This window comes from Lutra lutra, chromosome 1 (assembly GCF_902655055.1).
Source record: "Lutra lutra chromosome 1, mLutLut1.2, whole genome shotgun sequence".
Classification (NCBI taxonomy): domain Eukaryota; kingdom Metazoa; phylum Chordata; class Mammalia; order Carnivora; family Mustelidae; genus Lutra; species Lutra lutra.
Genome location: NC_062278.1, coordinates 27,938,608 through 28,226,965, shown reverse-complemented (window position 1 = coordinate 28,226,965; position 288,358 = coordinate 27,938,608). Strand labels below are relative to the sequence as shown.

The 288,358-nt window shown below is 36.3% G+C and overlaps 1 protein-coding gene and 1 long non-coding RNA gene across 8 annotated transcripts; both read left to right on the top strand.

Annotated features, from left to right (window-relative positions):
• The first annotated feature begins 49,811 nt into the window (after positions 1-49,811).
• On the top strand, positions 49,812-74,006 carry LOC125103907 (uncharacterized). Of its 2 annotated transcripts, XR_007128536.1 has the most exons (5): positions 49,812-49,881; positions 51,558-51,621; positions 54,769-54,873; positions 59,445-59,473; positions 73,741-74,006. It is a non-coding gene; the product is annotated as an uncharacterized LOC125103907 (long non-coding RNA). The 2 variants fall into 2 exon arrangements; XR_007128537.1 differs by lacking the exon at positions 59,445-59,473.
• Positions 74,007-81,190: 7,184 nt separating this feature from the next.
• On the top strand, positions 81,191-212,264 carry USP25 (ubiquitin specific peptidase 25). Of its 6 annotated transcripts, none has more exons than XM_047721870.1 (26): positions 81,191-81,655; positions 107,036-107,113; positions 110,267-110,412; positions 122,227-122,350; positions 130,171-130,333; positions 138,197-138,283; positions 142,800-142,937; positions 145,039-145,115; positions 151,859-151,932; positions 156,363-156,511; positions 161,980-162,107; positions 162,535-162,630; positions 164,389-164,547; positions 165,290-165,516; positions 168,809-168,879; positions 169,519-169,747; positions 171,159-171,359; positions 181,036-181,175; positions 186,566-186,679; positions 188,574-188,669; positions 199,503-199,681; positions 201,794-201,872; positions 204,898-204,977; positions 208,955-209,078; positions 210,328-210,523; positions 210,844-212,264. In XM_047721870.1, exons 3-26 carry the CDS (start codon positions 110,316-110,318, stop codon positions 211,014-211,016), a joined length of 3,201 nt encoding a protein of 1,066 aa, XP_047577826.1. In that variant the 5' UTR covers positions 81,191-81,655; positions 107,036-107,113; positions 110,267-110,315; the 3' UTR covers positions 211,017-212,264. The 6 variants fall into 6 exon arrangements, with proteins under 6 accessions (XP_047577826.1, XP_047577856.1, XP_047577851.1 ...); XM_047721877.1 differs by lacking the exon at positions 81,191-81,655 and adding an exon at positions 114,738-114,821 and having other exon boundaries at positions 107,030-107,113; XM_047721900.1 differs by lacking the exon at positions 122,227-122,350.
• The last annotated feature ends 76,094 nt before the right edge of the window (positions 212,265-288,358 follow it).

Sequence of the window (288,358 nt, the reverse complement as noted above, 5' to 3'; positions counted from 1 at the left end):
AGGAGTCAAGATGGCGGAGAAGTAGCAGGCTGAGACTACTTCGGGTAGCGGGAGATCAGCTAAATAGCTTATCTAAAGATTGCAAACACCTACAAATCCAATGGGAGATTGAAGAGAAGAAGAACAGCAATTCGAGAAACAGAAAATCAACCACTTTCTGCAAGGTAGGACTGGTGGAGAAGTGAATCCAAAGCGATGGGAAGATAGACCGCGGGGGGAGGGGCCGGCTCCCGGCGAGCAGCGGAGCAATGGAGCAAAATCAGGACTTTTAAAAGTCTGTTCCGCTGAGGGACATCGCTCCAGAGGCTTAACTGGGGTGAAGCCCAGGCGGGGTCAGCGCGGCCTCAGGTCCCGCAGGGTCGCAGAAGGATCGGGGGTGTCTGAGTGTCGCAGAGCTTACCGGTATTAGAACAGGGAAGCCAGCTGCAGAGACAGAGCCGAGGAGTGACTCTCAGCTCGGGGTTGCCTTGAACCGGTCGCAGGCTCGGTCAGCTCGGAGCGCGGCCGGAGGCCAGGGTGACAGGAGTCATTGGGCGCTGTTCTCTGAGGGCGCACTGAGGAGTGGGGCCCCGGGCTCTCAGCTCCTCCAGACCGGAGACCGGGAGGCCGCCATCTTTATTCCCGTCCTCCGGACTCTACGGAAAGCACTCAGGGAACAAAAGCTCCCGAAAGCGAACCCGAGCGGATGACTCAGCCCGGCCCCGGGTAAGGGCGGTGCAACTCCGCCTGGGGCAAAGACGCTTGAGAATCACTACAACAGGCCCCTCCCCCAGAAGATCAAGGGGAAACCCAGCCAGGACCAAGTTCACCTACCAAGGAGAGCGGCGGAATTCCAGAGGAGAAGAAAGCAAAGCACGGAACTCATGGCTTTCTCCCCATGATTTTTTAGCCTTGCAGTTAATTTATTTATTTTTTCTTTTTCAATTTTTTTTCTCTTCTTCTGCTAAATTTTTTTAACTTTTACCGTTTTCTTTTTTTAATGTTTTTTAAATAGTTTATCTAATATATATTTTTTCCTCTTTTTATGTTTTTTCTTTATCGGCTTTCTTTTTTTTAATAGTTTTTATTTTTCTTTCTTTCTGAACCCCTTTTTATCCCCTTTCTCCCCCCTCACAATTCGGGATTTCTTCTGATTTGGCTAAAGCGTATTTTTCTGGGGTTGTTGCCACCCTTTTAGTATTTTACTTGCTCCTTCATAAACTCTTATCTGGACAAAATGACAAGGTGGAAAAATTCACAACAAAAACAAGAACAAGAGGCAGTACCAAAGGCTAGGGACCTAATCAATACAGACATTGGTAATATGTCAGATATAGAGTTCAGAATGATGATTCTCAAGGTTCTAGCCGGGCTTGAAAAAGGCATGGAAGATATTAAAGCAACCCTCTCAGGAGATATAAAAGCCCTTTCTGGAGAAATAAAAGAACTAAAATCTAACCAAGTTGAAATCAAAAAAGCTATTAATGAGGTGCAATCAAAAATGGAGGCTCTCACTGCTAGGATAAATGAGGCAGAAGAAAGAATTAGCGATATAGAAGACCAAATGACAGAGAATAAAGAAGCTGAGCAAAAGAGGGACAAACAGCTACTGGACCACGAGGGGAGAATTCGAGAGATAAGTGACACCATAAGACAAAACAACATTAGAATAATTGGGATTCCAGAAGAAGAGGAAACAGAGAGGGGAGCAGAAGGTATATTGGAGAGAATTATTGGAGAGAATTTCCCCAATATGGCAAAGGGAACAAGCATCAAAATCCAGGAGGTTCAGAGAACCCCCCTCAAAATCAATAAGAATAGGTCCACACCCCGTCACCTAATAGTAAAATTTACAAGTCTTAGTGACAAAGAAAAGATCCTGAAAGCAGCCCGGGAAAAGAAGTCTGTAACGTACAATGGTAAAAATATTAGATTGGCAGCAGACTTATCCACAGAGACCTGGCAGGCCAGAAAGAGCTGGCATGATATATTCAGAGTACTAAATGAGAAAAACATGCAGCCAAGAATACTATATCCCGCTAGGCTATCATTGAAAATAGAAGGAGAGATTAAAAGCTTCCAGGACAAACAAAAACTGAAAGAATTTGCAAATACCAAACCAGCTCTACAGGAAATATTGAAAGGGGTCCTCTAAGCAAAGAGAGACCCTCAAAGTAGTAGATCAGAAAGAAACAGAGACAATATACAATAACAGTCACCTTACAGGCAATACGATGGCACTAAATTCATATCTCTCAATACTTACCCTGAATGTGAATGGGCTAAATGCCCCAATCAAAAGACACAGGGTATCAGAATGGATAAAAAAACAAAACCCATCTATATGTTGCCTACAAGAAACTCATCTTAAACCCGAAGACACCTCCAGGTTTAAAGTGAGGGGATGGAAAAGAATTTACCATGCTAATGGACATCAGAAGAAAGCAGGAGTGGCAATCCTTATATCAGATCAATTAGATTTTAAGCCAAAGACTATAATAAGAGATGAGGAAGGACACTATATCATACTCAAAGGAACTGTCCAACAAGAAGATCTAACAATTTTAAATATCTATGCCCCTAACGTGGGAGCAGCCAACTATATAAACCAATTAATAACAAAATCAAAGAAACACATTGACAAGAATACAATAATAGTAGGGGATTTTAACACTCCCCTCACTGAAATGGACAGATCATCCAAGCAAAAGATCAACAAGGAAATCAAGGCCTTAAATGACACACTGGACCAGATGGACATCACAGATCTATTCAGAACATTTCATCCCAAAGCAACAGAATACACATTCTTCTCTAGTGCACATGGAACATTCTCCAGAATAGATCACATTCTTGGTCCTAAATCAAGTCTCAACCGGTATCAAAAGATTGGGATCATTCCCTGCATATTTTCAGACCACAATGCTCTAAAGCTAGAACTCAATCACAAGAGGAAATTTGGAAAGAACCCAAATACATGGAGACTAAACAGCATCCTTCTAAAGAATGAATGGGTCAACCAGGAAATTAAAGAAGAATTGAAAAAATTTATGGAAACAAATGATAATGAAAACACAACGGTTCAGAATCTGTGGGACACAACAAAGGCAGTCCTGAGAGGAAAATATATAGCGGTACAAGCCTTTCTCAAGAAACAAGAAAGGTCTCAGGTACACAACCTAACCCTACACCTAAAGGAGCTGGAGAAAAAACAAGAAAGAAACCCTAAACCCAGCAGGAGAAGAGAAATCATAAAGATCAGAGCAGAAATCAATGAAATAGAAACCAAAAAAACAATAGAACAAATCAACGAAACTAGGAGCTGGTTCTTTGAAAGAATTAATAAGATTGATAAACCCCTGGCCAGACTTATCAAAAAGAAAAGAGAAAGGACCCAAATCAATGAAATCATGAATGAAAGAGGAGAGATCACAACGAACACCAAACAAACACAGACAATTATAAGAACCTACTATGAGCAACTCTACGCCAACAAATTTGACAATCTGGAAGAAATGGATGCATTCCTAGAGACATATAAACTACCACAACTGAACCAGGAAGAAATGGAAAGCCTGAACAGACCCATAACCAGTAAGGAGATTGAAACAGTCATCAAAAATCTCCAAACAAAAGCCCAGGGCCAGACGGCTTCCCGGGGGAATTCTACCAAACATTTAAAGAAGAACTAATTCCTATTCTCCTGAAACTGTTCCAAAAAATAGAAATAGAAGGAAAACTTCCAAACTCATTTTATGAGGCCAGCCTCACCTTGATCCCAAAACCAGACAAGGATCCCAACAAAAAAGAGAACTACAGACCAATATCCTTGATGAACACAGATGCAAAAATTCTCGCCAAAATACTAGCCAATAGGATTCAACAGTACATTAAAAGGATTATTCACCACGACCAAGTGGGATTTATTCCAGGGCTGCAAGGTTGGTTCAACATCCGCAAATCAATCAATGTGATACAACACATTAATAAAAGAAAGAACAAGAACCATATGATACTCTCCATAGATGCTGAAAAAGCATTTGACAAAGTACAGCATCCCTTCCTGATCAAAACTCTTCAAAGTGTAGGGATAGACGGCACATACCTCAATATTATCAAAGCCATCTATGAAAAACCCACCGCAAATATCATTCTCAATGGAGAAAAACTGAAAGCTTTTCCGCTAAGGTCAGGAACACGGCAGGGATGTCCGTTATCACCACTGCTATTCAACATAGTACTAGAAGTCCTAGCCTCAGCAATCAGACAACAAAAGGAAATTAAAGGCATCCAAATCGGCAAAGAAGAAGTCAAACTATCATTCTTCGCAGATGATATGATACTCTATGTGGAAAACCCAAAAGACTCCACTCCAAAACTGCTAGAACTTGTACAGGAATTCAGTAAAGTGTCAGGATATAAAATCAATGCACAGAAATCAGTTGCATTTCTCTACACCAACAAGACAGAAGAAAGAGAAATTAAGGAGTCCATCTCATTTACAATTGCACCCAAAACTATAAGATACCTAGGAATAAACCTAACCAAAGAGACTAAGAATCTATACTCAGAAAACTATAAAGTACTCATGAAAGAAATTGAGGAAGACACAAAGAAATGGAAAAATGTTCCATGCTCCTGGATTGGAAGAATAAATATTGTGAAAATGTCTATGCTACCTAAAGCAATCTACACATTTAATGCAATTCCTATCAAAGTAACATCCATTTTTTTCAAAGAAATGGAACAAAGAATCCTAAAATTTATATGGAACCAGAAAAGACCTCGAATAGCCAAAGGAATATTGAAAAAGAAAGCCAAAGTTGGTGGCATCACAATTCCGGACTTCAAGCTCTATTACAAAGCTGTCATCATCAAGACAGCATGGTACTGGCACAAAAACAGACACATAGATCAATGGAACAGAATAGAGAGCCCAGAAATAGACCCTCAACTCTATGGTCAACTCATCTTCGACAAAGCAGGAAAGAATGTCCAATGGAACAAAGACAGCCTCTTCAATAAATGGTGTTGGGAAAATTGGACAGCCACATGCAGAAAAATGAAATTGGATCATTTCCTTACACCACACACGAAAATAGACTCAAAATGGATGAAGGATCTCAATGTGAGAAAGGAATCCATCAAAATCCTCGAGGAGAACACAGGCAGCAACCTCTTCGACGTCAGCCGCAGCAACATCTTCCTAGGAACATCACCAAAGGCAAGGGAAGCAAGGGCAAAAATGAACTTTTGGGATTTTATCAAGATCAAAAGCTTTTGCACAGCAAAGGAAACAGTTAACAAAACCAAAAGACAACTGACAGAATGGGAGAAGATATTTGCAAATGACATATCAGATAAAGGGCTAGTGTCCAAAATCTATAAAGAACTTAGCAAACTCAACACCCAAAGGACAAATAATCCAATCAAGAAATGGGCAGAGGACATGAACAGACATTTCTGCAAAGAAGACATCCAGATGGCCAACAGACACATGAAAAAGTGCTCCATATCACTCGGCATCAGGGAAATACAAATCAAAACCACCATGAGATATCACCTCACACCAGTCAGAATGGCTAAAATTAACAAGTCAGGAAATGACAGATGCTGGCGAGGATGCGGAGAAAGGGGAACCCTCCTACACTGTTGGTGGGAATGCAAGCTGGTGCAACCACTCTGGAAAACAGCATGGAGGTTCCTCAAAATGTTGAAAATAGAATTACCCTATGACCCTGCAATTGCACTGCTGGGTATTTACCCTAAAGATACAAACATAGTGATCCGAAGGGGCACATGCACCTGAATGTTTATAGCAGCAATGTCTACAATAGCCAAACTATGGAAAGAACCTAGATGTCCATCAACAGACGAATGGATAAAGAAGATGTGGTATATATACACAATGGAATACTATGCAGCCATCAAAAGAAATGAAATCTTGCCATTTGCGACGACGTGGATGGAACTAGAGGGTATCATGCTTAGCGAAATAAGTCAATCGGAGAAAGACAACTATCATATGATCTCCCTGATATGAGGGAGAGGAGATGCAACATGGGGGGTTGAGGGGGTAGGAGAAGAGTAAATGAAACAAGATGGGATTGGGAGGGAGACAAACCATAAGTGACTCTTAATCTCACAAAACAAACTGAGGGTTGATGGGGGGAGGGGGTTGGGAGAGGGGGTGGGGTTATGGATATTGGGGAGGGTATGTGCTATGGTGAGTGTTGTGAAGTGTGTAAACCTGGCGATTCGCAGACCTGTACCCCTGGGGATAAAAATATATGTTTATAAAGCTGTAAAAAAAAAAAAAAAAAAAAAAAAAAGAAAGGATGAATACCCAAGTTTTGTAGCAACATGGACGGGACTGGAAGAGATTATGCTGAGTGAAATAAGTCAAGCAGAGAGAGTCAATTATCATATGGTTTCACTTATTTGTGGAGCATAACAAATAGCATGGAGGACAAGGGGAGATGGAGAGGAGAAGGGAGTTGAGGGAAATTGGAAGGGGAGGTGAACCATGAGAGACTATGGACTCTGAAAAACGATCTGAGAATTTTGAAGGGGTGGGGGGTGGGAGGTTGGGGGCACCAGGTGGTGGGTATTGTAGAGGGCACGGATTGCATGGAGCACTGGGTGTGGTGCAAAAATAATGAATACTGTTATGCTGAAAAAATAAAAAAAATTAAAAAAAAAAAAGAATCTGGACATTAAGCCAGACATTAAAGAGTTTTACAAATTTATAAAAAAAAAAAAAAAAAAGAAGAGTTCAGCCACATTGTTCTCATCAAAGAGACCAAGGAAGTATTTAAACCAGAGAAGAAAGAAATCAGTTAAGTTTACTTTTTGACTCTGAGTTTATGGTAAAAAATAGCCCCTCGATTTCAGATATATATTTTCTTTTCCCGTGTCATAAGCATATTTTGTAACATGATTTGGCACATTTTATGGCAAAGGTAAAACATGCAAGAGTATATACTATTATATCAATGTTAACCCTACAAGAAAGCTAAAAAGGGGGAAAAAAAAAGTCCCCAAATATCTATTAAGTAAAATTGGAGGTAAGTGTGGAGTTTTTTTTCCCCTTCATACACGTAAATGTGTATGCGTTGCATCTTTTCAGGGTAAATTAACCCAAAATGTGTATTTCCTCAGCAAAAGTTATTTCTTTGAAGCCTATTTATCTTTTGTGTTCTCACTGTAATTGATACCACATCCCAATATGCATCTTTTATTATTGCCCTCATTACATGGCATGATTTTTTTTTAGTCTGTTTTATCCTTTAGAATATGAATGCATTGAATAATGGAAATTGCCATTGTTATCTGGATGACTTTTTGCACAGTGCCTGGATCTCAGTAGTTTCTCATTAAATACATAATGAATTGATTTACACACATGTATATTGTCTTTTTCCAGGATATCTTAATTTTCATAAAAATTGTTAGGTCTAAGTATAAAGTTTGTAAGTAACACAGACATTCTCTACAAATGCTTGCTTCAGATCTATGATCATATATTAGTTCTGCAGTGAAAACTTTTGTACAAATTCTAGCATGAAAACTTTGATTCACCCCTCCAAAATATCATGTAAATTCTATAAACCAAAGAAAACCTCTAAGTACCTTTTCTTCATGAAATATAATACAATTAAATGGCTTTCTTAAACTTTGGAGAAGGACTATCTCGTCCAGAAATATAATAGAGAGTCATGAATTTTAACATTTTCATAAAGTGTAGCAGATAAGAGTGTGAATCTTCTCTTTTCTCAGGCAGGCATATTCTGCTCTGTGGGTTGCTAAGATACATAAACTTAAAAGTACAGAAATGTGATTTAGCTCTTTAAAAATAGGCTAGGCAGCTTTCTTATTTCTGGCAAAATTAGTCTCTAGGGATTATACACAATCTCAGTACAATCATTTATTTTAGTTACTTTCTGGATTGCTGAATTAAGTTGTGGTTTGTAAAGACTTTAATCTTAAGTTTTAATGTTGAGATCAGCAAAATTATTTGTAAGCATTAACCAAATGCCTCCCACCCTTTATTCTGGCAATCGGTAGAGTGCAAGCCAGACCCATTTCGGTGAAAAGACACTGATTTCTATTTCCACAAGGAGCTAGATCATGTGCTCTTCCATTTCTTCTCCTTTTCACAGAGAAAGGAAGGTTCCACCCCGGGAACAAACGTCTTTATTCTGAGGTACAGTGGTAGTGATAGTGGGTGGGGATGCCACGCTGAATTCTTAGATGATGATGAATCTTTGGCAAATAGATCTCTCCCGGTTGACCCAGATAACAGCACTATGGATATCTTTAAAAGGTCCAGATTATTTCTGCTGTGGAGGCTGACCTCAGAACCCATGACGTGTTTTCAATTGTCAGTATTTTTAAGCTGAATGACACACTGGTCATGACCCTGGCCATAAGCCTCACAATCTGTTCATGATAAGAAACACACACACAGTGAACTTTTTATAGGACCCTAGCCTTAAGGAAAAGGTATGCAAGGAATATGTAAAACTTGCATCTATGAAAGTTTGAAAGCAAAACATAAAGAATAAATTTAAGTAGGGGGGGGCGCCTGGGTAGCTTAGTCAGTTAAGCATCTGCCTTCAGCTCAGGTCATGATCCCAGAATCCTGAGATTGAGTCCCGCATCGGAGAGTCTGTTTCTCCCTCTCCCTCTGCCCCTTCCTCCCACTCGTGCTCTCTCTCTCTCAAATAAATAAATAAAATCTCTTGAAAAATAAAAATAAATTTAAATAAATATATGTAAAATGTAAGATGTGTGAACCTACAGAGGATAGCTGCAGATCAAATACCTCTACCGTGTACTGTCCCTTATCCTTAAATTGGTTTCTATTTTTAGTCCCCGCACTATGTCACCTTCCCTTTGTTTCATCTAACCTCACTGCCTCTCTTAATTCTTTGTAGAATTTGATTTCTTTTTCATTTCTCTTTCATATAGCACTTCTCCTTTTACTTGCCACATAATTCCATCTTTTTGCCCCTTACCTCCCTACTGCAGACTTTGTTGAGGTGAACTCATTCACTGTCACGTTTCAGCCAATGCCTATACATCAGTGGTTTTGCATATTCATCTCAAACCCATACCTTTCTCTTTTATGCTCTCAATTCTCATCTCTAAAGCTATGTTTTCAAATGTAATGTTCATAAAACCAAACTCATTCTTCAGTAGTCCCTATCTGTTCCTTTTCCTCTGTTCCTTACTTAAGATTCTTATGATTCGGATACTGATGTGGTCGAGCATCTCATGGTAGAGACTTCTAATAATGTTTCCTTATCCAGTACAAATCCTCCCAGTGTAGACCCTCTCTTTCTATCTCCGTGTATTTATTTGTAGATTTGCTTGTTTTACTAGATAATGCATAAATGAGGTATAAAATGCAAGTTCCCTAATCCTTCTCCTTGCACTTAACTGTTAGATCTCTGTCCAAGACAACCTTTTCCTCTATAAACATAAATGTACACTTATCTATTTGTGGAATCACACACACATACACACACACGAGGACAACATGTTGTTCTTCACCTTTCTTTTTTTATCTAACAGTATATTTTGGAAAATATTCCATATAATTTATAAAGGGATTCCTCATCAAAAAACAATAACAACAACAACAACAACAAAAAACTGTTGCAAGTTAGTCCATTAAATGTAGTGTGTATGGCATTCCATTAAGTGGAAAAAGCAAAATGTATGATCAGAGTAGTGCAAAGGGTAGGAGAGGAGAGATGAAAATATCCCATTATAAAGTTTTCCTACTACACATAAAGTGGTAGAATACCACTTTAAACTAGATTGATATGTTAAAGTTATACTATAAACACTAAAGCAACCACAAAAGTAGTATCTTTTCTTTTTTTTAATTTTTAAAAGATTTTTAAAATTTATTTATTTGAGAGAGTGTGTGAGCAGGAAGGAGGGGAGAAAGAATCTGAAGCAGACTCCGTGCTGAGCGCAGAGCCCAACGTGGGGCTCCATGTCATGACCCTGAGATCACGACCTGAGACCAAACCAAGAGTCTAATGCTTTAACCAACTGAGCCACCAGGTGACCCAAAGATGGTATCTTCTCAAATGGGCTTCACAGAGGTCTACCAACAACAGCCTCCTGTATACACCAAATCAGTTGATACAAACAAAAGAAGGTCTGTGTTCATCTGTGTTCACAGAAGAAAAGCAATTACCTATCACAGGAATAAATGTAAATATTAACAGCAGAGACCACTGAACTTCTCATGGATAGGAGCTCAAGACAAATGGAGACTTTCAATTTTAAAAAAGCAAACTCTGCCTTGGTTCCTTTTTCTTTCTTCTAAAACCAGCTAATAATTTTACAGAATGTCATCTTTATTTCTTGCTGCCCTCTTTTACACTGATGAAAATTTCCCTTCTCCTAGTTGCCCAACTTCACACACTTATACTAAGTTTTAGGACAAACTGCTTTCTTCATTTCACTGACGTTGACATTTCCCTTTCTGTGTTTTTATTTTCATTCAGTTAAGACCGGTTTAAGAAAGGAAGAACAAGAAAGAAACAATGTCTGATATTTTAAAACTTCAATGGCCTATTTCTCCTTCAGGAATTTCTTCACACAAAAAAATGCAAAGCTCTCTACCAGAGATGTTTGTATTTACTCACAGCTACTGTGCTTAATGTTTTGGTTTTCCTGTCTTTTGGGTACTATGTTTGCAAATCTTTATTATCCTTTAAGATACAGGACAGTCCAATTATGCCGGTAAAAGAAAGGAAAGAAATCATTGGTTCCGTGAGTTATAAAATTAAAATAGTTCTTCCTTCTTCTCATGTCATCAATACATCTTTTCCATATTCCACTAGGCAACATAATTATTGCCAAAGTCAGTTCCAGAAATCCAAATATAAAACTTCAAAAATGTTAGAGAAATAAAATATGCTCTGCTTCTGGAGTGAGAATCTCAGGACACATTGGGAAGGACCTATGGGGATTTGTGCCATCTTACCTTTTCCCGGTGTTTCAGAAATCGAAGCAAAGGATTTTGACATGTTTTTCACATAATGTATTTAACAACTGCTTTGTTCCACCAAGTTAGATTTCTCAAATATCTGGTCCGTGTGGATTATAGAAAGATTCCTGAATATATCACTTACTCTCCTCTTCCAAGTTCCTCTGGGCTTTCTCACCAAAGGTGACTTTGTCGGTCACCTCCAAGTGATGACTTCTTATGCTTCCAAGACCTGATGCTGCCCTGGGATGCCCAAAACACAGCTGTCACCACCATCTGCAGATTTTCATTATCTCTGGAAAATATTTTTCTCTTATCCATGTGATATTATGACCTTTCCTATATACCCCAGTAGGGTAAAATATTCTTTCCCCATCAGCATTATAACCTGAGATAATGGCAACATTGACTCACCCCCATAGAGTCCTGAAAAAGAGAGGCGATCCAACTTTTGGTTTACTCTTTATTTCAGCTTTCATCTCCAAAGGACCTGGGCAACCGTCCAAAGGGGAATAGCTCGCAAGTCTAATAGAATATCCCCACATTATCACGCATCTGTTATGAAAATAAATACCTGAGTTCCTTGTTTTTCCTTCTAGCAAGTGTCGTTGGGTAAAGTGAACCTTCCCATAATCTACATGTAAATAAGTGACCTACATTATAGGATCATTCCTTGCTCAGGATACATTCCTTGCTCTCCTTGCTGTGTTCTCTATGACAGCATCAACGGATGGTGGGTCGTGATTTCTTTGGGTCTGTTGGCAACCAATGTTTTCAGCAAGGTAGCAGATCGACTGAGGTTTGTTAAGTACTTCTCCTCGCTGCTGACACTGTGCTCAATATTGCACATACTTAGCTCTCACTGTGCTCATTAATAGAGGTATGCACTATGATGGTCCCACTTTAGAGAGGCGGAAATGGAAGGACATTGAGGCTCCATAATTTGTCCACGTAGTAGTAAGTGGTGGAGCCCAGATGAAAACCCTAACAGTGCAGCTCCAGGCTTTCCACTGTTTCTCACTGCAAAACACACACAAGCCACTGATTTCTTAACCAAAGCCAAATTAATGGATGATTAGGTTGATTCTGATCTTTTGTTTTTATGAAAAATGTGGTAATGAATACCTTGGTACATAATAGCATTTTACATGAGAGAGTTTATCTATACAATAAATGTCTTCTTTTTTTTTTTTTTTTTCCAGAGAGAGAAAGGACGCACGAGAATGGGGTAGGGGAGGTAGGGCAGAGGGAGAGGGAGAGAGAGAACCCCTGAGCAGGCTCCACGCTCATCAGGGAGTCCAATGCAGGGCTCCATCTCATGATCTTATGACCCTGAGATCATGACCTAAACCAAAATCAAGAGTCAGAAGCTCCACTGATTGAGCCACCCAGACACCCCCTAGAATAAATGTCTTGAAGTAGAATCTTTTAAATCAAAGAGTATTTTCATTTTACATTTTGGAACATATCACTAAAATGTTCCCCATAAGCAGTAGTAAGAATTGATATTCCCTAGACCCGTGGATTAGAGTAAAGCAATGTATTTTACAAGTTTTAAGTTATTTTTGGAGTGTATCTGCATGTTCTTTGCTTTTCTTCTCCCTCAGGTTTCCTCCTACACTAAATTGATGCAATTATCCAAGGACTTGGACCACAAAGCGTTTTGTTCAAAATATTCAAAACCTAGGCAAAAGTATGTTTTTGATAATTCTGAAGGATAGGGAAGGAGTTATATAAAGTTATCTGGGTAATAGGATCTGTCTCCCTATTTCAACTGATACCTCTAAATTTATAGATGTCAAATAGGTGACGACTTTATCATTAGGTTTTCTGGAAATCAGATATTAACTAGATGTGAGACAACCTCACTTTTTCCACATAACATATAAATTGTGAACACCTGAAATATATTCAAAGCCAACTAACCACAAAATGATTTATGAAAATAAACCTTAAGCACAGGGGAAAATTAAAATGGAAAATTTGTCCCAGTAAAGAAAAAATTAACAATTAAGGACTTTGAAGATTTTGTAAGGCAAAATTTTCATATCACAAATTCAAATCTAAGTAAAAAAAAATTTTCATACCATGATTTTTTCCAAATATTAAATGAAAATGTACTTGACCTTAGTGCTGACATGGGAACAAAAACAAATTATGTAAAGTTATAATAATGTTTAAAGAGATATTATCTCATTTAAATCAAATCATACAAATGCAAGTTTTAAATCAACTTTGGCTTTCAAAATGAGTCAGCTGAATTTTAAAATAATTTAGTTTGCATGATAATGACATGTTTAGCATGCTCTCAAATTGAGTGACTAATAATAACCCATCATCTGCTCCTGTTGGCTCAATTAAGTCCCACAACAGCCAGGTGAGATAGGAATTTTCATCTCCCTGTTATAGATAAAGCTAGAATTCAAGAAGGTGAAGTGACCTACAGACATGCCTAGGCAGAGATAGCTGTGATATATCTCAAATTCCACAGGTTCCGGACAGCAGATCTAGTCATGATTAACCAGAAGATATTGTCTGATTATTGAATGTCAGTTGATCTATCAGTGATACTTTGACCCCAGATTTTGGAATTTTGGTTGTTTTAAATTCTTGCTATTTTAGTTTTACTTGTTCAAAATGAACTGGAGGGAGCACATTAGTTTTTAGGAGCCAATAATTTAACCCTTTGCACTGTCAAGACCTCCAGGTAAACCTAGATATTGGGGCATAATCAGTAGCTTTACCATGACTCCTTTAATATACTTTCATTATTCATGTTAGAAAGAGGAACAACTTACTATTAAAAACTAATATTGTAACTTTCAGAAGTCACAAGTTCAAGTGCCCCCAAGAGTCTCACAATTTGAGGAGTAGGCTGGAATAGGACTACGGGGAGTAAGAGGGCCAGAGGCATACGGAAGGAACATGTTTTGCTAGAACTGCCCAACTTCAGAAACACAGGCTGGGCTTATGGTTTTGGTGTCAGCACCTTGGCTATTTTTTTAGAATTGAAGCTGAATAGTCATATCCAGAACTATAACAACAACAACAATAGGAAAATAATTTAAATTGGATTCCAAAAAAATAAACCAGTTGTTCATCATAACACCTAGCAGAATAAAGTATATTTTAAACATATATTTCTTTTCAGCCTTGCTTGGAAAGAAAAAACTAATTAAAAAAAATAAAAACAACTATATGCATATTTAGGCAGAATAGGCTAAAAGCCTTCCCTACACAAATTTTTAAATTTAAATACACTGTTACTCAGATCTAACAACACAAGCCCAGTTCTAGATCTCAAAAGAGATGTAAGCTAAAAATAAGAGAAGAATGTGCTGTTGCCCACATTCTTCAGTGTGTTACCACCTCTTCTCCCTGGGAGACTTCACAGGGCTGTAGAGTTTGCAGTGACCATGGCTCTGCAGGAGGCTTCTCTCCTCCAAATCTCTGGTCTCTTTTTTATAGTACCTTCCCAAAGGGAGAATGAAGTTCTGCATATTTTATATAGGGGATGATAGAATAAACTAAGCCCACTTTGAAAACAAAAAACTTCCCAAAACCCTATGCTGTATTGTCATGCATTTGATCTTAAGTTCTTTAATATTCTATACTTTCTTAGTGAAGGAATGCTGACTACATTTTTCATTATGTTAGATGAGTCCAAAAACTTTTTTCAGCGTCTAGCTAAAAATCCAATTCGCTAGCACTTAAAATACCTTGCAGAAGAAATCCATAGGACGCCCCCCAAATCCCCATTCATAACCAAGACTAAAGAATCTGTCATTTAACATATCCACACCCAAGGTCATTATCTTTCCCCATGATAGCCTTTCCTTCATCTTAAGTTTTTAATGAGTTCTTCAAGGTGCAGCTTTAGTAATCATCCATGACATGGGTTGTGATTATCCTGATAATGAGAGCTCTCTCTATCTCTCCTGAAACTTTCTAGCATCTGTCTCCAATATTCAGATACTTTGTTTAGTCCTACTTATTTGTACATAGTTACCATCTCCAGTGACACTGTAGGCTCCAAAAAGACAAGGGCAATGTTGTATTCCTTAATTGTATTTTACTAAGGAGATGAACAGTAAGTAAAGTTAATGTAAGTTTCTGACTGTCAAGGAATGAGTAGCCTTGTCACAAGGCATCTTGTGGATAATAAGTACTCAATACAATTTTTGATTTTTTTTTTAATGGGTTCCCAAGCCCATAAAGATAGCCAGGAGAGAAATGCAAACAACAAAGTTGTTCTGTTTTTCTGGGACATCATACGAACATGCCAATTTTTAAGAATAGCATAAAAATTATAGTATAAAAAAGGAGAAAAGACAAAGCTTTAAGTTGCATTTTTGTATTTTGTGGTGAGGAAAGGAACAACAAAAAATAAGAACACTGAAGTTTCTATTTTCTTGATCTGTCCTTGAGCTTTAAAATGTTTAAATAATTAGCAAAGTGGCGCCTGGGTGTCTCAGTGGGTTAAAGCCTCTGCCTTTAGCTCAGGTCATGATCCCAGCATCCTGGGATCGAGCCCCGCATTGGGCTCTCTGCCCAGCGGGGAGCCTGCTTCCTCCACTCTCTTCCTGCCTCTCTGCCTACTTGTGATCTCTGTCTGTCAAATAAATAAAATCTTTAAAAAAATAATAATTAGCAAGAATAAGTGTTAATATTATTTACATTTAGTAAAATATTTCATGTAAACTGAAATAAATACTTTCCAGATAAATCTATTATACTTTGATTATCATAACTTCTTCACCGTTTAAAGAAAAATGCATAAATGGTCACATGGAAAGTTAGAACTGCGATAAGTCAGATTCTATTTCTTCATATTTACAATGCACTGTATCATTTCTTTTGATCCACTGTTTAAATACAGGAATTGTGCTGTTACAGAAGTTAAAGAGAGGCACTGCACCCAGAGAAAATTCCAGTGAGACTGAACTGTTGAAGACAGACAACTAGAACAATGCTTTGTCCCTGAGTCCATACCTGTGCGGACCTGTATAGGGGAGACAAAGAATTTCCCAAAGGTACTTCCATATAGAATTCATCAAGGGGTAAGTAATTTTTAAAAATGTGCCAATTTGAAACTTGGCACTTGAGTAGTTGCCCCAGCAATTGTTTAGAATATAGACCAACAAGAGATCTCTTTTTGGCAGGAAGATTTTATTATTGACATTGTTTTGAGATGCTGATTCCTGGTGATAATAAGAAGCAGACTGAACTTTAGTCAGCATTCTTTTCTTTCTTTCTTTTTTTTTTTTTTAATTTCTCCATACAGTACAATCCTGGACTTCAGTCCTGAGCTTGTGATTCCACTGCCTGAAAGCTGCTTTCCTTAACTGAGATGATGAATGTGAAAATACCCAGCACCAGGCCCCCACAGGTTACTTGATGGGGGGTAATTGCTGGAGGGAGTGCTCGTCATTGGCAGACTCCAACCTTTGCAAAATATGTAGAAGCTTCTTTTTAAACCACGTTCAAGTTTAGCATGTCAGAATAAGACTTTTGTTTGAAATATTAGTGCAAATAAATCTTGACCATTCTCCCAATGTTACTATGGATTTTTTTTTTCTTTTAAGATCACATGCATAAAAGTTTTTAGCTCTCAAAATTAATTACATTAAAAAAATAAGCATAATATCCTCTAGTTCCATTCCCGTTGTCGCAAATGGCAAAATTTCATTTCTTTTGATGGCTGCGTAGTATTCCATTGTGTATATATACCACATCTTCTTTATCCATTCATCTGTTGATGGACATCTAGGTTCTTTCCATAGTTTGCCTATTGTGGAGCAAAATAAGTCAATCAGAGAAAGATAACTATCATATGATCTCCCTGATATGAGGACGTGGAGATGCAACATGGGGAGTTTGGGGGGTAGGAAAAGAATAAATGAAACAAGATGGGATCGGGAGGGAGACAAACCATAAGAGACTTTTAACGTCACAAAACAAACTGAGGGTGGCGGTGGGGAGGGGAGGTAGGGAGAGGGTGGTGGGGTTATGGACATTGGGGAGGGTATATGATATGGTGAGTGCTGTGAAGTGTATAAACCTGGCGATTCACAGACCTGTACCCCTGGGGCTAATAATACATTATATGTTTATAAAAAAGTTAAAAAATTAAAAAAAAATAAGACCTCCCTTCTCACTTTTCACTTATGATATCAATACAATGAAATAGCAGTGTGGTTCCCAAATAGGTTCATAACTGAGCTCCTCAATCAAAGCTGTTGTTTCTTTTCCCCAATTTCATGAGTTTTGAGCAGTGTGACCTTGGGCAAATTTCTTAACATCTTACAGCCTCCATAAAATGGTTACTAGCAACAGTACTTGCTTTCACGAGATTGTCTTAAGGATTAAATTAACTAATCTGCATAGAGTATGTTGTACCATTTCTGGAATAGCGAGTGACAAAGCATTCAAAATTATTAGCTACTGCTATTAATTTCATAATAATTAGATATTCAAACCAAAAGAGTCCCTTGTTTCTCCCCATCCTCCTTCTGTGTCTCTCTAAACTCTATACTGCTGCCACCAAAAAGAGGGTCATCAAGGTTTATCATTGTTGTTATTCTTGCTTTCTTTGCTCTCTCTAGTTTTTAAAATCCTTTTAATTTAATCTCTCTGACAATTCTTTATCACTGGTGTTGCTTGTACACAGTGTTTGCAATTCTGGATTGTAGTTTCTTGATAGATAGCACTACTTTAAATATTAAAACACCAACCATTTTGTCAGTGGAATATTGTCACTTCTAGATTTTAAAAATTTATATTTTGGAGAATCATTTTAAGTCAAGGACTTAATGTATTAAGAAGAAGAGGAAGGAGGAGATGGAAGAGGGGGAGAAAGGGAAGAAGGAGGAGGAGAAGGAGTAAAAGGGGAAGAAGGAGAAGAAAGAGAAAAAGGGGAAGATGGAGAAGGGGATAAAGGAGAAGAAGGAGAAGAAGAAGGGGTCGGAGAGAGGGAGAGGTCGGGGAGGAGGAGGAGGGTGTAATCTGCATACCTGGGCAGATCAATACCAGAGTAAATCTCAATTAGCAACAATATCCTGATGTTATCCAGAGTCAGGTACAACAAAAATCCTTTCCTAGGCCAAGACTTTCAGAACAAGTGGAACATATATGTTAACACGCAAGTGCAAAAAAAAAAAAAAAAATCCATCAATGAATAATGAAACTAAAGGAAATAGCAAGACCAACTGCTTTGCTGGAGAAACAAAAAAAAACAAAAAACAAAAAACAAAAAAAACAGCTCAGCTTGACACTAATAGAATGTTACACCATTTTCAAAAACAAAAATTCATTCAAAAAGCAATTCATAAAGTTACCAAATGAAATACTGGAAGTGTTGAAGATAGTAACGGAAGAAAACATTTTGATTAGCTAAAAACAAACTCAATCTACCACCCCACTCCCAACTAGTTAAAATCAGAAAAAGTTTTTTATTAGCACCTGGAATTTTTTCACAAAAACACACTTATTATTTGACTATGGCCCAATTGATTCATGTTGATTTGAAAAGTCAATGACATTCCATTTTTAATATATCATTTTCCTCATTTTATGTGGTGTTGACTTTATTTTAAATCAAATTAAGGTTTATTAATTCTACCCGCTAATAATTTATATTAAAATTATAAGCTTCTTTTGATTGTTTGCTCTTCAATTTAACCTACGTTACATAGTACCTCTAAAAATGTTTTATCAAAAGCAAATATCTCTCTGCAAATACCTTATAAGCTTGTACATAAAATGTATTACAGTTGTAGCATGGTAATTTTATTTTATTAATTTAATACCTTAACATCACAGTTCGGAATTAGAAACTAGTAGGAATACCAGTATTTCAACATTTCTCAAATTCAACCTCAGAATACAAGTGCTGTAGTCATTCTGCTGTGTTAGCTTGCTCTAGAGAAAAGAGAGTACTCACAATCTTTCTTCAGCTTATCTTCAACTCAGCTGATCTTTATGATTTCTGGGTTAAAGAACATGTTAGAAACATGCCAGGTGACAGCATGACACTCAGCAAGTTTTTCTTCTACATTAATCTTTTTTTCCGGTTTGAGAAATCTGGTCTATGATTTTTCAGTACATTTCACACAAAATCATGCAGGCAAATTTAGATGCGTCCCGAACATTCACTTGTTTCTGCACATGAAAGCTGATCAAATACCTGGTTTTCCTTTAAATTTGTAAATGAAACCTTGTTCTAATATATTAGTGTTGAAGGAAACAAGGAGGGATTCCATGGGATGTTTTCTATGTCACCTTGAAGAAATTTTCATACACCATCTGCTGGTTTATTGAGCATACAGAATGGCAATGTTGATGAATTCTTCCTTAGGAAATGATACATATTGACATAACCACCAGGCATAGCCTAATGACCAGTAGCATGCCAAGGTGCTTTGAAATACATCCAGCTTAAATTATCCATAGGTCTTTTGTATTTGTGGAGTGACTAATACTCTAAATAATCTATTTTGGTTAGTGCTGTGCTTCATTTATCCATGCTGGTAAATGTGTCTTTCAAACCAATTCAGAAATGAAATGCTCCCCCGTCTTCCTTGTCCTTGTGGGTTGTCATCTGAGAATTCTTACCCTGTTAAGGAGGTACAGGCTGAAAAAGGTCAGTCTCGTTGAATGTCAAAAATAATTTAGAAACTGTTCTATTTTATTCCTTGGATTTACTAACATGGGTGTAGGAAGGAAATTACAATGATAGCTTGGGAATGAGAATTATTCTATACGTCATTAAGAGTGAAGTCTTGACTCCCAAACAAGGAGGAAATTCAATTCAACTTTTTAAAAAATTATTGTTATTAATATATAATGTATTATTTGTCCCAGCGGTACAGGTCTGTGAATCATTAGCCTTGCACATTTCACAGCACTCACCATAGCACATAACCTCCCTGGTGCCCATAACCCAACCACCCTCTCCCTACCCCTTTACACCCCAGGAGCCTCCAGTTTGTTTTGTGAGATTAAGAGTCCTTTGTGGTTTGTCTCCCTCCCGATCCCATTTTATTTCATTTTTTTCTTCCCCAGCCCCCACGACCCCCCTCTCAAATTCCTCATATCAGAGAGATCATATGATAATTGTCTTTCTCTGATTGACTTATTTCGCTCAGCATAATACCCTCCAGTTCCATCCACATCATTGCAAATGGCAAGATTTCATTTCTTTTGATGGCTGCATAGTATTCCATTGTATATATATACCACTTCTTCTATATCCATTCATCTGTTGATGGACATCTAGGTTCCTTCCATATTTTGGCTCTTGTGGACATTGCTGCTATAAACATTTGCCCTTTTGGATCACTACATTTGTATCTTTAGGGTAAATACCCAGTAGTTCAATTGCTGGGTCATAGGGTAGCTCTATTTTCAACTTTTTGAGGAACCTCCATGCTGTTTTCCAGAGTGGCTGAACCAGCTTGCATTCCCACCAGCAGTGTAGGAGGGTGCCCCTTTCTCCACATCTTTGCCAATATCTATCATTTCCAGACTTGTTAATTTTAGCCATTCTGATTGGTGTGAGGTGGTATCTCATTGTGGTTTTGATTTGCATTATTATTTCTCTTCTCTTGCTGGGTTTAGGCTTTCTTTTCTGTTCTTTCTCCAGCTCCTTTAGGTGTAGGATTAGGTTGTGTACTTGAGACCTTTCTTGTTTCTTGAGAAAGGCTTGTATCACTATATACTTTCCTCTCAGGACCATTTTTGCTGTGTCCCAAAGATTTTGAACAGTTGTGTTTTAATTTTCATTTGTTTCCATCAGTTTTTTTCAATTCTTTAATTTCCTGGTTGACTCATTCATTCTTTAGTAGGATGCTCTTTAGCCTCCATGTAGTTGAGTGCTTTCCAACTTTCCTCTTGTGATTGAGTTCTAGCTTCAGAGCATTATGGTCTGAAAATATGCAGGGAATGATCTCAATCCTTTGGTACTAGTTGAGACCTGATTCGTGACCCAGGATGTGATCTATTCTGGAGAATGTTCCATGTGCATTAGAGAAAAATGTGTATTCTGTTGCCTTGGGATGGAATGTTCTGAATATATCTGTGATGTCCATCTGGTCCAGTGTGTCATTTAAGGCCTTTATTTCCTTATTGATCTTTTGCTTAGATGATCTATCCATTTCAGTGAGGGGGATGTTAAAGTCTCCTACTATTATTTTATTATTTTCAATGTGTTTCTTTGATTTTGTTATTAATTGGTTTATATAGTTGACTGCTCCCATGTTAGGGGCATAGATATTTGAAATTATTAGATCTTCTTGTTGGACAGACCCTTTAAGTATGATATAGTGTCCTTCCTCATCTCTTATTACAGTCTTTGGCTTAAAATTTAATTGATCTAAGATTGCCACCCCAGCTTTCTTCTGATGTCCATTAGCATGGTAAATTGCTTTCCACCCTCTCACTTTAAATCTGGAGGTGTCTTTGGGTCTAAAATGAGTTTCTTGTAGACAGCATATTGATGGGTTTTGTTTTTTTACCCATTCTAATACCCTGTGTCTTTTGATTGGAGCATTTAGCCCATTTACATTCAGGGTAACTATTGAAAAATATGAATTTAGTGCCATTGTATTGCCTGTAAGGTGACTGTTACTGTATATTGTCTCTGTTTCTTTCTGGTCTGTTACTTTTAGGCTCTCTCTTTGTTTAGAGGACCCCTTTCAATATTTCCTGTAGGAAATATGTTTGCAAATTCTTTTAATTTTTGTTTGTCCTGGAAGCTTTTTATCTCTCCTTCTATTTTCAATGATAGCCTAGCTGGATATAGTATTCTTAGCTGCATATTTTTCTCATTTAGTGCTCTGAATATATCATGCCAGTCCTTTTGGCCTGCAAGGTCTCTGTGGATAACTCTGCTGCCAACCTAATATTTCTACCATTGTACGCTACAGACTTCTTGTCCCGAGCTGCTTTCAGGATTTACTCTTTGTCATTAAAACTTATAAGTTTTACTATTAGATGACAGGGTGTTGACCTACTTTTATTGATTTTGAGGGGGTTCTCTATGCCTCCTGGATTTTGATGCTTGTTCCCTTTGCCATATTAGGGAAATTCTCTACTATAATTTGCTCCAATATACCTTCTGCTCCTCTATCTCTTTCTTCTTCTTCTGGGATCCCAATTATTCTAATGTTGTTTTGTCTTCTGGTATCACTTATCTCTAGAATTCTCCCCTCATGGTCCAGTAGTTGTTTTTCTCTCTTTTCTCAGCTTCTCTATTTGTCATTTGGTCTTCTATATCACTAATTCTCTCTTCTGCCTCAATTATCCTAGCAGAAAGACCCTCCATTTTTTATAGCACCTCATTAATAACTTTTTAAATATCAATTTGGTTAGATTTTAGTTCTTTTATTTCTCCAGAAAAGGATTTCATTTCTCCAGAAAGGGAATCTCTAATATCTTCCATGCCTTTTTCAAGCCCAGTTAGCACCTCAATAATCGTTATTCTGAACTCTAGTTCTGATATATATATTACCACTGTCCATATTGATTAGGTCCCTAGCCATCAGTACTGCCTCTTGTTCTTTTTTCTTGTGGTGAGTTTTTCCACCTTGTCATTTTATCCAGATAAAAATATATGAATGAGTAAATAAAATACTAAAAGGGTGGCAAAGACCCCAGAAAAACAAATATATATATATATATATACATACATACATACTGCTGAATAGAACAGGGCCACCCACTTGAGTGTATTCTGGTCTCTTAGAAGAAATTACCTCCCAAAATGTTAAAGAAAGAAAAACTTATTTATATACAACAATAAGGATAAACACGATGAAGGGATGGCATATGACTGTAAAGATGAAAATTTAAAAAGATTCTTAAAAAGGAATTGATAAGATAAATTGGTTAGAAAAAGAAAAAAAAAAGAGGAGAGAATGTGATCAGTCTGGAGACTAGAACAAAGCCATGCACTAGATTTAGGGAATAATTTGATCTGTTAGAAGAAATTGTATCCTAAAATTTTAAAGGAAAAAAAACCTATATGTATACAACAAATAAGGTTAAATACAGTGAAGAGATAAAATATGACTATAACAATGAAAATTTAAAAAGATTTTTTTAAGTTATTGCTAAGATAAAATAGTTCAAAAATGTTATAAGAGTAAAGAGGAGGGGCACCTGGGTGGCTCAGTGGGTTAAAGCCTCTGCCTTCGGCTCAGGTCATGATCCCAGGTCCTGGGATCGAGCCCCGCATCAGACTCTCTGTTCAGCAGGGAGCCTGCTTCCTCCTCTCTCTCTCTGCCTGCCTCTCTGCCTACTTGTAATCTCTATCTGTCAAATAAAATAAATAAAATCTTAAAAAAAAAAAAAGAGTAAAGAAGAAAAGTTTAAAAATAGGATAAAAAATTAAATTAAAAAAAAATTAACTTTGCAAGACTAAAGGATCATGGGGGTGAAAGCCATGAATTCTATGTGTTGCTTTCCCCAAGCTCTGGAGTTCCAGAGTTCTCCTTGATCAGTGAACTTGGTCTTGGCTGGACCGCCCTTGCCAGGAGCCCGGCTAAGTAATCTGCTCAGGTTCACTCTCAGGAGCTTTTGTTCCCTGAACATTTTCCATAGAGCTCTGGAGGATGGGAGTGAAAATGGCAGCCTCCCAATTTCCGGTGCCATAGGAACTGAGGGCTCAGGGCTGCACTCCTCAGTGCGCCCTCAGAGGGAAGCAGTCAGTCCCTCCTGTCTCCCTGGTCTCCAGCCACACTCTGTGCTCAACCAGGCTGTGACAGGGCATTTCTATCTCTGACACACAGCCCCATTTGGAATCTCCAAACCCAGCAGATTCCTGCCACGTGCTCCTGCACCATTCCTCCCAGAGTAGGAAGGAGGGGGTCTCTCTGGATCTGCCACTTGTGGGGTCCCTGCTGGAAGAGCAGTAGTCCAACTGTGTCTTGGATCACAGTTTAAGGTGACCCCAAGCTGAGAGCTCACTCCTCAGCTCCATCTCTGCAGCCAGCTTCCCCTCTCTGATACCTAGGAGCTCTGCCACACTCAGACACCCCCGGTCTTTCTGTGACCCCACAGGACCTGAGACCACACTGTCCCCATGAGGGCTCCACCCTGGCTTAGCCTCTGGAGCAATGTCTCTCAGTGGATCAGGCTTTTAAATGTTCTGTTTTTGTGCTCTGCTACTCCACCGCTTGCCTGGAGCCAGTCCCTCCCCCTGCTGTCTATCTTCCTGTTGCTTCAGATTCTCTTCTCCGCAGGTCCTACCTCCCAGAAAGTGGTCACCTTTCTGTTCCTAGAATACTGCTCTTCTTCTCTTCTATCTCCTGTTGAGTTTGTGGGTGTTTGGGATGATTTGATAACTACCTAGCTGACCTCCTGGGACCTAATGATATTTCAATCTCCTATTCCTCCACCATCTTGCTTCCTCCCTCTTTTTTTTTTTTAATTAACATATAATGTATTATTTGTCCCAGGGGTACAGGTCTGTGATTCATCTATCTTACACAATTTGCAGCACTCATAATAGCACATACCCTCCCCAATGTCCGTCACCCTCCCTCCCTATCCCTCCCATCCTCTTCTACTCCAGTAACCCTCAGTTTGTTTCCTGAGATTAAGAGTCTCTTATGGTTTGTTTCTCTCTCTGGTTTTGTCTTGTTTCATTTTTTCCTCTCTTCCCCTATGATTCTCTGTCTTGTTTCTCAAATTTCTCATATCAGTGAGATCATATGATAATTGTCTTTCTCTGGTTCACTTATTTTGCTTAGCATAATACCCTCTAGTTCTATTCATGTTGTTACAAATGGCAAGATTTCAGGATTCTTCGATGGCTGCATAGTATTCCATTATGTATATATACCACATCTTTATCCATTCATCTGTCAATGGACATCAATGCTCTTTCCATAGTTTGGCTATTGTGGATCAATACAACTTCTTCTTTTTTTTTTTTTTTAAGATTTCATTTATTTATTTGACACAGGGAGAGAGATCACAAGTAGGCAGAGAGGCAGGCAGAGAGAGGAAGGGAAGCAGGCTCCCTGCTGAGCAGAGAGCCCGACGTGGGGCTTGATCCCAGAACCCTGGGATTATGACCTGAACTGAAAGCAGAGGCCCTAACCCACTGAGCCACCCAGGTGCCCCAGATCAATACAACTTCTTAAGCAGAAAAAGTTGGGAGTCCAAATATGGTTAATGAGGAGAGAGAAATTGTTGATATAATTAATAAATAATTTTAAAAATTGAGCAAGGAGGTTTTTATGAATCATAGCATCAATTATGGAATATGGAATCATAGGAAAAATCATGGAGTATGTCAGAATCTCAATTTTACAACTTAATTTATAGATACATAGGCTGAAAGCCTCAAAGGAAAATCGAAACATTCAGTCTATCATTGGATGCCCAGCATTTTGGTATCCCTTCATAACTGAAGGTATGAGACAGGGTTCCATTCAAGAACTAGAATCACTCTAAGTACTATGCAAAACAGAATCAAATCAAAGAATTCTATAAAATCCTTCAGAGAACCGGGCATGTGGATTGATCCAGGCCTCTAGATCTGACCTCTGTCAGAATCAGCAAGTCAGGGAATTAGGAATCACTGATGAAACTACTGAATTAAAAAAAAAAAAAAAAAGTGTACCACTACTATGTTCCAAGGACAAAAATGTCATTGCTGGAGCAATGCCCACGGTTCTCTCAAAACTGCTGCTTGGAACATTGGCCCTTGGGGACCAGCTGTCTCCTTCAGGGCAATTTCTTCCTGACACAATTAATTCTGCTTCTCAAGAGTACCTTTCAGCAGAACATAGCATAAATCAAGCAGGAGATGTCTCCAACTCACTTCCATCTTCCTGGGGTCTGGCAACTATGTTGGGGAAGCTTATTTTAAATGTGGAACTGTAGATGCCAGAGAGCCTGGGTGGTCTTCCAGTCTCTGCAATGCAGAAAGACCCACTAGAAAAAAGTGAAAATGTATATCAATTCTACACCAATTAGCCATATTCAATATATTTACAAAGTGTTTTCAATATATTTTCAAAGTGTTGTCAGAATGACATGCACTCCTCATAAAAACCCATCAAAATAGAAAGTGCTCTAACATTTAACAGAGGAGAAAATGTACCATGTGAAATTGTTCCAAGTCTAGATTACAGGTGGAATAAGGTGCCGGGAGAAGTAACTTTGTACCCCAGATTTGCTTTTGAGCTCCTCCGCATTGATGCTACACTGCCTCTACTGGGCTTTGCTGAGTAAAACCAGTATCTGTATCTTGATTATCAAACATCTACAAAAATAAAGATGTATTTGGTTAAAATTTAAAGGACAAAGGCCATTGGGTGAAAAATAATATACACCTCTATAATAAATATGAAGAAATAACATTCTGGAATTGAATAAGAGTACCTTTATTGAATCAAAGAAATGGATTGCCCCAAATTGCCCAAAAAAGTAGTTGTATAGGTCCTGGTATAAGGGAAATAGACACTTTATAGTAGTTTTAAATGACAGATGTGGTTACAAAACACTGTAAAATACTTAGAAAAACAAAGTATATGAAAACTATATCAAAATTAAATGGCTATTTCCAGACAATGGTAATTTGAGTGTCTTTATTTCTTTGAGATTCTTCTGCCTTTTCATTATGAAATGAAAGCAAAATTCTATACATTTGAAACTCTGAAATTTATCTTATAAACTTAGACATGGATAACTTTATTTTTTGTGCCAATAAACTGGAGCTAGAATAATACATTTTTCTTTCTGAGACCTTAAAAAAACCACACACACACTCACACTCATACACACCCACTCACTCATATAAACAGCTCTAGTACAGATATGTGATGTTTAAAAGTATGTTTAAAAGCATGTGATGTTTAAAAACTTGGTTGTGAATTATTATCCCAATAAGATATAATTAGCCAGGGACACCTGGGTGGCTCAGTCATTTAAGCGGCTGCCTTAGGCTCGGGTCATGACCGCAGAGTCCTGGGATCAAGTCCCGCATGGGGCTTCTTGCTCGGCAGGGAGCCCGCTTCTCTCTCTGCCTCTGCCTGCCACTCTGCCTGTTTGTGTGCTCTCTCACTCTTTCTCTCTCTGACAAATAAATAAATAAATAAACAAAATACTTTTAAAAGAAGATATAATTAGCCAATCATTTATTTCCTCCATGGATATACTGAATGCTAATAATGCTATTCTTCAAATGATTTTTCAGATCTCCCCTCCAGACCATAGTACCCTACACTCTGCATCAAGTAATAATACCTGGTACTGAATTGAACTCCAGTTTAAGGAGGTAAAACATGTTGAAGAAATAAGCAAATACTGTGCATAAGTACAGACCTAATATCCATGGGTAATTTATAGCTTCCTACGTCAAATGCTGATGGAAAGCAATTGAGAATGGAGTGAGGATTAAGCCGAGATGAAATTTCAAGGGGATCCAGTAGGGATTAGCTGCTACTGTTTTGGAATCTCAGGCCTATGGAATGCTAGATGGCTCTGCTCAAAATTCTAGCTCAACAGATTTCATCGTTATTTGTTCCCCTCCCCCCAGTAGTTGGGTCGTCTCCAGAGCATCTCCACGTCTGTTCCCTAATTGCTCCCTTTCTCTCCCCGAAATATATTGTGATCCCTTTCAGGAATAACTCTGGTGTTCTCCCTAGCTCGGCAGTCTCCTCTCTGACTTTTCTGTTCAGAAATGGACGTTAGCCAAGATATTCTTGGTGGATGATTTATCGTCTCCACTCTTGCTATTACTGACATCGCTGAAAACCTAGATGGGCGCAGAAGGCTCTCCTACGGGTGATGACACTGTTGAGGACAGGGCGTCACTATCGTCGCTCATTCGCTTTGCTTAACTCTCAGACCTCACTTCTTGCTGACCACCCCCCCCCCACTCAAGTTATGAACTGCCTGTATTTTTTTAGTCGTCCTTGTGTATTTGAAGAATGCAAACAAAATTTGAATATTTGCCCAAGCAGAATATTGCGACATAATCTATAAATTCATGCATGACCCTCCCAGAGAGTACCCATAAGATTCGTTTATTCATTATTTTTTTAGGAAAAGGTAGGCTTGCTCAAAATCATGACATTTTCAAATAGGGGAAATGTGGCTCCTTTATGCGGTAAATAGGAGATCTCAACCAGTAAGACACTGCATCTGAATCAGATGAGGAGAGCTGGCAGATGGACCCTGAAGAATTCAATTTCAGTAAAATGTGAAGCCTGAGGAATACGCTTCTATAGATCTCACTGGGCTCCTCTTCCTTACTTTTCCCATTTTTCTCCCCATTCATTTAACCATAGAAGCCGTTAGTGCCTAGGAGGGTCTGGGAAGAGAATGGAGAGGTGGGGGGCAGATAAGGGAGAAGAGAGTGGAATGGGACAGAATTGGGGGAAGTTTGAGGAGAAGTAAAGAACGGAAACTTCTACTGTCACTGGACAGTCAGATGGAAGGAACAGCAGGAGCTCCCGCTGTGAGCAGCGTAGCTGGTGATTTCATCCCCAAGGCAGCTGTAACAGAGCTCGTTCCAAAGAAGGAATCAGTAACTGTTTATAAAAAGGGCAGAATTGCTCAACTGCAATCCCAAGCCTGTGACTTTACCTGTTTGTGCGATGAGTGTCAGAATGTTTTGGGACACCTCTCAGTAACTTCCAGTTACTGGAAACAGGTTAGCATTGTTGAGGGAGTGTTTGGGGAGAAGGGTTCGGCACATACCTCCCCGCACCTTTCAGAGAGGGACAAAACGATTTTTATATCAGTAATGTGGAGGAACTGCCAAAAGTGCAAGAAAAATCAGCTAAGTGAAATGTGAACATGTCGTTGAAAAAAATCACTAGGATATTAACCTAAAAATGCTGTTGGCACTTTTGATCCAGGTTATCAAAATACTGAACAATTGATACAAATGGGCAATGACCAGGACAAACAGATACAAGGTAGTGTGTTGGGAAAGGGCCCTAGAGGGTCCCGGGGTCTAGTGGAAGGACTGGAGTGACCCAGGCATTAATATGTATTTTATTACTATAATGATCTGTACAGACAAAACAATGTGTTACCCTGAAATTTCAGCTCTGCCCTGATATCACCCTGATGTAATCCAAGTGTTGATGGCACACGGTTCATTGTCTCTAGCAGCCTGATGTTCTGCCTAACAACCAGTAGGAACTTGTTTATTCATAGGGCGCATAACTTTGCACAATTTACAATACGCCTCTTTTACTGTACTTCAGTCATTCCACATTTTCAAAATGGCTAGTTATGGTTTCTTTTAAAAATTTTTTTTAATTTTTTTTTAAGATTTTATTTATTCATTTGACAGACAGAGATCACAAGTAGGCAGAGAGGCAGGCAGAGAGAGAGAGGAGGAAGCAGGCTCCCTGCTGAGCAGAGAGCCCGATGCGGGGCTCGATCCCAGGACCCCGGGATCACGACCTGAGCCGAAGGCAGAGGCTTAACCCACTGAGCCACCCAGGCGCCCCTCGTTATGGTTTCTTTACCAGATATTTTGATTTATATGAAAATAATGTCAAAACAAATTCTGTTGTTTTTCACAGACATTCTAAGAGTTTGGCTACCGTCTTAATCAAGGGTACTAATGTGTGAAATAATGGAATATTTCATCAAATGTTTAGTCAGTCAGTGTACAACTAATACCAATCTAAATAAGATTTTCAATCAGGAGTCTGCATCAAAATTTACCAGGAAAGACAAAAGATCAAAATAAGCTTGAACTTTTAAAGAATATTTGTATTAAAGCTTCAATTTTTTTATTGAGATATAATTGACATACAATATGACATTAGTTTCAGGTATACAATATAATGATTTGATACTTGTTTCTATTGCAAAATGATCAGCTCAGTAAGTCTAGTTAACATCACGGTAGATCGTTATAAAAGTTTTTTCTTGTGATGAGGAGTTTAAGATCTACTCTCTCAGCGACTTTCAAATATGCGATACAGTTTTGTTAACTATAGTCACCATGATATATATCTATGAAATTGAAGATTTGAAATTGAAACTGAAGATTTTTGTACCCTTGGACTCTCCTCACCCATTTTGTCTACCTTTCAACCCCAGCCTCTGGGCAACCACCAATCACCTATATCTATGAACTTGGGTTTGGTTTTTTTTTTTTGACCTTTTTTAAAAAAATTTACATGTACATGAGATCATATGGTGTCTGTTTTTCTCTGACTTTTTAAACTTTGCATAATGCCTTCAAGGTGCATCCATGCTGTTGCAAATGGCAAGATTTCCTTCATTTTTATTTCTATGGCTGAATAATATTCCACTGTGAGATATATATATATATAAACATTTTTATTATCCAATCATCTATTAGTGGACAGGTGTTATTTCCACATCTTGGCTATTATAAAAAATGCTGCAATGAACATGGGGGTGCATAGATCTTTTCAAGATAGTGTTTTTGTTTTCTTTGGTAGGATTGGTGGATCATATGGTAGTTCTGTTCTATTTTTAGTTTTTTGAGGAAACTTTATACTGTTTCCATAGTGACTGTACCAGTTTACATTCCCAACAACAGCGTACAAGTGTTCCTTTTTCCCACATCCTTGCCAACACTTATTATTTCTTGAAAACTTCCATTTCTTAGATTACTTTTTATTATCGTATTCTACACACATAAACTGTTTAGAGATGCTTGCTCAAGTTCAGTTAGGTGTGGTTTTCATGTTTTCACCCAGCTTACTGTGAAACATAGTGTTTGTGATAGACATACCTACTAACTTATGAAATTAATAGTGTCAAGTAACAAGTAGGTAACTATAAGAATTATGTGTATTTTTTTGACACTGCATTTGTTTTGAAATTAAGTTCAGAATTTCACACACTGCTGTATTAAAACACATCCAACTATTTTAAATTTAAGGAAGTACATAAAAATTGTTCACCAGAGTTTTCTGCCTTCCAGAGCATTTTTACATGATTTAAGATTTTAAAAAGTCAATGTATAAATAACACCAAATCCTTTTTGAGAACTTTAAGAAGAAATATATGTGAAATAGTAAAAGAGAAACCAAATAGACTAAACTTCAGGGAAAAATTCTTTCCCATATAAGATGAAATAATACTCTAAAGGAAGCAAAGGGGGCCCCTGGCTCAGTGGGTTAAGCCTCTGCCTTCGGCTCGGGCCATGGTCCCAGGGTCCTGGGATCGAGCCCCGCATCAGGCTCTCTGCTTAGCAGGGAGCCTGCTTCCCCCTCTCTCTCTCTGCCTGCCTTCTCTCTGCCTACTTGTGATGTCTCTCTCTGTCAAATAAATAAATAAAATCTTAAAAAAAAAAAAAAAAGGAAGCAGAGAACCAACTGGAACAAAAGCCCCGGAGGCCACAGGACAAGCTGATATGAAAGAATATAACATAGGATGTCCCTACCATGGGTGTTCCTATCAGTTAAAACACCCTGCTTTTAAATAATAGAAAACCCAACATAACATGACTTAACGATTGAAGAGGACGTATTGGCTCGTGAAACCCTAAACCCAAGGATAGGCCTGTTTGGGACAGACTTGAGATACAGGTGCAAGTGCTTCACTAAGGATCCAATGTCTTTGTCTTACCAGCCTGCCTCTGCCAAGCTGGTTTCATTTTAAATATGACTCTTCTTATAACACCGTGATGGAACCACATGGATCCACCTCTCCACCCTTCAATTCCACCAAAAACAAAACAAAACAAAAAACACAAAATAGGGGCGCCTGGGTGGCTCAGTGGGTTAAGCCGCTGCCTTCGGCTCAGGTCATGATCTCAGGGTCTTGGGATCGAGCCCCGCGTCGGGCTCTCTGCTCGAAGCAGGGAGTCTGCTTCCTCCTCTCTCTCTGCCTGCCTCTCTGCCTGCTTGTGATCTCTCTCTGTCAAATAAATAAATAAAATCTTTAAAAAAAAAAAAAACACAAAATAAAAACAAAAACCATGAGACCATGGGGAATGGGTGCTGGGAGGGCATCCTATAAATGCCCACCAAAATAAACACATTAAATAAACACAATAATTGGTGTCATGTAAAATGTTTGCCAGTCATAGACATGTTACAAGATTTTGATCATTGGATATTAAATATTAAATCTGAATATGATGAGGATGTTAATTATGCCTATATTGAAATATGAGGTTGATAGAAAAAGCAAAATAATATTTAATTAATAAATACTCTGCCAGAACAGCATGTTTTTCACTGGTTATAGCTACTGATATAAATAAGTAGCACTTCCCTGTACTCAGTGTTCTGCCAATAAAAATTCAATTATGAGGAAAAATGGCAGTTAAGGATTTCTATTTGGATAAAGGTTCTAGGAAAACGTAAAGGCTTCTAAGTGAAATGCATTTGAAATTAGAATTTTGGAAGAAATACAAATTTGTGGTAAAACTATCAATAAAAAATTGTTAGGATGTTTTAAACAGATTGAAGAACACAGAGCACATCTGAAATCTATATGTAAAAATGACAGTTGGCAGAAAATAGTTCTTACTTGAGGAGGATAGTTGAGGAGATTAATCTGAGGACAAAAACAAAATTTTTACAGGTAGAATTTAGAGTAAAAGATGAGGACAAAATATTTTCACCCTTCTTTCGTATACAAACTTAAAATAATAGGAACAATGAAAACCAATCTTGCAAATCAGAACCATATCCTCTCAGGTTTTTTTTTTAATCTTTTTAATCTTTTGTCAAAGATTTATTTATTTTAAAGAGTGAAGAGCACAAGCAGGGGAAGGGGCAGATGGAGAGAGAGAGAGAGAGAGAGCGAATCCTCAAGCCGACTCCCCACTGAGCATGGAGCCCTATGTAGGGCTTGATCCCAGGAACCTGAGGTCATGACCTGAGCCAAGAGCAACCGACAGAGCCACCCAGGTGCCCCACCTTCAGTTTATTTAACAGGTAAGTAAACAACTTGTAGGACAAAAGAATAGGTGTGAATTAGGTAAGCTCTGAGTAGAAAACCTCAAAATTATCTTCAGTGAAGAAAGTCTTGGGGCACCTGTGTGGCTGTCATTAAGCATCTGCCTTCAGCTGGAATCATGATCCCAGGGATCTGGGATCAAGCCCTGCACTGGGCTCCCTGCTTAGTGGGAAGCCTGCTTCTCCCTCTCCCACTCCCCCTGCATATGTTTTCCCTCTCTCGCTGTGTCTCTCTGTCAAATAAATAAATAAAATCTTTAAAAAAAAAAATAAGAATTGGAAGTCTCTTGGGTTTTAGCTATGTTGACAAAATGACTGAGACCAAATTTTATAAGATTAATAGTAAACTTACCTGAAGCAAATTTAAATCATGACCTTCTTTATAATGGGCCATTTAACCGTAATGGAAAATGGGAAGTTTGCCACTACATTTGAGGAATACACCAATGTTCCATAGAAACATATAATAGCTTTGAGATTCAGCAGTAGTGATGGCTCATGAGTAAAAACTATTAAATGCTTTCAATGATATCAGTTCTTTACTGGGTTATTACAAGCATTTGCATAAAGACCAATAATTTTCCAAAACATTTTTAAGTGAAATTAAGTTAAAAAATACAGACCCTTCTGGTTAAATAAGATGCTATTCAACAATGAATGTGTCAACAAAGAAATAAAAGAAGAAATAAAAATGAAAATCTGACAGTCTAAAAATCTCTGGGATGCAGCCAAAGTGGTTCTAACAGGGAAGTTTATTGCAGTACAGGCGTACCCCAAGAAGCGAGAAGAATCTCGAGTGAACAACCTCGCCTCCACCCGAAGGTGCTAGAAAAAGAGCAAACCAAACCCAAACCCCAACGAGCAAAAGGTAAAAAAAGGAAGAGAGAGAAACCAAGAAATAGACTCTTAACTATAGAGAACAAACTGATGGTTACCAGAGGGGAGGTTGGTGGGGAGAGGAGGATTAAAGAGTATACTTATCGTAATGAAAAAACAAATAAAATAAAATTATTTTTAAAACTATAGGCACTTCTGTCATTGAAAATGTATCATCTTTTTTTATCATTGTGCTTTATTAATCATGATTAGGAAGATGTTTGAAAGATCATTGAAATATATATAGTATTAAATGGCTTTTAAATAATACATGTTCAGGGCACCTGGGTGGTGCAGTCTGTTAAGCCTCTGACTCTTGGTTTTGGCTCAGATCATGATCTCAGGGTGGCAGAAGCGGGCCCGGAGTCAGCCTCCAAGCTCAGCTCAGAACGTCCTTGAGATTCTCTCTCCCTGTGCCCCTCCGGCTCATACTCTCTCGCTCTCTCTCTCGCTCTCTCTCTCTCTAAAATAAATAAATTAATCTTTTAAAAATAAAAGTAAGTAAATAAAACATGTTCGTTTTTAAAAATTCAAATAGGGGGCGCCTAGGTGGCTCAGCGGGTTAAAGCCTCTGCCTTCAGCTCAGGTCATGATCCCAGGGTCCTGGGATCAAGCTCCGCATCGGGCTCTCTGCTCAGCTGGGAGCCTGCTTACCCCCCCTCTCTCTCTGCCTGCCTCTCTGCATACTTGGATCTCTGTCTGTCAAATAAATAAAATCTTTTTTAAAAATTTAAAAAATAAATAAAATAAAAATAAAAATTCAAATAGTACCAAAGTGTATGCGCTGAGAAGCGAGTGTCCTTCATAGGTGCTTACGAGGTCTTGCGCAGTTCAAACTTAGCTTAGCAACGGCCACCTCTCCCCATCTCCGCCCAAATCCTTGGGAGAACTCATTACCCTGAATCCAACACTCCATTTCAATGAGCACTGGATCTTTCAATCCTTTCCTTTCTATCAGTGGTAATGAGGGAGTGGTAGGGAGGTGGAAGTAAGGGCAGCCGCAGTTATGTCTGCCAGATTTTCTATCTTGCCTCCTCACCCTCACCCAGCACCATTTCCAGCTTGCCACCAGATGAGGAGATACAAACTGAGGCCTTTATAAGAGAACCATGGAAAACTTTTACTTATAGTGGCTGGTAGCTATATCTAACTTTCCACATCTCTGAAACTGCATGACCTACCTCATGAGGAAATTTACAGAAGGTTGATTTGTATGTCTGTCTACTTGTGCAAGCAGTGAGGAGTGCTGAATAGACTTCTTTTTAATCTTTTTTTTTTTTAAAGATTTTATATGTTTATTTGACAGAGAGAGCACATAAGCAGGGGAAGTGGCAGGGAGAGGCAGAGGGAGAAGCAGGCTTTCCATTGAGCAGGGAAAGCCTGATGTGGGACTCGATCCAGGGACCCTGGGATCATGACATCCTCAAGTTAAATTATGGATCCTGGGGCTCAACATAGAGTCTGCTTAAGATTCTCTCCCTCTCCTTTTGCTCCTCCCCTGCTTAAACTCTCAGAAGACAGACATAAAGAGAAAGGAAGAAAGAAAGAAAATCTTAAAAGAAAAAGAAAAAATATGGGTCTCAATGTTCACTGTCATGATTGGAGGTGGCTATGATGTAGCCATTCTTGCTTTATCATAATAGTCATAGAGCAGTTATGCTTTTTTTTTTTTACATTTCTATTACAAATATAATATCCTGACTATGCCATGTATTAAATAGGCTCTGTAGGTTATCCTGGGGACTAAAATGTTTATAGTAAAGTAACAGGTCCTTTGTTCCAAATAATCAACTTAAAAGTTTACTTTTAAAACAGAGCTAATTGATATGCTAACTCACCTATATCAATACACAGTTGTAAAAGGGCTATGTTTATTATGGTATTATAGTGCTTAGCAACATTGAGCACTCTAAATCAAATTAAAGTCAGGCCTTGTTTCCTCATTACAGATATTTTTAGCTGCTGAACTCTCTCCCACTAGTACTACTTTGTTTCTTCCAGATTAAATTAAATCAAAGGCATGACAAAATATTTTGGCAAATATAATGTGGTTTTTTTTTTTTTTTTTCTGAAGAAAAAGATATCTTTCCCCTCTGGAATATCCACTGATGCCTTCCCCTGTCATCTAGCTTGTTCCCTTATCTCAAAAGCATTGACACATTCACAGAGGAGAGATTCTGTATCAACCATGTTACAGATCCCCCTGGAGGTACCCACACAAGGAAGTAAAGACGGAGTCCACGTCTGTTTTTAGTAAATTAAACTGAGTCATGTTTCCCTTGTGATCCTTTTGGTTCTCTGTTCCAAAATGATAACCCAGTCAACTGAAGATTCTTCCGTCTAATACATACATGGATATGCTTTATCTTCTATGGGAAGCATTTTTTCTTCCTTTTACATCTCTATTAGATTTAGCCACCGATAAGAGGCTGTCATGAATGTATTGAATGGAGTCCTTTCAAAAATCAAGTCCTTTAGGGCTTATTTGTTTTTCACTCTAATAAGAAGAGAGATGAGGCGCCTGGGTGGCTCAGTGTCTGGGTGGCTCAGTGCCTTCGGCTCAGGTCATGATCCCAGGGTCCTGGGATCCAGCCGGGCATCAGGCTCTCTGCTCAGCCGGGAGCCTGCTTCCCTTCCTCTCTCTCTCTCTGCCTGCCTCTCTGCCTACCTGTGATCTCTGTCTGTCAAATAAATAAAATCTTTAAAAAAATTTTTCACCAAGATGCATTTAACAACACCAAGTTGCGCATTAAGATACAAACTATGGACTGAGTATCTTAATGTGCAGAAATAGCACATTGTAATGAAAAGAAAACCTTCTGAGAAATGCGACTTACGTGCAGAGATCCGTAATACATGATGTACAATACATTACATTCGCAAAAAGGAAAAAGCATTTGATCACGAAAATATTCACTACTGAGCTCAAATCTTTTCTTTAGAGTTAGTTATAGTTAATGTTTGTCCTTAATGAATTAAACAAGGTCTTCATGGATCTCTTTTGGGCTGTGTCTATATTAGAACAAAAAGTTAATTTAATGTTAAACTGGTTTCATCAACACCAATAGTGAATTGAAAACTTTATTTTTTTTAAAAGATTTTTATTTATTCATTTGCGAAAGAGAGAAGAGCAAGAAAGAGAGAGCACAAGTGGTGGGGAGGGTCACAGGGAGAGGGAGAAGCAGACTCACCATTGAGCAGAGATCTCGACATGGGGCTCGATCCAAGGACCCCCATGATCATGACCTGAGCCATGTAGGCACCCTGTGAATGAAAACTTTCAATGATTTTTTTTCCATCTTGATATGAGGAGGAGAAAGTAAAATTCAAGATTATTCATTCTGGTTTTATGTTTGTAACTATTTTAAGGAGGGTGTCTTACTTTCCTAAGGCTGCCATAGCAAAGTACAACAGATTGGGTACTTTAAAACAATAGAAATTTGTTCTCTCACAGCCTTGAGGCTCTGAAATCAAGGTGTTTGCAGAACCTTGCTCCCTCTGAAGCCTCTAAAGGAAGACTCTTCTTTGCCTTTTCCAGAATCTGGTAGCCCTGGATATTCTTTGGTGTGTGGCAGCACACCTGAATTGGCCCCCATTTTCCCGTGGCCATCTTCCCTGAGTAGCTCTTCTCTTCATCTTACATTGGATTAAGGTATGATTTCATTTTAATTTAAACCTAAGTAAATCTGCAATGACCCACCAGCTGAATATGGTCACATTCTGAGGGATTGGGAGTTAGGACTTCAACATGTCTTTTCGGGGGACACGATTCAACCCATAACAGGGAGCTAGCAACATAAAGTATTTGTTTTCCACATGAGTTCTGAACCAATGGAAGAAGAAATCTAAAGAGACGATAAATGATAAGCAAAATATCACTTTTATTGACGTTAAAAAGCTTATTTTGGAGCCTCTGATTTATCTGAAGGCAGATGAGCTTGGTCACCTGAAACGCTGAAATCACACTGACCTCACATTTACTTAACCTATCCAGTAGCAGATAACACAGGACTGTCCCGGATCTCTTCCGGTGATGGCTTGCCCCTAGAAGAACGAATAGCATGGAGGAACTCAGGCTGGTGGTTCCAGAACCCAACTAAGATTAAAGCGAGAGAAAGAGAAAAGAAAAAACTCAAGCATCACATTGATACTGCTCCCTCCACAGGAAAGAAACATCAGGAATACGGAGTAAGCTTCCTTATGATAGTAAACGCATATGCATATTAAGACAGTTTCATTGTTGTGAATAGCCATCAGTAAGGCTCAGAGCATTTTTCCTGGGGCTTGATTTTAAAGATTTTTTAAAAATATTTGTATTATAAATGTATATATATTCTGTTCTATCTGTTCTGCAGAATTTTATGTCCTGTTTTGCAGAATTTTAGCCTAAGTTTAAAATAAGGCTGTCTAAAGTATTTCGTATAATAGAAAAAGGTTTAGAATTCCACATCACTTAACCCATTCTAAATTGAATAACACTGAGCTTGTCACAAGAAAGTTTACCAGAAGGATCATTTGGCTAAAACTGCACATTCATTAAACGCCTCAAGCATTGACTTTTATGTGTTTTCCAAGAGGAGGAACATAAAATCTTACAGGATTCAGAGAAAGCGTGCATCTCATAACTTTCAGTTTGTATCCTAGTACTAGACTGTGCCATGTATAGTAGCCTACTAATAGTTTCTTGTAAATTCTGAAATTAGCTTGTTAAATAGAAAAAAATAGATATTTGCATCCTGAAGGGGTCAGGTTGTATAGTGTAAACAAGAAAGGTAAGTTACAATTTTATTAACTTTTTTTTAGATACCTTTATTTTTAATATGTTAGAAGTGCTAAAAATAAAAAGAAGGGGGCTTTCCTCCCCAAAACCCCAAAAATTATACAAACTTTTAGAAGGCTTTTATTTCTGAGTAGGGAAATTTCTATTAAGGGGTGGATGCAGTAGGAAGCCTATAAGATGACCACATGTGAACCCTGCTTCCTGCCCTTTACCCACCTGTATGTAATCCTCTCCCCTGTATTAAAGGCTGGACTTAATGACTTGCTTCTAATGACTAGCATGTAGTCAATCTGATGGGTATCGCTCCCAAAATTAAGGGTTTTTTTTTTTTCCCTAATTTATACACACTTTGGTTTATTCCAATACCACATCATTGTACCATGAGAATGTTTATTTCAAGGTGATTTTTAATCGAGTAGCCACAATCCCCTATATTTTTACATTATTTTTCCTCTACTTTTTAAATACGAGATACAGAATTTGTCAGAGTTTACAAGGGACAGACACATTCTTTCTGCTGAATTAGGTATCATATTTAACTTAAAAACTCTTATTAACCTTTTGGATAGCAAGAATTTGAAACTGCTGGGCGTCCCATGTGTTTGTAGGTCCCAAAGTAGCCCTGAAGTCTATGTAGACTTCAGGAAAATATCTTTGATAAACTGTAACAAAACTCACCTCAAAATAAAAACCTATGAAATGCCCATAGTTCTATCCAGAGTCAACATTTTTACAATATCCATTTTCAGAAACAACAGTGAAAGATAGATTTATGTTCAGAAAACAGAGCCTCTATACTAAGATGCCCTAACTTGCAATCTAGCACCCATGCTGAATTCTGTTCAGTCCTCTTACTACTGAAAACACCCATCCTCAGATGCCCCAAATAATGTCAGGTGGGACAATGATTTGAACAAAGAGAATTCCAAGGAGAGCTACGTTTTAAGCAGTGGCTTCTAAGACGGAGGATATGGGGAGATGGAGAGAAGGGAGTTGGGGGAAATTGGAGGCAGAGACGAACCATGAGAGACTGTGGACTCTGAGAAATAAACTGAGGGTTTTGGAGCAGAGTGGGGTGGGAGCTTGGGTGAGCCTGGTGGTGGGTATTATGGACGGCACGTATTACGTGGAGCACTGGGTGTGGTGCCTAAACAATGAATTCTAGAACACTGAAAAGAAATTTAAAAAAAAAAAAAAAAGACAGTGGCTTCCATTCTGTTTGTTCTAACATAGTATCTCCTGGATCACTTGCTCTCAGGGTAACCCTGGGGAAAGAGTCATGTCAAGAGGGGGCTTAGAAGATTTCCCCTTAGTTGAAACTTCCCAGGAGACTGCAAGCCCAGTCAACAATTTGCCTACAACGTTGTGAGAAGCCTTGATCCTAAGGTACCCTGTTGAGCTATGCCCAATGTTCTGATCCACAGAAACTGTGAGACAATAAATGTTTGATTCAGGCCTTTAAGCCACTTAGTTGTGGAGGAATTCGTTATGCAACTGTCGATAACTAAAAGGGGAAAGGCCGAAGATTCTGATGTAATTTAGTGTTAAGATTATGGGTTTAGAAGTCAATTTGTCCAATAACTTAGGAACATTTTGTTTAAGTAATACATCATATTTTCTTGTCAAAAAATTTTTGGATATTAAAGAGATAGAAACACTCAAATTCAATCTCCAATTCCCTAAATTCACATCCTTCTTCTGAATTAATCATTAAGTTATTTTTCCAGACCTTTTTCTCAGCATTAACATTTTCACATATGGAGTTTTACTTCATAGAAATAAAAAAGAACATTCTGCAACATGCTTTTTTCTTGTTTAGTTTAACTTGTCCTAAACATCTTCCCACAGCTGCACATTGACATCTAACTTACTCTCTTACCTTCTATGGTAATCTATAACAGAACCATAACACAATTTTATTTAATCTACCCGCTGATGATGCACATTTGAGTTTCTAGTATTTCACCCTGACCAACACTGTTGCAATTAATTAATAGACTTGTACTTATCTCTTTGTGCTCATGAACTGATATATCCTTATTTTAGACTTGTTTGCAAAGGAGATGGGCATTTTTTCTTGATAGATTTCCCAACTTCTCTTTAACACAATAACCATTTACACTGTCAGACAGTGTATTAGAATTCTGGTTTTCCCCAGATATTTTCCATCTTTTGAACACATTCTACCCTCTTCTTCCACCTTACTAATTAATCACATGTTTTATATTTCTTCTCATTGCTATAGTTTTGTTTGTAAAAGGTTTGGATCTTTTTTTTTTTTTTTTTTTTTTTTTGACAGAGAGAGATCACAAGCAGGCAGAGAGGCAGGCAGAGAGAGAGGAAGGGAAGCAGGCTCCCTGCTGAGCAGAGAGCCCGATGTGGGACTCGATCCCAGGACCCCGAGATCATGACCTGAGCCAAAGGCAGCGGCTTAACCCACTGAGCCACCCAGGCGCCCCAAAGGTTTGGATCTTTAAGCCACCTATAAGCTTTCTATTAATATTTGATTAACTTACAGATCAAATTTGGAGAAGACAATAACAACAAGAAGATAACTCTTCCAAATATGAAAACAGGTAATGTTTCCAACTGACTTTAAATTCAACCATAGAGCATAAACCCTGTTGAATTCCTCACTTCCTTCTTATTTGAATATCCTACAGTTCTTCTACATAGTTGGTAATCAATACATGATGACTTAATTTAATTGATTAATTTGCCCATGACATCTCATGTCAACTACCATTGAAATATATAGTGACCACCTAGAGCCAAAATCTTGGTTGTAAAAAAATATGACATTCCTTAGAGATATGATGGAATCCACAGCTGGTACAGGGGAAGTATGAGATGGACATGGAAGATCATGGGACAGAAAGTATGGAGGCACTCAGAGAAGGATGGAGACATGCCAAACAACACAGGAGCTGGCTTGATTTTTCTGATTTTAATAATTGTATATCCTTCTTCTTAGGAAATACACTCTGGTACTTAGAAGTCAAGGAGCAAGATTTCTGAAACTTGTACTCAAATGGTTCAGAAAAATTGACTGATGATAGCTACACAGCTAGCTAGCTAGATGATAGAGAGAATGATAAAATAAATGGGACAAAATATAAATAGTTCATCGATCTGGGTCAATAATATATAAGAATTATTCATATGATTCTTGCAACTTCTCACTAAGTTTGAAATTATATCAAAATATAGTTTACCCCAAAACCAAGGCTTAGAATTTGTTTTTCATAATATTAGTAGTTAGTGTTCTTTGAAAATGGAAATTTTTTTTTTCTCCAAGCATTTTGGCTATAGTTCTGTTGCTTAGATACCTAATTCAGCACAAATCTCACCATTTAATTCTCTAAAAAACTTGGGAGCTCTTTCCCAGAGTAAAATTTTCATTTCATACTATGATTGCTACGAAATCTGTGATTTTAGGTTTCTATTTGCTACAAATCACAAGCAAAATTAATTGAGAGTGTTCAAGATGAGGAGACTAGGGTAATATTCTAAAGCCCTGAATTCTGTTCTTATATTGAAACACCAGGCAACATAAATTAACCCTGCTTTATTCATATGAATACTGTAACTCTTACTGTTCTTGAACTCTTTTATACTACTATTAACTATTTTTAATTAAAATTATAATTGCATATGTTGCCTTTTAATGTAGAAAAGACAGTAACTCCTCCAAAAAATAATGGTAATGGAGATACACATGTAAGCATATTTTTAGTCATAAGAGCAACAGAAAAAGAACAGCCGTTATTATTCCACCCACTGACCAGCCTTCCTTGAAAACTCTGTTTTCTTATGCATAATAAAATTCAGAAAATAATTGGGAGAAATAGCTTATTCTGTAAAATATTAGCTTCCGTTTTCATTCAGGTTCAAATGTGAAAAATGCAAACCAGAAATATTATTTGTTCAATAATATTAATTAAAACATTCTGTGTCTATGAGCTACAGTTTTCTGTGTGTTACAATTTCAGAGATCCAAAATAACAATGGATAAACAGAGTATCTTTTCAAGAATGTAGAGCTTGTCATTTAAAAAGAGGAGAAATTTTGACATAGACATTTTTGAAAATGGATAGATCATACCGTTTGAAACTGCATGGTTATGGTTCTGAATATGGATGCAACTCATTACCTGTGAAAATAGTTATTTCATGAAGAATTACACTTCAGTGGAATCTATGATTTGGAAATTACTGTTCCTTAAACATCATTTACGATAACCGAAGTTAACCTGTGATTTTCTTTAATAGTCTTATAAATTCTATCTCATCTATAATGGCTGTGTAAAATTTCATCTATTACATAAATTCTAATTTAAGAAGATGTTGACAGAGTATGGATGTGTTATACTCTGGTGATTAACAACCTTAGTATCTTTGGCCATTAAAGCACAATCGTCTCTAAGCAAAGCCTAGCATGAACGGGTTAACCATATTATACAGGTGATTCTTGTAAAACTGAAGCATTAGCTGCTCTAATGTGAGAAAAATAGACACACTTGTCCACTTGTACTTCGAACAATTATTTGGATAATAGGGTGAAATAAGAACTAGAAAACCATTCTGTTTTCTAAATACTGTTTGGTAAGTACTTGGATTTAGAAAATACATTCCATACTTAAAAATCTCTAGCCAAAACCATAATATGATTTCATAAAATGGCCTGTGGAGAATGGCAGTTACCCAACAGAATAACTTCATGTGTCAGAATTCTGACTCATTTGCAATATTCATGTGTAGAGTTGCGTTTTGTTCCAAGAACTCCAGCCCAATCCCAGGCTCATGCTGGGATTCAAGCTACTAGCCCCTCTTCCTAATGCAATATTCTCGCTGATTTCTCTCCATCTTCTCTCACTCAGTTTTAACCTATTTTCAATGTAGCACCAGAATAATTTTTTACTTTTATTATTTTTTTAAAAGTATTTATTTATTTATTTATTTGACAGAGAGAGATCACAAGTAGCAGAGAGGCAGGCAGAGAGAGAGAGAGAGGGAAGCAGGCAGAGAGCCTGATGTGGGACTCGATCCCAGGATCCTGAGATCATGACCTGAGCCAAAGGCAGCGGCTTAACCCACTGAGCCACCCAGGCACCCCAGAATAATTTTTTAAACATTACATCACTGCTGATCAAAATTCACCTATGATTTTTCAATTGCACTTAAAATTCCAACCTCTTTGATCTGGCCACAACCTCCTTCTGTAGCTTTGGGCCTGGCTGTCTTTCTGTTTCTCTGATATGCCCACATGGTTTCTGCCTTCAGTCTTCGGCATTCCTTGTGCCCTCTGCTCTTCCTCCAGCTCTTTGCAAGGCATTCCTCTCAACGGTTGGATCCCAGCCCAAGTGTCTCCTTTCTAGAACAGCCTTGCCTGTAACTATTTCAATACACCCTCACGCTGTCATAATAATATTTATCACTAGCATTCATTACCTTGTTAGTTCCCCTTCCTAAAAAGCAACTTCATGAGTATAAGCACATTTGTTCCTGGGAGAATGGGCAAGGATGTGTAGTATAAAAGAGGAACTCAATAAATATTTGTTTTATGAATGAATCTTCAAAGTAGGTATCATTTTTCTTCTGATGAGAAGCCGTTCATTTTGGTGAAATTCTGAAGTTCTCATGAAGTGCCTCTTGACCATACACAGAAAAAGAGTTTTTTTAAAACTAAAATAGAAGTCTTCAGTTTTGTTTAATGTTTATATTTCCATTCCTTTTAAAATTTAAAAAAAATATATAATTAAAATCTGTTTTGTGAGTTTAGGGGAAACATCAAAATGTCTGCTTTGTGTTCAGATCCAACTGCAATGGAAATGTTAGAGCTCTGATGTTATGAAGTGTGTAGGTATTAGTTTTTAAGCATTTACATAACACAGATTCCAATCATGGTTGAATTTGCAAACATCACTGAGTTGAGAGGAAGAGGTGGTGAAGTCTACGTCATGTTTCACCAAAATGGAATACTATTTATCCATCCTATTGTTTAAAATACGGAGAAGGCAGTCTGCACAGATGTTTGTCCTAGAAATGACATGAGTCATATTCTAACCCTGCCCTGGCTGCATAGTCTCCATTGTAATCATAGTTCAGACACAAATGAAAACTGTGCCTAAACCCCTCTCAAGTCACTGGAATGGTCAACAGGGGTGTGTACTGGGCTCAGCTGCCCAAGGAAAGGAGCCCAGCTAGATCTGTATCCATATTCCCAACACCTGGCATAGTACATAGTGACAAATGAAAAATGAATAAACATATCAAAAGGGTAGGAATGGATCAGCCTCACATATGATCAGTTACCAATGAATTGAAAAAAGCATTGTTCTAGAATTTAATGTCCAAGCCAGCCATTTTTGTTTTGGGGAAAATGTCCCTGGTTTTAATGCTAGCTCTCTGGGCCCATTAAGAAAGCACTTTTGGGGACGCTTGGGTGGCTCAGTTGGTTAAGCAACTGCCTTCAGCTCAGGTCATGATCCCGGTGCCCTGGGATCGAGTCCCGCATCATCCCAGCGGGGAGCCTGCTTCTCCCTCAGCCTCTGCCTGCCATTCTGTCTGCCTGTGCTCATTCTCTCTCTCTCTCTGACAAATAAATAAAATCTTAAAAAAAAAAAAAAGCACTTTTGCCTTTGTTCCTTCATCAATATTGATCAAATGCTTTTTCCTATGCTAGGCAATATGGGTCCAGTGGAGGGGGGGAATAGACATAAACCTGTCCTCATGAAACATATGGTCATCTAGGGAGAAAATGTGTGATCAGACAATCAACCAAGTATACAGTTATGCCCTGTGATAAGTGCATTTAAAGCAGCTCTGAGGGGCGCCTGGGTGGCTCAGTCAGTTAAGTGTCTGCATTCAGCTCCGGTCATGATCCCAGGGTCCTGGGATCGAGCCCTGCATCAGACTCCTTGCTCAGTGGGGAGTCTGCTTCTCCCTTTGCCCCTCACCCCACCTCTCCTGGTCTCTTTTACTCCCTCCATCAAAAAAACAAATAAGATCTCAGGACACCTGGGTGGCTCAGTGGGTTAAAGCCTCTGCCTCCGGCTCAGGTCATGATCCCAGGGTCTTGGGATCCAGCCCTGGGATGGGGCTCTCTGCTCATCAGGGAGCCTGCTTCCTCCTCCTCTCTCTCTCTCTCTCTGCCTGCCTCTCTGCCTACTTGTGATGTGTCTGTCAAATAAATAAATAATAATAAAAAAATCTTTAAAAAAAGAAAAAAATAAATAAGATCTTTAAAAAAAGAAAGAAGCTCTGAACTTGCATGGCAAGGATGTATGTATGATTTGGTCTAAGGAGTTGAAGAAGGCTCTTATGAGAACGGGACTTTGGAGTTGAGATTGGGAAAATGATTAAGAATTAAAGTTAGGAGTTTGGGAGAGTTGTATTAACAGAAAGAGAAGAACACAAACACAGACCTGTGGTGGGAAGGAGAATGGACTGTTGGAAGAACTGAAAAGCATAGCAGCACGGCTGGAGATGAAACAAAGGAGAGAAACTGCCACAACGTAAGACAGGAGGGTAAGGCAAGAGCCAGACCATGGAGGGAAGGGGTCCTTGTAGGCATTGTCAAGGGGACTTTGACGTGCTTTACACCTAGATAATAGGAACAGATTTGTTGCACTGTTTTTCCAGCAACATGTTGGAAGCAGAACCCTGCCAAATGCAAGGCTTCTACTGAAGACTCAGAACCTCACAGGCAATGACAGCAGTAGGAAAGGGAGCAAGCTAATGGCATCCGACCTCTTGATCCTATCTATTCCTGATACATGGATCAACAAGTCCTTACAATAAGATAGTGGAAGCTGAACTGGAAACATATGCTTGATGTACACACTTGGAAAGTACACAAACTTTGTCATGACTATGGAGTCATTGAGACAGAATTGTTTAACAATGTCATTGGCAATGGCAAATAAAATTCATAATCTTAAGGTCTTGTCATAAAATGATTTTCAATTCCAAATAATAATTTTAAAGAATTTTTTCTTTGATACATAAACCGAGATTGAATATATACTTTTGTTATGTTTAATTTATAAGAGCATAGAATTCAATCATTAGAGTCTATCATGACTCTTAAGGTCCCCTATGACTTTGCTGCTTGAAATGTAATCCCAGGATCAAGTTCATCATCATCATCACATAGAAGTGTGTTAGCAAGTTATAATCTTAGAATCAGTCCTACCCAAACCTCCTGAGTTAGAGTCTGCATTTTAATAAGATCCCTATATTATTTGTTTGCACATTAAAATCTGAGAAGGATTGCCTTAGAACTTTACTCACATCCAGTGTAGAAATCTCTATTTGAATACTAGAAAGGATTTAGTCATGTGATGTTTAATTTCATTAAATGAAATGCTCTGCCCTTTGAACATGTAGGCATTTAATGCTGAGTTGTAAGAGTCAAACTGGAAGAGTCTAGGGGATCCACACTTTAAAAAAATTCTTATTCATCAAACTTTACTCCCTTCCTGGATGATAGGTATATCATTTATATATTCCTAATTAAAACACACAGTGTAGTATACACAAACATATTTTAACATCTTCCTGGGAAAAAAAGTTATTATTTCTAGACTCATCCGTTGGACAGGGTATTTGTGACAGAAATGAAAAATGTTATCATAAATATGGTAAGAGAACTTGGGCACAAAAGGACTCTTCCATTCCTCATAAGAATAGGTAGTTATTTTGTAAAGGAAAGTTGGGTAATGTTCTTTTTAATTTGGCAAAAGAAGGTCCCAGAGCTCAGGCTGGAGCATATTTTGAGTGAAAAGATTTAAGATCTTTCACATCAAAGTGAATTTGGATTTGTTGTCTTGGTTTTTGTATTAGGGTTCTATTTGCTACCGTAATGAATTATGACAAACTTAATGTTAATTTAAACAACACAAAGTTATTATCTTACAGTTCTGTAAATTGGAAGCATAGGTCTCAGGGGATTAAAGTCAAGATGTTAGGAGCACTGAGCCCCTTTCTGGAGACTACAGGAGAAAAATACAATTTCTTGCCTTTTCTAGTTTCTAGAGGCCACCAGGATTCCTTGTGGCCCCTTCCATTTTCAAAGCCAGCAGTAACCAGAGAAGTCTTTCCTAACATTGCATTACTCTGACACAGACATTGTTACCATTTCTTCACTTTCAAAGATCCTTGTGATCCCATTGGATGTTCAGATAATCTGAGATACTCCCCCTATTTTAAGGTCACCTGATTTGCAGCCTCAGTTTCCCTTTGCCACATAACGTAACGTATTCACAGATTCTGAGGATTAGAACATAGACATATTGGAGAACCATTATTCTACCTACCACTGTCCTTGGAGGGAGGAGTAAGCTTCATGGCCTGGAGAGAAGGGACAGAGAAGACGAAGGCAGTCCCTGCAAAGTGTGGCACATTGTGTCATTATGAGAAAGATATCCAGTGAGAATTTCCTATTATAGGGATTGATTGGCAATGAGACTTTAAACAGGTTTTTATCCTGGGTTTTATTATCCCACTTTGTTTTTTTTTCCTGTTCTACACATTTCTGCATTTCTCCATTAAGTCCTAATGAGAAAAAAAAAAAAAATCTGTTGCTTAAGGCGACTTTTGGAATGAAGAAAAGGGATAGGTGAAGCCATGTTCACAAAACCTGGATGGAGTAAAGCCAAGTTCAGGGAAAACAATAGCTACAGGGCAGAGATGATTAGAAGGGTTACTGACCCAAGCAAACCAAGGGCAGAAATTCACAGCAAGAGAGGACAGGGAGATCACCTGCTATCTCTTATGTCCTGCCACACAACAGTGCCCACAGGACGTATGCATCTGACAATTGATTTCAAATAAGCAGAAGTGACTATTGGTTTGACAAATACAAAGGTGTGGATGAGGCTGTGAGATACAAAGGGGAACTAAGATAAGCTTCTACCTTCAAAGTGCTTACGATCTAAAGGAAGAGACTGACAAGTAAATGCCTGTTATTGGACAAAATAGGCACAGAGCACTGCATAGGGAGCATCTGGGAGCACGGGGGAAATTTCTAAAGCAGACAACACATGCCAAGGAAGGCTTTCCAGAAATGGTATTTGAGTTATGTATGGAAGTATGGCTGGGAGATAGGTGTACATGGAAGGTGGAAGCTGGGTATTTCAGAAACAGCAAATAGCCGTGTACAGAAATACAGAAATACAAAAAAATATATATTTATAAATGTGTATTTTTATATATTTACATATATAGAAAAATAAAAAGATTATTTATTTATTTATTTATTTATTTATTTATTTATTTATTTGACAGAGAGAGAGAGACAGCAAGAGAGGGAACACAAGCAAGCGGAGTGGGAGAGGGAGAAGCAGGCTTCCCAGTGAGCTGGGAGCCCGATGCGGGGCTCCATCCCAGGACCCTGGAATAATGACCTGAGCCCAAGGCAGACGCTTAACCAACTGAGCCACCCAGGCGCCCCTGGAAATATACAGTCTTAATATAGATCCTAGAGATCTACTCCAATTTTAACTTTGTTGCCCATTAATCCTTCCTCATTCTGTCACAATGATGCAGTTTCTTTTCTTATAAACGTGAATCACAGGATGCCTGGGTGGCTCAGTCAGTTAAGCGTTTGCCTTCAGCTCAGGTCGTGATCCCAGGATCCTGAGATTGAGTCCCACATTGGGCTCTTTGCTCAGCTCTGAGTCTGCTTCTCTCTCTGTCCTTCCTCCCGCTCATGCTCTCTCTCTCTCTCTCTCTCCCTGACAGATAAATAAATAAAATCTTAAAAAAAAAAAAAAAAAAAGAATCCCATCTGACCCCATCTGCTCCTTCCACCCAGGGGTTTTTCTGTTATATTGGTCATACTTTTTCCGATTTGCGTCTTTACTCTTTTGCTCTCTTCTTTATCCTTTTCTGTACTCTAGCAAGCTCTCTAATGTCTCCCACATTAGTAACTTTGTAGTCTTTGTTCTCCCACCATATCTCTGTTCAGCTACTGCCTCCTCTCTCTTTCCCCCACCAAACTTCTTGAAAGGGCTCCCACCACTAGATTTTTCTGCTTTCTAATATCCTGTTTATCTCCAACCCCCAGCTGTCTGAGTGTCAAAGGCTCCCTGCAAACCTGCCTAAAACTACTTTCACTGAAGTTACCAAGTTTTTTGTTGAAATCAAATGGCATTTTTCACTCCTAAATTTTCTGAACTCTCTGACACATCTGATACTTGCATAACTACCTTCTGGGAATGTTCTCTGCCTCTTCAGGGATGACAAGATTCTGATTTCCCACTTCAGTGGCCAAGCCTGTATCTCTTTAAGAACCAATGCTCTAAGGTACATACATAAACTTTTTTTTTTTAAGGATATTTAATGAAATGGGTTTCTTGTTGGAAAAAATATTTGAAGGGTGTCTTAGCATTTACTCTAATAGGATTCAACCAATACGAGTTTGCTTCAAACATACAAATACTGATTCATAGGGCTGATACTGCAATTAGAAAAACAAGCAAAGTCTACAGAGATTACAAATAGTTTTGTTATAAGAAATTAGGTATGAGGGGCACCTAGGTGGCTCAGAGGGTTAAGTCTCTGCCTTCTGCTCAGGTCATGATCCCAGGGTCCTGGGATCGAGCCCCACATCGGGCTCTCTGCTGAGCAGGGAGCCTGCTTTCCCCTCTCTCTGTGCCTGCCTCTCTGCCTACTTGGGATCTCTCTCTCTCTCTGTCAAATAAATAAATAAAATCTTAAAAAAATAAATAAAATATGAGAAATATGATGGTTTATGCTTGTCCCCAGCCATATTTTCTCTCAGACATTTCTGTTAACCCGATTTTATGAAAGCACATAGGCCAACTTGATTTGGAAAATTCTATTCAAGAGTGTGGGCACAGGACAAAGCAATGGAGAGAAGAGGGTAGAAAGTAATCGTGGTTATGAACTTTAATTTGAAGTACTCAATGAGTGGCCTAAGAATAATCAAAAATAACTAGCTAGCAATATTTAAATATAATTGCCATTTAATTAATTTATTTATTTAGTTTTAGTGAGGGGAAGCTTTTCAGAGAAAATATTAAGTCACTGACATAAAAACAATACACACAAAATCTTGCCATCTCTACTTCCACTCAAATGATTGAGGTTGATTTTTTAAAAATAGAATACATCCTTTTAAAAAGTCCAGAGTATATTTTCTGGCATTGAGAAACATTTTACTGCTTATAAGACTCACCACAATTCTCTGCTCATACAAAACATGGTTTTGAAATAAGAGTTCATTTTTTTAAAGATTTTATTTATGAGAGAGAGAAAGAGAGAGAGAGCACGCACCCATATATGCGCACACATGAGTAGGGGAGAGGCACAAGGAGAGGAAGAAGAAAGCTCTCGCTGGGAGCTTGATATGGAGCTCCATCCCAGGACCCTGAGATTGTGACCTGAGCCAAAGTCAGATGCTTAGCCGACTGAGCCACCCAGGCTCCCCAAGAGTTTATTTTCTTGAGAAAAATAAAGTGCTTATACAGAGCTAGCCAAAACAAGTCTCTACAGATTGGCTAGATTAAGTGGCTGGGAGTATTGTAACTCCAGAGTGCCTTGCAGGGGAATCCAGTAGAAAGGAATGGAGACCTTGGGCTTAGGTAATGCAGCATTACTCTTACAGTTATGGAGTTATTCCACATGTGCTATAGAAACTGATTTTGTAGCTACATCCTTGTAGGTGGAGATACTATAGTCAAATGGTGTTTCCTTTTTGACTTAAATGCTATAGAAACGTAGAAATTATACTAAAGATAAATGGCATTGGCTAATTGCTTTATTCCCCAAGTTGTGTTGGTAAGTTGAAATTATTTTTTTTAAGATTTTATATATTTATTTGAGAGAGAAAGAGAGTGAGAGTGAAAGAGAGCATGAGGAGTAGAGGGAGAGGAGGAGGGAAGAGGAGTAGAGGGAGAGGGTGTAGGAGAAGCAGACTCCCTGCTGAGCAGGGAGCCTGACTCAGGACTTGATCCCAGAAACCTAGGATCGTGAACTAAGCCGAAGGCAGATGCATAACCTACTGACCCACCCAAGCTCCAGGTAAGTTGAAATTATCTTGTAAAGATAATCATTTTTTAAATATTTCAGATAAACTCAATATTTTATGAAAACATTGATTCTTTTGAAATTTGAATTTGTTATATCCTAACATATCTTGTAAGTATGAATTCTTTTTATGTCTGGCTGAAACTAAGATTTCTTTTTTGTAATTTATAGTGGAGTTTTTGGTGTGAGCTTGGTTCTGGAGTCAACTTAAGATGTGAAAAATCACATGTAGTCAACATTGTCTTTGAAAATCCCTTAAATTGCTAATAAAATAGACTCCATGGTAAACCATATTAGCATATAATCTCCCATATGTAGGGGCCAGTGCAGTCAGTTTTCCCTTAACTTTGGACCAGATTTTGTTCTTCAAATAACATAGTTTGCTTAAGTTTAAGACCACATTGTTATAAAAATGTATATATTTAAATATTAGAATTACATTGCAATGAGGGAGATGTTCACAACACTGGGAGCTCCTGAGAACAAAATAATAGAGGAAACAATAGATAAAATCAACCAAACTATTTTTTTGTTTGTTTGTTTATCTTATATAGTACCTCTTAGTTTGCTAGGACTGCCATAACAATCACATAGGCTGGGTGGCATGCACAACAGAAATTTATATTCTCCTAATTCTAGAGGCTAGAAGTTTGTGATCAGGATATCATGGGGTTGGTTTCTTCTGAGACTTTTCTCTTTTCTTATAGATGACCCTCCTTTTTGTGTGTCTTACATGTCTTCTATCTGTGTATATATGTGTCTTAATTTCCTCTTCTTACTGGATCAGAGCCCACCCTAATGATCTCATTTAACCTTAATTACCTTTGTAAAGACCATCTCTCCAAATATAGTTGCATTCTGAGTTACGGGGAGTTAGGACTTTAATCTATGAGTCTGGGGAGGATACAATTCACCCAATAATACAATAGAATGTAATTATATTGTGTCTGATTATATTGGGCACATTTCTGATGTACTAGAAGATCAGGAAGCCTAGCAATCAAACAGGTTATTTCTGTGACCTGCGGGAAAAGGCCACCAAAGCTACTATTATCTATCTCTACCTCCATCCCCTCTACGACAAACAAACTTCCATCACCACCATCATCTCTTTCATCAAAACAACATGGCCACCATTCTACTACCATCACCATTACCACTGCCATCACCTCATCCCCACCCTATAATAACTACTCTGGATAATTCAGCCTTAAATTCTAGAAGACCTCGGATATGGGTTTGAACTGTCAGCCAAGTCAAAAAGTTTCCATGGAATAGATCAGATACATCAGAGCTTCAAATTGAATTCTAAAATAATACAGATAATAGCTCCTGGTTAGTGACAGCTTTTCTAATATGACACTAATGTCATAAATTATAAGGGAATGTACTGACAGATTTAATGACATAAAATCCAGCATCTTTGGCATGTCAGAAATACCACAAATAAAATTCAAACAATAACAAGTCTAGAGATTTTGTTTATTACAAACTTGTGAAAAAGGGTTAATTAAGTACATTTATAGGTTAGAGTAAAGCTGCCTAGTGCTACAACTTACTGATATGGAAAATCTTGGAGACAATTAGGTTTGGGAGAGAGACCAAGAATTTTATTCAGGGAGTACTAAATTTGAGTGCTTGTACAACATACGAGAGATTCTACGTAGATAATTGTATATCATATTTATGTAAAACAAAAGACATTCAGATTATTATATTTTGCTATTAAGATTTTACTTTTAATATGCCATGAAAATCTTGATTTTATATTTTTAAGATATGTTCCCAGGTGCATCTCTCAATGCTCCAAGTTTTACCATTTTGCTCCCATTTTCTTTGGGAAATGGGATTGCTCCCATTTTCTTGATCCAATGAAAGATGCTGGATATAGTTCTGTCCTCCTCTTCTTATATTATAATATTAAATATAACCTTAGTTACCATATTTCTCTATCTGATTAGAAAAAACCCTTTGCAAATATTAGAAACCTGGTTTTGAAACGTTTCTATTAGTTTTTAACCCAATCAGCATTTTGCAGGTTAAAAAAAAAAAAAGACAGCAGTTTGAACTTATACCTTACTACTTAATACATTTCTGCTGAAGGAAGGGTAAGATTGAAGAAAAGTAACTGTTCCATTTTTTCATTGGCCTCAAAAGTGTACACTGCCCAAAAGGATACATCAAAATGAAACCCAAAATGACTATTTTGAAACTTAGACAACTATCAATTTTTACCTCAAGCAGACAACGTGAACAAGAAACTGACTGTATTTGCATACAGTAACTATAATTGTATGGCTTCTTAAATCATCTAAGAAGGGTCTTACATTCAATAATCAAGAAATCATTTTTAATTAGTAGTTATTTTCACTTAAAAAGATGGTATCCCTTTTTCCACAAGTATTTCTCATGAAAGAATGTGTTTTCTTGAACAAATGTAATACATATTTGAAGCAATAACAATAGTTAGCAAAAATGTGACATTTCTGTTTACAGTTGCTCCAAAATATTTTTCAATTTCACAAAGCCATTATCCAGTGTGGCCATAAAATAGAGACTGGAGATTCTAGGTAGCAAATGTTATTTTTAAAACCAATGTTAAGTCAGAAAAATGTAAAATAGGCATGACCCTAAATTTCTGGATCTAGTAAACTAAGAATAAACACCTAAGAAAAGTTTCCTACTATTTTCTGAAAGAAATAAAGAGGTTTTTGGTTGTACAATATTCTGGTTTTTGATTGTACAATATTCTATGTGCTGTATGGATATGCAATTTAAATAGGTATATGCTGTGTTCATCTCTGCCCTATTTCCTATAGCTCTCCCTTTCCACCCCCAACAATATACTACCTTTTACCAAGTTATAGACATTAACCTAAATCATCCCACATGGTCCAAGGGAAGAGTTAACGTAATACATGGATGTAAAACATGACGGGAAAAAAGTCCTTTTCAGTCTTCTCAAAAGCAAAATATGTTTGTATTACAAGTTCCTCAGGAAACACTAATGTCTTTAACTTTTTGATAGTGTCTTTTTCCTGATACTATACTTGAATGTGGTTGTCCTAGTCAGCTAGGGCTGCTACAACAAATTACCATAGAATGCATGGGGTAGAAACAACAGAAATTTATTTCTCATAGTTCTGGAGGCTGGAAGTCCAAGATCAGGATGCCAGCATGGTTCTGGTGACAACCCTCTTCCAGATAACAGACTGATGACTTGTATCTTCACGTAGTAGAGAGAAGGTAAGAAAGTTCTCTGGGGATCCTTTTATAGAGGCACTAATCTAATTCATGAGGGCTGTACTCTCATGATCTAATCACCTCCCAAAGTCTTCACCTCCTAATACCATCCCTCTGGAGGTTAGGATTTCAACCTATGAATCCTGGGGGGACACAAACATGCAGTCCCTAGTAGTGGTTCCAGTTTCTGCAGGACTCTTCCCCCACCACTTCCACCACTTCTCCTTGAGTACCAGCTTCTGGAACTCGTCCACTTAACATCTGAATCAATATTCCTAATTTGGCTAATTTTCTGAAGTCTTTGAAGATTTTCTTGACCTGTTGGTAGCAATCCTGGAAGCAGTGAAAAATTCTGCTGACTGATATATCTCTTGTCAGCCAATGTTGGTTTCATAAAAGTTCAAGGGCAAATCCTACAGTCGTTGCAGCTGTAGCCACTGCTCAGAACTGAGGAAACCAGTTCTCACTGCCTGAGGAAGTCAACCATAACCTGACTTTCTCTTTCTAGCGCTTCCCAACAAAAAATACTTGTATAGTTGCAAACAAGCCACAAACTGGGAGAAGACATTTACAAAACATATATATGATAAAATACATCTAATGCATGCAAAATACACAAAGAACTCTTTTTTAAAGAAGATTTTATTTATTTTGAGAGAGTGTGTGCACATGAGCAGTGGGAGGGGCAGAGGCAGAGGGAGAGACAGAATCTCAAGCGGACTGGACACTGAACATGGAGCCTGACACAGGGCTCGATCTCATGACCCTGAGATCTTGGCCTGACCCAAAATCAAGAGTTAGACACTTAACTGATTGAGCCACCCTGGCACCCCTTATAGGACCCTTAAAACTCAACAATAGGAAAGCAAATAATTAAAAAGTGGGCTAAAGAGACACCTGGTAGCTCAGCCAGTTAAGAGTTTACCTTTGGTTCAGGTCATGATCCCAGGGTCTTGGGATCAAACTCCGCATCAGGGTCACTGCTCAGTGGGAAGCCTGTCTCTCCCTCTCCCTCTGCCACTTTCCCTGCTTGCACTCACTCTTTCTCTCTCTCTCTTTCTGTGTCAAATAAATAAATAAAATCTTTGGGAAAAAATAGTGGGCTAAAGATCTGAACAGACACCTCACCAAAAAGATATACAGATGGCAAATAAGCATTTGAAATGATGTTCTACACCATATGTCATTGGGGAATTACAAATTAAAGTAATGATGAGATACTACCACACATCTATCAGAACAGCAAAAGTCCAAAACACAGATAGGACCAATGTTGGTTAAGATGTGGAGAAAAAGAGACTCTCATTCATTGTTGGTAGGAATACAAAATGGTACAGCCCCTTTGGAAGACAATTTGATGGTTTCTTATAAAACTAAACATGCTCTTATTGTATGATCCAGCAATTGTACTTCTTGGTATTTACCCAATGGAGTTGAAAATTTATGTTCCCATAAAAACTTGCACAATGAATGTTTATGGCAGCTTTATTCATAATTGCCAAAAACTGAAAATAACAAAGAGGTCCTTTAGTAGGTGAGTGGATAAATAAATGGTGTTACGCTCAGAAAATAGAATATTATTCAGTACTAAGAAGAAATGAGCTTTCAACCCACAAAAAGACATAGAAAACTATGAAAACGTATTATTAAGTGAAAGATGTCAGTTTGAAAATGTTTCATGCTGTATGATTCCAACGGTATGACATTCTAGAAAAGGCAAATCTATAGAGAGAGTGAAAAGATCAGTGGTTGCCAGAGGGAAGGAGAGGGAGGAGAGATGAATAGGTAGAAAACAGAGAATTTTTCAGGCAGGGAAACTAATCTGTGTGACACTGAATGTGTGACCTCATACATTTGTCAAAACTTATAGAACAGTATAACATGGAGAAGGAACCCTAATGTAAATAAAAGAGTTTAATTAATAATAAAGACTGTATCAATATCGATTCATAAATTGTAACAAATGTACCATACCAATGCAAGAAGTTGATGGAAACCATGAATGGGGGGAGGAGAAATATAGGAACTCTCTCAATGTCTGCTCAATTTCTCTGTACACCTGAAACTAAAGCCTATTAGTAACTTTTTTAAATATTTGACAAAGTAAAAAAGTACTTTACGGCTCTCTCTCTGGGTTGTGTAAATCAGCTCATTGACATGATTTCATTGGCCTATATTCATAAGGCTAACCTGTTGCAAATGCTCTTATTGCATCTTCAAAAGGTTTTTACTGAGAGTTTCCTAATGTACCATTTGGTTTTGTTGGGCTAGTGGTGGTCACTGGCATCTCCACTGGCTTCCATGCAGGTTTCTCTTGTTCAGTTGCTCAAGGAGGTGCAGGTTCAGAATATCCTGTCCATGATGCTAGAGCAGTGGGTACAGATCAGAAGTGGGAATCCGAGCAGAAACAGCAGTTGGACTTGAGCCAGAGTCACTGGTGTGGATCAACCAACTGGAACAGTGGTCATAGGATTTGGTCGCTGGGTTGTAGCTGAAGCAGGTATTATATCAGTGTTTTGGGATTTGTCCTCAGAACCATCATGAACTTTCCCTCATTTTGATTATATTCTTTGAGGAGAGTTAACATCATTAAGAGTATCATCATCATTAAGGGCTTTGTCTACAGAAATTGGTTTTTTCCCACTGCTCTAAATGCATCATTCACCTTCAGTGTTGTTACTACAAAGCTGCAGTTAACTCCACTGGATCTAGTTGCTTGCACTACACTGAATTCTAGAACCAAAGTCCTGACTGAGGCTGGAGCCCCCAGTCCATATCACATTCCTGGAGGCAACCCTCCCAACTCCCCACGTCACAGTACATTATTCAGATCTCTAGAAAGCTCTCCTCTCAGACCCCCTGCTGCACACAGCCCAAACTGTCTCTTAAATGGCAATAGAATCAGTATTTCTTGGTTTGAAAAGAAAAAAAGGAAGAAAAAAATTCCCCATTAGTATGTTAGTTTTCATCCCCTTAAAATAAGAGAGATTTTCAATTAGAGAGGCATAATTCACACTGGAGAAATTATATCATACCATATTTTATTACTTTTTTAAGATTTTATTTATTTATTTGACAGAGATCACAAGTAGGCAGAGAGGCAGGCAGAAAGAGAGAGAGAGAGGAGGAAGCAGGCTCCCTACTGAGCAGAGAGTCTGATGTAGGGCTCGATCCCAGGACCCTGAGATCATGACCTGAGCCAAAGGCAGAGGCTTAACCCAATGAGCCACCCAGGCACCCCAATCATACCATATTTTAAAAACAAATTTTAACTATTAAAAGTGGTTTTAAAATCACCTTTCTGTTTTTTGGCATTTAGCAGCTGGGAAATAATAATACCCAAATGCATACACAATGGAGGCTTAGGGAAGAACAGATCCAATCAGTTTAGTTTTAGCCAACCTATGTGTAAGTTACTTGTAGATATCCACATGGGGTTGTTGAGTAGGTAGACATTAATTTTAAAATGGTTTCCCAGATGGCATGAAAGTCATGGAACTAAATGGCATTACCTAGAAGTGAATGTATAGAGACAGAAAAAAAAAATTATTTGGGAAAGACCAACTTAGAGATTTTCAAGACAAAACCAGATCTTATGAAGTTGCCTGGTAAGAAGTGGCCAATGAGAGAGATGTCAATCTATCTCCAAGAAGAGTCCTTGGCAAGGAGTAAAGGAAGTGTTTCAAGTAAGAAAGGATAATCATTTGTGTCAAAAGCTACAAAATCATTTGTGTAAGCCAAAAGGTGCTTTTAGGTAAGGCAACAACAGGACTGAGAATTGACTTGGATTTGGCTACATGGAAGTCACTGGTGACTTTGAACAAACAGTTCTTGTGGAGGGAAAGAGAAGCAGATTTGGAGTAGATTCAAGGAAGTGTGGGAAAACAGGAAGCATAGAGAACGTGTACAGGCAATTGTATTTAAATGGTTACACAGCAAAGGGAAGCAGGGAAATGGAAAATGGACCTGAAGGAGATGTGAAATCAAGGGGAGTTTACTGTCCTTTTGTTATTGTTGATGGAGGAGGGAGGGGACATTTGCAGGCATGAAGTCTTTGAGCAGGGGAGCGGTGATGAGAGTCAGTACACCAGAGGAGTTGACTTCAGGGCAAAGTACTACCCATCATATTCAACCACAGGAGGAATAAAAGATATATGATTACAGATGCAGGCTAGCAGATGGATAAGAAACAAGACCATCAGTTAAGAATGAGAAAGCGGGATGAGGTGTTGAAGGCTTTTATAGAGAAGAGACTATGCATAATAGCTATGGGAGAGAGAGAGACTGAACTGACTCACAGATATCCCACAAACTCTCCTCTTAGGCAAGTCACATACCTGTCTAGAGGATTCTCAGACAGAGAAAATAATTTGGGGACTTTTTGTAGAATTTACTTTCATTAGAAAAATGTGAGAAGTCCCAATTCATTTTCATTCTTCACGAGTTCTATCCAAAAGTTCTAAGCTCCAAAATTTTCTTTCTTCCTTGTCCTACAGAATTTCGGGGTGGTTGTTTACTTCAACTAAGAATACAGCACCATTTAAATTTATTTCTCTTTAAATCTGTCCTTATAGAGCAACTCAAAAAACCAGAAACCTTGAAGGTGAGTCATAGAAGGACACTGTTTCCCAGGACTAACTGATTAAAACCACAGTCTTAATCAAAGTATCCCATCTCTGATCTACAACTGTCCTGGCATATGACACAAGGTATCATCTTATCAGAGGACCATTCCAATGAGGAAATGTTTCCTATAATATGCCAAAATAATGATTATTTAAACTTGGAGAATATTGCTGATTTGCTAAAATATCTGTCAGTGACCACCTAACACGAAAAAAAAAAGACAAAAATAAAACTTTGTTTGTAATGTCAGGAAGAAAAAATACCTTTTTCCTTCTATCTTTCTAGGTTCTTGGCTGAATCTCATAACAAAAGTCAGGTTAACAAGAGAAAATCATATAAATTTGTTTACTATAAGTTTTATATGACACAGGAGCCTTCAAAAGAAAGTGAAGATCTGGGGCACTTGGGTGGCTCATTTGGTTAAGTGTCAGACTCTTGATTTCAAGTCAGGTCATGATCTCAGGGTGGTGGGATTGAATCCCATGTCAGGCTCTGCGCTCAGCAGGGAGCCTGCTTGAGATTCTCTCTCTCCCTCTCCTTCTGACCCTCCCCACTCTGCATTCTCTGTCTCTCTCTTTCTCTCTCTCTCAAAATAAATAAATAAACCTTAAAGAAGAAGAAGAGGAAGAAGAAAAGGAAGAAGGAAAAGGAGAAGGAGAGGGAAATGGAGGGAGAGAGAGAGGGAAAAGACTTCTTCAGAGCCTTATCCCAGCTGGCAGAAGGGAATTCCCTCCCCTCCACCCACCTCCAGCCTTCCTGTTTCACCTCAAAAGGCAAAAACAAAACCAGAACTCCCCCGCCAAACATAGTTAACAGGAGTCAGGACATCAAGGAAGTAGATACATATATCTTTAGCCATGGAAGGGAGTCCAGGGTGGTAGGTAGGAGAAGATCTACCACTAGAGAAAAACTTGTGGAGGTCACAGTCCAAGGACAAAGGCCAACTAAAATGCTGAAATTTAAATCTGAATTCCCCTCATCCTCATCACACCACCACACCAGCAGGGTTCCATTCTAACAGTGCAAGACAGCTGTAAGTTCTGCAAGGAACAGGCTTTTTCTGAGGTGGCATACTTAGGGAAGCCCAGTGCCAAGTGGGAAAATAAAACACAGACCCTAGAGGAATTTGAAGCTTCTGGCATCTATAGCGATGGCAAAAATTAACATAAAGCCTCACACTAATGTCTTATTTACCTCAGTTTTAATTATTCATGCATATCATTTTCACCTTTCAACAAAAAATTACAAGGCCTACCATAGGCAAGAAAAAACACAGTCTAAAATGACGGGTACCTGGGTGCCTCCATCAGGTAAGCATCTGACTCTTGATTTCACCTCAGGTCGTGATCTCAGGGTCCTGAGTTGGACACTGAATCCTGAGTTGGGCTTTGCACTCAGCGAGGAGTCTGATTCTCTCCTTCTCCCTCTTCCTCTGCCCTTCCTCCCCAGTCACACCCTCCAATCAATCAATTCATCTTCAAAATGACAAAGCAAATGTTAGAACCAGCTTCAGATGTGACACAGCCATAGGGATTATCATTCAGAGAATTAGCTTTTCTGCTGTCCAGAGAGGTCCACAGAGCATTGTCTGGTTCCCATTGTAACTTAAAGGGAAACTTTCATAGTGTCTGGAGCCTTGATGTCCTGCAAATGAAGGGGGGAGGATGTCCTCAAATTCCTTACAGCAGGAACCCATTCAGTTGGCACTGATTTTGAGTTCCAAATGAAACAGTACATCCACAAAAGGAAAGCTGATGGCATCTGTATCATCTGAAGAGAACCTGAGAGAAACTTCTGCTGACGGTTCATGCCACTGTTGCCATTGAAAACCCAGCTGACGGCAATGTCCTATTGCCTGAGAATATGGGCCAGAAGGCTGTACTGCCATTGGAGCCAATCCTATCACTGGTCACTTCCTTCTGGAACCTGGAACCAGATCAGGCAGTCTTCTGGGAACTAAAACTTCTGGTAATAACTGACCCCAGGGCTGATGACCAGCCTCTCACAGAAAGGTCTTATGTTAACCTGCCGACCACCGCTCAGTGTATCACAGACTCTCCTCTGCGCAGTGACACTGCCTTCCTGTGCAACAAGGGAGCTCACTCAGTGGGTCTGACACGGTGGCAACTGGCCAAAGAAGTTCTGCACATGCGCAGCACCATCTGTGAACCTCCATAGAGGGTCAGGTCTAATTTCTCCTTTTACAATCCTGAAAAGAGATTGTAAAGGAAAAGCAAAAGGGCACCTGGGTGGCTGTTGGTCAAATGTCAGACTCCTGGTTTTGGCTCAGGTCATGATCTCATGGGTCGTGAGATTGAGCCCCTGTGAGGGCCTCTGCTCAGCAGGGTGTCAACTTGAATATTTCTCCCTCTGCCCCTCCCCCCACTCATGTGCTCACTTTCTCTCTCTCTCTCAAATAAATAAATAAATAAATAAATAAATCTTATTTAAAAAAAAAAAAGGAAGAGCAGATCACTGCTGAGAAGGCTATGTGACTAAGAAGGAATTTCAGGGTGAATGGACTGCTCCAGCTCCTAAGTTCATTGCTCCTCAGCCCAAGGTCACAGGCTGGTCTGACAGCCTGCAGGTGTCCTCTGTGCCTACACAGCAGTTATCCACTGAAGACTGAAGCTCTCAGCCTGCCACTGAATTAGTCTGCAGCTCCCACTGCTCTGGCCACTCAATGGGTAAGAACAACCACTGAGGGGTCTTAAGTTGTTCATCCACAGACTCTCAAGTGGAAAATGGAAATAAGGTTGACAGAAAATAAAGTTTCTTTAAAAAATTCTTTAATAAAATAAAATAACTAATTAATATTGTAGCAGGCCTAATGGAAAAAGTGGACCATATGCAAGAAGGTAGAGGTCATATAAGCAGAGAGAGGGCAAATCTAAGAATGAATAAAAAAAGAAATTCAAGATATCAAAAACACCATAAAATAATTGAAGAATGTCTGCTATGGGCTCATCGGTAGACATGACATGACCAAGGAAAGAATGAGTGAGCTTGAAGATAGATCAATAGAAATAACTGAAAGAATCTAAGGGTTAAAAGAGACATTAAAAACTGTCTAGTGTATTTACTCACTTTTCCTTCTGAAAAATTGGATTAAAAATACATTCTCTTTTCTGATGGGATGTCAATGATGTCAACAATCATTTAACTCTTGCCACCAAGACTTTTGCAAATAGAAGCATATAATTTAACAGAACTAGCTTAGGTGAAACAACTTTAGGCATTTAAATAACACTTGCCTCTAAAATGCAGTGCAATATACAAATTATAGGCAGTTATGGTTTAATTAAGAGAATTCAAACAGGATCCTACATTTTTTCCACTATTGTACAGCATCCTGACCACATTTCTTTAACATATTTGCGTTGTCATTCTTTGACTAAATGCCCTACATTCTTTATGCTATAGCTTTTACACTTGTCTACTGCTACTTTGATCTTTTCTAGAATTAAGTATCGGTTGTCAAACACTGAAATTAAAAGCTCTTATTAATGGCCTTGTCTCTTTGGATTTTAGTATTTAACATCCCTTTGGTCAGTGTTCAATTTCAGTTCGGCTGTTGCTGTTTGCACATTTTCATAATTTGTTTCCAGAGATTCATTATGTTGAAACATTGAAGGTCAAGTTGCTGCTAAATGGATTTTTTAATATACATTGTAATGTCACAAGAAGAATAGTGTAACAGTTTGAGATTATTAGCTTTACCTACTTTCATTGACTGAAATTGGAATTTGAGCTCATATTTACATATTTCACATGCTCGTATTTCATTTCTCATATGTGTAAAATTCTGTGCTGGTGTTGAGGTGGCTAAGAGACTGCCTGTCTTCAAGGCATGATTAGGCTATAACTGTATATTAGAATTACTTTGGAAGCTTTTAAAACATTCTGTCATTTAGGCCTGTTTGATGTGGGGCCTCTTTGCGTTGGGGTTTAAGTACTGATATTTTCAAGAGTTCCCCTAAATAATTTTAGTGTGTAATCAAGTTTAAAATTATTGAACAATATAGTAAGAGAAATATCATGCAGATAGATTTGAAAGTGATAGATAAGAAAGTTGCATGCACACACATACACACACTTGTGAGATTTCAGAGGACAAGGAGTTCATTTCCAATGGAGAAATCAGCAATAAGTGTTTCTGAGCATAAAGGACTGTAAAGATTTTGGAGAGTACTACCTAAGTAGAGATGCATGTCTGGCAGGAGGGCACTATGACTGAAAGAAGGCAAAGAAATGTACTTGACAATGACCTTTTTGGATGATGTAGAATAAAGGTGGTTTCAGAAGAGAATACTGCAATGAATTGTTGAGACAGAGATCTCAAACTGAGGAGGCATTAAAAATTTCAGGGTGAATTTCGGATTGCTATCATTATAAGTTATTTCTTAAATGGATTTTTTTTTTGGTATTATTTAAGTGTGCAGAAACATAAATCCATGATCCTGTTACCTAGCTCAAGAATTAAACATTATCAATGCATTTAAAATCTGGGTGCTTCCTTCCCTGATAATAACCCTTCACAGAGATAATTATCATCCTGAATTTGGTGTTTATGATTGTCATGCCTTTCTTAACACTTTAGAACACAAATGCTTATGTTCCTAAACAAAATATATTTTCCAGTTAAAAAATACATTATAAAGTATGGAAGAGAATAAATATGGCATAATGAAAAAGGTGTTTCAGGATATTGGGTCCAGTAGCAATATAGAGGAATCATGAAGGGAGGACTGGTTTCTGGGAGTGTAGCTGTTGTTTCATGGAATTAGTGATTCGGTCCCTGTGGACCATTCTCTCATTGCGAGAGCACTCTCCTCCCTAGCCTTCTCCTGTACCTCCTTTTTGACTTTTTTCCTACCTCTCCCTTCTTTCTCGGTCTCTTCCATGGCCTCCATTTTTTGTCTACTTCCTTTAGCTCTTTGTTGGGTAGACTTTCAGGTCCATAGTACCAAAATTCCGATGACTTCCAAGTTTGTTTGGTCAACATGTGTGCCTCCTCAGCTCCAGGCCTGGATTGCTAATTGCCTGTGGTTACCAAGCTCCACAGCCATTTCCATCATGTCCAAAATCAATCTTAGTGACATCTTACTCTCCTCTTGTTTTATCCATCCCCTTTTTAATGTATTTCCTTTCCCTTTACTTTCATCTCTGCAAATGATCCCCAAGATTTGTCTTCTTACTCAAGCTAGAAAACTGGGAACCTTTCCCACACTACTCCCTAAACATCAGTTGTGCCTACTAATTAATGCCACATCTTGCTAGGTCAAACTCCTTAATCATGCTTGTATTGTCTCCCTCCCCAATTCTCTCCACTGCCCTAATCTCAGGGTCTTTTGTCACTTTTCTACTCTGTTATGTATGGGTCTGTAAACTTATCTCCCCAGCCCTCATTTTGTCCAAGTCCTACTATCTATCTCTCATTTGCTCTCAGCATGATTTTCTTAAACACAAATCTGCTTACTTTCCACTCCAGGTGAGAAAAACAAAACCAAAACAAAACAAAAGAACAACTCCTCTAGCTTCTACAGAGGCTTCCCATTTTGTTCTTTTGAGCCCTAATTAAGGTTCTACAGAGTTGACTCAAAGACAACCAGTAGTACCAAGTTAGGGCAGATGAATCTTTTGGGGGAGACATAGAAGAGTGGGGTTCAAAAGCAAATGTCCTTTTACTCCTCCTATCCCCCTATTCTGCTGCTAAGTAATTCATTCACCAAATATTTGTATTTGATCAATTTCATTTGTAAAACTTTGCAAGTTTAAGGTGTACACTGTACTACTTTGACATACTTATATATTGTAATTTGATTGTCATTTAAGCAGTATTTATCACATTATATCATTATGTACAGAATTATTGACTAATTCACTAGACTGTCTATTAGATTTCTATGGCTTATTTACTACTCACTACAACACTGTACCCTTAAATACCATCAATTTTACCCCCCCACACACAACTCTCTTCCTGGTAACCAATATTTTATTCTTCTACTGTGTATGTATATCACATCTTCTTTTATCCATTCTTCTGTTAATGGCCATCTGAGTTGTTTCCATAGCTTGGTTACCATTCACCAAATATTTATTGACACCTACCATGTGCCAGATACTCTTCTCTGTGCTATTTGTATTAACTCTTTTAACTTTTGCAACAACTGATGGATGCAGGTAATAGTATTATCCCCATTTTGCAGATAAGAAAACAGTTAGTATCAAGTTACCCAAGATATAGTTTGGTGCAACCCAGAATGAGGACTTGAACATAGGAAAATTGACTCTAGAATTTTCTCATCCAAAGTGAGATTCTTGGACTACCAGAATCGTATCACTGGTATTATTCTTAGAAATGCAGATCCTGTGCCCCCATTCTAGTCTTACTCATAGGAATTTGACTTCTTATAAGGTTCCCAGGTGATGTGCAGGTTCATTTGTGATTGAAAAGCACTGTTTTGAGTCTGGGTTTTTAACCCTTACATTGCCCCTCTGTATCAAAAGTTCACTCCTGCCTTCTTCTTCAAATATATCAGTTAGTTCTTTTCAGGGTCCTCACAAAAACAAAAATAACAATCCCAAAACCTTGCCTTTTTCACTGAAGGGTTGAGAGCAAGATGAATGTTATGTATGTAGGCTCCGAAGACGAGCCCCCTGGAGCTGAGCCAAGCCTCCTCCTTCAATGGCCTCTTCTTCATGTGTCCTCAATCTGACATCGGATACTCTCAACAAAGTTAAGATGGGAAATTAAGAAGCTGGAACTTTTCTGGCCAGGGGAAATATGAGCCCATACTATTATTAGTTATTATTCCAATCAGTTCTTGGTGTAGGTGAATTTTGTAGCTCCTGAAGAGGATCTGAATAACTGATGTTCAAAACAACCTCTGGTTGTCCGCAGTTGGTATGAATTCAGTACCACGTGCTTAACCAAGCAGGATGAAGAAGTAAAAGCAGCTACAACTTGGAATCCAAGTAGCAAGTAAAGCTTAGGATCAGATGGTCTTATAACCTTAATTGACAACACAACCTTAACAGTTCATCAAAGTGACATGGATCTTCTAAGTTAATGTGGCAGGAAGGGTAAGCTTCAGAATAAACTCTGTATCACTCAGTCTTCCAAAACTCACTAATGGAGGCTTCTTGGCCAGTCTCACCCTTGGCTCCTTATCTACCTGGAAACTGTTTTCAGCATGTTGTTGGATCTCTTACAAAACACTCAAAACCCCGTCAAGCCGTAATAATAAATGGATGGTTTGCTAAGGTTGTGCAGAGAGAGGGAGAATGTGTCATATTACACAACACCCTGCAGAAACTTTTTTTTTTTTTAAGATTTTATTTATTTATCTGACAGAGAGACACACAGTGAGAGAGGGAACACAAGCAGGGGGAGTGAGAAAGGGAGAAGCAGGCTCTGCGCAGAGCAGAGGGCCCGATGCAGCACTCCATCCCAGGACCCCGGGATCATGAGCCCAGCTGAAGGCCCATGCTTAACACATGAGCCACACTGGTGCCCCCACCGTGCAGAAACTTAAGCAAAATCTTCATTAGACATAAGGCTCTTTATGTTTTTCTTTCTCAAAGGCTTCCTTCCCAATCTAATTAGGTTTTCCCCCCTTTTCTTTCATTCCTCCTTCTTCTTTCACACAGTATCTAGTAAGCTTCTGTTTTTTTGCTCACATCAACTGCAATCCCAAGTTTAAATAACTCAAGCAAAACATAAACTGGAGCATTCAAAAAAGTAATGCATTTCCTACCTGACCTCACTAGCCACTGCATCCACCCTTGTTCTGGGGACCCTTTCAAACAAAAGCAAGTTTCCTCCCAGGTGGGGGTAGAGGTGTCTAAAATAACAATAGACACCTTCTCCATATGGCTACACTCTCTTCTCTCACAGCACTTCTTCATGTTTTTTATAGAACTAAGAATAAAAGCCTTTATCCTGTTGGCAAAGGGCTGGGTGGACATGCCATCTTCAATGTTCAAAAGACAAGGTGTCTGCTCTTTGAATGTATGTATTTATATGGCAAGCATTTGAAACAGACCTTTGTTTCCCTACAGTAACTCTGGGCATCTCACACTCAATCAGAGAGTCCTCACTTACGTATAACTTTATACATTGGCTTTCCACATGATATTTCCTAGGAAAAGGAGCTCCAATTCTAGAAGTAATTCTTAAAGTATTGAAAACAAGTAATAGACAATGTAGTGTCTTACAAGCTCAACCTTCTTTGCACGGTGAAGGACTCTGCATTACCTGGCCTCTACCAGCCTTCCCAGCCTTCTCCCACCATGCTTCATGCTGTCAACCAGCACTCTTGGGGTTCCAAGAAGTACCAGATGCATCAAGTTTCTATGCTTTTGCTTTTGCTGTTCTGTCCTTTCACGCAGGAATGCTTACCTCCATTTGGAGTACAATTTGTGTCAGTGCTGTTATGAAGACCTTATTATCTTCTTCTGTTTTGGCTTCTGTAACAAAGTCATGGACTGGGTGGCCTAAACAACAGAGGTTTATTTAATATTCTTCTCAAGGCTGGAAGCTCAAGATCAGAGTGACAGCATGATCAAGTTCTGAGGAGAGCCTTCTTCTGGGTTCAAACTGCTGACTTCTCATTGTATCCTATGGTTGAAAGAGGGTGACAGAGCTCTCTGAGCTCTCTTATACAGGAGTGTGTAAGAGCACTAATCCTGGGTGCCTGGGTGGCTCAGTGGGTTAAGCCTCTGCCTCTGGCTCAGGTCATGATCTCAGGGTCCTGGAATCAAGCCCTGCATAGGGCTCTTTGCTCAGTGGGGAGCCTTCTTCCCTCTCTCTCTTTGCCTGCCTCTCTGCTTACTTGCGATCATTCTCTCTGTCAAATAAGTAAAATCTAAAAAAAAAAAAAAAAAAAAAAGCACTAATCCATGCATGAGGTGTAATTCCTTCATGAGGGTTCTGCCCTCACAACCTAATCACTTCCCAAAGGTCCCTACTTCCTAAGAGGAGGAGGATTAGGATATTAACATAAGAATTTTGTTGGGGGACACCAGTCCACTACATTGGTTTTCCCCATTTGAAGGGATCACACCTGCTTTATTGCCCAGAACGTACTCATTTCATTGCACCTATCCTCACTTTGTGTTTACCTGTGTTTTGTCTCTAGTAGAAGAGGTTTTTGAGGGCAAGGACTGTTGTCCTTATTTGTTCTTGAATCCCAACCACTGCCTGGCTGATGTAAATATCCTTTGACTCTTTGGATGAATATTCATTTGAATGTTTATTTCCAAACTTAAATAACAGCTGGCTTTGATGAAAGAAAAGTAGCCTAGGTGTATAGTCTGCATTAAGGAAGGCATAATTCTGCTTGAGAAAAGTTGGTATGTCATGGGCTCTTTTTTCCCCACTCCTGTATTCTATCTTTAAAGTGTCCTCGGTAAGTAGAGAACCTTAATAGTTTAGTCAGAACTAGCACCAATAGTGTATTACAGGATAAATGTGTGATTTTCAACTACTTCATAAAGACTGAGATAGCTCTCTAAAGTCTTGGAAAACAAACAAACAAACAAATGAATCCCAATCTGAAAAAATTTTCCTGAAAGTCTCCACTCTGTTGACAGATAGACTCGTTCTTAATTAGGAATGATTCCATCTATCTCCAGCTATAGTATCGACTTATTAAAAAAATAAACTTAACTTCCCCACTATCAGAGTGCTTATAAAATTGGCCTATATATGTATAACCATAATTAGCTGGTAGCTGTCTTCTAGAAGTGTCATTCATATTCTAATATAGTATCAAAAAGGGCAATATTTCCCCTGTATTACAAAAATCAATTAGAACTTTAAAAATATGGTTAAGATGCCAGGAAAAACTGATAACAAGAAAAACTTCTAAAGTAATTCCCATCCTAAAGAATTGGACATACATTTGTGTTTGAACACATATCACTAAAAAGAAATGCCTCCTAGCACAAGAATATTGTGAAAAATTATCACTATCTTTTAAAAGTGAGAGTAGCCTAAATTAAGGTGATAAATTAATGCAGAACAGCGACTTATACCCTGGAATTAGCATAGACCTGAATTAAAACTTTGAGATTGTTAGAATTCTTTTTCAATTGTGGTGAAATGGGAAAAATCTATTTCTAGGCCTGTGATTTATTCATATTCGTTGTATGACTCACATTTATGATTAAATTTGAGGAACTGGCTGGTTAATCATCAAGGTACAAAAAGAAGGAAAAAAATCTGTTGATCACCTTAAGAATAAAATTAGTAAAAAAAAAAAACAAAATTAGATTATGATGTGGAAAATGAGCAACTACCAATATGCTATTTTTTTCCAGAACATGAAAGGAAGTGATTTAACTTTATAAATCCAAAAATGTTGCTTGTGTCACACAATATAGGCAGAATATACTTGCTTAAATGTCAACTTTATGTTCAGGAAGAACCAAAATATCAAAAAATAAAAATAAGATATCTGAAAAATCTTTATACCTCCAGGGAGAAGACAACAATTCCCAACCATGTACATTTTACTTGCATTCCCCAACCACCTAGTTTAAGAAGGAGAAAGTATACTAAGTTTTTATTTAGCTGAGTTCAGGACTAAGAATATGTAAAATTCCCTGAATTTTTAGTTATCACTCTACATTTAGTTTATATAGTTTATTTTTGGCTTTGAGAACATCCCCAAGTGCAACTTCTTGTCATTGTTTTCTTTTTGTCAGTTGTCCCCAAAGAGAATATCAATATTGAAACTCAGAAACCAATTTCAATTTGTTTTAGTGCAAGTCTAGTATCAGAGAGGTTTTCTTTTTAATATTTAAACACATCAATAAATATTTAAACAGCAAAGTACTTGTGCTGTGTAAATTCTAACTAAAGTAAGATGGAAGCTATTTTGCTGTTCCAATGTTACTAATCATAAATTGGGGATTCTCAACTTTTGAGTGTGTGTGTGTGTGTGTGTGTGTGTGTGTGATTTTTGCAGTCTATTCAATGTAAAATATTTTCCATATTAACTTTCGTCCAAGTTGAGCAAACAATATAACTAGCTGGAAAATTAAAGTGACTTTTCTTAAAACTTTTGTTTAGCTCTATGTTCTTGAACAGAACACAAATTTCAAAAGGAAAGTAAAATCCTTTTCATGTCCAAATTTGTAGTCATTCTTATTTAGTCTGCTTGTATTTTTCTTTTGCTTATTTTTAATAAATTAATATTTCACCATCAAGCATATAACTTAGAGTCTTTAGAGAATAAAAATTTGCAAACAAAATCCTTTGCAATTCTGTAAACTGTTCAGATAAATATCAAAAGTAATAAGAAGGCTAAAATTTTATGAAGGATAGTTATTATCTAGGTCTTTAGGACCAAAGTCCCAGTGTACCAGCCAGTCCTGTAAGAATTCCTTACTTTAAACGACTCATAAAACAAATTACAAACTTAGATTGGTAGGTAACAATAAAAAGAATGTGGATTAGATGGGTTTAATGAAATCAGTGTGATTCTATTATAGAAATGCCCCCATTGAATGTTGGAAGAGCCTAGTGCCCACTGAAGATTTTTGCCAGCATCTTCGGTCTATTGAAATGCTTTGAAAGTATGTGTGTTGTTTTTTTTTTTTTTTTCCTCATTATCTATATCACCCATCCCCCACCCACATCCCCTCTGGCAACCACCAGACCTAATCACATGGGCCCTGTTCTAGAGGGTTAGAGCCTCTCTCTTCCCTTCCGGTCTTGAAGAAGAAAACCCTCAGCACAGCTAAAGTTTCATGAAAACAAATTCTGCTAACAGCCGTGGGAACTTGGTTGAGGACGTCAAACCCAGTGGAGACCCCAGCCCTGGTCATTCCTTGCTTGCAGCTGTGTGAGACCCTGAGCAGGGGGTCCAAGGAAGCCGGCCTAGACTCCTCACTCACAGGAAATGTGAGATAATACAATGAGTTATTTTAAGCCTCTGAGTTTGTGGTAATTTATGATGCAGGGTAGGAAATTAATGTGCAAGCCTCTGGAATAGCATAGGTAACTGTGAAAGCTTTGTATCATTATATTTTTATATGTCTATATTTTCATACACTTCTTGAGAGCTGCACTCCTTTTTGGTTCTCTTTGTGTTTTAGTTCACTTAGACACAAGCATTCCTTGAATATTCTTTGAATGGACTAATTAGTGGATGAATTCCTTCATGTAGTATCCTGGTTCTTTTTATGTCCAACCCTGCTAGGAAACTGCTCTTTACTTCTACTTTTATTCCTTCCTCTGACTGTTCCAACAGCGGAATGAGTTGTATCCATTAACCAGCTATGTTTTGGTTATAATTAGCAAGCATCGGAATTGCAAAGTCTAGTGAAAGTGTACCCCCTTGGGTTTAGGGCTCCATATGAGCTACTCAAATTAATGTATCTTTCTGCATATTCAACCATAAAGACATCCTTCCTTTGGGATGCCATCACCTGTCATTTATCAATTGTTAGGAAATTCTTAAAATGTGTTTCTCATAGAAATTTTCCAATTAGAAGTACTATAAAATGCAATTACATTATACATTGTTACTTAGGAAAAACCGGGCCAGTCAGGGCTCCTTGTTATAAGTGACAGAAATCAATTCTGCCGTTAAGAAAAAAGTGTGTTGGAAACCTACTTGGCAGCTGACGGAATAAAATGTAGCAGAGAGAATTCAGCTTGGAAAATGCATGAGAACAAAGGTGTGAGGAAGGTTAGAACTCCGGTTAAAGAGATGACATTCAAGCAAGTGCAGTGTGTTGCTATGTCCTTAGATTGATATGAGACACCACTCATGAACCCCTCATGAATGGGGCTTTACCCCACTCCCATTAGAAAGGGTTCTAAATTATCTCTTTTTTTGTCTCACTACCTAGAGATTCAGTGAGCTTGGGGGACCATCTAATTGGCAGAGTTCATTCTGTGGCTTTCAGAGAGCAAGTGTCTGGCATTTTTGGTTTCTGTGGCAGTATGGAGAACCCTACGTCTCATCAAGACACAATAGTCATTTGCCCAAACATGGGGTTCAGAGAGTGGGCTGCATTTATCCCAAAACATAACCTTATATGCAATACAAAGTGTTGGCATTTTCAAGAAGTAGGCTTAGTTTGATTGTGTTGTTGATAAAAATGTGAAGCAGATATGAGTTGCAAGAAAGGCTTGAAATAAAGCCAGAGAATTTTATTTTACTTTACTTTATTTACTTAAGTAGGCTTCACACCCAACATGGAGCCCAACGTGGGACTTGAACTCACGACTCTGAGATCAAGATGTGACCCAAGATCAAGAGTTGCATGCTTAACCAACTGAGTGCCCCCCCAACCCCGTGCCCCTAAACTCAGAGAATTTTAAAACATAACAGTAAGATTATTTACTCAATATATATACTCAACTCTATGGCCACTTTTTGCAGTAGTTACATAAAGAAAGAGATAACCAAAATGGTTTGGGAGACTTCCTGTCTTCCCAGAAGTTGTAATTCATATACACAGTTGTGGATGATTCCATTTAATTGAAACAATGGTTCTGTAATGTTCGAGAAGTATGATTGCCATTCTTGAGGGTATCCCCACCCTCTGTCCATGTCCCTTACTCAGCAGCCTGTTGTAGAGTCTCTGTCAACAAGATTTTCTGCTCATCATATGCAAGTAATTGGATCAAAAAACAAAATACAACAGGTTTTCAATGATCTTTTACTTCAAATTTCTGTGAGGGAAAGGTTAGTTTTTTAGTAGCTAGGACCTTAGGATCCTGCTGTCAATTACTTCTACTTCATTCTTTTTCACAACATCTATATCAAATGTCACCCGGGTAAAACCATTTCTCCTTCGTCTGACTTCCAGTAATTTGTAAATAAATTTGCTTATTAACATCTAGTATTCTGTTATCTATATTCCTGATTTTCTCATCAGATTGTGAACTGTGTCAGAGTTAAGACAATTTAGCAAGAGTTAGTTTAATCCTATTCCTAGTTTCCACATTACTTTATACACTGTGTCTCTGTGTTTGTAGCTTAGCTGACTCCCCATCAGGCTACACGCTTTTTGGGGGTAGAGATTGTTTTCTTTTTGTCTTTGTCCATGGTACTGAAATTCTAAAGAGCCAATAGGGTGGGATCATTCGTTTGTCTTAAGGGTACTTGTCATAAACAATATGTGTATACTAAACTCCTATTTATTTGGCAAAATTATCATACTTTTGAAAGTCCAGTGAAACTTTTGTGTGTATGTATGTGTGTTTCTGGTTTTTAGAAGTTAATCCTAACATGTCATGTGAAAGACAGCATTACATCACCTACTCTTTGAAGATGGAAAAAGAAAATAAATTTGAGGATTGAGAACAAGCCCTTAGTAAAAGAGAGCATATCATCTTCACCTGTTATTGCTCTCCTGACAAAGATCTGCATAACTGAGTGCTAAATGAGTACCCACAATGTGCCTTTTTAAATTCATTTTGAATAGTGTTGGCAAATGAGGCAATGTTGCAAAATATATTACCCTGAGCTAAGACCCTGGGACAGGAATTAAAAGGCCTGATGTCTTAATTTTTTAATTCAATAAATATTTGCTGACATATTATGCTAGGTAGGAGTTTTAACACAACCGTATACTTGCTGTGTACTGTTGGTAAGTCACCTAACCACGCTGAGACTAAGTTTTCACGTTCATAAAATGAATATAATGTGGGTCCTGCAGTGTCTCATTGCATAATTAGTGAGAGACATACTGTATATTCAAGTGCCTTATATGTGATAGAATATTTAAATGCAAACTTATATTTGTTGTATTTGTTATAACACATAAATAGTATAGTAACATATTATATTAATGCAATGAAATCATATTTATTAAATAGTACTATGGTGGGGCTCCTGGGTGGCTCAGTGGGTTAAAGCCTCTGCCTTCGGCTCAGGTCATGATCCCAGGGTCTGGGATTGAGCCCCGCATTGGGCTCTCTGCTCAGCAGGGACTCTGCTTCCTCCTCTCTCTCTGCCTGCTTCTCTGCCTACTTGTGATCGCTGTCTGTCAAATAAACAAATAAAATCTTAAATAAATAAATAAATAAATAGCACTATGGTTATCTCCTAAAACCAATTCCCAAGTACCATCATTTCTTTACTACCAAAATATTATAATAACTTATAACAATATGCATTTGAATTGTCTTTTACCATCTTCAGGCCACTTTCAAATAATTCATTTCTGATCCTTTCAACAACAGATCCTTCATTTTTTCATCCACACATTTCTAAGGCTCTACTTTCCTCCATGGTAATTTCTAAACCAAGAAATAAACTAGTTTTTGAATGGTACTTGGTAAGGAAGAAATTTGGATCCAATTTACTTCTATCTCAATTTCTTGAAGGGCCACAAAAGTGATGCATGATATCTGAGAGGCATAAAGAGCTGTCAGATGAGTTTTATTGCTAGTTCTTGCAAAATGACCGATGATGATGGAAATCTAAAGCACTGAGTCTCAACATTTTTGAACCTAGGACTGTTTAACACACTTAAAAATTATTGAGGACCTCAATGACATTTTATGTCTGTAAGTTATATCTATCACTCTTTATGGTATGAGAAGCTAAAACTAATAATTTTCAAATATATTATTTATTATTTCATGTAAAACCAAGAAGCCCATTACATTCTAATGTAAATATTACTTTTATGACAATACCAAATTTTTCAAAATAAAAAAGATTGTGAGAAGAATGAGACTGCTTTCCTTTTCTTCAAATCTCTAATGTCTGGTTTAACAGATGACAACATAATTCTCTAGTCTGCTTTATTCTGTCACCATATATTGTTTGGTTTGAAGTATAAAAGGAAAATCTGTATACACACAAACACACACACACACACACACACACACACACAAATATATAGTTGGGAAAGGGAGAATCTTGCCGGACCCTGGAAGGGTTTTGAGTACCTCCAGGAATCTATCAACCATACTTAGAAAGTGCTGGTCCACGGTGTAAGGGGTTTAAATGCAGAAGAAGCTTTGAAGTCAGGCAGACCTCCTACCTGGGTTCAAACCAGTTTAATATTTTTGGTTGTGTGTCCTTGGGCAATTTACTTAATAAGCCACAGCTTCTTCCTCTGTGAAAAGAGTGTAATAATTCCAGTTTCATGGGGGTTGTTATAAAGAATAGGTTGTTTGAAGTGTCAAGTGCTTAGCATGGGTCTTGGCACATAGTAAGTATGCAAAGAGTAGTAGTTGACTCTAGTGTATCACAGACTGTCTCCTGTATTCCCCTCAGAAGAGAAGGCCTAGAACAGCCATTTCACCTCCCCCAACAATATGGTCAGTCTTGGAACAAAGATTCTGAATTTGAAACCAATAAAATCTAATTTTAAAATATGCTACCCTGTTTTTATCTATACAGCATTTATTCCCAGTCAGTATTCTTATATAATTATGGATATTTATAATATGATAATCCAAATTGAAAGCTATGGTATATTTGAACAGTACCATTTAACTAACTGTAACATAAAAAAAAAACCACATGTTGTTGTTGATGAAACACACACCAAACTAGTATGTTGAGACAACAGATTATTGTTTACAAATCTCATTTTATAAAATGATATCAGATATACTAAATATACTAAAAACATTTCCTGAAAGCCTTAAAAGGGTAAAAGGAGATTTTAAAATTTTGTTTTCATTTTTGTTTATAAATTCTTTTCAATTATACTCATTGAGAACCCATTCAGGATGTCATTATGCAGGACCCATTTCTGCTTAATATTTAAGGTTTTCCCTTTGTTCTGTTTCTACTTGCCAATAACATTGCTCATCCAAAAATAAATTTTGATTTGCCATATCTCTAGTATGTATTTTTTAAAAACTAAAGGGATTTACATCTGACTTTTGTGTCTTTTCTACTATCCAAGAAAGTACACAAATAATCACCAATGGTCTGAAACTCACGGTAAAGTAGCTGCCTAGGAATAATTAAGCAAGTTCTTTTGTACATGATTGGATATGAAGTTATTACAGGAATGTCAGTGACACAGTCTCTTACACTGTAAGATTTTGTAAATCGACCTCACTTAACTCTGCTTCATGTCTTGTTTTTCTAGGCTAAGAATATTCAACCCTGGTTAACTAATTCTTTTTGGTGCTCACCAAATGGTTTAACTTCTCAATGTACAGATCACAAGGAAAACCTAATAACAATAACAATAACAATAACAATAATAATAGTAATTTAATAATAATAAAAGCAAGATCTTGCTTACTTTTACTATGTACTCACTTTGTGCCTTATGGTTATATGTACTTAATCATTTAATCATCAAAATAGCCCTATATTTTTTCTCATTTTGTAGTTGACAGAACTGACCCAGAGAACATATGTCAGTAAAGGTCATGTCAGAAAAACAGAAAACTCCTTCAATATTTAAATCAAGGCCTATTTAATCTAAAGAATTGGTTATATAGGGAATGAAAGAACTAAGAAGCCAAATAGACAGGGAGTTAAACCAGTTTGGCAAGAGCAAGAAATCATTATGACTCTTAATTTGGAAGAGGGATGGAAGAAGACAAGAGTTCCAGAGCTCAGGGACCTGCCTCACCAGGAGGACCTTGAACCAGGGTAGGCCAGTTTGGTGAGAGCCAGATCCACCCAAGATCAAGGAGAAGCCACCCAAGATCAAGGAGAAGCCACCCAAGGGGAGAAGGAGAAGGTGAAATAGCCTGGCTTCTCTTTTTCTCTCACCTTCCAATTCCCTACCTATGCTAACTCCATTCTGAAGCCAGTTGACCTGAGAGCATGGGCCATGCAAGGATAGTCCTTTCAGTGATTCAGAGCAAAGCAATGAAGTATAAGAAATGTACTGAAAACAAATAGGCAAGGATTGCGCAGAAGGTTTAAGCAATTTGCCCAGGATTACAGAGCTATCTGTCTCTGGGTTGTTCTTTGGGATTTGTATATATGTAGCAGTCATATGCTCTGAGTCATGTACTCTATTCCCTGTGGGATAGAGAGGTCTTAGGAAGTGATGTTAATCACTCTGACTACATACTTTTCTCTGTCCATATACATGGACAGAGTGCTGACTCTCAGTTGATAAAGTATTGTTTTTTTCTCCATAAAGACCTTACTTTCAAATTACATCTTGCAAAGAAATAGTTCACATTAGATTGGATTCCTTTTTCAATTCACAGAACTTTTGCCCCAGAACTACTCCAACTAGGAGAGTGAATATTGACTGAAAATGTGGAGGTACTATTCTTTAATGTTTTAATGCATCTCTTACTAACCTAAGGGGTCAGAGGAGGGGCAGGAAAAGGGTATTTGACAGTACATAGGTATTAAGTGTAGGATTAAGTGAAGTAGATTGAGTATGACTCAATGGGTCTAATTGTGTTCTTCCAAAATTCATATGTTGAAGTCCCAACCCCTAGTACCTTAGAATATAACTGTATTTGGAGATAAGTTCTTTAAGAGGTGGTTAAGGTGAGGCTGTTATATGATCTTATAAGAAGAAGAACATACACCAGGTAAGTGTGCACAGAGGATCGATACTATATAGAGGCAGCAAGAGGGTGGCATCTGCAAACCCAGGAGACAGGGTGCAGGGGAAATGAGCCCTTCTGGCACCTCCATCTTTGGCTTCCAGCCTCCTCAACTGTGAGAGAATACGTTTCTCTTATTTAAGCCACCTGGTCTGTGGTATTTTGTTATGGCTGCCCTAGAAAATGAATACACTGACCAAAGAAGCAACATCTGGAGACTCTCAGTGTACGAGGTACCACTGGGCAGCTGGAGGTGCCAATATTGATATGCTTTGTCAGATAAACAATATGGCTGCCAGAAGCACAGAACTGTCCAGTTGGAATGAGAAGTTAGAGTTAACCATTACAAAAGCATAAACAAACTAGTTTTCTCTCCTTCATGATTGTCCATTTAATTCAATAGCATTTTATTGTACATGTATTAGGCAGATGGTACTCTTACAGGTTCTAATAAGAACCTGTAAAAGTTCTTATCAGTGAATGGTACCATTGTGACATCATCGAAACCTCCTCTTTCTACGATTGTTTATGGTTCCCTTATTGGTGGAAATAAAATTATCCTAGAATGCCAATACACCCAAAGAAGGAAAATAATTCTGATGCTCCTCAAGAGGAGAGTTGGAAGCTATTCCCTTGTCATGGAAATTGCTCAAATCTACACTGTGATTGAATGTTTCTTTCTTGCTCATGGCTTACAAATGTGTTTTGGCAACATATTAGACTTTTGGTGTTCAGAAATAGATATTCAAATTCCTTCTAAATGGAGAGAAATAAATAGTCAAGATAGAACAAGAGTTTCCTTGGTTTACACAAGGTATCATACGGAATATTGTTAGAAACATCATTTTGATGCCACATAGAAAAACGGATTTGGTGTTAAAAACTAAATTTTTAATATAATTTTATTTTTATAACAATTTTATTTATTTATTTCAGAGAGAGAGAGAGAGAAACACAAGCAGCAGGAGGGACAGAGTGAGAAGCAGACTCCCCTATGAGCAGGGAGCCCTACTTGGGCCTCGATTTAAGTACCCTGGGATCATGACCAGACCCGAAGGCAGATGCTTAACCAACTGAGTCACGCAGGGGTCCCTAAATTTTTTATTTTAATGAAATCTGTCACTTTAAGTGCTTACCTGCATGTCAAAAATCCAGAGTAATACAACTTAGGAATTATTAAATAATATCCTATGGTTATATACTTCTAACAGCCATACATATTTAGGCTGACTCATGAACAGAAAAACTGACATTGGGACATACTGTTAAAATGAATTAGGATATCTGACTATGTGTCATATGTGCAAATTTATCTCAAATTTTCAAATTTCCATCCTCTATTCATTCTAATTGTACATTTTCTAAAAAAGAATACCTATTAGGACACTTGACATTTTCTTCTCATGGAAAATAATTAAGACTTTAAAATTTTCTGGGAAACCATCAGAAGTAAACTGGAAATAAATGATCAAAGCTGGCAAGTGTGACTACCCTATAAAGAGATTTATTTAATGATTATCTAGTAACCATCGGTAAAATAATATTTTTGAGGAACTAACAATTTAAATCAGAGGAACACTGATTGCCAAATTCTTGAAACTAAACCTTACTGTACGGAAATATCTTTTTTTAAATCACAGTATTGGATTCTTAGGTTACATTTAACTTTCTTATATTCAAATGTCATGAACTGGATAGAGTTCTTTTTTTTTTTTTTTTAATCCACAATACAGAGAAACAGAAGATGTTATGATGGAAAGAAATTTGGTCTATAAATGAGGTAAAACTGGCTCTAGTTTGCTTTCTTTGGCAAGTAGCCTTCTTTGGGTGTCAGTGTTCTCATAACAAAACTGTGCCTTTTATCAGGGCTGTAGCATTATTCCTAAAATTCTGTAGTGCCAGTCACTTCACAACTTTTCAAATTCCTCTGGTAGAATGTAGGATATCAATAAAATAAAATTTGTAATAAGTCAAAATCAAATGAGCAAATACATACTAAGACTCAAGGGAAAAGATCTCAAAAGGTGGTTGAATATATCTGAGGTGCAAAGACTTGTAAAGTGCACAGATTTGTTACAAAGCCTTAAGAATCACCATGATCCATGATTATTATATAAAACCAGATAATATTTCAATGATCACTTACTAAGCTTGCTTTTCTTGCCATCAGATTCAAAATTATACCTGATTTGCAAACGTGTGTACTGCATTTGTGACAATATGCATTAATTATTCTGCCCCCCACTGCCACACCTTCACCTCCTATGCCCAGATTAGCTGGTGAAGCTCAAGATTTTTTTGAGGGCAGGGATCGCTTTCTCGGTGTTAAGTTTTTCTTACAATTCCATATACGGTCAAGTATTCCATGCCGGAAGGTTAATGGCTAATTATTTGGCAACTGGTACATTAGAATTACGTACCATCTGGGCAGTGATACTTTTGTTGTCTGTTGTATTCACCATATTTCATTTTTATCAAATCTTCGGGAAATAAACCTTATTTCTCCAGAGCCTCGCAGCGACAGGCACATGTTTGCATGAATGAAGTAGACGGAGAATGTCAATATCCATTTATGTAATGATTAGTTAAGGAGAAAAGTACATTCCAGCATAAGGACTTCTGACAGCCCTTTGCTTAAATCCTACTTGACTTCTCCCTTCGAGCAAGTTAACTCCTTGTGAAATTCCTAGAAAGGCGAGGGGAGAGGACCGGAGACATAGAAAGGAGCCGGGGTTCGGGACCCAGGACGGTTTTGGGACGTTACCAGGCCCAAGGGGAAAGGTTATGTCTTGGAGGAGTTCGGAAAGCTGGCGATCGGCAAGTCCTGGGCAGAGAGAGAACGCTGCCCTTCGGCCTCAGCTTGGAGCTTCGTAGAACCAAGGGCAGGCTACGCGCAACCTGCCGCAGGGGCGGCTCCTAGGCGAGGCTCGCGGGGCGCGCCCTCGCCCCACCCCGGGAACGCCGGGCCCGCGCAGGGAGGGGCGGGGCAGGGGATTGGGGGAGGGGCTCCAAGGCGGCCCGGCCCCGCCCCGCCCCGCCCCGCCGCCCCGCGGGTCACAATATAGGGTTAGGGCAGCCGGCGGGCGGGGCTCAGCGGGGGAGGAGCTGCGGGGCGGGGGAGGTGACGGCGGTTGGGGGAGGGGAGGGGAGGAGGAGTCGGGGAGGGAGGAGAAGAGCGCCATTCCGGCCCGCCGCTCCCTCCGTTCCCTCTCCCTTCCCCGCAGTGGCCCGCGAGCTGCCTGCGAAGGAGCGCGCGCGCGTGACGCGGCCCGGCTTGCTCGCGCCCTCCCGCGCCCCAGCGTCCGCCGCCCGCTCATGGCCCCGGCCGCGGCGGACAAGCCGCTCTGAGGCGGGCCGTGTGAAGTCGTGGGGCCGCCGCCGTGGCCCTCGCTGTCCGCGCCTCGCCGCCAGCCAGCGGTGCCCGCGCACGCCGGCCGCCATCGCCTTCGCGCCTGGCTGGCGGGGGCGCTGTACTCCCCGGCGGTCCGCGCCGCTCCCTGGAGCTTGGCGGAGCGCGGCTGCCAGGGCCGGCGGAGGCGCGAGGAGCCGCACACAGCCGCCTGTCTCGCCGCCGGCGCCGCGGGGGCCATGACCGTGGAGCAGAACGTGCTGCAGCAGAGCGCGGCGCAGAAGGTGAGGCGAGCCCGGGAACCGGCGCGGCCGGGCCCCGCTCCTCCTTCCGACGTGCTGTTCTGATCCTCCCCGGCCGGGTGCTCCCGGGCCTTTCCCCCACCGCCACTCGGGCCTCGGCTGCCCCGGGCTTGCTCCCCCGCCGTCCGCCGCCCCTGCGCGCCGCCTTTGGGGGCGTCGCGCCCACTGCCAGGCTGCGTGTGGGGAGTGGGGTCTAGTTAGTGGGTTTCAGTCCACTTCCTTCTTGTCCACTTCCGATTGTTTACCTGTAGCAGAAGGTGCGGGCTCTGTATTGGGAGCGACCCTCGCATTCCTACACTCCTCTATGGGGCTTCGGAATTAAACTTTATTCACTTGCTCCCCCACCCCAAACCCCCCCTTTTTAAAGAGTAGCCAGTTGTCATCCTTTCTGCACACAATTTGTGTTTCGAAGATGGGAGCATGGCAGGCCTGCTATTTTGCAAGAGGGGGTCTCCATGAGAATCCTGCCTGGTGGGGCAGGTTCATTTACCAGGTGGACTCTGTGTAGAAGTAGAGAATTTGGTTTGTTCTTTTCCCTTTCTCGGTTTCCTTTTCCTTCTCTCTGAGTATAGAAACTGATCCTAAGAAAGAAAACCTTTCTGGCCGTGTTTATTCCAGGAATCTTTTGTCCCCTAAGTTTGACCTTATTCACATTCTTCACCCTTTACTCTTGCCTCAGTCACGTATTCAAATGGTCACTCAGTTAAGTAAAAAATAATAATGATAATAATAATAATAATAATAAGTAAAATCTATGTGAAGCTTCAGGTCTTTTATATTGAATCGTGAGAGTGTTTCTTTTATTTGAGATTTTGTTTTCAGAATCTCAAGTGCACTATCATGGCTTGCACCATATCCTGAGGAGTTGTTGGCTCTGACTTTTTTTTTTTTTTTTTGGTCATTTTGTGAAAAGCATTTTGGGCAAAAGGAAAACATTGTTTTAGTCGCGTCGGAATTTGGGGGGGGGTAACTAGGGTTCACTGTAAGCGGCTATCAAAGCTGTGTTTGGCTTATCTGGCTGAGTAATGAATGCCCCACCCTGTTGTAGTTTTGGCGTAGTTTGTATCCTCCTACCTGTGCTTGATTTTAGTATAAGGCCTCCTGTCCTAAAGTGGACTATCTATATACACTCACTGTCCGCTAAGTTTTTGCTTTGAGATTATTTTTAGAATTCTGATAGTGCTTGAGGTAATTGAAGATGCTCAAGAATTTTGGAACGCAAGGATAGTGTATTGTTATTTTAGGCACTTTGGGAAAGTTGTCTTTGGAACTCTTGTGTAAGTTAACTGTTACTGGTAAAATTCATTAGATTGGTGCAGACTGCAATTTATTTACGGTGCAATAATTCTCGATTTAATAGTGGGCGTTTAGAACAGTTTATCTCCTAATCCTCCTATTCTGTTTTGAATACCTTAAACTTTAGTTTTTGATGTTAAGTATGTGATAAAGTGTTAATAATACCTGGAGCAGGATCTTGTGTTCATATGTATGCTAAGCAGTACTTAATAGATTTGGTATCATTTTTGTTTATAGTTCTCTTGAGTGTTGAATATTAAAGCCTGATTGAAAGTGAGAAATGCGGCTCCTGTTTTTCACATCTTTTAACTTTGAACAATGGCAAGAAGTTTGTACGTTGTTACTGTTTTTTTTTTTTTAAGTTGATTTTGACCAAAGTAACTTCTTTAGCATTGAATCAGATAATGAGGATCTGCCTGGTTCAGAGGTTTGTGCATAAAATTGTAGGGTCTAGAATCAAATTACTGAAAATGATCTTGGCCATTAAATCCAGTTTCCTAGTTTTATGAGCCCCCTCCTTACACAAAGGGAATAGTTGTTAATCCAGAGTAATACCATTATGATTCTGTTGTTAGTGTGTGTGTCAGATCATTTTAGAGGTATTGGGAAATTTTTTTAGAGCAATATTATGCATTTATTTTTATACTTCCGTAATGGTATTTATGGGTTTTTTTGAAAAGAAACAATGTGTGTGTTTGCTTTTTGCATTAATATACTATTACTTTGTTACTCATACTTGAACTATTTAAAAATACTTAATGGGTATATGTACTTTAAACCATCCACTACAAATAAATTGATAGATTTAAATTCACCAGATTAGTAACTAAGTAGGGGACTACAAGCTAGTAACTAGGAAGTGACCTTCATACTTTAGAAGAAACAAAAGTGAAACTCTTTGTTTTCCCTTAGAAACTTTATGAATTATCAGGAAACAAAAAGTGTCTGGTGCATATTGCATAACCAAAATTTTAGCCTATTTTCTGCTCTCCTTAAATTACGTATGTGAATGCACATGCATATTCGTTTTATGTATGTAGTTCTATTCCGGTGGTTGGAACAGTTTTTAATATTTTCAAGATTTTTTTTTCTTCCAGAAGGATGATTAGTTTCATTCATATATATACATATATGCATATATATGTGTGTGTGTGTGTGTGTATATATATATATATATATATATATTAAAGTAGCACAGCACAAAGCTTTCATAAGTCTTTTGTTCACCTGCAAAGGAGCTTGTCACAGTACAAGGCAAGAGGCTGGCTGTCTTTTCCTCTGATGTGTTCTTCGCTTGATTGCTGGAGTTTGGCCATGGTAGGAAGTGAAAAGATGTAGTAAAACTGCAGAAAGCTGCTCTTCTGAGGTTTAAGTGTTATAGATTAGGTAGAGTTGGTTAAATCCTATTCATAATTTTGGTCTTGAACAGGTATCTTCAACTTGATATTTTACCTAAGTGCTTGATATTTTACCTAAGTGTACCATCCTTAGATCTCAAAACTTTGATACATACATAGCTTCAGGTCCCAAATGAGGATTCCTTAGGGCTGTGGTGGAGGCTTCCTCCCAGGGACCAAACTGATTTATAGAGGGAAGTGAGTTGGGTGCTGTGTGCATTAAATGCATCCTTTTGATTTGAATAAAATATAAGATTCATAAAGGCACCTATTTTGCCTATTTTGTTTCACCCTTGAGCTTGGAATGGTTTCTTTCTTTCTTTTTTAAGAATGGTTTCTTGCACATAGTAGGTTTCAGTAAATACTTGGTGAGTGAAATAATGAGTGAATGTTTTCTAAAAGGAATGTAAGTGCAGTAATTGTTTTAGTTTCCAAACTGAATCTCAAGATTAAATTATTGAGAAACTTTGGACTACTGTTGGAATATAGGCTGTGTAGTGAAAAGACTGTAGGGTGTGGGTTGGGTCTAAATCACCTTTCTATGACCTTGGACAAATCATTAATTGCCTCTGAATCTTCCCTAAAGCCTTAAAGTTAGTATGATTAGGCATGAGCAATTCTTTTAGATCTGAGTGTTTAGTGGAGCTAACCATGCATTCATTTCTGGACAGGGAGGGCAAAAAAGAAATACTAGAGGATGAGGCAGAAGGAATTTTATCAATCAGTGGTCAACTTTCACTTAATTATGGTGGGGCAGGGTATAGTGGCAAGGATGTCACAGCTCAGCCAATTTAAGAGTTAAAGCAAAACTTGGAAAACAATGCAAGCTGGATACAAGGTAAATTTTTTAGTTAAATTATATAGTATTTTCTAATTTAGGTATCATTTAAAGTTGTAAAAATACAGTATAGCATTTCAAAGGACAGTGAAAGTTATGTAAATCACTGTAAACATTACTTAAAAGGGATATTCTTTGGTACTAAATAGTGATTATGTTGTTATTAGCATAAGACTTGGTATGGGCAAGAGACAGGGATCCAGCTGCTCATTCCCTGGTTCCTTCTCTTGCTCACCTAATTTTGGTTTGTAAACTAACATTGTATCCAGCTGCCTTAATGAAGTCTCATCAGTTTTAATAAATATTCTGTTGACTTTCTTTAATATTCTATATCTATAGCTCATGTCATTTGCGAGTACTTATCACTCTGACTTATTCCTTGTTAATAGTCATACTTCTTTTTTCATTTTTTTATTGCTTTCGCTAAGATTACAGAATACTGCTAGGATTAGTGTTAGTTTCTGTTATGTATTCTTTCATTTTGATTTGGAGATTTCCTTATAATGTTAATGTTTTGAAGTCAGATTTAGATGTGAATTCATTATCATGATCAAATGCCTTTTTCTTCTTCCTTTTTTCAGTGACCAGTGTGATAATTTGTGTGTCAAAAATAGACACAAAAATTGTTATAGATAACATATATGGAATATGTTATATATACCTATGTTAAAGAATTGTGCTTAGATTCTTTGAAACTTTTTATTCATTTAATCTTCCCAAACACATTATTATTAGGTGAACACTGTTTTTTTTTCCCCCTTCCCCCTACACGTTGTGGTTGAGGAAACGGTATTAGAGAAGAACTAAAGGAACATTTCATTGATGGTATGTGTTGGGGGTGGAATTTAAACTCAGGGTTATGAGACTCACGGGCTCTTAACCATTACGCTATGCTATATTGCTTTCTGGTAAAATCTCATGTAGTCATGATGCCTCCAAAATCAGTATACTAAATTTTAATCTGGAATTTAGTATCTGTATTCTTAAATGAGATTGGTTATGGAGTTTGCTTTTGTACATATGGGCTATCAAGGTAATGTTAGCTCATAAAATCAATAGAAAACTCTTTAGGTTTTCCTTTGTTTTTGGAATTGTTTAGTTTAGGATTAGGTTAAATCATTCAAAATTGGTGGTATTTAGACATGTTTTATCATCTAACCTCAGTACTTAACTACTGTGAAGATTTGGTGAAGATGACTATAGTAGGCTGACCATGTATCTAGAGCAAGTTTTTTTTTTTTTTTTAATTTTTTTATTTTTTCAGCATAACAGTATTCATTATTTTTGCACCACACCCAGTGCTCCATGCAATCCGTGCCCTCTACAATACCCACCACCTGGTGCCCCCAACCTCCCACCCCCCACCCCTTCAAAATTCTCAGATCGTTTTTCAGAGTCCATAGTCTCTCATGGTTCACCTCCCCTTCCAATTTCCCTCAACTCCCTTCTCCTCTCCATCTCCCCTTGTCCTCCATGCTATTTGTTATGCTCCACAAATAAGTGAAACCATATGATAATTGACTCTCTAGAGCAAGTTTTAGACAAGCTTTCCACATTTTGACAATTAACCTTTTAGGTTTTCTACCTCTTCCAGAGTCAATTTTAAAAATGCTTATAGATTTAGATTTGATTTCATTTAGATGTATATGTATGTAAGTGTGCATATATCTATATATCTATATCTATCTTCCTATCTGATGTTTTCTCTTAAATCTATGTAGATAGATTCTGTTATTATTCCTGATTGCTTTGTTTTGTTCTCAGTAATGTTTGCCAGGTTGTTGATCTATTTTACTGGTATTTCCCTAATCCAATTCTTTGTTTCCTTTATAATTTCTGTGTATCTTTGAATTTATTAATTTTTACTTTTGTATATAGTATTTCTACCTTTCTGCTTTTTTGGGGGGTAGTTATTGTTGCTCTTTTTATATGTGAATTCAACATTGAGTTTCTAGTCGTATATTAATAATAAGTATTTTGGGCTGTGGGTTTTCATCTGATTTTGTTTGGGATTTGACTTCATTTTTCTTTAAACATTTAAGAGATTTTTTCTTTTCTGGTATACTTCCTAAGATGTTCCTTTTTTTAAATTCTTGATTTATAGTTTCAGTGTACTGTTTAGAAAACATGATTTCTGACAGTTTTAGAAATTAGGATTTTCTTATGACTATGTGAGGTTTCAATGAGCATATGAAAAGGATGTGTATTTGAAAGTTAGAGTTCTGTATTTATATATTAAATAAACTGTGATTTGAATATTTCATGGTTTTTTTCTTGTGTCAAATTCTGAGAGATTTTGGTGAAATTTTAACGAAGTCTCATCAAATTCTTCTTATTTCTAATGGATCTAATCTAAACTTGCGTGCTTTTGTTAGTCTTTTAGTAGAATTTCATCATTTTTGTATATGGTGGTGACTGATAAAAATACTCTTTTGTCATCTGAGTTTCCATTTATTAGTTTTGTTTTTGCCCACTCAGTTTTGATGGATTGATGAAGTTTCATGTATCACCTCCCCCACCCTTGCCTCTTTGTATCTTCTATGATTAACACATCTTTCTCCTTTCTACTCTTACTTATAAACAAATATATATCTAAACATTTTTCTGATTGTGTCAGAACGAACAGTTTTCTCGCTTTCTATCTGTCCCCAATAAGAAAGACTTTTTAGCATATTTTTAATTTACAACATTCCTGATTTTATTGGGTTAATATGGAATTATATTCTAAATGATGGCATTTTAAATTTCTTAAGATGCACCTTACGTCAAAAATATTACTTGTAGCAGAGAGAGTCAATTATCATATGGTTTCACTTATTTGTGGAGCATAACAAATAGCATGGAGGACAAGGGGAGATGGAGAGGAGAAGGGAGTTGAGGGAAATTGGTAGGGGAGGTGAACCATGAGAGACTATGGACTCTGAAAAACGATCTGAGAATTTTGAAGGGGTCGGGGGTGGGAGGTTGGGGGCACCGGGTGGTGGGTATTGTAGAGGGCACGGATTGCATGGAGCACTGGGTGTGGTGCAAAAATAATGAATACTGTTATGCTGAAAAAATAAAAAAATTAAAAAAAATATTACTTGTGTTATAAACACATTAGTAGCCAATTATTTTTTTTAATTAGGTATTTAATTTTAACTATGTTTTTCTGGCAGACTTAATGCTGTTTGATGTTATTCTACTTCTTTTTTGTAGATAAGTTAACTCTTTGTGTAAGCTTGTAAGATTTCCTCTTTGGTTTTAGAATCCAGAAACTGTGTGGTTGTGTGTGTGTGTGTGTGTGTGTGTGTGTGTGTATGTTCTTAACAGTTCTTCCTAGGATTTTTGGTCTGAAAACTTTCATGTTCTTCTCAGGAAAAAGCTGTATATTTTAAAATTATTGTTTCTACTCTATTCCTTATCCCATGCCCTCCTTCCATAATGACATTATTTGAATATTAGATACCATTCATCTCTCTTACTTCCTACAAATTTTATTTTGTAATTTCTTTTTCTCCTTTTTTTGTCCTGTATGTTGAGGTAAATTTTTAGTTTGATTGTACAAATTATTATTCTTGTACTGCCAGTTGTGAATGTACTACTTCCATAGGTGGTCATTTGCTTTTTTATTTTTATTTTTTTTAAGATTTTACTTATTTATTTGACAGAGAGAGATCACAAGTAGGCAGAGAGGCAGGCAGAGAGAGGAAGAGAAGCAGGCTTTCCTGCTGAGCAGAGAGCCTGATGCAGGGCTAGATCCCAGGACCCTGAGACCATGACCTGAGCCTAAGGCAGAGGCTTAACCCACTGAGCCTCCCAGGTGCCCGGTCATATACTTTTTTGAGGGCTTGTTTTAATAATCTGCATTTTAGTTGTGAAATAAGCAGAGTTGAATTAATTATAAATATTGACTTATGATTAGTTGTCTATGCAAATGTTTCATTTATTTATGAAGTTACTTGTTAACTTTTAAAAAAAAAAAGATTTTATTTATTTATTTGACAGAGAGAGAGAGAGGTCACAATAGGCAGAGAGGCAGGCAGAGAGAGAGAGGGGGAAGCAGGCTCTCCACTGAGCAGAGAGCCCGATGCGGGGCTCCATCCCAGGACCCTGAGATCATGACCTGAGCCGAAGGCAGAGGCTTAACCCACTGAGCCACCCAGGCACCCACTTATTAACTTTTAGTAATACTCATGAATTTTACTTTTTAATAACAAACACATGAATCCTACTTAAAACAAAAGCTGTAACTTTGAAAGTAACCTATATCTAACCAAATAGTCTCATTTTCATTTCCATCCCTCTATTTTGATTTGCGATTGTAATCATCTTGAATCCTATGTTTGTCTTCCCTTTAATTTCCTTTTTATTGCAGCTCTATGAATTCTTGAAGATACATATTTTTAATTTTCATTGTTTTGACTTTCGAAACTTTTTTCTACCTTGATAGCTAAAAGATATTCATGTTTCTCTTCTACTGAGAGTTTTAAAGTTATGTTTAGAACATTTAAACCTTATTCCATCTTCATTTGCTTTTTATAACAGGTATGAGGTGAGGATCCAATTTAATTTTCATTATATATGATTTTTTGTTTTGTTGTTATTAATTTTACCTCATTGAAAAGTTAATGCTCTCCCCTACTGAACTGACAAGCCATTTTTATCATATACAAAAGCTCTACATGGTGCTTTTTTTTTTTTCCTTGAGTTGTCTTTTGTTTCATCCTTCATTTGTGAATACCATCCTGTCTTTATTGCTATAGCTTCATATAATAATCTGTAGTACTGGAAAAGTAGGTTTGCTTTTCTTCAAAGTGTCATTACACTTTATTTTCCTTAGAAATGAATAGAATAATCTTACCAATCTTAGAATAATCTTATCAAGTCCTCTGAAAAATGCTTGTTTGGGTTTTTATTAATTCAAGTGATTGCATAGACCAGTTTGGGATCATTAACATATTTATGGTATTGGGTCTTTCTATCCATGAACAGAGTATACTTCTTTTATTTATGTCTTCTTTAATATTTCTTCATTTTATAATGTTAACTTAACATCATTTATTCTAGATAGTAATTTTTGATAATAATTATATGGTGCTTTAAAATATTTGTTATTTGTTACTGGTGTATACACATGCAACTGGCTTTTGTATATTGATCTTGTATCTAGCCATCTTGCTGAACTTTTCTATTTTAATACTTTTCCAGAGGTGATTTTGGATTTTCTTTGTAAAAGATTATATCATGAATAAATTATGACAGTTTTATTTCTAATTTTTATGTATGTAACTTTATTTTTTTCTTATTGTACTAGGTAAGATCCCTAATAAAAGTTGATTAGAAGTGATGGTAATGGATATTATCTTATTACTGATTTTAAAGGACAGTTCCCTACTTTGGTACCTAATGGATTTTTAAAGTATTTACATGTGTTAGTTGTATGAGCTTACATGTTATAAAAAGGGTTCTGTTTCTAAAGAACTGAAGAATATTGTAAAATTTTAAGTTTTGACGTGCATGTACGTTTTCCTCATGACTCATGAAAGTTACACTCCAGGCACCCGGAGTGGGTGGGGAGATGGTTTGTCAGTTACTTTTCTGTCATCCTACCTCCTATAAAATCAGACATGGTGAGTATGGTATCACAACTTAAAATAATCATTAATGTATATAATATATGAAAGACCAAATTTGGCTTGTAAAAACCATTTTGGAATGTCACTATGCAATGTGGCTAAGTAGATGAAGTGAAAGTTGAACTTATAAAATGACCACTTGGGTTTGTTTTGGCAAACTTGTCCTAATTTTCAAGAATATTCTCCTTGTCGGGATATCTTATTTTATACACATGACGGGTAATTTTTGAAAGTTTTCTCCTTTTCTTCCTTCAGTTAACTGTTTAGCACAATCTGTGCTTTTTAAAAATTACCTGGTCTTAATATTTAAAAGTGTCCAGCAATATTTTCCTTATCTTTTTAGCCTTTTGGTATAGGTTTAGATCAGAGTTTCTTACAGTGTGGTTTGTAGACTATTTAATTCCTGTGGAGCTTGCTAAAACTGTAGAATTCTGTGCCTCACCCCGACTTACTATTTCAAGCCCAAGGTTGGACTAGGGCATTCTTAATGGGAATCCCAAATGGTTCTTCTGTACTTAAAGTTTGAGGACCACTAGTTGAAATTAATTAATATTCTTAGTGATGAGAATGCTTCAGCACTTGCGTAAATTGGCTGTGGGGTACCTCCAGGGGTTGAATTATTACAGTATGCCCAATTTAACGGTGGAGCAGACTCCGAACATACAGACTTTCTTCTATTTCAGGTGTTTCTCCCCGTCAGTTCACTGATGCTTTCCTTTTGTAAGGGAAATGCCTTCTGCCTTGGCTTTCAGGGCAACATCTGGATGGAAATCCAAAGCTTCAGGTACATAGGTGGGACACTTGCCCCCCACCCCCAAACTCAGTAGGGCAGATTTAGTCTTTCTGTTAATTGACTGATACATTAAGGAGTTGGGAAACAATTGTACATACTAGGATTGTAGTCTTCCTCTTTCCCTTCTTTTTGGAGTGTGTGTGTGTATGTGTGTGTATGTGTGTATTAATTGTTTCTGAAAGGTTTGTGTGTGTGTGTGTGTTTGTGCGTGCACCAAAGCATATGCAAGTTTCTGTATACCTAAAATAAATATAATAACTTATTACCCTTTGTATCACCCTAGACATAAAACAGAACATCTTTTTATTCTATCCATTTCCTTTGTGCCTCACTCAACCTGTCCCTTCCTTCCACATCCTGCTAGTTGCTATCTTGACCTTTCCAAGTTAATATGGTTTACAAAAACCAAAATAAAACCGTCCCCCCCCTTTTTTTTTTCAAGATTTTATTTATTTATTTGAGAGAGAGAGAGACAAAAGTGGTGACAGAGAGCATGTTTGGGGAGGAGAGGAAGAGACAGGCTCCTCGCTTAGCAGGGAGACTGGCATGGGGCTTGAATCCAGAACTCTTGAGATCTTGACCTAAGCCAAGGGCAGACGCTTAATGACTGAGCCACCCAGGTGCCCCAGACACCCATTTAAAGTATATAATTAGACAAATTTTGGCAACTCCAAAAGATATACGTGTGTCACCCTTTCTATTTAGTATCTCCACACTCCTATTCCAGGTGAGCATTGATCTGATTTCTATTACTACAGGCCAGTGTTGGTTTTCTTAGGTCTTCACATAAATGGAATCTTAAAATTCCTTTTTTTTTTTTTTTTGCATTTGGCATTTTTTTTCTCAGCAAAATGCTTTTGAGATTGAGCCACATTATTCATATGTTAGTAGTTCCTTTTTAGTGCTGAATGATAATTCATTATATGAATATTACAAACCATGTAAACATGTTTCTTTTGGTGGGCTTTTAGATTGTTTCCAGTTCTTGGCCCTTATAAGTGATTTGTTACATGTACATTTTTAAGTACCTCTTTGAGGAGACATATTTGCATTTCTCTTGTTCAAATACAGAGGAGTAAAATTGTTATAAAAGATTGCTACATGGTTATTCTAAGTGGTTGTAGTGTTGTACATTATCATCAGCAATGTATGAGAGTTAAAGTTGGTCTACTTCTTTGTCAGCACTTGGTATAGTTAACTTTTATGTTTTAGCCATTTTAGTATGTATGTAGTGGTACCTCATTGTGGTATTAATTTATATTTCTTTAATGACTTGTGGTTTTAAACATTTTTTCATGTGCTTATTGGCCATTTTTGGAGGATTTTTAAATATTGCTTCTCATATACAATTGATCCTTGAACAATATGAGGGGTGGGGCACTAACTCCCCCCACCCCCTGCCATGTAGTCAGAAATCTGTGTATACCTTTTGACTCTCCCACTCTTTAACTACTAATGGTCTACAATGACTGGAAGCCTTACTGATATAGTCAATTAATATGTGTTTTGTATTTTATATGTATTACATACTGTATTCTTTTTTTTTTTTTGAAGATTTTATTAAGAGAGAACAGAGGGGGAGTGAGAGGGAGACTGATGCAGGACTCAATCCCAAGACCCTAAAATCATGACCTGAGCCAAAGGCAGATGCTTAACCTCTGACATACCCAGGCACCACTATATACTGGGTTCTTACAATAAAGTAACCTAGAGAAAAGAAAATGTCAGGATGTCTGGGTGGCTCAGTCAGTTAAGTGTCTGCCTTTGGCTCAGGTTATGCTCCAGGGTCGTGGGATCAAGCCTTGCCTTGGGCTTCCTGCTCAGTGGTAAGTCTGCTTCTCCCTTTCCTCCCAACTCATGCTCTCTGTAGCTATGTCTGTGTCTCTCTCCCTCAAATTAATAAGTAAAATATTGAAAAAAAAAAGAAAAATGTTATTAAAATCAAAAGGAAGAGGAAATACATTTGCAGTGCTGTAGTATATTTAATAAAAAAAAGTCACCTGTAAATGGACTTGCACAGTTCAAACCTGTACTGTTCGAAGGTCAGCTGTTTTATCCAGTTTTACATTCTTACAGGATCAGCAATAATAGTAGCTAGTTAATTATTCCACACCTGAAAATAGCTAAAAAAGCTAAAGATGTTGCTAGAGGTACAACATTTTAGGAGCAAGTACTGATAGGCTCATAAAACAAAATGAAACTCCACAATCTGTCCTTCATTTTATTATTTTTAAAAACAGCTGTTAAAAAGGCTCACTGCTGAAGAATGATAACCCTTTTCAGGGGTGCCTGGGTGGCTCAGTTGGCTAAGTGTGTGACTTTTGGTTTTGCCTCAGGTCATGATCTCAGGATCAACCACCCTGTCAGGCTACCATTCAGTGGGGGGTCTTCTTCCCCTCTCTCTCTCTCCCTCCACTACCCACTTTGTGCTCTCTCGCTCTCTTTCAAATAACTCTCTTTTCAAATAACTCTAAGAAAAATAGAAAATCCTTTTCTTCATGCCTCAAGCTAACATTGAATTAATGTCTTTGATAATTGATAACACACACAAGAGAAATCTTTATGATGTATTTTTTGTTCTACAGGGTATAAAATATTTTAACATTGTAGTTGGTTTGGAAATTTAGAAAGAACTTGGAGGACCAGTGATGGGTGGGCTGAACTGTGGAGAGGTAAACACTTGGGTCAGAAAGACTTTTCTTACTGTTTTTGGTCCATGAGAGAACAAGAAAGAAGAGCCTGTTTTGAGCTGGAAAAGGAAACAGCTCCTGCTTGCTGGGTTTTTGTTGGTGCTGTTCAGCCTGTAAGTGGGTGAGGTAGAGGTGACTGTACTTGGCCTGAGGGCAGGATTGGCTGAGAGCTGAGAGCTACGTTCTCAGTGAAGCTGGGTGTGGGGGAGTAGTGTGGAGAGAGGGACTGGAATGAAGAAGCATTAGCTGCAAAGGTCCATTACTGTGGTAACACTAATGTGAGAACCAGTGGTACACTCCCATATACACAGGTGTGTATGTTATGGTTCATGCCAAAATACATGCAAAATCAAATATCTGCTTTCTTTGGGGGTAGAGCTACAGAAACAACTTTCAGTTGGGGTGCGGGGTTTGCTGTATCCTCCACTGAGGCCTCTGAGCTGGTCTGGGTTTCTCATCAAGAATGCCCTTGAAGTCTTTGCATGAGGCCTTAGACTGTGGGGCAGAGCAGGGCTAAGGAAGATTTAAAGGAAACTAGCAGCAGTCCAGTGTCTCGGGTTTAAGATGCTCAATTTTTAGAAGCAGCAGCTCTCTGCACAGGCCTCCTGGGGTCAGTGGATACTCCTTTTGCCTATTTTGGTCACACCATATGGATTCTCAGAACTAACTTCTGGGTTTCTTCCCTAGTGGGACCAGGTCCTCAGTTCAGTGATAAGACTGCAGAACTAACAGAAGATGGATGGTATGTGTTTCCATTCTTGCTGGTGACTTTTTAGGAGAAGGGCACCTTGCACTGGAGCCTGTTGCAGCTCTGGCTGGATAGATGAAGGCAGCGTAGGAGATGGCTGGGTTCAACTCTTGGTAGGAAGCCTAGATTTCTGGGGCTGTGGGAACCAGGGTAACCCCCTCAGGGCATGGGTCCTGTGTGAGGAGGTATGGTCCTAGGTCTCTGTGCATATTGATTTTATTTGGTGTTGCCATTGGCTTACTCTTGGCCATCTTGAAGTTGGAGGTTGGCTCAGGCAAACTCTAGCCTCAGGGTTTATAGTTTTCTGATGGAAGTGAATGCCTTCTGTGCATTCTAGACTGTGCTTGCGGTGATCAGGGACCTTCTACCCTGGGAACTGCCAGAATTGCTGTAGAGCTCAAAGCTCTCTGGGTTTAATGTACAAAGGGAGGGGGCTGACCTACAGAACCTTTGTTCTTCCTCTTACTGCTGCATTAGGATTTCAAGGGGCTCTCCATAGAGAAGAGGGAGTGGGGCTGTGGGAGGGTAGGGAGTCAGGCCTGGGGGTGTGGTGGGGAAGTACTGGGAACCCGCTGCCTCCATGTTTTCCTTACTGATCATGTTTATATCATGTACAAATAATTTGTATGTTGCTGTTGAATTGTAGGAATTTATATATTCTGAAAGTTTCTTTCATTATATGTATATATTTTTTCTTTATGTGTATGTAGCTTGTCTTTTTATTTTCTTACCAGTTTTTTGAAGTCTAAATATTTTAACATTGATGTTCATTGTCCTATTTTTTTTCTTCCATAGGTAGTGCTTTGACCTAATTTTCTTTTTTTTTTTTTTTTAAAGATTTTATTTATTTATTTGACAGAGAGATCACAAGCAGGCAGAGAGGCAGGCAGAGAGAGAGGAGGAAGCAGGCTCCCTGCTGAGCAGAGAGCCCGATGCAGGGCTCGATCCCAGGACTCTTGAGATCATGACCTGAGCCGAAGGCAGCAGCTTAACCCACTGAGCCACCCAGGCGCCCCTGACCTAATTTTCTTAAACTTTAGTTTATAAATTTTTTTTCCTGTGTTTTCTTTTAAAATGTTTTATTAGCATTTACATTGAGGTGTCTGATCTATGTAGAGTTTACTTTTTTGTGTGTTCTGAGATGTAAGAGTCAAGGTTCATATGAAATAAATAAACCTTTGTCTTGTAGTTTGCTTATACTTCTGGATACACCAGAAGTGTTCTATTGCTGGTAAGTTATTCATTTTTATGGACCATTGAGAATTTTTTTTTTTTTTCTGTGAAATTCACATTTGTTTCTTTGGGTTGGTTTTACTTTTTTAATTTGAAGGAGTCTGTTATAGTCTAAATACTTTTTTAATGTGTCTTGTATCTTTTCCCATTTCAGGAGGTCTTTTTACTCTCTTTATGGATCCCTTTCATGAACAGAAGTTTATTTTAATTTAGTCTCATTTGTAATTAGTTGCCTTGAACTTCCATACCCTGGTTTTTTTTGTTGTTTTTTTTTTTTATGATTTTATTCATTGAGAGTGAGAGAGAGTGAGAGATCACAGAAGAAGAGGAAGAGGGAGAAGCAGACTTGTTGCTGAGCAGGGAGCTGGAGTCCAATGCAGGACTTGATAACCAGACCCTGAGATGACCTGAGCCAAAGGAAGACCCTTAAGGGACTAAGCCACCCAGGCGTGCCCCCGGACCCCCAATTTACTACTTTATAAAGATAATCTCTTTTATTGCCCTCTACTGTTTTTCTTGTTTTACCCTAGTATTTAAGTCTTATTCCACTAGGATTTGATTTTACACCTTGAGTAGGTGGCCAAATTAACTTTTTCCTTCCGGAAAACCAGCTTTATTTATATCTTTCTCCCCATTGATACTTCACCTGATGACAAAATTTTTTTTCTTGACTTTGGGCCTTTTTAAAGGAAAACAGGTCTCTGGGACTCTCGAAGTATTTTTTTTTTTTTTTATCACTTTACTGAAGTTTGCATAAATATAACTAGGCATAAATTTATTATGTTCTATTGTATGGCTCTTATGCACTAAAACCAAAAATCAACTAATAACTTAGATGTAAGCAAAGCTAGAAAATTAGTTAAATTTAGATTAACAAAGTTAACTTGACAGATGGGAGTGTTTTACAGAAGCTAACTTAAGCACTTGCAGTTTCAACCAAGGACATTAATATATGTGTATCAGGACATTCTTGTAAGATATTATTATTAAGCTTTGTAAGTAGATTTTACTGCTGCTGTCATCTACATTACTTTTGTGACCCTGTTAGTCAGTTGATAGCCATTGACTTAGAGTGGTGTTCTCAGCCTTTTTGTTGTAAAATCTTCACAGATGTACCTCCATGTTTGGTCACACTTTATTTTTGTCTTTTTATTTTTTGCTAAAGCTCTGTAAATGTAATTATTACAGAGTCTTTGAAGCAGAATGTTGAACTTAAAAACAGGTTGTATGGTTTAGTGCAAAGTGGAATATACTTCCTGCAAATAAGAGGTAACAATTACAGCTTACTTTTAAGTTAGTGCCCGATAAATATTATTTATTAAAACCCGTGAGTACTTTGCCTTGTGAACATATCTTGGGGCCTGGACAATCAAGAGGGTGAGATACTACTATGTGTTGTGATAACTGCTTTTGCAGACACTTTGAGATAGTATTATGTATTGGAGTAATAATGTGTTGTAATTATTGCTAACTGCCTTAGGAGTTGTAGTTTCTTATGGTGAAGGTTTTAAACCTTCTCAAGTGTGTTGCCAAAAATATTTAGTATTTGAATGCATATTACAAACACAAAAATGTTGAGAATTATTGGGTAGAAAGATAGCATATAGGCCCAGCTATTGGGCAAGATTTCTGTGAGTATGTCCGTTTTTGCTCTGTGAACTGTCAGTACATGTATTTAAATTCTTCACATTTGGGCTGTGTTGTACAGTAAAATTTGGCTGCTAATATGATACTTTGTGTTTGTACTTCCTAACTGGGGGGATTTTCTAAGGTTTAGTCTTTGATTTTCTGCCTTCTTCCTTTGTAAGCTGTCTTTGAGAGATCATGTATTTTCTCACTTCTATATGTTCATTAGTACTAAGTTTGTATATTCAAAATTAATTAAATGTTATACCGTTAGATATACTCTTGTTTCAGGTTTTCAGTTGCCTGTTGTACATTTATGCTTACTACTCATTCATCTTGTTATCATGTCTGTGCATTTAATTATTATTTCTTTGAAGCAGATTGAGAAGTAAGTAGTACACAGAAAGCTTATAGTTTGGTGGTGGTGGGACACGTCAGAAATGCATATATGATATTCCAAGTTAAATGAAGTATTTATAAGATGTATTGGTAGGACGAAGAAGAGGATCTAAGAATAGGAAAGGCTTTGTCGAGGAGGGAGTGGTTGAAATGAAAGGAAAGACTACTAGGTAGATTGACAGTATCGTTCTAGGTAGGGAAGTCCATGAACAAGGGAAAACAAACAGAAGAATTTGGTGCCATCTGTTATCTACCAGTAGCTTCATGTGGCTAGATATGATATAATAAAAAAGAAATATTTAGTCTTTTTCCCAGGTTCCTGTCACAGGACCTGTAGAATCCTTGGAATTTACTGTCTTTTGTATGCTGATGAGTTAACTCCTTCTAAAACCAACCTCAGAAAACCAACCACTGTGATTAGAGGGTTGGAATTTTCAGCCCACTCCCTAGGCCAGTGGCCAGGAGAGGGGCTGTAGATTGAGTTCAGTCACTGATGGCCAAAGATTTAGTCAATCATACCTATGTATTGAAATCTCTAGTGCCTTCCATACTTTTAATAAGTGCTCAGTTAAAAAAACAAGTGCTCTGTTAATGGCAGTTCTAGGCAAGAACTTAGCATATATGGTTAGTTTTTCCCTTCCTAATTATTTTTGAGACTTATTTCCTTAAAAATACAGAATTACATCATTAATGTATTGTTAGAATATAAAAATTGCTTTTAAGGAAGCTCTATTAATAAGGGTCCAATTTGGATATAGAAATCACACAGTAATTTGAATAGGTAAAGTTTAGTATAGGGAAGTATTCACCAGTAACATATGATTGGCTACAAAAATGTAAAGAAAACTAAAGAATAATGGAAGGAGTAAATTTGGGAGAGGTTTGCCCTCAGACTGAGTTTCAGTTCTTGCTGTAGATGTGATAGTAGTCCATTGGGTGGTGGACATGTTTGCTGAGGTGCTGAAGACTGGGACATTGATGCAAATAGCTTTATAGGACTGAAAAAGAAAGTTGTTTAGAGTATATGCTTTATTAAACTTAGCACTATGTCTCGATGATTGGACTTCCTAATAGTCAGTAGGGTGCATTATGTCTGTAATGAGTATGACCACAAATTGTATTTGCTTTAACAAAGGAGTTAACTGTGACACGTATAGTTGTGAGGAATTATATAGTATTCTAGTTTGAGAGTTCTATGTAGAGTATATTTATTTTGTTATATTAGTATAAGGGATTTTATTTTTGGACTCCCAAGTTCATTAGGAAAATTTAAGTGTAGAAACTAGAGATAATATGACGATATATTTTATTTAAACTTCAGATCATATAGTTCAAAGATACGATTTGATTCACAAAACTTTTGTTTACCCAGATGTTTTACAGAATAAGGCACTCTAATTTAAAAACATTGTCTATCCCAAAAGAATGGGATAGTTGGGGTTTTGGAATGCATATCCTCACAGAAACTATGTTTCATGGTGTTGGGTTCTTATTTGGCCTGGAAATGTATTTAACTCTATATGAACTTACAGTGCTTTGTAACAGTTTTTTTGGGGAAAGTGCATTTAGAATATCTGTTTATGATGCATTTCTGTTATCTGCTAGCTAATAAGGATGGGGGCTGCTATTAGGGACCTGGATATCATGCAGCTGTTAGATTGATTGAAGAGTTGGGGTGGCAGGTAAGAAAATGGACTGAGGTGAGGAAAGGTGGGAAAAACCAACTATATCGATTGCTCTTAGCTACCTATCTCTTTACTTTTCTTCTTCCTCTTTTTTTTTAAATTTTATTACACGAATGCTCAAGATCATTTGTGGCTCTGGGATTCTATAAAATGATAGGGAAAATTTTTCTAAAATCAGAAGTTCTGGAATATTTAAGCCTAAGTGTGAAATAGTAAATAATGAATAGTGAAAAATAGTAAATAGCGAAATAGTAAATAGTGAAAAATAAAAATGCATGCCTTCAGAATTATACACCCATAGAGGTATATAAGTAATTTTTTGTAATGCTATTTCCAAAAAGATTGTGATAAGCCTTGACTCTATGATGCTAGAAGATACAGGATTACCCCAGCCATTATAGAGTTACTGTCTAGATTATTTGCAATTGAAAATTTCAACAAATTTTACTGTACACTCACATTCAAGTAGGGTTGATAAGACCAGAACTAGAAAATGAAGCTTTCTATGGGATTCTAGATAGATTGTAAGAGGATGTGGAATGTTTGTTTAGTAAGTGGACCTGATTTATATATACTTGTTCTATCTTCAATAATCAGTTAGTATGTTCTTTCCTGTGGATGAGTTCAAGGCCTATGACCTGACTTACTCCAATTCATTTCTGCAAACTTTGCTATAGTTTTTTATTCAGTCAATATTTATCAAGTGCCTACCACATGCCAGATGCTGCTTTAGTTACCAGGAGCACATTGATGAGCAAAATAGTCTGTGGTCTCTTGAGACTTAGAGTCTAGTGGTTAACCATGGTGTATTATTGTAATCTGTGGTAAGTGCCAGGAGACCCTCCAACTTTAACAGAAGGAAACTGGTACGTAAATTTGGGTTGATAGATGAGGATAGAATGTGAAATAGATTGTATCTTTTAAAATCGATGTGATTCTAGCATAGAATTACTCCCATACATTATTGGAAGAGCCTAGTGTGCGTTGAAGGTTGTTCCCAGTGTCCTCAATCGGTGAAATATGTTTGTGTTTTGTTTTGTTTTGGGTTATATCGTTGGTAGAGGCAGAGGCAGGTTTGCGGCTCACAAAGAAGCCACATGAAGGACAGATTTATGTGTTTGGAATTATCTGTCTAGGAAGTATGGGGATTTCTTGTTATGGGAAGATAACATGTACTAGGATAACATGAACTAGGACAGTTTAGTCTTACCAGGTAGATCCAGAAGATATTTGCAAAAGTAGCTGTGTGTATGGTCGTGTTCCTTAAAGGCAGTAGTATGATTAATCCTTTCATTGATAGGTGACTAAAATAAAATACCACATGGTGCCTAGCAGTGCTTTAGAGAATGTGATCCTGAAATTTAAGAATGCCTTGGGATTTTCTATCAGATTAGGATTTTCCCCTCTTTTTCTTAAAAAAAAACTCGAAAGTGTTTTTAGAGGTTATTCTAGGAGTTTGCCTTTTTTTTCCCCCTGAAGATGGAAACCTTTGGCTTTCTTTCTTTTTCACTAAACTAGGTTTTATATGTATTTGGAAATTCAGGAGCCATTGACTGACTTGTGAATCATTTGCCCCTTAATGTAGAAAGTTTTCCTGCCTTGTAGTTAGTGGTGCTCCACTTTTTTTGTGCCATTATTTAAGTATTTTACATAGACGATGGTATTGCATTTTTGCACTGAGTTTTCATTTTTCACTGAATCTTTAATCTCCAAAATGAAATATAGAGAAAATATGGAAAGGGCACAGACTGTGGAATTTGAAAAACTTGTTTTCATTCCTGTCTCTGTACTTAATAATCTCTTGAAGCCTTTGTTAGCTATGAAATGAGAGTAACTTTTTGGAGGGTGTGTGTGCACACACATGTGTGCATGTGTGCTCATATTAAGTGAGGTTATAAACTGGAAGCACTCAAAACACTTGGCATACAGCAAGAACATAATAAATGCTTATTTTCTTTTTTTGGTCTAAGCCAGTAAGTGATTCCTTTTTTTTTGCATTCTCAGTGTTAAATATTCTGTATATTTACTGAAACAGATTTAAAACAGACCCAACATTAGCTAGGTTCAATTGGGGAGGGAGAGAATTTCTGTAGAACTCTCTGAGTCTTAATTTATATTGGAATTACTGATGCTTCCTTTACCCAGAAGTGTGTATAGTACTGTATTTTGCACATAGTGGGCACTTAAAGATGTAATCATGTGATAAAAATAACATTGAGGAAGGAATTGGAAGGTCTGCATGAAGTCTTGGCTTGTTAGATTATTGATTTCTGTGCTGTTTGCAGTTGCTGAATTTCTTTGAACATTGTGTCTTGCCTTTCTTGGTCCAGCAGTGTGAACAGATTGCATCCTCCTCCTTATACTTTAGTATATAAATTCATACAAAAAAGACCTCAGAGCTCAGAAAATGAGCTCTGGAGAGGGAGTGGGTTGGATCCATCTTGGATCGAAAGTTTCTAGTCCAGGAGGAGAGAACCCATGTGCAGGACATTTTTAGTTGAGGAGCAGGGTGTCTGCAGACCAGAAGTGTGATAATTAGAAAGGTGCAAACCTTGAACGAAAGACCAGGGTCTTAATTACAACAGAAATAGCAACAAGAAAAACATATAATTGTAGGAAATGAAGGTGCAGGTTTTCAAAGACAGGAAAAGCACAGCTGGAAGATGCCTGTGACAAAGGAGAAAACCACAAATGCAATGCCTTCTGTGCCATAAACTTAGAATCTTTCTCATAGCTTACCTCTTCTGATCTCTCTCCCATTTTTTGCTAACCAACTAAGAAAGTTTTTCCACCTTTTCTCCTTCACACTCAGCCTTCTACTCCTTCCCAGTCATTTTCTCTTCCTTATTTCATTTTCCATCAAAATTCATGAGATCATGAACTATGCTAGAGATACACCTGGATTATTTTTTTTTCTAAGATATTCAGTCGACTGTATTGTGAAAGATAAACAAAACATCAAATTACAGCTACAAGCTATAAAATTTCAAAGATGTTGCTTCTCTTTAATAAAATGCTATTTTATTAAAATTTAAATAATTTTAAATTTAAAAAACGAACTGTCAGTCAACTCTTACCGTAATAGGCTACTCCAAAAGTTAGTGGTATACCAAAATACGGTAATCATGTTCACCAATTTTCAGCTCGGTTAGGGTGGCTCTTCTCCACAGGTGCCTCATTCTTCCGGGGCGAATGGGCTTCCCAGGGTCATGTTCTTCTTAAGGAAGCTACAGAAGTTCAGGAGGGAAGCCCAGTCATGCAAATACACTTAATGTCTGCATGACTGTCTTTAATAGGTCATTGGTCAAAGCATGTCACATGGCTAAGCCCATCATCAATGCAGCAAGGAAATTATCTCTCTAGTGGGAGGAAATTAAAAGTGGCAAAGGGTGTAGATACAGAGATAAGAGAATTGGGAGTCTAACATGGGCCCTTGTAATCTTTTCTGAGCTTTATTTTCCTGTTTACATTTTACTTGTAGTTGTTAGTGGGTATATTATTTTGTGTTCCATCATTTTAGCTTAATATGATTTCGTGAAGATAATCTCTATATAGGTTATATATTTGCTATTTAAAAATATGCACTTGTTTGCTTGACTCAAACTATGCCTCTAAGTCCATCTATATAAAAAATCATCTGAGATACTTATTAAAAATGCAGATCCCTTAGCCATCAGCCCTAACCCCTCTGGAATCACTGTCTCTGGGGCTGGGGCCGAGAATCTTGTTTGTTATCAAACTCATCGGGTCATTCTTCTGCACATTAAAGTTTAGAACCACTTCCTTAGTGTGAGGATGTTTGTATTGTTTCCATTTTTCCAGCATTGTAAATAATAGCTGGTAATGTTTGTATAAGTGACTGATTTGGGGGAAGTGTTCAGTAGTCTTTCCCTGATCCATGACCAGGTAATTTGCAGTTGAGGGAAATAATGTTCCGTGTAAAGAATGGAGTGGTGAGATTACAGAGAAGCATATAAAATCTTCCAAGTTTTTTATGTTCAATAAAATGAAACCTTAGATAAGAATTTCTGTAAAATTTTTCTACATCTTTAACATTGTGATGTTTGGTATTGAGTAACTTAGTCATGGTTCCATGTGCTAGTTATTGGTACTATTTTAAATGAACATAGGGAAGTTGACAGGTTTGAGGAGAGTTCTTTTCATCCCTAAGTTTGATCGTTTGATTTTTTTTTTCTTTTTTAAGATTTTATTTATTTATTTATTTGACAGAGATCACAAGCAGAGAGACAGGCAGAGAGCCCGATGTGGGGCTCGATCCCAGGACCCTGAGATCATGACCTGAGCCGAAGGCAGCGGCTTAACCCACTGAGCCACCCAGGCACCCCCGTTTGATTTTTTTTAATCAACTATTTTATTTCTGGCATTTTATATGGCCTTGTTTATATGCTATTATTTTTATTTTATTTTTAGATAGTCTTGGTTATTTCAGCTCTTTAGTAAGGGTGTTGGAAATGAAGATTCATTGATGGCATGATGGGTACTGCCCATGCTTATCTAATGTACATTATTTGCTTTTCTTCACAAACAGAACCTTGATTTCATTTTCAAAGTGGCTTTTTGCCTAGCTGAAAAATATGTTTCCCAACCTTCTTTGCAACTATGAGTGGCCATGCCATTTTGTTCCGCTCAAGGAAGCTTTAAGTGGAAGTCACTGAATGGGTCTTCTTAAAGCAGTCAGACTGTTTTGGCTTATGCCCTTTGTCTTGTGCCCTTCCCTTTATCCTCCCTGGAACTTGTACCGGGTGCTTGAGGAGGAGACTTCGAGAGACAGACGTTTGATGAATGTCACATATGAGTGTTCAGTGGGAAGACAGAAGGAGCTTAGGTCTTTTTTAACATGTAGGAGGTCTTATCAAATCTGGATTGCCCACCTCCAGTCTAATTATGTTAGGAAAAACAGACACTGCAGTATGTTGAAGCTACTATTTAGATGGGACTCTGTTACATGTAGTTGAATGTAATTTCTAGCTTATACATGTGGTTTCTATAAAAGATATTTGGATGACGGTTACCTCAAACCTGATTTTCAGTTTGCTTTTTATTTATTTTTTTTATTACATTTTGTAATTTGTTTAGGACCCTTCAACTCTGAAGGTGTATTTGTTATGCATATTTAAATTGTCCAAGTATGTGGGGTGCCTGGGTGGCTCAGTGGGTTAAGCCTCTCTGCCTTCGGCTCAGGTCATTGTCTCAGGGTCCTGAGATTGAGCCCTGCATCGGGCTCTCTGCTGGGCGGGAAGCCTGCTCCCGCCTCCCAGCCTTTTTTTGGCCTGCCTCTTTGCCTACTTGTGATCTCTGTCAAATAAATAAATAAATAAAATCTTAAAAAAAAAATTGTCGAGTATGTTTTGAAATGCACATTTTACGGTTAGAACATTAACATCTGTATACAGAATATCTTAAAACCTTATAATAAAGTAATTTTAAATTTAAAGTTGCAAGATAGTACAAAGAACTTCTACAACTTTTTTTTTTAAACTATATGGGAGTAAATTGCAGATATAGTGCCCCTTTAAAATTTAAAATATTTCAGGTTGTATTTCCTAAGAAAAATAGATATTTTCTTACATAACTATAGGGCAGTTATCAAATTCAGGAATATAATATTAATTCAATATTATTACTAAATAGTTCATATTCATATTTCTCCAGTTATCCCAGGAATGTCCTGTATAGCATAGTGTTAGATGCAGTTTGTTTTCCCACATTTGATTACCAGGCCTTTTTTTTGGTCTCCTTTAATCTAGAAACTCACTCTTTGTCTTTTATGACATAAGCATTTTAAAGATAACAGAGTAATTACTTAGTAAAATGTCCCTCAGTTTGCATTTGTCTGATGCTTCCACAAGATTAGATTCCAGTTACGCATTTTGGGCAGGAGCACCATAGGTGGTATTGTCATCTTGGTGTATCCTACAATATCAGGCAGCATATGCTGTCATTTTATCCCAGTATTGGTAATATTAAATCTGATTATTTGATCGAGGTGGTATTTGTCATGTTTCTTCATTATAAAGTTATACTCTTTCTACCTTTATAATTTGTAGGAATAGAGTTTGAAACTATGTAACTATTTTATTTTCCATCAAATTTTTACCCCTAGTTTATCATCTGTTGAGGATTCTTGACTGGTTTATTACTGAGATGAATGTAAAACATTTTCAAGAAAGATTTTAGCAGGTTCTTTTATTCTAGTGATGACTTCTTTTACACTTCATTTCCATTGAGCTTTCTTTATTTTGTGGTGCTGTCTTACAGTTTTAGGGAACTTGTTTAAAGAAATACGGAGATGTCGGAAGGAACATGGTTCTTAATTAGGGAGGTTCAGGGCAGCATTTGATAGTGGAATCCCATCCCTTTTTCTCTTTTCTCTCCAGCAGAGTATAATAGATCATGAAGACCAGCAGATCTGAAGCAAATGGGGGCAAATGATTAATTCTGTTTGGGATCTTTTAGGACAGATTAGAGAATGAGATGATCTTCTTTTTCCTCAAATAGATCTTAGGATCACCATCTTGTAATATACACACCTAGTGTGTGGTTTGTCCTTTGGCATGTCTTTTTTAGACATCCTAGGGAAATGGATGCTGGCTGACCCTAGGGGCAGGGGGAGATGCTAGAACTGCCAGGATTTCTCGTTCAGTGGCCTCAGCCCCTAGTAAAAGTAGCCCAGTGGATACAACTGTTTTCCTTAATTCTTCTTAGGCTTAATCATTGTGCATATCACTCCTTTTCTTGATGGGAGGAATAGATTAGGCAGTGAAGAATGGGCCAGAAACTTAATTCAGTAAGATTTCTTGGGAAGTAATAATAGAAGTTCCCTTTTGGAAATAGGAGAATGGTTAATCTCCCTAAAATAGTGAAATTTGTTGAGTCTTTGTCAAGCTCTATATTTTTTTGTTTTCTATGCTAGTTTATTTTGTGTTTTCTGTTTTTTTTTTTAAACCCATAGATCATTGATTTTCTTATTCTTGTATATTTTCAGATTTTAAAGTGTATTTCTGTTTTTCTTCTCTAGCACCAGCAGACGTTTTTGAATCAGCTGAGAGAAATCACTGGGATTAATGATGCCCAGATACTGCAGCAAGCCTTGAAGGTATGGCCTCTGTTCTACGGCATACAGTTTAAGTTACACCCTCACCTCTACTGCCTACCATATATGAAAGGTTTTTAGTTACATTTTGTGGTATAGTAATAGAGATATAGGAAAGAACTTTCATAATGTAAGAGCCTTACTTAGGCTGTGATTCTAAGCATGTTAGTTTTCAGCAGCCTAATGTTCCAAGATACCTTGAAGTGACAGATAATCTTTCTCTCTTTGGAACACTTCTCACGCAAAATGAAAGAATATGAATCCAAATGCGATGGCTGATTGTCCTCAAGAGCTATGATGTTAGAGTTTAAATGGGGGTAGAGAAGGGTGCAGTAGAGAAATACAGGGAGGAAGAAGAGGAGAGAGAAAATTGATAGAGGGTAAGAATCTTACATTTTTTCTTTCCAAGGAGAAATAAAACTTGGCTAACATTTAACTAATTGCACCTTGAGAACATTCAATAGCAAGCAGGTTAGCATATGCTGTAAGTAAAATGCATCATTTTGGTTGCATTTTCTGATGTTCCCACATTTCCACGTGGAGAAACCCAGATGAGTCAAATCACAGGAATATGTCCACTGGAAAAGATCAAGGGAATAAGAGATGTTTAAGAACTAGAACTGCAGGGACACCTGGGTGGCTCAGTCAGTTAAACCTCCAATTCTTGATTTCAGTTCAGGTCATGATCTTAGCGTAGTGAGATCCAGCCCTGCGTTGGGCTCATTGCTCAGCAGGGAGTCTGCTTGAGCTTCTCTCTCTCTTCCTCTCCCTCAAGGACGCAGTCCTGCCCCTTCCCCCACCCCAAATAAATAAATCTTAAAAGAAAAAAAAAACTAGAACTGCATTTTAAGATTATTTCTGTATTGCTGCTAAAGGCTAACAGCAATCTAGTCCTTTGGAACTTGCTCCGTGAGATGAGTTTTATTATGTAACTTTTGGTTCTGAGCCAAAAGTTCTTCATTTGTTTCTAGAAATAATCTTATCTTTCAGATGATTATACTCATAATAATAATAACTAGTGGTTATTAAACTTCTATAATACTAGGTGCTATTCAAAGTATTTTATGTGGCTCATGTCCTCCGGGGAACCCTCTTGACAGAGGAGCTGGTGTGTGAAGAGCTGGAGTACGAACCAAGCAACCTGATCCTGGGGGGCCACACTACTTTTCCGATTTTACTCCAAGTTTTGCTTCATCTTTTTTTTCTATCAGGAAAATGATGAAACAGTACTGTTCAGAGCATTAATGCAGGGTTTATGAAGCAACTGTTAAGTATTTGGAGAGGAAACAAAAATGTCAGACCTCAATTTATGACCCAGTCACTCCAAGTCTGTTTTCAGAAAGTGCCTTTACCGTTCTGTATCTCTGAGTGTGAGGCTGTACCCATTACCTTGTCAGGGCAAGTTTGCGGAATTCATACTTTTCTTTTTTTTTTAACTTGGGAAACATGTAGAATATGTTTAATTAAATGAACATAAAGAGTTAATCAAATGACCTATTGTCCACGTTTTCTTTGAGGTAGGTTGTGTGCTATAGTTTTTTTGTTTGTTTTTTTAATTTTGGTTTCCATTACCACCAACTACTGGTGGTGGGAAATCAGTACACTTAAATCTTAACTATTACCCAGTATAACTCTGTAAGATGTTTACTAATGAGTTGACTTTCTCAGTAATATACTGACAAGGAATCTACTTTTGGGAAACACATCATTGATTAATTTCAGTACTTCTAGTTTAAGAATCTATTTTTAGCCCTCCAAAGTAAGTGATCTTCAAGTTGTGGAAATCCCTGTTATATTCAGTTTATTATTATTATATGAGGTAGTATATAAAAAGCTCTTAGCACATTTCTTGGCACATATTAAGTGTTCGATAAATGTAGCCATTGTTATTGCACATTACAGCTCTTTTACTTATCTAGCTATAGATTATATTATGTTGCTGCTGAGTCTTATAATGGTTACAATATAAAGTTTAAAGCAGTGGTGCTTTTCTAACTGCACTTTTACTTTTTTTCTCTCTTCCCTGACTAACGAGAATTGGAGTTGGGGTGGGTTGGGGACCTCATTCTTCTAGTTGCTCAGGTTTCAAATCTTGGAATCATCCTAATCTTTCTCCTTCTGTCACCTCTCACGTTAAATGTGAGAGCAAATCATGTTGGACTCTCTGCTTTAGCCCTTTCTCTCCTATAGTCTGTTCTCAACACACAGCCAAAATGAGCCTTTTAAAATGTAAGTCATACCATGTCATTTCTGTCCAAAACCCTCCACTGGCTTCCTATTATAGTCTCTGTGTTTGCTAAAGTTCATGAGGCCTGCATAGTCTAGGTGTTCTGGCCTTCTGTTACAAAGATCACTTCACTATTAATATCTGGGTTTCCTAATGTTATTTCAATTAGCTATCCCAGAGCTACTGTTTTATTTATTATTAACTCTCCAGAGAATAAAGACATAGAACTCGTCATGTCTCTTCTTCTTATTTTGCTGATATAAAAATCCTTGGTTTTCTAGCATGTTTTCTTTTAAATTAACTTCAGAATAATTTTGTCCAAATATGCTTTTGATGAGAATTATGTTAAATTTTTATGCTTAGTTTGGGTAGGATTGTCATCTTGACAGGATTTCTGTATGACAGTATTTCTGTCTAGTTCTGTGCGTCTGTCCGGACTACCAAGCTTTAAAATGTTTTGGCTGTTTCCTCCCTACAAGTCTGATATTTGCATATGTTTGCCTCTAGGTATGTGTTCAGCATCCATATTAAAGTTTATAGTTGTTCTTTGCAGAAGTATTGTTTCAAATATTCATTCTCATCCTTTTGTATAGCAAGTTCCAAAAAACATTTTTTGGTTTATTTATTTGTTTAGAAATATAAGTTTTGTGATTGACTTTGGTTAAGGAGAAGCAAAAGTAATGAGAAACTAAGAAATTATAGAATAGATTCTTACATTAGTAGTCCTATTAGAAAAAGGAATTACTATTGATAGAATGTACTTTGTTTATGATCAGTTTGTAAAATTAGGATCACATAGAATGCTTTCAAATCTAAAAGTGATTTTTGCTATTTAAGTATTAGTTGTTATGGAGAAATTTTAAATAAATCGTGTAAGAATGCATGGAGTTATTCCAAAATGTTTGATGTTCCATTCTTGATATTTGAAGGATAGTAATGGAAACTTGGAATTAGCAGTGGCTTTCCTTACTGCAAAGAATGCCAAGACCCCTCAGCAGGAGGAAACAACTTACTACCAAACAGCACTTCCTGGCAATGATAGATACATCAGTGTGGGGAAGCCAAGCAGACACAAGTAAGTTTACTTCTCTTTCTTAATATTTTAATAATGTAATTAAAAACTTATCTGGGAATATATTTTGTTTAAGCAGAGATGAAGGATAAAGAACCACTTTAACCTTGGTTCTTTTTAGTGTAGTTGAAAAGAGTGTATGTTTTTATTAGCTGCATTATTGTTTTCTCCATTTCAAATGTGAAAGATTGTACTTGAGTTATATATCCTTTCATAGAGCATTTCATTTATTATTCATTGTTTTGAGATATAGAACAGCTATAGGGATTTCTCGTGAAAGAAACAAACATTTCCAGGATTTTAAATGGGCACAGACATTTGTTTTATGATTTTAAATGTTGGTAGAGGCCTAGTATTATTTTTGAAGGTAAGCTATTGTTTCTAATTACTGATAGGTTTACCACTTAACAGAATTTCCCTTCCCTCAACCCTCGCCCCTCCCCAAAATGAAGATTTTAGAATAAAGTTTTATTACCATGTAATAAAGTAAACACAATCACACAGACATATACACATATATACATACATATGGAAAGTTTTATGTGGGATTCTACTTTTTCTTTATAATGTGAATAGTTCATGCTTGTATGTAGCACTGAATTTTTCAAAGTATGTTTAGTTACCTCTATATATCATTATGATGTAATAACTGCACTATATAAAAGATATTTATTTTTATGCGTTCTGTGTTTGAAAAGTTTGGTTACTAACTTGTATTTGAAGAGTATCTGAATTTTTTTTTTTTTTTTTAAAGATTTTATTTTTTAAGTAATCTCTGCACCTGGGCTGGGGTTTGAACTCACAGCCTCCAGATCAGGAGTTGCCTGCTCTACTGACTGAATCAGTCAGGCACTCTTCTGATTTTGTTTATAGACTTTCTCAGAGTTAAGAAACAACTAGGAAGAACACATTCATATGGTTGTTTGTAACTGTTATCAGTAAATATTATTTTAATGTTTGTTGATAAAATACTTCAAATTTTCAGGATAATTTTAATATTTTTGTTTACAAATTTGATCTTATGTGCCAAAAGCTGAAATATTCCTACCTCACATAGGTAATATATTGGTGATGAAAAGTTTTATATATGTGAGACAGACATAATTGTTTATGTCTACATCCAAGACAAACTGTGGTTTGGACCCTAGCTGTATCTCTGACTTCATTTTCTACTGTTTTTCTCTTCTTACTTCATAAAATTGTGATAATTCAGGGTGGCTTGGGGTTCTTATTGACCCAGTGCTATTTAATTTCTTTGTTCTTTACACTTGCTGTTCCTTCTGTCTGGAATCCCCTCTAGCCTTTACCCCCAGCTTAATTACCTCTGGTGTTGTAAGACTTAGGTCAGGAGCTTCTGGCTTTAGAATAATTCTCCTTGCTTCTAGGTTGGAGTAAGTGCTTCTCTAGCACCAGGGCTTACTTGGGTCTTAATGAGTACTGTGTTATTTTGAAATTATTTGCTTATGCCTTTCTTGCTTACTAAATGGGAAGCTTAACAGGACAAAAGACCATTGATGTACCTATTATCACACTAGAATAGTTTGTTTAGTTTCTCAAAAAGTGTTCATTGAATTACTTTAAATAATACAAAAAAAAAAAGCTGTTTCAGAACCAATGAAAGGGAATGAGGTTGAGAAGCTTGTAAGAAGTAAGAAAAAAAGAGAAGTAGTATAAATAGTGGAGGAAATAGAGTGTGAAAATAACATCTATCTTTTAAGTTTTTGAGACTTGGGGGAAAATGAAATTAGATAGAAAAAGGAAAAAAGTTTTCAACTGAAGTCAGCTGGTTAAAGTGAAGGAAACAGGAAGTTGACTAAACATGGTTCACTGTTGTAGTGGAAAGGATGACAAGATTTTAGACTGATAGCTGTGAATTTTTAACATAGATGGTTGGTTGACTTTGTGACATGAAGTATATATATAGGTAGGTAGGGGAATTAGGATTTGTAAGACTTTTCTAAATAAAAGAACATGTCTTATTTGCTCTGTAAAGTCAGCAAGTATTGTTTAAGCCAGATGTTGACACCTGTTCAAGACTTTTGATAAGGAATACTGAAAATGTTATGGACAAAAGAGGTATGACTAGAACTCTTAGGGAGAAGGCAAACCTGATTTCAGAAGGTGTGTGTCCCATATGAATGATAATTAAAAATTGTGTGTGTGTTTGTGTGTGTAGCTCTTGAAAAATACTCATCAAGTAATTTTTATAAGGTTTATTTATTTGAGAGAGAGATCGCATGCCCATGCCTATGCGGGGCGGGGGGAGGGGGGAGAGGGAGAGACAGTCCCAAACGGACTCTGCATTGAGCGCCGAGCCTGATATGGAGCTTGATCTCATGAGATCACAAGATCATGACCTGAGCTGAAACCAAGAGTCGGTCGCTCAACTAGCTGAGCCACCCATGTGCCCTTCATTAAGTAATTTTATATTTCACTTTAAAAAAATGGTAGAGATATGGAGTTTCTGATTTCATTACAACCTGATTATCATATTGAGCTAATTGTGTGCTATTGTGGTTTCTTTGTCAATAAAATGTGCTATCCTTCTCACCAAAGTGCTAATTTATACTTAGTAATTCAATAAGTTGGATGGTGTGTCCATAAAGTTGTTTGCAGATTATTGAGAAAAACCCTTGTAAAAATGTAATGTGGTGATTGTATTATAATAGTACCAAACTGTGACAAAAATACCTGATGAGGTAACATTCTTTTCCATTTAACAAATTTGTACCCTATTTCATAATGTTCTAAGAAGTACAGTTGCCATTAGGAAATAGATTCAGCATTGAAATTTGGCAGCGCCACAGTAGTGGTACATGGTGTAAAAGTGAGAAAGTAAGGAGATGTCTTACAGGCAACAGATTTTTTTTAAGTTACTATGTTATTGGTCTTAGGAAGAAATGGAGTCTTTTGTGTATTTTTATTTGGAAGGAGTGGTAAAACACGTGAGGAAGAAAGACAGGAAATAATTACAAATATATATTCAAATACAGGCCTCTGTTGATAAAAGTATGTAAGTGCTACTGGAGTCTGGTGTATTGGAACGATCGGAGTATGAGCATGTTCTCAAGGGATTTTTCTAGATATAAAGATTGTTTTTGAGCATTTTCTCCATTTTATATGAAATACATTGTTATTTGAAAGTTGACCATAGTTAACTTAATTTTTCAAATGTGACATGTTTTTTAATTAAGAAAATATTTTTTTTATTCCTTCTAAGTATTGAGTCTCTGACAACCAGGGCTAAACCATAAAACCTTGCTGACTTTAAGTGTGCCATCTATTGGTTATGTGCTGAGGAAAAAAAAAAAAATCTATATTTTGAAATAAGAGTCTCTAATGCTAAATACATAAGATTCCTTGTTGATATAAGCTCCTTTAGAAGGGATAAAATACATCTTTTTTTAATGACTAGAAGAGGCTAGCTTTTGAAGAAATATCTTATAGAAGTCACATTTGGGGGTTCTGGGGAAATTTTCTGTTATGCATAACTGGATAGGTCAGAAGATATAACTATATCACTTTGTTTAAAGACTTTACACATATTTGTGAACCTTCACTTAATATTGAAGAAGTAATTACATTTTCAGTACTTAGTGGGACTATGATTGTCCTTTTTACCTTTCATTCTTTTTTTTTTTTAAAGATTTTATTTATTTATTTGACAGAGAGAGATCACAAGTAGACGGAGAGGCAGGCAGAGAGAGAGAGAGAGGGAAGCAGGCTCCCTGCTGAGCAGAGAGCCCGATGCGGGCCTCGATCCCAGGACCCTGAGATCATGACCTGAGCCGAAGGCAGCGGCTTAAACCCACTGAGCCACCCAGGCGCCCCTTACCTTTCATTCTTGAGAGAAAAAGAAAACATTTCAAGGAAAGCTTATACTCTGCATAATAATGAATTAAGTAGTAATGTACTTGGTGTCTTTTTATTGCATTTGTAATTTTCCATACTCTGCTGAATTCTGAGGAAAGGCCTAAATCATTTGTTGTAATATTAGCTAAAATTTTAGGCATCCCTTTTCACTACTTGGATCTCTTGTCTAGTTTGGATATTGTGAATTGTCAAATGAATGCTTCACACCTCCAGCTTAAGTTGGGAGTAAAATTGTGTTGGAGTTATGCTGTAAAAATACTAATACAGAACGGACTAGGAAACAATGCAAGATGTTGCGATATCATAGGTATATACTTAATAGATTCTGCTAAGTTTTGTGTCATGGCAAAATCTGTCATAGGCATGACCATGCGAGGCTTTTGCTCAACTTGAAATCAAATAGTTACATTCTTTCTTTCATGACCATTAAATTCTTTTGAACTTTTTTAAAACAGGAAAAAAACAGTATATGCCCACCAGAACAAGATGTACTACAATTGAGCAATCAAAGTATGGATCAAAAGATGAGAGGGATTTGGGTAGGTAATTTTAACACAGAAAGTAATGCCACATATTATTGGCATAAGTTTTAGAGAAATTGATATAACACATCAGAATGACTGTTAGGTGTTTGACCCTTTACAAATTTAGAATCAGAGTATTTCCCCCCCCCCCCAAAAGAATTGAATTAGTAGGTAAGGATTGCATAGAAAGTGAGAGGTTCTGTCTTAGAACTCTGCTCTTAGATTGCTTGGCCAGCCTCACAGTGATTTAAAGCTCACGTGATAAATAGAGCCAAATCTGGTACATTCATCTCTGCTAAGGGTAAATTGCTTATGCTGAGCAGTTTAGGATTTTATTAATTGAAAGCCAGTATTTTTCCTGTTGTTCAAATATGGATAGAAAAGCAATTAATGCAAAGGAAGTTAAATTTCTTTTTCCATAGAGATTTCTAATGCATAAAACTATTTTGATGATTCCCCAAAAGTCAAGGTTAACCTTAAAAATGAGATACTACAGTGGTGTGGAAGTTATTGTAACCAGTAGTATGCAAATATGTTAGGCTTCCACTCTATTCTAAGTGTGTACTTAGAATTCTGTTAGACATGTACTGCAAAATGATTTGTGTAACTTTATGAATTTTCTTAAATTTTATTGCAGGAATGATAGCCATGGGCTATAACTTTTGTTGACTAATACTGAATGTTTAATTTTTTTTCACAGTCCAAGTTGGAAAACCGTCAAGTCTATGACAAAACTCTGGAACAGCTCCTTTACTATTCACTTCCCTTTCCAATGCTGCCATTATAATTTCAGCAGCTATTATTAAAAACAGAACAAGATCTTTTAGAGTTGAGCTGTTCTGTATAGTTGCCTATAGTCACGTGCGGCAACTTAGATTTAAATATAACTTAAAACTAATGCTAAAACTTAGTTCCTCTGTTGCACTAGACACATTCTCAGTGCTCAGTAGGAGTCTCATGTGACTAGTGGCCACCAGTGTTGGATAGTGTAGATTAATAGTATATTTCCATCATCACAGAAGGTTTTTTCGGACCTCACTGTTGGAGAGAATCTGAGTTCAGCAGTGAGAAGATTGGAAAAGTTGGAACATCTTCAGAGCTGACTGGGAGCAGAGGAGTGGGGGAGTGGGCTGGGAAAAAAAGTTACATTTTGTATATCTTCTTGCTTTTAAGTACTGTTCTTCTAACATGATACTTTATGATGCTCTTTGTCCTTTCACTACTAGAAAAAATTATAGGTGGATAAAGCATATACCCTTAAGTCTTTTAATTAATGCCACTCTGAAGATGACCCACTCATTTTTATCTCTATTCCATAGTCTAGATTTAGCCTTTATTTGTTTAACAAATATTTACTGATTGCCTCATCTGTATCAGGTAGTTTTCTAGGCCATTAGGAAACAGAGTCTCAGTTTATTTAGGGGAAAGACAGTTAACAATAAATAAATAATGTCACGTAGTAGTAGGTTCATGAAAAACAGAGGAGGGTAAAGGGGCAGAGGGTGACAGGGATGTGGTTGTATGTCAGGCAGGAGATACGCCAAGACAGAAGAGTCTGTTGGGGAATGACCTCTTGGATGAGTTCATATTTATACAGACACCTGAGTGACATTAGGGAGTAATCCTTGTAGGTGCCCGAGGCAGGTGCATCCCAGGCTATGCAGGAGGATATTTGGCTCAAAAGATGAATGGTGTGGATCCAGCCGTGGTGAAGAAAGTTAGTGAGGGTGAGAGTGGTCGGTTTCTTATTCCTCATCTGTTGACCATCCCTTTGTTCATTTTTGCCTGTCTCAAGGGCATCCTCATTCTTCTGGTGGCCTAGTGGTTTTTCTTCTTCTTCTTCTTCTTCTTTTAAACAAGCTCTTCCTGATCTCCCAAAATAATCATTTAGTTTGCAGTTCGGTCAGTTTTTGCATACTTTTCCCTTCAGTTGCTCTTGCTTGGTATTATTATTACAGCTCTTGTCAAACTCTTATCAGCACTCTTAACTCCTAAACCCCCAAGCAGTTCTTTCTACTCCTATCATTCCCCTGCCTAGGAGTCTTTGCTGTGGTAAATATAAACTTGACTAATTGGGGCGGGGGGAGAGATTTCCCTTAGGTTTAACCCTATGTAGGTAAGGAAAACAATGGAAGAACTTTTTCTTTGTCTCCTAAAATCAGAATCTTTACATCTGTTGTTTCAACTGTATTGTGGGCTAAATTGACTTTTGTAAACTAACTTTGAAGTCTCCTGTCATTTTAATATACGGTTTTTATGGGAAAATGAATTAGGAGTTATAAATAATGCATACATATAAAGTCTAATTCCTGGTTAAGTTCATGGCTGCCTATATTTTAGAGTAAGCAGAGAAATGTTTCATAGTTGGTATTTAAGTTTTACTCAAATGGTAGTTCTTTGGAGAGTGGAAGATTTACTAGGGCGAGTGTTACGTTTTGGTATATGTTACAGAAAAAAATGTCTTAATTTGGGCAGACTTAAAAATGATTGGAGGCTTTTGTAACTTGAGGTTTTCTATAGTGTTATTCGGCTAACACTAACACATTTGTGCCCTTGAATTGTGTTCATGTTAGTACTAGGGGGAGGGTTGATTGAAACAAAGTTTGGTGTTTCACTGAGGTCTTCTCTCAGTGAAATTCATATATTATGAAATTCATATATTATATGAATATAAAAATATTCATAATACTCAAGTATTTGGATGGAATTTTAAAAAGTATAAATTTTTATAATTGAAATTAGAAGTTGTTTCAGTTGTTAGAAATTATTTATAGCCAAGTGTGTTCTCTGTTCCTTTTTGAGTATAAGCATATAAGAAAGTCATAAAGGGCTAGTTCTCACTGTGAAACAAATAGTTCATTACATGCTTCATATTATAGGAGAAATCGTTCTAACTCTAGAAAAAGAAGAAACTCATGTTTAACCATTCTATTGAAATAACATTTCATTTGTTAATATTTGGTCTTAAAATCATACATTTTTGGTATATGAGTAGGTTATAATAATCTTTGAGGATTGCTGTATTGTTTTAAAATATCCTATGGAAAGAAGTTTTATGGAGTAATGGGAACATCATGGAGAAAATTACTGTAATTAAAATGAAATTACAAATAATAAATAAACCTCCTTCATGGCTTTAAGTAAAAAGCCCACCTTTTCAGTTAAGGACCAAATAGTCTCTGATTAGCCTATCATTCTAGCTTTAAAGAATACTGTTGCTTGCTTCTTCCTTTGCTTACACTCAAAATACTTCTGACACCAGATGCGTGAATTTTTTTCTACACCTGACTGATTCTCCAACATTGGCTGGGTATCCTGCAAGTCAATTCAGTTCTGACATTCTCTACCAGACATTAGCTTCAGATTCTGTAAGTTAAGGGTTCTCTGTCCCACAAGACTGCCCCCCACTTTAGATGCCTGTCACAAGTAGTGGGTCCCCAGGTTACCCACACTTCTGTCTGACTTGGCTACAAATTGAGGGTTCCCACTACTTCCTCCTCGAGTTTGATAATTTATGATAATAGCTGATAGAATTCAGGGGAACATACTACATGTACTGGTTTATTGTATCAAAAGAATATGATAAAGGATGCAGATGAACAGCTACATGAAGAAGTACATAGGGCAAGGTCGGGAAGGGTCCCAAGCAGCGGAACTTCTGTCTCATGGAGTTGGGGTGTGCCATCCTCCCAGCACGTGGCTATGTTCACCAGCTCGGAAACTCTCCAAACCCCGTACTTTAGGGACTTATGGAAGGTTCATCAGGTAGGCATGATGCATTATTAACTTAATCTCTAGCCCTTCTTTCCTCCCGGGAGAAAAAAGTTCCTCTTAAAGTTCCAAGCTTCTCATCTGGGTGTGGTTTCTCTGGTGACCAGCATTCATCCTGAAGCTATACGGCAGTCTACCAGGAGTCCTCTCATTAGAGCAAAAGGTGCTCCTATCACCCAGGAAATTCTAAATGATTTTGGAACTCTGTGTCAGGAAATGGGTCAAAAACCAAATATTAGAAACTTGCCTTACTCTTTGAATGGATTTACTAATGCATGATTTTATCATACTATGGGAAAAGATTTCATTCTAAATGTTGGAAGAATGTCTGCACTATAAAACAATTCAAAATTGTTATTTTCACTTGCTTTCCCCCAGAAAAGCTTTTAGGTGTTGGGAAGATATGTGCATAGTGATAGAAAAAAGTTTTCCAAAGTTACCATTTTTGCTTGAAAAGTCCACATTATTCATTGGCAACACATACTTTCATTTGTTCTCCTTTAGGTGACAGGCTTACTTTGTTTATTCTCGAGAAATATCTGCCAAATTCTGAAGTTTGAGAAATCCTAGCTTGTGATTCATTAGTTCCGAGAAAAAAAAAAATCAGCCAGTTTAACTGACTTGCAACTCAAGCATTGCATTAGTGTTTTCTCTTGAATGAAAGCTTACTTTGGATGCAGCAGAAGTACTATGCATACTTCCTGTTTTGTCATATAGAATTAAGAATACGTAATTCAGTGTTTGAGATTTAATAAGATAAAATCCCCCACCCCTTTTTAGTAGTGAGTATGTGTGGTTGTAGTACAGTGAATTGCCCAGAGAAGTTGGTGCTACTGCCTTGATTTGGGCAAAGATGCTGTTGTTTTGCATCATCAGTGCAGATATGTTGTGGGAGAAAAGGCGAATAACATCTTGTGTTTTTATGAGAATATCTTTTACTTATGGAACCCCCTTCTGTCTTAGGGTCATGTGGGAATACCCAAGGCTCCACTGACCACTCTTGGAGATCGCTAGTGTAGAGGAAAGATGTGATAGAAAACTTAAATTTAAAGCCTGTTTACCATACCATTCTTTGTTCTTAATGATGGTGTACTTCATTTCTCACAACTTCAGTTATTTATGAAATAGGGTTAAAAACACCTTGCCTTGTTTTTTGCTTTTATGTTGCTTAAGTTAGAATTAAATTATGAAAAGCTCTAATTATAAGTTGCTACTTCTAAATGCATTTCTACTCTAGCGGTTCCTTTACTTGTCAGACATGAAACAATAAACACTCCAGATAGTTTCAAAGAAGAAATTTAATACAGGGGATTAGGTTCTTAAAAAAAGAAAAAAATCACTGGATAGACTGGAAGAGGGATCTCTGGCTCAGCCTTGTGAAATGATTCCCAGATTCTTGCAGGACTGGTCAGCCAGGGAAGCTGCTCGCTCTGCCACTATCAGGAAGGTAGTGAATCAGGAGGCTGCCTCTGGGACCGCTGAGCTCAAGAACATACTTCTAGAGCTGCAGCCCAGAGAACAAGCATGCAGGATTAGGTAACTGCCATTGAGCTGTGCCTGAACATTGGAATGCAGAGTCTAGTTGCCACTTCTATCTCTTGACATCCCCGAATCTGGAAATTGGACACTGGAATGCTGTGTGGAACAACCTGTATCTGTTCAGTCATGCTGGAGAAAATAGCCCAAAGCAGCAGGATAAAAGCTTCCCCCTCACTTCCACCTTCTGTGTCCCCTGTTAGTGCATCTAGCTGGTGGAACCTAAATTTTATTCAGAACTGTAACTGTAAGTGAATTGGGAAACTAGATGTGTTTTTTGTTTTCTTTTGTTTTCATCTTTCTACATTCTGTGGTTGAAGAAATCACACTAAGAGGATGAGGGAATGGAGTCTGAGGGCTAATTAATCATATCCCCCAAACTGGTTTTTCTGCTTCTTTTTGATTTTCAAATTATTATTATTATTATTATTATTATTTTACTTATATTGATCTCTCTTTACTCACTTGAGTTCTGGTCATTATTTAATAACCAAAATAGTTCTCATTTTTTGAGGTGCATTCATGCCTCTCTAGTCCTAGCCGCTTCATCAGTTTGGAAGCTGGGCTGGATGGCTCCACCTGGGAGACATCCGTCTACAGTTGTGATCTAGGCGGACTTGGGTCTTGTAAACAAGACTTAGGAAACCTTTGGCCTGCTGGTGTATATAGGCATGCTCCATCATTTCAGTTACCTTGCTGTGTTCCGTTCTACATTTTACTTGACCGAATTTTTTTGGACCCTACTTACTATATTTTCATGAGGTTTTATTATACTTCCTAAAGACATTTAAAAAACACCTTCCATAGCCAACTATTATTTCTAATATTTTTAAATATCCTTTTGTAAGCGACTGTTCAGAGAAAAAGTGTGGATAACAATAGAAGTAGACTTTTGAAACTGTCCATATGCATTTTTTCTTTCTCAGTAAGTGTGGCACATTCTTTTTTAGCAACTACACATAATCCTAGAGTCAGATGGTAAAATGCAGGCATTTTATTTCCCATCACCTACCCCTTTTCATGTTTCTCTTGCAAAAAAAATTTTTTTTGAGATTACAAAGAAAAATTTGATTTTTAACATGTCTCAAATACAAATAACAAAATCAATGTAAAACATACCCAAAATACATGTAAGCATAAGCCTAACCACACAAAGCTGTAGCTTTCTGTCTTATCATACTGTTTTGTAATCCTTAGCAATATATTATGGTTCTTATGACAATGGGAGTATTATTGCCATCTTTTAAGTGAAGGAAATTGACTAGTATATATTGGGAAATTAGATTAAAAAGCTCTTTCTGAAGGTAGTAATAGCTGTAGCCTCTATTCTTTGGAAAAACTACAACATCAAGACTATTTTCTTTCTAACAGAAAGAAAAAGAACAAAAGAAAATGGTATCATTTATTTGTATATTTCTTTCTGTGAAATGAAAAGTTTTTTTAAATGGAGAGGACTGCATATTCATTCAGTAATTTGGATGGTAGAGTAGTGTTTAAAATAGAAAGTGAAAGGTCCTGATACTTTGTTCCTCTTCCCATAACCCTTCTCCCCAGAATTAACCACTGTTAACAGTTTAATATGTTCTTCCAGTCTTTAAAAAATGTATACATAAACATTTATGTTTGTGTATTTATGGTCATTTAATTTTGAAGCATAATTTTTGAGATCTCAGTTATTATTATATTTTGTTAGATAATGTCTAGGTGGTAGTATGCATGACCTGTAGTGTATGTATATTTGGATAAACTTCAGAAACCAAATGTAAATGTTTAATTATGTTGATTACAATTTTTGTTGGTAAAAACCTGTTTTTAGCAGTCTTTCTGCTTATTAGCTTTTAATCAAAAGCTTCATAGAAATTTTGAGATTCCTGTACAGTGAGAAATATTTATACTTTTAATGCTTTAGGCATGTTTTCTAGGGAAAAACACTAAGTTTTAAAATATAAACAATTTAAAATGTGCTTGCAGTCTCTTCAGAGAGCTCTTACGGAGAATTAAATTGGTGCTGACTTTGGTTTGAAAGGATATATTGGGTATAAAATCCCCATGATATGAATTACCCTCATTTTGTTTGACTTTTAATTTTGAGAAAGATAGTTTTGCTTTTCAGATGTGATTGATCTCACTGGAGATGATAAAGATGATCTTCAGAGAGCAATTGCCTTGAGTTTGGCGGAATCAAACAGGGCATTCAGGGAGACTGGAATAACTGATGAGGAGCAAGCCATTAGCAGGTAAAAACATAATTTGTATAAAGTAGATATAAGTACTTTTATAATAGAAATAATAATTGGCTTTAATTTCAAGAGGCACAAAGATATACTTTGTTATTCTAAATAAATCCATTAATAAACTTTAGTATTGTTTTTATATTTTCTGTAACCAAAATTTCCATATTCTAGCTCTGATTGCATTTGGAGCTTAGATTTTTAGGATTTTGGAGTGTCATTATGAGGCATTTAATTTAGGTGTATATTTTAATAATTTTTTGATTTGTTTTTTCTTCCCTCATCTCTTTTAGATACATTGTCCAATTCAGTTTGTAGTCATTTATAGCAGGGGTCAACAAACTTTTTATGTAAAGGGCCAATAGTAAATATTTTAGGCTTTGTTGACCATTTGGTTTCCGTCACAGTTACTCAGCTCTAGTATAGTAGTGCCAAAACAGCCATAGATAATACATAATTTAATGAGTGTGGCTATGGTCCAGTAAATCTTGTTTTAAAAAATAGGCTGCCAGCTGGATTTAGCCCAGGGCCTTAGTTCTCTCCATCTTCTGACCTATAATGTAATAGTATATTTATAAGGTTTTTTTTTTTTTTTTTTTTTTTTTTTAAGAAATAGGCAAGATTCCAAGATGTGTGATAGAATGTACCTTTTGATTTAATAATGAAAACTTTTCAGTTTGGAACATTTTGACATTTATGGATCAAATAAAAATAAATTTGACTTTATCATGAAGCAATGTTGATTCAAAAAAAATCCTTAAAATATAATATCTTCTAAACAACTCTGTGGAGGCAGTGGTAACTATTTCATTGAAGAAGAAATTGATCTTTTAAGAGGTTAAATGATTTTGCAAAAGTACACAGCTAAAGTAAATCTTAGGACTCCAGTGTTCTTTTCCCTATAACACAAATTGTTTGGAATGTACCAGCTTTCTCAGATAATTTCCCTTGGCATGGTATCATTAGTATATTTCTTTCTAAGTAATCTGAGATTACTGTGTGGTAAGAGATGGCTCCAAACGGTATGTTTAGCAGGCACATAATTTTTTTTAGTAATACTTTTTAATGTCTTAAATGTTACTTTGGAAATATTACTTCATAAGATGTTATAGAAAGATAGAAAGACTTAAATTAAAATTCATTGTCCTTTACAATTGGGGGTGATACCAATTAATGCCAGTAATTTTAAATGAAAAATAAAAAATTCATACATTATCTTTAGACATTATAATTAGGCTTATTTTGTGAGGGATTTAGAAAAATTGTAAAATTATGTTTGTTTCAAAAATGGATTGGAATGAAATAATTGTCTTGAATAATAATAAAACTTGACAACTTTGGTGAGAAATATTTTAAATGTGAAATACATGACTTGGATATCATATCTAAAGAAAATGATCTATTATGTATAAAAGATTATAAAATAGAACACATACTATATTATATATATGTTTGTACATAAATATATACCATAATATATACCAAATCTTGTTTTTTAAAGTGTATGTATATTTTTGTTTAAATGAGTTTATATTAGTATACAAATAGAATAAAGTCTGGAAGCTTATATGCGAATAGTGTCAGTAGTTTTGTGTTATGTGTTTTCAGATTAAAATAGCATGTGTTAATTAGTTAATAAGTAAAAATAACTTTAAAGGATTAAAATCATTCCTAATCTGTTATAAAGTTTAATGTATATGTTATATATTGTTCTAGATAATTGTTTTTGTCCAGGTGGAAACAAATATCTCTTAAGATAGTATTCTTTTTTATTCTTGGTCTTCTAAGCTTTAATATACTCTTAAAATAATGAATACTTCATAAATATTTTTATTGTACATAACATTACAGAGATTTGATGTAGTGTAATATGCCATAAAATGTTACATAAAAAATTATGTTCTGTAGAAGTCATATTAATTTACTGTTGCAAAATACAAGTTTTTTGTGGTATTTGTAGATTTTATAATTTACAGTTAACAAAGTGTTAAATGTAAAATGTGCAGTTAATAAGCACATATGCAAATCATTGTGTCAGAAAAAAGGAAATGTAAGAATTCTAGCTATAAACATTTGGCAAAGAGATATTTGTTCCTGTGGGTTTATTAATAGGCTTAGGATTCTAAATTCAAAAGGGGAAATTATGTATTTTTAATAAAAAGTTTATATGTCATGCTTAAAAGTAAATTTAACTATTCATTACTAAAGTTTGCATAACAAAATTCCTAGTATTCCTAGTATTCCAAATTCCTAGTATCATATGATGATGGTTATATTTTAGCAGATAATAATATGAATTCATACATTTGGAATACTACATTATGAGTAAATGAGTTACAGCCTATCTTTTTATATCTTAAAATCCTTTGTTTAAGTACTCATAAATTCCATGGTGAAATTTCTTAAGAAATTGAACATTTTTAAAGTGTGGTTCTTAATGTAATTACTCCTTAATTAATGTCAGCATTGGATGTATTAATTATCTCTTGGTTACTAATGCTTAGATAGGGAACAAGTGGAATATGGATAGTTGAAATTTGCTAATAAATGACATTGTAATTGATTTGTGTCTGTGATGTGTTTGTTGTGAAAATGACTGGTCTCATAAAATGACTTTGAATTCATTGGGTAGAGGATTGGGAGCAACCTGGGGTTTCCCAACCAGGATGTCCTAAAATTTTCATTAGAGGAAAGAAAAAAGCATCATGTCCAGGAATGGTTAGAGTGGGATTCTGAATTTTTAAAATAGGTTTCTGTAACTCCCACCCTTTTCATCCTGATCATTATTGAGGAAGCTGTTGTGAGAGGAAATGGCTGTAAGAAGATGTGTTGAATAGGAGTAGTGAGGGAGGCAGTTATAAATCTTTTTAGTTGTTTTGTGAAAATAATTCTAGGACTCAACAATATCCCATGCCTATGTATCATTAAAGATCCATAGAATGCTTATTATTCCATTTTTTTGAGTAGCTCTTATTATAAAAAGATATACCACTGTCAGATTACAATTGGTCTGAAGAATCGAAAATATAGAACCAGGGGCGCCTGGGTGGCTCAGTGGGTTAAGCCGCTGCCTTCGGCTCAGGTCATGATCTCAGGGTCCTGGGATCGAGTCCCGCATCGGGCTCTCTGCTCGGCAGGGAGTCTGCTTCCCTCTCTCTCTCTCTCTCTCTCTGCCTGCCTCTCTGTCTACTTGTGATCTCTCTCTGTCAAATAAATAAATAAAATCTTTAAAAAAAAAAAAAAAGAAAATATAGAACCAGATTCATTTCAAGGGCTGACTGTGGCCAGAGTTGACTGATAAGACTGGAATAGCAATGCTGTAACTTGAAAAAGTGTCAATAATGAGGCACCACTGATAGTCCCAAGAAGGGTTGGGGTGACTAAGGAGAGAGGTGGGTGGTCAAAGGTTCTTTGTAGTCAGTCTTCCAGAATTGGGCGCGAGTCACACCCCATACAGTGTATCCTTCCTCAAACGAGACAAGTCAACTTTTGGCAGGAGTCACGGGTCTGAGAGGCAGTGGTAGCCTCTGTTGGGAACATAGAATCTCTTTAATTTTCCCTCAGCACATGATTGTGTTTATGTTGCCTTGCTGGGTATGATTATAGATTGCAGCAGTGATGGTCATCTCTGTAGTGTGTACTTCCTGAGCCATCCCATGAGAGATCAGGCACTACTATATATCTATCACAATGGCTAAAATGAAAAAATAGAAAATACCAAGTGTTTGTGAGCATGTGGAATAACTGGAATGGTCACATTTTGTTGGTAAAAATGTATAATGGAATTGCCACTTTGGAAAACTGGGAATTTCTAATGAATTTCAACATATACTATGCTAGTACTTAGTGTTTCCACCCCTTGGTAGCGACCCTTGAGAAAAGCGTACATAGTAGCTTTATTCATAATAACTAAAAACTATGAACAATTAAAACAAAAGAGTGACTGCTGAGTGATTCCATTTATGTGATGTTTAAAAACACGCAAAACAAATTTATGGCAATAAAAGAATGTTAATTTTCTGGCAGGTGGAGAGGACACTGTTGGCTGAGAAAAGGGTATGAGAGAATTTTCTAGAATAATGGAAATTTTCTGTATCTTGATCTGAGTGGCGATCATATGGCTTTATACATATGTAAAAAGTTTCACTGAGCTGTACATTTAAGATGTGTGTTATCATATGCAGATTATCCCCCCAAAATACTCTTTCCCAAAAAAGCATGTTTTGAACAGTTTGATAATCAATATGCAAAAAGTATATTTCTATGTATAAAAAAGAATGATAGTGAGAAATATTAAAAAGCTACCATTTAAACATAAAACTGTGACAGACTAAGAATAAATTTAATGAATGGGCAAGAACTTCTGAGGAAAAAATTAGAGGATATTATTGAGACACATTAATGAGTATGTAAATAATTGGAAATGTATTATATTTTACAAATTGGAGCACTGACCTTTGTAATTTTGGGGGGCGAGGGTGGGTAGAGTGGGGAGGAACAGAAGGGGAGGAAGAGAATCTTAAGCAGGCTCTACATTCCAGTGCAGAGCCCCAAATGGGGCTCAATCTCATGACCCTGATATCATGACCTGAGTCCAGATCAAGAGTCAGGACTCTTAAGTGACTGAGCCACCTAGGTGCCTTGGAGGGCTGAACATTGTAAAAATGGTCAGTTCTCCTTAAACTAACTCATGGGTTTAGTGTGATTCTAATAATACTATATTTTCTTAAAAAAGGAAATCAACAAAATGTTTCCTTCACACCCTCCCTTTTTGTCTTCCTTCCCTTCCTCCTTTCTTTTTTGTTGGTCTACACAGCTTAAATGATATGTATGTTTTTCAGTGTATATGATGTTTCCCTAAACATACTTAGATGATTTAAAGTGGGATGTTTTCAACATTACTGTGATAATGCAATTTAAGTAATTTAAATTTTAAACAACACCACCAGCATAATAAAACTAGCATAATAACCCAAAAATCAAAATCAGTACAATAAAAACTTAATAGGAAGGTGAACATCTGTCATAAGTAAGTGCTTTAAATATTCCATATAGTGTGTGGGATCAAAAGAGCAAAACGTTTTGTCATCCTTTTATTTTGCCGCATGGTCATGACCAGTGTTGGAAAGATAAGAAAAGCAGGTGATGGGTAGTGGGAATTAGTTTTTGATTTGTGGCTTTGGGGTTGCCTCTTTTGGCATGCTATATTTTGTTATAAGCTATTTTTGAGCTCTGAGATTTGCAGTGCTAGTTTTTTTCTCTACTGACAGACTTAATACCTGGATTTGTAGCTATTGCATACTTTCTATTTCATAGCCTTGGTAGTATTAGTGGCTTTACTTTGGTGAGACGAGGGAAGGAATCTTTATGTAGCACTTGGCTTTATAGAATGTTTATATTCATCTTGGCGGTACTGGACTACAGAATGGGAATGGGGGCTTGGGAATAGAGTAGTATTTGTGCTAGAAGTTGGGCTTTTGCTAAGAAAGAAAAAGAAAGAGCGAAAAGGCAGCAACATCTAATATCTTCATTATCCATTTACTTCAGACTTGGTTTAGCCTCTGGTATTTATCATGTACGCTTTAGAAATGAAACAGCTCTGTGTTTCGACCTCCAGATGCTGAGTAATAAATAATTTTGATGCAATGTGATAAATGTACTTATAGGATTTTAGGAGCCAGGAAGATGTGTTGGGAAACTTAAGTATGTTGTAAGTCCCTGGTGATACAAAACTCTGTTATAAGCTCTAAATCACGAAGATCACAAAGTCATGGCATTCATTCATCCACATCTTTTAGATGATAGTTCTGCCATATGGTATGGTTAAGGAATATTAAAATTAACCTATCTCTTTAAACCCCATCTTTTTGTTATAATGAATGATGAGATCTACCATTTGACTGAATTGAAGATACCTCTTATATATGACCAGTGGTGCTAATTCTTCTGTCCTGTTTGTGGTATTGTTGCTACTTTTTCCGGAACTCATGGCTTGTTTCAGTTCATTCATCTCTAATTACCAAGTTGGAAATAGGTTTCCTTTATTTATACTTCTAAATACACACATACATTACAAAAAGAACAAAATTGTTGTGAAAACACTCATTATAAAAGTCAATAAAAAATTAAATATACCTTCTTATATACAGCAGTCTTTTGTATTACATTAGCCTTTTGTGTACTATGTATTAACTTTTCTCTTTTGAGCATAAACTAGTTGCCTTGTACAAAATCAGTTTGTTCCTGTTTATTCTTATTATATTATGCTGATCAGTACAGCTTGACCATAAAAAGTCTTTCAGGTTGGCTTTTTTACTTTTTATCTTCCCCTTAATGTTCTTGGAAACTCAGTGTCAGTGGAATGTTCTAGATAAATTCTGATTTTCTTCTGTCCCGATTCATCTACTAAATATCTTCCAAGGAGTTGTGGTACCTTTTAGTGGCAAATAGTTTATAAGAAAAAGTCTCCTAGGGGCTGTGATTGCATGTGAAAGCTGATTTTTGGGCAGAGTACTGCCACTAATATTGGATCAGTTGTAATAGTTTACGGAGGTGTAAACTGTTCATTTTTAAATGTGTGACTGTACTTCAATCTTTGCATTGTAACATAACATTTTGTTGTTAACCAGCTATTTTTTGGGATGTGGTTTCTTTGGCAATCAATGAAATCCTGTATTCACATAAGTTACTTTAAATAATTATAAGTTTGAAAAAAAAAATAATTATAAGTTTGAATCCTACTGCCTTATATCTAGTATCATGTTGAGAATAATGCTGTTAGCAAAAAGAGTATAATTTGCTTTGTCCCCATAATTAAGGGATATAGCTATATTAATTTGATATTAATCTGATAGGGCAAAACCTTTAAAATAAAGATGATATAGCATGAATGAGATCTTCTTAAGCCAAATGTTGGAAAAACTCATTGTTGTTGAGGTTTTTTTAAATTAACATAAAATTGATTAAGACACCTGAGTATTACTTATGCTTATTTAGAGTAGTTAATAACATATGTCTTGAGCAGGCAAAATGCTTTGCTAGTTCAGATGTGGGAATCAGGATTTTACAGCATGTTGCAACATGAATAAGAGCAAGAACAGCATGTGAATGCTACTGTAAGCAAAGCAGCATTATTCTTGCCATGTTTACATGTATTTAAAGTATTCTGTAGGTAAGCTTATTTTGGAGAGTTAAACCTTTTATTATTCTGATATGAATATAGGTCAACTTTTGGGTGAAGAAGTAAACACGTAGTCTCTTTAGTTAGCTGTCATAGAGTGATAGATCTCTATAACTGAGAGGAATCCTAGAATTTACCTTAGCTTTTTTCTTTCTTTCTTTTTTTTTTTTTAATAGCAAAGGGATTTAATGGTCAGGAGTAAAAGTGCAATTTGTCTCGTTTTTAATTTTTCCTGATGATTCAAAGTAATTGTTACAGAAGACGAGTCATTATGCTATTTTGTAAATATTTACTGTAGTGATTTCTTAGAAAACTTAACCTTGGTGCTGTATTCCTGTACTAAACCTTGAATTTGTTGAAACATAATACATTTTCTGTTTTATAGCACTGTCTTTGTGCATTTGAGATTTCCTTTTTTCCTAGGAAAAAAGAGTGCATTTCACTTGGTGTGTTTGCCATTGCTATATTCTTAAAGAAAACTAATGTCTACTTGAATAAAGTTAGTGTTTGATAGTGCTTTCCCACATTCACTGTCCAGAGCTTAACTAATTAAAATCCTATTTGTGGTATGTTATTTCCTACTGTGTGGCATGAAATTAATACTGTATTTTTCTTTTTTTCATGATTTTCTCCCCATTGCTTAAAGAGTTCTTGAAGCCAGCATAGCGGAAAATAAAGCATGTTTAAAGAGAACACCTACAGAAGTTTGGAGGGATTCTCGAAACCCTTATGATAGAAAAAGGCAAGACAAAGCTCCTGTTGGACTAAAGAATGTTGGCAATACTTGCTGGTTTAGTGCTGTTATTCAGGTAAGGATTTTTATGAAGATCTTACTTGGGGGTTAGCAGTGGAAAGTGGGTTGGGTTGTGTTTCAGATTGTGTACTTTAAACATAAATGCAGGCAAGGTTTGAATATGCCCTTCTGTCTAAGGAACTAATTTGTAGATTATAGGACTCCTCACTTCTCCCTTGTCCTTATCCCCAGTTTGGAGTTTTGACAGGAGAGCACTGCCTATGCCTTTCACTTATTTGGAATTAATTTCTCCTCCCTCCCTGCTAGTAGGAATTGTTGTCAGAGTGGAAAGAGTGAAAAATGTTTTTTGTATGTAATTCTCTGCAGATTTTGAGGAGATAACCAAGATATGAAATAGGATCTGAATTTATTGTTGTTGTTAATCAAATCATGTTTTTTTATATAATGGAAAATGTTATTAATAGAATTATAGTCATTTAATATAAGGAGGCATTTTGTTTGAGGAAGGTATAGACTGACATAATTCTCAAAGCATATGTGAGAATGATGTAAGAATAAATACTGATAATTAAAAGTAACACTTTTTTAAACTTAGAAGGCCTTTACGAAATGTAAATCCTTATTCTAAAATGAAAATTTTTTGTATGTATAGTTATGTATCTTAATATGCACTAGTTTTCTTGTTTTTTTAGTTCTTTTATGAGATAGGAGTATTGTCATGAATTCTTTACCATTTTCAGTTAGACATTGATAATGTTATCCATCAGATTATAAAATATTGAATTAAATGATCTCCTTAAAACAATCTATGAGTAATAACATACTCTTTATTATTAACCGTTAGGAAAATATTTTAAGTGGTGTTTTGCTGATCCTAGCTTTTGTTCTACTTTTCAAAGTTTTGGTGTTTTTTTGGGTGGGGAGGAGAATGGACTGGAAAAAATTGCTTGTTCTATTTGAAATTGAGGTAATTTTACTGATTTCTAAATTTTACCTTAATGTAGTGGCTGTTTAACTGGTAGTGTTCTAACGTAGGCTAGTATAGGGTTCTTGGGATTATTGTTACTAATATATATATTTTTAAATCACTTCTTTGAGAAATCTGGAAACCTAGAAGTGACCTCTAGCCTTGAAAAGTTTGGGTTATAATGAAGATCATTGGCTTTGGTGTGTGGAAATACGTCATACTTCAAGTTTTGGAAAATTGTGGGTGGGCAGAAAAATTTGTCAAAAGATCACTTCAGGTTTTTTTTTTTTCTTAATGTAATTTTATTGTATGCTATTTAAGTAGCATTTCATTTTCATCTCTAGCAATTAAAATTTTTTATTTTTCTCATTTTGTGAAATTATTGTTTAATTCCACAGATATCATCTGAGATATAAAAGTTTATCATCATAAATGGAATTTTTCACCTATGAAAGAAAAGTTGGGCAGGAAATCTCTGTTAGTGTTGGAAGTTTCTTATTGTATTTTCCAAGTGAATTGGAACTTGTTCAAACTATGATGTAAATGTACTGTAAAGTTTCAATTACAACATTTTCTCAGGCATGGAATTTACTTAGTTGGCAGGACTAGTGTGAAACAATTGGGACTTCTTTTCCTTATATGTACATCAGCCAATTATAGAAATTTATGTGGATAATAAGCTTCTAACAGCAAAATAGGTAGTAGGCACAGGCTACAGAGGGTATAGCTTTATACTTGTTTTACTTAGGAACTGGGACCAATATTTTGGGAGAAAAATATCAGAAAGGGAGACAATATCAGAAAGGGAGTATAAGCAAAGAGAAGATGGGACAGAGGTTGGCTTAAATAATTTTTTGGATGCTAGCAATATTGGCCTGACTATCCTAGATTGGGCGTTAACCCCTTATCTAGTCAGGAGTATTTTTATCCAGGAATTTACACCTAGAAAGGAATATTGGGGGTTGATTTTTCTCCACTAGGATATCAGTGAATGAAGTAGCTACTTAGAAGTATACTCCTCTCTTGCTAGTTTGGGGTATAATTCATAGATTCTCATGGTGACCTTTGGTACCTTTCTCATTTGGATGCCTCTGAGATGCTCAGAAGTAAGGTGTTCATCCTTCTCGGTTTGCCTTGTATAGCTCCAGTTTACTTCTATTATAGACCTACTGTGCCTATTATTAAGTCTTCAAGCTCTCTTTCATACTCAGAAGGGTTGTGAGTTGCAAGATAAAGGATATGGGTCCCTTACTCAAAAGTCATATAACTCCAGGTTCACTAAAATACGAGCATCCTGAAGGCAGAGAACACATCTTCTAGGTTCTTGTTTTATACCAATATATAATACAGTGTTGGACTATAGATGCTTTTATCACCCTAATGATGAATGGAATTGAGACGATGCTGCAGGTTTTCAAAAGATGTTAAGATACCATTTAATATATTTATTCACATTATTTGCTCTTAAATCTTAAATTTTCATAAAAGAATGTAAGTACCTAGTTCAAAAAGAAAATAAAAAATTCCACAGCAATAAAAGGCTTATAATGAAAAACAGTAGTAATCTGCCCCAAACCTCCCTGCTTCATAGTTCTGCTTCTTAATAGCAACTACAACCAGTTGTAGCTGTTTTTCCTTTTATCTTCATTTTCCTAAATGACATGCATTCCTAATGAGATAAATGTGGATTTAGTTTTGTCATTTCACTTACCCAGAATTGCCTTTCCTTTCATTCCCAACATAGTTATATCATAAGTTTAAGATAGTTGGAAGTCAGTGTTTACATTTTCTATGACTTTGTAAATATTACAGTGATTTACTGGGAGTACCCCTTGGTAATCCTTTGTTTTCCTGGTGTTGTCAGGAAAATACCTTTGTTTTCTTTATATTTTCTATATACTTATTCTTAAAATTTTCTAAATACATCTCTGTTATGGTCTTATTAATATGTTCTATATGTGTAAACATATTACTCTCTCTATTTCTCTCTCTCTTTCTGTCTTCTTACCACGGAAGTTTTCTCCGTCTCAAGTCCAAGCTGGATTCCTGTTCTTTGTGTTTTAAGCACTGATTGCTGGCTTGCCAAAGCAGGCCTGAGAGAAAGGAGATTGTGGGAAGGTTGATTGAGGATCACTTTGCAAAGTTTTACTTAATCCTCCTATTTGTAGCCCTGAATCTTTATTCCCTCTCACACACACTATGACTGATTTTTCTGACCCTAAGTCAGTTCAGTTCAATTATATCCAAAGACTAAATATCCTATATCCCACAGAAGGAGGTGGTATTTGTCTGACCTTTCTGTATTGGGAAGGACATGGGGATTTAACTGCTCTGTATACAGACTTCTGTCTTTTAATCATGCCATGTGTTTTCAGTTCCTACCTTACCTTGAACTTTTGTGATACTATTCCTTTTTTTTTTTTAATCCACTAAGGAGAATTGATCTTGCTTCTCCACAGTATCTTCATTATAAACAGTTTATATCCCTTTGCTCTCTTGTTATCACTCTTTGTTTTCCACAAGTTATTTGAAATCTCATTTCTTATAGCTTTCTGTTATTAGCAAGAGTTCAGCCAAATTCCATTTTACCAAATGCTCTTCAGAATTTTTACAAATACCTTTTAACTTTGAACTGAATGAAAGGGTACTTGTTTTCAGGGTGCATTAGTCACAAACACAATTTAGGCAGTAGTGACAATTACCCTTTCCCATCTTTCTTTAAGAAATATGTTGAACAATACTATTACAACTGTGATTGAGGATATAGAGTGTTAGTGACTTAAAAACATTAATTTCCATGATTTATTTTAATGGCTACAAGTTCTACTTTGTGTAATAGCTTATTAAGTAGTTTTAGACTGTATACCTGCTCATATTTTGCTGGAACCTGAGCCCGTCAAACCAAAACAACAGGAACAAATCAACTTTTGAAGACTATGTCACATAACACTAAAGCAGTTTGGGATTTTGAGGCTAAGGTCTGAGAGAACAGGATTTTTAGAATAAACTTCATATGTTGGGTTGATTTTATCCTTGAAGCAATTTCAGAAGTGGCCGCTGAGTGGCTGCAAAGGTAAGCAAAGTTTTGTACAGACTTGGAGTAGTAGTTAATACTTTCATTCAATTCTAGAGGGCTAGAACCTTGGATTAATGAGAACTGAAAATAGGCCAGGCTTCATAGTTTTTGAATCCCAGCGTTATCTCAGAATTGTTGGGATTAAGTTGATCTGGGATTGCAGATGGCCTCAGTTTTGCTGCCTGCCAGAAAGAAATGCAAATTCTGTTAGAAGGTAATATTACCTAGAATTTAGAATTTTCTCCACTTTTCACATAAAAATAAATGCTTAGTACTCAAATCCGTTATAGTCAGTCATACCAGGAAATAAGCTGTATCCAGGCGTATCCAGAGATTAAGCTAAAATAACCAGTAATATGAAACCTGAAATTTAGATTGTTGTAACAACTATTAATATGCTCAAGGAATTAAAAGCAAGATTGAGAATTTCAGTAGAAAAGTAAACTACTAAGAAAAAGCAAAATAGAAATTTTAGAACTGAAAAATAAAGGTGAGAAATCAATGGGTGACTTTAGCAGTACATTTGACACAATTGAAGAGAGAATTAGTCAACTGAACAATTGGTCTGAAGAACATTTTCAGACTAAAGGCATGAAATACAGATAAGAGCATGTAAGAGATACTTTGGGCTTGGTGAATAGTTCTAACATGGTGTATTTATGGTTCCAGAGGGAGAGTAAAAAGGGAACAGGGCAAAAGAAAAAAAAAAAAAAAAAAAGGATGACTGAAGAGATTCCTGAGAATATTCCAAATCTAATAAATGAGATCAAGCCACAGATTCTGGAAGCAGTAGGAATCAAGTAGCATAAATATAAGGAATACTATGCCAAGGCACATCATAATAAAATGGAGAAAACGATAGACAAAGAGAAAATCCTAAAAGTAGTAAGGTGGAAAAGATGTACAGGCATACCTTGAAGATTACCTGGGTTTTGTTCCATACCATCACAATAAAGTGAATCTCTTAGCAAAATGCAGCAAATGCATTTTTTGGTTTCTCAGTGCATATAAAAGTTATGTTTACACTATTGGGTGTACAGTAGCATTACATTAAAAAAACAATGTATATGCCTTAATTAAAAGATAATTTATTGGGTCTTATTTCAATATTGATGGCTTCTAACTGACTAGGATGATGTGTGCAGAAGGTTAGGGTAGTTGTGGCAATTTCTTAAAATAAAATGGTAGTGAAGTTTGCCACATCAGTTGAATCTTCCTTTCACTTGAACACTTAGGGGCCATTGTAGGGTTATTAACTGGTCTAATTTCAGTATTACTGTGTCCCAAGAAATAGCGAGGCCTGAGGAGGAGAGAGATAAAGGAATGGACAGTTGGTGGAACAGTCAAACAGTTAACAACATTACTGCTTAAGTTTGCTGTCTTTTGGGGCATGATTTGTGGAGCCCCACAACAATTACATTAGTAACATCAAAAATCCCTGATCATTGATCACCATAACAAATATAGTAATAGTGAAAAATTACCAAAATGTGACATAGAGACACAAAATGAATAAGTGCTATTGGAAAAATGGTGCTGGTTGACTTTCTTGATACAGGGTTGCCATAAAACTTCAATTTGTAGAAAACACCATATCTGTAAGACATGTCAAAGTGAAGCACAGTAAAACAAGATATGCCTGTATTACCTCTAGAAAGAAACAGAACTTGACTAACAGCTAGCTGACTTGTCAATCAATAGAAATTCTGTCATTAAAGTGCTAGAAAAAATAACTGGCTATCTAGAATTCTCCAACCAGCAAAAATTGTACAGAAATGAAGAAAAACAATTTTTACTGTAACAGAAGCTAAATACTTCATCACCAGCAGACCTACACCTGAAGAAATTCTGATTTTTCAGGAAGGTATTCAGGAAGGAAGAAAATGTTTTCCAATGGGAGTTTAGAGCAAAGAGGTAGGATTGGGATTATCCTATTTTGTCATTTTTCTCTTTCCTATTTGAATTTCTCCTAAAAGCAGTAAGTTAATAAATTACACAAGAAGATCAACATTTTTGTTAAAATAGGCTTCTAGGGGCACCTGGGTGGCTCAGTGGGTTAAAGCCTCTGCCTTCAGCTCTGGTCATGATCCTGGGGTCCTGGGATCGAGCCCCGCATCGGGCTCTCTGCTAAACAGGGAGCCTGCTTCCTCCTCTCTCTCTCTCTGCCTGCCTCTCTGCCTACTTGTGATCTCTCTCTGTCAAATAAATAAATAAAATCTTAAAAAAAAAAAAAATAGGCTTCTATTAGATGATCTGGCCCACCTGTACTCTAGTACAAGTGTTCAGAGCACTTTTGAGCTAGGCTAAGCTAAGCTATGATGTTTGGTAGGTTAGGAGTATAAAATGCATTTTCAGCTTAATGATATTTTAAACTTGGGGTGGGTTTATCTAGATGTAACCCCATTGTAAATCAAGATCTGAATTGCTAGTCTTGTTCTTCTTGAAATTTGCCATTGATTCTTTGATGTACTTCAGAGTTTTCTGTGGCACCTTTTATCTTTGTTGAGAGACTTCTTAGGTACTTTTTAAAATTCCACCATTACTCCGATACACAGCTATGTTTGAAAGCACATGCTTCTCGGCTCTTTTTTCATTTTGACTGCATATTCTCCACTTTCCATACTATTGTTATTTTGTCAGAGATTCAATATGTTTTATTTTTCTGTGGCCTGTCTTCCTTGTGTCTGCACGTAGTGGATGCTTCATAAATTTTTATTAAGTGAATAAATGGATTATCTCATGTATTCATATTGTTTAGTTAAATACTTACAGGTTGCAAGATAACCAAAATATTTTTCTATAGTTTCCGTTACCAGCTTTATGATATTCCTTTCATATTTAGGTCTTTAAAGCACGTCCATATCTATATAGATCTGTATTTGATTCTCTTTCTTTATATATAGTGGGCCAGTTTTCCCAACACCCAGCTCCTAAACAAAACCTTGTTTTATCATTGATTTGTGGCATTACCTTTATCTTCTATCATATTGGCTCACACAGCTTTGCTAAGACCTTGTACATTATTGCCTCCTGTACAGTGATTTTCAAGGTTTATAATTGTGACTCCCAGAAAGGAATACGTATTACATTGTAAAGCACTTGACACATATATGTATGTGTAAAATATATACAGTGAAAATTTTGCAAGCAGTATTCTGTGGTGCATTTACTATGCATGACATGCTTTAATATTTTCAATTGTATTTTATTTCATTTTTTTTTAAACGGATATTCACCATGATGACAATGAATTACAAGCTATAGATTAAAAAACAGTTCTAGAAAGCCTTTCCATGGGCATCTTTCGTATGCTGTCATACTCTGTGAGATCAATATTATTGTATGTTGGAGTCAAATTTCTATTATTATAATATGTGTGTCCTTTCTAGACTGTTGTGTCTCCATGAGCATAGAGATAATACATAATTTCTTTATGTCTTTGTCACTTAGCAACTAGCCCATAAATATATTTGTACTATATTTTTGTAGAATTGATACCTCAAGATAACTCAATAAACATGTCTAAAAAGTTCTAGACTTTGCATTTGTCCACCTTTTTTTTTTTTTTTGAGGAAACTGTTTATTAAGCACCTAAAGAAAGACAGCCTTTAATAATATCATATACAGTAGATATTTTGAATTGTCCACATAACATTTTCTGCTTTCCAGTACAATAAGTATTGTTAGTGATCAAGAATAGTGTGTTAATATATAAGAAATTTGACGTTTTCTTTGGGAGCTAATAGGTCTTGTGCTAGTGGCAACAATCGTCTAAGTAGTATAGTCAAAAATAAATCTCTGAGACCAGTCATATTTTTATGGTTTTGTTAGTAGAATTTTCTCTTAGTTTTTTTTAAATTGTTGTTCTTTTTCAGTCATTATTCAATCTTTTGGAATTTAGAAGATTAGTTCTGAATTACAAGCCTCCGTCAAATGCTCAAGATTTACCCCGAAACCAAAAGGTAAAATTATGAAAGATTTTTAAGCAGAATATGGAAAAAAAAAAATATATATATATATATATATATACATATATATCTCATCCTGTTCTTTTATTTGTGCTTGACTTGGGGGTACTTTGTCTCTTCAAATCTGGAACTGTTAAATTTGGATATCAACCCATTAATCTCAGTTACTACAGTAACTTTCTATTCTTCATCAGTATATTATAAACATGAATTTTTTTCTTCACATGTGTGTCAGTAATATGTCAGTTTTTTTGTGTCACTTTAGTAATTGCTTTTTTCTTTTTTTGGGGCTGTCAAATTTCAGTAAACTTTATAGGTTTTAATTTATAAATCAAGGTCTTTCTTCAGTTGCCTCCTGAAAAATTTAATGGGAATAAAAATTTTTTTCAACTATTTGTATAGATGAGCCTTTTAAAAGATTAGTTTTGTGCTGGTTGTCTTTGCAGTGCAAATCTATAACTTCTATTTTGTAAGTTAATGCCGTTAGGCAATATAATGTGACAGAGTGCACAGATAATCTGGGCTAGATTGCCTGGGTGTTCTGGCTGTGGACCTAGGGTTTGACCTGTCTATTTAGTTTCCTTATCTGAAAGCTGTAAATAATAATAGTTTTTATTTTATAGAGTCATGAGGATTAAATGACGTAAAACATACAAAGGGTTTAGAAGTGCCTAGTACGCAGTACGTGCCTCAGATGATGTTACTTACTGTATTCATATTAGCTTTTCAAAGAAGGACTGATGCAGAAATTTATACTTAGTGAGAAAAGTTAATTATGGAGATGATGTATATAAATGTTTAGGGCTTTAGGTACCTTGTCATAAAGAAATTGTAGCCCTAAAGGGGACTGGTTTCACAAAGATGTTAAAATTTTAGGTTTCAGTAAAGTGGTGAACTTTGTGTGACATAACTGTAAGAATGATACATAATTAAATCATGTTTTTTTTTAAATATTTATTTATTTGACAGAGAGAGAGAGAGAGATCACAAGTAGGCAGAGAGGCAGGCAGAGAGAGGGGCGGGGGGAAGCAGGCTCCCTGCTGAGCAGAGAGCCCGATGTGGGGCTCGATCCCAGGACCCTGAGATCATGACCTGAGCCAAAGGCAGAGGCCCAACCCACTGAGCCACCCAGGCGCCCCTCATGTTTTTCTTTTAATGTGTAATTTGAAAACCACTTGTTCTACAAACATGGAACATTTATAATACAAGCTAGTGGGAATGTAACAATTTATAGCTTGCTTTTGCTATAATCTCTGAGCTAGAAAGCATCAGGCTGGTAAACAAGCCATTTTCGAAAAGGGAGTCAACATCACTTGACAGCCCCATGACAGACCTTCAGAGAAATTAAGCAAAGCCCCTTCACTCATTACATTTTTCCATGAAACTTTTTGGACTATTGCTTCTCTTTATTGCAGCTTGTTAATAATCACTGTCTCTCTTCTGATATCTCAGTTGAAGTAGATTTATAATTTATATGACATTATTTGGAAATAGTGCTTCTAATTATATATTCATATGTATCTTGACCTTTTCTTTTTTGTTTCTGGATTTTAGTGCTTTACAAAGTTAATTTATTTTATTCTTTAAAATGTTGAGTAAGACCAAGTCAATTTTATATTTCTATTTAAAAAATAATTGTGATGTCCATTCTTACATAACAGAGCTAGTTTTAAGATTGTTCAGCTGATTACTAGGAAAATATATAAATCCAATCTTCAACACCTTTCTGGAGAAATTTGTTTTCTTGTAGTGGAAGGGGCAGCATGTCCAGGGGTCCCTTCAAGTTAAGGAGTCAAAAGGATCTCTACTTCCATTCTGAAAAGGATACTTATTTAGAAGAAATCTGTGCAGTTTTATAAAAGATGGTTCCATAGATGAGGTTATTCTTTAATCTGGCATGGTGGCATCAATACATGCTATAACTTGACATTTCTAAACAAACAGGTGTGACCTAGAGTAGCTATCAGCCACTGATTGGTGCTACATTCAACTGAGGTGATAAAAGACACAGGTTTTTGAAAAGGTATTAATGTGACTTCTTGCCACTTATCATTTAATAATAAATTTATATGCAACTAACGTAATGTTTACTGCTACACTGAGTTTGAAAAATAATGTGCTAAGATATAGAATACTGTGGGGATCACTTTGGTCAGATCACAGGGATGTCATTTGCATGCATTGCTAATTAGGATTTTTTTTTAAGATTTTTTTTTTTTAAGATTTTATTTATTTATTTATTAGAGAGAGCACAAGCACAGGCAGACAGGGGCAGCAGAGGCAGAGGGACAAGCAGGCTCCCCGCTGAGCAAGGAGCCCGATGTGGGACTTGATCCCAGGACGCTAGGATCATGACCTGAGCCGAAGGTAGCCGCTTAACTAACTGAGCCACCCAGGCGTCCCTTAAAGATATTTTTTATCAGTAGGTGAATCAGTCATGAATATTACATACATATTGAGTGAGAAAAGAGATGTAGTTTTTGAAGTCAGTTGGTATTTTAGGTAGGCTTGGTTATTTTAGAGGTTGAAACTAATTTTATACATAAATACTTATCGTGCTTTTTGTAATTTTAATGTCTAGGAGAATTGCGAGGTTACTAGAAATTTACAGATGGGTTCTCACTGTAAATACCTCATCCCTCCCTAAACTCCCACACATAGTGTCTTTTCTCTTAAAAAGTCACAAACTGATGACAAAATATGTTAAATGTTGAGTAAACAAAGATGCATAAGTTCATAATAGAGGTAATGTCCATATAAATAGCTAAAGCCTTATTACTCATAAATTTATATTAATTAAAGTCTCGATTTAAGGGCAGATATTTTCAAATAAACAATATTTCCACACTTTCCACTACTCATAGATGAGAAGCATATGAACAGGGAGAATGTTGAATACCAGTGAGCAAATACTTGAAGGAGTTTTGAATTTTACACATAAGGGCATTTTGGAATTTTTTTTTTTTTAGCTATGAATAAAGTAACAAGATTGGATTTATAAGTTTCAGTAAATCTTAAAGGATTCAAAGCATACAAAGTATGTTTTCTGACCACAGTGTAATTAAGATGGAATTTGACAACAGAAAGGTATTTAGAAAGCAGAGGCTTTAACCCACTGAACCACCCAGGTGCCCCACACACAAAGAATTTTAATCCAAAAAATAATTCTCAGAAATATCCCAAATTTCCTGAGAAAAATTTCTCTTTTATCACCACAGCTACATCAGTGCAGTTTCTTGAGGCATTCCTTTCTAAGGAACAAGGATGAAATATATGGCTTTTGAAAAATAAATGAATTTCTGCTGAGAAGCATATTGGAAAAGTAATATAATATAATATATATATAAGACAATAAGACATTTTGGCTCTCAGCCAATTTCCATGGCTAGAAAATATTTTTGAATTTCAAAAGGCAAAACTGTAATTGATGTTAAATGCAGCTCCTGAATATTCTGGGGACAACTGTTTCTACATTGATTATATTATTTTGGACAGCAAATATACACATATACATATACACCTGTACAGTTTTATGATGTTGAGAATACCAACCATATATACTCTTGGAAATGTTTTTTCTAATATTTAAATAGACATATAAGCTTTATCTGTTAAAATTGTTATTGCAAGAGCTAACTATAGTAAGAACTGCTTGTTTTTTACCATAAATTATTTCACTGAGGTGTCCCTCTTGCTTTAAAATAAATTGTTCATGATTGATAATATTGGGTTGTTGGTTTTTCTGAAGGGTTTGGTGAGATCAGATGTTCGTAAGAATTGAATGCCTGCTTTGTGTAGCAGAAAGTTGCGGAAGAAATACAGAAGTTCTTGTGTTTGAGAAGTTTACAGTCTTATTGAGAAACAAAAGTTGAGATTTCAAAGGAAAGCTTGAAGGATGATACATTAGTTTAATATTAGTATCTACTCTAATTACTTATTAGACTAATATTATCTGATAATTCAGGTCATCCCACAAAAGTACCAGGTGGTGATTCATTGCTGAGTGGAAGACATTCGTTTTAACAGATGTGGAGTGTGAAGGAATCATTGACTTGGCAGGGTCTGGGAAAGCTTCATGGAGGAGGAGGGCTCTTTGTTTAAATGGCCTTATTGAGGAAAAGTCCTTAAAACAGTGCCTGGCACCAAGTTAGCACTCATTGAATGTTGGCTGTTGTTATTACTGTCCACAGCAGCTGGGCTTTGCTGAATGGAAAGGATTATAATAAATAGACTTGAATGAGGAGAGGATATTCTTGGCTGGGTAATAACGTGATTAGCTATGAAAATGTGGCGTTTGTGCTGAAATTGTGAGCTAAGCCTAATCCTCTGCTGTTTTCACCCTGGAGCCCTTTGAGTGTCCTGGGTCACAGCATTCTTCTTTAATTTTGATGTAGGGGTACTGGACTCCTCCCTAATTGATATTAGTTACATTTTTGGTCTATTAGAATGAATATCTGTTAACCAGTAAAGATTTTATTAATCTTCACTTAAGGTTTTGCCCCCCCAATAGGAGCATCGGAATTTGCCTTTTATGCGTGAGCTGCGGTATCTATTTGCACTTCTTGTTGGTACTAAAAGGAAATATGTTGATCCATCAAGAGCAGTTGAAATTCTTAAGGACGCTTTCAAATCAAATGACTCCCAGCAGGTAGCTCTTTTGTACTTACTTATTAACATTTGTGTTTTATTTAATCTGATCCTTCCTTAAGCAGTTTTTTCAGAGACACATGAGAATTGAAGAATTCAATTTGTTATTATTATTATTTATTATTATTATTCAATTGTTATTCCTCTTTATTAAAAATAAGTTGTAGCCCTTTAAAACATTGTTTATTTGGAAGATTTACTTTAAAGTTAAGAAAAAAGTAACAGTGTTCTTGAAAAGTGTTAAGATAAATGAAACTGTAATTTATATTGTGATAGAAATTAATTAGTGAAAACATTGGATAAAATTAGGAATGTTCACCAATGTTAGTTATAAATCTTCACGAATGTGTGATAAACCCAAGGCCAGTGTAGTATACATGGTTTTGGTATCCCTATTTTTGTTGGCATCAAGTAGTTTCCTTAATTACAGAGAACTCTGAACTGCATTAACTTTGTTATTGTTGCTTTTATTTTCCAATCTTTGTATAGATCTCATGTTAAGATCCTTACCTTAATTACATCTTCAAAGACTCATATTCTAAATAAGATTACATTGTGAGGTCCCAGGTGGACATATATTTTGGCGGGCCACTATTTAACCCAGTACAGTTGGTATGGATATTTATAACTGGATTTTTGTGCTGAGCTTAGTTGTCTTTAACTATATGGCTTTGGAACAATTTCCTTAAGTTTCTTAGATCCAAGTATCAACATTTAAAAAAAATTTATTTAAGCCTTTTATTTATTTATTTGACAGAGTGAGAGAGCACAAATGGGGAGCATTAGAGGGATAGGAAGAAGCAGTCTCCCTGCTGAGCAGGGAGCCTGATTCTGGGCTTGATCCCAGGACCCTGGGATGATGACCTGAGTGGAAGGCAGATGATTAACCATCTGAGCCACCCAGGCACCCCAAGTTTCAACATTTTGCATTTTAAAGGTCAATGGATTGACCCAGCTGCTCTTTAGAAAACTTCTAGCTAGAAAAATATATGATAGTAGATTTGTTTAATACTTGGGGGTTTTTGATAAATAAAGGCGATTGTTTACACTGATTCATCTGTCTTTGATGAACCAGTCTTAGTAGGATTGGTTTATTTTTTTCTCCTTAGGTTTTGGGTGAAACAGTTTTCTGTGTTCTACCTCACATTACTGAAAGAATTATAGTAGTTGATGAATACAGCTGCCACTGTCTATTCCTGTTTTTCCATGTTAGGGGAACTAGCACTGAAGGAAGGGATGGCAAAGGGTGATGTAAGTGCTAGTTCTGAATGGAGAATTCATTTGAAGGTCATGATATGGTAGACTCAATAGTCAGGGAGTCAGTGATTAATTAGACGAAACCTTCCAGTTTAACATACCTTAGTAAAAGTGGATGTGGCTGAAAAAGTTGTGTGTAAAAGTTGAATTAAGAAAATGAATTGCTGGGGCGCCTGGGTGGCTCAGTGGGTTAAAGCCTCTGCTTTAAAACCTCTGGGATCGAGCACCCCATTGGGCTCTCTGCTCAGCAGGGAGCCTGCTTCCTCCTCTCTCTCTGACTGCCTCTCTGCCTACTTGTGATCTCTGTCTGTCAAATAAATAAATAAAATCTTAAAAAAAAAAAAGAAAATGAATTGCTGAAAAACGTGTCTTCCTTCTAAGAAACCAGTAATAATCTTTAAATAATGAAGAACTCTTTGGTAATGTGGCTCCTTTATTTTATAAGATTTGTTAGAGAACTCTTTCGGGAGTAATAATTATTTTTAAAAATCTCATTTGTAAATTAGAATTTATATATTTGTGTATGTATATAAAATATTGTGTATATTATATATAACATAATAAATTTATGTTTATTTTCCCATAGCGAAACCTAATCACTGTGATTATCGATATGATGCTTATTTTTGTCAGATACTGATTTTATTCTCTGGTTAGGTTAAGAATATTTCTTGTATTTGATATTGATATTGAATATTTCTTGTATTTGAAACATTTCGTATGATATTTTTGTGAGGAGTCACTAATTTATGTTTGAGGTGACTGGCTGTAAGTTTTATGTTGCAGTATTTAGAATTTTTATTAGTAGGCTGAAATATCAACAAGACTTATTTTTCTTTCCACAGCAAGATGTGAGTGAGTTTACACACAAATTATTAGATTGGTTAGAAGATGCCTTCCAAATGAAAGCTGAAGAAGAGACGTAAGTTACCATGAAATTTAGTGATGGGGTTTTAGGAGATTGATAAATAACACTCATTTTTTTTTCCCCTTTTATGTCTTTGTTTATGTCTATCAGTGTCTGTGGATAAACAGAAAACCGAGAGATGTTTGGGAACCCAGATGTTACCTGTATTGACAAGTTGTTTGAAGTTTGTGGACTAAATGCTGCGTAGCTTTAGAGTTCTATTGTAAGATTAAAATCTTGCCAGAAAGATCTAAAGAGCAACCCCTAAAAGGGCTAATTCCATATGCCCAGTTCTTTTCCTTGGACTCACTAGTCTCTTTTTCATGAAGAAGAATGGGTTAGCAGTAGGGCAGGATACCAGGAATGTTCCTTCTGATGAAGTCCTTTCAGGTGGAATCACAAAGACAAGGATAATGAAGTTTCTCCTTAACATTTCCTAGCTTTTTATTTTCTGTCCATCGGGTTGAACAAACAAGACTTTGGTTATTCAAAAGAAATTGTACACTTTCAGGATGGTCCTACTCCCATTCCTATGAGGCCACTCTCCTAAGACCAACCACTGGTTCCTTTGTGTATCTTTATGAAACGTTGGTAGATCATTTAGGATTTGCCACTATAGACGCTTTGGTCCAACAAGATGCAGGTAAAAGACCTGCCTAGAAGGTCTTCCTTCTACCTAGAAGACAGGTGGAAATCCAAGGCTAAAAATTCTCTCCCTTCCCTTTTTTATTTTTTTTTTTTTTTTTTTTTTTTTTTTTTTTTTTTTTTTTTTTAAAGATTTTATTTATTTATTTGACAGAGAGAAATCACAAGTAGGCAGAGAGGCAGGCAGAGAGAGAGGAGGAAGCAGGCTCCCCGCTGAGGAGAAAGCCCGATGTGGGGCTCGAACCCAGGACCTGGGATCATGACCTGAGCCGAAGGCAGCGGCTTAACCCACTGAGCCACCCAGGCGCCCCATACCTTTTTTTATTTTTAAATTACAGCTAGCTTTACTGTTCAGGAAAAACATTATAAAAGGCCTGCAATGAGACTAAAGTAAAAAATCTTATACAGTGTTAACCTACTTATACAGTGTTAATCAGTAAAAGATACCCTCAAATATTAATAGAGATTTCTTCCTTTCATTTTCCATTCTCGGGGGAAGTAAGTTCCCATATTATATTCCCTTGTTGTTGTTGTTTTTTTGTTTGTTTGTTTGTTTTTGTTTGTTTTCCGGAGAGAGAGGGACAGCAGAAGGAGGGACAAAGGGAGGGAGAGAATCTTAAGCAGGCTCCATGCTCAATGCCAAGGGTCTGATTCTTTGGGGCACTGGGTGGCTTAGTCGGTTAAGTGTCTGACTCTGGATTTCAGCTCAGGTCATGATCTCAGGTTCCTGAGATCCAGCCCCTTGTCAGGCTCTTTCCTTTGCATTTGCCAGTGCACACTCTATCTCTCAAATAAAAAAAAATAAATAAAAAAATCAGACACTTAACCGACTGAGCTTCTCAGGGCCCCTTCCCTTGATCTTTTAAGGTAAAGCCCAAAGAAATTTTATATTTGAAAATCTGGTTTGTTTTTTTTTTACCTCTGTGGGTGCAGGCTAATAAAAAATAAGAGTCACTTCTGAGTTTCTGAGTTTGTTCAGTCTCAGGTACAGGCATGTGATTTCTGTGCCTGCATAGAGCTGGGGTCCTGCAGCCGGTTCCCTCACGTGGCTGTGTATAGCGCCTTCAGTCCTTTGGATGCTCAGTTTCATGTGCTTGAATTCTAGATTTCAGAGGGTTATTAGGACCCATGTGGGCAACACTGAATTGTTTCTTACCTTTGAAACTTTAGAACTAAAGCAAAACTTCAATCCTTTAGCTCTCAGTCCAGCTATATAATACTCCTGGAACATTGTGCAGTCTAGACTCAAGTTGTTGCCAAAGTCTGTAGCAGAAATTTTAGGATATGTTGTACACAGCAAATCACTGGTTTTCATTCTGCCTGGATGCCTGTCACTGAGGGCCAATTGCTTGCCAACCATTATACGTGAACTTAAACGAAGTTGGGAGAAATCTCTGAAGAGGTTAATTATGGTGCTAAATCTACAGTGTTTGAGGGAAAAAGTTCTATTTTGGTAAATTTTGCCTTAAGAGGAGGTTATTTGAAAGCTGTTTCCTTCTTGGCATGTTTAGAAGTTTGTGATGCTGACGGCTCTGGTCCTCAGCTTCTATCTTGTCCACCGAAAGTTTCAGTTGCATTTTCCTTAATAGCTTCTTCAGTTTGTGGCTCTGAGTGTTACACTGAGTGACTTACTTTTGTGCCCCAGTGGTTGTGCCCGTTGCTTTTTGCTGTGGAATTGCTTAGGCCTGGGAGACTCACCTCTTACGTTAGTTTCTTGCTTCTCTCCACGTGAGCTTCTTTCTTCATGTTACTTTCATCTGGAAAATCTCCCCATCAGATTCTGGCATGAATCTGCTGTTGCTGCTTATGAAAGCTGAGTCCCCAGCATCCAGCTTTTGTGTGTTCTAGGCCTAGAGTGTATTTCCTCCTGCTGCACTTTTTCCTGGGTGGGATATGCCTCTAAAGTTCACACACATCTGTATTTTTTTATTCTTTTTGGAAGGTTTGGCTGAATTTTTAAGTTTAACCTGCTTCTTAGCCTCTATCTCATGCAGAGCCAGCCCAGTTTGATGGATGCATGTCTTTTCTTCCTGTCCTTGAGGTTTGTTTTCTGGCCTTTCCACTTGTTTTTCTCTAAGTGCCGCCTCCTCTGATACTGTCTTGATAGGTTGCTTATGATGAGAACTAGTGATTCACTAATGAAAGTTGTCCACACTGGTTTCTCTCCAGTACAGCTCATGTCCCTCGTGTCTTTCCTTAGAGTTCTCATACCAAAAATCCATTGCCTGAGTTTCCTTAGAGTATGAATAATATCTGTATCCTCATCTGTGGTAATGGAGTCTTTGAGGTTCTCTCAGTAATTCTGTGAATGTTTTACTGAAATCCCTAATTCATCCTCTCAGATCTATCCAGATATTCTAGAAGTACTTCATTTAGTTTATCCTGTTCAGTACATGACCCCCAATTGCTTTTTATCTGTAGCCTCAGTAGAGTGCCTAAATCCTTCTTTCTGAGGGGGCCATTTTATTCTGATTTTGGAGATCTTACTTATTATTTATATAAATAATAATAATAATATATTATACATAATATATTATTATTTATATACTTGTTAATTTTCTTTGGGTTCTGGTCACCTCTTCTGATATAGTAAATAACAGATTATCTCCCTTTTTTTCTCACACTGTTTTAAAAGAAGCTAGAACTTTTCCATTCCAGTTCATCTGAAATCTTAAGTTATTTGAAATATGCTCTCCTTGTTCATTTCCCCATCATTTTCTGTCTGATCTTTACTGTTTGTGGAGCTAAACTGTCTTTGAATCTCTGTGCTCTCCCCATTTAGAACAGAGCTTTCCAATTTGTATGCCATGGATAGCCAGATTATGGATCGTGGCAATATTGATCCTATTTCTGTGATCATGAGAAAGTATATCTTTTTATCTCAAAGTTCTCTGCATATTATATATATACCAATGGTATTAAAAATACTGGGAAGCTCTGTCCCAGAGCACTCTAGTTTGCTCTGTCAACTGCCTTAGACCTTTGTACTCCTTCGGTGCCAACCTAATTCCCAAGGGCTAAAGATGTCCCTGATAAAAATTTTCTGTAGTGATTTCTTTCAGCCTTTGATATTTGTGTCAATTTATCTTTACTACTGCTTTCATGTAAGTGGTGGGTCTCTCATTTCTTTCCTTTTTTTTTTTTTTTTTAAAGATTTCATTTATTTATTTGTCAGAGAGAGAGAGAGCGCGCGCGCGAGAGCACAAGCAGGCAGAGTGGCAAGCAGAGGCAGACATAGAAGCAGGCTCCCCACTGAACAAGGAACCTGATGCAGGATTTTTTTTTTCTTTTTTAATTTTTTAAAATATTTTATTTATTTATTTGACAGAAAGAGAGAGAGAGAGACAGCAAGAGAGGGAATACAAGCAGGGGGAGGGGGAGAGGGAGAAGCAGGTTCTGATGCCGGGCTCAATCCTGGGACCCTGGAATGATGACCTGAGCTGAAGGCAAATGCTTAATTACTGAGCCACCAAGGCACCCCTCTTTTTCTTTTTCTACATAAAAATAGGAGGCTATGGAAAGGAGATTCCCACTAATATTTATATCTAAAGATTCATAGATTTTTATATCCAGGGAGACAATCTTTGGATCATTACTTTCACACATATCAGTCTCAAGTCCTTTTTATTCTCACAGTATAAGATACATGAGGTATGAAATAAATTTTTCCCAGAGAGTTAAAATGCCCAAAGACGAAGTATATATAGTGGGAGAGGACGCATTGATTTTGGAGTCAGATTTGAGTTCACTTTATCCCTTGATTTCTGACCAATTGTGTGGATTTGGGCAAGTGACTTAACCTGCTCGACAACTTTACTATCAGTAAAATAGAAGTAATGGGACTGTTAGCTGTCAGAGTGGTCTAGATAGTTAAGTGGCAATGACCCCAGTGTTTTGCAGGCTTATATCCTACTGTTAGAGGTTGTGCCCAGTGCATGTGAACAAGGGGCTCTCCTCATTCTTTCAGTCAGGGCCCTCAGCTAGCAGATGCTCCCCCTTGTCACCCCTTCTGGGGTTTCCATGGCAACAAAAGTACACTGGCTCTCAGTTCCTACCACATAGTAGTACTGCTCCTATTTCGTTGGGCACAGCAAGTCGTGTGGTCTGCCTAACTTCAAAGTGAGTGGGAATACCGTACACCCGTTAAGATGGCTACTATCAAAAAGCCTCAGGAAATTGCAGGTGTTGGCAGGAATGTGAAGAAATTGGAACCCTTGTGCACCGTCGATGGGAATGTGAAATGGTGCAGCTGTTATGGGAAACATCATGGTGGCTTCTCAAAGGATTAAAAATAGAATTGCTCTTTAAGGGAGGGAATCCGTTCACAATGTCTATCAAATCATCACATTGTTATTTTAAACTAAAGCTGAGAAAAAGATTAATCATATGACCCAGCAATTCTACTCCTGGGTATATATTAAGAATTGATAGCAGGGTCTTGAAGAGGTATTTGTACACCCGTCTTCCTAGCAGCATTACTCACAATAGCCAAAACGTGGAAACCACCCAACGTCCATGGATGAACAGATAAACAAAATGTGGCATATGTACAGTACAGCATCCTTAAAAAAGGAGATTCTGACACATGCTACAACATGGATGCCAAGTGAAATAAGTCAGTCACAAAAACAAACACTGTATGGCACTTACATGATGTGTCAGGAGTTGTAAAACTCAAAGAAACAGTGAGTAAGAATGGTGCTCGCCAGGGCCCCCGGGGGAGGGAGAAATATGGAGTTGTTCAGTGAGTGTAGGGCTTCACTTTTGCAAGATGAGAAGACTTATGGAGATTGGTTGCACAGCAGTATGAATATACTTAACACTACCCACCAAACACTTAAAAATGGGTAGATGGTAAATTTTGTGTCATATGTATTTTAGCACAATTCAGATTTTTAAAATTTAAGTAAAACTTGAGTGGGAAAGTATGTCTTGAACACATATCTAGAAGTAGAGGGCCAGAAATCTTTTTGAGAATCACTAACAACTACCATCCTACCTCAGAGCATTGTTTGAGTGAAATACTTCCCACCAGTTGTTTAAAGGTTGTAAAGTAAATGATGATGCATGTAATACATTTAAAAAGAGACCATGTCCTCCCCCTTTTTTTTGTTAGCAAATCAGTTTTATTGGCTCAAACACAAAATTCACGAGTACACAATTGTGGATACCACACACTTTTATGTAGTAGTACCAACATAAACTGTTTTCAGACCACAGAGAGCAAAACATAAAAGAAAGGTTAAAAAATTAACTTCTGCTTGCTTCAAGTGAGAAAGAAAAAAAAATGTATATGTTAAAGAATTTGGAAAATTCACTAATGACTAATTGTTCCTGTAGCATGAAGGATGGAGTAGCTCCTGAGCTGCTTTGGGTCAAAGCTGGTGTTTTGCTCCTTCATTGGTGAAAGCTGTTATTTTTGAATGGTCTTCATTCTTTTATTTAATTAATTAACTAATTAATTATTTATAGATTATTTATTTATTTGACAGAGATCACAAACAGGCAGAGAAGGCAGGCAGAGAGAGGGGGAAGCAGGCTCCCCGCTGAGCAGAGAGCCCGATGTGGGGCTTAATCCCAGGACCCTGAGATCGTGACTTGAGCTGAAGGCAGAGGCTTAACCCACTGAGCCACCTAGGTGCTCCCACTCTTCTATTTAAATGTGGGAAATGATACGTTAAAGATTTACAGAAATTAACTCTAAGAGTGGCTTTTCTTTCTTCCCAACAAGTCCAAGTAAGCATGTATTGTACAAGACTAAAAGTATGAGGTTAAAATGAACAATGATAATAGATAGGTTAGGCACTCCATGAACACAGACTGTGTCAGGTCCTCTTGTAATGTCCCATGCAGCAACTCATTTTAACCCTTACAACAGCTCTTTGAATTCAGTTGCTATTGTTATCCTCAGTTGATAGGTGAAGAAATGGAGGAATCCATGTAATAAGTGCCTTGACCAAGGTAATGTCAGCAGGTAGCAGCGCTGAGTGAGTGACAGCCACACAAATGTTACCATCTTGGCATGTATTATTGTTCCTTGAGTCTTTTCTCTATTACTTACAGTTCCAAAAATTATAACCACTTTTTTTTTTTTTTTTTAAACCATGCTTTAGGGATGAGGAAAAGCCAAAGAATCCCATGGTAGAGTTGTTCTATGGAAGATTCCTTGCTGTGGGAGTACTTGAAGGTATGGTCACACATGTTTACTCTTTATTACATTTGAAGGGATACTATGTATTAACTTTTGTCTTGAGAGTGACTTGTTGAATGGTTTTTAATTTTAATTTGATTTGCTGTGTCTAGTAGTTTCTGTTGCATTGCTGCTACTAATCATTTATAAGAAAAGATTGAATTGAGTGAATGAAAAGGAAGGTACAGGGTGCATTATCACATGCTAATTGATACTTTTATCCTGATATTCTTTCGCTGGGAAAGCTTCTGTGATTCTGTGTATTGTTGGGGTATAGGGATTAAGGGGGCTTTTGAAAGTAATATTGGAGTTGAATACTGGTTTTGGTATGTATGATGGTTACTGTTTTTGAGGGTTTCTACTCTGTGAATGTTGAAAGTTGCATTTAACAATTTAGCAATTTAGTACAGTCAAGGTATTACACTTTTTAAGTGATTATGAAATTCTTTAGGCTCTAGTTTTCAAGAAAGAATCATACTCTTATCTTTTAAAAAATGATTTAAGGGTGATATTCCTCTACCTTTCCTAAATGCCTATTACTTAAAATCTGGGTCTGACCAGTTAGTTATTCTTTTGTTTTCCTGATAAGGGAAGGGAACTGACTCATTAAGTATACTTCAAATAATAATGATTACTAAATCCCAAAGCATGAAGTTTTGAAAAAATTTGAAACATTTGAAAAAGTTTCTAAATTTTCCAAATGGCCCAATGCATCAACTGTTAGAAAGTTAACCCAGATCACCTGGAGTATAAAACTTGCAAAATTGGTTTTCCTTCAGAATTTTAAGTAATGGATTCTTACAAAGTTTTATTTGAATACAATTTTACAGTTTGGGATTCAGAAAAAGGCAGATAATAACTTTGGATTTAGTCAGGCATTGAGAACGTTACACTGAAGTGTTTGTACGTTTTTGTTTCTGTGTTTTTGTTTTGCCTCAGATGATAAATACTCATTATATAAATAGTGGAATATTTTACATAGGACATTACTTTCCAATTTGGGATGTGCATACTGTCATACTGATTTTTCCTTGAAGTAATATGTTTGAAGCAATAGAGTAGCTATGATCAGGTGGTGACTGTGAACTGTTTATATCCTTTCTACTTGTGTTACCTTGATTCTTAAAAGTAATTTATTGAAATAATTGTCAATCAATGTTGACGTCCTTGTACTGGTTATTAGTTGTTTCAAACTACTGTGCTACATAAGTGGTTTTAATACATTTCCAGGTGAACTACGTATTTGCTTCAGTAAAAGTGATTTGCTTTCGAGCCCTTTCTTAATCACCCTTACATATACCTTCCTAATGCTTTCTTTTAGACCAGCAGCTCTAAGTTGGAGTTTGTTTACTAAAGTGCTCTCCTTGCAAAAGTTCCTCAACTTCTCCAGAGCACTTAGTCCATTGGCCCATTCATTTTGTTCCTCTTGGCCTTTTTTTATTTCTTCCTTCTTTGCCCATTATGGTCTTTCTTATAAACATCTAACACTGTCCTTCCCCCGTTCCCTCTGTGGCTATTCTCTGGCCATCACTGAGCTACTCATCATCTCTCTGTGTGCACTGAGTACCTGAATATTACTGGGAAAAAATCACTTAAATGGGCTGCGTGTAAATGGATGATGAATTTGTAGTAGACAACTAAGCTTCACTGGTCTGAATCCTGTAACACTCCTGGCACTCATACTTGTTTTGTTAAATCACTGTCTTCTATCTCATTTTCTGCAATAATGATTTTTATCTTTTCTACTTCTAATCTAACTTCTCTGGCTCCTCATTCTCTGAGAAAGACCTTGCCTCAGATTTTATGGGTTTACGGCAAAGCTAATGAAATCTAGTCATAGGTCCTGTCTGAGGTCCTGAGTCTAACTTTCCTTTTGTAATTTTGTATCAGAGTACTTAAACATAGCTTTCTCAGATATGTGAGCTTCAGCCTCCACAGCCTCAATCCATTCCTATCTCTACCACATTCTTTTTATTTTGTCCCTCCAGATAATAAAGAATTATTCAGTCTTCTATCAGGTTGTTGTTTATATCTGCTCAGAATCTCATCCCCATATGCTTTCACTCAGACCTGACTCCCTTCCATTAGCTTGCTTTTTTCTTGTGTCTTCAGCTTCCCCTGTACTGTCTTCCTCATCGGTATTTAGGCATGGTTGGAAATTCACATCTTAAACAAGAAAGAACTCCCTTCACATATTATTTTTCAGTTAATCTTACTCAGTTAAGCCCCTTTCAAGAGAGGCATTTGTTTTTATCTGCTAAATCTCGATTTATTCAACCCATTCACTTTTGCTTGTGGCTCCAGACTTCTTCCAAAAGGGATCTTCCTAAGGTTATCAGTTCCCACCATGTGTTCAGATCTGCCAGCTCCCACTCAGTTCTCATTCTGAACTTCTATCAACTGTTCATGCTATTTACTCTCTCTTCCTTTTCCTCTTTCCTGTACTCTGTCCTTGAAAACATTTCTCTGGCTTCTCTGGCACTGTATTCTCTTGTTTTTTTTTTCCTGCTTCTGTGGGTACTTCTTAGAAGTTGTAATTAAAGCCTCTTCTTTTACCTGAAGGTAGGAGATCCTTGGGACTCCGCTCACGCCCCCTGCCTTTTCCTGCCTGCAAGTCCCCTTGGCGGTCTCCTTCACTCCCTTGATGAAACTGCTGTCAGTAGCCAGAGAGTCTCTCATTTGTAGCTTTAGACCAGAAGATTAATTTTAGTTATAGACTCGTATCCAACTCTCTTCTTAACTTGAAATCCCTTGGGCTATTCTACAATAATGATTGCCACTACTGCCTTAACACGAAAGGAAAAAAAAATTCTCTGCTCTTTTTTTAGTCGCGTCCCTTTCAAGTCAGTTGTTTATGACAGAAACCCAGTGTCCTTCTTGGTACCTTCCTTACTCTTCTGCCTCCCACCCTGCCAGTGAGCCAGCCATCAGCCAATCATATTTACTCCTTCCTGAATCTTTGTTTAAATGTCTGTGTCATTTCATCTGCTTTTGTGCACTTCTACTCTTAACACTGTATTCCACACTGCCTTTATTTCTAGATGATTCTATAACAGTATCCTATCACCAACTTATAACAGAAGCCATAAGGATGTTTCAAAGACGTAAATCTGATCCTCTTATTCCCAGGTTTAACTATTCACTAACTTTGTGTTATACTCAGAATATACTGAGGAGGGGCGCCTGGGTGGCTCAGTGGGTTAAGCCGCTGCCTTCGGCTCGGGTCATGATCTCAGGGTCCTGGGATCGAGCCCCGCGTCGGGCTCTCTGCTCAGCAGGGAGCCTGCTTCTCTCTCTCTCTCTTTCTCTCTCTCTGCCTGCCTCTCTGTCTACTTGTGATCTCTCTCTGTCAAATAAATAAATAAAATCTTTATTTTATTTTATTTTATTTTTTTTAAGATTTTATTTATTTATTTGACAGAGAGAGATCACAAGCAGGCAGAGAGGCAGGCAGAGAGACAGGAGGAAGCAGGCTCCCTGCTGAGCAGAGAGCCCGATGCGGGACTCGATCCCAGGACTCCGAGATCATGACCTGAGCCGAAGGCAGCGGCTTAACCCACTGAGCCACCCAGGCGCCCTAAATAAAATCTTTAAAAAAAAAAAAAAAAAAAAGAATATACTGAGGAAAAAAATTCTTAACAAAGGCTTATAAGACTTTGAAGATTTTGACCCCATACCTAATTCTTCATTGTCATCTCCCCATTGCTTCCCTAAGTTATAACGTCCCCTTAATTCTTCAAACAGACCAAGTTCTTTGTATCCTTAAAGTCTTTGTGTGCATTGTTCCTTGGCCACGAATTCTCCACAGCATCCTGACAGTCTGGCCTGGCTAACTCCCACCCACTTGTTCAAGTCTCAGTGTTAATGTCCGTTTGCTCTGAAAGTCTTCCCTGGTCTACTCTCTGGCCCTAAAGACTAGGTTAGTTCTTTTCGTACCCTCTCACAACACTGTCTCACCACACATTTTATGACACTTACAAGGATAATTGATTTTCTGTTCATAATTATATATACAGTTAATGTACAAATAATGTAATGCCTTTCTTCCAAAAGAGGCTGAGAGTTTCCTCTGCTCAGGGGCCATATGTATCTCTTTTGTTCACTGCTGTATATATTCTCAGTGTTTAGCATAGTGTCTTGTCCTTAGGAGGTATTTTTTGAAAGAATGTGTGTGTGTGTGTGTGTGTGTGTGTATACACACATATACATACACACAGACATATACATGTGATTACTTACATACATACTGGTGTGTAATTAGTATCTCCGGCTGGATGTGCTTATATAAACCAAGAAGGAAATGACAGTGACTACCCTATGGAACATAGAGTGATGGTTTTCAGGTTCAGGAGTAATTCATGTACACGTTTCCTTTTAGTGGTTAAAAGGCCATGTTAAGTAATGATTAACTTTCCCTTCTCCCATAGGTAAAAAATTTGAAAATACTGAAATGTTTGGTCAGTACCCGCTTCAGGTCAATGGATTCAAAGATCTACATGAGTGCCTAGAAGCTGCTATGATTGAAGGAGAAATTGAGTCCTTACATTCAGAGAATTCAGGAAAATCAGGCCAAGAGGTGAGTTTAGCATCTTCATGATTCCTCTCTCCCCAGGTCTTTCTTACAGTGCGATAAAGCACAATTTAGGGCCCTAATTATATAGCTGCCTCACACCTGAGAGAATACTCAGATTATGTGTTTGGATTTAATTATGGTAGTTTGGACATTTGGGAAAGGGCACAAAAAAGTCTGTAATCTATGTTAAATTCTCACTTAACAATTAGATTAAAATGTTCTGTTAAAATCATCTTTTAGGACATTGTTGTGTCTGTTTAGACTATTTAGGGAAGGTACCAGTCACTGTAGCATGCCAATCCTGAAAGTAAAGAAGGAGAACACTGAGATTAGGGTAGAATTTTATACAGATACATGTTATATCACATAGTGTTGAAATTTGTCTAGATTCCTTTTTTGGGGAAAATTGCTGTGTAAGTGTATGAAGGGCAGATGGAAGAACTTGCTTTCTTAAGAAAGATAAAATTTAAAGAACATAAACCTGTTTATTTGTTTCCACTAGTCTCTGTCTTGCCACCCACCTCTCTCTTTATTCATGTCATCAGCTCCATCCGTATATCCATCCTCCCATACGAATACTCATCCTTACGTTTTATTATAATGGAAGGCAAAGGACAAATCATTTGCTCCAAAATCAGTTCTCACTAAGCAGTTGCTACTAGTTGTCTACTTGTAAACTCCGTGCGTGGGGGCAGGGATCTTCATCTTTGTCCTTCTGTTATATCTCTAGTGGATAGTACAGTGACTGCAAATATAATTATATAATATGTACTTATTGACTGAATGAAGGAAATGTCTCAGTGTTATCAGAAAAGTTTCTGAGTACTTTATCCCCAAATGGGTGCTTAATAAATATTAAGTTATATCTCTGTGTTTTTCTGAACAGGGATTGAGTTCTTGTGTCTTTGAAAATAAATTGCCTTTATCTGAATATGGGCTTTTTAAAAAAGGTGTAATTAATTATTTCCTCTTTAACTTCATCCTCATTTCCTTCTCTTATACACCCAAACAAAAAAAGAAATAACATTTACTATTTTCTGGCTTTTTTTTTCTCTCTCTCTCCTTTTTTTTTAAGATTAGGAGAGGGAGGAACGAGAGAGAAGATATTTGAGATAGTTTTTCTCTCTCCTTGATAGATCATCTATATCAGTGATTCTCAGCAGATGCCTAGGCTCTACTTCAGAGTTGTCAAATGTGAATCCAGGGTAGGAATATGGTGCGCCCAAGAGCTCCACCAGTGATTTCCAGCTAGACCTCCAATTAAGAATATTTAAATTAAGATTATTTATTTTATTGATTGGTCTCTAAAGATTGGGACTCTCTCAGGATTCCATAATGGAACAGGAAAGCAGACTCCCTGCCTAAAGTGTGTTCTGTTTTCTAGTAAACATATAGGAAGATGGGTTTGGACAGGAAAAGGAGGGATGGCATTCCCCTTATACTATCAAAGTAGCTTGTAAATGAAATATACATTGCTTTATTGGTAAATAATTTAGTAATTAATTGCTAAATAATCTTTCTTACGTATTCCCAGCTTTTAAAAATGTTTTTTCTTACATTGAATCTGAATTTCATTATTTGTTTTAAAGAAAAAAAAAAAACCTGGTTTGTCCTCCATCTCTGGCTTCATCCTCTAAATGCCCCATACTGTGTATATATTTTTTGCCTAGGTTTTTTACATCCAACCTAACAGATACAGTGATTTGTCTCCTTCTCTGAATTCAACAGTTTGTAAGCAGTCTTAATAAGAGCAGACTCAGTTACATGTTATTACCAGTTGCCTAGATCTGTAGGACACAGTAGTTTCAATCATAATTCATCCTGGTTTAAGAGAGTATCACTGGCTAAAGTAGACTGTTTTGATAGTTTTTAATAGTGTCCTTAAATTATCATCTCTCATTATGTCCTTCAGAATAACTTTCCTGTTTCTTCTTAAGTATCTATGAACACCAATAAGTAACATTTAAGCCTTGTTTGTAAATGAACATTGTCCCTGATGATAACACCTTTTATCTCTTACACTATTATTTAGTAAACGTTATTGAATTTACTTTGATACAGGAAACATCTTTTTTGTTGAAATAGCTCTGGTTAAGTAATTTAGGAAGACCTCTAGTCTCCTGAATCACTCATGTTAAGATATCCAGTGGTTGGGGCACCTCGGTGGCTCAGTGGGTTAAAGCCTCTGCCTTCGGCTCAGGTCATGATCCCAGGGTCCTGGGATCGAGCCCCACATTGGGCTTTCTGCTCAGCAGGGAGCCCCCCCCATCAAATAAATAAATAAAACCTTAAAAAAAAAAAGATATCCAGTGGCTTATAAGAGTTTAAATGTCTGGAATGCCATACCAAGAGAAAAGTGAATAAATAAAAAATAATTATATGTAAGATAACTACTTATAAAATATTTTTCTAAATCACAAATTTTAACTAAATGGTATGAAATTTATTGATGGATCAAACTATCTAGGAAACCTAGAGTTGTTTGTTTGTTTGTTTGTTTTTTGGTTGCCTATTGGAGCAAAAAAAACTCAGGTTGTAAACACTTCACTTCCGGTGCGGGTATTCACTATAATAATGTGATCTTTAGACTACTGCTCTGCACATGTAAGTATTTGTATTTGTTCACACTGTCCTGTGACTTGCAGTTTTCACTCACCTGTATGTCATGAGTATCCTTCCACATCAATATATATGACTTTACACCATTTTTTTTTAAAACCTGCGTAGGATCACATAACCTGTATTTCTAAAATTAAATATATTTAATTCTTCTGTGAGACTGTAGTTGGACAAAGAATTATTTCAAGGAATGTCTTTCTATAAGTACCCTTGACAACTTAGGAATGAAGGGTAGTCTGAAGTGGAAATTTTCGGTCACCAGGAATACTTATTTAAAAATATAAGTACTGCCGATTTTCTCTTCACAGAGTTGAACTGAGTTATAGTCAAAGTGCTAAAAGAAACTTTGCAGGACTTTAAAAACTAAATTAGAGAAATGGTACCTACATGTATCATACTAGATATATGTAGATGTTATATGGGAAATAATATCTTTTAGAGTGAAAGGGCAAATGAGTAAACCCAATTAAATGACTGAAACTAATTTTCAAGTTGGGATAGGAACTGTTTGCTTCTCGTGCTTGATTGATATCCTGGTTTTGTTTGGTGTTCTGTGGTAATTTGAAATGGTAGGTCTGATCTTTCTGTCCCCTGCTTCCTAAATTCATGTAATCTCACAAAAGCAAGGTATTTAAAACATATTAATAAAAAATCAGCTATTGCAGTTCATAAAGATGACTGCATTCTCTCTCGAAAATATTTTTGCTAAATTAGATTTGTAGTCATAATAAGTTCAACAGCACTTTTGTTGCCCATGTTATGTTTTTATTCACTAACTGCCCTAATCTATTACTCCTGTAGATTCATTATATAATATAATAGGATAATAAGTAATAAATGTTTAGAGACATGGAAAGTATAAGCATTATTTTTACCTTTAATGACCTGTGGCATATAGCATGACATACCATGCTGTGAGTATGGTTTAATGTATGGCAATTAAGCAAATACAGTTTTTTATTGAATGGAAAATAATATTTTGAAAGAAAAATCTCATTGTTTTATATTGAAAATTCTAGTTATATACTGCTGTACTTATAATTCTAAAATCACAGGGGTAGACAAACCCATAATATTTTCTAAGATGAATTAAAGGAATATCCAGCTATCTCTTTCTATCCCCATCAGATTTAGAATAAGAAAGTGAAATCCTTCCACTCCTGTAGGAAAAAACTGTCATTGCTGTTAAAGGAAATATATTCCCAACAGAGACATATTACATAACTTTTATGAACATTCTTTCTTAAGGTATGGAAGTTATTTCCTGGACTTTTCATGGTCTACTGAGAAGCATACCCCCAATTTGGGTGATTTTATTTCTATTGACCATGGTAGGTTTCCGTGAATTAAAAATATGTAACTATTTTATTTTAATGGTGACATTCAAAATACCGCAATGAAATATTGAAGTGATAGTTCTTGAAACCTACTTACTTTAGTATCATAAAGTGGAGAAGAGAATATTATCCTAAGAAAAATTTTCTTTGTGATATGTATGGGGTATGTTCTAATTCTTAGTAGTAATTATATATGTGTATTAGAATTAAGCAAATTCTTGACAGTGCCAGGTGAGAATAAAATAAATAAACAGACTTAGCTCAAGAAATTTCAAAACTTAAGAGATTCTTCTGGTACTAGATCTTTTGTAACTGTCTCTAGTCAACTTCAGTTTTATTGTCGTATAAAACACATTTCTTAAACTTCAGTGTTTGGTTAAACATAAACCAAGTCTAACTCAGGAGATTTCAATTCATGTAAGCTTTAGCATTTTGGGAGGGAGAAATAGTTTTGAATAACCATTTTTATTTATGTAGAGAAAAGTAACAACTTTCAAGATCTTAGTCAAATCCGGTTTGCCAAGTGTGTTCTATTACTGCTTTTTCGGGATATTTGAATTTAAATTAGTTGATATTTGTGTGGTGGCCTTTCGTGGCACTTGCAAATATCACGCATAGTTTAATGTATGGCAATTACTTTTTACAGTGGTTTTTAATAAGCATTTAAAAATTTATTACATTATTTTTACTTCTGCATTTGATGATTCATGAGTTTTTGTTCATTTCTCTTTAAAATATGTTTATGTAAAACCAGAATCTTTTTTATGAGAAAGTAATTCTCTTTTGTAGTTTTGTTACACTTCATGCTTAACTGAACAATTGCCAAAGTTTGTGGAGGAATTGGCTCACAGTGATGAGGCATTCAATTCTTTAAAGACTGGTCACTTAAAAAGATTTTAAATATAATTATCATTAGTATAAACTCCGTATTAGTAAGAGATCTTTTTCTTAAATTAGTCAGAATTCCAGTAGGAAAATTAAAATTAAAACAAGGGAATATCTGTTTCTAGTTTTTAGTAAGGATTGTGATCATTTATGCTATAAAAATATGTGTGTGTGTGTGTGTGTGTGTGTGTACTATATCTACAAGTTTCTTTGTCAAGGCTTTTGAAGTGTGGTTGGTTAATAAGTATATGTACCATTCCTGGTAGTAATAGTGACATAATATTGAAGAAGCCAGAAAATTTGAGCTACTAAGCCATAATTTTAATTAATGTCTGTTACTTTACGTTAGAAATTTTAATGGAAATCATTATTGTGGAAGAAGGAGAGTTGTTAGAAAATTTTTTTCTTTCCTGGTTGGGTATTAGTCCCATCCCTGGAATTTCCAAGAGGTGTGGAAAACTTTGGGGGAGGAAGTCGGGCTTTAGTTGAATTGCATATCTGGTCATGTGTTCGTGGTGTCAGCGCTGTGATGATATATGTAAAAATGCCAGTGCCACACCCTGCGCCTAACACTGCAATGGAGAAGACAACAGGTGACATTAAGGTTTTTTTGTTGTTGTTTTCTTTCAGCATTGGTTCACCAAACTGCCACCTGTGTTAACATTTGAATTGTCAAGATTTGAATTCAATCAGGCATTGGGAAGACCAGAAAAAATTCACAACAAATTAGAATTTCCTCAGGTGTTGTATCTGGACAGGTATGGTTTGGTATACAGCATGACTTAGTTTTGAGACTAAGTAACTTAGTAAAGAATTATTATTTTTAGAGAAAAAATTTGCTTAATTTCTTTAGAATTAATCTTTAATTCTTTAGAATAAGTCTTTAGTTTTTTAATATGTCTAATACTATTTGTCAAGGAAAATGGAGTTCTTTTTCTACTTAGAAAAGTATAGTTACTGGGAATAATGTATCAAGGATGTTAAAAAGTTTATTTTTGTATCAGTATTGCAACTGCAAGAATTTTAAGGAATACTCTCCTGTGTTGTCTGATATCTCACTGTAAAATTTTAGATGAATCGATCTTTTGTTGTGTAATTGATCTTTTGTTGTATTGGCTAGACTTAATATTGTATCTATTTCCATGATACTTAAAGTGTAATGTTGTTATTTTTTTTTCCTGATAGATACATGCACAGAAACAGAGAAATAACAAGAATAAAGCGGGAAGAAATCAAGAGACTTAAAGATTACCTTACAGTATTACAACAAAGACTAGAAAGGTATTATAACTTTTATGAAATTATGAACTAACTCTAGGAAGTCATATTTTTGTGACCATCTGGAATCTTATATTTTAAATTTGCTTTGGGTGATTTATAATTCTAGTAGTAATCACTCTCGATTCATATTTTGCTTGGATAGTTTAGTTCTGAGTTTTGTTAAAAACTAAAATAATTCATAGTTGGCATTAGTGATTATTTTAGTGTTTAAAATTATATATTTTCATTGTCCACTGGTAAGGCTCATGGTGCTGAAAAGAGAAAGTTAAACTGATCTTAAAAAAAAAAAAAAAAATCCCAAAAAGGGCCACCTGGCTGGCTCAGTCAGTAGAACATCCAACTCTTGATCTCTGGGTCGTGTTGTGAGTTGAAGCTCCACGTTGGGTGAAGAAATTACTTTAAAAAACAAAACAAAGTTAAACTAACCTAAATTTTAAGGTTTCTTCTTGTATGAAATTAAACATCACTCTTGAGGTTTCCGTTAAAATGAATGGTGACTGAGTTTTTCTCCTTGATACAGAAAATACAAACTCACATGCCTACTAGGACCTCATAGAGACTTTATAAGAAGGGAATCAAGTTAGGTGTAAGCTGGTGGGCAAGGGGAGCCTAGAGAGCATATCCCTGTGGAGAGGGAGTGCCTGCCATCTGCACAAGCCGGTGATACCACGTGTGACACCACATGTGAATCTCTCTCACTGATTTTGAGAGCTTCCCAAAAGACGCTGGAATCTAGACAGCCAAATGTTCTGTAATTCAGACAGGTCCACAGGCTGAAATGTGGCCTGAGAGATCCCAGTTTGCAACCTCTGATTAATTTGTATTTTAGTATTTGTATTAGTGTAAATTTGAAAATTGAAAAAGCCCCAAACTTTTTAAACAAAAATAATGTATTGCATTTCAATAATTTTTATTTCTAAACATTTTTTAAAAGATTTGATTTATTTACCTGTCAGAGAGAGAGCACAAGCAGGCAGTGGCAGGCAGAGGCAGAGAGAGAAGCAGGCTCCCAACTGAGCAAGGAGCCCGATGCGGGACTTGATCCCAGGACTCTGGGATCATGACCTGAGCCAAAGGCAGCTGCTCAACTGACTGAGCCACCCAGGCTTCCCAATAATTTTTATTTCTAAAAGATATCAGTAATCATATTAAAAACTAGTCACCAGGGGCGCCTGGGTGGCTCAGTGGGTTCAGCCTCTGCCTTTGGCTCGGGGCATGATCTCAGGGTCCTGGGATCGAGCCCTGCATCGGGCTCTCTGCTGAGCAGAGAGCCTGCTTCCCCCTCTCTCTCTGCCTGCCTCTCTGCCTACTTGTGATCTGTAAAATAAGTAAAATCTTAAAAAAAAAAAAAAAAAAACAAACAAAACTGATCAGTAAAAGGTGGGGAGGACAATATTAGTTACCATCCTAATCATGAGACCAGATGACAGATCTAAAAATAAAAACAGTCTCAGGAAATGGAGCTGTCAGTTTTCATTTTCCTATTGGATTACACCTTAGAGCAGCATTTAAAATTTATAACAGTGTACTGACACATTCAGTTGTAATCAACTTTGTTTTCCGTAATTTGGAGAACATTTAAGTTATTTCTTGAATGTATCTTCAGTTTAAACACCTTCATTTGAAAACAAAATTAATTGCATTGTTTAGGAAGATTTATTAAAGTGTTTCTATCATGTTTTATAACAGTTACTAAAAACAAACAAATGTACTTTATATACAACTGAAAGAAGCATTTATACATTTTATGGTTAACAGATATTTAAGCTATGGTTCGGGGCCCAAACGATTCCCCTTGGTAGATGTTCTACAGTACGCACTGGAATTTGCTTCAAGTAAACCTGTTTGTACGTCTCCCATTGATGATATTGATGCTAGTTCCCCACCTAGTGGTTCCACAGCACAGACATTACCAAGGTAAAAAGTTTTCCTGATTCAGGAGCCCGCTATGTTACTTGTATTACACAGTGATGTAATTGATACCTTTAAAGAGGGTTTTATAAAATGTACATTGTGATTTATTTTAGTGAACTCTGTAAATACTAAATTCACTTACAAGATTATATATCTTCTGGGTGCTTTCTTATTTCACTGTTTCAGTAGATTTTATGGTTGTGGATTGGAATTTTTATCATATTTTTTTCTGTTCCAAATTACTGTTATTTTGGTTTAGATTTCCACTTTTTATCCATGAAAATATTTATGAAGTTGGTTTTTCCTATAATGTAAGCTGATAAGTATTATGTAATTCTGGTATACATAAGATTTATTGAAATGATTAAGCCATTTCTTCTATAAAGCCACAATTTCATCCTGATAATAATGTATTCCTCATATGTTAAGAATCTAGGGAGGGGGATGGGAAGGATGGGGTAGCTGGGTGATAGACATTGGGGAGAGTATGTGCTGCGGTGAGTGCTGTGAATTGTGTAAGACTGATGATTCACAAACCTGTACCCCTGAAACAAATAATACATTATACGTTAATAAAATAGAAATCTCATTATATATTAAATTAATCCACATATTTCTCTCTCTTTTTTTAAAGGCCTTTTTTGAAATTATAAGCCAATTTAATGCTATGTGTTTGGCACAATTTTTGTCTAGAGCGTCCACTTAGAAAGTTTAATAATAAATACCTTATGCTTTAAAAATACAGCACAACAGAACAACAGGGAGCCCCTTCTTCAGAACTGCCAAGCACGTCACCTGCATCAATAGCGGCCATTTCAGGGAGATCAGTGATACATAAACCATTCACGCAGTCTCGGATACCCCCAGACTTGCCCATGCATCCAGCACCAAGGCACATAACAGAAGAAGAACTTTCTGTGCTAGAAAGCTGTTTACATCGCTGGAGGACAGAAATAGAAAATGACACCAGAGGTAAGAAGGTTCTCACAGCATAGCTACCGTCCCCTCAGATAGATAGGTATAATATGAAAATTGAGATGGGAAATTACCTTTGGACTTCAGATGTAAATATTATAACGTATTTTTTATTTTTTTGTTTTTTACAAGAGAAACTAGCCTGACTACCTGTTTTTATGATCTTATTATCAGATTCAGAGAGACCAACAGATTTCCTCTGGACTCCTTAGTTGATTAATGACATAACAGATGGTCTGATTTTCTCATTTAGTGCTCTAAATTTATATCAAACTGGTATTCACAGCTACCCTATTGGTGAAAGCTCATACAATTAAATTGTGTATTTATCAATTATATCCTCCTTCTAATGTTTGTGTCATGAGTTAAAGTGATAAAATTTTTTTCAGATTTAAGAATTAGAAATGTAAATTTTATTTATTTATTTTAAATACTTTATTTACTTATTTGAGAGAGAGAGAGCTTGAGTAGCAGGAGGGGCAGAGGGAGAGGGAGAAGCAGACTCCCTGCCAAGCAGAGAGCCCAATGCTGGGCTGGATCCCAGGACCCTGAGATCATGACCTGAGCCAAAGCTTAACCAACTGAGCCAGCTAGGCACCCCAGAAATGTGAATTTTAATTTTAAATCTGCTCTAACAGAGATTTCCAAATATAATCTGAGAGCTCAGTGCCAGTCTGTAATGTGTATTAACTGGCATGTAGCAAAATAAGAAAAATAAGGACAATGTCCTGCTGGGAGTGAGAGTACACGTGTGTGTATATGTGTTGGTGTTAAGTTGCCATCTGGCTTTTGTTGGAAGGAACTCTCCTTTATTCTGAAATTATATCTTTGCTACCTTACTATTGTGAAAATGTCCTTTTTCTTTTTTTAAATGAAGTTGATGTTAATATTTTATGGTAGATTTTATTATAATTTTTCTTTACATGGCAAAATATAATATCCTATTATTGTCACCCAATTTCATCCTAATTTTTTTCTATGAAAAAAGAAAAATCTAGGAGCTGTTCTTTTATACCAAAAGACTGGAATTATTTTAAGCGATATGAATGGTTGGATTTTAGATGCTCAACTTGACTCATTATAGGCAATATGTAAATAAAGAGCAGTCCTAATGTAATATAATGTAATATAATAACATAAATAGGGCATGATGGCAACTAACAATTAGCACCAGTAGCTGTAAATGTTTCCCTTAGTTATTTTTCATATGTAAGGGAACATTTTCACATTTGAATTCATTAGTGAACATTTATTGAATACACTGTGTTTCCTGAACACTGTACCAGGTATTAAATAATTTTCTAGTGGACTCAGCAGGTTGTGTTTGTTGCTTTAAGATGACATTCTGAAAGGTGGAAACTAGGAAGCTTTTGACACCATGGTAGTGGCATTGAGGGAGGAAAGAAATGAACGGATATGATCTACTCTTTAGAGAAAGCTGACAGGAGGTGAGAGAACAAGAGAGGAATTAGGGACGATTCCCCAGCAGTTCCTTATGCTGGTATGAATAGACAGAGTGTACTTTGGAAAAGGGCAGACTGGTGGGTGAGCAGGTCCCCACCTCAGGGGAGGAAGTAGGAATAAGATGAATCCACTTTTGGCCATTTTAAGTTTGAGGAATTTGAGAGACATTCATCCGATAAGGGTTTGAGCCTTAATACCTCATACTTTGGACCATAGTTATGCAATGAACTGGGTAAGATTTTCCTTGGAATATTTATTTCCTCTCTCTTATCCCTGTTAACAGCTGTTAGCATTATTTTTTAAACTATTTATAATATCCCTGCATCTGAGTAGCATGTAATTTTTTACACTGCAGATAGTCACTCCAAATAGTGCTGGCCTATATACATATTGACACACTTGTTTGAGTAGGATATATTCTTAGAAGTGTCATTTCTGGTCCAAAGTGTATATATTTTAAATTTTAACTGTTTTAAAATTTTCCCTCCAAAACATTGAACCAGTTTTTATTCCCACTAACAGTATAGACAAGCCTGTCTCCCAATATCCTCCTTATTAGCCTTGGGTACTTTTTAAATTGTGGTAGCCTGAACATTGAAAAGAATGGTATGTTAGTGTCAGTGTCTTAAGTTGCATTTCCTTAATTATGAGTGAAATATTCTGTTTTTCTATAAATTTCTTGTGACATTCACCCATTTTTTTTTTTATATCGAACCATTTATTATTCTCTTACTGCTCAATAGAAACTTCAACATTATGGGTATTAACCTGTTGCCTGTAGTGTATGCTGTAGATAGTTTCTTACTCGTCTTTGTTTTTTTACTTTTTTTGGTGTTGGTTTTGTTTTGTTTTTATAATACAGATTTTCTTAAGTTTGGGGAGAGAGTCTTTTATGGTTACTGGCTCTTCTGTCAGGCTTAGAAAAAGGTCTTCCCACTCTGAAGTTACTAATATTTTTTCATGGTCTTCCATAGTTTCTTCCTGATTCTTTTCAGTAGCTTCACAGTATAGGTTATACTGTAATTTAACCATTTCCATAACCATAACCATTTAACCATTTAATAGGTATTTAGGTTGTCTCTAATTTTTAAATTATTACAGGCAATATAACTGAATAATTTTGTAGAATGGATTTCTGCTGAAAGTAGAAGTAATAAGTAATGGGAGTTTCAACATTATTTCTGTTGGTGATTGTGGTAGATTTTTATTCAGTGACATATATGTTTATAGAAAGTTTGTGGCAAAGTTATTTCATAGTTTTCCTATTTTATATAAATATGTAAGGGGCTTTATGTTACATTTTTGTTGAAACTTTCCCTTATAGATTTGAACAAAGTTCACTTTTACAGACAGTGCATTTTCTAAGTGAATCATATTTGTTTTGGTTTTTAGTTATGCACTGGTGCATATCTTTTATTTTTTATTTTATTTATTTATTTTTTTTTTTTAAAGATTTTATTTATTTATTTGAGAGAGAGACAGTGAGAGAGAGGATGAGCGAGGAGAAGGTCAGAGAGAGAAGCAGACTCCCGCGGAGCCAGGAGCCCGATGCGGGACTCGATCCCAGGACTCCAGGATCATGACCTGAGCCGAAGGCAGTCGTCCAACCAACTGAGCCACCCAGGCATCCCTGGTGCATATCTTTTATTAAGGAGAACTATATTTTGTCTTATACGGACTCCATATAGTAATGTTTCCAAGAACAGTTTTAGGAATTTTTCCTTATTCCTCTAACATATTGATAGGAAAACCATTAGCTCCTATCTTATGTCTAGTAGAAGCATACTTGATGATAATCATTTTAAATGACATCTTCTATCCTTAGATTTGCAGGAAAGCATATCCAGAATCCATAGAACAATTGAACTAATGTACTCTGACAAATCTATGATCCAGGTAAGTTAAGTTTTAAGTTGGCAAGTACTGTCAAAATTATTTATGTATTTTTGTTTGTATGATTAACCTAATTCTTAAGCTAATTTTTCTTAATGTTTTGTTATAAAACTGCTGATTTTAAAGATTCCATATTAATATTTCCCACATTGAGTTGTATTCTCGTAATTATTTTTTACTTTTTAAAATTATTTTACAGTAAAACTTAGCAAAAATTTTCAGAAAGTCCTATGGGAGAAATTATATGGTTGTTTGAGGATATTAAGATGGGGGGAAGTATAGGGCTCAGTTACATTTTAACTTTTGGTGTACATTATGTAGGCCATATTGCTAATTCAGTCATCAAGTTATAATTGGGAAGGTTTAGACAAATCATGTGCTATATTTAAAATTTCATCATAAGTCTTCATTTGAAAGAAACACATTTTTAAAGTCTCAAAAATCATCCTACTTATATACCTGCTTTACATGTCATTAGCTTATTTATCTCCCCCCTTTTTATTTCATAGTATAATTTTTTCAAAATTTTAGTCACAGCCAGTTTTCTATGTTATTCTTCAATCAGACAATTTATGGGTTTCATGGAATGTGGTATTAATAGACTACTTAACTGTGGCTTAACTCTTCTGTTTGCATATTTAGGTTCCTTATCGCTTACATGCTGTTTTAGTTCATGAAGGCCAAGCTAATGCCGGGCACTACTGGGCATATATTTTTGATCATCGTGAAAACAGGTGGATGAAGTACAATGATATTGCTGTGACAAAATCATCATGGGAAGAGCTAGTGAGGGACTCTTTTGGTGGTTATAGAAATGCCAGTGCATACTGTTTAATGTACATAAATGATAAGGCACAATTCTTAATAAAAGGTAAGAACATGAAATATATAGGGTAGTTTTTAAACTATTTTTAAATAAGTAACTCTTTTATGTGACTCCGGTCTCTGGTGTGATTAGTTAAGTGTAATTGACTCAGAGGGTGATAGTTATGATTAGGAAGTGTGCTGGCTTATTCTAAGAAACTGGAATTAGGAGTAATGTAATCAGAACTGACAATTGGATTATATTTTGTATTCATAGTTAACTATTTAGTAACTGTTATAAAATGCAAATCTGACCTATTTGTCCTCACTAAAATCCCTTTTAAGGACTGTATGTTGCACTGACTCATATTTAAGCTCCTTAACCTGCTGTATAAGGCCTCCGTTTTCTGGCCTCTTTCTCTCAAGCTTAATTTATAACTACTGTCCATTTCAAACAATATATACTTTACTGGTACTTGAACTGCTTGTTGTATTATCTTCACATCAAATGTTTTCACACATTTATATCTTTAGTTTTTATGTTTTTTATTTCTTGAAGGGAATGTTATTTCTTTCTTTTGTCTTATTTCTGCTCTTCTGTCAAGATTCAATTCAGTCATCTACTCTGCCAAGTTTTTTTTTTTTTACCTCTATAAGAAAATCTCTCTCCTTGTGTTCTCATAGCATACCTCTATGGGGCACTTATATGTGTTTGAATTGTGTGTCAACTTGTCTTTTCTACTTCATATCTCCTCAAAACCAGGGACCATGTCATACTATGTCTTAATCATTTTATGTCTTATATTCTAATATAGGCTTTGCATATAAAAAATACTTAATAAAGCTTTGTTGAAACTGGGTAAAAATCAACTTTCCTTTTGTGTTAAACCATTCAGCAACACTAGCTAGATGGTCCACTTATGACTGAAAGCTGCAGTGTATTTTATATGTGTACAGTAGGGTTTTAGTAACTCTCTTAAATACTACTGTAATGTTCTTGAAAATCTTGCTATATTGATTAGTTTTCAAATTAACTATAAGTATATTGCTATCTTAACTGCTTTGGATGAAAAAGAATTTTAGTTTTGTTTTGAGTTTAATAAGGTTATGAGTTACTCTCATTTTGTCATTTTTATTTCATGAGTAATCAAACATCTAGTATTTTCTTAAAGTAGAAAATGTAGTGGTATGTCAATATTTGAGTAGCAAATGATTTTGGCTTTATATCCTGTTCTGTTTTTTTACTCTCTTAATCTAGAGATTAAGAAAAAACCTGAGAACATTTCTTATAATATATAGTGAAATATTTGCATCATTGCGTATCCATGCAGTTTGAGTTTTCTTTTAATTTTTAATATTGATTTGTTAAATGGTAATAATTCATACTTTAAATCCCATTTGAAATGCATCCTATTTTGAGCTTTGCATTTTTCCTTTAATTCTTAATTTTATATTAGTTTTTGAAATATGATTTGCAGAGGAATTAAATAAAGAAACTGGGCAGGCTCTTGTTGGAATAGAAACATTACCACCGGATTTAAGAGATTTTGTTGAAGAAGACAACCAGCGATTTGAGAAAGAGCTAGAAGAATGGGATGCACAACTTGCCCAGAAAGCTTTGCAGGAAAAACTTTTAGCATCTCAGAAACTGAGGGAGTCAGAGTCTTCTGTAACAACAGGTTAGTACATTTTGATTAAATTGTATTTTATTACCAATATATTTATTATTGATATTTATTATAAAAATAAGTATGCTTATTTTAAAAAGAACTTTAATTATTTTAAAGTATGAAGAAGACAGTAAAAATCATCTGAAATTCCATCACTCTTGAGTTGCCACAGTTAACAGTTTAGTTGACCACTTTGCCAGGTATTGCAGCTTATGTAAATGCCTTTTCAAGTTAGATGAGATAATTCTCCTAACTCTTTCTCTACCTGTCCTGCCCATTTTGATTGGGCCTGACTCTTCTTGGCCAAAAACTTAGAAAAGCCATGAAAACCAGCAAGTAATCCAAACCTTTTCTCTAAAGTTATCAAGAGAGTGAACTTCAGTAACTTCCCATTTGAACAAAATAGCATTATTGATCTATCTGTATATATATTGTATAATACTTTATGTAATATTTTGTGTAATTATGCTAGTATTATAGAGCAGTTATTTGATTTTTTCAGAATCTTTAAGTTTAAAAAAATTAGCTGAAATTACGTATTTAATATTTTAAAATATTCTAAAATTATTAGCTGATGAAATCAGTGAAATGTTTAAACACAATACAAAAATAAATATGTCCTAGTGAAAGTGAAAATAAATGTCTTCTGATTTTTTTAAAAGATTACTTCCATCATCACAGAGTAGTTAATATTTTAGGGCAACATATTTTCTACTGTAAAAAAGTGCTATTTCTCTATTGTAGTTGGAGGAACGAGAAGAGATAAACAGATATTTTTGTCAAACTCATCCTTCCGCTTTAAAACTCTCAGTGGATCCTTTTGAATGGCCTTTTTATGCAACATTTGCTTGTTTTGTTTTTATTTTTTAAGAAAGCCTTGTAGATGTTTGCCTTATTTCATCTTTTATAGACCATTTCTTAAACAGCATTACTTAGGTGAATTTTAGTGTTATCACTTTAACTTTATAAGAAATTATTCTCTCAATGGAAGATGTACAATACCACAATGTGGTATTGGAATAAAATAGAACACACAGATCTGTCCAGACTTGGTAACTTGTTTTCATGGAAATTGATTAGGTGAGTCCTTGATCTTGATGTTAAGAGGCATTCATTCAGAATTTTTAAAAGACCAAGATAATGGTATTATACCAACAAAGATACCAATATTATGATACTTAAATGCAATATAGTATATCTGAATACCACCATCGTAGTGTGATAAGCTCTACCATGAGGCAGAACTATATTTTTTTCCCTACATTAAGAGCCACCGTGTAGACCACATGAAGGTCTGTGATTTCACAGTAATGTAATTTCTGTAGAGTGACTTTGTCTACTTCCATAGGAAATGACTTGATAGATATCAAGAGACAAGAGATTTTTGTGCTCACATCACAGTATATACATTATAGTTCTTTTCATTTTCGAGCCAGTTCCATCCCTTTGTGATTTCATCCTTTGTCTTCTGTACATATCCTTCTCAAACCAATTCCCAGAACTTACCCCAGTGGAGCTACTTTGTTATACTTCCACTGACTTTTATGTACACCATTTGCATGTGGCTGTTCTTATCTTACTAGTGGCAGGATGTGGCTGCCTGATGGTCGTAAGTGATAGTGGTACCTAAGCACTCAGGTGAAGGTGAATCCTACATTTTTGGATAAGCTGCAACTGTATTCTTGGCTCACTTAGATTTTGTGGCACCAAAATATAAAGTGCTATATGGTGTCCTTCTCTTCATCTTGTCTCTCACAAGACTAAATTTGCAGACTTAATACATTTTATTTTTGTTCAAACTAATACATAGTCCCCATTAATATTCCTGTCTGACAGGACTAGCCAACTTTGCCCTGCCATTTACATCTGTATAAAAGGCCACATCTATATGCCCCATACCCTTTATCTTGATTAATACGTCCTACCATATACTTTAAATGCTGTTTTGTGATTTTAAAAAAACAGAAGTAGGTATTAGGCACATATTTTCATGTCTTTCTTTTTAGTTTAAAAAAAAAATACTTGGGGATGGAGATGTATTTCTGAGAGGAATCAAAATAACTAAAAAATAAGGAGACAGAAATGGTCAACTCACATATAACTATTATGATAATTATCTTCCAGCCTGGGTTTTTAGAAAGCAGTGGCAGTAACTGCCTCAATTGGAAATGCTGTGTCCCCTGTGGAACTGCTAGAAGCACACACTTGGAGTTTGTAGGAATAGAATGTGCTAAGTCTATACGTTTGGGGAATGAGATTATTGTTTGAAAGATTGGTTTCTATTACTGTATTATTTTATATATCCTATTAAGAAGTCCATCCTCTGTTGCAGGGCAATTTAACACAATTATATAAGGGAATTCATTAATGTTTATTGGAACCATTTATCTCCCCATGGATTAGTGGAGAAATTTTACTTTAATGCCCATGTCATTTTCTTATTTCTCTTCACAGTTTCCATAGTAATTTGCTCAATTTGGTGTAATATTTTCACCATATTAAAGAGAACCTATATTTAAATCTCACAGGTGTGCTCTAGCATTATGAGTGACTAGTGGAAGTAATACAAGGAAGTCTTGCTCATAAAATTCATCAGAGTGATTTTTCTTTCCTTGCAAATCTTCTCAATAAAGCTTTAATATGAGAACTGTTAAAATCAGTTTCTTCTGAGTGATAATCCAAATAAGAATTTTGATTTATATAGTAGTAGTTAAATGAGTCTTTGCACCACTTCTGCTTACATGTGACCAAGAAATCCATAGACCTCGCTTCTCTAGTACCATTCCTTGTCTTACCGAAACTAAGTAATAAATGATGGTACCAAAAGTTATTTGATCCTTTTCATTCTATCTCCTTAAACCTGCTTACGGCAAAGAAAAACTTACCTGAACACTTAGGTTTAGAAATCTGTTCAGCAGTTCTTTATGACGGTGTATACGGTCTATGCCTAGGAGTTTTTTTGTGAGTATAAGCAGCACACCCCACCTAAGTCAGATCACCTAAAACTTAGCTGGGATCAGAACCTCTGAAGGAAGGGTCCAGAATATATATCTCTAAAAAGATCTTCAGGTAATTCTGAGATGTACCTCTGGGTAAACAGTATGGCTCCAGGCTATATTTATAAAACAGATTATTCAGAAGGAGAGAAGAGCTTTGCACTTTTACTTGTGTTTCACCTTATTCAAACACTTCTTAAAAAGATTTATTTATTTGTTTGAGAGAGCACAAGTGGGAGGGGGGAAGGGTGAAGGAGAGAGAACCACAAGCCGACTTGCTTACTGACTGCATCACCCAGGCACCCCTAAAAACTAATTTTTTAAGTTTAAATTTTAGTAGTTAACATGAAGTACAATATTGTTTCTGGGAAAATTGTTGAAGTCCTCATAACCCGTGTAGCATACCCGATTTTTTTTTTTTTAAAGATTTTATTTATTGGACAGACAGAGATCACAAGTAGGCAGAGAGGCAGGCAGAGACAGAGAGAGGAGGAAGCAGGCTCCTTGCCGAGCGGAGAGCCCGATGCGGGGCTCGATCCCAGCACCCTGGGATCATGACCTGAGCCGAAGGCAGAGGCTTTAACCCACTGAGCCACCCAGGTGCCCCCCCGATTTTTTTTTTTAAAAGGTAAAAAAAACAAGGTAAATAGGTTAATATGGGTATGGAGTGCATTCTGTAAGATTTCATAAATTTATCTAGAGGGTGTTTGTAGAATTGGCTCTAGAACTTCTCTAGAGATGCTGTCTACAAGTTATAAACAAGCTGATCTTCCAGGAAAATACAGCTGGTTCCCGAGAATAAGACCTGGTAGAATGAATAATATTCTCAGTATTCTCAAGTTCCTTTAAAGCAGGGACTGAGTGATGTTCTTATTTATATTTTCAGAATCTACATAATAAATGACATATGTTGGATGACCCTTGAATGTTTTCTGAATTGAATTCATTTCCTATGGAGATTCCAATAATGAGTTTCCTAGAAATAATCCTCATTGTATGGGAATACAAACATTTTTAAAAGTCTAGCCAAAATAATGATACATTAGAGAAGCAGGCTAAAAATGTGTGGTACAGATGTAACTCTGTCCTAGGTAAATTTTAGGCTTAACTCTGGTTCTTAAGCTTCTGCCCCCCACATTCCCACAATTTTGTTTGTGGTGTTTCTCTTGTGATTCTATGTAGCCAGCCTACCATGGCTCTTTATAGGCTGCTTCTGGGGACTTGTTGATTTTAAATACATTTCTAGAAATGAATGTTCTACATATCTTTGAAATAATTTTCTTTAAATATTCTTCTAAGTGTGAATGTAATAAGACTCATCAGTAAGGCAAGGTATTAAATATTTCTGAAAGAGGAGATGTTGCTCCCTTTTTTTTTTTTTTTTAATAGTAGATTTAAGATTGTAGATTTAAGATCCCGAGTGTGGGGTTGGGTTAACTTGGTGAGGGCATTAAGGAAGGCACGTGAGGGGTGCCTGGGTGGTTAAGCGTCTGCCTTCAGCTCAGGTCATGGTCCCAGGGTGTTGGGATTGAGCCCTGCATTGGGCTCCCTGTTCAGTGGAGAGCCTGCTTCTCCCTCTCCCTCAGCTGCTCCCCCTGCTTGTGCTCTCTTTCTCTGTCAAATAAATAAGTTATATATATACATACATATATATATATATATAAAGGGCATGTGATGTGATGAGCAACTGATGAATTATTGAACATCTGAAATTAATGATGTACTCTATCTCGGCTAATTGAATTTAAGTTTTTTTTTTTTTTTTAAAGGAAAAAAACAGATCCTTATGCTGTAACAGAAAGCTAATTGGTTATCGAGGTAACTCTCCTCTTAAAATGTTGAAGAGCATAACCAGGAAATACACATAGGTAGAACACTCCCAAGCCCTCCCAACCCCTTACTCAATGTGAAGGTGGACCAAAGAAGCATGTTCAGAGTACCTGTAGCATGTTGGGTCTTCTTTAATGGCCAGATAGGTGAATGAAATACTTAACGTCATGAACATAGAGCACGGCTGGAAAATCTCTTATGTGGAGGATAACCATTTAAAAATCTCAGTGACGTACCCATAGGACAAATAGATGATGTGAAAGATACTTTAGATACAGGGATTTTACATACCTCCATAGAGAATTGGTAATCACCAGCTGTATTCCACATGGAAACCTGAAGAATATATTAAGCTGAGGGACCAATTAGTGTACAAAAGGGTCAGTTAGAACACAGATAAAGAAAATAGTGTGTTCTCTATTAATTGAATTCCTACTCTTTATAGCAGGCCAGCAGTGATGAGGCTTCTATAGGGTTACAGGATGAACAAAAAACCTTGTATGTATTTACAGACACACAAAGCCAAACTCTTTTTGCTCTTTTTTTTTTTGTTTTTTTTTTTTTGTTTTTTTTTTAAAGATTTTATTTATTTGTCAGAGAGAGGAGAGCGAGCGAGCACAGGCAGACAGAATGGCAGGCAGAGGCAGAGGGAGAAGCAGGCTCCCCGCCAAGCAAGGAGCCCGATGTGGGACTCGATTCCAGGACGCTGGGATCATGACCTGAGCCGAAGGCAGCTGCTTAACCAACTGAGCCACCCAGGCGTCCCTGTGCTCTTGTTTTTAACAAAGAAATGGAAATTCCCTACATGTACAATATGTAGAGTATGAGTTACATGAGCCCTCTGTACAGAAGAACAAACTCTAACCAGTAAAAATTATATTGACACAAAAAAAGTTTGTTATGTTAAAAACAGTATATTCAGAATAATTTTTTTTCTTTATAAAATGTGGGTAAAGTCTGGAAATATATAATACTAAAAATATTAGTAGTGCTTCTCTCTGGATAGTGAAAGAACTTTTTATTTTCCTCATTTTGGTTATTCGTTCCAGTAAACGTATTTTTTACCCTTCTGGTTAGACAAAATGAAGGCAAAACCTCTTTTCTTTTTCATAAGGATCATGTATTATAATTTGACTCCTTTGTATTTCTTCCACATCTACTTTCCTGTGAATACTTTGTTTTATATAAACCATATTATCCCCCATGACTCTTGCTTGTGAGGAACTTTCCTATCTTTATAGCATCTCATAAAGCATCCGTCATTTAAAAAATATCCTCTGATGAGTATTCTTGAAATTTTGCCTGTTCTTTAAGACCTTCCTCATATCCCAGAGTCTTTATGAGTCCCCGTAATATTACCCCTGTGGCAGCTGTTATCTTATTTCCTTTTAATCCCAACTATTCTCACTACCACATTTATGTTGTACTTACATTTTGGTTTATTTACCAGTATAAAGGCTCATTAATACGAAGAATTTTATAATCTTCTGTCTGTTTTTGGTGGCCTTTTGCACGTGCTAGTCCTTCTGCCTGGAATTTCCTTTCTCATCTCCAAGATAGTCCTCTCTACACATTCTTCAAGATTTAGCTCAGTTGGCATTTATTCTAGGAAACCTGTCCTAACACACAACAGCATCCCAAGTGTGTGTATTGGGCCCACGGTGCTTCTGTAGAACCTCGTGTGTGACTCTGTTGCTGCATTCAATACTTTGTATTGTAATGGAGTATATATTTATCTGATTTTATTGGGAGTTTTTAAAGTGAGTGAATTTTATGTCAGTTTTCTTCATTGCTAATATAAACAGCCCAGGCTCAATAAACATGCTGGGTAAGGTTTGGGTTTTTGTTTTTGAACTCCCAGATGTTAAATCCTTGTAGGTTCATCTAGGCACTATATAACACCACTCAAATGTAAGTTCCCTGGAATGTTACATACACAAAGGAAACTCTAGAAGAAATAGTTCTGTTGTATGACATTTAGCAAGATCATTCAACATTACCCATAAGGTTTTTAGGCTCAAATCCCGATGTGGAAGGGAATCTTAACCCTGGGGACCTAAGGTATATTTGACTGTGTTGATCAGATAAAATTACTTTTGTTCCTAAGGACTTATTTTGCATGGACTGTTGATGTTTCAGTGTGTTAGACCAGTGCCAGACTAGATGGATTTCTTGGCCCTCGTTGCATTAAGTTCACATCCTACAGTCAGCTAGAGGAATAGTCTAAAATTTTCTTCACCTTATCCATCATACAGGGCACTGAAAGAACATTGCAGTGTAAAGTCAAGAAATACAGAAATAAGGGCATGTGACTTCTTTAAACTTCCCTCTTATCATATACATTGTAAGCATTTTCCTTGTCATAGTGTATTTTACCTCCATTATCCTAGTTATGCATGCCAAAAACTTAGTCATCTTCACATCAGCCTCCAAACCTTTGTGTCCAAAATACATCTTCAGTATTACTAATTCTCCCTTACCTCTCTTGCTGCCTCTGTTGTCCAAAAGCACCACCGTTTCTTGCTCTGGTACCATCTAGTACTTTCACTGACCTCTAGTTTTACTTTCCTCTCTAATCCATTCTTCACATTGTTGTTGTTGTTGTTGTTGTTGTTGTTGTTTTAAACTTGCCACGTTGCGGGGCACCTGGATGGCTCAAGTCAGCTGACCATCTGCTTTCTGCTCAGGTCACGATCTCAGAGTTCTGAGATCAAGCCCCGCATTAGGCTCCATGCCCAGCAGAGAGTCGGCTTCTCCCTCTCATTTTCACCCTCCTCCCTCCTAGTGCTCTTTCTCTTTCTCTCTGTCTCCCATAAATGAACACAATCTTCACCCCCCCCCTAGAAAAAACCTTGCCACATTGCTATTGTATTTAAAACATTTATTTACTTCCTTTTACCCTTAAAACTTTTTATTAGATTCAAAGGTCCTTTGATTTTTGCCTCTATATGTCTTGCTGTCTCTCTCCTCTTACACTATATTCCAGCCACACTGGCCTTTTTTCAGATCGTCGTTCCATCAAGGAATGGGATGATCGACCTATCATCCTTCTGCTAAAAGGTCAATTTATCTCATATTCCATAATCTGAGTTGCCCCTCCCCCATTTTATTCCTAGCATGTATTGTTATAATATTGTCACAGTTCATATGTGTGATTCTTCGGTTAATTACATTCTCCATACTTGACTCTAAACTTCATGGGGTGAGAGATTGGCTTTGTTCACACTGGGGAGTCCCATTGTCTAGCCTAGTGCCTGGCACATAGTTAAATACTTAGTTAAAACTTATTGGATGGATGTACTACCATGCATATGTGTTGAAATTACAGTATTTCTTTTTGAATAATATTTTACTTTGAAAGGTTTTTTTTTTTGTTTTGTTTTGTTTTGTTTTTAATCAAATATTGAAAAGGGTAGCATTAGCCCTGTTTTGTCAAGCCAGTTGGTTTGGAAGGGCTCACCTAACCAATCCCAGTAACACTATAGTACATTTTAGTGTACTTTATTATTCTTTCTATCCATTACTTATTTATTCATTTGTTCCATTAAGTTATCATGTGCTTCTTGTATGCTAGTTGGTGAAGAAATAGCAACACAAGAAGGAGATAGCATCCCTACTCTTGAGACTCTTAGTCTAGCAGGGGATATGGGCTTGAAACAAATACAGTACTAGTTAAGTCATAATTGTGGTAAAGTGCTATTAAAAAGAAAAACTAAGTTACTTTAGAGCAGTGGTTCTCATTTCAGAGCGATTTTGCCCCCAGGGGACATTTGACAAACTGGAAGACATTTCCAGTTGTCACATCTGGAGGGGCAGTACCACTTGCATCTAGAGGGAGATGCCGGGTGCACGGGACCACTCCACACCAAGGAATCAGAATGATCTAAAATGTCAGTAGTGCCAAGAACCTGAGAAACTCCGCTCTAAAATTGGTGTAATTAGGAATACTTTCGTAAGGAATTGGTATTTAAACAAAAAGACATATAGAAGTTCTTAGATGGGAGACTGAGAGTGGATTGAATATATAGGCAGAGGAAAGAAAACGTGGAAAGATCTAAAGGTTGAAAGGGAAAAACCTCTTTTTTTGTGTATTAGATAACCTGAAAAAAGGAGAGCAGAGAGCGAAGGATACAAAGTTATGTTGGAGAGAGAGGCAGAGGCCCACTTATATAAAGCATTTGGAGTTGTGGATAAAACATCTAGTGGGACATTCAGAGTACATTGTTGCCTTGGTGTGTCTGAGCTCAGAGCCTGGATGATAGATAAAACTTTGAGAGTTCTTTGGAAGGATGGTATTTGAAGTTTTGAATTTATATTAGTATTGGTTTGCCAGGTTGTAATTGTTTTTCCTCTTACAACACTCAATTACCAGGGCAGGTTTGGAAAAGATAGGTCGGTCAGGTTCATTCAGGGTTAGGTTTGGTCAAGGAGGTGTGAAAAAGGATTTCGTGGCCAGAGAAATAGCTGCTGTGTACTCTGTGGAAACTCAGACCAGGATTGTTATACAAACTAAATTTTGTTTGTTTTTTTTTTTTTGTTTTTTTGTTTTGTTGTTGTTAAAATGCTGATGATACTCCAAAATGAGATTTTTGGTATTTATCATGACAGAAAAATTTGCTATGAATTTCTAACCAGAGACTATGAGAAAATGAGTATTTTCTTCAGTAATTGACTACTCTTGAACCTGATTTTGAGGGGGGAGGTTAAATTCTGGGGTAGGTGCTATATGTTGAGTGATAAATTAAATAAAAGTAAAATTGGTTACTCTCTAACTTTGAATTAGCATTAAATAACAGATTCATCTTAGATAGCTCTCTGTGATTTGTATTAGACGTACAACTGATTCTTTTCTTATAAAGCACAAGCAGGAGAACCAGAATATCTAGAGCAGCCGTCAAGAAGTGATTTCTCAAAGCACTTGAAAGAAGAAACTATTCGAATAATTACCAAGGCATCACATGAGCATGAAGATAAAAGTCCTGAAACAGTTTTGCAGTCGGTAAGAACTTTTCTTTGAGCTTTGGGAGCATAGCCATCTTCATGACATTTCCAGCAGTGTCTCGGAGAGCAGCCTGCATGGGAGTCAGGGGAGACAGGGCCAAGGGCAGAAACTAACGTTAACATGATCAAGGACCATGCTGTTACCTAACCCTCAGGCTGTAGCTTCCTCAGCTTAAGTTTTTAATGCTGCCTTTTTTCCCCCACTGAAGGATATATTTATTTATTTTGAGAGAGAGTGCTGCAGTGCCCAAGCAGCACGGGGGGCAGAGGGAAAGAGAGAGAATCCTCAAGCAGACTCCCTGCTGGGCGCAGAGCCCCATTTAGGGCTCAATCCCAGAGTCCTGGGATCGTGACCTGAGCCAAAATCAAGAGCTGGCCGCTTAATTGACTGAGGTGCCCGAAAATGCTTCTTTTTTCAAAAAATTTCTCTATTCCTCTTAGGGAATGATGAAAAATCATAATCATAGTCTAAATTGATCATTTGATTTGGAACTTAAGAGAAGTATAAAATTTAGCATTATTTCTCTTTTTTCCTCACCCCTTCCCTCTATCTTTAGTCTCACTGCATTGGAGTAGTTGGGAATATAAGGTAATAATTTTCATTGTCCCATGGAATATGTTTAATAGTAAATACTAGAAGTTCTGGGTTCGAGTATTATTAGCAGGATTAACGTGATCTTGCAAAGTGGTTTATGTGTATTTCAGTAGTGTACAAACAGAATTGTCCTTATAACCTTCCTGTGTTGTAGCTCTTGAATTGTATGTTTTTTAGCAATAAATTGAGTACATTGGTATTGTACTGTGTTTTCAGTGCATATGACCTTCTGAGAGATGCTATTTCAAGAATTTCATATTACAAAAACATTCACTTGCTGTAGTCATTTTTTTATTAGTAAGCACAAGCAGCTATAATGCAGGTTACTTGATAGCTAATTTTAGTACTTGAAGATTACCTACCTAGAGAACTAAAGGGAACAGGACATACAGTTTTTCTGTTTCTTCTTTTCTTAAGATTTCATTTATTTATTTGAGAGAAAGATTGAGAGAACAAGTGGGAGGAGGGGCAGAAGGAGAAGCAGACTCCTTGCGGTCTGGGAGCCTGATATAGGACTTGACGCCAGGACCCTGGGATCATGACCTGCGCTAAAGGTGCTTAACTACTGAGCCACCCGGGTGCTCAGGACATACATGCAGTTTTCCAGCACAGTTTTCTACTTCGTGAACTTAATCTCAACAATAACCTGCTAATTGCAATGAGGCCTTTAATGTGATAGGACCTTGATTAACCAAAATGTTCAATTAATGAGGTATTCTGTTATGTTTTGATGAGTGAAATAATCAGAATTACTTTTTTTTCTTAAGATTTTATTTATTTGACAGGCAGAGATCAGATGTAGGCAGAGGGGCAGGCAGAGAGAGGGGGAAGCAGGCTCCCTGCTGAGCAGAGAGTCTGATGCGGGGCTTGATCCCAGGACCCTGGGACCCAAAGGCAGAGACTTTAACCCACTGAGCCACCCAGGTGCCCCAGAATTACTTTTTTATTTCACTTCCTATATGAAAAATTTTGATTATATCATTTTACTATAGAAATGTTTTAATATAGTTTTTTTTTATTATTCCAAATTTTGCAAATGTCCTGGAGATTATAAATGAGCTTGAGATGAACCCTTGCTAACTCTATTCTAAAGCATTCCTGGAAAATGCTTCTTGTAATATATCTGAGATGTCTAACTTCTTGGGGTGTGGTAGAAGAAGAAAACTTAGGGAGGTAGAAAGGGTAGAGAAGTAGATGCAACTACTGGTCTAAAAATGTAATTTGCTTGGCTCTTTGCTAATTAGGAATTTTATTTTTAAAGCCTATGTTATGGTTAATAAGTATCATCCTTTTAACTGTAACCAGAAAGCCAAAGGTATTATTTAGCTTAATATAGAAACATGATTTGTTTAGTTTGTCTAATCATGTATAACATAAATTTGCAGAAACCAGCACTTAAATATATTTTATATATATTTATATGTATAATATACATATAATATACATAACTAATATATATATAATATATAATACAAATATCCATAAGCCTATAATCTACTTCACCTTTACTTGAGAAAGAAGGATAACATTGAGAGAATATGATAGACAGCTAGCATAAATGTTTTTCCATTTGGCGCATCTTCTGGAGTAGCACCAACAATAGGCCCGAGTTGTTTGTATAAATGCTGTAACATGTCTAAGAATATGTTAATTGTGGCTGTCTGAAGCAGCCTGTTCTTGGTCTCATGATTAGTTGCTTCAGATCATAATAACGACATGCTGGTTTTTCTCACTTAAAAATATACCTTAGAAACTAAATTGTGTATATGAAAGGAGTGTTCAGACTTTGGGATTAGATAGTCCTGGGTTTTTGAATATGGGTTTTACTTCTCACTAGCTATGCAAACTTGAATAAGGTGCTTAATTTTTCTGAACACCAGTTTGCTTTTACATAAAATAGAGATCATTGTGGGATTAAATTATTTTTTTTGAAGGTACCTAGCATGCAGTATAGGTACTAAGCAGTTGTTAGTTTCTTTTTGTTACTTAAATGCAAATCATTTTACAAATATACAATATATTAAGTTCCAACCTTAGCTTAAGAATTTCCCAGAAAGTACAGTCACAGAAACCATAGAGAAATAGTCTCTAAACATATACACAGCTTACTGTTTAGAAGGATCTGTTTAATTTTAAATGAAATATTTTAAAATTTGAAAAATACAAAAAGCATACTTGAAGAAAGAATCACATGTACTCCCATTACTCAAAGCTCTAATCATATAATAGTATTTTTTTTTTTCATTTTATTTTTATGTACAGGTTTGGGATTTCTTTATGTAGCTGAAATACTACTGCATATACAGTTTTGTTTATATATTGCCTTCTCTAATCATTTAACATGTGACATAACCATTTCCCCATGTTGAAAATTCTCTGAAAAACTTTAATGGTTGAGTGTTAATTCCATTGAGTGATTAAATTGTTATTTACCTCCCTCACTGTGTATTTGTTTCTACCTTTACATTATTATAAATAGGCCATTAGAAATGAAATATTCTCCATATTCCAGTTCATTTCTTTAGAATAGATTCCCCATAGTTGAATTACTGGGTTGAAAGGTAGGGGGCCGTTATACAACATGGTTGTAGTTATATAGCTTTCTAGTCACCCTTTCATGAAAAACTACTTTTTAAAGCAATCCACTTAATGGATTTCAGGCCATTAATAAGAATATTTATATTTTAATTCTTTTGGGAATGTTTATTAACTGAAACACTTACTAACTCCTTTCAAGTTTAGCTTTTGTTGAGGTGTTTATGTAAAAGGGCCTGACAATATTAGAAAAAGATAAATACACCTGTACTTTCCTTTATTGAGCCCTCAAATTCCCTATATGGAAAAAAAAATTTTTTTAAATTTATTTATTTGTCAGAGAGAGAGGAGCAAGAGTGAGCACAGGCAGACAGAGTGGCAGGCAGAGGCAGAGGGAGAAGCAGGCTCCCTGCCAAGCAAGGAGCCCGATGTGGGACTCGATCCCAGGATACCGGGATCATGACCCGAGCTGAAGGTAGCTGCTTAACCAACTGAGCCACCCAGGCGTCCCTCCTATATGGAAAATTTTTGTGGTACCTTAGGATATCTAATTAGACTTGAATAATACAACAGGATTATTGTATTCACTAAAGTTTCTTTGGTTTCTCAGTTTGCATGTATATAACTTACCAGTATTATGCTGTAGAAACTCTTCTGTGGTAACTGAAAATGTTTATTAAACATTATTTTTTCCTAAGTGCAACTTTTTTTTCCAAAACCCATGTATTGTTTTATAAGGATCAATATACTAATACTGATCAGTTTCACAGTTGCTACTTGACTTAAATTTATATTCTCTCTTAAGATAATATTGCTTGAGATTGATTTGATTATGAGAAGTGATTGACCACAAAGCCTAGACAGATCTCCTAATTTACCTGATCAAATTTCACTGTTGTGGTTAGAGAGCCAGCATAATTATTCTTATTTCATAAGCATATCTCTCTAGGTATGTATGCTAGTCATATTGAGTTATTCTATTCAAATAAAAATACTTTAAAGTAGTATAATATTATTATAATACTGGTAATACTTGTCATTATAGAACAACTATTATATATGAAGTATTGGATTAGCTTATCTCTCATGATCACAACAACCTTGCAGGTTGGTTATTTCCTTTTGAAAAGTTGAGGACTCAAAATAAGGAAACCTTTTCTAAATATGTTATGCTTAGAATAGCATTTCTTTTAGAAGGGGCAGTGTCAGTCTTGGTCATTAGTTTTGCTTTATTGTTTAAACTCTTTTTGCATATAAACTTCTGGAAAGTCATAAAATGTTTTCATCTCTAGAATTTACTTACATTTCAAATGAAATAAAGCCCCTTTAATTGCTTTTATTAAAATTTTGTTTATGTCAAAACTAAAGTTTATCTTTTGCTTCAGAAAACTAAATGTGCAAACTAAAATTACTTAAGCAAGTTGCTTTCAAGCACCTTAAGTACTTGGGAAATTTGTTTATAGATATATAGTGAATATTCTAATTATAAATTTATTTAGCAACATAAGATCTTTTTGAAATCTGGACAGTATTTTTGGATGAACCTTATTAGTATCTTTGAGTGGACTTTTCTGGATTTTATACTATCTTCTACTCTATTAGTGTGGAATTTGTTACCAAAGAAAAGGATGAAAAGAAAAAAATCTGATTGAATTGTTAAAAAGAGATGTCACTTCCCAGCATCTTTTTCAGAAGCAAGAATTCATCAGACACACATATAAATACATCATACAGTGCATCATACAAGACTCTTATAGGCTATACAGAGTGAGCTAAACACAATAGACTGGATATAAGTGGGATATAGTATTAATTCTTAGGAAGGATAGAAAAGTAAAACCATAAAAAGAAAACCTACAAACTCTCATGGGTTCAGAGGAGGTCATGTCTTGTTTTGATGGAGTTGTCAAGAAAGGATTTATAGAATTACTAGAATTAAAAAAAAAATAAAAACCTTAGCTTGTAATTTACAGACAGCAGTAGGAAATATAACTACCAGTATTTATTATTTTTAAGGATTTGGTATCCAAAATGCTTTGTAGAAAAAAATTTTAGTGGTTGAGTTGTAAAAGGAAAGTTACATAATCTTACGTTACTACTTAATTAAGGCATTCACATCTAATGTTGGTTTTGGGTGGTTTCATCTCATACTAAGCAAGTATAGATATTTTTTAAAAACTCAGGAATCTCAGCCCTTTTTACTTGATATTCCATTGTTCTATTTTCTAATGTTCCTACTAATAATTTTTTTTCTGCAGAAACCTGAAAATACCACAAGCCAACCACCTTCTAACCAGCAAGTTGTAGAGGTGGCGATTCCTCATGTAGGGAAATTCATGATTGAGTCAAAGGAGGGGGGTTATGATGACGAGGTACCTTTATTGTAGACCTCTGCACTGTTCCTGCTTACCTGTGCCTGTTTAATACACACACTTTGGGTCTGCATGCACCTTCACATTTATGTGTATTGCTGCATTAACATATAGCTTGGCCACCCATGGTCTGAAATTACCTTACCAACTGCTTTTACAGAACTTTGAATTTCAAATGAAAATTTAAGTAGAAAGCTTATGGAATTTGTCAAAAGAATAATTTAATGTTTCTAGAGTTAATTCTTTTATGTAGACATATGATCAGTTTTTTCTAGGTTGATAGATTACAATAAGGTTTGTTTAGTTAAGTAGCAAAGACTTTGAACTTTTAAAAATAATTTTTTCCTGTTTTACTTGAATTCTGTATTATCATAATTCGCCTACTATTTCCTGCCCAAAATCCTACAGCCTGATTGCAATTAGATGGTGGATATTTTTGCTTCTGCAACCTCCATGTGAATGTGAATTGAGTGATTGATTATTATCGAATGCCTTCCAGTGCTTTATACACTGTTCTTGAGAATCCAGATGAAAATGTGCTATTGTCCTTGTCCCATCAGATCCCCCCCTTTTTCTCACTTTTTTCTTAAGACTCTTACATTTGATCTTTCTTGTATTTGAGGCCAGGGCCAGTAAAGCTGTTTCTGAATAGTATGGAAGACCTTGAATTCTATCATTTGTTAGTTTTTACTGGCATGGATGAGAATTTAATATATATCAAATAGTTTTTCCAAGCAACTTTGTTTCAGACTTACTTTGAAGTTACAATTAAGCGATTATGTGAGAGTTAATCACTGAAACCAGCAGTGTCACAAAGACATGAAGATTACTGTGCCAGTGTAAGAAAGCATTGGCCATAAGGAGAGTAAGAAGCTGGTTTAGGAGATAGAAACTGGTCAGATGAATTTTCTGAAGCAGGTATCAGGTATATTGTGACTCTTAGTGTGTAATCAAAATTTGGGTGATAGGTTCAGTGAATCAGAGGTGTTGGATGCAATCTCTTGATTGCTCTAATACCAAGCTTCATAGTACTCTGAGTTGTTCCATTTTATAGGTATTTTAGAATGTGAACAGCTAAGAGTGATAAGCTACTTCAGAAACAAAGAAATGCTTAAGTATGTAATACTTAATAGCAGCACATTGTTCCAGTTAACTATTTCATTACCATGTTGCTGCTTGAAAATTACGGAAACTGCCATGTTTTTAGTAAAAATGTTAATTTATTGACCAAGTACCTGAGTGCTTGTTTTGGGGTAAGCCTTGTGGCATTTTAAAATTTAGAATTATGATTAATCATTTAATGCTGTCTTTTGTGTAAGTGCTTATGCTGTTGGCAGAGATGCATTTTGTTTTGTTTTTGTAACTGATTGGAGTGACAGTTTAACCGTGCATGTACCTGGGAACTTTAAGTCGTGTGGATTCAGGGCTGCAGCTCCCAGATGTTCAGGTCGTACTGTTGTGTAAGGGTGCCCAGCCAGCAGGGTAAAGTGGAGGTGAAATTGAGCTCCTGCTGAGCTCCTCAAACCTTCAAGAGGCACTTTTTTTAAATAAAAAGAGTGTTGCTTGTTCTAGGTGGTTCTCAGAGAGCAACACTTTTTGATTGTTTGTCAAGAAGGAGGTGCCTTTTTGGAATTCTTCAGTTCAGAAGAGGGTGGTTGCCTTTTTGCAGTTTGTACAAAGGTACCATCTAGAGCTAGCTGTGGCCCTGTATAGATGATTTTGAAAGATACTTGTATGCATATTGAACCGTATCTGCCATAAAATAGGGAATGGTTAATTTACAAGTAGTGAAAAACAAAGGACTTTTAACTTGCATGTCAAGATATTATTTTGGTTTTTGATACTTTTTTATGTTAACCATGCAAAAACTCTTACTTTGAATTCCTTGTGGCAGATCATGATGACACCGAACATGCAAGGTATTATCATGGCGATAGGTAAATCCAGGAATGTATATGACAGGTGTGGCCCTGAAGCAGGGTTCTTTAAGGTACAATTAACATTTTCATTTAATTTTTTAATGTTTTTAAATGAACTTCTTAAAATATTTTATTTCCTTTAATTAAATTTTGTTTCCTATATAATTTCTCTTTTCCTATCTTAACCATGGCCACCTGATGTTCTAAGGGTTTCTTTTATGCATGAATCTAAGAGTGATTTTTTTGTTGTTTTATTTTATTTTGTTTTGGTAACCCAGATAATTCAACAAAAAACAAAGCATTTTACCTGAGTTACCCTAATAATTCACCTTTGGGTTGTTAGCAAAAATTTGAATTGTGTTTTTATTTGAAGGGAATAAAAGGTATTGATGAGTGAAAATAGAAACTGAGTAATTGCTTCTGGTATAGTTTGTTTTCTTCTCATTGGTAATACTATTTGTCAGTATTACAATATTTTTTTTTTTAATTTTTTTTGGAATTATTTGTTTGACAGAGAGATAGAGAGCACAAGTAGGCAGAGTGGCAGGCAAAGGGAGAGGGAGAAGCAGGCTTTCTGCTGAGCAGGGAGCCCGATGAGGGGCTTGATCCCAGGACCCTGGGATCATGACCTGAGCTGAAGGCAGCCACTTAACCTACTGAGCCACCAGGCACCCAGTATTACCATATATATATATATATATATATTTTTTTTTTTTTAATTTCCCCATCATTTGATTTTAAACTGCTTTCTTCACTTGGTTGTTTCAAAAATGATTTGTTCATTTATTTTTATGTTTCTTATTCATTTAATGTTTTCTCCTGAATTTTTAATATCCTAGTCATTTCAAGAAATGTGAGACCATCAAGCAATTGCATTGTTCCATGACCAAATCTTTTCCCCTCTAATGAAGTGAAAATATTGGGGTTTGGAAGCAAACTGTCAAGAAAGAATTCTTGAGACGTCTTCGTGCAGAAAGGTGGTTTTATTAAAGCACAGGGACAGGACCTGGGGACAGGAAGAGCTGCACTGGGGTTATGAGGGGTGGCTATTGTATACTTTCAAATTGGGAAGGAGTTAGGGATAGCATAAATCTCTAAGGAATTTAGAAGCAAGGTTTCCAGGACCTTGAGGGGCTAGATGTTGTTAGGAAAAGGTGATTTATCACCATCTAGTAAGACCTTAGTCATGAGACCCTTCAGATGAGTATCAGTGGGCTATAGGCTTAGTGGATGATTGCTAACATCTATCTTGGTGGGGGGTAGGGGTTAGAGATGAAATTTCCAAAGGGATTTTTATATATTAAAGGAGACTTATAGGATCCTGGAGATCAGGCTAATGTGAAGATAAGGTTGCCTTCATCCTTAGCACGGTGTTAACATCAAGGCGGTTGAGTTCTAGAGGAAGGTCACAAGCTCCTTATCTCAAGGGCTTGTCAATGAGTGGGCTTTAAGTTGTAGGGAAATTTAATTTTTTTTCCTTTTGCTTTTATTCTCCACATCATCTTATACCAGATCTTTACAATATTTTAATTACAATATATTGATCTTACATTTTTGAAAGATGAAAGCACTGTATGGTTTGTCTTTTTATTTTGACTTACCAAAAACTTCAAGTTGTTTTGGCTTCTCACCCCTTTTAGTGTTTTTTTCCCTAAAAAAACAGAAAGGCTTTACTGAGATACAGTTCACTGCAGTAAACTGTATGCTTCCTTTCTTGACCTTAAAAATCTCAAACTTTCCCTTAATTTTCTATACCCTGCCTTCATCCAACTCAGTCTTCAAAAAGCTGCTTATTTTCACTATTTCTTTCATTCTTTAGTACCAAAAAAGGGCTTGTGCATAGTAGCCTTATAATAGTAAACACTTTTGAACTTGTTAGAGTGACTGGCCATCTTGGTGTGCCCAAGACTGAGGAGTTTTCTGGAATATAGGATTTTAAGTGTTAAACAAACAGATCCCAGGATGCTTTATCACCCTATTAAGTAAGAAAGGTTTAAAAACTGCTGTTACTGAAAAAAAACCCACAAAACTTTGTTTAAAAATTCAGTTTATTTCCAGGTGGCCTACATTTTCTTTTCTTAAAATATACTGAATGTATCTTCTGAAGTTTTCATGCATTTCTTGTGGGAAAAGTATCTGTCATTTAGAGTAACACTGTCATGTCTTTTTTCCAAGTTGGATATCTTTATGTTGAATTGGGAATTTCACATTTTTTAGATTGATGCCTGCCTATATTGTAAAGAGCCAGCTAATTAGATACATTACAAACAACAGTACACCCTACCCCCATCTCCGCTGGAGTAACAGTTTCCGGTTATTTTATCTAATCCTCTTGGCATGAATTCCATATCTTTAAGTAAACACAGAATGCTTAAGTTTTTGTGATTCTTGGTTTACACATTTCCTGTTGAATTCCCAACTCAGGGATATGAACAATGAGCTCTCCTTCTCCTGTGCCTGCCCTCCCTACCCCGTAGTTCCCATCCTTCCATCTTTCCATCTGTCTACACACACACACACACACACACACACACACACACACACACATACACACACACGTAAAATTTGTCATTTGGATTAAAACAGAATTCTCAGTTTGTATTATTATTTCTATGTATGCTACTCAGGATTGATCTGAGTCATAAACATTACTTTGACCTTTTTCCCCCCCTCAGCTTTCGTTTTCCTTGGAGTTGTTTTATTTTTTGGTTTTCTTCGTTTTCTATATGTATTACTGATGTGCTTCTAAACTCAGTTTAGAGAGTTTAAAAGATTTAAACAACAGAATGGGAGATTTAAACAAAATCTTTGTTTAAAAGATTTTTAAACAAAATCTTTTTAAATCTAAAAACAAAATCTTTGTTTAAATCTCCCACATTCTGTTGTCAGTTTTAAATCTCCCACATTCTGGTGTCAGTTTTACCTTCTTGGGGAAATTTATTTTGGAATAGATCTCTTCTGGAATACACATCTTCTGTAAGTCTTTTATTCCAGAGCTTTGTAACCTGTTTCATTCTGCACTGATTTTCTTTTACCCCCAGTGTATAACTAATACTTTGGGATCTTTATTCACCATTACCTAGGATGTCCTTTGTGACTTGTCTTTTATATATTTTCCATGTTTCATATCTTTTTTCTTTTTCAGTTTACCCTCTGATTTTGAGGCAGCAGCAGATCTCTGAAGCTTATATCCATGTATATTTATTTTTACCTATCTGTAATTGAGAGGTGTGTGTGTGTGTGTGTATTTGTATATGTATATATGTGTATATATGTATATATATGCACACATACATACACACACACATATAAAATCTTATGTAAATATCAGTTGTTTATCATTAATGTGTTTTCTGGTATAGGTAAATGATTAGCATTTGGAAAATTCTAGCTGTTAATACATAATTTTAAAAAATTTGTCATTTAAAACATTTTTAAAAATTTAAAAATGGTATTAATAGGTACACAATGCAATCATTCAGTAATATATAGGTGTCTAAATTCAAACTAATAATGGCAGTCTCTGCCACTGCTGTGTAACCACTGTGATCACTGTGTAACCTTTCTGATTTCTTCCTTTTGTTTGTGCAATCATGCATATATAGGGAATTTTTTTTCATTTTTACATTTTACTATTTATATTATTTTGTAACATATCACTCAGAAATATATTGAGGGCTTTCTTAAAATAAAGGCAGTATATCTACCACATTATCTTTTCTACCTGCATTTAGTATTCCATAGTATAGATGTGTTTTTTCATTTATTATATATTACCCTCGTTTTTAAAAAAGATTTTATTTATTTATTTGACACAGAGAGAGAGGCAGTGAGAGAGGGAACAGAAGCAAGGGGAATGGGAGAGGGAGAAGCAGGCTTCCCACTGAGCAAGGAGCCTGATGTGGGCCTTGATCCAGGACCACAACCAGAGCCAAAGGCAGAGAGAGGCTTAACGACTGAGCCACCCAGATGCCCCTATATTACACTCTTTATGGATATATGCACTGTTTTTTCCGTCTGTCATTTCTGTTTGAGTTAGTTTATTGTACCTTTATTTCATAAAGAAGTTTTAAAAACACTGCTTTCAAATCTTTCTCTCCTTCCTGGATTCTGGAGTTTCATTGCTATACAAAAGTCTTCTTTGACCCAAGGTATTATAAGTTTTCTGTAGTAGTTTCTTAAAGCACTTTTCTTAGTAAATTTTTATTTTCATGAATTCAAATGTACACACTCTTTTTTTTTTTTAAAGATTTTATTTATTTATTTGAGGGAGAGACAGTGAGAGAGAGCATGAGCAAGGAGAAGGTCAGAGGAAGAAGCAAACTCCCCATGGAGCTGGGAGCCCGATGTGGGACTCGATCCCAGGACTCCGGGATCATGACCTGAGCCGAAGGCAGTCGTCCAACCAACTGAGCCACCCAGGCGTCCCAAATGTATACACTCTTTACTCAGTAGCATTTTATTTGGGTTTTCTACATTCTCTATTAATAAAAAATTATTGTATTTTTCTTTTTTCTGCTATCTTCATCAGGTTTGATCTTATGCTTTTGTTAGCTTTAGTAAGTGAATTTGAAAGCTTTTTTTTTTTTTTTAATACAGTGTTGTAGTTTACATAGGAATTGTCTATTCCATAAAAGTAAGTTAGAACTTGTAAAAACCATATGGGCCTAGGCCCCTTTTTTGGTAGTTTGTTTTTTTGGTTGTTGTTGTTCTTTCTACAGTGATTGGCCTATTTAAACATTTTTTTGGGTTTTTTTTGGCAATTGATTTTAATCATTATCAACATTTCAGAATATATATACAAAACAGTAACTAACATGATAGCTGCTTCTGTCTTACTGTTTCCCTAAATTAGACATAGTATACTGATAATTTTTATTTTTAGTATTTATTTTATTATATATAAAATATATATAAAACACAGTAACTAACATATGATAGCTGTTTCTCTTACTGTTTCCCTAAATTAGATATAGTATATTTATAATTTTTATTTTTAATATTTGTTATTATACATAATTATATGTAATTATAGTATAATATAATATAGATACATCTATATCTCTTCTGTCCCATTACCAAAAAATATCCTTAGTGGTTTATTTTGTATTAGCTTTTTGGTTATGAGAAGTTTTTCAACTCTCTGCCTGTTTCTAAAAATGGACTTCCATATGTATTATGGTTAGATCAGTTTTTAAAATGTTATATATGTTTGCTAGTGGTAAACCATGTGATGAATGTTGGTTTTTACTATAAAAAGATAAATTGGAGAATGAAACTTTAATCTGGGTAAGTGAACTTGCTAAGGTTTAACCTGTTTATTAGGGAGAATCATCAGCTCACTCTCAGATACAGTATTAACCACAGGCCCTCGCACATGGGGTCTGCTCCCTGCAAACACGCAGTATGAGTGTTAATAGGCAGGCAGAGCTGGAAGAATAAGCGAGGAAAGATGCTTACCTGCGTTCTTTTCCCAGTTGATGATGTTACGGTCAGTTTCCACTGTTAACAGAAAATTCCCAAATTCTAGTGGCTTAAAGAGAGAAGCTTTTGTCATGTAAAGATGCAGTTTGGAGAAAGGCAGTGTAAGACTTCTATGACGAGCAAATATAAAAGCTAGAAGGAAAGTATTCACAAAGTACTTGTTACTTGTATGTTTATATACAGTGGTGGCAGTGGGAGGGTCATACCATAATTATAATCATGGGATTTGTATACTTTATTTACTTTGAAAGACATTAAAATGTTTTTGTGTGTTTTTTATTTGTTTGTTTGCTTTTGTTTTTGTTTGGGGGGGAGGGGCCTATACCTATTAAAGTGTCCTTAGGATTTTAATGAAGTATGAACACTTCTGTATTCATGAGACTTCTTCTTGGTGGTCCAGCAGTTGTTCCTAGTTGACATAACTTTATCACTTTTTTTGGACTTTTAAAATGCCTTTAAAAAAAAAAAAAGACACAGAGAGAGAGATCACAAGTAGGCAGAGAGGCAGGCAGAGAGAGGGGAAAGCAGGCTCCCCGCTGAGCAGAGAGCCAGATGTGGGGCTCCATCCCAGGACCCTGGGATCATGACCTGAGCCGAAGGCAGAGGCTTAACCCACTGAGCCACCCAGGTGCCCCTAAAATGCCTATTTTTATTATGCTTTTGTTTATTCAAAAGTTGTAAAAGTATATTTATGACAGCATAAAACATGCCAAACAGTAGAGCCCATGAGTGAGCAGCTCCATCAATGACCAGTGTGAACATGTCCATGTAACTCCCAGTTGGGCCTGGAACATATGGTACTTCAGAAGCTACGCTTGTTTCTCCTTCCTGTCACTTACTTCATTCTTCCACCACCCAAAAGAAGACGTTCACTGGATCTCTAACAACATAAGAAAGTGTTCTTATATTTTATACACTTGAAATCTTTCACTGCAGGTCCTTGTTTTGTCTGGCTGCTTTTACTCAACATGTTTGGAGCTTTAGCTGTGTTATTGGATATAGTTGTAGTTCATTCTCAAGGTATTCCATTGTGACTATCCTGTAATTTCTTCCCATTCCCTTGATGGGCATATCAAGACATGTTTATTACTGCTGATATCTGGGCACTGTCCTCAATCAAATGTATGTTTTATAATTTTACTTTATTAATGGTCTTATACCTTTCTTGTTTAATTTATTCCTATACGTATAAAAAAAGTTTGTTTTTATGAATTGAGGCACTTACTCCTACTTATTCTACCAAGTTACAGGTAGGGTAGATAGTGGGAGAGCTAATTAATTTATTTTTATTCTTTATTTTTTAAATTTTTTATTTATTTATATTGCATCCAGTTACCTTATTGGGCTCTTATTTTTTTAGTTGATTCATGTCATTATTTCAGTACACTGGCTCTGAATAATTATCTCATAATTGGAATAATTTCCATCATACTTGTTATTTCATTTCTGCTTTTATTATGTTAACCAGACTTCAGAATATAGTTAAATATGAAAATAATTTTAATGGCTGTGTCTCTAGTGTTCTATTTTCAAGTATGATGTAAAGTATTTTTTATAGATTTCCCTTTACAATTTTAAAAACACTTTCTCAAATTCAGTTAAAAGAGAGTTTCTTCTGAAAGATTGTAGTCTTTAACCCTTAGAATGTAAAGATTTTAACATTGACCCCCCCTTTTTTAAACATTGTAAACACTGTCTGTTTCTATGTATTCTTTTTGTACACAATGTAGTTTATCAAAAATGGATGAGTGTTGCCATCTGTGTTCATAGATAATTTGATCTCCAATTTCCTTTTTTATATTTGTCAATATTTTATATTCAGATTATGCTGGCCATGTGTAATCATTAAGGAGGCTTTTCCCTTTTCTCAGACTTTGGAGTAGTGTAGATAGAGAAATTATTTGGTCCTTGAAGACTTAACATAACCATACAGCTCTAAAAGTGGGCCTGATTCCATTATTGGGTACAGATCTTGAGCAACCTTTTCAGTTCTTCTCTAACTTTACTGGGTCTCTTCAAAGACTTGGTAATTTTTGTACCTTTTAAAGCAATTCTGGTAATTTGTATTTTCCTTGATGATCATCTGTTTAATTAAAAACTTGTAGTTTATTGGCATAAAGTTATATGTATTATTTTTTAAACAAATTATAAAGTTCTTTTTTTAAAATTTTTGTCACCTTTCTGATATGTGGTGGTGAGTTTTCTCCCATATGTTGGTTTTCCATCAACTTTTTTGGAAAGAAAAACTTTGGGCCTTTTTTATCTAATTGCCACATTATTTTATTTTTCTACCTTCAGTTTATTTTCTTTCCTCTCCTCTTCTCCCCCCTAGCTTCTTGAAATGCACTTTTTCTCTACTGGTTAAATTGGAAGTTTCCTATGTCTTTAGGTTTTGATATCCTATGATCCCAATTTTAATATGATTTTGATTCTTTTGGCCCAAGAATAATTTAAGACAGTATTATTTTAATTCGTAAGAGTTTAGTTTGGGAGTTGTCTTTATCTTTAATTCCTGTATGTATTGCACTGTTTTCAAATCATATTGCTTATATGATGACAATCCCCTGGGATTTGAAGTAGGTTTTCTTCTGTCTTTTGGTACACTGCCAGTTTTTTTTTTAAATAGCTTATAAACATTTAATTTATATGCACACTCACACATACATACACACTCTCTGTGAAGTCAACAAATCTTATTTCAGAGATAAGAGCATTAAGACTTGGAGATGTTTGTGACTTAATTTATATCACAATTAACAAATAGTATACCTCGCTCTCTGATTCTTAGTCTGATTTTCCCTTAGACCTTTCTGTCTCCAGAATATATTGTATGTTTATATATTTGGTATCTTCTGTCATATGTATATAGTTATAGCAAAATAAAGTTAAAATTATACATTTAGAATATGATTTTGTATTATGATTTGGAAAGGTAGAAAAAGTCTAGGTACAATCATTTGGATCTTTGCAACTGAAGATTTCAAAAGAGAAAGAAACTAGTCTTATTGAATGGGTCATTACAGATAGATGGGAACAGACAAGAAAGGACATCATGTATTAGGAGAACTTAAGGAACAAGGGCACAAGTGCATCTGTGGGGAGACAAGCCTGATCTAAGTGGAAGGAAGTCTTTGTTGAAGAGTCATAGGAAGTAAGACAGAATAGGTAACTTTGGACCTGAATAGTAGGACCATGTTAAAGGTCTGGTGAAAGAGACTTTTAAAAATGAATTGCAAAGCAGTTCCATCACCTACCTGATGGCTAGTATTATATTTCATTCTGTAAATGTTTGGTGGTTTCGTTGCACTATCTGTGGTAGTTAACTTAAATAATTACCTTCATAGGCAGCCAGAGCATGGAAAGGACAAACACAATTCTGGGGCAAGATTCTGAGGAAGTTGTATGAATTAACTGACAAATCAGCAGTGTTAACTTTGCTTGTAATGATAGTGAAGAACTCGGCTAGATATAGTGGCATGGAACATCTGTTGAAATTTTGAAGGAATAGATATGATTGCAGTATATTTTAAACATCAGAGAACTTTTTTAGAAGGACGTTCATAAAAATAATCAATTATAAAAAAACAATTTGTGCTGGTGAAAACATACTTTTTATGTGTTTGAAAAATCGCTTGTAGAAATTTAAATGTGCATTTTTACCTCTAGTTGTTTAAATATAGATTTTAACTTTGGCATTTACTTGTGCAAATTGGGAGAATCTTAAATAGAACAAAATTAAGGGATAAACATAATTTTAGAATAAAAGAGGGGTATGTATTCCAGCTTGCTAATAGAAACCTCTTTGCTCTTTAAGAAAAATATACAATCTCTCTTTTGAATGTAGGCAAAAAAAAATATGTAACCATTTAGTGTTATAATTTCTTAAATTATAAACCTACAGTATTACTTTTAAGAGGCTCAATATGAATTCATTTTATTTTGGTCATACTGATTTTGGCCAAGAGCATGATACCTTGAAATATTTAAATATTCAAAAGAACTTGGAAGAGTTTATGACAGTCGTTGCCTGAAGACCATAATAAGGAAGAACAGTGACTGATTTTTTTTTGTTTTATATTCTCAAATTTAGTATAGTTTGGTTATTAAATGAATATGTGTGCCTTTTTTTTTTTCAAATTGGGAAAATGGGAGGATTTTAGAGTTGTAAGCAAAGCTTATGTATGCTAATTAGGTATACATTGAAGTGAGCCTTAATATCCTACATGTCAAAATATAGTTTTCATGGCTATTTTTAACCACAGCATGTATGACCAAAAAGGAGAACTCAATTTATTTTAGCTATAAGGTAATAATTCTGTTTATAGTGCTAAGTTATATAGAAAGGACTTATTAGTCTTCCCTTTAATGAAATATAAGAATATATAACTAGAATGTTTCATTTAGTGTTTGTCAGTTACATTTTCTCCCTTCTATAAAATATATCATAGTATCTGTTTGGCCAGGAATTGCTTAAGAAAGGGATACTTCTTAAAAAAATAAAAACAAACAAACAAAAAACTTTCTAATAGAATTGATTTTTTGTAACTTATTTTGCTTGTGGCCCCAAAATTTTTATGGTTAATAGAGCTAGGATTTAGATATAAGTCCAGTATAAATGATTATTATGAAAAGTATTTTTAATCATATAGGTTATTTGTATACAGCAGTATTTGATAGATAACCCTACATTTATCTCTTTATGAGCCAATATTTTCCAAATGGTTTGCTCATATGTAGAAACATGTATCAGTACTGTTTCCTGTTATAATAGTTATAAATTCTGAGGTGTCCTGTTTATAAAGAAAAAGGAAGTTCAAGCATAAGGTGATAATAATGATAATATTAATTAATTCTTAGACATACAAAATTCAAATATTTTTAAAGCAAGAAGGGATTCATTCTGTGATCCCTACAGTCTCAGGACTTATTTAGACTCTTTTAAAAGGTAATTACAGTGGTATTATTATGCATATAAGAGCCAGCTTTTCTTTCAGATATGGATATTCTAGGAAGCTGAATTTCAACTCTAAAATTTGGAATATTCAAAATATACATGAAACTGATACTGGAAAGCATAGGATAAGAGGTTTCTCAGTCTTAGGATACTTCTGAGTAGACTGACCAGACTGATAAATTTTACAAAATTATTCACATAGTACGCTTAGGTCTGTTGTTTAGTTTACTACTTATCTACATGAAAACAACACTACAGTAAAGGGATGAGGAAGTACACATATGGTCAGTTTTAGAAAATCCTTTAAAACTGTGGAATATGGGCCATTATTTTTAGATGTACTACCTTGTTTGTAATACTTTAAAAGAAAAAAATGTATTTGAACACAAGAATAATTAAAGCTGTAATATCGAAGGATTTTAATTACTATAATTAATCAAAATTGACATTTTGTTACATTTTCTAGGCAATTAAGTTGGAGTATTCAAGATTGGTTAAGTTGGCCCAAGAAGATACCCCACCAGAAACAGATTATCGTTTACATCATGTAGTGGTCTATTTTATCCAGAACCAAGCACCAAAGAAAATCATTGAGAAAACATTGCTAGAACAATTTGGAGATAGGAATTTGAGTTTTGATGAAAGGTAATTTAAAAATGTGAAATAATGAACTCATATGCTCAAATTGTCTTTTTAAAAATATCTTTCTTTGCAGTTTTTTTTAATGTTTATTTTAACCTAGACGAAGACAGTAAATAGAGCACAAAACTTGACTTCACTTAATTTGTACAGTTGCTTTGTGATTTTCTTGGAGTTTATAGTCATGACCTTTAAAAGTTTGAGCAATTATTTATTGCTTTAGTGTGTGTAATTATTGACCAAGGTACTGAGCTAAGCCATATAAAGATGCACAGGAGAATATAATATAATCACTGCCCTTTGGGAACTCAGTATTTTAGAGAAATAAAAAATTTCTCAATCTCTGCACTACTGTATATTTGAGTCAGATAGTTCTTTATTGTGGGGGTATCCTATAACGTACAGGGTATTTGGCAGTGTTCCTGACCTCTACCTTCTAAATGATGGTAGCACCTCCCACAAGCGGTGACAACCCAAAGTGTCTCCAGGTATTGCCAAATAATCCCTTGAGGAGCAAAATTACCTTGTTTGGGAATCCCTAGAGAAAAGTATTTAAATGTAGACACAGATAAAATAGTTTAATACCCTCTGATATCAAGAGAAGTCTTAAAATCGTTGAATTACAGTTCATCTTTGAACAGTGTGGAGATTAGGGGCATTGACTCTCCGTGCAATCAAAAATCTGCACATAAAGTGTATAATTTTTGACTCCCCCAGAACCTAACCGCTAATAAACTCCTATTGACTGGAAGCCTCTGATAACGTAAAGTCAATAAATACATATTTTATATGTTATATATATTATATACTGTATTCTTACAATAAAGTAAGCTGAAGAAAGGAAAATGTTACTAAAATCATAAGGAAAAACATAATACTGTAAAAAAAATCTGTGTGTAAGTGTACCCTCAAAACCCATGTTGTTAAAGGATCTACTGTATTTTGGTTTACCCAAAAATGTTTTCCCATAGAAATTTGTATAAAATCCCTAGAATTTTTTTTTTTTAGTAATATTAGAAAATTAAAATACAATCTAGTTAGAATGAATTCCATTAAAGCAATCTAGGCCTTGGGTAAAGATCCAGGTATTAGATGTTATTTTTAGAATACAGAAGCATTTATGTTATCTTGGAGTTCATTGTAGTCCATTTTAATCCTGAAATAAATGATTATCTCTTCATGAATATCTCAAAATTAAAAATATGTATAGCAGAGGAGAATATACGAAAAACAAAGCATTCAGGATTAAATTCCTGCTTTACCATGTGTCCGCTGTGAAATTTCAGATTAACTGAAATAATACAAGTAAATGGCTTCAACAGTAGTTGATAGACAACACAGTGCTCAGTGACTGTTAGCTATTACTATTTTACTAGTAGTACTGGGAGCATCACTTATTTTACATATAACCCCACCACAAATCGCTCAGAAATATGACTGATTATGATTCTTATTATTTGGGTTGTTAGTACACCATGTTCCAGTGAATATGGAGAAAATATTGGTGGGGTAATCACACTGACTTTTCACTCTTTTGCAGTTTTTGTCCTGGGGACTGGAAATTGGTCAAATTGTTTGATAGTTTAATTTCTCTTATACTTGAAAGACAAAGTGAGATCCATGTGATAACTAAAAATATTCTGCGGAGATTTCTTTAACAATGATTCTATGCATAAGAATGTCTCTGTTACCTGAAATGATAGCCACATTTTGGATTCTTTTTTTGCTATTTATGAATAATGCCATTTGAAAGGGGAAAATGAGATTTAATGTTTCTTAGGCTTGCTTAGATATACATCATAAAAAAAACATTTCATTTTTAACTTATGCAATATATATTGATAGAGTGTAATTTAAACGCCATATGTAAATATAACATCGTAAATTTGAGTTAGAATTATTGATGCTGTCTTCTTTATGTGCTTTGTAACTATCCATCATTGATCTAAAAACTATTTTCAATTAAGGTTATTTGGGAGTTGCTTCCTCAAAAAAGTGTTGCTTAGTGACAATGGATTTTATTTTCATATGTGTTGGGTAGTTTAGTTTTATGTCACATATTTTTCAGTTTTTATGAATTTTGCTTTTGATTTAGGAATGCATTTCTTTTATTTGAAGGTGTCACAACATAATGAAAGTTGCTCAAGCCAAACTTGAAATGATAAAACCTGAAGAAGTAAATTTGGAAGAATATGAGGTAATGTGCCCTTTGAGAGGTTAAACTGTAGATTGAGGAATTCTGTAGTTCACTCATCTCCCTTTCATTTCAGCACAGCTGAGCACAGGAGACAATAAGGTATAGAGAGGTAAAGTAACCGGCCCAGAATTTTCACAGCTAGCAAATTATAGCATGGTTAACACAGCCTGCATCCTTTTTAAAAAAAATTTATCAGAACCTGCATTCTCAAATGAAGCCGTGCTGTACTTTTTCCTTTCTTGGCCTCATCAGATATTTTGGGGAGGAGGTTGCAAACTTGCCTTAATCGTTGTATGCCAATACATCTGTCATTATTGGACACTGTTGTACATGTGAGAGAGAGAGCATGCATGAATGCTCATATCATGCTTATGGTAATTTTGTACACAAAATTCTTTTTGTGAACTTTGGCTTTAAAATTAGTATTTTTTTTAATTTATCAATTCAAATACCTAGTTTTCTTTCAGACTTTTAAATTTAACTTTATACATTGTCTTTTTTTTGCTTTTTAAAAAACTTTTTTATTTGTTTATTTGTTAGAGCAAGCAAGAGCTCAAGTAGGGGGAGAAGTAAGGGACTGGATCCCAACACCCTGGGATCATGACCCAAGCTGAAGGCAGATGCTTAGCCATCTAAGCACAGGTGTCCCAACACATTGTCTTTTTAAATTTATAAATCTAGTAAATTTTAAGTTTATTTCATAGTGTTTTTGATTAATGTTTGGTCCTATTTACAAACTTAATTATTCTAGATTCCCTTAAACAGTTATTGTAATTCACCACATTAACATATACAAAAAATACTCATTTTTGATGAAAATCCTTAGCTAACCTGGAATACAAGGTGCAACAACTTTAATCTCCTAAAGAGTGTCTCAAAAACAGCAAAATTAGCAAATATATAGAATTGTGAGCATTGTAATCAGGAAAGATGGTGATGTCTGCAACCACTTTATTCAGAATTGTCCTGGAAATTCCAAGTGGGCAGCAAGTCAACAAAAATAAGCAAAAAGTAAACATTGGAGAAAAAGAAATAAAGTTATTGTTTGGAGATTTTACACCTGGAAAATACAAACAAAATCTACAGATAAATTAATTGGAATTAATAAGAGAGTTTTGCAACATGTAAAACCTGCCAAACACCAGTTTTGTTCCATTAACCCAGCAGCAGATAATCAGAAAGTGAAATTTTAAAAAATGACATCATTTATAATAGCATCAAGAAGTATGCAGTAACTAGAAATAAATCTAGCAAAAGATGGCATGACTTTAGGAGCTGTTAACAGAAGACCTGAATAAATGGATATACACACTATGTTTGGATAAGTTGGTATTATAAAGATGCCATTTTACCCCAGAGTAGTTTATTGGTTCTGTGTAGTCGCTATCAAACTTCTAGCAAGTTGTCTGATGGAGGTTGATAAGCTGATTTTAAAAACTTTATGGGGGGGGTGCCTGGTTGGCTCAGTCAGTGGATGTGCAGCTCTTAATCTCGGGGTCATGAGTTTAAACCCCACACTGGGTATAAAAATTACTTAAGTAATACTTAAAAAAATTTATGAAATGTAAACATCTGAGTCTAACTCAGACATTCTTGAAGAACAAGGTAGGAAAGCTTATTTTAGAAATCAGGAGAAGGTACCATTCTTTACCATTATGCTTTAAGGGTAGGTAATTTAGAACAATATAGCAGAATGAAAAATCTGAGAATATATATGCACAAATAAATGTACACATGATATATGCCAGAGATGACAAGCATGTGGGTTCCTCACTCTGTTTGTCCCCAAGATTCAAATCAAATATGGTCTTGATTTTTAATTACGGTTTGACTCTGCAGTCTCTCCCCAGGGTCTCTTCATCCAATTGGATTCAATGTATTTTTGTTCTGAGCACTCCTCATATTCTAACTGTAGAACCATTAAATCTTACATGTATTTACATGACACGTTTTTGAATTCTGTGTGTCCTACATATCTTTGTCTCGCGCTGAGTCATGACTCACCAAACCTTGGCCCATAGACCAAATTTAGCCCACCACCAGTTTTTATAAAACAGTTTTATTGGAACACAGCTATTTGTTTACATATTGGGTATGAGTGTTTTCTCACTACATCTCAGAGTTGAATAGTGACAACAGAGACTGCATGGCCTGCAAAGCCTAAAACACTTCTTGGCTAAGTCTTCACAGAAAAAGCTTACTCCAACTTCTCAGGCAAGTCTAATGACAATAGAGTGGCAGTTTGAAACTTTTCCAGAAAAGCTAACTTTAATTATTCATTTAAATCCTGTATTGAATTTAGTTATGGTTTTCCTTGAAATAGTGTTTGTTTTTGTTTGTTTGTTTGTTTTTCTCTTAGTAAGTTAAAGAGAAGTCCTGATTTTGGTCATTTCTGAATTGTTGAGTCTTATTACGTGCGTGATGATTGGGTTTTTGGAGGGAGGGCAGTTGAAATGTGACATGCTTCTATTCTTTTCGCCATATCTCAGATGAATAAACTATAAAGCTAACATATTTAAAATAAAATTTAACATAAACTTGTTAAAATTAAAAAGGTTAAATAAATTTATTATAACATTTTTCTTTTAGTTCCCTAACATTTTTCATCATATAATAGTCTTCAGTATTCATTCTGTTAGACTAGTAACATCTAGTTACTAGTAACATCCCACATCTAGTGTGATGTACATCTATAATAATAATAATAATATACCATTATACAAAAGAATTTTTGAGAGATAGAAAACATGATAGATTATCTTGTGTTTGTATTTCTGCTGTAGTGAATCATTATTTAATTCCTCATTAATTTCTAATAATTTTTATATTTATTATTATACTAATGAAGTAATCTTAACTTATCAAAATTGAAAGTCTTGATTTAGGTCTAGTTTACCTTAATTTTAAATTCTTTGATACTGTTAATTTGAATAGTTGTGGGAACAATGCATTACTTTAAGAACAGTTTTCATTGTGGTTTTAATATCCTACTCTGCATTCTTTTAAAATTTTTTTTCACCTACAGGAGTGGCATCAAGATTATAGGAAATTCAGGGAAACAACCATGTATCTCATAACTGGGCTAGAGAATTTTCAAAAAGAAAGGTAAGGCATAGTGGTCAGATACTATTTTTGTACTTATTCTATTTGGATATAACCTCATCTATAGATAATATTTTATTTACAATACATATTTTTGATAAACTTTTAATATTCTGTTTTAAATTTACAGAGAAGTTGTGTAGTTAGTACAGAGAGTTCCTCTATACCCTGTATATTTTCCATTTTCAATTAAATCTATAAGGTTGGCATTAGTCTTTCTATCAGCCCTTAAATACTATAGTTGAAATTTAGGATGCAATAGGATTAGATTGAAGCCTAGAACTTTTCTGGGGACCAAAGAAGCTTGTAGCCCAACACTAGGAATTCTTTGTATTCCCTGACATTTGCCTTCAGTCTCCAGCTTTTTCATATTCTTTCTGAGTCTAATCTTGACTTCAGAGCAGAAATAGTGTTTCTAATCTCTTTGTCCAAACTTGCAGTCACTGTAAAAATATCGCTGTAGAGAATTGATCACTGGTCTTCTGAGTATTGTAACTGCAGACACATTTTAGATAATTTTTCATTTAAATTACAAATGGTTTTAAAAGAATTTCTACCTATTAAACTATATTATTATTTACTTTTAAATGTTATTAAGAAAAGATGCATATTGACTTATTTACCTACACATTATTCACTAGTTTGCGTTTACATGTTGTTCACATATTTCTTAATTCATTCTTTAATATGAATGTATTTGACTAGTGATTTATTTTTTAGAAGTGCTATATTTTAAATATTCTTATGTAGAAAGTTCTGTCAGACCGTGCTGCTGTGTTTGTGGGACAGTGCACAGTGCCATCCCATGTACACCTACCAAATTTTAGAAGTTACCCAGAATTTAAAAATAGTGTTAATACTTGAACACAAATTATTAAAGTCCTAGTCCTTGTGTAATTTATTTATTTTAATTTAAATTGCATTAACACACAGTGCAATATTGGCTTCTGGAATAGAATTCAGCGATTTATCGCTTATATACGACACCCAGTGCTCGTCGCAAATACTGTGTAATTTATAAGATAATTCACTTTGGTTACTGAAATAGAAAAGTATTTTGATTAATCAGTAGCTCCATTTTATGAGTTATTTTATTTTGATTAGAGTTTTATTTCTTTAAAAGAAGTATTCAGATTCACTCTAGAATACGTAAGATTAATATTTCTGAGAAAAATAGTAGTGTGATCTTATAATTGAACAGAGTATCTAAGATCAATAAGGCATTTCCATTTTATAGATAAAGAAACTGTGTTTACTTACACATGTCTCCATAGAGATGCATAACTTTTTCAAGGTCACACAATTAACTAGGGAGAGAAAAATTGAAATAGAGATCTCTATTCTTGTAAGATTTAATGAAGTCAGGTAAGTACAAGAAGTATTTATTTTTCTCACTCAATAAGAATTAAAAAGGTGAAACTGTCACTTTCTTGCTCTCTGCATTAACTTCTATATTAGCTTTTCTTAGTTAACATTTGTTAAAGGATTTTAAGATATAACTTGAAAGTGTGTTTTAATTTCATAATTTGCTTATTCTCAAATATATACTTATTCAGAAAGTAAATATTCTGGGATGGCAAATGTTACTGAATTGGAAAGTTCAACTAGAAAATTAGTAATGGTGACAAATAGTATTTATGGAATATCATAAAAAGAAATGTTAATTTTACATTTTAAATACACTGCTAGCAAGTTAGAAAGTTTCTGTCTTTGTTTTAAATATAAAAACATAGCACTTGAAAGCCTTGAATGGAATACTGATTGACAGTCCATTGTCAAGTCTGAGAGTAGTGAAATGAAATCATGTTTTTAGGAACCATAATTTTATAATAGTATAAATGAGGATAAAGAGAATATATGGGCTGCATGGTCTTGTTTTTCCTTTAAAAAATGAGGATGTTGTATCTGGACTGCTGAGTCTTACTCTGACTTGTTTGAAAATATATTTGTAGGCACTTTAGAGGTTGTTGATAAAATATGGGAATTGTGTACCTCAGTGAAAAGTTGGAACAAGGTCATTGTTTTAGAGCTGTTCTTAGGTGACTCCGGTCTTGAAGGCCAAATACAAATGTCTCCCTGAATGACATTCATGACATTTGGAATAGGAACTTAATGGCTATAAAAGAAAGGTAGATGTGCCTGCAGACCACCTTAATTTAGTGGTGCAAAACATCCAATATTATATCACTCCCTTCTTTTTTTTCCTTTCATAAGTAAAACAAAAAGTCTTAGTTTTTTTTATGAAATAGTTTCAGGTATATAACTTGAGTTGTCATTAATTTCATTTGTGCATTTAACATTTGAAGTATAGAATTGATGTATATTTGAGCACATGAGTAAAACTTAGTGTAACCTAGAGTTTTAAAAGTATTTCTTTATACTATTTCACCTTTTAGGATGTTATATTTTTCTGAATTAATCCATAAGAAGGTATGTTATGATTAGAAAAACTCACACAAAGGAGATAGCTTATGTTGTTCATATTCAGTTATACAAATATATAGCTGTATTTATTTCTTACAGCATATTAAGAGAGGATAATTATTTTAGAGGCAAATACAATACTCAAACATTTTTACCCTCCTCTTTTTTTTTTTTAAATTAAATTTTTAACTACTGCTTTTTATTGAAACTTATTCCAATGTAGGGTTGTTTTTTTTTTTTTAGATTTTTTTTTAATTTTATTTTTTATAAACATATATTTTTATCCCCAGGGGTACAGGTCTGCGAATTGCCAGGTTTACACACTTCACAGCACTCACCATAGCACATACCCTCCCCAATATCCATAACCCCCCCCAACCCCCCCCCATCAACCGTCAGTTTGTTTTGTGAGATTAAGAGTCACTTATGGTTTGTCTCCCTCCCAATCCCATCTTGTTACATTTATTCTTCTCCTACCCCCTTAACCCCCCATGTTGCATCTCCTCTCCCTCATATCAGGGAGATCATATGATAGTTGTCTTTCTCTGATTGACCTATTTCGCTAAGCATGATACCCTCTAGTTCCATCCACGTCGTCGCAAATGGCAAGATTTCATTTCTTTTGATGGCTGCATAGTATTCCATTGTGTATATATACCACATCTTCTTTATCCATTCGTCTGTTGATGGACATCTAGGTTCTTTCCATAGTTTGGCTATTGTAGACATTGCTGCTATAAACATTCGGGTGCACATGCCCCTTCGGATCACTATGTTTGTATCTTTATACCCTCCTCTTTTTTAAAGCTTAGTTTGAACTTTCATAACTTCTAGGCTTACATTAATGTAACATACTAATATTACTTATATTGAATATAAAAGACCTGCCAGCTTTTATGTTAGTAGCTTTTTTATTGTTTGTGTTCCACTAGAGTTTTCAGATTTAGAAGTATTCTTTCCCCTTTCTACTTCCACCAGGTCTCTTTTGGATATTCTCCCCTCTACCAATTACATTTTTTTATGATGAGAACTGTGCCCAGACATAGAAAAAACCTGACTGGTCACTGAATGAAACAAATGATGTTTGTGATAAGAAACAAAAAAACAACAGAACAACAAAAAAACCTCGAGTAACCTGATCCGTCCTTCAAACAAAAATGACATTATGTTGTTAAAAAATTAGATTCTAGGCTTTCATTCAGTCTTAATTTTGACTGTAAATGGAAGATTTGAGGTAAACAGTTTCCATAGAAGACTGGAACTGTCTAAATTCAACAATTATGGGCTTTCCCTTCCCAGTCTTTTCTTAATTCCTAGTTCCATTTTTTGTTATTGTTTTTTTTTTTTTTAGTTTATGACATAACTGTATAACTGGTTTCATATGTGGCTGTTGCTAAAAGGGTGCTCTCAGGCTTATAGGACATCAGATGATATTTTTATTGTAAATATTCTGTATAATCAAAACAAATGTATACTTAAAATATTTTACAACTGTAGCTGACTTTTTTTTTATAAAGATGAAATATTAATGCTATGTGTTTCTTTTAATTTTTAAGTTATATAGATTCCCTGCTGTTCCTTATCTGTGCTTATCAGAATAACAAGGAACTCTTGTCCAAAGGCCCAAACAGAGGACATGATGAAGAATTGATATCACATTATAGAAGAGAATGTTTACTAGTAAGTTGAATATATGTAGGTCGTGTTTGCTTGCTCATTTTATCTCACATTGAACACATTATCCGGACTCATGTCTAAGTGATTGACTATAAATTCTGATGGGGAAAGCATCATGATGAGGTCTATAATCTGGGTATAATCCTTTAAGATTATGAGATTATGAGAATGCACCCAATTCCTTATTGTCCCTTCTTCTTTATTGATCCTAAATATTGCAGGTGATAAACCAGAAATGTTCTTAAAATGGGATCAAAATAATTGCTTTTTTATATTTAAATTTCTTCATTCCTTTTTTTGGGGAGAGAAGAGGTGCTTCACAGAGCATGAGGAATCATTATTATTCCAGAAAAATAATAGATTTTTTTGAGTTTTTCTAAATCGTATGTTTGGTATGTATGTCAAAAGATCATTGTAATACAGTATCCTTTTTTTTCACCTAGTCATTGGTAGTTTTTTTTTTCTCAAATATTTTTATTATCCATATGTAGAAATACTGCTATTGTTTTATAAACTTTAAAAAAAAGTTTTTAACAGGTGTGTTTTTTGTTTTGTTTTGTTGTTTTTTTATACTAGATTACTTTCTAGATGTCTGGAGTACTTTGTTATTATTTCTCTAGTTAGCTAATATGTATAAAATCAAAAATTCCATCTTTATACATTTTTTCTGATTGAATTTCATTCTTAACTATTAATGTCACTCTGTTATATATTTTGAGCACCTAAGTTATGATTTTTTCCTATACAGAATACACAGACATGCACAAAAGTATTCAAAAATGTATGATTTTTGAACCTATATAAGTTACATGTTTTAAGTGTACTTTAAACGTCTTTAAGTAGGTGTGCTGAAATGTTTTCTTTATTGTAAACTACTAATTGTAGTCTGAAGTATGTCTTTAAAATTTTTGAATGAGAATATTAGGAGGTTGTGATCTTAACTATTTTTCTCTCAGCTGCTTTTATTGCATTTGAGTTTTTTAAAACTTGAAATGTTAGTGGTTTGTATCTGTGGAGGATAGTTCTTTAATTGGCCAGTTTCAAAAGGTTTTTGTTTTTGTTATTATTGTGTGCACAGCTTTTTCTAGGAGACTTCTTTCTAGAGTAGATTGAGATTGTTTTTCCCTATTGCTGTTTGTTCTAATATTGTCTGTAAACATACTTACTATGTTATTTTTGGTGTTAACACAAGTATTTTTATTTAATTAAAGAAAAGAAACAAAACTCTTTTTCTTTTCCTCATTGCATTAAGAAATTAAATGAGCAAGCAGCAGAACTATTTGAATCTGGAGAGGATCGAGAAGTAAACAATGGTCTGATTATCATGAATGAGTTTATTGTCCCATTTTTGCCCTTGTTATTGGTGGATGAAATGGAAGAGAAAGATATACTTGCTGTGGAAGACATGAGAAATCGTTGGTGTTCCTATCTTGGACAAGAAATGGAGTGTAAGTTTAACCACCACTATTGGTGGACACCTCAGTTGTTGGATTAAGCACAGTTAGAATTAGATGTTATTTATTTTTATCACTTTTTATATTCTATAATATTTTTACATTGACATCATTACTTTTTTTTTCTTATTTACAAACCAAGTTGTATACATTGCCTTGCCATTTATATTTTACCTCTCTCCACCAAATGGTAATTATTTTGCATATTTTGAAATGAAACATCAGTTGACCACTCTGATTTAATAAATCACGTTAAAGATGATAATTTCTTTCCCTCTCTATCTTTGTCTACATCTAATTGTTTGTATTTACAGCAAACCTCCAAGAGAAGCTGACAGATTTTCTACCAAAACTGCTTGATTGTTCTACTGAGATTAAAGGTTTCCATGAGCCACCGAAGTTACCTTCATATTCCACACATGAACTCTGTGAGCGGTTTGCCCGAATCATGTTGTCCCTCAGTCGAACTCCTGCTGATGGAAGATAAACTGCACACACTTTCCCTAAACACACTGTATAAACTTTTTTTAGTTCTTAACCCTTGCCTTCCTGTCACAGGGTTTGCTTGTTGCTGCTATAGTTTTTAACTTTTTTATTTTAATAACTGCAAAAAACAAAATGACTATACAGTCTTTAGCCAGACTGCAAACAATAAAGCTGAGAATCGCATGGCGCTCAGACTTTGTTTTAAACCAGAACTGATGTATAATTACAAATCTGATTGATTTCATTATGGCAAAACCATGCTTTTGCCACCTTTCTGTTACAGTATTACTTTGCTTTTATCTTTTCTTTATTTACAGCTTTCCATTCAGTCTGGATCCTTCCACGACTACAGCCATTTAAGTGTTCAGCACTGTGTACGATACATAATACTTGGTAGCTTGTAAATGAAATTAAAGAATAAAGTTTTATTTATGGCTACCTATGTGTTTGTAAGCAGGTATATTGTATATTAGTGGATCATTTTAGTTATATATAAGTGAATTTTGTCTGGGGATTGTGTAAGATTGGATGAATAGATGAATAGATTAATACGAACTTTTAATTTTTCTCTGTTAGCACGTTGGAAATTTACTAAGTATTTGACACAAATATATCTATATTTTTGACTAAGTTGTTAAACTTAGTATGGCACCTAAACCTGTTTTGAATTCAAATCAGGTTTTCACTGAAGTGAACGGCTGATATTTAAGTCAACCACACTGAAACTTTTAACTTTTTCTTAGATTAACCTCTTATTTTTTTATGTATTTACAAATAATATAGCAAGGTGATGATTTCAAGAGATACCAGAAAAAAGTACTTGAATAAGGGCTATTTAATAGTGAAAGTTATAAAAAATCTGTTTATGTGTATACACACAAACACACACACACACACACATTCTTCATAATGGAGGATAATGTTTTGCATTATATGATCATTCTATTTTTGTAAATTGTATACCACTTTAATTGAAAATGTTCTCTACTAATCAATGCTGTGAAATGAAGTTGATATTGTTGAACTAGAAATTATGAATATCTTTACCTGCTTTTATTTTCCTCCTTTTCAAAAAGAAAAAGCTGTAGAACATTTTGTAGATGGAACTGCTGTTTAAGATTAATGAAGTCATATTGTGAATGAAAATCAATGCTTTAAAGGTAATCATGTTACCAATAACCTATTTTTGAATTTATAAAAATTTCTTTATAAATGATACTTTGTTAGCATAGTAAAATATATCATTATACTATGTGTATGTTTGTTATAGCGTCGTCAAAACTAGAACTCTCTGTAAGTGCCTCTCAGAGATCCTGGACAGAGGAGGAAGAAGAAAATATTAAGCCATTATATAATATTCCTTATCAAGGTACCAATGTACTACTAAGGTATTAATGACAAGGAATTAGTACTGTTTGTGTTGTAAGGTTAGATTTTGCACATTGTTGCTATCAAAATGTGTTTTGGTTTAGATTTTAAATTTTCTCCTGAGCAGTAGTAGTAGTCTACATTGGTTTTCAGGTCCTGTCCAAAGTTTTTAAAACTCCAAATGTATCATCAAAGCATTTGTAAAGTATCGTCAGTATTTTACGATCTCTGAGAATAGTAAGGTTGGTTGTGGTTCTGTGTATAATTGACCACTGAGACACAAAGTGCTCAGGCACCATATGGAAATTACTCCCTTCACAAGGCACATCCAGGAAATCGTATGTGGCCCATGCTGAAGGTAAGTATTATTATTGTATTGACTTTCTACTTAAAAGACAGTTTATTCATTCCTACTAATGAACCTGAAGTACTTATTTCAAAAAAATGACCTTTTTTGAAGACCTGGGGAAACAAATTGTTTTTATATCAGTAACTTTCAATGTGTTCTAAATTAGAACCATGACACTAGATAAAACGGTCAGTAGCATTATATGCACCTTAATTTGATGCTGTTTAACTTCCATTTACTTTTGATCCCTTGTTTGTTGGAAGCTTCTCAGTATTTCAGTTGCAATTTGAAGGAAGTAACTAAAAATTTGTTTTCTTAGTTTTAGATTTATCGAGTCTAAGGTGGATTTTCCCCTCCTATACCTAATTCTCCAGAGTTCAGTGTCTTTGTTTATGATTCAGAGTTGTTGACTTGTACCTCTGCATCCTACTGCCATCCCCAAAAGGTACAGTCACTCAGATGCTTGCCAGTAGTGAGTAGGGTTAGCCTTGTGTAATCATTTTTTTTAAATTTATCATACATCATTAAGCAGATTAAATATCACTTATATCCATGATAACTTCATCCAAATTACGTATATTACTCTAGAGCTTCCATAACAGTACTACAAACCAGGTGGGTGGCTTATAGGACAAATTTATTTTCTCACAGTTCTGGAGGCTAGAAGTGTAATGTGTGGGCAAGTGTTGTTTCTCCCAAGGCCTCTCTCCCTTGGCTTATAGCAGCCTTCTGCTGTGGCCTCACATGAACCCAGTCCTACTGGGTGAGGACCCCAACACTTAAAACCTCAATCAGTCTTTTTAACCCACTGAGCCACCCAGGCGCCCCTTTCTTTTTTTTTTTTTAAGATTTTATTTATTCATTCAGTCTTTTTAAAAAGCCCTTTCTCCAAATACGGTTACATTGCGGGGTGCGGCTTCAACATAACATTTTAGGGGTGGGTGACACAGTTCAGTCCATAGTGTGTGACAGCCTAGTTTATGTACCTCCTTTCCAGACAGAACAGTGTGGTAGCTTCTTCCCTTCAGACTCATGATTACAATGCAAGTATCTATAGTTCTGCTCTTGGGTCTGCTCTGTTGTCTTCTTTTACTTTCACTGTATCCTAAAAACTATTTTAAAGTTACAGAAAACCAAAATAGGAATTGCTTACAATACATTCATCTAACCAGTATCAGTGCAGTGTGTTTTCACTGAACAGTTCTTCACTGAGTAAATGAAATAGTCTGTGTTGATCTGCCCTTGTTTATGTGGGTTCTCTCTTTTTTCCTTCCATCGGTTCCACTTTGTACCATGGATCTGTTTCTATTTTGCTAGTGTTTTTATTTTTGCCTACTCCACTTCTCCTTTCCATCTCCCTTTCACCCTGAGCCCAGAGGTAACTGTTGTTAACCATTGTGGCCACATATTTTTCCATATTTGTGTAACGTTATGCAGTGTATACACAAAAGTGTTGGGTTTTGGGGGGGGCAGAAAAGGAAGGGGTCCTCCATTTTATACATCCTTTCTTCTATATTTTCTGGCCTTCGGTTCCTTCTTTTTTTAATGAGCTTTGATAGAAGGGACAGTAATCAAATAATAAAAACAATGACACTAGTAATAAAAGTAAATGAGTTATGACTTGAAGGGACTCTATACACAGTTGGATACACACATGCATACACGTTGGAATTTCAGGTATCCTCATTCACTTTATGCACAGGTTTTCTCAATGGCTGTTTCAAACCACTGTCACCCTCTACCTCCTATTCAGTGCCAGCTCCAATAAAACAGGATGATTTTTCCTTTTCCTTGCCAAGAAAATGGGACCATAGGGTATGATACCCTTCACCTTTAACCTCCATACCCGTACATTTACAGTTAGTTAACCAAGATATAATAAAGGATGGATATTATTGATAACCCACTGTTAGGAGGAAATTATTAAATCAAATGTAGTATAAAATGAACTTACATATTAAAAGTTACAAGCACATCCATTATTTGGGGGACATACTTTGCTCTTCTGTAGAATTCATAAAGCTTACTTTTTGCCTTATACCAGCCCAAAGCCTGTAAAACATCAGTTTGTCCTTTAGCAAATGGTTCTCACTTTTTCAATAATCTAGAGCGAGGCAAGTATTCTTAAGCCTGGTTGTGCATCAAAGGCACATGAGAGGTGTTCTTTTAAAAAAGGTGACTAGGTCCTATCTATCATGTGGATTCTTAAAAGACTTTTAAAGTGAGAACTAGTTTGAAATGTTTGGTAGGTCTTTCTCCAGTTTTAATTTTTCTAAGAATCAACTCTGCCCCTTACCCTGAGAGACTAGTTGAGCCTGGCTAACAAGCACGGAAAATTTTGGTTTTTGCATTCTTTTATGTCGCATGAAAAGGCAATGGATTTACATTTGCTGATGGCCCCCTCAGCCATAGAGTGTGCCCATTTTAGCGTGTGGCTGTGCTCAAATGTTTTTCAGTTCCAACTTGCTGCACTTGCCTCTCTTTTCTGAGCTGTAGACCCGGACTGCCTAGTCTGGATCCTGGGTCAACTGTTTACTTGCCCAGCTATTACTCTTGGACTTTTCTGTGCCTTTTTGTATTTCTTCATGTGTAAAATGGGATTGTAGTATAATCTACCTTATAGGACTTTTTTTAAAGTGTAAATGGGTTTCTGTAAATAAAGTTTTTGGGAAATGTCTGCCACATAGTAAGTGTTCAATAATTGTCATCCTTTGTATAATTTGTCACTATTATTCACTCCTGATTTTCAGAATCTGCCTTCCTGAGACAGGCTTCTTTGGGCTGCCCTCATTGCTACCTGCATCTCCTGTCATTATTTTTCCTACTCCTTAAATATGAGTGTTGTCAAGGTTTTGTCCTTGACTCCCTTCCAACTCACCTTTTCTGGATGGTTGTGTCTACTAATTTGTCCTCTTGAAATCTGCATGCTGATGATTCACAGGTCTGTGTCTCTAATTTCTAACCAAACCAACTCATGTGTTTTAGACCCATATATGTTTCCAATGGCCTGGTCAACATACAGACTTGGATCATTCACAGGCACTTCAAACTTAGCATGTACACCGAATTCATCGCTTCTTTCCAAACCTAATTCTCTTACATTCCCTTGGTGAATGATATAATAATCCAGACATGGGGAATTATTGTCAATTCTACTTTTATTTCCCATTCATTACCAAGTGTTAACAGGTCAGAATTGTTACTACCTTGCTCATGCATTTCTTCACTAGCACTGTTAATGAGATCTCTCATCTCTTAATTTGGACAATTAGATTTGTTCCTGAATGGCCCTCTGTCAAGTTCTTTGTTTTAGTTGAAACACAGTTGATACACTGGGCTCTTTGTCACACTGATCTTGCCCCTACAGTCCATCTTCTAATCTTTCAAAGAGGTTCTTACATGTTTGTCTTTCATTGCTGGACAGAGCTGCTTTAGAGAGAGATAGTATCCTGGCTTTATAACCTCAGCATCTGTTAAATTATCTGGCAACATAATAGAGTTACCTTAATAGTCTTACAGGTTCTCTGGCCCTCTAGCCAGCCATCTTTGACCTCTCTTGTTCGATGTGATAACCACTAGCCACATGTGGCTATTTAAATTTAAACCAAATAAAGTTAAAATTACTTAGTCATACTAGTCACATTCCAAATGCTCAATAGACACATGAGATTACTGGCAACACATTGGATAACATGTTTTAGAACATTTCCATTACCACATTAAATTCTGTTGGACAGAGCTGCTGAAGACCCTTGCTGATCTGGACATTTTCCTTTATTGACAACATGAGAACATTCAGGCACCTTTAAAGTGTTAACCTGAGCAAACCAGTCTTTAGTGTTAATGTCTTTTATCTTGATCCCACCATTAACCACTTTACTGCATCTACTCTTAGCTAGCACCTCTCGCAGCATGTATCCGTCAGGAGAGGCCACACTAGGTATTTCAATAAAGGAGATGCAGTAGAGACCTAGAGGACAATCTGGAGATCCTAATTGCAGGAGGTAGCCACTATGCCTAGGGGTGAGGAAATAAAAGGGGGAAAAGTTGGGGTTGCCAGAACCTTGGAGGTCCTGTGGAGGAGTCCGCATGGACTTGATGTGCAGACCTTTGAGATGGTTCACCACCTACCTACTCTTGCTACTTCTGAGGGATGCAGTGAAGATAGTTCTAGGCCTTCTGAAAATAGTTGAAGACTGGAATCAACTGGCATTATTAGGTCAACGTTGATAGGACTGGCAAGCAAAGACAAGTAAACCTTGTTTTCCTCTTCCCAGCTTCCACCTTCTCTCTAGTACTTACTGGCAGAATCTAAATGGAATACAGCATTCAAGGGGGTCAGGAAAATGCAGTTTGTGGAGTCCCAGCCTCAAAACCACAGAGAAAAGGATAGAAGGGTAAAATTGGAGCTGAGAGACAATAGGTAAACACATTAGTTTCCTTTTAAAAATTCCTTTTTACTCAAAGATGTTAATCCTTAAAATGCTAAATATTCAGGAATGTATTTGTAGACTATCTCTGGGACCTCAAGAGTAAATGCACTAGTTCTAATTGAAATCATATTGCTCTTTTCTGTCAAAACTTTCTAATCTATTTGTGCTTTATTTTGAAAATCAATAGCAGAAGGAATTCACTCCCAACCATTCATTCACCTATTTTTTCTGTTCTTCTCCTTCTTCTCCCCCTCCTCCTCCTCCTTCTTCTTCTTCCTTCTTCCTTCTTCTTCTTTTCTTTTCTTCCTCCTCCTCCTTCTTCTTCTACTTCTGCTGCTTCTTTTTTTGCATGTGTGCCACATACCAAACAATCTACCAGGTGTACATAAGACAAACTTAGTAAGACAAAAGAAATAATCCACCTACCTGAAATTACATGCTGTTCACATTTTTATGTTAACCCTTCTGTACATCTATGTATGTGCACATGTACACACATACACACTATAATTCAATGGTTTTCATTTAAAAACTTGAAAAATACTAAATAAATAGGGACATATTTTCAAGGGAGTGCTGGAAAGTACTGCTCTACAGAATTTGATTATAAGGGAAATGAACTCCAACTTATCCAGTGACATGCAATAGGCTGCTACTTTTGTCTGTGTGTAGGCTAATATTGTTTTCACACCTCTGGTTTCCATAAATTTTTAGTATAATTTCTGAGTTATCCCTGCTTAAAATTTAGAGCAAATTGTCAAACGGACCTATCTGATTATACTGCCACCACTAGAGCACAAGAGTCTGTTTCCACCTGTTCGACATAGTATGTTACCACTTTTTAATAGTTTTCAATAACAAACAAAAGTTTATTGTACTATTTTTTTTCATTTTAGTGGGAGTGAACATAATATGTTAATAGATGTTTGTATTTATTGTGTGTAGTTAACTGCTTATACTTCGCACTTTTATGGGGGTCGTTCCTGTCTTAATTCACAGTTGCTTATCTTAGGAATCATTAATTCTTTATTATGCACATTGCAGAAATTTTCCTTCTGGCATTTATTTTAAGTTTATTTATAATATTATTGTTTTATGACTTTTTATTTTTGTGTAATCAAATCTGTTGACCTGCTTTACAGTTTCCGCCTTTGATATTCTGTCTACAAAGAATTTTCCCTGTCCAGGAAATACTCATCCATGTTTTCTTCTGATATTTTTATGATTTCATTTTTTATGTCAGTTCCTAATGCAGTTGGAAATCACATTAATTTAAGGAGTGAGGCAAAGATTCATAAATTTCTGCCAAGATTACCTAGTTGTCTGATACCATTTATAAAATAATTCCTCTTTTATCTTACTGATCTAAAATGTAATCTCCACTAGATAATAAATTTTTATATTGATATTTATAAACACTCTACTCAGTTCCATTTATGTTTTGTCTATTCAGCTGTAATTACTAATGTAATCACTGTTTTAACATTGATTTAAAACATTTGTTTTATAACTAATAAACATTTTCCTATCTAATAGATCAACTGTTACTGCCCGGCATATATACTCAATACTAAGTTTTTTCCAGAGTTTTCTATACTCTTACAGATAAACTTTAGAATTACTTAATCTTTCTTCAAATAGAAATCTTATTGGCATTTTGATTATAATTACTTTGGCCTACCTAGATTGGCACATAGAGAAAATATAGTTCCTTCACAATATTGAATCTCACTATCCAAAAAAAATATTGTCTGTCCTTTTATTAGGTTCATAGGTTCTTGAATTGGAGTTCTAAAATTAAATTTCATTTGGCTTTAATTCTAGGTATCTAAAAGTGTTTTAATGTTTTTATGGTGCCTATGAATGAGCTGATTTTTCTAACTTAAAAAAAAGTTTTCTAATTAAATAGTATTGGAATTGAATTGCAGCTCTCAATCTTTTTTGGTATCAGGACCCCTTCACACTTGAAACTGAAGACCTAAAAGAGCTGTTGTTTGGGCAAGTTATATCTATTGATATTTACCATATTAGAAATTTAAATGGTAAAAATTGATAATATCAATTTTACAATAATAAAATGATAACTTAAAATTAGAGTTAACAAAAATAATTTATTTTCTAGGACTACCCTAAGAACCAGCAATTGCACTGCTGGTTATTTATCCAAAGGATACAAACATAGTGATTTGAAGGGGTACCTGCACCCTAATGTTCATAGCAGCAATGTCCACAATAGCAAAATACAGAAAAGCCCACATGTCCCATCAACAGATGAATGAATAAAGAAGATGTGGTGTGTATGTATATATACATAAAATATTACTCAGCCATAAAAAAAAATATGAAATCTTAACTGCAACGACGTGGATGGAAGTAGAGGGTATTATGCTAAGTGAAATAATTCAGGGAAAGACAATTTATATTATTTCTCTCATATGGAATTTAAGAAACAAAACAGGTGAACAGAGGAGAAGGGAATGAAAAAAATAAGATGAAATCAGGGAGATAAACCTAAGAGACTCTTAACTGTAAGAAACAAACAGGGTTGTTGGAGGGGAGGTGGGTGGGGGTATTGGGTAACAGGGTGATGGGCATTAAGGAGGGCATGTGATGTAATGAGCACTGGATGTTACATGCAACTGACGAATCACTAAATTCTACCTCTGAACTAATACCATATATTATTTGATTTTAAATATAATTTTAAAAAATACATTTTAAGTGAAAAATAGCTAGGTTTTTGCCTCGTCCTCCTTTTGGAGGCTGGTGTGCGTAAATCGTAAGACTGAAACTTGAAATAAAATACTAATTATAACAGCCCCTGCCCCTTATAATTACAGAAATCATGATATGCTCACACTTCCATACAACACATAGAATTAAAATTTGGAGGAAGGTAGGGGAAAATAAAATAAGATATAATCTGAGTGGGAGACAAACCTAGGAGACTCTTAACCATAGGAAACAAAGTGAGGGTTGGTGGAGGAGAGGGAGTGGGAGGGTAACAGGGTGATGGGCATTAAGGAGAGCATGTGATCTAATGAGCACTGGGTGTTATATCCAAATGATGAATCACTGAACTCTACCTCTGGAACTAATAATACATTGTATGTTAATTGAATTGAAATTTAAAAATGTTATTGTGTCAGATTTCAAAAGACTTGGACTAGAGAACACTGAAATTGATTTTTAAAATAAGTAGGAATCATTTTTCCAAAATGTCATTTCATTTCTTTGAAAAATAAAAATTGTCCAAGCTTAACAGTTTGGAACTTTAGTATGCCTCCAGTAGTCCTGGAAATCTCACAATAAGAAAACTGCTCTTTGCTTCGGTTGCATTTCATATTTTGAAAATGTAGATTAAAAAAAAATTGCCCACTGCCCTCAATTACTGCAACCCTGTACTATCCGTTGTCCAATCACTGAAAAGAGTTGCTTCATCTATTTCTACCCAGTTATGGTTATTGATGATAGGAAAGTTATTCTGTTATCAGCTGTTCCATGATGTCTAAATCACAGAATTATATAAATCTTTGAGAATATAGCATAGAGAGGAATATATTTAAGATCTTGGAATAACAATGGGTTTCTTAACATTTAATTCTTTAACATGTTAAAGAATTAAACACGAAGGAAATTTTTGATAAAGTTCATCACATTAAATTAAGGGATTCTGTCCATCAGAAGATTCCCTAAAGAGAATAAAAAGACAAGGAAATGTAGTGGGGGAAGATATTTGCAATGTAGAAGATGACAATGCAGAAATAAGATGATGTAAAGAATGGACTTAAGGCTTGGGTAAGATAAATATGACATGCTTTCTGAAATGTTCCCAGATGTTTATCATTAAAAAATCAAGTAAGATCACTAAGAAAAACCAATAGACATCATTTTTCAACAAAACTAATTGACAAGGTATAAAGCACAAAATGCAAATAGATGGAGTCAAACTATGGGGAATCACAATATTTTGGCAAGACTTGGCAGGTTTTGCAGATGTGAGGAGTTAGCAGAGTAAGGAAAAGGGGAAGTTATATGTGTCCTAAGACCTCCAGAAAACAAATTACCAATAAATATCCATAAAGTGAGAAGATCTCCAATCTGCAGTCCTCTCCGAATAGATCAGAGAACCACTGGCAAAACAGAAGCCTCCACTGGTTTCAATATGTGGGTGAGTACAAAAAGACATGAGCAAGAAATCAGAGGGGGCTGAGGAAGTCTAACCCTCAAGGAAATTATAACAAAACAAACAAACAAAAATGGACAAAAAAAAAAAAATATTTCGGAAGGACAGAAATCATCCTAAGGGAAAATCTGCTGGGAATAGAATCCAGTTAAGATGAAACTAACCCAAAACTATTAATCATCTAACTTACTTAAATCCCTACTCTTCCTCATGTACCATAATGGCATTCCTGCACCCCTAGGAATTAGTGAAGATATGGTGTCTATTATACCTGAGATGTTCAATTATATCCTTTCCCCCAATGCACAGTCACCTTGGTAAATGGACACTGGTCCCTTTAGGGGAAGGTTATGACTTAGAGTATCTATACTTCTGCCATACTATTGGGAACTTTCTTCAGGGGACTAAGTCTCCCCTTCTTTTCAGGTCACTCTGGGGCTAACAGATTTACAGTCTTTTCTTCTTTAATTGACTGCTTAATGATTTCAGTCCTGGGACACCATAACAATTAGATATTGTCAAAGATCACATCTTCCAGTTACTTTAACTTTGGCTGTGGTGCCATTGACGTAATCATGCCCACCTTGTCTCTGCTACTTCAGTGATGCTACATGACCCTTACCTCTCTGTGATCCTATTATTCCCATTGAATTCTGGGAACCTATTTCAGGGGCAACATTTACCATTTTCATTTCTGATGCACAGAGAATAGCCACAGGAGTCTGTGAAGAATGTCGGTGATGACTTCACTAATATGTTTCCCAAGGATTTGATAAAGGGAGTATTTGAATATTTTCTGGAATCTCCAGTAGATGTAGTAGGTGAATGAGCTGGTCTTACATGGTAAATCTATCCAGCATTGCAATCTCCCTAAACTTTTGGCAACTCCACATATGGTATACCAAGCAAGTTCTGGCCTCTCAATTTTGTTCAGTGCTGGCCACATGTGAGTCCAAGTTTCAGACAACCGAGGGAACGCTAATAGCTGCTCCTAGCCTTCATAGCCAGCAACTGAATCCAAAGTCTCTGCTCAGTGCTTCATATCAGTAGATTCAGCCAAATCCAACAGTATATTCCCTCACCTTGCTCAAACACTTGATCAAACATTTTCACACATAATCCTTAGGTTTCTCTCAATATACATTGACAAAATTTTACATTACTTTTATGTGTGTGATGTCTCCTCTTAGGTCACATTTCATAGTTGAGCCCTGGGGCCTACTGGGACTTGAGTCTGAACGTACACCTACAAGCAGTAAGAGGTGGTAAGTGTGAAAATGTTGAAAAAGATCAGCAATTGCCTACAAGACAGCTGCCTTCAGGTGAGGCCAATACAGGTTCTCCAAGCAAGGGATATCTAGCCTCAAGAGAGGGAGGTTGCTCTTGTCTAGTAGAACTTAGGGCTTCAAGGTCCTCACCCTCTTTGGAACCCGCCCATGTGTCCCCATTCCAATTTTCAGGGTCGTCCCACTCTTTGACAATCAATGACCTAAATTTAACATAAGAGATCCTGTAGTTCTGTGAATTCAATTTGCTTTTTAATTCAGCCACCCACAGAATTAAACTTGGGATATGGCTTTAGAAATGGCCTGAGATACAGGAGACAAGGGTTTCATGTAAGATGGTTGCAACTTTCTTGTCCTTTACCTAAACTTCAGAGATGGCAATTGAAGGGTCTGATCTCATCATTTTCCTTCTTCAAATTCTTCAGAGCACTGGTCATTATAACGCAACTAATGAATCATTGAACATTATGTGAAAAATTAATGACATATGTTGGCTGACTATATTTAAATGAAAAAAAAACGAGTAACCAATCAATTCCTTTATACTCTAATTTCACTAAAATATGTCAACAGCTACTTAGTTACAAGTCAGAGTCTTGACTTCTAGAGGCATTTAATCATAGGTGATTTCAAGTAATAATTTAAGTCACAATTTTGCCATTGCAATCAATGGATTACCAGTGTCCCCTTCATACCAGTGCCTTTATGAGAAGAAACATTAATTCAATTTAATCCAATTGGAGATAAAAATGATAGATTATCACACTGAAGATTCTGTTACCCTGAACCACTTCTGATACCAGTAACTATGTTTATGGGGCTGAATGAGGTAAACAGAACCATGAGTTGTGAGATAAAAATACTTATGATAACTAAAACTACACAATTTTGGGAGGATCTGCAAGTGAAATTCTGGGAGGGAAGTTGGGAAATTAGAGAAAGTGTCGCTGACCAGGCAACCTGGGAAGCCAAGTATGCCCAGTTGGTAAGTGGCATTCTGGAGAGAAAGCTCCCAGGGAGATGTATGAGGAGGTGTGCCTTTTTAACTACTGCCTCCACCGTGATGATGATCCTGGCGCAGCTGACCGTCAACAGAGTTAGCAAAGAGCTGAGTGTGGAGTATAGGAGAGCAAATACAAACTAGAACATACTGGTATCTCTGCACGGGTTAGTCACCACATCTAACCAATGGCCTTCAGAGAAAAAAGACTAATTCTACTTTTCCAGTCTTGTGATTCTTTTGACCAATCCTAACTAGCAACCATATAGAAAAGGACATTCTAGGAAATGGACTCACAGCTCTAACAGGTGACACACTTCAGGCCATGATGAAGGCAAGGAAGAAAAACAGCCACAAAGCAATATGTAGTGTGTATGTGTGTGTGTGTACATACATATATCTTATACCAAAATGCCTGAGAATCCAATAAAAAAGTGATCTTGAATAGAGGCTTTACAAAAAATCCAAATGATTGGTAAATATGGAAAAGTGCTCAAATTCATTAATAATCAGGAAAATGCAAATTAAAGCCATGAGATACCACAAAACACCCACAAGATCAGCAAAAAAAAAAAAAAAAAAAGGAACTTTTGGCACTACCAGATGTTGGTGAGATGTATACGTAGCACCCTATATATAGCAATAGTAGTCAAATTATGAGTGGGTATGCAAATTAGTGTAACTACTTCGGAAAACATTATTTTAACATTTAACATTATTTTAGAACATCTGAAGTTACAAGTACATTATACAGCAATTCCTAAGTATTTTTTCCTAAAGATATTTGGGTATATGTGTATCAGCTTACACATACAAAAGTGTTCTTATAAGTATTGTTCATAGTAGCAAAAACGAAACAACTCAAATAGCCATCAACAGTAAATGGATGAATTGTAGTATATTCTCATAATGGAATACTATACAGCAATAAAAAGGAGTAAACGATATGTCAACATAGGTGAATCTTATATGAGAACACTGAAAGAAGCAGGACAAAATCATATGCGCAATCATTCTATTTATTTAATGTACCAAAAAACCTGGATAAATTCAAAATATATAGGAATTTATTCATGAATGATAAAATTAAAAAATCAAGAAAAGGATTGCCATCTAAGTCAGGATAATGCCTACTTTGAGGAGGGAGGAAAGATGTGATTAGAAAAGGACTTGATTCCTATTTCTTATGATCTGATGTTTTCATTTTCTGTATGTATGTCAGTTTGCAGTTGGGGCTTGGAGCAGAATTGTTCCCTAGGGATATAAACTTGAGAATCAGCTCTGAAACGCAGTTAAAGTGAAGGGAACTTTCATGATATGTAATAAGATGATGTAGAGAAAAGAGAGGAGGACCCAGGGCTGAGTTTTGAGGAGCATAATAGGCTCTGCACTCAAGGGAAAACCAGGGCAAGAAACAGAATATCAAATGAAGTAGGAAAGTCTTGTGTCTGTTAGTCTAAGACAGAAGAGGTTTTTTTTACAAGCAGGAACTGGTCACTTATAGAAGTGTTTCTGAGTAAAATGGGGGTAGAAGAGTCCATTATCTTGACAAGGGTTATCTCAGTGGAGTGGCAGAGAGAGAAGGCATGATAGAACGTCTTCAAGAATTCATCAGGGACTGAGCAGCTAGAAAGCACTGTCATTTACAAGATACTTACAATAGTGGATGAAATACTAGAGCAGTTTTAATGCATCCCTCAGGCTGGGAAGAAAGTGAGGAATACTTTCAATGGCCAAGAATCACGTAAGCCTGGATCCATTCTGATCAACTATGCCAAAAGGAAGACTAAATTACTTTTCTAGTCTCCCCATAGAAAATATTACAAAATCATTAACATGTGAAGAGATGTGGCCAAAAATGTCAGAAAAAAAGTTATTGAGATGACTGGATTTAATTATCTTTGTTAGTATTTGTCATATTTTTATAATTTTAGCTATTTCTTTTCCTATACCAGTAAGTATTAACTTTCCTACATAATTTTACATTTTTCATTTCAAAGCTCCTCTTCCCACAAAAATTGGAGCTTTGGACCCCTAAAATTAATTCAGGCCAGTAAGCTGGGGAAAGATCACAAAGCCCAGGAAATAGAAAAAACATTAGGAAGAAGGGGGAAAACCTTTTTCCCAAGGAAGGCAGTAAAGAAACCTGTCTTTTTCATCCTTTGCTCTGGATGGAGGGAGACATTCACAGCCACAAGCTGCTTATCTGGGGATACGGTTGGAGGCTAGAAGTGACATTGCATCCGTGGTCTGAAAAATCTCAAGATGAGAACTTTTTCCTTTGAAGTGGTGCCAGACTGATAGTGGCAGCAGGAATCCGGCAGCAGGAGCAAACTCAAATCCTTTGTGTGGCAAGCAACTTATCCCCAGAAGGACTGAAAATAGAAAATGAAAAGTGTTGGCTCTCAGCAGCATGGTTTTTAAATTGATTTTATATAAGCCATGACCAAGAGGTAAATACAAACATTTGCAGAAATTGGCATAAAGAGCCCTTTCAGATGTCGATGCTGGAAAAGAATTTGCCCCCGTTTTGACGGCAGTTAAGCCTTAGGAAAGGAAGAATCTTAGAAAGTAGAAGGGTTGAAATAGCATGACAGATAGGATCACATTTATCAGATTGTTAAAGCTTCCAATAATGTGGCCTTGAAATATCTTTAGAAACTCTCCCTTATCCCACATTGAGGTGGGTACAGATGGGCACTGCCTAGATTCCCTTGGGAGGGGGCATTCCTGCCTCAGGGTCTGCCTCAGGGAAAAGGGTTGTTTCATCCAAAGGCATGCCCATCCTGGGGTCCCACAGAAGCGTGGAGTAAATAAGGTCATGCCATTTTGGCCCAGACCAGGACCATTCATGCTCCAGAGTTCCCCGCTGGATTGGCAAAGGCTTTGATCCTAAGTCTTGTCCTTCTGTCGTTATCCAGTCCTGGCTTCCCCCATCACTTCCGCAGATTGTCTTCTATTTTCAGTGCACAAACTCTGCCTCAGTGTGAGCTTCTAGAAAAATGCAGTCAATGATACATGTCTACCCAATTAGATGTGATTACGTTTCTCAAGTAGATTGATGCAAAAATAGAACCAACTTCATTTTATAAGCAATTACCTCTCATTACAGCCTAATAAATGTGTGTTCTGGTTAATAAATGTCTATAATCAGCTTCATTCACCCAAACTAGTTCATCTAGGTATGATCCTGCCGGTTAATAGTACTCAAAAAAGCAAGGAAGAATGATTGAACTAGAGGGTCTCCTACATGAAAATTTACCAACAATTTTGTTAAATTTTTCTATGCCTTCACTAGTGCATGTATATTGGGCATTCTTTTGATCACTTTATTGATAATTTAGAAGTGCTTCTAGTTGAAGGAAGGGATAGTTACACTGCAATGGCTTGATTGTTGTCTTCTAAATTCCCAGTAGGTGGTGTCATAATACTGTATTTAGGGAATTTTTTTTTTTAATAAAGTGGGAAAAAATGCTAATATAGTTGCTCAAATATATGTACTCTCATTTTAAAAGCTTCTTTACTTTTTCTTCTTAAGTGGCACTATTAAAAACACCATAATTCTTCTGAAATGTTTCAATTGATATTTTTATAAAAAGCATGTGCTGAGTGACAGCATTTTATTCTTTTATTCTCTGGAGTTATACAAGACTACACAATCAATCAGAAGAGTAGGATGGCCAAAATGTTTCCAGAAACTTTCCCCCAGAATCTCTCTTTTTGCTCTCATATCTTGGACTATGGAAAAAGAAACTGTTCTTGTTCTGGAATTCAAACAGGAATGCTGGACCTGTCATTATAACCATTATAACCTTTATTTTTGCACTCAAAATGTTTTCTACTTTTAGCTACTCTTTTGAACTATCTATATCATAAGTGATTGACCTTGCTGGAAATCCAGCTATTTCTAGCTGAATTGAATGTAGTCTTAATTTTCCTACCTTACATTTTTGTAATGCTTACATTTGCTTTGGCAGTATAGCACATGCTAATGTATCATAGTTATAACACAGAGGATAGTCTGACTTGTGTGGGAATGACTCTCAACATGCTCTGTAACATTTCATGTTCTCAGTGTCTCCCCAGCTAGATTATATACCCTTTGAAGACAGAGCCCATGGATTAGTGGGATTTGTTTGTTTGTTTGGTACTCCCACAAACCCTATTTTAAACCATGCAAAAATACACAGTTGTTTGGAAAATGTTTGTTAAATAAATGTGCTACTATTTAAATTTAAATGATTAACTTCTCCTTGAAATATTCCTACACCCCAGAGATTAGGTATCTACAGCATGAGATCTATTATTTTGGTAATTTAATGCTTGTGATTCTTCAGTAGTCAGGAATCTGAAGATGTATGGTCCCCATAGGGTTTTGTCTTTAATGAAATGATGTGAATTATTTTGAAAAAGTTCTAAGTATTTCACTTATTTTTTTTAAAGTCTGCTAAAGAAGTTAGAGCATTTTTAACTTTCCTGAAATTAGAAAAACTAAGATGAGCTAATTTTAAGTTAAAAAAATTGTTCTCAAAAAATACTGAGATATCTCACTACTTTGAAGAAAATGTTAAACACTTAGGCCCTCGAAAGGGCAGAAAGTAAGGCAGTCTCAGGGACTTAACCATAAGGACCATTGACATTCCCTAGTGAAGTTGTCTCTAGACATTATCACTCAGTTTAGTGGCTTAAAGAACTATTTCCTGAAGGATTTGAATGTACATTATAATGGCCACCAGTGTACAGAAATAATGGTATTTCTCCTTGAAAGCCAAGATCCATTACCCCAGGTGTTATAGTTGAATTGTGTTTCCTTAAAATCCATATGTTGAAGTTGCAACTTCCCATTACCTCAGAATAGGGCTGTATTTGTAGATAGGGTTATTAAGAGTAATTATGAGAAAATGCAGTGATTAAAGTGGGCCCTAACTCAGTATGGCTGTGGACTTATAAGAAGAAGAAATATATACACAGACATGTAGAGCTGGAAGATCATGGGAAGACACAGGGAGAAGATGGCCATTTATAGGCCCCAGGAGAGAAGCCTCAGAGGAAACCAATCTTACCAACACCTTGTTCTTGGACTTGTAGTCTCCAGAAATGGGAGAAAATAAATTTCCATTTTTAACCCACTCAAATTGTCATACTCTGTTATAGCAACCTAGCAAACGAATATACCGGCCAATGTTTGGATGATCTTTTTGGTTTCTTCCTTTAGTGCAAATGTTCCCAAATCTTTGCTTTGCTTAAAAATGAAAGAGGAACTTTGTAGAATGCAAATCAAAAATGAAAGAGGAACTTTGTAGAATGCAAATCTGGGCACCACACACCAAGTTTGGGTCAGCAGATTTAATTCTAAACAAGGTGGTCTCTAGTGGCATGAGTGGGCCAATATTCTTGTCATTGGATTCTATAAACCTTGGGGAAAGTGACTCTTCCTTGAGGTAAAACAAAATAACACCAAAAACAAACAAAAATAACTCTCCCAAATTCAGAAACCCAAGGGCAAGAACTAAAATTTTGAGTGGAGTTTTTATATCTGGGAATGATATAATCCGTTGATTCAAAGCAGTCATTCCAGCTTGGAAGAGAAAAAAAAAAAACAAAACTGCACAAAATAAAGTATATATAGCCATGTGAAAGCATTGGAGAACCATCTAAGTAATGAAGACTGAGGATTTGTACATGCTTGAATCCAGGAAAGAATCAAGTTGGGTAAGTCCAGCCTTAGGCACTGCTTTTCTCTTCAGTGCATTTACCAATTCCTAAGAGGCAGGTCCTTAGAGGTGTAGCTGAGCAGTGCTTTCGGCTGACTTAGGGAGCTTGAGAGGATGGGAAGGATTGAAGTTCAGGACCCATATAGAGGGAGAGACCTTGGAAAACACCCTGTGCTGGCACTTTGAAAGGCTATACTCCAAGAACAAGAGTAAATAGAAATAGGCTCTCTTTTGGAGGGACTAAAGCTCATGTTTGAGTCTTTTCAATGACTGATGAGATTACTGTGAATTGTTAGCAACTCTAGCTGGGTTGCCTGCTACAGATAAAAGATACATCATTCAGGAGTGCCTAGGTAGCTCAGTCATTAAGCATCTGCCTTCATGTCAGGTCATGATCTCGGGGTCCTGAGATGGAGCCCCATATCTGGCGCCCTGCTAGGTGGGAAGCCTGCTTCTCCCTCTCCCACTCCCCCTGCTTATGTTCCCTCTCTCGCTGTCTCTCTCTCTCTCTCTGTCAAAAAATAAATAAATAAATTCTTTTAAAATTATACATCATTCAGAGCCTGATACGATCTCTTCAAACTTTGCATATAATATCAAGCAAGCTGAATCAGACATAGCAAATAAGTACAACAAAAAGTAGCAGGAAAGAAGACATGATCTTGGGTTTAAATGATGACAAAAAGTCATTAGAAAAAGACCTGTGGGAGAACCAGATCATGCAAAGATCATGCACGGTTTTTTAAAATAAGTGTTATAAATAAGTTCAAGAAAGGAATTCATTGGCAAAATAGAAAATTTCAGATGCCAATTAGAAATGTAAGAAAGAATGAAGAGCAAAATAAAAAGTAAATATGTGGGATAAAAAACACTTCTGGAATGGCAGAATAAAAACCTCTGAAAATATATTCCTCCAGAAAAAACTATGAGAACATTACAGAAAATAATCAAAACCAACTTTTTTTTTTAAAGATTTTATTTATTTATTTGACAGACAGAGATTACAAGCAGGCAGAGAGACAGAGAGAGGAGGAAGCAGGCTCCCTGCTGAGCAGAGAGCCCAACGTGGGGCTCGATCCCAGGACCCTGGGATCATGACCCGAGCCGAAGGCAGAGGCCTTAACCCACTGAGCCACCCAGGCGCCCCAAAAACCAACTTTTTTAGCACTTGGGAAGCTAATCAGAGGATTGTAACAATCTGAGGAATGTATATTCTTAAAAAATGACAGTCTAGCTAAGAAGAATGAGTTCTGTGGCGTTTTAACCTGCCCTATTCTCATTTCCCTCCTCTTGCTCCACATTAGCCTTGAAAGCCAGGGGCTAAGGAGCACTGAAGGGGACAGAATGGGTTTGGTATTCTCTAAAACCTTCATCTCCCAATAATTGTTACTACTTCATCTGTCTGGCAGCTACCCGCAAAGTCCACTTCAAAGGACTTACCTTTAGTTGGACTGACTCAGAATTTGCTCAGTGGGAAAGGTCCTATGCCTAGAGCATTTGTGAAAAACAATCAGCGGCAATTATTTAACACCCAGGTAGCTGACTGAGGTGGTGATACCAGCTGGGACAAACAAGAGGCTGGCCCAGAAACATAAAAGGAAAATTTGGAGAATAAGATGTTTATATGGGGTTTTAAAAAGCTCTGACATAGTCCTGGGGATGTAGAAGGTCAGGCACTTCGGCAAGACTATGGTGTGTCCAGGCCAGGAAAGATCTAAGAAGACTTTAATCTCTCACAAAAGAAAATCAAGCAGAGTATGATGGTTTTGGTATATTGAAAAGGCAGAAATTAGAAGCACAGAGGCTGAGATGGCTAGAATTTGTGCAGCAGAATACATTAAAAGAAGAGGGCCATTTTGAGTTTGTTCAGAAGTTAGAGACATGGATTTTATGTTCTTTTGCTGTCTCTTTCCTTCCCATAGTCTTTTCTTACTTCAGTGATATCTTCCTGGTATCAGTTTTCTGGCTCTTCTCAGCCAGAAATTCAGTGTGATTTTTTTACAAGTGCCCCCTGCTAACACTGGATAGCCTCAAAGACTGCAATTAACTTTAGGCTAAAGGTATCTCCTTCTAATTGCTCTACTCCTTCCCTTGAGGGTATACTACACATCCAGTTCTGTCTGCTTCAGTTCACTCTCCGTTGCCTTTCTGTATTAGTCAAGTTTTATAGGTGCTTCTTGTGAGGATGTCCTCTGATAGAACATTACTCCACCATTAATGGAAAACTTCTGATTGATTAATCTCTGGAATTCTGAAAAAATTGACATTGACCAATACCTGATAGAAAATTTGTAAAAAGTTGCATGGAGCACTGGGTGTGTTGTATAAACAATGAATTTTGGAACCCTGAAAATAAAATAAAATAAATTATTTTAAAAATGGAAACCTAAAAAAAAAAGTAACATCTGTGTGTACATCTAATTTACTCTGAATATAAAGGCACTTTTAAGAATAATGTTAATTTGAACAAGTACATGTAAGGGCATATCAAATATGCCTAAGTCCCTAGTTAGCATAAAGTGCTTAGCCTGACACCCAATAGACAAGAACGATGTTGGACTCCCTGCCTGTCTCCAGAATGCACTGATCTTGCTGAAGACAGTTATGGGAGGTTATTATGACCACCTACTTCTGTTTGGGTAGAGAATACTTGTGAACAAAGGATCAACTGGAAATAAACAATAGCCAAAGGAAATAAAATGCCTGGTCAAATAGTAAACAAAGTAGTACATATCTTCCCAGCCTATCAGCTGTCATGGCTTGTTGTTTAATAGATTGACTGCTTAATTAGTTTGTTGAATGAAAATAAATGCATTTTATAACAGTAGGTAGTTTCCTTGGTTATTTCTTTTAACTGGCATCCTCAGCCAGATCTCTGTAACCTATGGTAGAACCTAAATTTGAGTGTACAAATTAAATTAGCAGGTGGCTTAAATACAACAGCCTTGCCACTCCTGTGCTGTAGCTACCTAGTAGTTTAGCTGTATTCCTTTCTTTTAACTTTCAAAATTAGATATTATCATTAATAATTTATATAAGCAAGTTGTTTTATATTTATAGACACATTAATCATTGTATTTGTTCAATATTTCTTATGTTCCAATGTCATCCTCTAATCAATTTTCTTCTTATTGAAGTACATCTGAAGTTCCTCTCATTAAGGTGATAAACATTCAAAGATTCTGATTTCTAAAATGTCTTTACTTCACCTTTGTTCTAGTATAGAGTTTGGCTAGATACACAATTCTTGGTTGATACACATTTTCCCCTCACATTTGTTCTTTCTACTGTCTTCCGGCTTCCCTTGTTAATGTTGAAAATTCCATCATTAATCTGTCTATCATCAACCAATCTATCATGCCTTGGTAGGTGGTCTGCCTTTTCTCTCTGATGTTTTTAAGATCTTCTTTATTTGTTTGGTGTTTGCATTTTCACTACAATATTTCCAGGTGTATATTTCTTTGTATTTTCCCTGTTTTGGAGATACCAGCAGATATTTTTCTTTCACATAATCATTGAAACACTCAGTTCTTTCTTTTTGTGTCTCAAGGATTCACTCTTCATCATCTTAATCTATCCAGCCAAAAGGAAAAGAGACAGTTGTGGAGGCACACTAGCTTTTTAGTATCTTTGGCCCAGAATGACATATGTCAATCATTTCCACTCATTTTTCATTGAACAAACACTAGTCACAAGATGACATCTAGATGCTAATAGGTCAGCTGCTTCATAATCCATCTTTTTCTTTCTGGGTATAGAACACATTTATCTTCTCTCCAAGGAAAATAGCCAAAAGTCATTCAATTCATACATTATTAGACAAAAGTCAAAGCTCTTTAAGTGACGCTCAGTGTTGTAGGCTAAATAATGGCCACCCACAGATACCAGGTCGTAATCCCTAGCACATACCAGTGTTATCTTATAAAGGAAAAGAATCTTTGCATATGTACTTAAATTAAGGATCTTGACATTGGAGATTATTCTGGATTATGTGAATAAATCTTAGATACAATCACAAGTCTCCTCATGAGAGAGGGGGAAGGAAATTGAGACAGGAGAAGAGGAGACAGACAAGGAGAAGACCACGTAAAGATGGACGCAGAGAATGGAGTGATGGGACCACAGCAAAGGAATAACAGCAACGGCCAAAAGCTGGAAGAGGCAAGGAATGGATAGAGAGTTAAGGACAGAAGAGGGTTCGGTTTGGAGCTCATCCTTGACAGAATGATCAAGTATGTGCGCTGCCTGGAGATCCAGAGAAGCTCTTGCTCCAAGCCTTTCCAGAGCCCGACTTCCTACTAATATTGTAAGATGCCCAATAACATTAAAGTCAATTTCATACTTGCTTAAGTTGGACAGCGTAAGTTTCTGTTGCTTGTAACTAAATAACCTGAAATCTACTAGAAGTTACAAAACTAAATTCTGACCTCTTGACGGTAACCTGCACCTGGAGGAGAGGGAGAGACTGTATGTTTTAATGGGAAAATTATGAAAATAAAGGTTAACCTACATATTTATTTGGCAAAAGTTGTCCTTTTCTTTAAAGATTTTACTTATTTGAGATAGAAAGAGAGAGAGAGAAAAGGAACACAAGCACGGGAAGCAGGGAAGGGAGAAGCAGGCTTCCCTCTGAGCAGAGAGCTGATGTGGGGGTCGATCCCAGGACCCTGGGATCATGACCTGAGCTGAAGGCAGACGCTTAAACAACTGAGCCACCCAGGTGCCCCAAAAAGTTGTCCTTAATATCTCTAAATATTATTCCAATTCCTTTGTTCTGGGTACTTTAAAATGTGTCCATTACTGATAGCATTGGCAGCCTTCTATTCTGGCAGGTTCAGAAGTATTTTAAGTTACATAATCTAGCATGGAAGCAAATCTACTTCTTTTTAAGAAGTATAGAGTAGATCTTATTTCTTTTGGCCTTTTTACTGATCATACCTGTGTAGATATTTCATCAGCATTTCCTCTAAATGAAATTTTCTTTGAAACAGCAGAGATCAACAAATTAGTTTGATGATATTTATTCTATTAAATGGTATATTTATGTTGGCAGTAAGTGGATGCCTTAAAAATAATGTCTATTTAAAGAATAACTGTGGGATCATATTTATTTAAGATAGCGTCTTAGATTTTCTATGTTATTATACCATGGCTTTTTTGGAAACAATTTCATGCTTATATTGGCAGGTACTATTGAATTAAAAACTGGGTCACCATTCAGAGTCCAGTAAGGAGAGACGAATCACATAAATTTAACAGAGAAAGTTTAATATGAAGAATTAATAACTATAACCAATCCAGATTACTTGCTACAGAAAAAACTAAAGAATAACAGAAAAATAGATACAGAGAAAAACCATTACCTCTAAGCCTAAGAGGCAAAGCACAAAGGAACAAATCTGAAAGAGACACTCCCCCCGCCCCCGCTCCGCTCCAATGGAGTGGTTATGGCTATGGCTGTGACCCATTTGATGGTGAGGTTCTCTGAGGTATAATGACAGCAGAAATTGCCAGAAATCTGCCTTCCAGGTGCTTGGAAAACTATCAATAGGGAAGTATTACTTCATGGAATTTGCTGGGAAGCGGTCCTCTGAAAGGGCCAAGTAAGTTATCCATGGGGAAGTGTCATTCAGCAGAACTCACTGGTGGGGAGGGGACACCCCTGGGTGTCTTGTGCTCTGCTGGATATTGTGTACCACAGGAGCAAACAGAGAAAAAATACACTGGAAGGAAGCCTTGTTTTTCCTGCAGTGTTCTTTCTGGCCGTCTGCTGATAACATTTAACATTGTGTCACCTGAGAAAAGGGAAATGTTTACAGGGTCCATCTCCCATATCACAATTAGGACAACAGAGGGTGGATTGGGAAATGAGAGGTGATCCGTTGATAACTGGCACAGGATAAGCGAGATTGCTTTCTTTTTCCTAAGTGAAAGCAAAGGATTTTTTAAAAAACTTGGAATCCATTGGTTTATCTGATCAGGGAAATCAGTATTTGAGTAGAATTTTATATAGAGCTTCATATAAATATTTAAACTGCAAAATATAATTCCTGTTTAGGTTTTAGAATATTCCCTTGAAATATTTAGGTACATTTATGCAACGAAAATACTGGAATTCTTAGTTTTAGTCTGTGAAAATGCTCCGTTGGAGAATAATTTTCTTATAAAAGAGACAGCCTGCCCACAAACAGTCCATTCCCTAAGGGGAAAATCTGTGGTTTCTTAAAAATTGAGTTCAGATTGTATTTGTGTGGTAAAGGCCAAGCTGATTTTTTATGTACTGCTGATCCATCCGGACATGGAATTGTATCCCATCCAACATGACTGGATGGGAAGAAATGGGCCATTGGCTGAAGTTGCTTGTACAAAACGTTGTAAACTGTAAAAGCGGTATGTAAAAGCTGTTCCATAAGAATTTCTGTTTCAGGGGCGACTGGGTGGCTCAGTGGGTTAAAGCCTCTGCCTTCGGCTCAGGTCATGATCCCAGGGTTCTGGGATGGAGCCCCACATCAGGCTCTCTGCTCAGCAGGGAGCCTGCTTCCTCCTCTCTCTCTGCCTGCCTCTCTGTCTACTTGCGATCTCTGACTGTCAGATAAATAAATAAAATCTTAAAAAAAAAAAATTTCTGTTTCGACTTTGCTTTCTCTAATGTCATTTAACTCCCATAAAATTGTTCCAGTTCTCCTTTCAGAAATGATTCTTACAAGCTGTTGAAGTGACAAAGCAGTGCTCAACAGGTGGGTCAATTAACAATTTACTCTTCATGACTCTCTGAGACTCTTGGAATTTACTACAAAGTATTCGATTCTAGGTATCATCTGTAGGAAAACTAGCTCCTGCCCAGGGGTTCTGAACATTGCTACAACGTCAGACGACTGCCATATCCTTTCTCTGGAAATCCTGGCATTTCATCCTACCCTTGTAATGTTCTGAATCCTCATTATCCGGGATTTTTTTGAGGGGACTGCAGAACCAGAGAACTTGATGGGCAGTGGTTTGCTACTTCCCAAGATTTACACAGAAATATGACTGCATCCTAAAAATCAGAAAGAATCTTTTATAAGTTCTTCACTTTTGTGCTAAGTTTTCCAGGGTTTACCCAACAACATAAGGACTAACCTTATCTCAAAGTTAATTCATAAAGATTTAACCATCACTACCATGTTTCCCAATTTTGCACAATCGTTTATAATTTAAGCAGAAGGGAAATACAGCATGGGGAAAGCTAAAGTGTTTGTATCTCATATTTCCATCTAAACTGTATCGCTAGAAGAGGGGATGTTTCAGATACCAGAAAGCTGAGCACGGGCTGCTTAGCACATGCTAGTTTCTGTAAAGTTTCTATAACAGTGTTGTTATCTAATTAAGTACTATAGCTTCTCCCTCTTTAAATGAATCCCCCCCCAAACTCCTCATCTTTTAATGACTGTAAAAACTGGTTTCATTTTGCTTGCAAATAATTTTCTGCTTCCTACATTTTTGTGGTTTGCTAATTTGGAAAGAATTATAATCAGTGTATTCTACCAGAAAAAAACTCTGTAATAACGACAGAGTCCAGGGTAGAAAAGTTCCATTTTCTGTGTTTTGGGCAGCTTTCAAGAACTTTATTCACAGTTAGTTGGTTCAGTTAGATGGTCTTATTTGTTTTATAAGACAGACAATTCCTTACACATATGGTAATATGTTAGAGCTGCTACATAAGAAAAGAACTAATTTCCTCCCTCCCTCTGTTCCTCCTTCCCTTCCTCCCTCCCTCCCTCCCTCCCTCCCTTCCTCCCTCCCTTCCTTCCTTCCTTCCCTCCTTTTGTTTTCTATTCAGGTTGAATATTCTCCTTCTTTTTCACTTACAGGACCCTCCCTGAGATTTATAAAACTCCAAATAAAACTGATAAAAACAGAGAATGATAATTTTATATTTTTATATTTGTTTAAGTGAAAAGTCATCCACAATTTTTTTCTCTTGCGATTAAAAACCAGGTGAAAGATATCATGTTAAGACAAATGACCATGCAATTGAAGCTATCCAATGGTTTTGAAACCCTAGCAGCGTCTGCCAACTCTTGCTTTTAAGAGTGGAGAGGTTTATGAGAACTTTTATAGTCTTATCTTGGAGGGAAAAACAATCTATAAAAAGCCTTGTATTGCTTCTGAATCATGACATTATCTCATAAATAAAGACTCAATAAAATTTGACTATAAAAGGAGAGAGAGAAGGAATACTATTTATAGTGAAATGGTATCTTAAAGACTATCAAATTCAGTTAAATAATTTGGGATTTTTTTTTTTTTTTCAAAGAACTAGGTACAGAAAACTCTTTAAGGAAGGAAAATACTTCGGTGCAATACAAAGTTAGCCATTTAACTTAAAGTTTGATGGCCTACTTGTCTTTTGTGTTGTGTATCATTTTGATAGGAACGTGCCTGGATATTTGGCTAAATGTTATTTCTGGATTTGTCTGTGAAAGTGGTTCCAGATAACATTAGCATTTGAATTGATAGACTCAGTAGAATGGATTGTCTTCCCCCACATGGATGTGCATCATCAGATCCATTAATAGGACAAAATAGGTGGAAGAAGGGAGAATTTTCCCTTTCACCTGACTGCTGACTGAGACATCAGTTTTCTCCTGCCCTCTGACTTAAGATTTACACCACAGATTACCCTGGTTCTCAAGCCTTTGTGTTCTGACTGGACTACATCATCAGCTTTCCGGGGTCTCCAGCCTGCAGACAGTAGATAGTGGGACTTCTCAGTCTTCATAACTGTGTGAGTTGTTTCTTCATAATAAATCAATCTCTTTCTTTCATATCTCTCAACATATAGAAATAGTTATGGATATGTAGCTGTAAAGATAAAGATAGATGGATATATGATAGATTAGATAGCTGGATAATTGATAGATAGATGATCCATAGATAGATGATTGATAGATAGATGATCACTAGATAGATCCTATTGATTCTATTTCTGTGAAGAGTCCTGACTAATACATCTTCACTAGGTTCCATTCTCAAAAAAATACTATTCATGATTGTGTTTGACTATATTTGAAGAATTCTAATTTAAAAGCAATTAGTCACTTGGAAGTGATTATGGGATTTAAAAGCAGCATTGGGAGGGATGATGAAGGAGATTATGGAAGTAAGTGCTTATGGACAATGAATATAACTCAGTTATAACTGAGTTGACATATAACTGACATATAACTCAGTTGACAAAGATTTGATAATAATTTGTATAGATGAAGAAAAGCACGGTTACTTTATTACCCTGATTCTTTTTTTTCTTTTTAAAATTATTTTTATTAACATATAATGTATTATTTGCCCCAGGGGTACAGGTCTGTGAATCGCCAGGCTTACACATTTCACAGCACTCACCATACCACATATACTCCCCAATGTCCATAACCCAACCACCCTCTCCATACCGCCCTTCCCCCCAGCAACACTTAGTTTTTTTGTGATATTAAGAGTCTCTTATGGTTTGTCTCCCTCCCAATCCCATCTTGTTTCATTTTGTTCTTCCCTACCTTTCAAACACCCCACATTGCCTCTCAAATTCCTCATATCAGGTAGATCATTGCAAATGGCAAGATTTCATTTCTTTTGATGGCTGCATCAAAATTTAAAAGCAGCATTGGGAGGGATGATGAAGAGGATATATATATATAGATATTGTATATATATACTACATATATATATTTCATTGTATATATATTTATATATATTATATATAAATATATATATATTTATAATATATATTTAATATATATATAATAAATATATATTATATTATATTATATTATATATTTCATTGTATATATATACTACATTATATTTCATTGTATATATATATACTACAGCTTCTTTTTTTTTTTTTTTAAGATTTTATTTATTTATTTGACAGAGAGAGATCACAAGCAGGCAGAGAGGCAGGTAGAGAGAGAGAGGAGGAAGCAGGCTCTCTGCTGAGCAGAGAGCCCGATGTGGGGCTCGATCCCAGGACCCTGAGATCATGACCTGAGCCGAAGGCAGCGGCTTAACCCACTGAGCCACCCAGGCGCCTCCTATACTACAGCTTCTTTATCCATTCATCTGTTGATGGACATCTGGATTCTTTCCATAGTTTGGCAATTGTGGACATTGCTGCTATAAACATTCGGGTGCACGTGCCCCTTCGGATCACTACATTTGTATCTTTAGGGTTTAGCCTTCTCTAACACTCGCGAGGGATATGAGCCTTTCTTTATTAATGCTGGGAGAAGGTAGAAATACAGGTCTCCCACAGGGCCTCTATTGACACCCTAGTTGTATGCAGGCAGTAGGTTGTTGAAGGTTACTTCAGTACTTCTAGGTTAGGGTGAAAATTCAGATTTCCCACTAAACCTTTGCTGATACGGAATGCCTGCTTATTGTTTCCTATGTGGACTCCACGGACATGTTGAGCAAGAATAGAGGTGGCTTCATTACCCCTGACCAGGGCTTAGGGTTCTGACTCTCCACTAGACCTCATCTGACACCACTGAAGCATGGAGGGGGAGGGGTACTTTATTACCACAGTGTGGGTAGACAGAGTTTACCAACACCTGCAGAGCAGGATGGAACTCATTAATGCTTGAAGGGGATGGATTTCGTACCTCCTCACTCAGTCTTCTCTAATACCACACAAACGGGTCAGGGTCAGGGTGGAAATCTAAATCTTTCACTCAGCCTGTGTTGACCCAGAGGAACAGGGTTAGCATGGGGGTGACAGTTTTTTTCTGTGGCATTTGTTTGGTGTTGAGCTGTGATTATCCAAGATGCCCCTTTCCTGGTCCTTTGGGCAGAGGAAAGTAGACTTTCTGATGCTTAGTTGTCTGTGCCCATTAGCATTTCCTGCTTGTTGGCTTTTTCAGTTACAAGTCTGGGACATATGAAGCAGAAAGAAAACCCAAGGATCTCACCATGATAGTACGGGTCACCATCTATATCCTTGGGTATCCTTTGGTCTACAGTCCTTAGCCAGTTTGTCTTCCCCACCCCCCACCTTTCAGAGGCTTCTTTTGTTTGTTATATATAGTGTCTAGGATATCTAGCTGTACCTAGTGGGAGAAATTGGGGAAAATCCCTCTAACCCATCTTTCCAAATTGAGAATGAATTTTTCAGTGATTAGTTGTAATAGTATTAAAGAAAAATAAAGGAAACTTGAGCCACATGGGAGTAGTATGGAAAGGAAATCATTTAAAAAGCCCCCCCCACCCCAAAAAAAGTGAGACGGGAGGCAAGGATTAATTGGCTGAATATGGTGAAACTGCTCATTGGACTTTGTAACCAGTGTGTTCTCATACAGTATTTCTCAACTGTGGCCATATTGTCCACAAATATGCAGTTACCCCTAGGCCTCCCTGGGGACAATGAGATGGAAATACCCAAATCTTTGGGTAGAAACTGGCTCACGCAATAGTAATGGCTCACCGAAACTTTCTCCAGGATTCTTGCTTAAGTGCTGGGCAGACCTGGCACCACGGTCATTGCCTGCCTGCTTGGTTATATGATAAACAAGTGTTATTTGTTTGTTTGTTTTTTTCCTACCCATTTGCAATCTTGACTTCTTTCATTACCATTCTAGGTAAAAGTAATACAAATCTTGGTGTTGCCAGAAATTCCATTTAAAAGAGGACCTCATGGTTTACCAGACTTGTGAGCCCTGAGCTTTTATTTTAACCTACAGCTCATAACCTCAAAATATCCCAAACTATGCAAATCAAGTTGTTTTTGGAAGAAGGATGTTCCCCAGAAACCTAAAAATCCCCTGTCCTTCATTTCTCCAGTGTTCCATCATTGAAGTCAAAATTTTCATATTTATTACATGAGAATCATATCTCACTCTTTTAGCTGAGCCAGCTGGGATGAGAATTTTCACAGTATGGATTAATGTTGAATACCAAGATAGATTCATGACTGATAAACCAGTAAAACAGTTATTTTAGGAAACTTAACACCCAACATATCACCTGGGACCAGTGTTGAAATTTGCTCTGCATATTTAACCAGCAAACTAGGGTTTGTCCAAGCATGTGTCAAGTATACAGTTTGAGTGTGTGCTCCTTTATTCTGGTTTAGGGAGTGAGGCAGGCCTTAAGAGAAAGTGAGGCAGTTGGCAATTTTCTTAGAAATCTGAGTCCTATACCACAAAACCTTGTGAGTACTTTTGAAGAGGATGGGGAGAAAAGGAAATGTGTCACAAGTCAAGAACTGGACTTGAGGGGTTCTGTTTTCTAGAAGCAATGCAAGTAAAAATAATATACTCATATTGTCACATATCAGCATACCTAGATATTTCCAGGTACACATTAAGTGAATTTAGGAAAACATCAGTGCAGAATTCCAAAAACTTGCCATGGTCTCTGTCTTGCTCCACCAATTCAGAGTGGGTTGTGCTTAAAGGAGGGAGGGTATCTTCATGGACTACTTGTATTTTGAAATAAAATATTGTTGGTTGTTCACTACAAGTATTTGTACCTCCGAAGATTTCAGTACCTAGAAGTGTATATACTAGGTATTCAGTAAACATGTGTTCATTGACCAAATTTCTCACTATCAAAAAATAATAATTTTCAAGTAACACAGCTTCCCAAATTCTGGGTAGAACTCAAGCTTATCATCAAGACTCTAAGAGATAATGCAGTTCTTAGGTTTGTGATTTATTTGACAGAAGACTGAAAATGTCATGGATTAATATTTCTACATATGAATAGGGTTTCTCTCACCTTTGCTGTTTTTATATTTTTATATTCTTCTCTCCATCAGCTAGAGCATTACTTATTTCCTTACTGGTTTCCAAAGTATTTAATCAATTAATGATCTTTTAATCTCTTCAACATGATCTTTTTAAAGGAGTATTTGATGAGTAACACAAAACTTTCTACTGCCCATTGAAATAAAAAGGATTCCTGGATAAACTCAGGGGTTAATTTAGACATTCCAGATGAGTTTGAGGGATTGGAGTACAACTGATACGTTTATTCTGTTTCTCAACACCTCATGGAGACATCAGCATTACGGAATAAAAACCACTGTTAATCAGATGGGTCTGTGTATCAGTTACAATACACTAGCCTGTGGTAAAGGACAGACTTAATCTAGTAATCTAGAATTAATATAATAATGGGTAGACAAAAACATAATATTTCTTTTTTTTAAGATTTATTTATATATTTGAGAGAGAGCTTGGGCAGAGGGAGAGGGAGACAAGCAGACTCTCTGCCGAGCATGGAGGCTGACACAATGCTGGATCTCATGTCCTTGAGATCATGACTTGAGCTGAGATCAAGAGTCTGACTTTAACAGACTGAGCTACCGAGGCATCTCCAACAGAAGTTCGTTTCTTGATCAATAGCTGTCCTAATGGGTGTTCCAGATTCTGACTCTCATTTAGGAAGCAAGGCCTTTTCCAGGTTATACAGCTTGTATCTCTGCAGCTTCAATGGCCTTGTCTGTCTGTGTCATGACAATGAAAGCAGGAAGAACATAGAAAATCCTATGTGGAAGGTTTGGGGGGTAGGCTGGAAGTGGCCCCATATTATCTCTGCTCTTGTATCCCATTGTTAAAACTCAAGTTACATGGTCATATCTCTCAGCAAGGGAGGATGGAATATTGGTCCAGGAAAAAGATAAAATGAATTTAATTGGATAAACATCTCTGTTCAACTGATGACAATACACACTTTGTTCACACCCTAGGTTAGTACCTCAGAAATAGAAACATCCCTAGAAACTAAGAGGAGCAAGGAAATTATGAGATATCATAGATAGCCTCTCATCCTCTAAGTCACTCAGACTTGTGAGATGAGGAGCAGCAGAATGGTCCTATATACCTGGAAAGATATTGGAGGTTTCCTCCAGAGAGGATGCATGAACAGACCCCTCGAATGGGAGGGACCAATGACTTAGAAGTGACCTATTTGGACAGAAATCGATGGAAAATGAATTATGGATTTTTCTGCCAATCCCAGGGGATAGCAGCATGTATACAAAGTAACACAAGGGCCAGATGCCCAGAAACACCCACCCACCCGTACCCCAGTGATATGGATACTTAATGAATATTAAATTTTCATGATCTGGCAACTTGGAAGTTTGCTATAGAAAATAAACTAGGTAATAGAAAAACAAAATTTTATTTTCTGCACACTTGAATTTCTGTACTGTGTTTTGTACCTACCACACACAATTAAATATTTAATCATACTGCAAAAATTAAGGATTTGTTAAAGTTTTGAATATGCTAGCTTTCTAAGTGCTCTCATTGGCCTCTGAGAAACTTAACTGACATAGATAGTTCTGAAATGTATGTAAAGTAGTCATATACCTTAAAGTACATTCTTTATCATGTTATCCTATGATGGATTAGAGTGTAAGCATTCTACTCAGATTTAATTCCTAGGCCTGCTACAAGATAGCTTTGTGATTTGGGGTAACGTACCATATCTTTCTGTGCTCCTGTTTTCTCATCTATACGATGGCAGTACTGAAGTACCTAACTCAGGATTGTTGGAGGCTGAGGATGAGGTACTACATCAATGAGAACATGGTGTCTACTGGAGAGCATGTATCCTGTAAATACTACTGATACTTATTTGTACTTCTGGGGACTTATGTGTCCTGTTGCTACTGCCTGGGATGCTTTCATTACTCCCTCCCACTCTCCCCTCAGGCTTCCTTTCCACTCAAGTTATTGCTACTCATCCAGTCTTGTCAGTTCATACCATATATCACCTTCTTTTCAAAATTGCAACCATTCTTTCATGTCTGTTAATAGTTTCCACCTATTTTCTTGGGAACGGTGGTGTTGATGAAATGAGAATAGCAACTAGTTTTGTTTCTGTCATTGTGATTTTTAATTATTTTATTAATGAATCTTCAAACTCTCCTATACTCTTTCAAAATGTTTTATTGTTCGCATATTAAGGGTAAGAAAATCGACACTCTGAGAGGATTGCTAATAAGCAAGGAATCTAGAATCAGTCTGGTTTATTTGGTTTCTATTTTCCATATTACCTTGCTATTTCTTTTTTTTTTAAGATTTTATTTATTTATTTGACAGAGAGATAGCGAGAGAGAGAACACAAGTGGAGGGGAAAAGCAGGCTTCCTGCTGAGCAGGAAGTCCAATGTGGGGCTCTATCCCAGGACCGTGGGATCATGACCAGAGCAGAAGGCAGATGCTTAACAGACTGAGTCACCCAGGCATCCCTGCTATTATTTCTCACCTTCATGTCTTCTTCACAAAACTATGATCCCCTTGGTACAAGGAAGCATATTTGTCTTCTTTAAATAATTCTCTATACCTAAATAAAAAAAGGTTGAGTAAACTTGGGACTAATTTATGTAGTGTCTATTATTTTTAACATTTTTTTGTCCATTACATATGAGCACATGTGTGCAGGTGTGCATATGTGACTGTTAGAAGAGAAGGAGTATTGAAGAAGACACAAAAGGATGGAAGAGCATTCCATGCTCATGGATTGGAAGAATAAACATTGTTAAAATGTTTATACTGTCTAGAGCAATCTATAATTTCAATGCCATCCTGATCAAAATTCCATTGGCATTTTTCAAAGAGCTGGAACAAACAATCATAAAATTTGTATGGAACCTGAAGAGACCCCGAATTGCTAAGGAAATGTTGAAAAAGAAAAACAAAACTGGGGACATCACATTGCCTGATTTCAAGCTTTACTACAAAATGGTTATCACCAGGACAGCATGGTGCTGGCACAAAAACACATAGACCTGTGGAACAGAGTAGAGAGCCCAGATATGGACCCTCAACTCTATGGTCAAATAATCTTCAACAAAGTAGGAAAAAAATATACAGTGGAAAAAAGACAGTCTCTTCAATAATGTTGCCGGGAAAATTAGACAGCTATGTATAGAAGAAGGAAACTCGACCATTCTCTTACACCATACATAAAGATAAACTCGAAATGTGAGGCAGGAATCTATCAAAATCCTATAGGAGAACATAGGCAGTAACCTCTTTGAAATCAGCCACAGCAACTTCTTTCAAGATATGTCTCCAAAGGCAAAGGAAACAAAAGGGAAAATGAACTTTTGGGACTTCATCAAGATCAAAAGTTTCTGCACAGCAAAGGAAACTGTCAACAAAACAAAGAGGCAACCCACGGAATGGGAGAAGATATTCGCAAATGACACTGCAGAAAAAGGGCTGATATCCAAGATCTATAAAGAACTCCTCAAACTCAACACAAACAAAACAGATAATCACATCAAAAACTGGGCAGAAGACATGAACAGACACTTCTCAAAAGAAGACATACAAATGGCTAACAGACACATGAAAAAATATTCTTCATCATTAGCCATCAGGGAGATTCAAACCAAAACAACCACATTGAGATACCATCTTACACCAGTTAGAATGGCCAAAATCAACAAGACGATAAACAAGTGTTGGAGAGGAAGTGTAGAAAAGGGAACACTCTTACACTGTTGGTGGGAATGCAAGTTGGTGCAGCCACTTTGGAAAACAGTTTGGAGATTCCTTAAGAAATTAAAAATAGAGCTAACCTATGACCCTGCAATTGTACCACTGGGTATTTACCCCAAAGATACAGATGTAGTGAAAAGAAGAGCCATCTGTACCTCAATGTTCATAGCAGCAATGGCCACAGTTGCCAAACTGTGGAAAGAACCAAGATGCCCTTCAAAGGACAAATGGATAAAGAAGATATGGTTCATATATACAATGGAGTATTATGCCTCCATCAGAAAGGATGAATACCCAACTTTTTTATCAACATGGATGGTACCAGAAGAGATTATGCTGAGTGAAATAAGTCAAGCAGAAAGAGTCAATTATCATATGGTTTCACTTACTTGTGGAGCATAAGGAATAACATGGAGGACATTGGAAGATGGAGAGGAGAAGTGAGTCAGGGGAAATCAGAGAGGGAGACAAACCATGAGAGACTGTGGACTCTGAGAAACAAACTGAGAGTTTTAGAAGGGAGGACAGTGGAGGGTTGGGTGAGCCTGTAAGTGGAGGGCACATATTGCACAGAGCACTGGGTGTGGTGCATAAACAATGAATTTTGGAACACTGAAAAAAAAAATAAATAGAAGAGAAAGAGTAGACATACTCTTTTCTGCCCAATCTCTTCTCAGTAGAGTGGTATTTAGTTCCCACTGGATTATATTAGTTATATAATCATTAGTATATTAAAAACATTTTTCTTTATTGATCAATTTATTTAAAATTTTTTCTTTAATTTATTTATGCCTCATTTTCTTCATCTGTAAAGTAGAATCTGGATGTTGCTAAAGGATATGATTCAATGTCTTGCTTGATATCTGCCATACAAAGGCCCAAACTGCAGCATACACAGAAAGAACTCTGATGGTTAGGCATAATTTTGTAGAGCAACAGCTTGAAAGTCTTGAGAAGGTTTTTGTTTTGTGTTGTGCTGGTTACAGAGGCACGAGTGGGTTGACGTCAATCATAGAAGCATGTTTGGTGTTGCTAATGGAAGCAGAAGGAGGGTGATGGCATTCTGAGACCTGATCTTTCTTGGTTATAGAGGTATGTTCACTGAGGTGAATTGTCACCAACCAAGTAGACAAATTTAAAAATCAATTGTGGTGTTACCATTGCATTATAACCATCACTGGTGGATCAGACACGTTTAAAACCAGTTCTGGTGGTTATATGTTCCTGTGACTATAGAATCATCAGTATTTTCTTTGGAGTCTATGGCCTTTTATTCTCAGGCTCTCTTTCTGTCCCTCCTAAAGCAATCTGCAGAAGCAAACACTGCCATCAAGGGTCAACATGTACTCATCATTTTTGTTGATTTGCCTTAAAGGTGGGGCATAAAAACATTTTAGACTCTGGCAAACCGATGATAAAACAATTATAACAAAAAGTTCTCTAAGAGGGGACTAGAAGGCAATTTTCAACCATGACGTGTTTTTCCAGGTCTGACCAAGAAAACAAATCTCAGAGACGTTTTGTGTCTACTTTATTCAAGGTGCTATTTGTTTTTCTAAATACACTTTATTGAGAAATAATCTCTATGCAGTAAATTGCACTTATATTTAGTGTCCATGAGTTTTGACAGACATATGTAGCTATGCAAACACAAAATCAATCAAGAGATGAAACATTTTCATTATCAAAAGAAGTTCCCGCCTATCCCTTTGTAGTTAATTCCTCCCTATCCACCCTACCCCAAGCAATTACTCACCTACATTCTGCCACTATAGATTAATTTTGCCTGTTCTAGAATTTCATGTGACTAGGGTCACCCAATATGCACACTTTTGTGTCGGGATCTTTTGAGAGCATAATATTTGTGAGACTCATCCATGTTGTGTATGTCTGTAATATGACTCTTCCCATTTGTGAGTGGTCTTCCATTGTGTGCATATACCGTTATTTATTGGTTCATTCAGTAGTTGGTGAGCATTTGCATTGTTTCAAGCTGTTATTTTCGATAAAACTTATAAACATCCATTTAAAATCTTTTTTAGACATCTATGTTTTATTCGTTATCGGGTAACATGGTAGGTGATGTTTGACCCTATAAGAAATTGCCATCAGTTCTCTAAAATTGTTATGTCACTTAACACTTTTACCAGAAATATTTGAGATTTTTGTTGCTCTACTTCCTTGTCAGCACTTGGTATTGTCTGCCTTTTACATTTTACCTATTTTATAAGATGCGTAATGGTATCATATTGTAGTTTCAATTTGTATTGCTTCAATGATTAGCTATGTTCAGCACCTTTTCATATGCTTATTTGGATACTCATATATCTTTATGAAATATTTATTCAAAATCTTACCTTTTGAAATATTTTATTTTACTGTTGAGTTGTAAAATTTCTTTATATGTTCAGGATACCTGTGCTTTGTCAGATATGCAAATTATAGATATTTCCTCCTGGATTGTGGCTTGCATTTTCATTTTCATAAGGGTGTCTTTCACCGTAAAAGCATCTACTCTAGATGTAGAGTAGATGCTTTTAAATTTGGTGCTTTTAAATTTGATGCTAGAGTAGATGCTTTTAAATTTGATGAGGTCTTTTTATGTTTGTATCTGTGATCTATTTTAAGCTAATATTTTTGCATAGTATGATGTGAGCAATGAGGATAGTTAGTCTTAAACTGAGACCTAGTTGCTTCAGCATTGTTGAAAACACTATCCTTTTCCTGTTGAATTACCTTGCCATTTCTCTTGAAAATCTGTCAATCATATATATGTGGGTCTATCTGTAGACTTTCTAGTCTATTACTTTGATGTACTTATCTCTTCTCACTTTTCACTAATGTCTTAATTACTATAATTACTCTAATAAGTCTTGAAATCAGTAGCTTAAAAGTCAAATTTGTCCTTCTTTAATTTCTCAGATCATTGTTCTTCAGTTTTCAGTGCTTGAGTTGCTCAGATATTGTTGTTACTCCTGTTTTTGTGTGTGTTATAAATACCTCATAATGCAAATAAATTGTTATTTAATTGAATATTACAGATGATTTCTTTTCCTGAAACTAAAATGCTGCTTATTAGGTATAACTCTGATTCCTATAGTATATTAAAAAATATTTAGCATGTCTCTAGTTCCATGTACTGTAAGATATATAAATTCTCCCAGGCCTTTCTCTATTCCTGGGAAACTTCATTAATACGGTATATCTTGGTATTATTCGCCTTTTCCTTTGTGTGAACACATAAGTTGAGTATTATGTTGATTTCTGTTTTCTCATTGCTGGTACCAGGAAGATATACCAATAGAGCTTACGTATGAAGAGATGCAGGCACCAAGACCAGAACAGAAGGCAGTATTGGTGTTTAGGCAATTAATGATCTTGAGATTATTATCAGTATGATTTAAAAAATTAACAAATGAAACAAGTTTTTAAATATTCTAGAAAATTTGCAGTGCCTCTGTTGTTAAAAAACTGATTCAGATGGTGGTAGTGAATGATACAGAACATCATTTCAAATGCAATAATCCATATGGAGTGGTCAGTCTTTCCTTGTCCTGATCTGATTCTGAAATATACTAATTGCTTTGTGAACATCTGCTAACCCTTATTTAGGTGCTGCATCTCACCTTCTAAATCACTCACAAATTGGGGAAAATTTTGAAAATTTTGTGGAAAAGTTTGTTAAAAATTTGTGAAAAAAAATACCACTTTATAATTTTCTTTTTACCACACTTTCTCAGCATTTTTGCCATAAAATCTCTTTGAGCAAAATGAATTTTGAATACTTCCCTGTCCTCTACATAGGAAAATTGTGTATGTGTCTTTGTTTCTGCATTTGAAAAATAAAAATAATAAAAGCTGACCCAGATGATTATTACAAGGACTAAATGAGAAAGTACTAAAAGTTCCTATAAAAAAGAAGATGCCAGAAATATTAGTACCCTTACTTCCTTGATACCAGTGGGTGAATAATAGCAAAGATGTTTTAGCTAGTTTGGTTTTCTCTACAGCTCCATGAATCGATGAATTTTAAAGATTCATATATATTTTAAAAAATCATGTTGAAGTTTTTACTAATTCAATGGCATAACAGGAAAATTTCACAGATATAAGCTCCATTTTTTGGGTATCCCACACTTTGATAATGTATCACACATTTGCCAGCTACCATTTAACTCAGTTGAGGATGACTGCAGGAACAGACTGCTGAAGACTTTTCTTCCTTTCATATAGGGTTAACAGTGATTGGGAGAGCCTCAGAGTAGCATGGATGATGTCGTGTAAAGTGAAATAGTCATCACTTAACCATGGCATGAATTCAATTATAATTGTGTCTTATATTATAAGGTATAATTAGGCAAAAATCAGGTTATGATTTCAGTTTATATAATTACTGTAGTAAAAGATACAACGTTTGAGTTCAGTAAGGCAATTGTTTTTTTCTGTGTTTTTGCATTCCAATTTTCTCTTACAGTTTCTACTTCCCAGGAGTGGTTTTCGGTTGTCTCCCACCCTCCTTCTTAAAGTTGCAGTACACATTTACTTTTTCACACACTTTCCACATAATTTCATTTTCTATGAAAGAGAAAGCAGCTCAGCAAGGAAAAGAGAACTACAATATCAGCCTTGAGGTTGTGTGGGTAAAACTAACAGGCACTTCCCTTTCAGCCCTGCTTTGACTTCAAGTCACTTAAACACTTCCTGACAACAATTTAGTGTCAAAATGCCCATATAATGTGAAGACCACCTGTACTGAAAATGTTGCAGCCTTAATGCAGCTGGGAGAATAAAACAAGATTATGATTTTGATTATTGAATATTATATAATATTTTGATAACATTATTATTAATATTCAGAAGGAATAGTCAGTAAGTGCGTGGCATTTTGTAGTCTCTGACCAAGAAAAGAGGCAGATAAATTGGAAGTATTTTTGTTGCATTTCTTTTTTTTTTCCAAAGGGCCCAACAATATACTTTTATTTGTTAATTTTAGGGTAATGTTTTTAGACTTTTTAAGCACATGCTCATTTTTGAGTGATCCATAAAAACACAAAGAAAAAACAGCAAAACCTTTTTTCTCTAGAAATCACAGTTTTTTTTGTGTTGCATTTCTAAGCTTCCTCAGATACTATTCCTAACACCTATTGACCTTAGGTGTTGTATGTTGGAACTGACAGCACGTATAAAGATGTGGACTTTAAGTTATTGATTTGCTAGAGTCATTAAAAATCCTTGAGTTTGAAAAATGACAATAATGCTAGCCAATTTGTTAGATAATAGATATTTTTAAGTTAAAAATAATTGCTACTTTTTTTGTGACATCTTTTTGAAAAATCTCGACACAGTTTTCAACACATCACTACAAACTATTAACACCTGAAAAAAATGGCATAAGATACGTTTCGTATTTGTTTTTTCTGAAATTCCAATCATACCTGAGTAAGCGTTTTTTGTTTCTAAAATCATTTGACAGAACAGTCTCCTGGGTTTTGATTCCCTTCAATGTATTATCACAGCTTTGTTTTTAAAGGTTGCTATCCAATAACTAATGTCCCTTGAGAATCTCTTTTGATTTTTGGTAATCTGTTTCCCTATTGAGTAAAACCTTAAAACTGCTTTGACCGAAGGACCTTTGCCTTAAGACTAAAAATGTATTTGGTTCCTGTTCAAACCTCGAGAAGTGAATTACGAGGTCAGAGCTTCTTCTGTTATTTATTTGATAATGAAAATAATATATCACATTAATTCAGCCTTCATTTCTATTTTAGAGTACCTATGGAAGTATTCCTTTTTTAAAAAGTCTGCAATTCACTTTGTTATTGTGATTGTGGCCAGTTCGTGATGAAGCCATGAAAGCATTGCCTCGTGGTGGTCACACAGTCCTGAGAGCAAAAAACAGCATGCAGGGCCTCTGATTCTCAGCTCACCTCTTCGCACAAGACTTCGAGGCCAAATCTGACCTCCGATCATTTTTGTTGCCTGCTTTCCTTTTCATGTCCACGGATAAGCAAGGGTAACGCAGCTGTCTGTGTTTTCGCAGCTGAGCGAAGTGAAGTGAAGGGGTCACAGAGGTCGAGATGACAACGGAACTCTTGGTGTTTTGCTCCCCAGGCTGCTGCTCAGTCCTTCCCGTCCTGCTGCCTTTGAAAACACACTTCTCCGAAAGGAACTCCTTCCATTTCAAGTGTTCAAAGGTGGACAAATCTTGTGGAGTTTAATAAACATGAAAGGATCGTCCGTTTCAAGTGAGCAGTTTGCAAACGGTGGTAAGAGAAAAGACTGTGCCTTACTGTGTCTCCTACAGCCGTTCAGGGTGTGGTGACAGAAAATGAACTAATCACAGGGAATTAATAAATACCTATGCAGATGAGGGGCAAAATGGGTGGATTAGTGGTTACCCCTTTCCACTGTCTGAACTATTGATAAGAATGGTTTCTTCATAAACATAACAGGAGAGTGTATTAAAATTCTCCCACAATCACTTTTTTTTAAAAAAGATTTTATTTATTTATTTGACAGAGAGAGATCACAAGTAGGCAGTGAGGGAGGTGGAGAGAGAGGGAGGGAAGCAGGCTCCTCACTGAGCAGAGAGCCCAATGTGGGGCTTGATCCAAGGACCCTGGGATCATGACCTGAGCGGAAGGCAGAGGCTTTAACCCGCTGAGCCACCCAGATGCCCCAACCCACAATCACTTTTAACCCATAATTGTATTGTTAGAAAATGTTTTTATGAAACTGAATAAAATGAAAGCATGTTTACAGACTGACTTATTTAGAACAAGCACTCCAAAAACTTGCAAAAGAAATGAGTGTTATCCTGAAAATAAAGCTCAGGCAAAACATAAACTCAGAATGCTCGAAGTAAAATCTGTTATCTCAACCAAGTATCAATCATTTCACATATCCTTGTTGGATTCTGGAAGTGTGGGGGGGGGTGTCTCCCATGTCTGGGTGGCAATTTAGAAAGCAACACTTTTGTCTCAAGACAAAATTTTCCGAATGTATACCGTTAAAGTATGCTTGCCTAACAGAATCTCCACTGGTGAGATCAGAATACACGAAATCTTATAACAATTAATAAAATGGGGTTTTATAAACATACTGGCAAATCTCAAAATGTAAATACTTTTGTTCAATATCCTATGCAATTGAAATTCTACAACTTTGAACTTAAGCAAGTTGTTCAATGAACATTTTAGCAGAAAATGGGGTGCCTGGGTGGCCTAGTCGACTAACCGTGTGACTCTTGATTTTGGCTCAGGTTATGTTCTCGGGGTTGAAAGATCAAGCCCCATGTCGGGCTCTGAGCTCGAAGGGGAGTCTGCTGGAGACTCTTGCTCCTCCTCTCCCCTCTTCCTCCACCCCCCACAGTCTCCTTCCTTCTCTCTCTCTCAAATAAATAAACAATCTTTGTAAAAAAATCAGTAAAATATAAAAAATTTTGTAAAAATGTTTTTGCAAAGAACATCTTTATATACATCCTTGGCCCTTTGCAATTTTGTATTTTTTGTATGTTATATTTTATTTACTGAACTGTCATAATATAAGTGCTATGGAAGACATATGTTTAGAAATTTCACTGCACGATCTGAGATAAAGCCCATTACTCTTTTTTCCCATTCCCACGTCCATACTTTTTGTCTAAATCATTCAAGTGAAAACTATTCAGGCTGAGCTGAAGTGAAGAAGAAATGTAGAGTGGGTAGTGCTTATAGCAAGAAGCCTCTGTCTCAGCCTTATTCCTTAAGTTGAACTTCCCATAATATCCTTCATTCAGATAAATGCCTAAAAGTGCAATTGTATTGTCATATGGTTGTTAGGTGTGTAGTTTCATGAGAAATTGACAAGTTATTTTAAAGAATGGCTGTATTATTTTCCATTCCCATAACAATGCATGGGTGACGGTTTCCCAAAAGCTCACCAGTATTTGATGTTTCACTATTTTTTGTTTTAGCTCTTCTGATAGTTATATAGTGATATGTCATTTCACTTTCAATTGGCATTCCTCTAATTGCTAACAATTTTGATCATCTTTTTATGAGCACATTTGCTATCTCTTTAAGCTCTTTGGTGAAATATTTGTTCATGTCTTTTGTCCATTTTCTAATTGGATTGTCTGTTTTAATACTGTTGAGTGTGAAATTTGTTCATATATTCTAGGTATTAACCCTTTCTTGGATATATGTTTTGCAAATATTTCCATCCAATCTGTAGCTTGTCTTTTCATCCTTTTTAAAGGGTGTTTTAATACACAAAAGTTTTAAATTTTGGTGTGGAGCAGTTTGTCAGTTTTTATATTTATAGATTGTGCTTTGGGTGTCAAATCTAAGAACTGTTTTGTCCTAGATCCTGAAGATTTTCTCCTGTGTCTTATTTCAAAAGTTTTATAATTTTACATTTAAGTTTGTGACCCATTCTGACTTAATATTTGTATAAGATAGGGGTTCATGTTGAGATTCACATTTTTGACTTTGGATGTCAAGCTGCTCCAGAACATTTGTTGAAAAGTTTTCCTCATGGAGTTGTTTTTACATCTTTTTAAAAAATCAGTTGGCAGAATCATATCCCATTGTAAGGATACATCACACTGATTTACCCATTCATCAGCTGATGGACACTTGAGTTGTTTCCTCATGTTGGTTACTATTAATAATTCTGCTATGAATATTTATGTGCAAGTATTAGTGTGGTCACATGTTTTCATATTTTATGGATGTATACTTAGGATTAGAATTACTGGGTCCTGGGGCACCTGGGTGGCTCAGTGGGTTAAAGCCTCTGCCTTCGGCTCAGGTCATGGTCCCAGTGTCCTGGGATCGAGCCCCACATCGGGCTCTGTGCTCTGCAGGGAGCCTGCTTCCCCCTCTCTCTCTATCTGTCTGCCTCTCTGCCTACTTGTGATCTCTGTCTGTCAAATAAATATATAAAATCTTTAAAAAAAAAAAAAAGAATTACTGGGTCTTATGGTAACTCTGTGTTTAACACTTTGAGGAACTGCTAAACGATTTTTCAAAGTGGCTGTACCATTTTATATTCTGAACACCAATGTGTGGGAGTTCCAATCTCTCCACGTGTCTACCAATACTTGTTATCTGTCTTTTTCATTAAAACCAGCCTCATGAAAAAAAAAAAAAAACAGCCTCATGGACATGAAGTAGTATCTCATTATGGTTTTTCTTTGTATATTTGTAATGGCTAGTGTTTTTGTTTTTAATTTTTTATTTCTTTTCAGGGTAACAGTATTCATTGTTTTTGCACCGCACCCAGTGCTCCATGCAATCCATGCCCTCTCTAATACCCACCACCTGATTCTCCCAACCTCCCACCCATGGCTAGTATTTTTAATGTTGAGAGTCTTTTCATGTGTTTATTGGTCATTTGTGTATTTTCTTTGGAGAAATGTCTATTTGGATTCTTTGCCCATATTTTCCTTGGATTATTTGTCTTTTTATTAATGAAGGGTATATTTTGGATATTTATATATTTTTTATATATTTTGGATATAATTCCCTTATCATATATATGACTTACAAATATTTCCTCCTATTATGGAGGCTATCTTTTTGTTTTCTTGATGATGTACTTTGCAGTCCCAAAGATTGTAAGTTTAATGAGGCCCAACTTATTTAATATTTCTTCTGTCACTTGTGCTTTGTTGTCATTATCGCTGAAGGCTTTACCTAATCCAGGGTCATGCAAATTTATTCCTATATTTTCTTCTTAGGGTTTTATAATTTTAACTATTACAATTAGGTCCATGATCATTTCAAGTTTATTTTTATGTATGGTATTAAAAAAGAGTTCCAAGTTCATGTTTTTTGGCACATAGATATCTAGGTTTTTCAGAACCTTTTGTCAAAAAGAATTTTCTTTTTCTATTGAATGGACTAGGTACCTTTGTTGAATATCAGTGGATTCTATTTTGTCATAAGGATTTATTTCTGGACTCTCAATTGGAGTCTATTGATCTGTATTGTATGTCTTTCTTTAATCCAGTTTCACACTGTCTTGATGACTGTAGTTTTGTAGTAAGTGTTAAAATCAAGAAGAGTGATTCCTTCAATTTCATTCTCCTTTTGCAAAATTGTTTTGGGTGTTCTGGATTCCTTTCAGTTCTACATGAGTTTATGATTAGCTTGTCAAAGTCTAAAAAATTAAAAAAAAAACTGGGATGTTGATAACGATTGTGTTGAATCTGTAGATCACTTTTTGGAAATTGCCATCTTAAAATAGTAAGTCTGTGCTACTTGATTTTTGACAAATGTGCCAAGGTAATCCAACTGAGGAAGTCTGGTCTTATCAAGAAATGGGGCTGGACCATGGACCTAAATGCAACAGGCAGATATCTGACACCTCTAGAATAAAACATAAGAGAAAATCTTCATGACCTTGGGTTAAGCAAAGATTTCTTTGATAAACACCAAAAGTGTAAATTCATAATAAAATTTGATAATTTAGGCTTGAACAAAATTAAATGATCTCTAAAGGCCACCATTAAGATATTGAAAAGACAAACACATGCAGAGTACTACCATGAATACTATCTGTGTTCTCTACTGGTTGCTTCTTCTTCATTTAGTATCCCTGAATCAAAAGGAGGGCTGGTTCCTTTGCACTGTGTGCTGTTTACCTTTCTGTTTATTCTGTGTTGTAGTCACTGACCTACGTCAATAAATCTTCCACCTGTATAATTCTTGGTTGACTCTTTCTTGACCATCAGTCTCCTTAACACAGATTAGTTAAGATACATGCATGTATCCTGGCCCCTTCTGATAAATATGTCTTGTTATCCTCTCATTTTTTAGTGATGGGATGGTTTGAGTGGAAAGTGTGATCTGCATGTTCAGATAGGATTAGAAAGGCCAGTTTTCACAGGTAAATGTTATGCTTTGCTCTATAAATATAGTCTTTCTCCAAATACCTGTTGCTATAGTCATTATTCAAGTGTCTATCACAATTGAAATATACCTCCTGGGCATGTAGTTTGCTTATTAGCTTTGCTTAAAAATATGGCTCAATAAAATTTCTTATGGCTATGGAACATTCAGTTCTTTTGGCAACAGTGATTTTCCACTGATCATGTATTGCTTGTGACTGAGCTCCAGCAAATCTCTACTCATTTTTTTCTCTCTAGTTACACTTACCCATTTTTATCCTCAGTACTAAAAGTAATATTTATCCTAGTGCCAACGTTTTTATACATTCAGCTCCATAGTTTTAACTTATTTTCCAGTGAAAGACTGTTTATGATAATAGACTAACAATGATAATATTCAAAGATACTGAATAAGATCACAGAAGAAAGGCTTCCATATAACATTTTTTTAGATAAGTGACACAAAATTTAAAAATATATAAAAATTGTGTCATTGTATTCTTATATTCTTATGATTTAAGATACATGAGTGAAATATGTTTTAAAATATTGCTGTTTTTCACTATTTCACATCTTTAATTTTGAATATTATTTCTTAAAAGACTAACTTTACATGGCAGGAGGGTGCCATGGCCATGACTTAAGCCACAGATAAAATAAAAAACGGTGGCTTCTGGTTATAATTTATTTGCTATAACTAGGATGATTATGATCATAATTTTAATGATGATGATGCTAATATTTTCGATGATGATTTTTGCTGTGGGGGGAATGATGGGTTTATTGTTCTTGAATGTCATCCAGGAAAGTCTTTGAGAATTACAGAGGCTTGAACAATATTCTGATAACTCAGCTATAAAACAAACATCAATCAACAGAATAATGAAATGCATGCTATATGTTATAAATTTATAATTTCAAAGGGCAATATTTTAGATGTGCCCTTATATATCTGTCTGTTTAATGAAGTTAGCTAAATTAAATTAATTAAATTAAAGTTACCAGGTAACTTTCTTAAATCAGTAGACACTTCCATTCTACTGGGTCTGATACACGGTTATTGCATTTCAGAATGTACCTTATCAGAGAGAGAGGAGATGAATAAATTTAGTTGTTATTAATTTAGGATGCTAAGTTGGTAAATAACTCTATCTCCCTATTTCGCCACCCATTATACTCAGGTCTGATGATTATGGGAGATTGTTTCTGTTGGCCATACTGTCATCCAAGCACCCTATTTTTACTTCTCTCTTATAGTTTCTATTGGGTTGTGATTACAAAAACTTCAGTATTTGCTTAACAAAGAGAAAATATGAATTATAATGAAAATCCTTAAGATGTGACCTTTTTTGCATGTCATTCTTACATGTAACAAGAATTGAATATTAATTAATAGTTAATAGTTACTGGTTAAAATATCTTAATTATTTTTAACTAAAGTCAAAAAGTTAATACATTAAATTTAATATAAATAGTGATGGATTATAGTGAAGTATTTAATGAAATTCTGTTTTTTTTCTTTTAAAGGAACAACTGAATAGAACCATGAATTTTCTACTCTGCCTTTAAAAAATATGACTTCTAGTTGAAACAGTTGTTTTCAAGTTATCCCATTCTATTCCCTATGATGGTGAACATGCTGGACAGATGAGTTAGTGTTAGAATTTGGATCCTAGAACTAAAGAGCCTCAGTCTTGCATTTATTCATAGTCAATGACATTGACAATATTAGTACCTCATGAGACAGGCTAGATTAGGGGAATAAGACTGGAGTGAAAAATATTAGCCAATGCAGTGAGTAATTATTATAGAATTTTTTTTTTGTGTGTATATATATATATATATACATATATATATATATATATATATATATTTAAAAATCCTGCAACTTTTTTGTATTTTGATAATGAATACGTAATTACTCCTCTACCTTGTTGGATGAAGGTATAACTTGAGTTCCATAGTATACACATTTATTTCTTTAATAAACTGTCACTATGTGAATGGCTTAAAACCAACAAATTATCTCAGATTAGGAGGTTTAAAAACTTAACTTTCTTAAACCACAGATCTATAGAATATAAGTAAAATTTGAACAATCAATACTTCTACAGTTTCAACATTTGTCTTATTAGAAAAATAAATATTCTTTGTAGAATATTTAGGAAATAAAATTAAGCAAAAAGAAATCCCTAAGATCATTCATCATCCCACCACTTGGAGATAATCACTTAATAATGTCTCCTACTTCATTAAAGTTTTAAAATATGCACCCAGGTTTCTCCAACAAAACTGAGATTGTTGGGTACACATTATTATAATATCCTACTTAAAAAAAAATCTTCGACTAAATTTATGTGTCTTTGGGCCTCCTTTACTATTGCATAGAGATAAGGGTAACTTGGAAATGATACCCTCTAAAATTTTTGTATTTTGCCTTCATCTTCTTTATAGAACCTCAAGTCTTGTTCAACTTGCAACAGAGTTTTGTGAGGATATTCTAGTGGTTACTCCATTTGTTCCTCAGGTGCTCTTTTGCATTGCTCATGGGGCGGGCCCTGGTATTGCCATGTCCTACTAGTACAAGCATCCCTCCAGACTGCTGCAGAACGTTACTGTGCCTGCCAGGCTTCTCTGTTGGTCCACTGGGCATTGCCACTGAAGTCAACCAGTCCCGTGGGGCAGATCATGTAGGGAATTCAGTGGCACTGTGGGAAAGCCTGTCTTAACTCTCTTTATGGTCTCTATATGGTTACGGTTATAGGGTGTTAGAGGGATAGTCAATGAATACTGCTATACCCCAGTATTGCAAGGGGGAAAGAGTAAAACAAATTAGTAAAAATAAAAGAATAGAATATGGGGCGCCTGGGTGGCTCAGTGCGTTAAGCCACTGCCTTCGGCTCAGGTCATGATCCCAGGTCCTGGGTTCGAGCCCCACATCAGGCTTTCTGCTCAGCAAGAAGCCTGCTTCCTCCTCTCTCTCTGCCTGCCTCTCTGCTTACTTGTGATTTCTCTCTGTCAAATAAATAAATAAAATCTTTAAAAAAAAAAAGAATAGGGGGCGCCTGGGTGGCTCAGTGGGTTAAGCCTCTGCCTTCGGCTCAGGTCATGATCCCAGGGTCCTGGGATCGAGCCCCACATCGGGCTCTCTGCTCAGCGGGGAGCCTGCTTCCTCCTCTCTCTCTGTCTGCCTCTCTGCCTCCTTGTGATTTCTGTCTGTCAAATAAATAAATAAATCTTAAAAAAAAAAATAGAATAGAAAAAAAAGTAAAAACAGACATAGAATTTAGCCATTTAAACTGATACAACTATCTTAGAGTGTTCTAGTAAGTGGCCAAATCGTGTATCTTCAGGTCTTGTGGAGTTGGAGGAAGTGGCTATGGGGAAGGTGCTCCAGGCCCTGGTTCAATAAACAAAGGACAGTGAACAGAACACACGGTATGATGTGAACAGAGTGACTCTATGGGAGGTGACGAAAATGACACAGGATTCACTCCAATCCAATTCTTCCCACTAAAATCTTTGCCAGTTCTCTAACACCTTGGGTATTCTTGACTTTTTTCACATCTCCTTTTCCTTGGGGATGCACTGAAAATATGAGGGTAAACTTGAGATTTCTCTAGAGTGTGCCTTGGTGAATGCAGACCTTACCTTTCCTGAAAAGGCTCAGATGATGACTTGGAGGTCAGGTCAAATAACATTTTGTTCTCAAGTGCTTTCCTCAGATCTCTGTGAAAGCTTTTATATAGGGACTCACATTTCTCCTTACAGGACCATGTTCGTGATGATAAATATTATTGTGTTGCTCTTTAAAAATACATTTCCTAGAGGTGCCTGGGTGGCTCAGTGGGTTAAATCCTCTGCCTTCAGCTCAGGTCATGATTCCAGGATCCTGGGATCGAGTCCTACATCAGGCTCTCTGCTCAGTGGGGAGCCAGCTTCTCCCTCTCTCTCTCTGCCGGCCTCTTCACCTACTTGTGATCTCTGTCTGTCAAATAAACAAATAAAATCTTTTTTAAAAAATAGAAATGCATTTCCCAGAGGATGGCACATCGTAGGTCTGGGTGGGTATTAGGAGACGCTGATCATTGGGCAAGGGTAGAAACCATTTTTTCCTCACAATTCTTTTTACCTTCCCTTTGTCCGTAGGCCTCAGTTTATAGCTCTGGCTGAGGTTTAGAGTCACTTGGAACTCACTCCCAGAAATTCTGGTCTGTTGGTCTGGGGTGGAGAATGGGCACCAGATTAAAAAAAAAAAAAAAAAAAAGAATCATCAGGCCATTCTAATAGTCCTAACAACCACTACCTTAGAAAATGCAAACGTCAAGTGTTTTGTAATAATATCAATTGTTCTACTGCGAGTTCCCTTTGGAGCAGCTATTACAGAGTTTTCAGACTGTTGAGATTGCTTTTAAAATAGAAATTTGTCAGGCAAATTTGAAGCTCTTTTAAAAAATGAATTTCCATGGATTTTTGAAATAAATTGCTGATTCCTTCATCCCTCATGCCTAAACATGTTGGGCTTCAAGCTATCTTTGTTTATCTGCTATGCCTCCAGCTTTAAGGGAAAATTGGTCATGTTTGCTTGTTGTGCTTTTAAGTACCAAACTCTGTGATTAGATCCATTTTGGGATTTGGGGGGATGAAAACACGTCTGAAATAGCTGCTAGTTAGGTCTCAGCCGCAGGCATAACTTAAAACATGCAAACCCACAAGGAGGTGATTTGAGGACTGATTTTTTTCCACTTGCTGTTGTTGGGACTGAGTCAAAATTTGTCAGTCTTTGAATGAGCCCTATGGATGTATTTGCTCTGGCAGTGGTAGCCAAACTAAGTCTACCACGTTGGGCAAGAAGCTCACTACATTTATTCTTGCTGGTTGACAGTTTTATTTGTGGTACCTATTTAAAATGGAGAAATTGAGCCCAGCCCTTAAACCTTTAGCTTTGGCAAAACGCCTTTGGACAAGATACAGAAGGCTAAAGATGGAGAGGCTGAAATTTTTCCTTAATAAACCTTCCCTTTGTAACGTTGGCAAACTGTAACCTAGTAAATGGTGGGCAAGTTCAAGCATGTTGCTCAAGGCCAGCATGAGCTAGAATTTCTTCACTGGTAAGCACACTAGCTCCTTGTCCCTGATAGTGTTAGTACTTTTCAGCCACATATCCCAGATGAATCTCCTTAAACTTTTGGAGTTTTATAAATATCAGTTTGTGGCTTTGGCTTACATCTGGGGAGCCGTATGTAGATTTGTAGGTGCTTGATAGCTGTTTGCAAACTTTCTTCTCCTAGAGACAACTTAGAATAATGAGTCTGCAATTAAGCAATATTAAAGAATGACCTCAAAGTGAACAACTTACATTTGTAACAAGAAGAAAGAAAGAGTCTTCTCTAATTTTTATAGTTGTCATCCTTGTATTCCTGGTATATGAACAGCAAGGTAAAAATGGTTTAAAAAAAATGAGAAGAAACTGTCCCTCATAGATTGAAGGGTGTATAGGAAAGGATTCTTTCATCCCACAGGAATAGCACTAGAGCAGTAACAAATATTGCATTCAATTCAGCATTGTTTTGTCTTTACTAAAATATAAAAAGACAATTGGGGAAATAAATTTATGAGTAGATTCAAAATATTCTGTTCTCTTTCAAGAGTTCAAGGCATGTTCATTTTTGGTAGTACTCTATAAATGCAAGATTGGCCCTCATTTCACCAAAACCTGTCTAGCAATGTTCTCCTTATTTGTAGACAGTTCTAGAAGAACACTGAGCATACCAGACACTTGACAATTGTAGAGTCTTGGGCCTTTTTCCTAGTCTAAACAAAGTGACCAGTGCATCTCTCAGTTAATCTTCCACTCTGCATGGATATTAACTGGGTTCTGCCAAACTCTACCCTACAAGTAACTATTTAAAATTGGTAGCCTTGAAAAGATTCATTCAGTGCTCTACAGATATTTATAAAGTGTCTATTTACTATGAGACAGGCCCTGTTCTGGGTGCTACAGATCACTCAGTGAACACAATAGATAAAAGTCACTTTCAGGTAAAAGGATTCTATTTTATCAGGGAAAGAGAGAGACAACACCCAACAGATAATAATAAATGAGTAATATAGTACATCTGAAAATGCTAAGTGTTATGGAGCAATATTTGTGCAGGGATAAGGGTGATTTGGAGTGTGGAGGTAAGGTAGTTTGCAAGGGTCAGTAGAATGATCAGGGTAGAAGTTTTTTAAAAACAAAATATGGCGAAGAATTGAGGAAGTGAGAGGGCCATCTGGATATCTGGGGGAGGAGAATTCCAGATAGAGGGAAAAACCACCTTGAGGTATGACACTGTAAGTTCAAGTTTTAAAGGCATGAGAGGAAAGCAAGGGTTTAAAAAAGCAGCTGATGTCATGTGTGGCTGGATCTTAGTGGGTAAGTGGGGAATTACGGGCAGAAGGCAGATGATGGAACACTGTGTATGCTATGTTATGGTATTTAGGCTTTATTCTGTCAAGGTCGGCTCATCTTCCATATAAGGAGGAGTCTGTAGGCAGAGATTGCTTGTATATGCTGAAGACCTTTGGGCATAGGAGATGCTCAATAATGTGTAATGAATAAAGAAATGCATGGTTACAAAAAGCTGCTAATATTAAGTGGTAGAGGAACTATAAGAAAGATAAAAAATCCTGTGTTTATAAAAAAGAATATTGATGATAACCTTAACCAGAGGTATTGTTTTCCTAAGAAAAACATTTTTTTCACAAAAACTTGTGTGAACATATTTTACGTCTGTAAGCAGTTTCTTACTACTGCCATAACCAATTACCATAAAATTAATGGCCTAAAGCAATGTAAATTCATGACTCACAGTTCCACAGGTCTTATGTCCAGAATGGCTTCATAGGTTCTTTACTCTGGGTCTCACGAAGCTGAACTCAAGAACTGGCCCCTTATCTGGAGCCTCTGAGAAAGAATCCCCTTCTAAGATCCTTCAGGTTGTTGGCAGAATCCAGTCCTTCATGGTTTTAGGACCAAGATCTCCATCTCCTTCCTGGCTGTCAGCTGGGATTTGCCCTTAGCTCTCTCTCTCTTTTTTAAAAGATGTATTTATTTGAGAGAGAGAGAGAGGAAGAGAGAACGCAAGGAGGAGAGGTGGGAAGAGGGAGAGAGAATCTCAAGCAGACTCTGTGCTGACCGTGGAGCCTGAGGGAGCCAGACCTGGGGCTTGATCACAGCATCCTGAAATCCTGAGCTGAGCCAAAACCAAGAGTCAGAAGCCCAATCTACTGCACCATCCAGGCACCCCATGCCCTTAACTCTTAGAGACCCTTCTCAGGCTCTTGCCTGTGGGTCCCCACATTTCTGAGCTAGTAACACATACCATCACATCTTTCTCCTGCTTGGAGTCTCTCTGACTTCCTCTTTCTGCTACATCTCTCTTCTTCCTCTTCTAAGGCATCTCTAAAATTAAATCTTCTATCTTTCACTTCATAAGGTTATGTTGAGCTCACCCAGATCGTCCAAGATAAGCTCCCCCTTTTAAGGTCAACTGATTAGTAACCTTAATTACATCTTCTAACAGTGCCTCAATTAGTGTTTAAATAGTCAGGGGATGGGACTCTTGGCATGGCAGATTCTCCCACCAATTAGAACATAATTCTAATGTTTAGAATTATCCCTGCCATAATGCCACATCCTAGGATAACTTCATGCCAAATATTGATGGTCATGCTAGAGCAAGACAGAACAGGAAACCTGTCCTTTATATGTTTGAGTGTTAGTACAAAATCTGTTCTCTGGGGGAGGAAATGACATGGAGAAGTGCTCAGATATAGATGCTGATGGTAAAAGGGTGACAAATTTTGGGGCCTCCATTTTTGAGTATTGCTATCTAATTGGCAGTGAAGAAAATAGTCATTGTCCAGTCAGATCACTAGCAAGGAAATCACTGAGAACCAAATATATAGGTGGTCATTGTAGAACCAAACTGTCTGTAGGCATAGGTCTCCCTTGCTTGTTAGGATCAGGCTATAAGGGTGGATGTGGGTTATTAGACAGGAAACAGGTAAAAAAACAAATTATAGGGCCAAATTACAGAATGAGAAGACTGTGAAAGCAAAGGGGTAACAACAGCAAGTTAGAACAAGGAATCAGGTGCGTGTAACCCTTGACAACACCAATTTCTGGATCTTCTGTGAAGTAAATAATTTTTCCAAAAAATGCTAACAGTTTCTCAATGCTGCTGTATGAATACAAATGTCTAGATACTTCTGTCTCTAGGAAATGCCCTATTTCTCCCCTTATAAACACAGTGACACTTTAGTTAATATATATCAAGGTCAATATCTTTCTAGGTTTTGAAGGTAGAAGAGGGCAACTTTCCTCAACAAGATTTTGTTGTATGACTTTAAAACATTATTTTATGCCTGCTATTTTACTTTTACCATGCATTTTCAAGAATTTTAGGAGACAAAATATGAATGCAAACAGACATTTACAGAGTTAGAATAAAAATAAGTTTTTCCCCTCTTAGCTGTAAGTGCTTCAAAACATTAGATTTTTTGGTCTGAAAAGAGGTTATCTCTCGTTAACCTAGAAGGATTCTTGGATCTGGGAGAAGAATCTTAATTGGTCCTTTGGGGACACTATCATCCATAAACCTAAGGAAGCAAAGTGAAGATTTTCGGAGTGTCTGTTTTTTGAGCTCTTTCCTAGGGCACAATTCCTGGACCCTTTGCTTGTTCATTTTGTGGTCAAAGACTTTGATGCCAGATACCCATCCATTATTAGAGGTGTGTTGAGGGCAGTGGTTGGGGGACAGGTGATAATTACTAAGTAGTATTCCTCTGTTTTTAGTCAACTCACACCTCTATAATGAGCAAGTTTCTACTTCACATTTTTCCTCCAGCTAGCTGACCTGGCCAAAACTTAATCTAGTAGATGATTGAGTGTGGCATTAGCCAACACCATACTGTTTCCAGCTTTCTGTCCTGTGCTTCCTCTCCTGGGTTTATTATATTTCAAGTCTGATTTTCCTTCAGCTGGCTCACTACCCCAGATACTGTTCTAATTGTGATATGGACAGGCTATAATGTGAGTTAAATTTCAGAAACATCAGAAATCCTTTATTTTATGCATTCATTGATGGCCTCTTAAAGTCATGTAACAACCTATATTTGAATCCACATTTGTGTACCAGGTAACGGGAAAACTAATGCCTTAACTGGTGTTGATTAATCTTTTAGATCATCATAAAGGCAAAAAATGCTCTGCATTTTGCTGGAGATCATTGAAATTTTTGCTAAGCAAGCATAAGTTGATGTTACAGTAATTATGATTAGTGTAGCAGGTAGCCAAGTAGAAGAATAACAATAGGCAAAAGATAATGATTAAGTTTTTAAAATACATGGAGAATAAAAAGGGGGTCTTGTCTCCATCTGTTGCTAGGATTACCCAGAGATCCAGGTCCTTTCTGGTAGCCAAGTGAGACTGCCTTATTGAATAATATCTGGGTTGGTAACCCAGTGAATTGGCAATAGGTATTAAGTAGGCTAAAGTTGAAGGTTCATTCTCCCAAAATGACCAGAGATTATGCATTTATGCCCAAGATTGAGTTTCAGGTATATTCTATTGGTAAAAGGCTATTTATTGATTGTTCAGCACAATCTATCCCAAATTCTAGAGGAATTACTAGGTGCCTCTTTATTAAGAGTAGACTAGTGACATAATTTTCATATTCAGAGAACAGTGTAGGATAATGGATGTGAAAGGGTGAGGAAGAAGAATGTAGCCAACATAAGACAACTAGCCCTGTGGAAGTTTTCTGGTTTAGAGGGCCAAAATGGATATATTATCAGTTATCTAATGTAAATTCACATGGGTCTCAGGCAAAGACTGGAATGCCAATTTCTGTTTGTTTTTAAAAAATAAAGGTTACCTCTATACAGCCATGTATACATCTATATAGCTGTATATTAGATATGATATTGGCAGGCTATAATGTTCTTTACTTATAGGCACTTTTAGCCAATCATAGTGAATTCACTTAGTAAGTAAAGAATCAGAATAGGGGATATATTCTGTACAAGAGAACTTATTTTAAATACTCAGTAGACAAGGCTTTGTTGATGTGGTCTTAATGTTCAAGACTCTCCTAGAGTGTAGAGTAATTCTGGGCCGGGTTCAATATCTCTTACCCCACTCCTGTAAAAAATGTTCTATTTGGAATTAATTCTTTTGCTGGTAACCTTAAAATTATGTTATTAATATTGTCTACTTTCAACTTAAATTTGGTCATCAAACTCGTTTCTTGATTAGAATGTTGATGAGTTCCTTAGCCAACAATTTATAAATTGTTGCTCAGTTTGATCAATTAACATATGGCCAACTTTATTCATTACATGTCAATTACATTGAAGTAATTCTAAGTGGTGAGATGCATCATTATCACCCCTATGTTTAGGGCTATAAGCAAATGAAAGAGCTTTAACTTAAAAGACTTCATTTAGCTTCTCTGTGATCATAATTTTTTTACCATTAGAACTGAATATCACTAGAAAACTCTAATCTCTTACGCTTTACCTAATTGCTCCTAGCAGTACTATTAGGCAAGGAAGGCTCTATTTTTTTCAGACTTCCAGCATATAATAGAAAACAACTCTATAAGTAGTTAAGGAAAGTTATTAAACAAAGGATTTGATTATATAACCTATTCATTCATTGTTTTCTAATACTATTATTTAGGTGCCTAAAAATTATTTTCCCATTAGATGTAATAACTCCCAAAGGAATGGAATATATCAAATTGTGGAATTACCTGAGAATTGAAGAGATTTAACTGAACGAAAATAATTGTGAGATTGTGAGACCCAAGATTGAGATAATTTTTTTGTTTCTATATGATTCCTTTTATTTTATTAATGATTTCTTTTTTCATATAATGACTTTTAAATGTTGTAATAGAGGTAGATAGGCTGGCATCCTATTTTCTACTTCTTAATATACTTGTTTCAGCTGGTGGCTGTCATGCTGGGATTTCCTGGTGCTGGTCAGGTTGGGTGGTTACTTGTGTGGTCTCTGTCAGTTTTTCATCAACGATTAGTCAGTGCCTTTCTGGACTTTGTGAGACTCATGTCAATCTTATGACAGCACATTTTCCTCCTTATTCTTCAGGAGTAAAGATTCAGTTATTCTGCAGAGTACTTGTACTTTAATCTCGTAACTCCTACTAAAAGGGGCTTCTGTCTTCCACCAGAAAATAGAAACATTTTATTTTATGGACAGTTATAATGAGTTTATATTCTTACTTGATTAAATGTGAGAAGTAACTGCTGTTCATATTCCAAATATGGAGTAGATTGCTCTGGGAGAGTCTCTAGAAGCCCTGGACATCAGGCTAGGCAATTTATTTGATGAAACTGATAAACATTTCTATAATAAGAACTTTCCATTCTATCACTGCACCTTTGGTTGTCATCATGTTTAAAAAAAATTTTTTTTTGCCACATCTCATAGATTTCATGAAATTATCATACAATACACTGAAGAAGTGAAATGTGAAGATGTTGGCTGTCATCCATTAAGAACAACACGCAGCTCTCCATTTTTTTCTTCTATAAGTTTCAGCATTAAGTCTTTTCATAATGAGTAATTTGCAGTCACTGACTAGTGAGCACCGTGACTTATTCAATATCCATTTTTATCTTCTTCCTTGCTACTAGAAGCCTGATTTGTGGAGGATGCCAACATTCTCAGCCCCTCATGATAAAATATTATTGGTTTACGCCACACATGGCATTCTGTCTTTCTTTGCCATATGCTGACCCTTTTGTACTTAGGGGGTCCATGTGACCAAATTTCAGCAAATAAGATCTAAAAAAAATTCTTGATGGATTTTAGGATGTATTTTGTTGACAGTGAGAGGCTTAACTAATGCCTCTTTCTTTCTCCCCTTTATTGCCTAGAATGTAAACATGAATGTTGAACTGTGGTAGCCATTTTTTTCTCTTCTCTTTTCTTTTCTTCTTTCTTTCTTTCTTCCTCTCTTTCTTCCTCTCTTTCTTTCTTTCTTTCTTTCTTTCTTTCTTTCTTTCTTTCTTCTTTTTGCTGCAGGAGGTTATAAGCATGAAAAAAAAAAAAAAACTTACCATATAAGAATGAGAGAATAAAAAAAGGAAAGAGCCTCTGATCTTTTTTAAGATTTATTTATTTATTTATTTGACACAGAGAGAGAGAGATCACAAGTAGGCAGAGAGGCAGGCAGAAGGAGAGGGGAAAGCAGGCTTCCCACTGAGCAGAGAGCCTGATGCCATGTGAGGCTCAATCCCGGAACCTGAGATCATGAACTGAGCCAAAGGCAGAGGCTTAACCACTGAGCCACCCAGGTGCCCCAAGAGCCTCTGTTCTTGATGTTACCCTAGAATAGCTAGCCTAAATCCAATATTAGTCTACCTGCAAGACTTGTTGCATGAGATAACTGAATCTTTATTTAAGCTACTGTGATTTGGCACACTTTTTTCCCCTAACCCATCGAATCTTAATTGATGAACTGAACTTTAAGACTTCTAAATGAATTATTTATAGGATATTAGTATTATTAGCTTTTAACTTTGACTCAGAATATAGACAAGACCTGTTAAGCAGTGTTAAACAATTTATCAAGGAGCTTGGTCAGTTTTTATACACTCAATTATTTTGTGAAGAACTTTAAATAATAACAACAAAAAAAGATCTTCTATATTTACATATAATTTGCAATGCTCTTCATTCTCCTGGGTATATGAAATTACACCTTAATATTATTTTTCTTCTACCCAAAGGACATCTTCAATATTTCTTATAGTACATATATGCTGAAAATCCTTTCAGAATTTTTATATCTGGAAGAGTCTTTGTTTTGACTTTTCTTTTAAAAGCTGTTCTCACTGAATATAGATTTCTAGACTGCTTTACCTTCAGGACTCTAAAGTTATTGGCCCACTGTCTTCTGACTTCCATTAATACTGATATCAATTTGTTGTCATCTCTTTAACTTTGTTCCTCTGTATGTAATGTCTTTTTTTTTTTTAACTCTGACTGTTTTTAAGATTTTCTCTTTATCACTAGTTTTACTGAGTTTGATTATGCTATTGTTTGGTATACTTTTCTTTGTGTGTCTTGTTTTTGGTATCTGCTGAATTTACTGGGTGTGTAGGCTTATAGTTTTCATCAAATTTCACAAATCTTTGACCATTATTTTTTTCAAATCTTTTTTTCTTTTTTTGCCCCCTCCCCACCACATATATATATATTAGCTGTTACAATTTGTCTTAGAACTCACTGATACTGGTGCAACTTTCTGGTTACATATAAAGGGCTCATCTGGTGTCTTATAATCTCATAATTATTTTTGTATGAGACCAAAGCTCCTCCATTTTTACTGCTCACCCAATGGAGGAGAAAATCCTAGGAAAGTGTATGACAAGATTTTGTGAACTTCATAAAATATACAAGAGGAACAGGGATTTGGTCACTCTCTCAGGATACTATTGGGAATTCCAGGAAAATGTGTGGTACCTGATAGCCAGGTATCTGTTTCAGGTTGTATTTGCTACCTTTAATCTCATTCTTGAACTCTGTACAACCTTAAATGAAGAACAGCTTAATCTGTTGTTGGAATGTAATGTCAATTCTCTTTGGGAAAAGATGGAGGAGGAGGTATCCAAAGACATGTAGAGGAGAAGTCTCTCCCTTCCTTACTGGTCAGCTAGCATCATTATCATCATCATCATCAAATACTCACATCATGACTGTGGTGAGGAGTATATGCTTAGGGTTTGAGGAATCAGCAAGACCAATGCCCTTTACTGGTTCCTCTCCAAGTCTGTATAGACTCCATGTGTAGGAGATAGAATGTAGCCCCAGATTACCTGGATTGCAATGGCTTTTATAATTGCAGAATTTTTGTAGCGAAAATGGTATATTCAGGAAAGAGCCAGGTTTTAATTAGAGTGAGAAGAGAGTTCATGCAAACTGTTTAAACATGTAGTAGTGTTTGATTTCAGAAGTAACAGGCAAGGAGGTACATTTGTAGGTGAATGCATCCATGATGATAGGTGAGGGAAAGAATGATGGATGAGGGGTAGTGGGATGGGGGGAAAAGAGTGGATACAGTTGAAAAATGTTGTATTCCGTTGTTGATGTACATCTCAGGGATACAAATTGTATTTGAGATGCCCTGTTATGCTACAACTTCATCTCAGTGTTAAATATTTTATTTGACAAGTAAATAATGATCTGTACAATAATTTGGTAGGCAACAGCAGGAAAGGAGTATTTTTAGTATAGTATTTTAACAGGTACAGAGTTTGGACAAGTGATTTAAAATTTTGCTTTCAGGAGTTCTTAATTTTTTTTAGAAATTTGGGTCACTGTGCTATTGGGGATTATTTTTATTCAATTTGGGATTTATGGTTTTATTCACTTTGGGACTGATATTTACTCAAAATAACTTCACTCATTGGAGAAATAAGATGTAAGGAATAATTAAAATTTCAAGAGATGACTTGATTAGTTAGGGCACACATTCCGGCTTTAAAAACTGCTAGTATTCCTTGGCTGGCCCTATTAAAGTTAGCATCATTTGGGTTTCTTTGGTGGATAACTTCTCTTCCCTAAATGTGTAAAATCTCCCTTTCTATATGTCCTACAAAACATTGTAACTTTTGTTTATCATGCTAATCCTTAAAATCAACTATTGTCTTCTTTTTATGTATAGGAAATAGGAGGCATGGAGCTGAATCATCTCTGACATACAAGCATACCCTGAACTCCTTCCTGCAGAAATTTCTCATTTGAACTTGCTTGAACTTCCTGTTTCTCATCAATAAAGGATGCCATGTCTGAATGCATCTGTGAGCAGCGCAAGAGTCAACTGAAGCAAAATTTAAAGCAACCTTTACTTAGGTTGTGTTTTTAGAATCAGAAAATTGCAATCCTCATTTTAGCCAGCGTCTTTTGCCATTTTACCAGAATTCAAGTCTATGATCATCTTATCAGGAGAAATGGTTTCACCTAACCAACCTGACTAGCTTCACATTAAAGGAGGTATAAATCATCTTATAAAGTTTTAGGAACTGTTTTGTAAAGCAGATGAAAAGTCAAGTTTCTTTCTGGAGGTGGGGGCAGTGGCTATACTGGCCCCTTCTCTGGCTCCTGGAAGTAGTGTGATTCTCTTCCTTCAAGAGGGTCGGATCTCTGGGTGGTGGGAGTGTGAGTACATGAAATCCTGCTATCTGGGAATAAAAATGGATTATTGGGTCATTTCACTCAGAAGCTAGAAGTTAGTGTCTATAACACCAACTTCATCACTGATAGTTTCAATAAAAAATGGAAAAGCCATAAGAATCATTAAATAACATCTGGTATTTTTAGAAATTTCCACCTTCATTTTCACATTCAGAAGGTCCCTGGACTGTAACCTTTCCTTACATATTTTAACCTGTAAAGTCCTCTATCTTTCGTAGCTTTTTTTCAGGTAGAAATAAAGTTGAACTACAGATAGTATTCAATTTTCAAATATAGGCATCTTGAAAAACTAGCATGCTTAATGATACATGGGGTAATTAAGATAAAAATCCACATTTCAATTCAATTTTTTTTACAGTGTTTAATCTCAGAGGACAGTTTAAGAAAGGTATCTTAAGACACAAAATTGTAATTTAAAAGCATTTATTCATCCCGAAATTCGAGGTATTTCCCTTCACCTGCCACCCCCAGTCACCACTACCCCCATCTGCATGGTTTCTCATTTTGTTTTGAGTTAGTTCAACAGAATGGACTCCACAACCTCATGAAAGAGTCAGCCTTGTTGTGTATGATGCCAACAGAATGCTCTTGAGAGATTCTGGCCTTGAGGCACATTTTCATAATGCAGGGGGAGTTTGCATTCTCTCTTGTCAGTGGAGGTGTTGTGCTCCGGTAAAATGTACTGTTTTGGATGGTGCATTGCCCGTTTAGGTGTCTTATCAACAGCTTACAGGGAAGTTACTCTCCAATATGTCCAAGGTTCCCTCTCCAATTTATCTTGGGGCTGGGATCTGAGTAAGTCACTCCATTTCTAGAAGACTGTTATTTGATGAGAAGGGCTGATAAACTTCTTCTTCAGACATCCTGTCTCCTAGCAGATTCCAGTCATACTCTTAACCTTTTCTACGAACATATAAATGCCCTTCACTGGTATAATATTTTTATTTATTCTCTGATATTGGCATCAATTCATTTTAATAATAATAATGGCAATAATTATTATTAACCAACATTATAAAAACTGTTATAATACCTATATAATTCAAATTATTATCAAAATAATAGTTTTTGTTATCAATAATTGAATATTACCCAATACACTGCTAAATTGATTTCATATAATCTTATCCCATTCGCTAAACCTCAGAGGAAGATACCACTTCTGGAATAGAAAAATATTTTATTAACATTTAAATTTTGTAAATTAATAAACTTTTTCTGAGAGATTCAGATTCTGAAGGGGAAAGGGATGGTGCTGTCACTGAATTTATTGCTGGAAAGAAACTAACATGTCCTTTAGTCCAAAAGGCTCTTTATGATAAATGAAGGAACATCATTGACAGACTCCCTCCTACAAGGTAACTGACTTCCTATTAACAGGAAATGCTGTTTTGAAGGAAAGCACAGAACTCTTTCTGAGAGAGGAGCTTTCACAAAAGAAATTGAATGTTATTATTTGTATTCACTAAAATTTGGTTAAGATTGCAATGGCATATTTTAGGATTCAGGAGAATTTTTAATAAACTAAGAAGGGTCATAATTTCTCCTGAATGAACTTTGTGGAGAGTGGGCCCCAAAGCCCAGCCTGTTACAGTGGGGGACTCTGATTAGAGAAGTGGATTTACTATAAAATGAAAGGAAGAGCATATGATTTAAAATTGGGGCTTTGGCTTCTTGTTCTGCATTTACCTCTCTTTGTATAATGGAAATGATTAAAGAGAAAAAGTGTGTGCATGGGGGCAAGAGGTAGAGGGGACATCTCAGTACCTTCCATTCAATTTTGGTGTGAGCCTGAAACTGCTCTAAAAAACCAAATCTAGGGGCTGCCTGGGTGGCTCAGTGGGTTGAGCCTCTGCCTTTAGCTCAGGTCATGATCTCGGGGTCCTGGCATCGAGTCCTGCATCGGGCTCTCTGCTGGGCAGGGAGCCTGCTTCCTCCTCTCTTTCTCTCTCTCTCTCTCTACTTGTGATCTCTCTCTGTCAAATAAATAAAATCTTCTAAAAAAATCTATATAAAAAAAGATCAGTGGTTGCCAAGGGTTTGTGGGGAGGGAGGGATGAATACGCAGAACACAGAGGACTTTTTAGGGCAGTGAACTATTCTTTATGATTATTATAATTGTAGATGCATGTGAAATGTTTGTTCAAAATCTATGGAACGTACCTCATGGAGAGTGAGTGCTCGCGTAAACTCTGGGCTCTGAGTGTTGATACTGTGTCGGTGTACGCTCAATGGGTCTAACAACTGTATCATTGAGGTGCAGGATTTTGATAGTGGGGGAGGCCTTGCATATGTGGGCCAAGGAGTTTATGAGGAATCACTATGCCTTCTGCCTAGTTTTGCAATAAACTGCCTAATAAACAGTTTATATTTTTCAAAAAAAAAAAGAGAAAAAAGTAGGGCAGACCTGAAAAACTCTATTATTTTAAATTCTAAGAAGACATGGAAACTTTATAAGAAAAAGGTTTCCATCACATGATAGGTTCTGATTTCTATCTATGGGGTAAAGATGAGAACTTTTCTCTGAGAAGAATTTAGATTAAGTACAAATCCCAATATTTAATTGAACTTTGGTATGTAATACCAAAATATATGATAGGCTACCCTTTTCAGCATATATATTTAAAGTAAAATGGATATTTGAAATGTTTTAGGAGAAGATTGTTGAAGTCAGTTTGAGAAAATAAAAGGATTTGATCTTTTTTGATCTTTTGGGATTCCATGCTACTCTATACCTCTGGAATTTCTATGGTCATAACCATATATATTCTTCTTTTGTAAAGGTTTATAATCAGAAGTGATTTTAAAGTTACCACTCACCCTGGGTGGCTCCGTTGGTTGAGGCCAACTCTTGATTTTGGCTCAGGTCATAATCTCAACCTCCTGGGTTTGACCCCTGAGATGGGTTCCCCACTCAGCGAGGAGTCTGCTTGAGGATTCTTTCTTCCTCTCTGTCTGTCCCTCCCCCTCTTGTGTTCTCTCATTCCCTCAAATAAATAAATAAATAAATATTTAAAAAAATAAAGTTCCCATTCATTTATTTATTCCTCCTTTAATGAAATATTTATTGTGAATGGAATACTCAAGGACTTCCCAGATTGTGAGAGGCAAAAAGAGGGGATGGCTCAGTCTTGGCTTATCAGAGCAAGTCAGGCACACAATTAGAATGCAACCTAAGAAGTGCTGTGGAGCAGGAAGAGAACTATAATGGAGATTCTGAAGAAAAGGATGTAAGCCAGATAGAGGGTATGGGAAAAATGTTCTTTCTGAATAGCCAAGGATATTTACAAATTTGGACTGATAAATGCATAGATCTCATTCAGGCATAACTGAACTCATGTATGTTCATTAAACTCGTTAAAGGATGGAGACCTGTCTTCGTTTTTTTTCTGTGGTATCTAGCCTAATAATGCTTTGTAGATGTCTACATGAAATCATGATACACATGAATTGTTTTCCCATTATGCCTGATACATAGAATATGCTTATGAACAATACAGTTTATTTTCACTTGAGAAGTAGTGTATAGATTGTAGCATGCATGAAGTTCATCCCTCTGTATGATTTTCTTTCTTTTGTTTGATTTCTAAAGAAGAGTAAGTTATGAGGAATTTCTTGGGTGTGCTGGGGATTAAAACCTGATGTTTTGGTTTTAACAATGTTGATAAAGTGGTCAGATTTGTTCATGACCGGTTATGAAAAGAGACTCTTTTTAACTTAACCTAAAACTCAAATTGCAGTCATGAGAAATTTCTTGAATATGCTGGTGATTAAAATTGGATTCTTTGGTTTTAATAATATTAAAAAGCTTAAATTTTTAAATTAAATTTGAGATTTGTTTGTGATTGAATCTAGAAGTAGATTCTTTTTATTTTGCATAAAATTCAAATCATATAAGCCTTGGCAGGATAATGATGGCATTAAGAGAGTGTCTGAACTTTCAACCTGTTCTTTTCTCTGATTTGTCAACATTTATCAGCCTGATCTTAGCCACTAGAATGCCCTACACAAACATGTCCACCTGCCAAAACTCAGACTAAACTTTTTATTTCCAAAAGCTGTCTAAAATCCCATCTTTTCTAGATAATCACCCTAGAAGTAAATGTTTCCTTCTCTGAATGACTATAATTCCCTAGTTCTTTTGTTCTTGAATTAGTTATCCTATTCTATTTTTACTTTCTGCATGTGTATATGTACATCTTAGCATCTAACCTAGATTTTAAATTATTTTAAAGACTAAGAATATGTCTCATTCACTTTGTATCTCCTGTGGTATCCATCTCAGGACATGTTATAGGTCTTTACCAAAGTTATGAATAAATAAATGGTGAGGTATTGGGGGATTTTCTTAAGTAAAGTTACATATATTGTTAGGAGTTAAAAATCAAATTGAAGATGCAAGGTACTTAAAAAGATTTTTTTCAGACTTCTGCTTTAGGAATCATGTTTCTCTAACCTAGGTTAATTCTTATGCTCATACTTTCAGGACTTAGATTAAAGATCCAAGTTCAGGGGTGCTTGGGTGGCTCAGTCATTGGGCATCTATCTGCCTTCGGCTTAGGACATGATCCTGGGGTCCCGGGGTCGAGCCCCACATCGGACTCCCCGCTTGATTGGAGGCCTGCTTCTCCCTCTCCCACTCCCCCTGCTTGTGTTCCCTCTCTCCCTGTGTCTCTCTCTGTCAAATACATAAATAAAATCTTTAAAAAAAAAAAAAGGTCCAAGTTCAAAGTCTGAGCTGACTTTGTATGAAAACCTTTTGTTGACGAGGGTCAGATAATGATCTTTCTTTCCTCCTGGTTTCACAGATAAATGTCTGACTCTGTGTTTGTGTTAATCTGTATTAGATGGGTTACTCTGTTCATATGAAGAAGAACAAGTTCCAGATACCATTCAGGACCTGGTGTTTAGAAACCAACAGACCTTGACAGTAGCTGGCACTTTCTATCATTAATGTTTATATTTCAGCACATATGAGTTTATTTAATAATAATAATAATAATACTATAATTATAATAAATACAATGTTATATTTTAATAATTTATAACTTAATACTTATAATTTAATGCCAGTTATTATAAATATAATAAATTAAATTATAAAATTTAATAGTTACATTATTATAATAGGTTTTCTGTCATTTCCAATTGCCTGTTAAGTTTATCCAGGTACTTCCTCATTTAATATACTTTACTCTTTGGTTCTAGATATTCCATTTTATTCTTTTGTAGATGTTTGCTTTCTCTGGAATAATGCTCCCTCATTCATTGATTATGTCTGTATTTCTTCCTTAAGTCCTTGCTCATTTTCCTAATAGGTGTTTAAAACACCTGTCTGTTATTCCAACATCTGGGTTATTCAGGTAAGGGGTTGGTCTATTGTCTGCTTGTTCACCTGAGAGACTCTGGGTTTTGTAACCTTATTGAAGAGTGCTGATTTTTGTCCTAGCAGGTAGTTAGTTAATTTGACTGGGTTTAAACTCTAAACTCTGTCTGCCCTGAGCTGAGCTGTAACTGAAACTGTTTCATTCTTTTAGACTTCCCAGCTGTTGCATTTGACACAAAACCTCGAAGTTTCTCTTGGAGGAGGCCATTGGGAGGACATGACCGCTGGTTGACCTGAGAACTGGACCCCCGCACTGGAAGGATCCTCACCCCTCCCTTGCCCGGGGAATGTGGGTTTCCCTTACTTTTCCCACACTAGGAGCCACCTGAAGGACACAGCCTTGAGAGAATGTGTTGAGATCTTCGGGAAGATATCTGTGACTGAACTGCGTTACAGCTTCTATATAAACTCAACATTCTGGCACATGCTGCCCACATCTACTCCTCTTGCGACCACCCAAGAAAAGCCTAGGAAGTTCCCTTGCTTGTGACACCTGCCGCTACCAATTTGGAGCGAATGTCACTTCCTTCGGTCTCCTGCTGCCCTTCATCTTCTGGCCAGGTTCTGATTTCACCAGGGGAGCTCCTGAGGGTGCAAATGGACAGTTTTCCAACTCCCACCCAGGCTATACCCAAAAGATCAGCCACGATTTTTGGTGGGAGCTTCCATGCGGTTTCAGGGATCTTTTGCTTTGTGGTCTTTAGCTTTGGTTTACCTCCCTCTGAATGTTCAGCCATGTAGCTGCCCAAACTTGATTCTCTGACTTCTGCAGCCATCAGGTCTGCGCCCTGACTGGAGGGTCAGCGTTCTTCACCCCCTCCCCTAGGTGTTGTCTGGACATCCTCAGTGAAAAGCTAGTAAACAAGGACTTGACCTGGAGCAGCTTCTTTCTTCGTGAGAGAGTCAAATGCCCTCCAGTTTCTTCCTGCTCTTGCTTGCGGAGGGTCTCCTCAGAGATACTTTTGATATTTTGTGCAGAATTCTGATTAGTTACCCTTCCATGGGTCCCATATAGTAAGTAATTCTATCACGCTCATAGAATAGATTTAATTATGATGGTTCATATTATCCTCCATCCTTGAAAAGGAAATCTGAAACAAAGAGAGTAAAGAGCTTAAACTCTCTGAGACTGCAGAATTCATTATCAGAGGAGACATAGAATTTACCCAGTGGAAGTACTCTGCTATCTCTCAGGGGGATTTAATTTTATTGTAGACTGGTATGTTAATTGAAGTTTAATTATTTGGTCCATTTTATTAACATATAAAAATAATTGAATATTTTATTAACGATAAAGAAGAAAAAAACAATCAAGCTAATAAGCATTTGCTGAACACACACTTGGTCCTTAAAAAAAAAATCACATTCCAATTCATTAAGAGACTGCAGAACATTCCTCAACTTTCTAGGTCCTCTTTATCCTTAAAAAAATTAACTTAAGATTTTGGGAAGATGGAATCAGTGGCCTAACTTTCAGTTCTCCTTGAATCTTTCCACAGATACAGAGACAGAAAACCAGCTGAAAAGTGTGGCAATCTGAAAACAGCAAAGCTGGACAGGTTTTTCTGGACTGATTTACTGATTAGTGGATGGTGACCACTGTAAGTTCTGGACCCCAAGAATACTTGATAATAAAAGATGGAAGCTTCCAGGTCAAAGTCTTGAATCGGGAGAAAAATCTGGCAGTAGAATACAAACCAAACAGGACAATGACAACAAGTTTAAAAGAAAAATGTTGATCCAGGTCTTAAGAGATGGCAAACTCTCTGGAAAGGGCCAGATAGTAAGTTTCCAAGTTTGACTGTGGGCCATGCCTAGTTTCTATTGAATCATCCTCCTTCCTCCCTCTTTTTCTTCCTCCCTCTGTCCCTCCTTCTTCCTTTCCTTTCTTCCTTCTTTTTTTTTTTTTAAAGAATATTTTAAAAATGTGAAAAACATCCTTAGCTTGAGGGCAGTACCAAACAGAGGCCAGAGGTCTCTATTTCATCTCCTGGCTGTAGTTTGCCTCTCTTGACCTAGGTCAAAATAGAAAGGGAAAGCCAAGGCAGCCCATCTCAAGAAGTAAGACTTGATGCTGTTTTAATCACTTTGTGAAAACAACAAAAGAGGGAGCTCTAGAGCCATGAAGTTGGTTCATCCCTTCTTTCAAAAGGACCTAAAAAAAAAAAAAAAAGGACCTGAAAGCTCACTTTACTTAAATTTTACTTAAAACAGAACAATAGAAAAAGTGAGTTGAGTCTCATACCGATTTAATATTGGAAAAAAGGAGAGGAAGGAGCAGCAGAACATCCATACAGATTAGGAAAACACTCCAGAGGCATGCCCACCAAGAAATGAAAACTAACCTAATACTTCAAAACAATATACATTAAGAATATGGCAGAGAACGTGGATAAACAACATAAACTAGAAGGACAGAAATGCATGAATACACAGCTCTGAAAACAACTGTTAGCAAAGTCTTTTTCTTTTTTAATATATATGTATAAACTGTTAAATGTTAATTAAAACTTTCTAATGTGGGCATAAGAAAGTAACCCTTTCTCTCTAGTCTTTTATGTCTTAGGGAAGATCTCTGACTTTGTAAAGATAGAATCGAATACTGCCTTAACACTCTGTTTCTTCTCTTTTCAGGTATTTTGCCCAAGACGCAATCTTACCTTCTTTGAAGCCACCCCATGACTGAAGTAAGGATTAACACAGTAGGAATTTATTTTGTGGGGAGTTTTATTTAATAGGTCATGGTAATAGAAATAATATTTAAAATTTTAGAAGTTAGAAAAAATAAGCAAATGATATAGGTGAGGTGTTTTTAATAAGCAAATTATAGGGTGAGATGGATATTATCCTTTACTTCATTGTCATTTTGATCAAATCTCAGAGAGTGATTAAAGGTACTGAAATTTATCAAATTTATCTGAAAGATGACCTTTCCTAAACTACCTAGTGCACTTAATCCATTATATAAATGTACACCATTTCGGGAGGAGAGGATTTCCATTTTTCTAATATTACCCTTCTTGCAATCAATGCTATTCTCAAGAGGAATTTTTTTTCATGGACTAGATGTTCTTTGTAAATTCTCGACATGACCTAATATAAAAATCAATACATCTTTAGGTAAGTTCATTTCTATTATTAGATCTCACTGTAGCTTCACACTAACGTGTTTCGAAATATAAGCAGAACCCTACCACAGGGCATGGCTTTTTCCCGGTAATGCATTCAATTTCATTATGGTGAAAACCATTATTACAACAATCAAATCCACAACAGGTTTAAAAAAAAGTCTCTCAGCTCCAGCCGGTTGCTAACAATGTTTATCCTTTAGTGTGCTCATTACAATATTAGTCTTAATTAAGTTAAAAAGTGCTTTGGCTGCGTTATTTCTCTATTCGTGGTGTCCCCCCATGAAAATGGAACGTAGATTTTTCTAGCTTAGCAAGGACTGAAGGAAGCATTTATGATGACACTAAGTGAATGGCTTCTCTGGAAGCCCACATGAAAAAGAGGAAAGCGAAGCAGTACACACAGCATCACTTACAGGATAAATTAGTGTGAGCAATTTATTTCATGGAGTAACGAAATGATGGTTAATTTTGTATTTTGCATATTCATGAAGGAACTTACTCAAATTAAAGAAAAGGAACCAGGAGAAGTCCTGGGGCACTTGAGGTCTGTTTTATTTTAATCCAATCCTGACTGAAGTGCTGATTAATTATCCTGCAACTTGGTTTTTCTAGCCATAATAATTAGAACATACCAGCACAACGAAAGAATTCTGACAACCACTCTGAAGTGGTTGTAGTAAGATTTGCCTTGGACTATAATTTTTCTAGAATCTAGAGTACACAGAACACATCAGTGGTTGCGTTTTCCATTGATCTTCCCATCCTGTGCAACCACTTTCCTTAATTCTCACATGTATGTGAACCTGTGTGGTTTTCTATTGATCACCCAAGTTTTTCATTATCCATTAAAAAATTTTCACTTTTATTTTCTAGACTTATTAATTATGTACTTGACTGGAATACCCATCTATGTTTTTCAAGTTTAGCATGGCAAGAAGAGGGAACTTTGGAAGCAAAACCATTATTATGCACATTCAGGAGAGGTGTGAGTCAGCAAGTTTGCAAAAATTCTTGGGGCCTGATCACATGCCAGTCAGAGAGGTGCTCTCATGAAGAGCTGGAAAGTGTTGTGGAGGCAATTATGGGGACACAATGGGGAAAATAAATCTTCAAAGCTCTATGGTAAAATTTCAATACTTACTTTGAAGTATTTCCAGAACATTAGACATGCACAAAACAACTATATATAAAAATAGTCTTTAAAGACAAGGAAGTCATTCTTGGGTTGTCCACCAATTTGGATAATAAGAGCTCCCATGTCCTTTGATTAGCACTAATTACAGTTTTATGCCACTGTTGAAAATACAGTATATTTTTTCATTGGTTAGTGTCCTGTTGTTAAAATTTTATAGAATCGCCTTGAGTCTTAAAAAGCACACATGTACAAAATATACCTTAAGGTTCCATTGCTGGATGCAATGAACAGCTTTTTTTAACACTTCATATCCTGTTGCTTCAGGGAAAAGCATTGTGAAAAATCATAATCCTAATGTTAATCACTCACGGGAGATGTGATGCAATATTTTTGTCCTTTTTTATCCAATATCTTATTCCTATTTTTATTAAAAAATATTTTTATTTAAACATGGCTGCTTAAAATAAAGAAGAGAATCTCCATGGCTATCCTAGGAGTATGGTGAGTCTCCTCATAAGGAAGTGGAATGAAAATGGAGGGAAGCTCTTTCAGTATCTTCAAGACTACTCTGTTTTAAGGCTTCTTTCTCTGAAGAGCAGTGGAGATTCCAATGACTAAAATATTCCTGTATTCTTTTACCCTTTTGCATCCCAATGGGCTAGCGAATTCTCCAATGTGATACAATTTGTCTTGATCCTCATGAACAAATAAATGAGAAATAGCAAAGATTAGTGAAATTTATTACAAATCTATGTAGAGCATAAACATTCGAGGGCTACAGCCATCTGATGAGAGACCTAGATGCCACAAGAGCTTTAATAGCTATCTATTTGAGCTATTGGAATTTTTATTACATGGGCAGAAGATAGGAGAAGACATCAGGAACTCAATGATTTGAATCCCAATCTGCCAGTTACCGGTAACATGACCTTAGGAAAAACCCTCAGCATTTCTGGATCTCTGAAAGGTCAAATGAGGTTTCTTAGGCGAGTTTCCATTATAACATTCAGTGAATGGTTTTTATTTGTGATACTTTTAGAAGATTTGTATATTTTAATTAATAAAGAAAAATCACATTTACCTAAGGATATGTATAAAAAGATAGAGACATAGCCTAAAACAATCCTAGAGAGGCCATTTCTCTCCATGTTTCTTCTGAACTCTCCAGATATATTTGAGAGATTCGGGAGAGGAGAACAAGAGGAAAATGAGTGCTGTTCAGTTACATACCTTTCGGTGTCAAAGAATTATCTAACATTTTAAGATGTTTCCCACCAAGATTCTTGACCGATCATGGAATGTTATTAAATTCATCATTTTTTTTCCTCATAAAAACATTGAATTTTATGCTAATAAATGTCTTTGTTCAATTACTGGACAAAAATCCGGGTTCTTCAATAACAGGCTTCTTCTAATTCTGTTTTGTAATTGCAGTAAGACATCTCTGAGGATTTATCTCTGCTGATGCACGCCAGCCGTATGTGGCCTTTTCTTGAACCCGTCAGAATTGTGACTTTTCTTTGAACTCTTGGCTGCTTGGTGCTACTGACCTTGTTGCTCGTTTATAATTTGGGTGCCATTTATCACTCCCAGACTTACAGATATTGTTGTGGAAAGAGACTGAATGCAATCATTCATGCCATTGCCTCTTTCTAGTGGTGCCTTGCCGCTTCCTTCCTTACAGGATAACTGATAGGGAGAGATTAGTGACAAAGCTGTAATTCTATTGAGGGATTGTGATGTAACTCTATCATAAACCATGAAGTGAGACTCAAGAGGTTTGAGATCACGACTGCTGAGATTAAGTTACAGCAGCCACAGTCAATCTCTGTCAATACGTGTTTTGTGATGGTTTGTAATCTTCCTGTAAAATATTAGCTACCTGTAGAAAATACCCTTTCCCCCACCCAGGATTGACTTTATTGTATAACTTCTGCAATTGCAGAGCTTAAAGGAAATATTGATTTTTATTTTTATAAAAACATATAGACATTTTGGAGACCATTTAGAAAACCTGCCTTTGATGTGGTTATTAAAGTTGAGACGTAATGGTCATGGCATTATGTTACTTCCCCGCGTGCCACTGAAGGCATTGGTATGTGTGATATTTTTTTTTTTTTAAGATTTCATTTATTCATTTGACAGAGAGAGAGATCACAAGTAGGGACAGAGGCAGGCAGACAGAGAGGGGGAAGCAGGCTCCCCACTGATCAGAGAGCCCGATGCGGGGCTCAATCCCAGAACCCTGAGATCATGACCTGAGCCGAAGGCAGAGGCTTTAACCCACTGAGCCACCCAGGTGCCCCAATAATGTTTTAAAAATTGGTGAAATTTTTTGTAGCTTTCTCATACAACTCTTGGAATATTTAGGTTTTAATATTTCAAAGTTGAACTTTTTATGCATTTGTGAAATTTAAAAAGAGAATTTACTGAGGTTAAAATTCACATAATCTAAATGGAACCATTCTAAAGGAAGTAATTCAATGAACAATAATCGTGCCTTGGATAAACCTCATTGGCTACGATAAAGGAAGTAATTCTGTGTCATTTGGCACACTGATAAAGTCATGCAACCCCAAGGTAAAACTCTGGACACATGGATGATCTCCCCCTACTTCCCCCACCCCGGAACCCTATGTATGAAATTTTCAAAGTACAATAAATCACTTGTACTTGGTATTTTACTTACTCAACACTTAGGAATTAAAGTCCTTTCTTAAAAGTTATCCATACATGTTATTTCAGTTAACTTGTACCTTTGGCAGCACTTTCGCGAGTTCTTTTTGGAGAGGAGGTGGTCCAAGTAACACAAGTCTGTGGGGATATTAGTACATTTCACTTTTAAGTGTGCAAAGAAATAGTTAAGTTGGCATATGCAGGCTTCTTTTCTCCCACAGGACTTTTCAGAAACCTTTTGGATGTTTATAAACTCTGCTTCACTTTAGTTTACAGCCATGGCATACACCATTTCCTGAACTATTTGCATAATTCTTCCTGGAGCATTCTGAGTGTATTGTTGAGACCCATTCTATGTCAAACAATGACCTAGGCCTAATTATGACATTGTTGGAGAACATGATCAAGAAATAGAGAGGTTTTTACTAAATGGATTTGAAAAATATGAATCTGACTTTTATCTTTTTTTTAAAAAAAGTTTATTAATTTATTGTGAGAAAGCTACAAAGGGAGTGTGAGAGGGAGAAGCAGACTCCCCACTGAGCAGGGAGCCAGATGCTGGGTGGATCCCAGGACCCTGGGGATCTTGACCTGAGCCTAATGCAGACATTTAACTGAGCCACCCAGGCACCCCTGAATCTGACTTTTAAAATTCATATCAACATCATACTCTTAGAAAGAGCAAAAGGCTGAGATACAGGATTTTTGGAATTGTGTCTAGTATGTAAAAATAGCAGTTAACATTTTAAAAGTATTTTTAAATATTATCTGTATTTCTGTCAAAAATCCTGAAAGCTAGGTATCATTGTCTTAATCTTAGAGATGGATAAATTATTTAACTTTAGTCACATTAAAATATCTTCCTTTGGGATTAAAGGATTTGTCCAGTATCTCACATTTATGAATGGTGGAGTAAGATTTAAGTTCAGATTCCTGGAATTACACATCCTACGGCCCATCCTTTTACTCTGCAGGGTTGCTGTGGAACCCTGAGCTAGGGACTCTAGTTTTCTAGGCCTTCATTTTTGTACTTATAAATATGAGGAAACTAGATGATCTCTAAGGTCTGGTCTAGCTTTAACATTCTGTTGCTTAAATACTGTACTATTTCCTAGCCTGTCTAAAGGGTTTAGTAAAAAAAAAGAAATTTTATGTCCCTATATCGGGAATCCCAAGATCTCAATAAAAATGTTAAAATACTTTCCCATATAAATGAACAATTATGACAGCTGACCTTTATACAAATCTCCCAGAACTCAGAATGAGTTATAGGATCAAGGGAGGAACTCTGCTCTGCTTTTATAAATATAGTTGAGACCAATGTAAATACACGACTTGCCTTGAACACTAGGGTTTCTTCATAGGAACATAGAAACATAAATTGAGCTTGCAAAGAGGTTATGTGTATGTTTGCCTTTCCCTGGCCATCCTTGTTCATTAAATAAAGGAGTCAATTTTAGAGGCTGGGTCTGAATCCAGATGGGAGGGGAGAGAATGTCAAAATAGATCCACTACCTTTAAATCAGCTTATTTGTCATTCGATTAGAGAAAACAATCAGAGAGAGTAGATTTGGTCAAATCTCAAATGACTAAATGGATTTTATTTTCTTTCTCCCAACTTTAAAATATTTTTGCCCATTTACAAATATCAGTGTTTCTTCTACTTTTTCTACTCAGAGGCACCTTAGAAATAAATCCTTAAATTTCCATTCTCTTTAACAGAATTAAATAAACCTTCTTAAAAATCACAGAATTGTATGTGTATTGCCACTTACAAAGATTTCATAAGCTTTCTTTGCTGTGGTTAGTATTATTTACTACTATGATAATACAAAATATTTTTTGTTTATTTTATAAAATTTCAAACATACATCGTACTAAATATGGTTTTCAAACACATGTCTCTCATTCCCTCAACTTTTCCCTAACATTCTGGTATCTTCCCTCAGCTTTGCTCTATGTTAGGAATCCCTGGTTGAGTGAAACTCTGTGCAGGATAGGAAAGACTCCTCTCCATTTTTCGATGAGGAACCCGAAAAGAGTATCCACATGGAAGAAAACTATTTGGTAATATTTTGGGAAAATAATGGAAGTTTCCTAAATCTTCTTTTTCCCTAATCCCATCTTCACCTTTTAATACTGAAGTCATTTTCTTTTGAGTCAATTGTTTTTTTTTTCTTCCTCCAATTATTAACAAGAGTAAGCCAGCTGAATTTTCATTGTCAGTTTCTGTGCACATCATAAGAGAAGTCCTCCAAAATCACCTTTGTGGACTTCATGAAACCCCACATCTTTCACAAAATTTGTCGTTTCACTTAGTAATCAGTATCCTCTGTCAGATTGTCGTGGCTCCTGACAAGGAACTGATAGACTGGTTCTATAGAGGTTGGTGTGATGGGTAGGGATGGAAGTTAACATCATGTGGGAAGGACAGTTTTGAGTGGAGTCTAATTTGTTAAGTCTTGATATATTTATTTATGTTTTTTGGGTTTATGACAGTCTTGTTTCAGAAAATAAATATCTACATGTCAGAAACACCTTTCACACTACAGATCCTTCTAGAAAAATAACTTTTATGGATATGATATAGTTTACTCCTCAAACTGAATATTTCTAATGAAACTGCCTCTCTTCTTGGATATCTCAACACTATCCAAGTTAAACACTGAATTCCATGGATGGGCACGTAAATTTCTCTCTCTCTCAACTCCAAAGAGAGAGGCATCAGAAATGAGTATACAGGTAAGGTCACTGATAACGAACTCCTGAATATAGCATAGGGTTCACAGCTTACTGACTGTAGAATATGTCAAACCCTTCATCTAAGTCATCCTGGATATTGACCTTCCTGCCTATGGACACGCGGGCACCATAGCTCAGCGGCACCTGGAGGTCAGTAAAACCCTCCTAGTGGCACATGACTGGCTCTGACCGAGGGAATGGATCTATGTGAGGACTCATAAAATCTGAACGATTTATCCAAAGTAAACACTAGGATATTGCTCCCTCTGTCCTTTCTATGTGGTGGACGCACGTGACAAACTATCCTTGCTTTTCACTGGAGGATGCTCATGGAAACTGTCATGACTCATTTTACTGTCAAAAAGATTGATTTTTCCCATAGGAACAGTTGGAATGGGTGGTAGGTGCTGCATTTCTGACCCAGGATCCCAGCCAAACACACAACACCTGTAAACATCCACAATAATTTAAACTTTCAAAATCCGGCTTGAAATCAGAGACTAGGGAAAATACACTAAACGTGTCAGTTATATAAATAAAACTTATTATAGATTTGACTACAAATGTATAGCTAGTTGTGATAAACACTTACTAAATGACTGTTTTGTTTGCTTTCTTAGACATTAGAAAGTATTCATTGATATGATTTGTTTTTTTCAGCTGGCTTTAAGAGCGGGCCAGAGACATCTGAATCAATGTCTTATTTTTCTTTCCACACTTTTTTCCTGTAGCAAGCAGATGTGTTTTGCAGGAATAATCTACAGTTTCTTTTATTTTGCCAAGCCAGTGCATCATTAAATATTGAGTGAGACTTCCAAGGGCGTGAAAATAGAATAAGTGTCGTGGTGAAATTTACCCAAGGCAGTTAGTTGAGGCCTCATACAAGAAGATTCAGGGAAAGTCCTTTGAAACAAATTTTTGTGCTTCTTAGTAGTGGCAGTGTCAACTTTGTTTATGGTGTGTTCAGGTCACCAGAGCCCTCTCTGGAGGTAGGGTGATTTGAGGAGGCTGCGAGGATAATGCTTCTCTGTAGACCTTGGCATCCTACCCACTCCCCCCTCCTTGCAGTTGAGTACCTTGGCACCAGCTCTGTATTTACTCCCTTCCCATCTCAGAGGGGACAACAAAGCGTTCTCTGTGACTGACTCTCATGAGCCAGAAGCATTGTGCTCATCTCTCCCGGCCCTTCCCTGCCGTACCTTCCCTGAAATGAAAGCAGACTTCTTGTTCAGCCCAAGGGGTCCTTGGTCTGGTTCAGCAGAACACGCTCGCTCTCAAGGAAGGATTGGTGCACA

Excerpts from the sequence above, each read along its gene's own strand:
- USP25 (XM_047721877.1), top strand. The coding sequence starts at position 110,316 with ATGCCAAGACCCCTCAGCAGGAGGAAACAACTTACTACCAAACAGCAC. Across the intron at positions 122,351-130,170 it reads GAGGAGCAAGCCATTAGCAG|AGTTCTTGAAGCCAGCATAG; the intron begins GTAAAAACATAA and ends CATTGCTTAAAG. Across the intron at positions 138,284-142,799 it reads ATTTACCCCGAAACCAAAAG|GAGCATCGGAATTTGCCTTT; the intron begins GTAAAATTATGA and ends CCCCCCCAATAG.